We start from the raw sequence: 284,946 nt of genomic DNA on the forward strand, positions 1-284,946 counted from the left end.
CAATCATAAAGTATTTTGGGGAACATATCCAGCCTAGTAATCCAGCACTGGAGACCAAGATCTCGACAGAAGCCATATATCTCCCTTATGTGCTTCGATACATTGGGACAGAGGAATTTAACAAAAAATATCACAGATTTATAAAGAATTACTCCTAGATTCGGCACAGGAGAATAAATGGTCTTAGTGGGTGTCTATGAACCTAATGAGAAAAAAGGAGAACCTTTTTAGGTTTTGGAGGAGTTGCTGTTTGAATATTTGGAAGAGAAAAGGCCATTTATTACAATCTCTTAAAGAGACTATGAATCAAATTTTGGAAAATGGTAGAGTCCCAGAATCCTGGAAAAATGCATATATTACCTTAATGCAAAAACAAGAATCTGATTTAGTGTTGTTTAAAAATTGTAGGCCAATTTCATTTGTAGGCATATTATAGACATAATAGAGTATTTACAGGAAGAAATGAAAAAGCAGCATTCATATTTTTGGATGCGGTGAAAACTTTGATAACATTTCTTGGTATTTTAGATGTTAGAAAAGATGCAGTTTGGAGATAGATTTGTAAAAGGAATTAAGGCAATTTATGCACAGCAAACCGCAAATTTGATTGTAAATAATACAGTGGCTGAAAAATGTAAAATATCAAACGGGACAAGACAAGGGTGTCCCTCATTACCTCTCTTCTTTATATTAGCCTTAGAGGTGTTGGCAAGAAAAATAAGAAATAATTCAAATGCAGTGGAAAAGAAAGTAATAAAATTCACCATGGAAAGGAGGAGGAAGGGGAGTCAATATTAAATGTGCATTTCTTTTATTTGAATTGTTGTTGTTTAAGTGTAAAATGAAAATGAAATAAAATTTGAAAAATAAAAAATGCAAAAGTAGCATAGTTCCCATTTCTGATTAAAATATGACAAGATGTCTATCAATTGAATGGGATAATAACCACCATGGCTGCAAATATCCCACTGCTTTATCGAAGCTCATATATGAGCAACAGAATGTTAGATAGGTCAATCCTTTCTTCTTAGTTGCTCCCTACTATTCAGCTGAGGCCTCATCAGAATAATATAACATTTTGGGGAAAATATACAACCTAGTAAACCAGTACTAGAGGCTAAGATAGAGAAGATCTCCACAGCCACCATATATTTTGCTCTTGTGCTCAGATAGGTTGGAACAAATGAAAGCCACACACTGCAAAATACCAGCATGCTGAAGGTGATGAACTTGGCTTCATTAAAACTGTCAGGTAACTTCCTGGCTAAGAAGGCCACAGTGAAGCTGACAACAGCCAGCAAGCCCAAAAACCCCAAGACACAGTAGAACATGGTGACTGAGCCTTCATTACATTCCAGAACAATTTCTTTAGTCACAGAGTGCATATCCAAATCTGGGAATGGGGGAGACGTTGCCAGCCATACACAACAAAGAACGGCTTGAATCAGGGAGCAGGAAAGAACAATGGAGGTGGCCTGCTGTTTCCCCACCCATTTCCTCATCCTGGAACCTGGTTTGGTGACCCTGAAAGCAAGGACCACAATGATTGTCTTGGCCAACACACAAGAAACTGCCACTGAAAAGATGGTGCCAAAAGCTGTTTGTCGAAGGAGACAGGTCACTTTCTCAGGTTGACCAATAAATAGCAAAGCACAAAGGAAGGAGAACAAGAGGGAGGTGAGGAGAGTGTAGGTGAGGTTCCGGTTGTTGGCTTTAACTATGGGAGTGTCTTGGTGCTTAATGAAGACCCAGAGCACCAAAGTTGTGGAGAAAGAAAGGGAAAGAGCAAGAACTGCCAAAGCAATCCCCAAAGGTTCTCCATAAGACAAGAAACTGATGTCCTTTGGCATGCATGAATCCTGTTCCATGTTTGGGTAATGATCCTGTGGGCACTGAAGGCATTCATCCATGTCTGAAAAAGAAAATTCAAGCTTCTATGTGTTGCACCACAATCCTTCCATGAATTCACAAGTATTTTTTCAACATAATGAAAATGAATGTCATAATACCCGCGTGAAAGTACATTTGATAGGCTCTGGGCATGATATGCGTTACCTGTTTGGTTGGAAAACTTCCCTTGTGGACACAGAATGCAATCATAGCAGCAAAATGGCTCCCCTTCCTTCTTTGCTTTATGGTAACCCAAAGGGCATTTATCATTACAAAGGGAAAGGGGCTGCACCTGTCCACAAATGAAAGAAGAGAAGGTTTTCTCTTTTGATAGCTTGTATATCAACATTGGGAACTGTGAATAACTCTGGAAGTAATGGATATGGTGCAAAATACGAATGGACCTCACCTGGTTAAAACTGCTGGGCCACACAATGGCTTCTTCCCAAATCCTCAACACTTCTTCTTGGGGAGCCATGGAGTCTATCTTTCCCACTTTGATTCTCTGAAAGGACTGATTTGGAAATGTGATCCAGTTTATAATATCAAATCCAGCCTCTATCTCTCCATTTTCATTGAAGGAAATCTTTTCCCCAACAGTATTATTAAATACTATTCTCTTAACAAAGTGGTTAAGCTAAAGAGAGCAGGGATAAAGATAATAAAACTAAGGCAATGGAAATAATAATAATAATAATAATAATAATAATAATAATAATAATAATAATTTATTTATACCCCGCCCATCTGGCTGGGCCTCCCCAGCCACTCTGGGCGGCTTCCATAAAAACCAAAAATACAATAAAATATCACACGTTAAAAACTTCCCTGAACAGGGCTGCCTTAAGATGTCTCCTGAATGTCAGGTAGTTGTTTATCGCTTTGACATCTGCTGGAAGGGCGTTCCACAGGGCGGGCGCCACTACCGAAATGGCGGGCGCCATATACCAAAATCTGGCAAGAATACACACTTTATTCCAAAACTCATGAAAAACTTTATGACAGGTAATCGTAGATATAGAGAGTAGAAGATGTGCACATACCACCTTGAGGTAGTAATTAGTAAAGCAATCTTAACCCTGCAGGGCAGCAGCAGGATATGACAGGGAGGAACAGCTGCCACTGCATCCACAGTCATATCACTCACACCTGCTGTGGTGGAAGGCAAAGAGAACAATACCCTACACCATGCTCATCATCATGTCTTTTTGGAATTTACAGAGATTTTCAATTATTTTTGTAAACATTTGAGTGTTGTGAGACCTGGAGCTTCTACAAATTCATGGAGGAAACAGATGTGCCTTATATTCAAGGCACATATATATATTCTCAGGAAACAGAGATATTATGCCTCTGAAAATCAGGCACTGGAGAAGAACAGTGGGAGAAGACTACTGCAGAATGTCCTGCTTGATGGCTTCCCCAAGCTGTCTGGTTGTCTGCTATAGGAAGCTCTTGGACTGAACTAGCAGGATCCTTCCTTTGTTCTTAGTGTATTCAGGACATTACCTTCCATAACTCTTGATTCTGAAATTTTACTCCTTCATCCACTGTCACTCTGCGTTTGTATCTAGATGAATGCATGGCCTGCAATGCATGTGCTACTGCAAAGGCAGCTGTGTAGACACTGTAGCTGTGGCCAGTCATGCTCATTTCAAAAACAGAGGCAGGAAGAGTCTGCAACTTCTCCTCTCCACTACAGAGGTCTTCACTCTGCAGGTCTACCATAGAGTTGGGGAACAGACACCCAAATGCCTGCTCCCAGAAAACCCTAAGGAAGCCATCTCCTTGCTCTGAAGTAGGATTTCTCAATAGAAGAAATTTCTGGAATCCTACAACCTCACTGGAATGGACAGCAAAGGATATAGCACCATGTAGGAAGTTGATGTCCCAATGTCTTTGAAGAGGAATAGAAGTGAACTCCATCTGCGCTGTCATAACCCAAACTTTGCCATTTCTCTTTCTTGATATATGCTCATCTGCTGAAATCTCTGAGAGTGCCCTTAGAATGATCATGGTCTCAATTTCTCCATGAATAACCAAAGCATTCACAGTGCTTCTCATAATGATTTCTTTAATTTCAAATCCGTCTTCCACCATGCCACCAATATCACTGGAAAAAGACATTTTGGGAATTCTCACTATGAAATCAAAGCAGATACCTCTCTGAGCAAACATGGGGATCATATTTTGTTCAAACTTCTCTCCATTGACATCATGCCCAGAAATTACTCCAATCCATGTCCACTTGAAATATTGCAGTATCTGGAGAATTGCCTTATATTGAAGCTTCAGATTTGGGAGCATTTGGTGAAAGAAAGCAGCTTGGGTTTTCTTCTCTATCACCGCCGAAGAGCCATATATGATCTAATGGAAATTTTAAACAGTTACATTAGGAGAAAAAGACCAATCCCATATGATTTCTGTGGGGGAGATATACAGTTGCAATCAAAATGATTCAATCTGCATTGCAAATCAGGTATATTATCAAAATTTACAGACAGTTAATTCATCCGGAAATCCATAGAAATAATATTATTTACTTCCAATAGACAGAGGAAGGGCAATTTATATTTTTTTCATCTATTATTGGCTTTATGCCCTTCAGGTTAGGGTAGTACCTCTACAACTAACACAAGTCAATTGTTGTGTTACAGCACGAGATTATTCTCATGGAATTCTGTTTAAGGTCCTTTGAGTCATGTTCATTGTTCTCTTTTATTTTTTGCCCACTTGAAACCTTGAATGGACACAGGCTCACTGATCATTCGGATGTGTTATTTTTTTTTTTACTATGTTGGGATTTGTTATTTATTTAATCATGTCTTATTTTCAATTATACATTTTATATGTCTGAATGTATGCAAGACACTACCAAACCCTTTGTCAAGTATATGCAAAACTGATAACAACACAAACAACCTAAGAGACTGTATGTAACTATATAAATTCTTTTTCAAATCCAGCAGATTGACCAGGAAATGCAATCTGTTTAGTTCTTATATTAGCAATATCCATGGTGTGGAATTCTTATATCAGTCTTCTAGTGTTCCACGTGAAGATGCTTTTAAGAATTCTAGCATTCCTTGTATGCAGGTTTCAGATGAAGAACTTGGAAGAATGGCACACGCGGAAAATAAAAACTATTTATCCAAAGATTGAACAGATCAAAAATGTCTTCAGTAAACACAAACAACAGATCATCAATATACCGACCATAAAACAAAATATATTGGCTGTATGGATTGTTATGGACGATAGGCTCTAAATCAAAATTCCTAAATCAAATGATATGTTAAATTGCATTTGAAAAAGAATCTATATAGTTACATACAGCCTGATACATTGTTTGTGTTGTTATGAATGTATCCAAGGTCATACCTTGAATTGTTAAAGGTTTTAGCAATCAAATTGCATGCATCCTATCCGTGGAATCTTATGCACAAGCATAGAGCATTTTGAATTAGATACTGAATGCCAATTGCTGGGAATGACAAGTGCGGAGAGTGATGCCCTGCTTGTGGAATTCCCAAAGGCAATGCAGGAATAAATAGGCTCCTAGCTTGATCCAGTAGAGTTTTTAAAAAGAACAGTGCAACTGAATAATAATTTATTATTTATACCCCGCCCATTCTGGAAGCCTCACACTGCAAATAAAAGCTTTCAAAGGAAAATCTTCACAAGTAAAGAGATGAGCATATTGCTTGTTAACCTTTCACACTGCCTTCATGCATCTTACCTGCGGAATCTTATAGACGCTTGGGATATCTCCCATGTGGAGACAGACTTCAGAGACAGGTCCCCCAATGACTGCTCCTGGATTGTTCTGACTATCACATTTGTAGTTGGGGATTAATTTGCCCAGTGTGGAGAAGAGTTCCAGTGAGGCATGATAGGTCCATCTTGTGTCAAAGTAGCTATTATAGATATGAAAGCCCAAGGTGACATTAGGTAAAATCTGGGGATTTTCATTTATCTCTTTTATAGCAAATATCAAGGCCAGGATATGTTGGTAGATGTGGGTCATCACCCTGCAATTAGAGTTACTGTGAGAGTGGATTTCTTCCAAATATGACATATGCTTCTCTTCAGTTCCATACATTCTTACTGAATACATTATAGTATTGCTAATAAACTCCACTAAACCCTAGAAAATAATAAATGCTTGGAATTTGATGATTTGGGATGTGGAGGGAGAAATACAAGGACCAAAATTTAAAATTAATCCTCATCTCCAGTCACTGCTCTCTCACAGTTTCTTCCTCTTTACCAGGAAATTCTTCAATACTCCTAAGCATAAAGCAGTATGATCATCTCAATGCTGAAGGGTAATGTGGCATAGCTAGGACAGATACATGACATTCAGATACATAGCATTACAAAGGAACTTTTTTAAAAAAGCGCCTTACACAGTGTCTTCAAAGATGTCATTAGAAGGGAGTTGTCTGAAAGAGATTGGATTGGAAAATCTATATATCTGAGCTATAATGCTGGCAATGGTGAAGTCTCCTGGTTGGTAGAACTTGTGGAGAATAGGAAGAGAGTTGCTGACACTGCATTTGATGTCAGGCGTCTTGTATGCCACCAGAGGCAAAAAGACCAGGACTGCCAATGGCAGTAGCTTCTGTGAAAGAATTCTTTCACTACACCCATTCTCTTGCCTCCACATTATGCCTTACTGGGTTCTGTGTTGAGTCCCACAGCCTGATTTGAATGGCCACACACAGAATGATGTGTGGCTCAGGCTGTGATATCTAAAATGTCAATGATCTGATTTATAAAGCCCTCACACCAAAGTGGATTGGGGATAGTTATTGAATCCTTGTGCCATGTAGTTTTTGCCATGGTTACTTGAGACCAGAAGAAGTAGCATGTAATCAGAATTAATTAGATAATTATAAGGGAGGTAAGCGCCTATTCAGAATTACAATTTCTGTGAGACCTTGCGGAATAAACCATGTATCTCCGCGGGATAGCAAGAGATATTGAGGCATCTACTGATTCACATCAACAAAAGGCCTTCTGTATAATGAGATATTCAGAAGAAGAAAGTACCACAAGAGAAGTCTGCATTTGGCTTCAAAGTTGACATGTTATTCATTTATTCATTAATATTATTGCATCTTTATTTTTGCAATATTAAAGAACGCACATAGACATAGAAAAAAACACCAAAGGGGTAGAAACAAAAAGCTTTAAAGCCCTCAGGACACAGATTCCAAGCTGAGCTGGGTGTTGTATCAACCAATCGAGAAGGAATGGAGAGTTTAGAGTTTGACCCTTATGGTTAAATTGTCAAATAGGAATTGGGAAGCATTTAGATAGATCTTAAATGTCAGATATGGCTCAGACAGGGATTAGATTAGAGCCTCAAAAGTGCTTTATTGGGGGCTAGCTAGGCAGGGTAACCTAGATTATGAAAGTTCCTAGAAGGGGCTGCCAGTGGGTTCCTGGCTTCATGAAGCATTTGTTGTTGTTCAGTCGTTTAGTTGTGTCCGGCTCTTCGTGACCCCATGGACCAGAGCACACCAGGCACTTCTGTCTTCCACTGCCTCCCACAGTTTGGTCAAACTCATGCTGGTAGCTTCGAGAACACTGTCCAACCATCTCGTCCTCTGTCGTTCCCTTCTCCTTGTGCCCTCTATCTTTCCCAACATCAGAGTGAGATAGTTGGCTACAAGAGTTTCACATGCCACGGGCTTTACAAATCCACATGGTCTGGACCAAAAGTTTTATACACTGATACAAATACAGAGATAGAAATGCAGCGTAGAGTTGCTATCTATATCTATATCTAGATCTAGATCTATCTATATATCTATATATCTATCTAGCATATGAGGCAGTGCAGGAGTTGCAGTACATGTCTAAATGGAAATAACTGGGGTTTGGCTGATGTGACATTAAGGGAAATGAGAGGGAAAATGCCAAATTAAAAACTAAAAATATTTCCTTGTAGGGAAACACTTATTAAGAGTTGTGCTTCCTGGTCCTAACAAACATGTGGAAAGCTGGAAAAATATGAAGCTGTACAATTTTGTCACTGCACAGCTTGTGGGTGATTATGAGAGGTTCTCTAGGAAATCGGATGCAGATGACCCATGTTCTCCTATTTGGGAACTGGCATTGATTCTTTCCAAGGGAAGCGAGATTGTACCCAAGGCAACATATAATAAAGTGTCAAAAATGTCCATTGACTTTCCCAGAAGACGATTGAGGCTAAGAAAATAAAGAGGCACATTCCAATCAGCATGAACTTCAGCTGAACTGGGGCTTTGTACTTTCAGATTTGTTCCTGCCTTCTTCTTACTAACTGCCCCTTGCTGTTCAGCTCAGGCTTTAGCAGAATGATGTAGCATTTAGGGGAAAAGATGCAGCCCAGTAATCCAGCACTGGAGGCCAAGATAGAGAAGATTTCCACAGCCACCATGTATCTCCCCTTTGTGCTCATATAGGCTGGGACAAAGGTCACCCAAACACTGCAGAAGACCAACATACTGAATGTGATGAACTTGGCTTCATTGAAACTGTCTGGCAACTTCCTGGCTAGGAAAGCCACAATGAAGCTGACAGTGGCCTGGAAGCCCAGGAAGCCCAGTACACAGCAGAACATGATGACTGAACCTTCATTGCAGCCCAGAAGAATCTCTTCAGCCATTGTGTTCATGTCTACATCTGGGAACGGGGGTGATGTTGCCAGCCACACCATACACTGACTGGCTTGAATCAGGGAGCAAAAAAGAACAACAGAAATGGCCAGTCTATTCCCTACCCATTTTCTCAGGCTGGACCCTGGCTTGGTGGCCATGAAGGCTAAAAGCACTATGACAGTTTTGGCTAATATGCAAGAAACTGCCACTGAGAAGATAATGGCAAAGGCAGTTTGTCGAAGGAGGCATGTCCCTTCCTCGGGTTGGCCAATGAATAGCAGAGAGCAGAGGAAGGAAAGTAGGAGGGAGACAAGGAGGGTGTAGGTGAGGTTCCTGTTGTTGGCTTTGACTATGGGAGTATTGTTGTGCTTAATGAAGATTCCCAGTACAAAAGCTGTGATGAAAGAAAAGCAAAGAGCAACAATGGCCATACTTATGCCCAAAGGTTCTCCATAAGACAAGGTTATATTTTTTGGAACACATAGATCCTGCTCATGGTTTGCATAATGATCACTTGGACATTGTAAGCAGTCAGCCATGTCTGGGGAGAAAAACAGGCTTTACTAAAACCAATCTGCTTTTTCCACCTTCTCTTTTCTTTTCCCCACCTTCAATACTCATTTGAGGCAGACCTATTTGTCTTCATGATCTGCCTCCTCTGCCACTTATTTATCTCTTTACATTCCTCTGTGCTCTCAATTTAAAATTAGCAACCTTTACCTGTCAGGTTGGAAATTTTCCCTTCTGGACATGAAACACAGTCATAGCAGCAAAATGGTTTCCCTTCCATCTTAGTCTTCCAAGTGCCTGGATGGCAGAATTCATTACATACAGAAAAGGGCTGTGCCTGTTTAGACATGAAGTCAGTGAAAGTCTGAGACAATTGTGTCCACTATGTCAAAGGATCATTGTGTTGAAAATGCATACATCCTGTTCAGACTGGCTAAGGCCATTCCTAGAAAGATTTTGGGCAAATAATTACACTAACTCCACGATTTGGCCAACATGGTTCCAACCGCACTTTGAAAGCTCATTTGCCACAATGAACCATCATTTTATGAATCTCTCATTTTTGTTTATGTACATGTTGATGAACATATCATGATATTTTTAAAATATCAAATAGCATACACATTTGAAACTGGAGGTAAATTGTTTAGTATCAAATGGGTCTAACCATTAAGTAGGTATTCACATAATTAGAGCCTTAGAGTCCAAGACTTTGCAAAGTAATTTTCCTTCCTGTTGTTTAAGTGTGTATTGACCATACCTGGTTAAATGTGGTAGGCCATACAATATCATTAGAAGAAATGTTCAACGTTTTCTCTTTGGAAGCAATGACATCTATCTTGCCAAGTTTGACTCTAAGAAAGGAGTGGTTTGGGAATGTTACCCAGTTGATAATATCAAATCCAGCTGTTAATTCTCCATTTTGATCAAAGGAAACCTTTTCCCCAGCAGTGTTGTTAAAGGAGACCCTTTTAAGGAAGTCATGGAGCTAAATTGAAACAACAGGGAAGTCAACAAATTACATTTTAGAGGCCTCTTAAAAGTTCATATTCACTCATAATGATAGTAAAACACCCTGATAATGCAGTAAATATATATATCCTATATTAACATCTTCATCATCATCACCCATAAGATTTTAATGAGTAATATCCCCATCATCAGACTATCTGCCAAGTCAGAAAAAAAATCACATGAAGGAAAGACCTGCGACATAAGTGTTGAGAAAGCAGTCAGCTATTTGATATGAATTCAGTTTCCGTATTCTTGAAGGACTAAGTGCAGAGACTATAGGTGCTCCTAGATCAAACTGTGTTACTGGAGAAGCAGGTTTCTCCAAAATGGTTTTAAAAGTAACAAGTAGAAAAGTACCAAGATATGCCAGCATCAGTCCTGGTGGCCTATCTTGCATCACTCCATGTTCCTGAACTTATGACGTGCTGATAATGGCATGCATGAACTCTCCTGAATCTCTGGGCTCAAGAAATTACCTGCCATGGTTCTTGATTCAGAAGCTTCCCTCTTCCTCCATCCATCTTTGTTGCATGTTTTAATTTGAATGACTGCATGGATTGCAAAGCATGTGCTACAGCAAAGACTGCATTGTACACACTGTAGCTGTGGCCAGTCAGGCTCATTTCAAAGATAGACGCAGGAAGTGTCTCCAGCTTCTCATCCCCCGTGCAGCTTTCCCCAGCCTCCCATTGTACCTCACTTGAGGGGAATATACAATTAAAGGCCTTTTCCCAGAAGATCCTAAGAAATACATCATCCTTTGCAGAGAAAGGATTTCTCATCTGAATGAATTTCTGGAATCCTAGGACCTCCTGGGCATGAACTGCAATGGATAAAGCACCATGGATGATGTCTATGTCCCAAGTATTTTGGAAGTCAACTGATATGAATTCCATCTGTGCGGTCATAACCCAGACTTTTGCCTTCCTTGTTATATCCCATATTTCCAGAAACCGTGGGAGCATTCTCAAGAATATCATACTATAATTTTCCCCATATAGAAACACAACGTTGGCAGTGCTACCCATAATAATCTTACATGTTTCAACCCACTCAACCATTGTGTCAGCAATATTCTTGGTAAAATAGAGTGATGGTAAAGTTTCTACAAAGTCAAAGCAAATGCCACTCTGGGAAAACTCAGGAAGAACAGTCTGGACAAAACTCTGCCCATTGTCATCATCTATGTAAACCACCCCAATCCACGTCCACCTGAAAAACAACAGCAATTGTAGAATCCCAGCATTCTGTCGGTCCACATTTGGGAACATCCTCTGGAAGAAAGCTCCTTGAGCATGACCTTTAATAACAGGGGCAGAGCCATATCCAACCTATAAATAAACATAAAGGATATTGATTTACATAAATTCTGTTTATTTACTTATTTAATAAGAACTTTTGAACAAGTTTCTCTAGCATGCTGCTTTCTATCTCCAAATCAGTATTCCCCCAACAGGCATCAGAAGCTTGACTGAATTCTTAAAGTCCAGTGCTTCAGGAGCAAATCTTACCTGTGGGATTTTGAAGATATGGAGAATGGTTACCATGAAAAAACAAACATCTGAATTAGGTCCCCCAATGACAGCTACAGCATTATCCCCCACATCACACTTATAGTTTGGGATGAATCTTCCCCATGTGGAGAGGAGTTCCAGTGAAGCCAGATAAGTCCTGCTAGCAATAAAATGGCTATTGTAGATGTTGAAGCCCAGGGTCAAGTTGGATAACATCTGGAGATTCTCATTTATCTCCTTTACAGCAAATACAAAGGCCAGGATGTGCTGGTAGCTCTGAGTAATCAACCTGCAATTAGATTTTTATGCTGTGTCAGAGTGTTTCACATTTAGAATACAGGACGTGGTGCATCTCTATTCAATGAATCTCTGAATTTTACCCCAATAAATGCCTCTTATTTTAAGAACAGACATATGCATTCATGTGCAATGTTCAAAAGCTAGGGAGTGGGTGGCACTGTGCACTGTGTTACAGGGTGAGGTCTGTCCTAGCTTCTGCCAATCTCAGTTTAAAAGCACACCAGTGTAAATAGATAAATAGGTACCACTCGGCAGGAAGATAAGCAGGGTTTCCTTGTGCTCTGCTTTCTGTCACAAGTCCTCCATGTGCCAGTAGTGGTTTAGTCATGCTGGCCACATAACCCGGGAAGCTGTCTGAAGACAAATGCCGGCTCCCTACTAATGAAATTGAAGGCAAAGCAAGAAACCTGAAGGCAAAGCAAAGTTAATTGGGAAACCATAGAACCTGCAGCGGAGGGATGGTCCAGTCCAGAAAATCCTACACAATTATGGTGAAACCTAAATCGCAAATCCAGTCTCAGCAAACCTCTTGTGAATATAAAAGAAAATTAGAAAGCTGGTTCAAGATTTACAATGCCCTATTTAATTGTAAAAAGATGTGCATACAATTCCATTTTCATTTATAATCAGATCACTCTTTTGTGACGTCTTTCTATATATTAAATAATTTTTGTATGGATTCTACATATGGATTTTTAACAAGAACAACATTGTTTACACCTGACAATATATAATTTTGAGTGACAAAGTAACTAAAAACAGCTATAGCATAAGTTGCAATATATTTGATGCAAAATATTATAAAGGTTGATAATAATCTAATCACAGCTCTAAAATATGTCTTAAGCACATGGCCAGTCATTGAGTCTTGGCTCTTCTAACTACAAAAAATTAACACAGGTACATTTTCTTGATTCTAAGGGAATCGAATTCTTACAAGATGTCATCAAGGAGTTCTTCAGAGGGATGTCTTTCGAAGTTTATAGGGTTGGAAAATGTGTAGATCTGAGAAATGATGGCAGCAATGGTTAGGCCTCCAGAACGATAATAGTTGTGGTTTACTGTGAAAGGTTCACTCATATTACACTGAGCAACATTAAGGCCCCTCATTTTGCACGAAATCTATTCCCTCATTGCTATTCAATTATGTGTCTAAACACAGCCTAACTTGAATGGCCACTCAGTTGACCTATTGGCAGCCAATACTATAATACTAGTTATGGTCCCCCGCCTGTCTTAAGCCCTGCTCTGAATAACACACAGGATATTAATCACACCCATCCATATTGAGTCATTGTTTTCATAGTAGCTCCTGAAACTCGCTTGGGACTTACAGAAAAAGTTGAAGTAATCATGGTCAATTGGATAATTCTTGGGTAGATAATCATGGATGCAGAATTAGAGGTTCTCTGCTGGTTGCAGGTGCAAACAAGCCTATTGTGTGTTTTTTAAGAAGTTTCATCTGGTCCACCTGTGAAGAAACATTTCTGCACTGTTGAGATATGACAGGCATCCACCATTGGTGCTTTCCAGGAATAATGGAAGTAATTCTTCTTTCAACAAGCATTTTCAGCCAGGTGGAATGGTCTCAGCTTTAGATGTTTATTTTGTACTGTTTTTCTAACTTTTTTTTTAAAAAAAAATTACATCATTTAAACTGTTTTACTTGTTCACATGTAGAACAAATTGCAATTGGTGACGTACCATTACAAATTGAAAGACTAAATAATTATCTTTCCACTTGATTCCATTTTTTTCTCCAGCGTTGTTTTTATTGTGTCTTCCCATCAGTTTTCTCTCTATGCTTTATTTTGTTCCATCTATTAATAACTCATAACTTTTTCACTAGTTGTTTTCATTCTCTACTATTGCTTTTAGCATGTAGACAACCTGCTTAAATAAGTCAGCTCCCTTGACCCTGGCCCAACTTGGCATATCATAGAGGATTGACTGTGTGGGTCCAGGCACTGATTAGTATGATTATTAGTACTTGATGTTCTTAAATGGGCCTTCCCACCACCGTTTTCTCTCTATGTTTTATTACATCTATTTTTTTACTAGATCCCCACTGTTTTCATTTTTCTATTATTACTTTCCCCACATTGTCTCCCACGTTAGAACAAATATTGAGCCCAATGCTTTTCCAAAGGAAAAACCTTTCCATTTGGTTGAAGGGTGTTCTCAGAGGCAAGTATCCCTGAGTGGTCATTGCTCAGTAATATTCCTTCTTCCTCTTGCATTTTCCATGATCACTCAGCCAGCTGTGGCATACTAAAGTAACTCACCCAGATTACAGATGACAGAGTTTTTTGTTAAGCATGGCAATGAAATTCTGGTCTTAGATATACTGTATGCTGTAGGTCATGCACTTTCTAAACCAGCCAAGTATATGTGATCAGGCAGTACGTGACCTAAATAGTTTTGAACAACTTCTTGAAAGATCTCAGACACTGGGTAAAGGTATTATCTCTCAAATATAAAATATTCTCACACAGTGGTCTTCTCCTCCTCTCATCACACTATGATTAAAGTTGGGAAACGTTTGGTTGAGAAACTAGATGAAGAACTTTGGGATCGAATTGGAAGGCTAGGAAGGCTGCACAACATTGGGGAAAGGTTGAGCGGAATGCAGAATTCACACATGCACACTCTCATCCACTTCACAACAAGAAGGCAAGTTAAATGTTGAGCCTACTGAAAGGACAAAGAAATTGTCCTGCAAATAAGGCACAAAGAAAGTCCAGCAAATAACACAAAAAATCAAAACTGTATCATAAACCTCAGTTCCAATAAACATATAACATGATGATGGTTCCCAGTTGAATATGATAATGAACAAGATAATTGTGTCAATTCTTTATTCATCTATTTTGTTCTGTGTTGTTCCATTCACACACAAAAATAAAACATTTTGGGGAACATGTGCAGTCTAATAACCTAGCATTGGAGGCCTGGTTCTCTACAGCAACCATATATTTAACAGAAATATATCAAACATTTATAAAGAATAACAATTTCCATGGCATTTACATTTTACTGAGAAGATGAAACTGCAAAATATGACATGATGACTATCAAAGGAACGGGATAATAACCAACATGATTGTAAATATCTGATTGCTTTATCAAAGCTGATTTAAGATGGATAAGGGCTATATAATATCAGATATGTCAATCCTTTCTTCTTTTTAGTTGCTCCTTGCAGTTCAGTTGAGGTCTCAACACAATAATGTAGAATTTTGGGGAAAATATGCAGCCTAGGACACCAGCACTGGAGGCTAAGATGGAGAAGATCTCCACAGCCACCATATATTTTCCTCTTGTGCTCAGATAAGTGGGGACAAAGGACAGCCACACACTGCAAAAAACCAGCATGCTGAAGGTGATGAACTTGGCTTCATTAAAACTGTCAGGTAACTTCCTGGCTAGGAAGGCCACTGTGAAGCTGACAACAGCCAACAAGGCCAAAACCCCCAAGACACTATAGAACATGGTGACTGACCCTTCATTACATTCCAGAACAATTTCTTTAGACACAGAGTGCATATCCAAATCTGGGAATGGGGGAGACGTTGCCAGCCATACACAACAAAGGGCGGCCTGAGTCAGGGAGCAGGAAAGAACAATGGAGGTGGCCTGCTGTTTCCCCACCCATTTCCTCATCTTGGAACCTGGTTTGGTGACTCTGAAAGCAAGGACCACAATGATTGTCTTGGCCAACACACAAGAAACTGCCACTGAAAAGATGATGCCAAATGCTGTTTGCCGAAGGAGACACGTCACTTTCTCAGGTTGACCGATAAATAGCAAAGCACAAAGGAAGGAGAACAAGAGGGAGGTGAGGAGAGTGTAGGAGAGGTTCCGGTTGTTGGCTTTGACTATGGGAGTGTCTCGGTGCTTAATGAAGACCCAAAGCACCAAAGCTGTGATCAAAGAAAGGGAAAGAGCAAGAACTGCCAAAGCGATCCCCAAAGGTTCTACATAAGACAAGAAACTGATGTCCTTTGGCATGCATGAATCCCGTTCCATGTTTGGGTAATGATCTTGTGGGCACTGAAGGCATTCATCCATGTCTGAAAAAGAAAACTCAAGGTTCTATGCAGTGCAGGACAATTTGTTTTCTACTAAAATAATAAATATTAAAATAACAAAATAATAAATATGAGTTGAAAGTTATTTTTGTATTTCCCTTGGCCTTTTCTATGGTAACTGAGCATGCTGAGCCTTCTTTGTGCCTTTTCCTTAAGATGGAGAGGCTGTTATAACTTTAACTTTCCCTCCAAAATTGTAACTCTGCAATCTTCAGATTTTCTCTGAACAAACACTATAACTTCTTCTGAAAGAGTGGTGGTGTTTTTTCCCTTCTTGGTGTAGATAATGACCACCTCTCAATGACTTAGGACTGCAATGGTTAAGTATATCATGCTGTATCTTCATATCAAGAACCACATCCTTCACTGAACTCCGAACAATTTTCTCCACACAAGGGAAATGGATTTCTGAATACCTGAGTGACACTTCATTTGAAAGGCTCTGTGCATGATGTCTCTTACCCATCTGGTTGGAAAACCTCCCTTCAGGACATTGAATGCAGTCATAACAACAAAATGGCTCCCCTTCCTTCTTTGCTTTATGGTAACCCAATGGGCATTTATCATTACAAACAGAACGGGGCAGCACCTGTCCACAAATGAAAGAAGAGAAGGTTTTCTGTTTTGCAAGCTTGTAAAAAGGACATTACATTCTGGAAACTTGAAGAACTGTCTCATACAGTGCCACCATATGGGAAAGAAGACAGAATCTTTAAGACCAGAATCTCCCTGTCATGCTTAGGGGAAGAACTCTTTGGATAGTCAGATTGGCCAAGTTATTTTAGTAAGTTACAGGTGGCTAAATGATCATGGAAAAGGCAAGTAAAAGATTGGTGGAAAATGGCCACTCAGGATGTTTGGCTCTGAGGAAAAGCAGCACAACCCCAACATCTTCAAGTGCATCATTTATTTGACCATTCCTCCCTCTGTAGATTTATATGTCTTTAATTGCCTCAAAGTTAGGATCTGATGGTGAAGTTTATAAAAGGTAAAGGGACCCCTGAGCATTAGGTCCAGTCGTGACCGACTCTGGGGTTGCGGCGCTCATCTTGCTTTATTGGCTGAGGGAGCCGGCGTACAGCTTCCGGGTCATGTGGCCAGCATGACTAAGCCACCTCTGGCGAACCACAGCAGCGCACAGAAACGCCATTCACCTTCCCACTGGAGCGGTTCCTATTTATCTACTTGCACTTTGACGTGCTTTCGAACTGCTAGGTTGTCAGGAGCAGGGACTGAGCAACGGGAGCTCACCCCATCGCGGGGATCGAACCGCCGATCTTCTGATCGGCAAGTCCTAGGCTCTGTGGTTTAACCCACAGTGCCACCCACGACACTTAATTGACACAGCATATTCAAACATTCTTCCATACCTACACTAAAGCTGTGGGTGAACCTAGAACTGAGCAATGTCAATAGGTGAACTGTGAATCATTCTGGAAGTAATAGATATGCAACAAAAATAAATGGACCTCACCTGGTTAAAGCTTCTGGGCCACACAATGGCTTCTTCCCAAATGCTAAACGCTTCTTCTTGGGGAGCCATGGAGTCTATCTTTCCAACTTTGACTCTCTGAAAGGACTGATTTGGAAATGTGACCCAGTTTATAATATCAAATCCAGCCTCTATCTCCCCATTTTCATTAAAGGAAACCTTTTCCCCAGCACTATTATTAAATATGATCCTCTTAAGAAAGAGGTTAAGCTAAAGAAAAGCAGGGTAAAGAAAATAAAACAAAGGCAATTCTTTAGGATATGCCAAAGGCTGGCAATAATTTCCATTTGATTATAGAACTTTTGCAAAGCTTTATGCTGAGTAATCATAGATATAGAGTAGAAGATGTGCATATACCACCTTGATAGTAATTAATAAAGCAATCCTAACCCTGGCAGGGCAGCAGCAGAATACGACAGGGAGGAATAGCCACCACTGCATCCACAGATGTATCATTCACACCTGCTGTGGTGGAAGGCAGGGACAGCAAAAAAATACTCCCTGCTCATCATCATGTATCTTTGGAATTTTCACATAGTATTCAATTCTTTTTGTACTCATCTGAATCTTGTGGGACCTGGAGCTTCTACAAATTCATCGAGGAAACATAAAAGCTATTGCTTCTATTCAAGGCACATATAGACATTCTTCAGAAATGAATACATCATGCCTCTGAAAACCAGGCACTGGAGAAGAACAGGGGGAGAAGACTATTGCCAGAATGTCCTGTTTGAAGATTTCCCCAAGCTGTCTGGTTGTCTGCTATAGGAAGCCCTTGGACTGAGCCAGTCGGATCCTTCCTTTGTTCTTAGTGTATTCAGGACATTACCTTCCATAACTCTTGATTCTGAAGTTTTACTCCTTCATCCACTGTCACTCTGCCTTTGTATCTAGATGAATGCATGGCCTGCAGTGCATGTGCTACTGCAAAGGCAGCTGTGTAGACACTGTAGCTGTGGCCAGTCATGCTCATTTCAAAAACAGAGGCCGGCAGAGTCTCCAACTTCTCTTCTCCACTGCAGATGCCTTCATCCTGTAGATCTACCATAGAGTTGGGGAACTGACACCCAAATGCCTGCTCCCAGAAAACCCTAAGGAAGCCATCTTCTTTCTCTGAAGTAGGGTTTCTTAACATAAGAAATTTCTGAAATCCTAACACCTCACTGGAGTGGACAGCAAAGGATATAGCACCATGTAGGAAGTCTATGTCCCAATCTCTTTGAGAAGGAAAGGAAGTGAACTCCATCTGGGCTGTCATAATCCAAACTTTACCATTTCTCTTTGTTGCGAGGAGCTCAAATTTTAAAACCATGGAGACTGACTTCAGGATAATCATTGTCTCAATTTCACCTTGAATGACGACTGCATTCACACTGCTCCTCATAATAATTTCATGCATTTCAAATAACTCGATCAATGAACTCTTAATAAAACTGGAAAAAGACATTTTGGGGATTCTATATATGAAATCAAAGCAGATGCCTCTCTGGGCTAACCTGGGGATCATATTCTGTAAGAACTTCTCTCCATTGTGATCATTTATAGAAATTACTCCAATCCATATCCACTTGAAATACAGCAGTATCTGGAGAATTGCCTTATATTGAAGCTCCAAATTTGGGAACATCTGGTTACAGAAAGCAGGTTGGGTTGTCTTTTCTATCACTGCAGGGGAGCCATATATGATCTAATGAAAATTTACGAAATTATGTGTGGAGAAAAAGATCAATCCTGTATTATTATTATTATTATTATTATTATTATTATTATTATTATTATTTTGGGGGGAGACCAATCCTGTATGATTTTTTTGTGGGCTGCAAGATCATAATACAGTGGTACCTCAGGTTAAGAACTTAATTTGTTCCGGAGGTCCGTTCTTAACCTGAAATTGTTCTTAAGCTGAAGCACCATCACTTTAGCTAATGGGGCCTCCCGCTGCCACCATGCCTCCGAAGCACGATTTCTGTTCTCATCCTGAAGCAAAGTTCTTAACCCAAGGTACTACTTCTGGGTTAGCGGAGTCTGTAACCTGAAGTGTCTGTAACCTGAAGTGTCTGTAACCTGAAGTGTCTGTAACCCGAGGTACCACTGTACAAAGATTCTGAAGAAAAGGTGGGCTCTGAACCCCACTACAGAGAAATCGCAGGCAGCTCAAATACATCATTACTGGGGCTTCCTATTTCATCTCTGTGAATGAATTGATGGTACTACTCATTCTTCCGCCATTACTCAATCTGGAAAGACCATGGGATCTGAAAGAACTGGAAGGAGGAGGAGGAGGAGGAAAACAGGGAGGAGGAGGACTTGTGGACCCCCTCAATGTCGCATGTTGGAAGTCAGTCTCTTCTAAGCAATGTAAACCTCTGAGTCCAGAGACATCAAACCTTTGCATTAAAACTCCACCTCAGCAGAATGTGTTTCCTTATAGCTCATCAATCTTAATATCCTTATACACTTAGCAGCTCTTTTGGTTGATTATAGGTTATAAGTAATAAAATGTTACACACACACACACACACACACACACACACAAACATATATATATATATAGCAATTAATTAATCCTGCAATCCATAGAAATCATAAGATTTACTTCATATACATAGGAAAGGCAGAGCATAATCTTTCACCTATTATTGGCTTTATCCACTTCAGGTTAGGGTAGTCCCTTTAACAGATAACACAAGTTAATTGATCATTTGGAGTTTGGTAACCCTTTTAACTATATGTCGAGATTTATTCCATAAAGTTGCAAGATAGATCTCATTTTCAGTAATATATTTTATTTGCCTGAACTCATCCAAGGTCACACCTTAAAGGTTTTGGCAATCAAATGCCATGCATATTTTCTGTGGAATCTTATGCACAAGCATATAGCATTTTGAATTAGGTAGTGAATAGCTGACCAGAGTGACTGGGGAAACCCAGCCAGATGGGTGGGGTATAAATAATAAATTGTTATTGTTATTATTATTGTTGTTGTTGTTGTTCCAATTGCTGGGAATGACAGGTGTGGACAGTGATGTTGCGCTCATGTCCTGCTTGTGGACTTCCCAAAGACATTTGGTTGGCTTCTTTGAGAACAGAATGCAGGGCTAGATAGGTTGCTGGCTTAATCCAATAGGGCTTTTCTTATATTCTTACTTATGGAAGTATCACATAAAAACACACACAATGCAAATAAATTGTTTCAAATGAAAACCTTTACAAGTAAACGGGTGAGCAGATGCTTTGTTAACCTCTCTGACTGCATTTATACATCTTACCTGTGGAATCTTATAGATGCTTGTGATATATCCCATGTGGAGACAGACTTCAGAGACAGGTCCCCCAACAAATGCTCCCGGATTGTTCTGACTATCACATCTGTAGTTGGGGGTTAATTTGCCCAGTGTAGAGAAGAGTTCCAGTGAGGCATGATAGGTCCACCTTGCATCAAAATTGCTATTATAGATATGGAAACCCAGGGTGACATTTGGTAAAATCTGGGGATTTTCATTGATCTCCTTGACAGCAAATATCAAAGCCAGGATATGTTGGTAGATGTGGGTTATCACCCTGTAATTAGAGTTACTTGCACTGTGAGCATGGATTTGCCACACAATATGACATATGTTTCTCTTAAATTCCATGCATTATTCCTGAATATAGTATAATGGTTCTGATCGAGGTAAGCATGATACAAATAATAATATATTTTTATTATTATGCTGCCCATATGATGGGTTGCCCCAGTCACTCTGGGCTCCACCCAACAAAATATTAAAATCACAATAAAACATCAATTCAAAACTTCTCTTAACAGATGCCTTCTAAAAGTCAAATAATTGTTTTTCTGTCTGGCATCTGATGGGAAGGCATTCCACAGGGTGAGTGCCACGGCTGATAATATTTCAATGATGAAATATTGTTGCACCCAGATGTGCTTTTCTCATCTGTGTTTCCCAGCACAATGCTGATACAGCATTCAGAGCATCTCTGAAATTGTCCAAATCTCGATTTCTTTCCAGATTTTGAAGGTCTTTAAGTACATAGGATGATATTCAGTATTAGTCATACTCCAAGTAAACCCACTGAAATATCTGAACGAATTACGGTAATCCGGTTCCCTTGATTTCAATGGGTTTACTCTGAATATGACTTAGGCTGACTATCACCTTTAGTGTTGTTCTTCAAAATGGGATCAAATATAAATAAAATCAAATGTAATGAGATATAACTTAAGAACATAGGAAGCTGCCTTTTAGCACAGCAATGTCTACACTAGCTGGTCGTGGATCTCTGACATTTTCGCTGCCCTACCTCAAGGTGTCAGGGATTGAAAAAGTGACCTACCCTGGACAATGAAGATGCTCTATGTTGGAGTGACGGCAGCTTCCACTTATCAATACTTTCTCAGAAAATATGACCAGATTAAAGAAACAGTTTCTTTCTTACAGTCAGAACATTCTTAAATACTTAATGCAGCTATGAATAAAACCGTATGATCATCACAGTGCTGATGGGTAATTTGGCATAGCTAGGAAAGATATATCACACTGAAAAGAAACTTTTTTTAAAAAATGAACACCTTACACATTGTCTTCAGGTATGTCGTTAGAAGGCCTTTCTATGAAATATGTTGTACTGGCATGTCTAAATATTTGAGCTATAATGCTGGCAATGATGAAGTCTCCAGGTTGGTTAAACTTGTGAAAACTAGGAAGAGAGTTGCTGACAGTAGATTTCATGTCAGATATCTTATATGCCACTAGAGGCAAAAGGACTGCAAATGGCAGTAGCTTCTGTAATATGATTCCTTCTCTACACCCATTCTGTCGCCTCCACATTATACCTTAATGGGTTCTCTGCTGGGTCTGACAGCCTGATTTGAATGGCCACAAACACAATGACTGTGCTATCTAAAATGTCCAAGATCGGATTTACAAAGCCATCACACAGAATTCGATTGGGGATATTTATGGACTCCTTATGTCTTGCAGTTATAGTCATGGTTACTTCAGCTGCCTTGAGACCCGGAGAAAAAGTAGCATATAATTATGATTAATTAGGTAATTATAATGGGGAAATAATCACCTATTCTGAGTTACATTTTTGTGAGACGTTGCAGAAAAAACCAGGGTCCAGCTCACTTAGGGTTGCCGTATTTCAAAAAGTAAAAACCATGAAAATTGACTTGCCTGAGATCCAGGACAAAATGCCACCTTTCAGAAATTCCCCCTGGACATAAATTCCGCCTTTGAAATCCTTGCAGTGTCCGGGAAAATCCAGACGTATGGCAGCCCTAAGCTCACTGGGAAGACAAGATTCTACTCACTGACCTAAAAAATAAAGTCCTTTGGTATAATGAGATATTCAGATGAAAAGAGTACCACAAAAACTGTCCGCATTTGTCTTAAAAGTTGGCATTTTATTCATTTATATTATATTTATATTATATTCATTTTATTCATTTATATTATTGCTTTTTTAAAAAATAAATAAAAAGGGACACATAGGCACAGACACAGAACAAATGGGTTGAAACAAAAAGTTTTCATGTCCTGAGGCCACAGATTCCAAGCTGAGCTAGCTTTTGGGTCGACCAATCAAGAAGGAGTGGGGAGTTAGACGTTAGACTCTTATGGTTAATCTGTCAGAATTGGAAAGCCCATAAGTAGCACTTAACTGTCAGATATGTCTTAGACAGGAATTAGAAGAGGGTCTGGAAAGGGTTAGTTAGGGCAGGGCAACCTAGATTCTGAAAGTTCCTAGAAGGGGCTGGGATTGTGTTCCTGGCTTAATAGAACAGAATAGCCATTCTTGATGAATTAGTTGATTCCTGAACAAGTTAAAGTGGGATTTTAAAGTAATGTTCTTAACCATCTCTGTATAGAGTTTTGACTGAAATGAAGTGTAGTGCCTTATAAGAATAACAATTAAGCTATAATCCTCATCAAGTGTATATAAAGAAAATTATAAAGGGACTCATCATTACTTTGACCCTCTGGTTGAGGCAGGGTCAGCCTACTACCCAGAAGCCAAGGTGAAGTGAACACCTCAGGTGGCAGGATCCACAGGGGTTGCAGAATCAGCCTCCAAGGAATGCAACGCCTGCTGTTGCCGCCAGGGTGGGAGCAATGGCTGTGGCACCTCATTGGAAGCCCCATGCGAATGCAGCCTCTACACCATTTTGGTGAAGAGGTAACATGGCTTGTCTCCTCCCACCCCTAGGTGTATATTGGAAAACACTACCACATGCAGATAAATGTCAGCCTTCTTAAGGGTTACTGACAGGACGTGCCTGTATTTTAAAGCACCCAAATTGATTCAGGTTTTCTCATTCCCATCATTACCGCATTTACACCCCACATTTCCTGCGATGAGCTCAAGGTGGCATTCCTTGTTCTCCCCTTCCCCATTTTATCCTTACATAGAGTTGCCATACGTCCGGGAAAACCCAGACATGTCCTCTCTTTGGGGGCCAACATGCCCATCTGGGGAGATTTTTCCCTTTTAAAGGAAATGTCCAGGTTTTCCCCAGAAGTCCCTGAGAAATTTTATTTCCCACCGCTTTTAAGGCACAGATTGATGATGATGCAGTAGTGTCATAGATGAGACTTACAAGTGTATATATGCCCAACGAAAATAGACTGATCCATAGATCACAAAAAAACAATTGTGGAATATGTCTATTGCCTGTTTAAAGTGTAATTTGATAGGTTCAAACTAGTGGGTATTGTGCTGCACATTCAGAGAAGTGAAAAGTTCAATATATAATTCTGCTACTATCTTACACATTAATCCAATCACTTTTAGGAATCTGTAAAAATTTAATTTAATTCTTTATTTCACGTTATCTACCATGCCCTCTTACCAGATCATTCTTTGGTCCCTGATTATACGCCATCCTCTTTACATCATTTTTTAAGTGGGAGGGGCTGTGAAACCTTCGCTATACACCAAAAGTTAGCTAAATGTTCACCAAAAGTTAGCTAAAACGATGTTAGCTGTATGAATAGCAACAATTCAAACGAAGTTGATTCCAAGGTTTTTATTTCTGTTTTAGCTTCTTTGCCTCCTTCCCCATGAAGGAATACCAAAGAAATGGCAGAATATTTTGAATTTGTTTGTATTTCACGGGAAGAAGCTTAGATTACCTATAAAATGAAACTATATAAAATCAGTTGGTCTCTGTCTTATGGGGCTTGAAACAACTGAGTTTCATTATATCGGGAGCTAATGAAAACCTGGATTGACCTGGAAGAGAAGATTATAAACCTCTGATCCTCTGTAATAGTCCCTTCACAGAGCTACAATTCCCAGAGTGGTATAACAATCAATCTCTCTTCCTAGGAACTCTGAGAACTTTAGCTCTGTGAGGGGAGAGAGGGGTCTCCTAACATCCTAATAACAGCAGTTTTCAAAAAATAAATAAATGGGATGGGGAGCAATGACTATTTAAATTAGTATGCTGCAGCTTTAAATGCATAGTACAGATGCTCCTCATAATGGTATGTTTAAATACAGCTTCACTGTTCAAGCCATACCTGGTTTTATGCTACAATGTACGTATATATGGGCTTTTTAATTAGGGCTTTTTTCCAGCCAGAACTCACTGGAACTCAGTTCCAGCAACTCTCATGTGGGAGCCATTGCCATTCTAGGAGAACAAGGGAGGCCTTCATGTTGAGTTCCGACACCTCTTTTTCTAGAAAAATAGCACTGCTACTGAGTAATTATCAAATTCACCATGATTACTTCATCTTCTTCTCTGCGTCCCAGGGGAGTTCCATTAGCCACAGCAAAAACAAAGGCCCAAGACTGATGGGTGCTATTAACATACCCTGTAGCATCCAAAGCAGGTGCTTAAGACAGGCAGGGGGTGGTCACTCTGACTGCTGATACTCTGCAGTGTATAGTCTTGGCTGTCAATAAGTCAAAAGAGTGACCATTCAGTGCTGGTCAGGGAACATGAGAATAAGTGCTAAGACAGATGTGTGTTCAAGATGGTATGTTTCATGCTGTTGGTATTGCTGCTGCTTCTTCGGGCTGTGTGGAGTGTTACTGTAGCTCAATGTGGTATCAGTGACCCTCTTCCAGTAAATCACAAGTATTATCAGTCAGGAGACCTCATCATTGCTGGCATCATATCTCAGATCTACACATTTTCCAGCCCTATAACTTTCGAAAAACATCCCTCTCATGAACTCCTTGATGACATTGTGTAAGGAATTGATTTATTGATCATATCATTTTCCGTACGGTCTAGCTGTGTTAGTCTGTTGCAGCAAAAAAAATAGAGAAAAGGCGGCGGGGGGATGACGACTCTTATTATAGCATAAGCTTTCATGGGATGGAGTTTACTTATGATGAAATGCACTTAAGCACAAAAACATTTATGCGGTAATACATTTGTTAGTTTTAGGTTTTAACCATTATCTGCCCAGGTAAGATTCTTAGGATAAACTCGGAGTAAGATTACTGGGATGTCATCGCTCTCTACATCTCAATGTGCATTGGTGGTAGTGGGTGGTGGTGGTGTTATTGTCTAGTTCCGGTGCTTATAGCCAAAGCATCTTCCCCCAACTCTCATTCATTTTTAAGAGTGTTGATTAGGATGAATGATGCCTACATTTCAGTCGCTTTCTTAAGACAGACATGGCTAAGCTATTGTCCTCTAGATGTTGCTGAACTTCAGTTCCCATTTGACGCAGGCCATGGTGGCCAACGGTCAGAGATGTTGGGAGTTGCAGTTCGGCAGCATCCGAAGGACGCTAGCCAGCTCTGCACTGTTTAGATTTGTGGATAGATTTTGAGACCTATTCATGTATATACTGTATTTATGGATATTGCAATAATAATAGCAGCAACCACTGCCAAACCTGGGGAGGAGGATGAGCCATGTGCTGACAGAGGAAAACCCAGCAAAGAAACCCGCAGCTTGGCGCAAGCAACAAGATTCGTCGCACAAATCCTGGGGTTCTCTCCATCAAAAAAGGTCGACAACTCTGGGCAGCATAGGGGCAGGGGTGCCGGATGGATCTTTGCACCCTGGCACCGCATATGCTTAAGACGGCCCTGGCAGAGTGCAAGGAGTATTGGTTTTAAACGAAAACCACCCAATGCTTGCCCCTTTCTAAAATTTCTTCATTGGGGTGTCTTTTTTCTTTTTATAAATCTACCAAAGAATGAAATGAAATCAAATCAAGATGGAGGGGTTTTCTCAGGAAAGTGGAGAGGGTGCGTGCTGTGTCCCATTGGTGTGGTGGTGGTGTCACTTGCTTCTTCTGGTAGAAAATACTCTGCGGGGGGGGGAGAAATGGGGGGTCAAGGAGGGTTAGTTGGGGGAGTGAGATATGTCCCCATTTTCATCTGAGGAATGTTGGTATGCACCTTTATTCCAATGTGTGAAAGACCACACAGCTCCCTCACCTGAAGATCTTGTTCACAAGGCAGTACACATCTCCATTTCAGACCTCTCTCCAAATCACTATGACTTAGATTACCTGCCCATCAAAGATCCATTTTCTAAGATATGCAAATTCCTCCAATCAATTTTGTCGCCAGACCCTGTGAGAGCAGATCAGTGTAACAGGCATTACTAGAATAATATTAGCAGAAGAGACGTGCAGATCCATAAATGAAAGTGGATATCACTGCAGATGTGAAGCAGGGCAAATGTGTATGTGTGGATTTGAAATAGATTAGGGTAAAATTCAGAGATGCGCATATTCTGAAGCAGAGATGCTCTGACACAGCATGAAAATCTGATTGCAGATATATGACTCAGACCTACCAGCACATCCTGTCCTTCATATTTGCTGTAAATGAGATCAATGAAAATCTCTGGATCTTATCCAACCTCACCCTGGGCTTCCACATCTATAACAGCCATTTCACTGCAAGAGAGACCTGTCGGGCCTCAATGGAACTTCTCTCCACAAGGGGCAGATTCATCCCAAACTACAAGTGTGATGTGCATGATAATGCAGTAGCTTTCATTGTGGGTCCTAATTCAAATGTGTGTCTCTTCGTGGCAATGACTCTATATATCTACAAGATTTCGCAGGTAATGTGTATCCATGGAACATAGGATTGAAACAAACCAGTTATACTACCCTTTCCTTCTCCTCTGATAAAATTTTGCTCTTCATATTTTACATTTATGAATGAAAAGGATGGCATCAGACTTTCCATGTCTAGGAAATGTCATTATAGAGGGTGAAAAGTAAACAGGATTTTGGAAATAACTCTTAACATTTCATATCTCTGGATTTTATTTTATTTTTCATATAGTTTGGATATGGCTCTGCTCCAATAATAAATGACCAAACCCAAGAAGCGTTCTTCCAGAGGATGTTTCCTGCTGAAGAGCATCAGGCTGCAGGAATCCTCCAGCTGCTGCTATTTTTCAGGTGGACATGGATTGGGGTGGTTTTTATCAATGGCGACAATGGAGAGAGGTTTGTACAGACTGTGCTTCCTGAATTTTCCAAGAGAGGTATTTGCTTTGACTTTATCCAAAATTTGCCAACACTGTATTTTACCACTGGCACGAACGATATGGTGACCGAGTGGGTCAATACATACAAGGTTATTGTTTGTAGCATTGCCAACGTCGTGGTATTACATGGCGAAATAAATACTGTGATATTTCTGAGAATGTTTCCCCGGCTTTCAGAACTGGAGGACATAACAATGAATGCAAAAGTTTGGATCATGACGGCACAGATGGAATTTACATCCGTTTCTGTTCAAAGAGATTGGGAAATAGACATTATACATGGTGCTCTATCCATCGCAGTTCATTCAAAGGAGATTGTGGGATTCCAGAAATTTATTCAGGGGAGAAATCCTACCTCAGAGAAAGAAGATGCTTTTCTTAGGGTCTTTTGGGAAACAGCTTTTGACTGTTCTCTCCCTAAAACTGATACAGAAAGAGACGATAGAGACACCTGCAGTGGAGAAGAACAGCTGGAGACACTTCCTGCATCTGTCTTTGAAATGAGCCTGACTGGCCACAGCTACAGTGTGTACAACGCAGTCTTTGCTGTAGCACATGCATTGCAGGCCATGCATCCATCTAGATACAAAGGCAGAGTGACAGTGGATGGAGGAGTAAAACTTCAGAATCAAGAGTTATGGAAGGTAATGCCCTGAATACACTAAGAACAAAGGAAGGATCCTGCTGGCTCAGTCCAAGGCCTTCCTATAGCAGACAACCAGACAGCTTGGGGAAGCCTTCAAACAGGACATTCTGGCAATAGTCTTCTCCCACAGTTCTTCCCCATGATGCATTTCTTTCTGGAGAATGTCTATATCTGATTTGAATGTTAGCAATAGCTTTCCTGTTTCCCCCATGAATTTGCGCATGCTTTGCAACCCATGCACTCATTCATGTTCAAACACGGAACTATGGTGCTAGGAAGAGGTCAGCAGTTTCTAAATCAAGAGCCATGGCAGGTAAATGCCCAGATCCTGCAGCCCCGGAGAGAGGCCACAAAGGGCTGGGGCTCAAACGACTTCCTTCATAAAAAACAAAAATAATTTTTTTAAATTGCTTTCACTTTAAAAACCATTTTAGACCCTACCCCAAGAAGCACCATGCTGGGCCTTCTAGGGGTGACCCTATATTTGTCTTATTTAGAACGAGGTCCTTGGAAACTTGTTGGTATTTTCTAATGTTTGCATTTATTTACAATCCCGCAAACAACCTTGTGTTGCCCTTGCCTCTTGGATCTCTTTCTCCTTGGACTCAGCTCTACAGCTGCAAATAAAACATTATAAGTGTGTTTTAAGTGCAATATGCAATGTGACACTAAATGGCCATGGTGAGCCTTAGGAAAATTCAATGTATTTTTTTAAAAAAACGCTTTAAAAAAAAGCATTTTCAGAACAGTTTTTAATATGTGTGTCAATTCCACCCTTGTGTTTATCTGACTTGTGTATGTTATTGATGGCAATAGATTGGTTGCAAAAGTTATGAGGGCATAGGAAATTTGCAACACTGTGAGAAGTATGCACATTGCAGGTATAGGATGGTATATAAATAAAATAAATAAATAAATAAAATAAAATAAAATAATGGGGCACCAAAAGTAGCTTGTGGAAAATGAAAACCTTTTAATCTATTTGAAGCATCTTATATATCCATATTATTTGCCTTTTGTTGTTTCAATTTAGCTTCAACGCTACCTTAGGAGAGTCTCATTTAACAACAGTGCTGGAGAAACGGTTTCCTTTAATCATAACGGTGATATCACTGCTGGATTTGATATTATTAATTGGGTGACATTTCCAAACCGCTCCTTTCTTCGAGCCAAAGTTGGAAAGATAGATCCCTTAGCTCCTGAAGACAAAATCCTGAGCATTTCTGTGGAAGACATTGTATGGCCAACTGCATTTAAACAGGTATTGTAATTACCTGTACATTGTTATTAGATCATTTGTGCTTCTGTATAGTGTTATTTTTATTAATGTTTAATTGTTTTTATGACCTCCCCCAAGCCGGTTTTTAGCTGTTCGCATTTCATCTGTAAGCAGCCCTTAGTCCATGTCAGGGGGAAAGGCAGGGTATAAATAAGTAAATATATAAGAATAACGATAAAATAATAATTGTCCATCCATCGTTTTGGTAGCACAATCCTTTTGATAGGAGAACTGGAGAAATATAACTTGTGATGCATGGAATGTGAGCATCCAGACAATGGGTTGAGTGTCACCCAATCAGGAGAGACAGTAGGGAATTTGAAGTTAGAACTTGACAGTTAAATGGTCAAATAGGGCCTGTCTGACAGTTAGTGGAGATAGGATTGCTTTAGGGCTTGGAAAGTACCTAGAAAGGGCTTGGATAGAGCCTGGTTAGATCCAAGATAGGTTTAAACTGTCAGATAGTAGGTCTGAATTAGGAGTTAGCTAGACATGGCAATCCAGTTTGTTTTCCCTGAGGGGCAAATGAAGATCCTAGATGGGGCTGGAAGTGTTTTACTTGAACTGTAAGACCAATGGCCATTCTAGAAGAAATCAGTCTATTCTGAGGCATGTTTAAAGTTAGAATTGTAAGAACCTTTCAGCTGTCTCTGTATGGTGTGCTTATTTCATACAAAGTATTGTGCCTTGTCAGAGTAGATATCAAGCTACAGCCCTCATCAAATGTACATAAATAAAATTCTAATTTTGATCCCAAAAGTGCCTCATCCTTACTTTGACCCACTGGGCAGGGGATAAGTGGCCACAGGTTCTCCTTTCACATAAGTGCAATACTTTACTGCTGGTTATAAAGAATTACCTTGCTCCTATCTTTATTGCAGGAGATTGTCATACAACTCCCTTCTCCTCCCCAAAATTTGAATGCATAATTATTATAATTATTATAATTATTTATTTTTTATTTATTCGCCAGCCACTCTGGCTTCCAGCAAAATATTGGAATACCATAAGTCATCAAATATTAAAAGCTTACCTAAAGAGGGCTGCCTTCAGATGTCTTCTAAAAGTCAGATAGTTGTTTATTTCTTTGACATCTGGTGGGAGGGCATTCCACAGGGTGGGCGCCACTACTGAGAAGGCCCTTTGCTTGGTTTCCTGTAACTTCACTTCTTGCAGTGAGGGAACCGCCAGAAGACCCTTGGAGCTGGAGCTCAGTGTTTAAACACCCACTAATTTCATTTATGCACAGGTACAGCCACTTTCAGTGTGCAATGACGCTTGCCATCCAGGTTACAGCAAGAGCAAGAAGGAAGAAAAACCTTTCTGCTGCTATGATTGTCTTCCATGTCCAGAAGGGAGGATTTCTAAATTTAGAGGTAAATACATTTTATTCATAGCATTTTCCTCAGGTTATTAACTGCTATCAATCACTTGTTCAATACAGATTATAGACAAGAATTTCCTTCATATTTAAATGTTCCAAATTTAGTGCTGGTGGTGATACCCACAGCATTCCTTTGTTGTTTAGCATAGTGTTCAGCTTATCAGAAGAAAGGAAAAGAAAAGAAAATTTAGAAGTAAACAGGATTTGAGCATACCAGGACAAGAAGAATATGTACCGTATTTTTCGCTCTATAACACGCACCTGACCATAACACACATGTAGTTTTTAGAGGAGGAAAATCCGTAGGCATGCCACCTGTAGGCATTTCCTCCATAACACGCACAGACATTTCCCCTTACTTTCTAGGAGGAAAAAAGTGAGTGTTATGGTGCAAAAAATACGGTAGTTCACAATAACTCTTGCTTTGTGATGTTCCAGGAATTAAAATACCATCAGTGAAGGGATCTGCTATATGCATAGTCATGCAAAAGTAACTGAGATTGTGTACACTGGTTTTGAGCTAGGTGTCACCATACAGGGTTTTGTAAATATGCCTGAGCTAAAAGAATTTTCTAACAAATCTTTGAGAGGTCAATGAGTTTTTACTTCACTTTTGGATCCAGTTTTAAGAATAATGTTCTTTTAAATCATTTTATTCATGAACGAAGAAATGGACGAGGCCTCCACTACTTCCAATTCTTCATCCAACAATAAAAACTAAAAATGGAATTTTATTTAGTATACAGTGAGCTAAAGTTTCTGAATTATTTTTTTTCATTCAGGGAAAGAAAAACTGTTGGATAATTTTATCTCACTAAAGAATATATAACAAAATCTACTCTGCTCCTTTTCCCTACCCAGAAATAGCACAGAAAAATTCACTCAGCTGTATTGAATTCAGTAATGTACAGTACACAGAAGTACATCCATGTATAAAACAAAATCTGTTTCCTTTTTTAGATGCAGAATACTGCATTAAATGTACAGAAGATCAATATGCAAACAAAGGACAAGATTTGTGTGTTCCAAAGAAGATCAGCTTCTTGTCATACAAAGAGCCGTTGGGGATAATCCTAGCTAATTTCTCTCTTTCCTTTTGTTTTATCACAGCTTTGGTGCATGGGATATTCATTAAGCACAAGGACACTCCCATAGTCAAAGCCAACAACCGGAACGTCACCTACACTCTCCTCATCTCCCTCTTGCTCTCCTTTGTTTCTGCTTTGCTGTTCATTGGCCAACCGCATAAAGTTGTGTGTCTCTTTCAACAAGCTGCTTTTATCATGATATTCTCTGTGGCAGTTTCTTGTATTTTGGCCAAAACGATAACAGTCATTTTAGCTTTCATGGCCACCAAGCCAGGGTCCAGTATGAGGAGATGGATGGGGAAAAGACTGGATATTTCTGTTGTTGTTTCCTGCTCCCTAGTTCAAGCTATTCTTTGTACTCTATGGCTGGCAATCTCTCCCCCTTTCCCTGATTTAGATGCACATACAATGGCTGAAGAGATTGTTCTGGAATGTAATGAAGGATCGGCCATCATGTTTTACTCTGTCCTGGGCTATATGGGCTTCCTGGCCACTATCAGCTTCACTGTGGCCTTCTTAGCCAGAAAGTTGCCTGACAGTTTCAACGAAGCCAAGTTCATCACCTTCAGCATGGTGGTGTTTTGCAGTGTGTGGCTGGCATTTGTCCCAACCTACCTGAGCACAAAAGGGAAATACATGGTGGCTGTGGAGATCTTCTCCATCTTGGCCTCTGGCGCTGGGTTACTGGGCTGCATCTTTGCCCCTAAATGCTATATCATTTTGATTAAACCTGAGCTGAACAACAGGGGGCAGCTAATGAGAGGAAAGTACAAATAACAAATTGGAAAGTCCCAATCTAGTTAAAGTTGGATTGAATGAGTGCCAACAAACTCAAGCTCATTCCAGATGAGACTGAGGGACCTTTGGTGGGCAGTTCCCTAGACTGTATGGATGGGACGTTGCCTGCTCTTAATGTGGTTACACTCCTTCTGAAGGAGTGGGTAAATAGGTGGGGGCTACTTCTTGATCCTTTGCTCTTGCTTGAGGCACAGGTGGCGTCCGTGGCATGGAGTGCCTTTTATCAGCTTCAGCTGGTGGCCCAGCGCTGCCGCTTTCTGAACAGGGGAAACCTAACTTGTGTTGTCTATGCTGTGGTAACTTCTAGGTTAGATTACAGCAACATGTTATACTTGGAATTATATGTGGAGTTGTTTCTGAAGATCCTTTGGAAATTTCAGCTGGTGCAGAATTTGGAGGCCAGATTGCTCATTTTTTATAATGTTTTATGGATTTTTTTTAATTGTTATGTTGCATTCTGCATTTTTGTTTCTTATTAAATGTGGCTTATAAATTTGTAAACAAATATAATAAAAAGACCATTAAGAAGCTTCGTTTATTCAGCTACCTGAATAAAGCAACCTTCTTTTATTCATACATAGAGGCATACATAAGATTTGCATTGAAACTGTATAAAGTGCCAAGGTGCAAAGTGTTCCTTCTTTCCTGGGCCAGTTGTTGTTCAATGTCTCTATTAGCAACTTGGACAAAGGAATTGAGAGGATGCTCATCAAATCTGCAGGTGACACCAAACTGGGAGTTGTAGCTAATGCTGCAGAAGACAGAATCAGGATTCAAAATGATCTTAACAGATGGGAGAACTGGGCGCAAGCTAACAAAATGAATTTCAATAGGGACAAATGTAAGGTTCTGCACTTAGGCAAGAAGAACCAGATGCACAAATCTAAGACGGGGAACACGTGGCTTGCATGTGAAAAGGATCTAGGGGTCTTGGTGGACCAAAAGCTTAACATGAATCAAAAGTGTGATGCAGCAGCAAAAAAGTTAATGCTATTCTAGGATGATTCAACAAAAGTCTAGTGTCCTGATCAAGTGAAGTCACAGTACTATTCTATTCAGCCTTGGTCAGACACCTGTTATATTGTGTCCACTTCTGGGTACCCCAGTTTAAGAAGAATATTGACAAGCTGGAATGTGTGCAGAAGAGGGCGACCAAGAGATCATGGGTTTGGAAACCAAACCATATGAGGAGCGGTTGAAGGAGTTGAATATATTTAGCCTGGAAAAAGAGGAGACTGAGAGGAGATCATAGTAGCCAACTCCTAGGGCCAATGGGTCTTTGGCCCCCCCCAATTAAATATTTGAGGGGGCTGGGCCCCCCAAAGTTGATGGGCATTGCCGTTCAAATAGTGTCCATGCACCCCATCATGGGACTGACTATGCAGAGCAGGGCTTATTCTCCCTCCAATATTTTATTCAATTTAACACCTCTGGAGGAGATGTCTAAAGGGGTGTCACATGGAAGATGGAACTCTTGAAGTTAGGGCCTGAACCAATGGCTTCAAGTTACAAGAAAGAGGAATTCCAACAAAACATCCGGAAGAACTTTCTGACAGTTAAAATTGGCTGATTGTGGAACAGACTCTCTCAGGAGATTGTGGACTCCCCTTCATGCAGAAATGAGTTTAGATTCTAGGAGAGGATATATTGTTTATAAAAATCATCATTTATTAATTGTAACCAGCCCATCTTGACTGGGTTGCACTGACCACACTAGGCAGCTTCCAGTAGAATATTTTAAAAAACAGTGCAAGATCAAACATTAAAAACATCCTGAAACAGGGTGCCTTCACATGTTTACAGAAAATTGTATAATCGTTTATCTCTTTGACGTCTGATGGGAAGGCATTCCACAGGGCGGGTGCCACTACAGAGAAGGCTCTCAGAACTGGACCTCAGTGTCTGAGCTGAATGATGGGGGTGGAGATGCTCCTTCAGGTATACAGGGTTTTAAAGATCAACACCAACACTTTGCATTGTGTTTGGAAATGCATTGGGAGCCAATGAAGATCTGTCACTGGCAGTCTGTTTTGGAGGCACACTGCACTGGCTCCTGAGAGCTGCATCCCTTAATATGCATCTTCTCATTTCCACAATGGACTTAAACTTACTTTCTGCAACTGAATTTTCATGTGAGAAGACACTCCAGAATCAATTAACCATTTGTATGACTTTGTGTCATAATTGTTAACTGATAGCTTCTTTCTTTTCTTTGTATCCTTTATTTTGTATCCTTTATTTTGGTTTGGTTGCCTAAATGCAGGGGAATTCCCCAATTTTGAGGCTTTGCAAAGTGTGGCTACATGTCCTTCTTTGTTGCAATGGAAGTAAACAACTTCTCTAGGTGTAGCCTTGATTCTCATTTGGGAGTAGAACAAGTAGTTTGATTCCTTGGCTTTGGCATTTCTGGCTGGCGACATTGTTTGTGTTAAGCATGTACTCTCCTACTGAGGTAGACCCCTCCCACTAAATACCTTAGTATTACACATACCGTAATTTGCTTTCACACTGCAGAGGATAAGAGAAAAGGATTGATGGAGGTGCAATCAACCTGTTTTCTTTTGCAATGTTGCGGAGAACCTCTAATGCTGAATAAGTGACTATCTCCCCTGTAAGTATCCAAATTGTCCATGATTACTACTTCTCCAGATCCCAAGGGAGCTTCAGTAACCACTAAGAAAACCATGACTTGAGAGAAACAGATTCTGTTAAGGTCACCTGTGAAATTCAGTTCAGGATTTAAAGACAGGCAGGGTTAAACAGCCCTCCAATACTTTACATAATACTGGGTTTGAGTAAGTCCGTTGAGTGGCCTTTCAATTCAGGCTCTGCTACTCGGGGACATTTGAATGACAATGAGGAAACTGGTGAAATGGTTCCGAGAAGAAATATGTTCATGTATGGTGGTATTATTCATGCTGGTTATATTATTACTACTGCTTCAAGATGTGTGTGCTGTTCCCATTGCTCGATGTAATATAAGTGGTACTCTTCCAGAAAATCAGAAGTATTATCATTCAGGAGACCTCAACATTGCTGCCATTATTTCCCAGAGCTACAGATTGTCCAGCTCTGTGGACTTCAACAGGCACCCACTTCATGAACTTATTGATGACCCCATGTAAGGAACTGGATTTTTAATTATATCATTTTCCAGAGGGTTAGCAGCAACTATAAGGAGTCTTGTGGCAGCTTAATGACTGATTAATTATGGTAAAAGCTTTGCATTTTCTGAAGTGGACTCTAGTCCACAAATGTTTATGTCAGGGGTAGACAACATGGTGACCTCCAGGTATTGTGGGGCATTAAGGTAAAGGTAAAGGACCCCTGGACAGTTAAGTCCAGTCAAAGGTGACTATGGGGTTGCAGCGCTCATGTCACTTTCACGCTGTGGGAGCCGATGTTTGTCCACTGACAGCTTTCCGGGTCATGTGGCCAGCTTGACTAAACTGCTTCTGGTGCAATGGAACACCATGAAGGAAACCAGAGCGCACGAAAATACCGTTTACCTTCCTGCCACAGCAGTACCTATTTATCTTGTTGTACTGGCGTGCTTTCGAACTGCTAGGGTGGCAGGAGCTGGGACAGAGCAACGGGAGCTCACTCCGTTGTGGGGATCCAAACCACCGACCTTCCAATCAGCAAGCCCAAGAGGCTCAGTGGTTTATACCACAGCACCACCCATGTCCCTGTGGGGCATTAACTGTCATCAGCCCCAGCAAGCATAGCCAGTGGTCAGGAAGGAAGAGAGTGTAGTCTAACACATGGAGGACACCATGTTGACCACCCCAGCTTATGTGCCATAACAAATGGTTAGTGTTTAAGATGTTCTTGGGTCACATTCAGGGGGCCTTTTCCTTGAACATTTTCTCTGAGTTCATAGAATTATATAATTGTAGCCTTGGAAGGGACCCCAACAATCATCTAGTCTAACCCCCTGCAATGCAGGAATCTCAATGAAATGATGCACAAATCATGACCACCTAACCTCTGCTTATAAATTTCCAAGGAAGGAAAAGCTACCACCTTCTGTCAGAGTCTGTTCCACTGTCAAACAGCTCTTACCATCAGGGAGTTCTTCCTGATGTTTAGTCAGAATTTCTCTTTCTTTCTTTCTTTCTTTCTTTCTTTCTTTCTTTCTTTCTTTCTTTCTTTCTTTCTTTCTTTCTTTCTGTAACTTGAAGCCATTGGTTTGGATCCTACCATCCAGAGCAGGAGAAAACAAGCTTACTCCATCTTCCATGTGACAGTTCTTTAGATATTTGAAAAAGACTATCATTCTTCTCGGTCTTCTCTTTTTCCAGACTAAACATATTCAACTCCCTCAACCTTTCCTTCCTCATAAGGCTTGGTTTTCAGACCCTTTATTATCTTGGTTATCCTCTTCTGCACACATTCCAGTTTGTCAATATCCTTCTTAAATTGTGTTCACCAGGTGTGGTCTAACCATGACAGAATAGAACAGTACTATGACTTCCCTTGATTGGGGCACTAGATGTAGATGCAGCCTAGAATCACATTAGCTCCCCCTTTTTTTTCTTGTGCATCACACTGTTGACTCAAGTTAAGCTTGTGTTGTACTAGACACATAGATCCTTTTCACATGTCCTACAGACAAGCCAGGTGTCCCTATCTTATATTTGTGCAGCTGGTTGCGTCAGTCAACTAGCTACAAATGCATCTAACAGTGACTTCATCCCATGGGAGACTTTGTTGAAAGCTTTGCTGAAATCAAGATGCACTATGTCCACAGCATTCCCCTGATCCACTAAGTTTGTAACTCTATCATATAAAGAAATGAGATTTGTCCAGCATGACTTGTTTTTGAGAAACCTATGCTGGGTCTTAGTAATCACAACATCCTTTTCTAAGTGCTCACGAACTGAACATTTAATTATCTGTGAGGAGAAAGGGAGGCTGCTTTAGTGATAGTAGAATGTTCACCCTCACCCAAACATAAAATAAAATCCCTGCAGGTTGAAAGGAGGAGAAGGAGGAAGGAGGTCTAAGTGAGCCTTTCCAATTGGATAGATGCAGCCATAATCTTTTGGGAGAAATCTATTGGGCACCACACATGGTGTCTGCTGACAAAAGTAGGTGGAACTGCCCCACACCACCACTCCGGTTTCCCACCTCTCCCCATTTTTCTCTCATTCTCACCTCTCAAATTACCTCATCTCTCCACTGGAAACAATTGTTGGGGGAGGGAAATCACAACATGTGGGAAACAGAAGGTTAACCCCTCTCTCCTCAACCGCAACCCCATGCTATCTGTCTCAGGAGAATATGGAGGAGTGTGCCTTTGCGGGTGTGGTCAAATGCTTGGAAGGTTACAGTGCCTGTTGTGGCTGTACAGAAAGATACGGGAGAGACATGTTTTGTTGCAGATGCTGCAAATAAAAAGCTTCCATTGGCACCATGAGGAGCTGGTTGTTTAAAGCCCCAATTGCTATATGGGGAGTGATGGCGGGGGGAATGTTAAAGGCCTCTTCTCGTGTTGCCGTCCTCCAAATGTCTTAGGGAGGCACACAAAGAAAGGCCTCTGAAGCCAGATTCAATAATATGCTAAACATTTAAAGTTGGGTTTTTAACGTTGCAAAGAAGGGTCCGTGCATACTTTCCAAATAAGTGACATTCATATGACAAATGTCCTGGTCAAAGTGCCAATGTTCCATCAAGCTTCCTGGAACTGAGGGCAATAAAATATATTTTAGTTCAATATATGAGTGGAACATCTATTGTAGATACGTCTCATGGCATATTCTGAAGCAAAAATATTCTGAGAGTGGATTTAAATACCTTGCAGATTTATGACACAGATATACCAGCACATCGTGGCCCTCACATTTGCTGTAACGGAGATCAACGAAAGAGGCCAGATCTTATCCAACCTCACCCTGGGTTTCCACATTATTAACAGTCAATTCTTGGCAAGTAGGATGTATCTGGCCTCTATGGAACTTCTCTCTACATGGAGCAGATTCATCCCAAACTACAATTGTGATTTCCAGGGTAATGCAGTAGCTGTCATTGGGGGTCCTAACTCAGACGTGTGTTTCTTCATGGCAGACATTCTGTGCATCTACAAGATTCCACAGGTACGTTTTGTGCATGGAACATAACACTTTAACAAACCAGCTGTGCTTCCCTTGCCTTTTAGCCAGGCTTTGGAGACAGAAAGTAGCAAACTAGAGGCAGTTCTGACCTGCCACTTATAAGAAGCAGCTTCAGAAGAAGTACTATGAGCAACATCATGGGAGTGGTGCTTCTAGGACAAAGGTGAATTTGTGAAGCTCCCTTGTTCGGGATACTGCCTGGTGTTTAAGAAATCTTGTTGTCTTTAATGCGTTGAAATGTAAGGGGGGAGGAGTTGTTTGTTACCATATTTCTCTTTTGCTATGTTATGTTGGATTATGAAATACCGTATTTTTTGCTCTATAAGACGCACCAGACCACAAGACGCACCTAGTTTTTGGAGGAGGAAAACAAGAAAAAAAATATTCTGAATCTCAGAAGCCAGAACAGCAAGAGGGATCGCTGTGCAGTGAAAGCAGAAATTCCTCTTGCTGTTCTGGCTTCTGAGACAGCTGCACAGCCCTGCATTCGCTCTATAAGACGCGCACACATTTCCCCTTACTTTTTAGGAGGGGAAAAGTGAGTCTTATAGAGCAAAAAATACGGTAGTTTCAGTAGTGTTTGTTTGAAATGCTTCCGTTTCCTTCTTGCATGCCACTTTGAGCATGATTTGAGTGTGTGGAAAAGCAGAATACAAATAAAATTTTAGAACACTGTCTATGATGAATTTTAAAAAATGTTAAGACAAACATTCGGGGGAGAACCCTGAAGCCTTTCTGTTGGGCATTCTGACAATCAGTATCCGCAGTGATAAGGAAAAGGTGTTCTGGTATGCCACAACTGCCACTAGAATGTTGATTGCTAGGAACTGGAAAGGGGATAAGATACCAACAAAGGAAGAATGGCAAAACAAGCTGTGTGAGTATATGGAATGGGCAAAGAATGACAGCGGCAATTAGACAACAACCAAACCAAAAACTTTAAAAAATAGTGGGAAAAGTGCAAAAGAATATTTGGGAAAACATTGTTCGCAAATCATACCCTTGATATGTTTCGAATAAATTTCACAAAGTCAAAATTCACATAGATAAGTTATATACTATGTAATAAAAAGATAATAAAGATAAACAGCACAATTGAATAGAAAAATAAGAAAGAAGAAGCTGTAATGAGGTGGTCGGAAATCACTGGTGAAGAATTATGGATGTTGTTTGGTTTAACTATGTATACAGTATATGTAAAAATAAAAATAAGGATTGGAATATGTAAATGATTAACAAATGAAAAATCGAATAAAAAGCATTAAACAAAAAACAAAAAAATGAATGAATGAATGAATGAATGAATGAATGAATGAAAATGAACAGAGTTTTGGAAATAGATTGTTGCTATTTTCTCTGGCTATTTCCCATGTAGCTTGGATATGGCTCTGCTTCAGTGACGAATGATCAAAAACAAGGAGCGTTCTTCCTGCAATTGTACCCTGATTGGTACCACCAGTATTTCGGGATTCTCCAGTTGCTGCTGTTTTTCAAATGGACCTGGATTGGTCTAGTTACTTTACATGCTGACAGTGGAGAAAGGGTTGTCGAGGCCATTCTTCCCAAGTTTTCCCAGAGCGGCATCTGCTTTGCATTTATTGAATTTTATCACAAACTGGCACATTTTTCAACTGACTTTGGAGAAATTCTGGAGAATACGATGGAAACATACATGGTTATTTTGAGGAGCACTGCCACTGTTGTGCTTGTCCATGGTGAAATTCAAACCATGATATTTCTGAGAATGTTTCCTGTTACTTCAGGCATTGTGGACACACCAATGAAGACAGCAGGTAAAATCTGGATTATGATAGGTCGCATGGAGTTCGTTTCACTTTCCTTTCAAAGAGGTTTCGACATAGACATAATCCACGGTGCTATGTCCTTGGCGATTCACTCAAAGGAGGTGTCAGGATTCCAGACATTCCTTCAGTTGAAAAATCCCAATTTGGAAAAAGGAGATGGTTTTCTCAAGATCTTTTGGCAGAAGGCATTCAACTGTGAGTTCCCCACCTCTGATGGAGATCATGCTAGTGGGGAGGTCTGCACCGGGGATGAGAAACTGGAAGCACTTCCTGGATCTGTTTTTGACATGAGCATGACTGGCCACAGTTACAGCATGTACAATGCAGTCTATGCTGTGGCACATGCTTTGCAATCCATGCGGTCCTCCAAATTAAAAAACAGAGTGACAGTGGAAAGAAGGAGATGGAAGCTTCCGAATCAACAACCATGGCAGGTAATGTCTGCAGCAAAAAATATAGGATTCTTCATTCTCTTGCTTTGCTTCATTTTGTACGTTGTAGAACATGATATAAAAAGCATTGGTCAAAGCAGCTGCAGTAATACATTCAAGTTCCACTGAGTGCTTATGGACCCCAACGTTTTCTTGGAAAATTAAAATGGTGTTGACTACTTCATCGGTGTCTTAACAGTGCTGTTCTACTTCCCATTTAACATGCAGAGCAAATCTGCTAACCTTGTGGCAGTGGCGTAGCGTGGGGGTGCAGGGGGGGCCGGCCGCACCGGGTGCAACATCTGGGGGTTAGGGTTAGGGGGCGCAAATCCACAGGTTAGGGGGCGCAAATCCACGGGTTAGGGGGCGCAAATTTCTTGCCTTGCCCCGGGTGCTGACAACCCACGCTACGCCACTGCCTTGTGGGACACCAACCAGGATGATGCTGCAGATACCCTAGGGCATGCTGCCCTTTCAAAGCTAGCACAGTGGCTCACAATATCTGTGTGAGGAACAACAGTCCTTAAGCCATGCAGACACTGTGTGTGTGTTTGTGTTGAGAGAGAGAGAATATAGGGGGGGACTGTATAAGTTTTTTTGTATATGACCTTCATTTCTTTTAAATTCCCTCCTTACATTATGAATTCATAGATAAATGGGGAGAAGCCAATAGGTTGTAGTTGTGAAGAAAAGGTGAATTCTATGTTAGGCATCTAGATGGAAAATAAACATTCGCAATGCCGTGCACAGTTACAGTCATCCCACCTCAAAAAGCATATTGCTCAACTGGAGAAGGCTTAGAAAAGGACTGCCAAAATGGTCAAGGGACTGGAGCAACATCCCTATGAGTAAAGATTACAAGCAGGGTGTTTCTTCAGGGGGAACTCACAGGAACTCAGTTCTGGCACCTCTCAGGTGGGCGTCATTGTCATTCTTAGAGAATGATGGAGGTATTCATGGTGAGTTCTGGCACCTCTTTTCCTAGAAAAATCACACTGGTTACAAGATCTGGTGCTGGTCAGGTGAGTGGGGACATGGTAGGTGTGTGTAAAATTATGTGTGGTGTTGGCAGGGGCAGCTCTCCAATAAGGCTCTCTGAAGGCACCTCCCTGTTTCCTGCCTACTTGCCCGTGGCAGTGAAGCCTAGTGGAATGCTCCCCCATCAGCAAGCCATGGTGCAAAGGCAAGAGAGAGATCACCCATTGGCTGTGATGATGACAACACAAATTAGGATAAATTAAAAATTGTACAACAAAATGGCAGAGGGAAGTTAAAATATATATTTTTGAAAGACAGAACCCCCCCACAACTCTGGGCAGAATGGTTCTTGGCTAAGTAGTGTGGGGGGGAAATGGTATTCTCTTTATTCTTTTGATTCAGCTTCAGCACTATCTGAAAGGAGTCTCATTTAACAACAGTGCCGGGGATGAAGTTTCCTTTGACCAAAATGGATACTTGGCCACTGGATTTGATATTATCAGCTGGGTCACATTTCCAAACCTGTCCTTCCTGAGAGTCAAGGTTGCAGAGATAGACCCCACTGCTTCCAAAGAGAAAGAATTGAACGTTTCTGTGAATAGCATCAGATGGCCCAGTGCTTTTAACCAGGTACAGATGATTCATTGTTTGGGACCACATGCTGGTGGGCAGTTCTAAACATGGGGGGGGGTCCATGCTCGTTCACACACAGTCATTTGTTTGTGCATATTCATGCACACTTTTGAAGAGGACAAGAACATGGAGGTGAGCACTAGGCTAACTACTAGTTCGCCGCTTCCTCCTCCTCCATATTCTATTACAATTATATAATCCTCCTCCACACGCATTCAAGGTGATGTACAAGGAAACTGGTTGGTTTTTTTTAGAGTTTAAAACAGCACACAGAAATAACAGAAATAAGAGCTACATTTAAAGACAGTACAAAGTGGACACCCGTGGCAGAACTATTCATCCAGCTTGGAAAACTTGTTGGAACATAAATATCTTCAATTGTTTCCAGAAAATGCAGGTAGTGGATGCTAGTCATGTCTTGACAGAGAGGCTGTTCTAATGAACATGGGAAGCCACACTAAAAGGCATGTTCTGAGTTTCTGGCTGGTGGACTCTGCTATTTTTGGAACTTCTTTCTTTCCATTTGCCATCTTCCCCATCACAAACCGTGAGGAACACTGTTTCTGTGAGGTGCAAGATATTTGCAATGAATCTCACGATGTGTTTCCTCAGCCCACCCCCTTTGGGGGAGGCAGCAAAGTTTGACAACATGCTGGGAGGAATGAAGTAGGAGACAGCCTTGGTGTGTGCCCATGTATATGTCACACTGAAGACCTCCAAGGGTCATGTGAAGTCTGTAGGCCCAGGGTGACACACATGTTCTGTAATTTTATGCAGAGGTGAGTAGGAGGATGCCCTATTGAATATTGCACACTTTACTTCCAAGAAAGCATGTGTAGAAATGGGGAAACCAACAACATGGTAAAGAATAAGCAACATATAATGAAGCAAACATGAGGGATTTTGTCAAGCTGTCAGAAATTAGTCAAGTGAGGTTTAAAGTGTTCTGGTGGAAAGACACTGGCCAAATCACAGAGGGAATGGAAATATTTCCTTGAGAACTATTTTCATATACAGGCTGAGACCATTTCATTAGGCCCCCATGCGCATCAGTGGAGCGCATATAAGTGCGCCCTGCCCCATTACGTCCCCAGTTCTGCCCCAGTCCTGCCTTCTTCTGGGTTGGGTCCAAAAGGATCTGTGCATCATCAATCACACATCAATTGGACGTGCTAAAATGATTGCCACTTGTACTAAAGACTGTGATTACAGTGGTACCTCGGGTTAAGAACTTAATTCGTTCTGGAGGTCCGTTCTTAACCTGAAACTGTTCTTAACCTGAGGTACCACTTTAGCTAATGGGGCCTCCTGCAGCCACTGCGCCACCACCACACAATTTCTGTTCTCATCCTGAAGCTAAGTTCTTAAGCCGAGGTACTATTTTTGGGTTAGCGGAGTCAGTAACCTAAAGTGCCTGTAACCTGAGGTACCACTGTATAGGCATTCTTGGGTTGTCATGTTTTGAAGAGCAAAAAAGAGGACACATTTGCCGACTTCTACTTGTAACTATGGATCACTATTATGACTCTTATCATGAAAAAGAGGACATGTCCTGGGGAAAGAGGGCATATGGAAACCCTATAAAGCACCATCTTGATATGTGGACATGATTTAATGAAAGCTTTGTCATAGAATCATAGAATCATAGAGTTGGAAGAGACCACAAGGGCCATCGAGTCCAACCCCCTGCCAAGCAGGAAACACCATCAGAGCACTCCTGACATATGGTTGTCAAGCCTCTGCTTAAAGACATCCAAAGTAGGAGACTCCACCACACTCCTTGGCAGCAAATTCCACTGTCGAACAGCTCTTACTGTCAGGAAGTTCTTCCTAATGTTTAGGTGGAATCTTCTTTCTTGTAGTTTGGATCCATTGCTCTGTGTCCGCTTCTCTGGAGCAGCAGAAAACAACCTTTCTCTCTCCTCTATGTGACATCCTTTTATATATTTGAACATGGCTATCATATCACCCCTTGTCAGGAGGCCTCTCTAAAGTATTACCAGTTTGCCATGCCAGTACCAGACAAATATATGGCCTAAATGCTGAGACATTAACCAATTTCACTTCTACACAGGTACAACCCATTTCATGGTGTAATGATGTCTGTCAACCAGGTTATAGCAAGAGAAAGAAGGAAGGGAAGCCATTTTGCTGCTATGATTGCTTTCTATGTCCAGAAGGGAAGATTTCAAACCAGACAGGTAAGAGTAGTCATGCCCATATTATTTTTTCCTCTAGGACATAGTTTTACATTCGTGTTTACAGACCCCCATTTCCTTCATATTTAAAAGGAATAGTTCACATGAGTGGAGAGAGTATAATATGGCAAGTGTGCTCTCATGCACAGCACCCAATTTCACCAGGAAAAAAATGAAATCCAATGAAAATAATTGCAAAAAATCCAAATATCAAAATGGAGGTTATGCTAATTCTTTTTGTAATGTTTAATAAAAGTTTGGCAAAAAACTAGATTTTTTTATTAAAAAAATTAACCAAACTCCAGACATCTACCGAGCTTCAGGTTAACTTTTCCTGTCTTCATACCCCCAAATTCTGGATTCTTCTTAAATCATTGCTTTGTGTAGATATTTTCAAAAAGAAAAAGTAACATTGCTTGAAAATTGTGTGAACTGATTTTGAGCTAGCATTTCTCATTCAGAGTTTTAAAGAGATGTTTCTGTAGTGCACTGAAGGCAAACTTCACTGCAATGAAAAATGTTTCTTTCCTTAGACATGGAGTACTGTTTGATGTGTTCGGATGGTCAATATCCAAACAAAGGCCAAGATTTATGCATTCCAAAGAATATCAGCTTCTTGTCCTTTGAAGAACCTTTGGGGATCACTTTAGCTGCTTTTACTCTTTCCCTTTCTTCCATCACAGCTTTGGTGCTGGCAATCTTCATTCAGCACAAAGACACTCCCATAGTCAAAGCCAACAACCGGAGCCTCACCTACACTCTCCTCATCTCCCTCCTGGTCTCCTTCCTCTGTGCTCTGCTATTCATTGGCCAACCTGAGAAAGTGATATGTCTGCTTCGACAAACCACTTTTGGCATAGTCTTCTCCGTTGCAATTTCATGTCTTTTGGCCAAAACCATTATTGTGGTTCTAGCTTTCATGGCCACCAAGCCAGGGTCCACTATGAGGAAATGGATAGGGAAAAGACTGGCTGCTTCTGTTGTTCTTTCCTGTTCCCTCATTCAAGCCACTCTTTGCACTGTGTGGCTAACAACCTCTCCTCCATTCCTAGATGTAGATATGTACACAATGGCTGAAGAGATTGTTTTGGAATGTAATGAAGGATCTGCCATCTTGTTTTACTCTGTCCTAGGCTACATGGGTTTCTTGGCCACTGTCAGTTTCACAATAGCTTTCTTAGCCAGGAAGTTACCTGACAGTTTTAATGAAGCCAAGTTTATCACCTTCAGCATGTTGGTCTTTTGCAGTGTTTGGGTGACCTTTGTCCCAACTTACCTTAGCACAAAAGGGAAATACATGGTGGCTGTGGAGATCTTCTCCATCTTGGCCTCTGGCGCTGGGTTACTGGGCTGCATTTTTGTCCCTAAATGCTATATCATTTTGGTTAAACCTGAGTTGAACAACAGGGAGCTACTGGTGAGAAAAAATAATTCAGACATTAGAAACTAATAACCCCTAATTGTGATATTAGTTATTGCTAGGCTTGAAATGCCTCCTGAACTTTGTAGCCCTATTCTGTTGATGTGAAAGGTTTTGAGGGAGAACCCCCTCTTCTTTTCATCAGTAAAGATAAAGATAGAATGTGTTAGCTATGCTTTATTGAATCTACATGCAATGTTTAAATCTTGGTAATACACCCCATTTTTTTAATCCAATTCAAATCATTGTTTCACAGTACAGTGGTTCCTCGCAAGACGAAATTAATTCGTTCCACGAGTTTTTTCGTCTTGCGGGTTTTTTTGTCTTGCGAAGCACGGTGTCGGAAAAGTTTTGGAAAAGCTTCAAAAATCACCAAAGTCTTCAAAAACCTCAAAAAAGGCTACCACACCGCGTGCTATGAGTTGCTCCTCGAAGTCAAGTCGCAACTGTATTAACGGTTTTAAGAAAAAGGAGACAAACTTGCAAGACGTTTCCGTCTTGCGAAGCAAGCCCATAGGGAAAATCGTCTTGCGAAGCAACTCAAAAAACCAAAAACCCTTTCGTTTTGCGAGTTTTCCGTCTTGCGAGGCATTTGTCTTGCAAGGTACCACTGTATCATTTATAGCTGCCGATTAGTCTTTTTTAAAAAATTGATTTTTATTAGATTTTATGAGTTTATAACAATACCAAATACATATCCATATAAAGAGATTTATCTGAATCTCACGACACCCCCCATCCCTTCCATGGGTCCTAATGTGAACATTTTCAACTACATATTATTACATAATCTGTATTTTATATCCATCCATATTGTCCATATTACCAGCTTCAAATTAGTCCTGATCTGCTGACAGGCACTGACTTCAAGCTTGCTGGTATTGGCTGAACTGCTGAGATTTTGTTGGGGAGTTCCACATTGCGGTCGACCCCTGATGAAAGCAAAACTAACACTGAGAAATGGAGCAAGTGTCCCCATATATGTAGAGAGAGAGATCCTCTTGTCTCATCATGCCTTGGGTGCATGATTACCACTTTCAAGGTGCCTAGCACCACTCGCTATGATGAGTAGGAAGCACAGCCTGATTTCATTCAGCCAGTCTCCTGTGGTTTACTGTACGAAAGGATCAAGAGGGACAAACTTCCTCCAAGCACCTTATCCTTGTTCTCACACTACATAAGCTGAAATCAATTTCTCTAGCAGTGTAGATTTTCCAGGGAATATTTACTCATACTTCCCCTGTTTGCCACTGGAGCTACTGGTGGGCACATTTGTACTAACAGGCACCACACTTGGAGGTTCCTTTTGTCACTCTCAGCCCTGGGTGAGAAGTTGGGTGCTTCTAAGGATGTGTAGGTGCTACTGAACACATGGACATGCATTACAGATGGGTTTTTTTTAAAAAAGCAAGACATGGTTTAGCATGACATCTTCATGAAGACCATGTTTTGCCTTTCCCCGTAAAAGTACTATGGTGTGGAGTTTGCCAAGATAGTTGGCTAGCCACCAGGAAGGATACCAACTTACAACTTTATTCCGCAAAGCTGAAGAAAAGCACGCCACCTTTTTCAGTTGGCAATACAAGATGGGGGAAATGTTGACTACTCTATGGAACTGGAAGCTTCTGTCTGCTTTTTGAACCTTCTTTTGTCAACAGCCTGATTTAGAAATTCTGCCCAGTTTCATGCCATGTATAGAAGTAGAAACTATGCAAAACTTTTCTTCTTTTATGCCAGTGTCTTCCTTACTTTAAGGCCTCCTTGACTTGATGGCCTCTTCTTGATGGCCATTAAATAAGAGGCTGCCCTATACCAAGCCAGAACATTGGTTCATCAGACTCTGTACCGTCTACACTAACTGGTAATGGCTCTCCATTGTTTCAGATGGGGATCCTTCATAGCCCAGCTTTGAGATAAAGGTGTTGGGACCAATGACATTGTGCACCCTCTAAGTCTCTTGTTATTACAAATAATTTGCCATAAAAAAACTTTTTGTGTAATATTATAAAACTTTTTTTCTTATTCCACCAAGTCTGATCATTTATCTGTCTATCTGTCATCTGCACAAGGTTTCCCAAATCTGGTATTCTCCAGATGTTTTGGACTTAAACAGCCATCATTCCTAATCATCAGCCATTCTGGCTGAGGCTGATGGGAGTTGGATTCCAAAACACCATTGGGGAAGGCTCTCTACACGATACTGGCAGTAGCAATCCATGGTTCCAGACAAGAACCCAGCTGTAACTGGAAATACCAGGGACTGAACCTGCGACCTTGTGTATGCAAAACATGAACTACTATCTTTCCCTTCTTTGCCCAACAGACCACTAATTGGATTTCAAGGCTGAACAGAGAATTGATATGACATGTGAATGCCAGACGTAAAAATCAATCCCTCTCAGCCCTTGGATAACATCCAAGCCAACATGCAGGATGGCAACACTCATCCTTTCTTCTCCCAAGACACTCTTTGTAGCAATTTGGCCACTGCCCCATGGACATCCTTGTTCCTCAAGGTATAAATGATAGGGTTGAGAAGTGGGGTGACCACAATGTAGAAAAAAGCAATTTTCTTGTCACTGTCTGGAGTTGTCCCCGACCTGGGTCTCATATACATAGAAATAACAGTGCCGTAGAACAAGGTGACCACTGCCAGGTGGGAAGCACATGTAGAGAAAGCTTTGCTCCGACCTGCAGCTGACTTCATTTGTAACACAGAAGACAGAATGAGTCCGTAAGAGGTCAGGATAACAGAAAGGGGCACTAGAAGGATAATCACAGCTGCTCCAAAAATGACAGCTTCCGTAACACGGGTGTCAGCACATGCAAGTTTCAACACTACTGGCATCTCGCAAAAGAAGTGATTAATGAGGTTGGGGCCACAGAAGGGGAAGCGAAGAGTGCAGGCCACATTCATCAGGGAGAGCAGGAAGCCACCTGCCCAGGAGCCTGAGGAAAGCTGCAACTGGTGCCACTTATCCATGGCAACAGCGTAGACCAAGGGCTGGCAGATGGCCACATAGCGGTCATAAGCCATGGCACCAAGCAGAAGAGCTTCGGTGCTCCCCAGGGACAGCCCAAGGTACATCTGGGTCACACAACGGGCAAAGGAGATAGCTCCATTCCCAGACAAGAGATGAGCCAGCATCTGGGGCACAGTGCAGGTGACATAACATATCTCCAGGCCAGAGAGTTGAGTCAGGAAGAAGTACATAGGTGTATGGAGGCGGGGGTCGGCCAGCACCAGCATGATGATAACCAGGTTCCCCAAAAAGGTAAATGAGTAGAATATGAGGATGACCACAAAGAGGAGAATCTGTGTCTTGCGGTGGTTGGAGAGCCCCACCAAGATGAACTCTGTGACGGAGGTGAGGTTCTCAAATTCCATTCTAGCCTCCTCCCTATAGAGAAAGGGCAAATGTAAGAGACCAGGCACAATGGGACAACCAGAGACTATCATCTCTCCCACAAACAGAAGGAAGGTTCTAATATGCTTCTAAATAATATGTTTTATCATTGATGTTCTGTAATTTGTTTTTAATGTTGTACACTGCCTTGGGATCCTTGGGATAAAGGGTGGTATATAATTTGAAACTGAAACAACAACAACAACAACATAGCAGGTGAATGCTCTTAGTTGTGAGGACCACCCCCCATTTGACTCTCAAATATTCTTAGGTATTATTCTTTTGCATGATGATTTAGATAGTTTAAGCTCTGTGCACCAAGGTACCATGTAATACAATTTGGACCATGATGCTGATTATGTGAAGAGAAAGATTTAGACTGCAATCCCAACCCCACTTACCTTGGAGTAATTCCCACTTTATTCTGTAGAGCTTGCATCTGAGTAGGCATGGCTAGCATTGCTCCTTTTATTATTTCAGTTGAAACATTTCGGATAAACAAAAATACATAATAACAAACAAGACACCTATAACAAAACTTGACTGTACACTTAGTTTCAGCGCTGCTTTTAAATGCACATGAAGAATGGGGGGAAATATTGAAGATAAAGAAACAGCAATAGGTCAACAAAGATGATGTATAGATTTTAAGTTACAGACCAAAAATGTTTAGATACAATATCAGTCCATAATGGACACTGGAGATCTGGAGGAAGGACTGCTGCCTGTTTTCGCAGGGAGAAAAAACCTGAAAAATGGGAACCAAATAACTGGGAATTGTTTTAGATTTAACCCCTCTAAGCTGCCTATTATGTTCCATGGCACAGAGTGCATTTATCAGCTTCAGCTGGTGGCCCAGCTGTGTCCCTGGGATAGGTGATAGCCTAACTTCTACCATCTATGCTCTGGTAACCTCTAGGTTAGATTACTGCAACATGTTATATGTGGGGCTGCCTCTGAAGATGGGTTGGAAACTTTAGATGGTGCAGAATTCAGCAGCCAGTGCTCACATGGGCAAGACTTATTCAGCATATAACGCCAATGCAAACATGTGTCCTTTGGGGGGGGTGTATTTCCTTTCTTTTTTTCCACTGTGAGGTGTGAGTAGCCACTTAACAGTTTCTATTTGGGGGGGCCCTCCAGATTTAGGTAATCCAATTCCTGTTTTCATCTGTCCCTGGTTTCTTCCTTTCTAAAGCTGAACTCTGTTGTGCTTATCTTAGAGTAGATCTACCTAAGATTGTTCTTCATAGCCTACTCATTCATATATATGTATATGATGTGTGTGTGTGGGCACACACACACACAAGCTGATTCAGTGGCTTGGAAGAAAAAGGGTGTTATCACCACTCTCATAATGTGCTGCCTGAGCACACTTTCCCTAGTGGTGGGGCTTCGAGTACTAAAGTACCGGGGCAAGCATTAGCACATATACTGTACGTCTCTGTGGGTTTTATTTAATTTCATGGCTACATTGTCCCCTTTATAGTTCTCAGATTCCGAAGAGCCTTTACTCCCATGCCTAGGTCTATCTGGAGGGCCACAGGTTCCCCAACACCGATTTAAAGGGTAGAATTGTGTCCTGAATTTTACTTCTAGAAATATGGCAACCCTACCACAACAGTCATCTAGTCCAACCCCTGACCTATCACGAAATGCTGGGAGGAAAACCTGTGCCAAAGCATTTGGCAAACTGTACCTCCAACTCAACAATTCTACCAAGTGTTCAGCTTACCTTCCTTTGTCCTCAGCCAGTCTGCACCTGCCTGCCTGCCTACTTACAACCAGCCTAGCGGATTGCACCACCTGTCAGCTTCTTCCTTGAATGCAGAAGAGAGAAGGATGGAACAAAACTGGAATTAGTTGGCTCTGCCTGTCATTGGCCCTGGCTCCATATACCTGGCTCCATATACCATTGGCCTCCCTACCTTTTGCCCTAAGAGTCTTAATGGGCACCAATCACCAGTTTCTCACATGGAAAAAGAGAAGTCAGAACAAAACAGGAATATGAGAAAATTCCAAAGTTAATTTCCTTGAGATTTGCACTGAGGCACGTTGTCTCTCTCACAAGAAGTGAAAATAAGTGAAAATTGAGAAACTGAATAGAAGGATATATTTTTAGAACCCTCCTGAAGGTGAAAACAAAAGGGAAGATGAAAAGTTGCGTGTCCAAACAAAACATACACCCCCTTTCATTCAGCACTAATTGAAAGTAACAAGCTTTCAAGGTGGAAAATATTAACATTAGTGACATACCAAAGAATCATAGAATTGCAGAGTTAGAAGGGACCACGAAAGTCTAACCCCCTGAAATGCAGGAATCTCAACTAGATCATATAAAACAGACTAGAATCATAGAATTCTGAAGCAGATAGTACTACCAAGCAGGTAAATTTCATCTTAAACAGTGAAATGACTTCCTTTTCTCCCCTCCAATTACAGAATATAATCTTACCTTCATGCTATTCCCAGATGTTCCTGATGTGGTGAGTTTATGTTAAGTCATGCAACAGCTGGCTGAGTTAGGGTTAAGCTTCTAACGCAACATATAGAAGGTTCACAAAGATGGATATTGCAGTGTCAAGGGGCTATTGGTGGAGGTCTTCTCTGTGCTGCTTTGAAATGGATGCTTGTGGCACAATCGTGGTGGCCATACTTCTCATGGCTAATCCCTCCATTAGGAGGAGGCAGGGAAAATCTAGATTTTACTAGCTTTAAAGTGGCAAGAACTGTCTGAAGATACTCTGATCTTTAAGTACACTGGGAGTCACACCAAAGAAACTTATGTAGCACATACGTACATCAGGGATGCTGCTGACGCTTAGCTTGTTGTCTGTTAGAGTCTCCGCTGGGAAGAGGTTGGAAGGAAATCGTGATGCCTAGATTTTTAAAGTAAAGTCCCTGAACTCTAGAGTTGGGAGAAAAACTGCTTTGTATCAGGTTAGATCACTGTTCCATCAAATAACTGTGGTGTTGCAAATTTGATTGAAGCATCTTCTACTGCCCTACCTGTGAGGGGTCTGCTCAAGTCTAGCATTGGCTATCTCGACTGGCAGCCAATCTCCAGACAGATGACCTATTGCCACTTAAAGGAGATGCTAGGGATCTTAGACCTGCAAGGCGTGTGCCTTTCCACTAAACTCCTGCTTTCCAATCCATTTGGACAGGTGCTCCCCCAGCCAATTTTTTTAATGCTTTAAATGGGAGAATGAACATCATCTGGCTTGTTCAACTCCCTGTTCTAAGTGTTAGGTGGTGGCTGTTGTTGCTCTTTCCCCTTGAACACATCAAGAGACTGAAGATTCGGTACGATAATGAGGACTGTGAGTCTACTCCACAGAGACTCCTCAGATTCCTTTGGAGATTTCTTCAGGATTTGTAATAGTCCCTTCTCTCTTGGGCTGCAAGTAGTTAAAATACAAAAATGGAAGAAGGCTCTTTGAAACAGGTAACAAAGATGGTGGAAATAAAAAAAGGCAAAAATTTACATTTTTTTAGCCTACAAGTGAGGTTGTGTACATTCCAAAGCAGGAAAGCATTTGAGTAGGGGATCATTGTTTTTAAGCAAATTATGTTGCATGCATACTGAAAAGTATTCACAGTGCATTTCCTATGTTTTTCATATACAGAAATATTTAATAATTTCTTAGCAAATAGGGGAGGAGCATGAAGAGGAATAAATACATTATCCATAAGGATTCTCTTCTAATCAGGCAGAATCTTCAGCCTCATTTTCATACTTTTCATCTCTTTTGAACTATCAACTACCCAGTGAGGTAGATTAAACTAAGAGTTAGGGCCTCACCAGATATCATTTTATGTCACATCCATGATGATTTACATTCATGAGGTTATTGGAGTGATCACATATGTCCCACTTTCAATACCATTTGTGCCTGCCAAACTTTTATAACAGCCACACTTTCCATTCTGATCAGTGCACAACCCTTAACTTCCAGTCAGCAACTATAACATTTTATGCCTGGCTTGATTTTCCCCACTGATGTGGATATGAAGTATGAAACCAAATACTAGTTGTGTGAAAGGGTAGTGACCCTTTAAGCCTGGCAAAAAACACAGAAAACCACACCTGTCAATGTGAAGAAGTTTATTAAGTTCCAAAAGGGAATTGGGAGAATTCCCAATTCTTTAAGAATATGAAGAAAACAATTTACTTCATGTCTACCTATCCTATTGCAGTGCCTTACAAACAGGCTACTGGTCTCCTCGCAAGAAACAAAAGCAGCATTGCGTGTCAGATGAAGGTTGAGGGACAAGTGCCAGTGTTGGCAGCAGTCCATCTTTTAAGGGTTCTTGACCCAGGTAGGCTCTGATTGACAGGCGGCATTTAAAGGACTGCCACATCCATCAGGGAGAAGTTTTGCAGAAAGCTTTACCAAACCTGGTGCTCTCCAATTCCCTTACCATTGGATATGTTGATAGGACATATCTATGTTTTAGACTCCAAAACATCGGAAGCGTGGTAGGTTGGGGAAGGCTGCTCTAAGCCATTCTGGCAGTAGCTCTCAAGGGTTCCAGCTGTGACTTCCGGGTTGGCGCCATCGGCAATGGCTGAATTCCTCTGACTGGGAGGAATTTGCCCCATGGAAAGTTGGGTCTGGCTGCTACGGCGAAGGCGGAGACCCGCAAAAAAATCACAGGCGGGAGAAGCCTGTGAAAGTGGGATTCGGCGGGCACCTTTTGCGCCTCCCCTACTCGCGGGGAAACCCGATTTCGGGGTTCCGGAGCGACGTGGGGTGAGCGGCGCGGTGCTTTGAGTCGTCTGCTTCTTCCACGGAGTGAAGCCGCACAGTCGTTGCCGGAGAGCGCTGACTTTTTCCTGTGGACAATTTGAATCTAAAGTAATTACCCGTGAGTAGAGCTGGAACGGGAGAATTAGATTTCCAAACGTATAATTTGGTATCGAAGCGGGGAGGTTCAATACAGGAAGTCCGCCTCCCCTTTTTGTAAATAGACTGAAGCAAAAAGGCTGTAAGCTGAAGCCTTGGAAAGCACTTTGCAAAAGACTAAAATTTCAACGGTAAAGAACACTTATTCCCCCCTCAGGGGAAGGAGAAGAGGGTGGGAGTTGTGGACTGAGTAGACCTGCAGGAGAGATTGAAGAGAGTCAGAATACTGCCGCTCTGACCCTGGAAACGGACGGCTAGCTGGATTGATGTCTTTTGGAATGTCCATTGACATTTACTGAACGTTTACTGACAGCTAGCTAAGTAAGACAAATACATTGTTTCTACAGTGCTTCTACAGTCTCTGGTTGTTTCTAAAAAGGAATAAATAGTAACAGAAAACTGAAACTAACTTTGGATGTTGGAATTGTGTTTAAAAGAGGACATTATTGATCAATACAAGTAACATAAATTGAAACTGTTTCCCCCTGGTGGAAGTTTTTGAAACTGATTGTTTTACAAGAGTGGAGCTAGGGGAATTTCCAGCTGTAAGATAAGAAACCGTGTGACTCTGGGGCTGACCTTGAATTGTTTAAGTGTTATGGCAAATGGAAAGGAAAAAATAGATTTGCCAACTGAAAAAACATTAAGGTCTGGGAAGGTTAGGCAGCAGCCTAGGAGAAGTTCAATACCAGATCCCCTTCCTCCGGCTGCTGCTGTGTCTATATCAGCACAACCAAAATCAAAAGGAATGCTATCAGAAGAGGTATTAGCGGTTGCGTTAAGTAAGATAAATGACTCATTGGAACAGCTTAATAAGAAAGTGGACGCTGCAACTAATAAAATTGATTTAAATACGGAAAGCATAAACAACTTGGGATTAAAGGTGAATACCAATACAGAATCGATTCAGAAATTGATACAGGAATCCACTCTGACACGGCAGACTGCGGAGGAAGCTAGGGAAAAGGCTGCAGCTGCTGAATGTAAAGTAACACAATTGGAGAAAGAGAGAGCCCCAGCCCTACAGAGGCAACTTGATGAACACAAGCTGACGCTTGCTATGATTGAACTTAAAGAAAAACAGACAAATTTGAGGATCAGAGGCCTACCTGAATTTGAGAAGGAAAGTTTGATAGACTTTCTTACACAGGAATTTGCTGATTTTTGGGACCTGGATTTGGGACAAGAAGAGTTTAGAATTGTGAGGGCCTTTAGACTTGGAAGAGGAGGGAAAAAAGAGAAGAACATAATAAGAGACTGCTTGATTACTCTTTGAACTAAAGAAGAGAGAGATAAAATCTTGGGTTGGCACTACCAGAAGAACCTAGAAGTGCAACAGTTAAGAGTGGTAATTTTTAAAGACGTCCTGAAATATCTTTTGGATCTTAGGCCTGACTACGGAGATATTGTTGCCCTGCTTAGAAAGAATAAAAGTATCTTTAGGTGGGAGTTTCCCGAAGGCCTATCTTTCAGTTTCAAAGGTAATAATAAATAATAAATAATAAATAAAATAATAAATAAAAATAAGATCAGTAGAGGATAAAGTGAATTTTTTGTAGAAGTACGAGGAAGATTTGCAGAAGGGACTTGGAAAAGAGCCAAGAGCATCGGACAGAAGATCACCAGATAGAGCACTAGAGCAGAGAGCATCGGATAGAAGATCACCAAACAGGGGAACATTGGACATATCAACATTGTCCTTTGGACTGGATTCAACAGTGAAGGGAGCTGGGCATGTTTAGCCTGGAGAAGAGGTGGTTAAGGGGTGATATGATAGCCATGTTCAAATATATAAAAGGATGTCACATAGAGGAAGGAGAAAGGTTCTTTTCTGCTGCTCTAGAGAAGCGGACACGGAGCAATGGATCCAAACTACAAGAAAGAAGATTCCACCTAAACATTAGGAAGAACTTCCTGACAGTAAGAGCTGTTCGACAGTGGAATTAGCTGCCAAGGAGTGTGGTGGAGTCTCCTTCTTTGGAGGTCTTTAAGCAGAGGCTTGACAACCATATGTCAGGAGTGCTCTGATGGTGTTTCCTGCTTGGCAGGGGGTTGGACTCGATGGCCCTTGTGGTCTCTTCCAACTCTATGATTCTATGATTCTATGACTTGTTGAACTACAACTTCTATCACCCCTAACTAGCAAGGCCAGAGCTCAGGGATGATGGGAGTTGTAGTCCAACAACATCTGGGGACCCACAGGTTGAGAACCGCTGCCCTAGAGCTTCCTGCAAAAATCCAGCTTCTCCTGAAGCAACAGATGGAGAGAACGCAATCAATTATGGGGGAAAGAATACAGATATGGTGTTGAGTTTCCACACCTTTTAGTTGTAAAGTCCTTTGGGCACACATAAAAATACACCAAACAAAAGCATAACTTGGACCTGTTGTGTGTTCAGACCTTTAAACCTTCCCCTTAAATAAATTCAGACAAGACTCTGGTTTGGTTTTTGGCAGAATTTTTGCCACAACTTTATTGATTACAGCACATGAGTGGTTACATAGGCTCTGGTTCAACTAGCTCCCTGCACAGTTGCAGGTAGCGCTGACCCAGGGCACCAGCATAGATCAGCCTAGGGTGAACACCTGGATAAGTCGAAAGCCAGGAACAGGCTATCTCCACCACCCAGATGTCCCCCTGGACTCAGGCACGGGCACAACCCCCTCTCATGAGTTAACCAAACCATCGAGACCCTGGAACAGAATAACCTTCACTTAGGGATGGCGAGAGCATTCTCCCATCCCTATCACCTGAACCAGAGCCTATCCACCACACAAGCACCGCACTCGCCGCCAACCACTCACACCTGCAACCAATCCCCGCTGACATGGATCTCAGCCACAAATCATTCCCAATTACAGACAGATGAACACCATCAATCCTGTAAAGGGATGCATCACAGAAGGTAATGCCCTGGTGACGCATCACCATCCCACCCAAGGCCAGAACCTTCTTGACCACAGCGCTCTGGAAGCACCTCCTGGCCCTCTCAGTGGCAGCTGAGCATCGGCTACCACACCACACACGTTGCTTCAGCAACTGCGACCAAAAAGTTTTGAGTCCAGCAAGAGCTGCCTTCAACTCTTCCAAGTCCTCCTGCATGCGGGTCCGCAGGCTCAAGCGGGAGCTTCCGGCAAATTGTTCTCACCCAGCTGCACCACCGTCGTGAATTTATTTAGGAGGGAGATCTCTGGGTCTGAGCATGCAAAAGGTGGGTTTTCCTCAAGAAAACCAATAGCTCCCTGGAGGGCCTCATCCATCGCCCAATGCTGTAGTCTAGTCTTCTGCTGTACTACCTTGTCTTATGAACATCTTACCTACTGTCCCCCCAACCACATCCTGAAATCTGCCTCCTTTGCTGCTTCCCCTACTTCACTCCACTGAACCACAAGACTGAAGTCAGCTTGTTAACTCTTTTGCTAGTCTGTGTCAAAGATTCAGTTTTAATGGGTGGCAGGTAGATGCAACTCACACAACATTCGCCTGTAGCTAGAAAAATATTCAATGTTTGATACAGGAGACGAGTGGCTAAATAAAGTATGTGACCAATTGACCAATGTGATTCAAGTGAGAGAAGGCAGGCAGGATTATGATCAGTTTGTTGAAAAAATAATAATAATTATTGTATATTGGGGTAGTAAGGTGCAGGAAAATATAAATCCATATGTATTGCTGGGAGGCTTTGAGATTGCATGCTACACTCAATTTAGTGAACTTCATTGGAAAACGAATGATAACAGTATTTTTTTCCACTCTTTTTTCCTCCCCTCCCCCCACCTTATTTTATTGGGATCTTTCCTAATATATTATGTTGTGTTATTGTTGTATAATATCAAAAACATTAAATATTCTTGTATTATGCAATATAACACCTTGTATTCTTTGGAGGAAAGTCAGGATACAAATATAATAAAGAAAGGTATATAAACAAGACATCAATTCCATAAAACATATTTTGTTGCACTGTGCAAAATATGAGCAAGCCAGGGCTGAACTGATACTACCCTTGCTGGTACCTTTCCCGGGAAAATCAGAGGCTCACTATGTCAGGTTCCTATTGGAAGACCGGACAAATGCTAGAACATTAGCAGTGGCAAAATTTTTATCGGTGGTTGCAAGAACCAATGATCCCTATTATTCTGAACAAAATGCTTGTTTAACCTGGAGGTAGGCTGTATGAATTGTGTATTGCTTTGTAATGATTTGTTGGGTCTCTGGACCGTAATAAAGATTGTTGTTGTTGTTGTTGTTTTAGAACTCTCTTGCCTGTTCGTGAACCAGAAGCAGCTCCTCATCATGGACAAAGAAGTAAGTTCATGACCCAGCAGACAATGCAAAAAATCATGAAGTCTGAGCAACATTTGCACATTATTCACACAAGTAGGCAACTCTCACCTCTTTTTCAAAATGGCCAGTCTTCTCAGTGCCTTGGCTGTTGCACCATGAATATCCTTGTTCCGCAGAGTATAAATGATAGGATTAAGCAAAGGGGTGACCACAATGTAAAAGACAGCAATTTTCTTGTCACGATCAGAAGTTGAACCCGACCGTGGAATCATGTACATAGAGATGACGGTGCTATAGAACAAGGTGACCACGATCAGGTGGGAGCCACATGTGGAGAGGGCCTTGCGCAGTCCAGTGGTTGATCTCATTTGCAATACTGAGGAGAGAACAAGCCCATAGGATATAAGGATAATCGTCAGAGGAATTAATAGCAATACTACTGATGCCAAGAATATGAAAGCCTCCGTGAGGTGTGTGTCAGCACATGAAAGTTTCAGCACCACCGGCAGCTCACAAAAGAAGTGGTTGATGTGGTTGGCATGGCAGAAGGGGAGACCAAGGGCGCTCCCCATGTTTATCGAAGCAAGGAGGAAGCCACCTGCCCAACAGAGCGAGGCAAGCAGGACTTGACGCCCCCAACCCATGATGCTGACATATAATAGAGGATAGCAGATAGCTAAGCAGCGGTCATAGGCCATGGCACTGAGAAGAAGACATTCAGTCCCACCCAGGGCCAATGTGATGTACATCTGTGTCATACAGCATGTGAAGGAGATGGCACCAATGCCAGACAGGAGGTGAGCCAGCATCTGGGGTAACGTGGTGGTGACATAACAGATCTCCAGGCCCGAAAGGTTTGTCAGGAAGAAGTACATGGGTGTGTGGAGGGAAGAGTCGGCCCACACAAGCATAATGATCACCAGGTTCCCCATAATGGTGAGGGAGTAGATGATGAAGATGACCACAAAGAGTAGAATCTGTGTCCTTCGGTCATTGGTGAATCCCATCAGTATAAAATATTTGACAGAGGTCAAGTTCTCATCACCTATTCTGACCTCTTCCCTGCAGAGAAAGGGAAACAGTGAAAGAGCAGCGGCACGCTCAGGAAATGGGGCATGTCTCAAACAAGCTATGTTCCACTCATCGCAATATCGGATTGATCCCAGAACAAGCTAATCCAAGAGTGCAAGTGCACAATTGTCTCATTCCAAACTGATGAAAAGCTTCCCACAGGGCATGAATAGAGAGATATTCACTCCATTTGTGTGTCGCTTTCAAATAAGAAAGGCTACCAGGTAACATACACTGCTTAGCATTGAGTCATACAGGCCATAGTTGGCAAATATAGTTCAAACCATGGTGTCACATCAGAGTTTTTGTGGTTTATATTTTGATTTTGTCCTGTGAATTGCCCTGAGACCTCCAGGTATAGGGCAGTATATAAATTCATTAAAAAAATAAATCATAAGTGCCAACTGCTAGGGGCCGAGACCCATTCGGCTCCCCCAATAAAATATTTGAGGGGACTGGGACCCCCTAAGTCAGACATAGGCAAACTCGGTCCTCCAGATGTTTTGGGACTACAACTCCCATCATCCCTGACCACTGGTCCTGTTAGCTAGGGATGATGGGAGCTGTAGTCCCAAAACATCTGGAGGGCCGAGTTTGCCTTTGCCTGCCCTAAGTTGATGGGCATTACCATTCAAATAGTGTGTATATACCATGTCATGTGATGAATTATGAAGGGTGGAGATTACCTACCCTACCCAATATTTTATTCCAGTTTACACCCCTGGAGATCATAGTTTACTGGGATAAAATAGATTTTTTAAGGGAGACCACCACTGTATGAATGTAGCCCTTCTTCACAATATCCATTAAAACAAGAAAACAGTCTACATTCACACACACACACACACACACACACACACACACACACCATTTCCAAATTGAAGAACATGATCTTACCACTGCTCTTCTCTTTGTTGTTTTTCAGCAACCCCCAAATAGTTATCCATGTCACTGGTATGTGCAACTGTAAATAATAGCTGAAGGGGTTCCAGTCAGCTGTCTTAACGTGAGACGTTGAACAATCAAAGGAATTGTCAGTAATCTCAAGGAGGAACTTGCTGCATCTCTCCTAAAGGGGCTTCTGCTGAGGGAGAGCAGCTCTGTGCTGCTTGGAAAGACTGCCTGTTGCAGGGCACTCAGTAGTATAATGCCTTGGGGTTTACTTGCAGTTTGCTTCTGCTAACCTTTCTGAAATCAAATTGGTTGTGGGGGAAACTGATCAACACATGACCCAGCCCATCAGTGCTGTGCCTCCCTGCTCTAAGCAAGTGGGGCAGGTTAGTCTAGGGCTGACACAAGGTCCAAACAATCAGTGCTATGAACATCTAGATTCATCTCAAACAGGAAAATGCATGTTTTCCCTGCCTCCCATCCTAAAGAAAAAGTTATATGTATGTTCGCAGGTCATCAGGTGGCTGTCCTTCTCTGTCCTGTGAACTGGGATCCTTTAACTGGAGATGGACCACAGATAGACCACAGAAAAAAGTCTTGCTCTCCTTCTGATATGCTTCTTCAAGTACCTGGCAAGATGCTTGATGATCCTCCAACCTAGTTTTAATGCCTACCAAAGTGGGGTTCAACACAACCTGGCTTGCTCAACTGCCTATTCCTAACGTTAGAAAATTGGACAGCACACCAGTATTTGTATTCTCCCTATGACTTTTTGCATCCTTTTTCCTTTGTTTGCTATTCATTATGATAATGAGGACAGTGCAGCTACTCCACAGGGACTCCCTTGGTGCCTTTCTTCTCTTCAGCCATTAATAGGTGTTTATTTCATGAACCTTATGGGGCTTCATGTTCTTAACATACCACAGATATGGAAGAATAATTCTATGCTGGCTTTGAATCAGAATTGCATGCATTGTAATAAAAACAAATAAGCGCATTTCACATTCTGTTATCTGAATGTATGCAAACTGAGCATATTTGAATTCGTCTCTGTGGGTTTCATGTTTTCTTTAGCATTTAGGGCGCATGGTATGCTCTTGGGAAGTTGCCTTATACTGAGTCAGATTATTGGTCCAACTAGCTAAGTGTCACCTATGCTGAGTAGCAACTGCTCTCCAGAATTTCAGAAAGGGGACATTTTCAGAGATTTTTAGTTTGCAGGTTGCCATCTGGATTTGGCTCTGGGGTGAACTGGAATGGGTGCACACCAGACCAGGCCCAGTCCAGATTTATCAATTATGCTGTGCCCACTTGCGATTCCCAAGCAGCTGGTATCCAGAGGAACAGTGACTCTGACAATGGAGATGTAATACATACATTGATATCCTTATCCTCTATGAATCTGTCCAATCCTCCTTTAAAACCATTGTGGGAGCATGTTCCATTATGAGTTGCTGCTGCCAGATATAACTCCCTGTCGGCTTTGCAAGCATTTGTGCCAGAAAGGGATGGCATGAGTACCTGATCTGCCTTCGCATTCACCCAGTTCTAATTTAGGAGGGTCCAGATTTCCTCCTAAAGCATCTGTGAAGGTAGATTCTGCCACTGTGTAAGCATTCTTCAACCCAATCCCCCTAAAGGTAAAGGTAAAGGCACCCCTGACAGTTAAGTCCAGTCATGAATGACTCTAGGGTTGCAGCGCTCATCTTGCTTTACAGGCTGAGGGAGCCGGTGTTTGTCCACAGGCAGTTTTTCCGGGTCATGTGGCCAGCATGACTAAGTGAAACCAGAGCAGCGCATGGAAATGCCATTTACCTTCCCACTGGAGTGGTACCTATTTATCTACTTGCACTTTGACGTGCTTTCGAACTGCTAGGTTGGCAGGAGCTGGGACTGAGCAATGGGAGCTCACTCCGTTGCAGGGATTCGAACCGCCAACCTTCTGATTGGCAAGACTCAGTGGTTTAGACCACAGCTCCACCCGCATCCCTCAATCTCCCCAGATGCCTTCAGAAATATGACATTCTCCTCGTCAGTGCTGCTCTCCAAAAACAAATCTTTTATTAATATTCTGAGCTATTTCTGTTCTCTACAAATTCCCTTTCTATGCAAGCACTTATAGTTGAAATTCTCCCTTTGGGAGGGTCAAACTATTTTCTTAAGCTCCATCCACAATGTCCTATCTGGCATGGCATCTGTGACTAATATTGTCCTTTTCCAGGTAAAACTTTAAGAGGACCTTTTATGTATCAAACCTTTTGTTCAATGGTTGATGTAGCATCTTAGATTATCCCAGAATCATGTACTATGTTGAGGGGGGTGTCTATGGTCACCCTCCATATCCGCACACATAATATTTAGGGTTTAGCGAAGAGTCTCAGTCTCTTATTTTTAGCCAATGTATTTCTTTACTTAAGCCAATATAGTTCAGGGTTACAGAAGAGGGGGGAAATAAGGTTAATCAGTCACATACAGAATATATCACCTGACAAGGGAATACAAAAATAAGGCAATATAATCAAGTGTATTCAATTTTAGAGTTGAAGCAAATATATTTAATTACCTGAGAATACAAGCGTGAGGTTATTTTTTTAAGAGAAGACTGAGTTGGTACCAAAAGGGAGCAATGTCTATACCTCATCTCTCCTTTGAAGAGACAAAAGTTAAGATACACACCTAAATTCAATTGCTAACTTCACCACTGTGAAGGGAAGATGTAGCTTGGCCCTAAAATCCTTGAATTTCTTCAGGTGCTGCTGGTAAGATCGCCTAGTGCCCTAAACCCACTATGGCAGAAGTGATGGCATACTGGGATGTCAAATTCCAAAGTTCCACAGAACACACAGAATCCACTGGGTTCCAGCTCCGAGAATAGCTCCATCAGGAACCAAGAGAGGGCATCAGCAATGCAATTCTGCAGGCCTGGGATGTGATGGGTCACAAACAAGATATTAAAGCATGCCTTAATAACTCTCCAAACCTGTGCTTTGTAGGCATTGGACATGCAGAAGTGTGTGTAAGACCTGAGTGGGTATAGCATTGCAAATGAAATCTGAAAACAGCCCTCTATCTTGGCTACTGTACCTTGGCTTTGGTGTTCCAATAAAAAGAAAATTATTTTCGTTGGGGGGGGGGAGAAAAATATTGAAGTCAGAAGGAGGATCTGGTGGGAATTCCCAACATCCCTGTCTCCCTTCCAGGAGGATTTGGTGCTCAGATCTCCTCAGCAGCAGTGTTGGCTCCAGAAAAGAGAGACGTTATCAAGATTTGGCTGTGAACAATGACCCATGAAAGGACTAGCAAGTCGAGGAGCTGGCACTGAGGACAGAAGCTGTTCGGTTCTCCTTGCTTTTTCCTGGCCTAAGAGTTCCATGCTGTCTAAAGTTTTCTTGGGTTGGTCCTTTAGGGCATGGGAAGACAATAAGGTGCTCTGCAGAGGACGCTGAGTTGTTCTGAATGGGGAATGAAAGAACCATCTATGCCACCTTGACTTCTTTGGAGGAAAAACTTGGCATAAAATAAATAAATCAATGGCATAAACTTGCTCTACAACTTTCTTAGAAGCTCCTGCTCCAGAAACAGCTCCTGGTCATTGACAAAGAGATAGCTCCATGTCCCAGGAGATATGTATCTCCTGTGCCAAAACCTGATGCTCAAGCAACATTTCCATATTATTCATACTAGTAGGCAATGATCAACTCTTTTGCTTAATGTCCAGTCTTTGCAACACCTTGGCTATTGCATCATGGATATCCTTGTTCCGAAGAGTATAAATGATAGGGTTGAGCAGAGGGGTGACTACAAGGTAGAAAATGGCAATTTTCTTGTCACGATCAGAAGTTGAACCCGACCGGGGAATCAAGTACATAGAGATGACAGTGCCATAGAACAAGGTGACCACAATCAGATGGGAGCCACACGTGGAGAAGGCCTTGCGCCATCCAGCAGTTGACCTCATTTTCAATACTGAGGAGATAACAAACCCATAGGAGGTCATGATAATTGAAAGAGGAAGTATGACCCCAAGTGAAGCTGCCAAAAAGATGGCGGCCTCTGTAATGTAGGTGTCAGTGCATGAAAGTTTAATCACCATTGCCATCTCACAGATGAAGTGGTCAACACGGTTTGGGCCACAGAAGTAGAGAGAAGTGGCACTGCCAACCATTAGAGACCCAAGGAGGAAGCCACCAATCCAAGTGACTGAGGCAAGCAGAAATTGTCGCCACCAGCCCATGACACTTGAATATATTAGAGGATGACAGATAGCTAGGTAGCGATCATAGGCCATTACACCTAGAAGAAGGCATTCACAGGATCCGAGGGACAATGTGATGTACATCTGTGCCATACAACGGGTGAAGGAGATGGCTCCATTGCCAGACATGAGGCTTGCCATCGTTTGGGGCAAGGTTGTGGTGACATAGCAGATCTCTAGACCTGCTAAGTTGCTTAAGAAGAAGTACATTGGTATGTGAAGTGAAGACTCAACCCACACAAGCAAGATGATCAACAGGTTCCCCAAAATGGTCAGGGAGTATATGATGAGGACTACCACAAAGAGAAGAATCTGTGTCCTTCGATCACTGGAGAATCCCATCAATATGAACTCTTTCACAAAAGTGACGTTTTCTTCCCCCATCCTTATCTCCTTCCTGCAGAGAAAGGGCGACAGGGGAGACCAGAGAAATTATCTGAGAACCATAAGTATAGCCTTGTTTGGGGCCCTACAAGACTGGGGTCAAACCATGAACCAACCATGAGCCTCAATTTCATTTTATAAAATATCTCAGCAAGTGTCTTTAGTTTCCCATTAATTGAAATTTCCTTTCACTACTGCATGTCTTTCAGTCATTGTGATTGTGAGAACAGCTTGTTTATTCTTTATTTAACAATCTATTGAAGTATACCGTATTTTTCGCCCCATAAGACGCACTTTTTCCCCTCCAAAAATGAAGGGGAAATCGGGGTGCGTCTTATGGGGCGAATGCCTGCAAGCCTCGCGCGCCCGGCAGGAGGTCCCACCGGGTGCGCGAGGCTTGGGGCGGCAGCCTGTCGCGCGAAGCACGGGGAGCCCTCGGGAGGGCTCCCCCTGCTTCGGGCAAGTGTCTGCAAGCCTCGCGCACCCGGCAGGAGGTCCCACCGGGTGCGCGAGGCTTGGGGCGGCAGCGGACTGCTTGCGCGCACCTAGAAGCTTGGGGCCAGGTGCGCGCAAGCAGTCCGCTGCCGCCCCAAGCCCTGCGCACCCGGCGGGACCTCCTGCCGGGTGCGCGAGGCTTGGGGCGGCAGCGGACTGCTTGCGCGCACCGAGAAGCTTGGGGCCAGCTGAGCTCAGCCCGCCCCAAGCTTCTAGGTGCGCGCAAGCAGTCCGCTGCCGCCCCAAGCCTCGCGCACCCGGTGGGACCTCCTGCCGGGTGCGCGAGGCTTGGGGCGGCAGCGGACTGCTTGCGCGCACCTAGAAGCTTGGGGCGCGCTGAGCTCAGCACGCCCCAAGCTCCTGGTATAGCACAGCGATCCGCTAGCCCTGGGAGAGCCCCGCGGCTCTCCCAAGGCTAGCGGACTGCTTGCGCGCACGCAGAAGCTTGGGGCGCGCTGAGCTCAGCACGCCCCAAGCTCCTGGTGTAGCGCAGCGATCCGCTAGCCCTGGGAGAGCCCCGCGGCTCTCCCAGGGCTAGCGGACTGGTTGCTGGCACGCAGAAGCTTGGGGCGCGCTGAGCTCAGCACGCCCCAAGCTTCTGGATTAGCGCAGGGGTCCACTAGCCCTGGGAGAGGCGCCCGGCTCTCCCACGCTAGCGGAGACCTTGCCGGCACGCAGAAGCTTGGGGCGCGCTGAGCTCCGCACGCCCCAAGCTCCTGGTGTAGCGCAGCGCACCTGGGGGGAAAATAATTTTTTTTCCCTTTATTTCCCCCCCAAAAATCTAGGTGTGTCTTATGGGCCGGTGCGTCTTATGGGGCGAAAAATACGGTAGATAATTTTTTTGTTTTAATTTTTTTTTTGTAAACCATTTTGGGTTTTCTTACAATAAATGCTGTATAAATTTATATAAAAGTATATATTTCTTGATGTTCATGGTTTTATTTACTTATTTATGTTAGAGCAGGCATCCCCAATGTTTTGGGATTACAATTCCCATCATCCCTGACCACTGGTCCGGTTAGCTAGGGATGATGGGAGTTGTAGTCCCAAAACATGTGGAGGGCTGAGTTTGGGGGGTGCCTGTGTTACAGGAATCATAGTGCTGGGACACCATCTTGTTTAATGACATCAACACCCCGCTGATACGTTGACTTTAGTTCTGTGCATTCGTTATTTTTTTGTGGTATATGGTTGCAAGAACTGCCCTGGGATTTATTTATTTTATATTTTTATGAAAAGAACTGTGCAAATGAGATGATAAAGAAACACATGAGGGTTTTATTTTCTTTGAGGGTCTATTTACGCTATGTGGAAGAGTATGAGTGGAAAGAAAATGGTTCCTCGTTCATAGTAGTGGTGATTTGGTCTAATAAGGTAGAAGGCAGGGGAACCAGGAATAGGAGACCAACTGATTCTAGTTTTGTCCCCAACCTCCTCTTAGATAAGTTCTACAAGAACAACATTAAGACTAACCAAGGGGGAGGAAAAATAAAACAATAGAAATACTCAACTAACTGACCAGTCTTCATGGCTGCTGTTCTCCCAAACACAGCATAAATGAATTTCAGAGTGATGCCTTTGAGAAATTAAAAAAAAAAAGAGGAACCCCTTTAAAGAAGAAACTACAGACCCAAAACTACATACAATTATCTGTAACTTTTCAAGAATGGATAGTGCCAACAAACGTTAGGGGTTTCCTCCCCACCCCACCACCAACTGACTTACAAATTACTCAATATTATCTGACCTTTGTATGCTGCCCAGGGTTCACCAGCAGCTGTTAAGAAATTTCTCTTGCAGCAGTGTTTTCTTAAGGCATATGAAAGCTGAATAGTTTTCTCTTGAGGGCTGCAAAATAAAAAACCCGGCAGGGAAGTTCACTGTAATACTGGTGACTTCATAGGAAAGCTGCATGCAGCTTCTGGTTTCCCTCGCAGAGGCTGCTTGAAGACGAACAAAGAAACGAGAGCCAGTGAAAGGATTCTTGCTTTGGAGTTAGATCTGCCTCTCTCTGCCTTCTCTCTTTTACAGATGATACCCAGTTCTTCCTCTCCTTTAAAACAGAACCAATGAATGTCCTATGTGAGCGTCTGTAGGCGGTTGGAGGATGAATGGTGGTTAATGGGCTTTGAAGACACTCAAACTCAGGATGCAAGGGAGAAGCATGCCAAAAGGAAGGCACACTTGGCAAATCCACATGGTGATCAACTCCCACCCGGAAACCAATGTCCCCACTGTGGAAGGACATATGGATCCAGAATTGGCCTCCACAGTCACTTACGGACTCATCGTTAAAACCGTGTTTATGGAAGACAATCTTACTCAGCTGGGGCTGCATGCAGACGAACGAGAGCCAGAGAAAGGGCTCTTGCTTTGGAGTAAGATCTGCCTCTCCCTGCCTTATCTCTTTTACAGAAACACAGATTCTGGAACGGCAGCTGCTTGCATCTCTTCTCTGATATACTTCCAATAGTCTTCTCTCTATGCACACAAGTGCTTGTTATGGTTATCTGAGTAAATGTTCATTGAGCACTTTAGCAATAAAGATTCCCCCCACCCTTCATTTGCACATTTACATTGTCTTGGGGAAGTGGAGAAATGTGGGGAACATGAGGTGGCCTACTAGCCAGCTCAAGGGCCTGGCCAATCAGTCATTCAGCCCTGCAAAAATCCAGCTTCTCCTGAGGCAAGAGATTGAGACAACTTAATCAATTATGGAGGAAAGAATATATATATGGTCAGTGCTTTTCTTGGGTGCTGCCCCAACAAGTCTTCCAAAATGAAGGTTAATCACAGCCTAGCTTATTCCACTACCTAACTCTTCTCAGGTTTAAAACAGAGAGAGCAGTGGCGAATGATTTCTCCCTGCCATTTTACAAAGGCATGGTGATTCATTAAGTTAATAAAGACTGTGAATCTCCCGCACTGGATCTGCTCCAATTTCTTTTGTCTCTCTGGCCCCTCAGCTCGTTAACAATTCTTTACCTTTACCTTCAGCCACTTGGGCCTGAAACTTTTGACATAGCGATTAACAAGACACAAGGGAAAGATTTTCCAAGAAATGAATGGAATGGAGTATTCTAGTAACCTAGCTATGACATGTGCTCTACTAGAATACTCCATTCCACCTAATCTTTTCTCTCCTGCCACCAACAAATACTCAGTAATCTGTGAAAACTGAGCATGCTCTCTCCATGTCAGGTTCCTTTAGGGTTTATATCCCCCCCCTCCCCAGTTTCCCTTCCACACAAAAAAGATGTAGATTCCTGCAAGAGCTGGATTTTCCACAAGCTGGTCAATAGCTCCCTCATGTTCATGGGAGGCAATATTTTATGTAAATAATTACAGTGGTACCTCGGGTTAAGTACTTAATTCGTTCCGGAGATCCGTTCCTAACCTGAAACTGTTCTTAACCTGAAGCACCACTTTAGCTAATGAGGCTTCCCGCTGCTGCCGTGCCGCTGGAGCACGATTTCTGTTCTCATCCTGAAGCAAAGTTCTTAACCCAAGGTAATATTTCTGGGTTAGCGGAGTCTGTAACCTGAAGCGTATGTAACCCGAGGTACCACTGTATTGGCATTCATACCCAAAACACTGGTAATGTAGAAAATGATACTGCACCCACCATCAGAGGTGAACAAAGTAGGTATAGAACTGCAAATGTGGTTTGAAAACAACCCTATATCAGGATTCCATATTATGTGTTGATTTTAAAAGACTTGTTTGCAGCTTTCTTGCAAAATATCAGAGTCGTGTACAGCAATATAAAGCAAGGAGGATGTTGCATCACACTTTAAGGATGCATTCCAGCCTGGAAAGGGAAGTATAGGAGGGTGCAGAGTGGGGCCAGTGAAGGAGGAGGACTTGGGAAATTAGCCTGTGAGCTGGTGAAGAAGGCCTGCAGGTGCCTGAGTGGGGTCTGGGGAGCTCACTGCATCCCACTGCGTCGCTCAAGCCTGTGTCTGCCAACTTGAAAGGCAGAGCGGGTACGACCTGGGAATGTGTCCCTCCCATGGACGAGCTTCTGTCTCTGGCATGATTTGTGGTTGGTTGCTCCATAATTTGGACAATTGGCATTAATCAAGAGGCGCTCCTGAACCAACATATGCAAATAGGCTGCAATCAGTCAGCTGTCGAAAGGACTGGGCTTGGCTCCTTGAAGGTATCTGAATGTTTTCCTTGAAGCTTGAGAATCCTTACAACAGATAGGGAAGGAAGGGGAAGGACAAGGTGCTTTGTGTTTCTTATGGTTTTCAGATGGCTTCCTTTTTTCCTGTCCTCTCCTGTTATTCTGTTTCTTGTTTCAGAGAAGAGGGGGAAGGCTTTTGATTTATGCGCAACAATGAATTTAACAAGGTTTTAGTATGCCCTCCGACGCGGGTGGCGCTGTGGATAAAACCTCAGTGCCTAGGGCTTGCCGATTGCATGGTTGGCGGTTCGAATCCCCGTGGCGGGGTGAGCTCCCGTCGTTCGGTCCCAGCTCCTGCCCTCGTTCGGTCCCAGCTCCTGCCCACCTAGCAGTTCGAAAGCACCCTAAGTGCAAGTAGATAAATAGGTACCGCTTTATAGCGGGAAGGTAAACGGCATTTCCGTGTGCTGCGCTGGTGCCAGCTCGCCAGAGCAGCTTCGTCACGCTGGCCACGTGACCCGGAAGTGTCTCCGGACAGCGCTGGCCCCCGGCCTCTTAAGTGAGATGGGCGCACAACCCTAGAGTCGGACACGACTGGCCCGTACGGGCAGGGGTACCTTTACCTTTACCTTTAGTATGCCCTCCACCTTTGACTGAGGCTGAATGGACTTTATTTAAAATTATTCCTGGGCTGGACTAGGCGTGCTGTTGGAGAAATACTGTTTAAAAAGTATGAACTGCTGCTGAACAGATCTGGCAAAGAGGCTGAATTTGAGAAAAGATCTTGTTTTTAACTGTGTGCTGAGGAAGAACTCCAGAGTGGAATTTTCATGGTGGAGTTTGGATATTCACTCTGTCAGTTATTTACAGCTGCAGCTCATACTGTAAATGGCAGGAGGAATCGAATGTGACCTTGTACCATCCAGAAAAAGACTGCAAAGAACTGAACAATGGAAGATAGCAATTAACTCTCCCAGCACACCAGGTCCGGGATAATAATGTATATGAAGGACTACACACGTGAAAAGCATTATTTATAACATGTAATGGAGGTGCTGTCTGTAAGGTGAAAAAAGCCAGCTGGAAGAATGGTTTAATGGCAAGTGAAGGATGTCAACTGGACTCTAAATAAGAAATGATGTGGCTATGAGAGGAGATGATGGTCATATGTTTGGAACAGGATTTTTTAAAAACATATTTAAATCATTTGGAAAATTAATTAAAAAATAAATTGGAAAAAAGACAATGCAAACCAACAACAACACATGAAATGTTGGGTTTTTTGTATATAATTTTATTCAGCTTTCTGTTTTACAATTTAAAATACTCGTTTTACATCCTTACGTTAATGATTTCCTTTCTCATGGCTCATTTTACATATCATAAATCCCTGCATATTTTACAGAAATGATACCATTCCCTCCCCCTCTTCCTTTTTCCTTTCTCCTCCTGTGATGGAACTCCTATTTGGGGACTTCCCTGGCTTTTTCTGGCCCATGTAGGACCAGTCTGGATAGTTAGCCTTGGTGAAGATTTGACGTTTTCATCCCCAAAAAGGTGTTTGATTTGAGTTTCCATTGAAATGAGGCTGAATTTTAATGTTTTAATGTTGTATTTTAATCTTGTTTTTAAGTTGCATTTCAATAAATTTGTTTTTATATCGGGTATTAGCCTCCCTGAGCCTGGTCTTGGCTGGGGAGGGAGGGGTATAAAAAATTTATTAGTAGTAGTAGTATTATTCAGTATTCCATTATTGCATCCATCAAAACTTGTGCACACTGTTGAATTTATCTTAATGCTGGCAGTGTTTTCAGCTACAACATACATAATGTTTGCGCAACATTTGCACATTATTCATTCTAGTAGGCAACTCTCAACTCTTGCAAAATGGCCAGTCTTCTCAGCACCTTGGCTGCTGCACCATGAATATCCTTGTTTCGCAGAGTGTAAATAATAGGATTAAGCAAAGGGGTGACCACAATGTAAAAGACAGCAATTTTCTTGTCACGATCAGAAGTTGAACCCGACCGTGGAATCATGTACATAGAGATGACAGTGCTATAGAACAAGGTGACCACAATCAGGTGGGAGCCACATGTGGAGAAGGCCTTGCGCAGTCCATTGGTGGATTTCATTTGCAATACTGAGGAGAGAACAAGCCCATAGGATATAAGGATAATTGTCAGAGGAATTATAAGCAATAGTACAGATGCCATGAATATGAAAGCCTCTGTGAGGTGCGTGTCAGCACATGAAAGCTTCAGCACTATCGGGAGCTCACAAAAGAAGTGGTTGATGTGGTTGGGGCCACAGAAGGGGAGGCGAATGGTGCTACCTGCATTTATAGAACCTAGGAGGAAGCCGCCTGCCCAACAGAGAGAAGTAAGCAGGACTTGGCGCCCCCAGCCCATGATGCTAGTATATAATAGAGGGTGGCAGATAGCCAAGTAGCGGTCATAGGCCATGGCACTGAGAAGAAGGCATTCGGTACCACCTAGGGACAACGAAATATACATCTGGAGAGTGCAGTGGGTGAAAGAAATGACTCCGTTTCCAGACAGGAGGTGAGCCAGCATCTGGGGCAAAGTGCTGGTGACAAAGCAGATCTCCAGGCTTGACAGGTGTGTCAGGAAGAAATACATGGGTGTGTGGAGGGAAGAGTCAAGTCGGACAAGGATGATGATCACCAGGTTCCCCATAATGGTGAGGGAGTAGATGATGAAGACCACCACAAAGAGTAGAATCTGTGTCCTTCGGTCATTTGACAGTCCCACCAATACAAAATATTTGATCGAAGTAAAGTTCTTGTCCCCCATCCTAACCTCTTCCCTACAGAGAAAGGGCAACAGTGAGTCTAAGGAAAGCCATGTGTTACACATCACAATGTCAGTTAATCCCCAAACCAACCAATCCAATGCTGTGTGTGCATACTTGTCTCATTTCAAACAAAAGCAAAACTTTCTACAAGGCATGAATTGGGTGACACATGCTCTGTCTGCTTGTAACTTTCCAAGGCAATAAAATTGTGTCAACCAATTAACATGCAATGCTTAAACCAGGTTCATGCAAACCTTGGTTTATAAATATAGTCTAAATCATGAGTTCACATTAGAGTTAACAGCCCAACATTGGTGCTGTTTTAGTTTTTTGTTGACTCTCAGTTAACCTATGGAAACCCATGAGCCTACCTTGGCTATGTTCATTAATATCAATATAGGTACTCAGAATAAAAGTTAATTGAATTTCACCCATAGTGTGCAATCAGGGTTAAGATAAGTAAAGCATGATTACACAGGTCTTATATCTAATTTTTTGCCTCATCCAGTCAACCCTCTTTACTTGGGTGTCATCAGTTCAACAGACAACTTTGTCAATTCCTGACTGTGACCATTTTCTTTTTATCAAATTATGGATCAGATATGACTGAGGCCAAACATTGATTGTTACTTCCTTAAAGCTAGAAGTACTGCTTTCTTTGTCCAGATTTCTAACCAAATTTTATTGTGTGGTGTGTATTTTTCTGTTCTCACATTTTATTATTTATCATACATTGCCACACATTAATTTTAATTTTAGTTATTGATATGGGGATATATTTTAGCAGATAGATAGATGATAGATAGAGATGATAGATAGATATGCACAACATTCACACACAGGCAAAATCCCAATTCCAAGTTGAAGAATATGATCTTACCTTTGCACTTCATTTTGTTGCTCCTCAGCAACCTCAAAGGAGTTTTTCATTCTTGTGCAACTGTAAATTATAGCTGAGTGGGTTCCAATCAGCTTTCTCATGTGAGACGTTGAACAACCAAATGAACTTTCAGTGATCTCAAGGAAAAACCTGCTCTACCACTCCCTAAGGGGCTTCCACTGAGGAAGAGCTGCTTTGAAAAACTGCTTGCTGCAGGGTACTCAGTAGACTAATGCCTTGCAGTTTACTTCCTCCCAGAATTATGAACAAGAAGGAGGTAAATTTTCCTAGATAAGGCAAGGTACAGACTGAAAACGAACAGGAGCCACTGTGTGCATTCTTGCCTTCTGCCTAAATCTGCTTCTTCCTGCTTTTGCTCCTATGCTGACAATTGGCTCCCAAGTTAAAGCTGTTTCCTCTCTCCAACTGGCTTTCCTGCTGGGCCACAGAATTTTCTCACTCTCTTGCTCTCTGTCTCTCTCACACATCCAATCTTCTGGCCTTATTTAGCGCTTGTTTGTTAAAGATTTCTCCCACTTTTAAAGAATCAAATTGGTTGGGGAGGAAATCAACCTCCTGATCAACACACGGCCCAACCAATCAGTGCTGTGCCTTCCTGTTCTGAGCAAGTGGGGCAGGTTGATCTATGACTGATAGAAAGTCCAATCAGTGCTGTGAACATCCAGATTCATCTCAAACAGGAAAATGCATCTTCTCCCTGCCTCCCATCCTGAAGAGAAAGCTGTGTGTATGTTGGCAGGGCATCGGGTGGCTGTCCTTCCCTGTCCTATGAACTGGGATCCTTTAACTGGAGATACCAGGGACCACAGACAAAGATCTTGCTTGCTTTACCAGATTGTGGATGATTCTCCAACCAAGTTTCAATGCCTTCTAAGGTGAGGTTCACCACAACCTGGTTTGCCCAACTGCCTGCCTAATCCCAACATTAAAAGCTAGACAGCACAGCATCATTTTTATTGTCTCTAGGATTTTTTTTGCATTGTTTTTCTGTTGCTTGAGATTCATTAAGATGAATCAGCTACACCGCAGGGACTCCCTTGGTGCCTTTCTCTGTGCCATGAATAGTTGTTTATTTCCTGAACCTCATGGGAATTCAAGCTCTTAGCATAGAAATATGGAAAGATAATGCTGGATTCAACATAGAGTTCTATGCATTCTAATCTAATGCCCTCCCATCGGATGTCAAGGTGATGGAAAACTACCTGACATTCAGAAAACATCTTAAGGCGGCCCTATTCAGGGAAGCTTTTAATGTATGATATTTTAATTTTTTTTGGTTTCTGTGGAAGCCGCCCAGAGTGGCTGGGGAAACCCAGCCAGATGGGCGGGGTACAAATAATAAATTATTATTATTATTATTATTAAAAAACGAAACAAAATACATTCCTCATTCTATTATTTGAATGCATGCAAACTGGGTATATCTGAATGCACATCCACAGGTTTTACCTTTTACTTAGCTTTTATGATGCAAGGTATTCTCATAGGAATACGGGCAACTGTATTATAGTGAGTTAGACCAGTGGTGCATCTAGGTCAAGTCTGTCTACGCTGAGCGGTGACAGATCTCCAGAATTTCAGAACAGGGACATTCCCAGGCACAGCTGAAAATATATGGGATTGAACCTGGGACTTCTGGTGCAGAGCAGAAGCTATAGCCTTCCATAGCCAACAGTTTATTGATGAACAGTGAAGAATGGGGGAAGATTAATTTTGGTGTCTATTTAAGAATTTTGGTACTTCTTTATTGGCTAATCCTGTGCCCCCCCCCGTCACTCCCCATTGCCTGGTCCCACCGCCTGCTACATGTTGGATTCCAAAGGTCTTCACCATGGAGCTTGCTCCATGCGCAAAGACTCCTTGCACAATTTAGAATGCTGATAGTGTAAGTGTTCTGAATTCTACAGTTCTTAATCTTGTGAGTTAAGCTGATTTATTCTGATCTAACTGCTACAAGCTGCATTAATAAGGTACTATCAGAGAAGTAAGGTCGTGGACTATCCTTCATTGATGGTTTTCAGACATAGGTTGGATGGCCATTCTTTAGCTATAATTCCTGCATTGCAGAGGTTTGGACTAAATGAGCCTTTTGGGACTCTCCCAACTCTGCAGTTGTACAATTCTCAGTTGGAGCTATGTCTGTGAGGCACAAAGCAAGGATTCCCATGGTTTCCAGTACTGTCTGGCTTCTCACCAAATCCACCTGCAGAAGCAATTAGAAAATAACACAAAACTCTAGGGGTGGAAGTGTATGTGAAAATAATGTATTAATACTAAAGGATCCTGGTAAGCCATTTGAAATTGCTTTAAATTTACTTAAATTCTTTTGCCAAATTTGAGGGTTATAAAATAAAATTACAACAGTCAGAATGGATTTGATACCACATACCAAAATAATAATAATCAAAAGGACATAATGGGGTGGGGTGGAATTCCCATAGAGAATTCCCATATCTAGATATATGAATTGCTCACATCGCTGGAGAATAAAAATTCAAATTCCATGGACAGAAGTCCCCATAAGGTATATGGACCACTCAAAATTTGTAGGAGCTAATTCAATTTAATCATTTAAAATCAATGTGAGATGTTAACAAAGGTCTAACCACTGCTTAGGGGGTGGGGGAGGGAGAAATATCTGTCACCTGTTTGTGTAACTATGTGGTGAATACCAACACTTGAGCCACCCCATTCATATTACAGGCAACATTTAGTTTCGCTGCTCAAAGCTCCATCTTCCCAGCACCTTGGCTGCCGCCCCATGAACATCCTTATTCCGCAGAGTATAAATGATGGGGTTGAGCAAGGGAGTGACCACAACATAAAAGACCCTGACTGGGGGATCATGTACATAGACATGACAGTGCCATAGAACAAGGTGACTACCACCAGGTGAGAGGCGCAGGTGGAGAAGGCCTTGTGCCGTCGGGCAGTTGACCGCATTCGCAACACTGAGGAGAGAATGAGTCCATAAGACGTTAGGATAACAGAAACTGGAATTAGCAGGGCCAGCACAGATGCAACGAAAAGAATGGCTTGTGTAACGTGCATATCGGCACATGCAAGTTTCAACACCACGGGCAGCTCACAGAAGAAGTGGTTGATGCGGTTTGGACCACAAAAGGGGAGCCTGAAGGTGCAGGCCACGTTTATCGAACCCAGGAGGAAGCCACCCATCCAGCAGACTAAGGCAAGCTGCAATTGACGCCACCTGCCCATGGTAGTGGTGTACAGCAGGGGGTTGCAGATGGCCAGGTAGTGGTCATAGGCCATGGCAGCTAGGAGAAGGCATTCCGTGCCGCCCATGCCCAGTGCAATGTACATCTGGATAGCACAATGGGCAAAGGAGATGATCCCATTGCCAGAAAGGAGGTGAGCTAACATTTGAGGCAAGATGCTGGTGACGTAACAGATCTCCAGGCCTGAAAGGCTTGTCAGGAAAAAGTACATGGGCGTGTGGAGGGAAGAGTCAGCCCACACAACCATAATGATCACTAGGTTCCCCATAATGGTGAGGGAGTAGATGATGAGGATGACCACAAAGAGTAGAATCTGTGTCTTGCGGTGACTGGTTAGTCCAACCAAGATGAACTCTGTGATAGTGGTGAGGTTCTCCAACCCCATCCCAGTCTCCTGCCTGAAGAAAAAGGGCAACATTGAAAAACCAATGATGTTCTCTGGGAATGGGACAACCTTAAAAACAGGTGATGTTTCACTTCCTGCAACACTAGAACAAATCCCAAACCAATCAACTTTGAATAATCATCTCAGCAGCAAGATACTAATGGACTACAACTCCCAACAGCCCTGAACATTTGCTAGGCTGGCTGGAACTACAACTTCTGGAAGGTTTTATCTCAAAGCACATAAGCCCATTTATAACCTGCCTTTCTTCCATTATTCAGCCCAAGGTGATGGAACATGGTTCCCATGGTTCATGCAGGCACAGGCCTGACCCAGACCTTCTTGGCTTCAGAAAGGTAGTGGTCTAGTGTGCCTGCAGACCATACAAGCCACAGCTAGAGAGAGACAACAGCTCCATCTGCTTCTCACCTTACAAGCCAAGAAGCAGAAAATGGCAAGGAAACTGCCTTTGCCACATTTACTTCATTAATATGCATTGCTTAAACCAGGATTGGGGAACCTCCACCAGCAAGAGACCCCATGACAAACAGGGCTATTTCTGGTTGCTTTTGTTAAGTATAGTTGTTCAACTGATGCTGAAATGGGAATGCCTATGTGTGTAAACAAAGGTTTAACATGGAGAATGGAGAGGTGTGTATTTCTAACATTTAGGTTTTCCACAGTAGTTTTCTCTGAATTTCTTAGTAGTGAATTTCAGTAGTGGTCTCTGAATTTCTTAATGGGTTGGTAATTAACTAACTGTTGGTTGTTCTCTTAAACTGAATGCAATGTTTGATCATGTGATGAGGCTACTGAGTTGCCAATTCACCATTTTGGAAGGGTGGTGGCTGGATTCTTTGCTCTCCAGGGGCACACAGTCTTGGGGGCTGGAATGCAGGCCATGAAGCCTGTGTGTGAGAAACAGAGCTATGTTTGTCAGCTCTGATTATAAGTTTGTTTAATTTCTAAGATGCTGAGCCTGTGCTGGACAGCACAAGATATTGTATGGATACTGTGGACGTATCATTTATGCTTTTGTTCTGTTTTTGAAGAATGTTCTGCAAGTAAACTTTGAATAATATTTTAATGTGTCTGGACAATGTTTCATTCCAAAAGAACCCAGTTTTTTATGCATCCAGTCGTTTCAAACTCCACAGTATTAATATCTGCAATAGTTCTGCCCAGGTTTCTAAGCTGTGGTTGGAAGCCATTTAAACCAATTTTGGCATTGTCTCTCCAGAAGCGTCTCAGGAGCAAATGTTTTGAGCAAAGAGGAAATGAACTTTAATAGGACTCCCTGTTCATGGCAACTGTTGAATGGACAGGTGTGTGCACAGCATGAGATATAAGGATTTAACCCACCAGAGAAGGTAACAATGGCTGGGTTGAAAAGAGGTGCTGAGGGACATGACAGAAGACCCGAAATCTATAGAATAAAATATTGCCTTTAAAAAAAACACCAAAAAACCCCAATGAGGCAACTTGTCCACTTGGACAGGATACCAAGCACGTTTGGCTACACAATATATATTTAAGATCTACATTGAAACTAAACATTGCAGTTATGCTGATAGGAGGTTCTTTTCTCTTCTCCACACTCTCCCACATCACAAGCAGCACTGCGTACAGCCAGGTTTTACTGTAGACCAGGTGTGGGGAACCTTCGGTCCTCCAAACCTTGCTGAACTATAACTCCTTGGCCATTGACCATGCATATTGAGGCTGATGGACTTTGAAATTCAACAACATTTAGAGGGTCAAAGGTACTCCATCCCTGCTGTAGACCAATAGAACTGGTCTTCCCTAAGCTTCCGGGGGGGGGGGGGAGATTAGATACATCAGGCAAGAAACTAGAAACAAATTAAAAAGGGAGAGGCAGAATTGCTGATATTCTGCACATGTGACCAAATGTGTTAAAATCTGTAACTTTTCAAAATAGCAAATGCCCACAGTGTCAGTGACTGGAAGGTGAGGATGAACACAATTCAGAGAACTATGAATTTTGAAGGAAAATGGTTTGGGAAGTGCAAATTGGGTGGGTTAGAGCTCCTGTCTAACACCCTTATTACAGAATATCATCTTACCTGTGGGAAAATGATTGCTTGTACATGAGAGCATGAGCAAAGTTCTTATTGTTGCAGGGTGATTTCATAGCTAGAAGCATCCTTGGAGCATGAACAGCGCGTGAACAGCTCGTGCTGTCCTATATGATTGGCTAACGTAGCATGGCCTGATGCTAGTGCGAAGGTCCTTATCTTCTGGCTTAGAACAAATTGCTTGCTTGTATTTTGTATCTTGCTGATTTCACACAATAAAAGCTGTGCTGCATTAGCCCTAGGAGCAGCCATATTTCGGAACCTATCATGGTGTGAGACTGATTTTTCTTTGGATGCCGAGCTGCAACTCGACAATTGGTGCCCCGTGTGACTGCCTTCGGACTTCACGTTGTTTTTCATTATTCAGCACTCACCAACACGTCGTTCATCCACGTAGTGGATCCCTGGTGAGTGCTCCCGTGTGATTTCTTTTGGATTTCATGCTGTTTTACAACGTTCAGCCTCACCTCGCCTGGCAAGGGCTGCAGACGCGTCGTTCATCCACGTAGTGGATCCCTGGTGAGAGCTCCCGTGTGAATGTGATTCTGGACTACGTTACGGACCTATCAGCACTTATCTCCGCCTGGACAGGGCAAAAGGCGCCTCCCTCATCCTCCTAAGGATCCCTCCGGTAAGTGCTCCCTGCTCTTTTTGCAACTCTTGCAATCATGGGAAAGTCTCTCTCTGCACCACAGAAAATTTTTTTTAAAGACCTTAAATTCCTTTTGGCCAGTAACAACCTTGCTGTTCGGAAAGCTGACCTTAAGTCCCTTATAAAAGCCCTGGACACTCACTGCCCCTGGTTCCCCCAGGACGGAAATTGGGAGTTAGACGATTGGAAAAAAATTGGACACTTCTTTCAAAATCATCCTCAGATTGATGTCAAGGTTTTGCATGCCTGGTGTAACGTCTACAAAGCTATGTCGTGCTTAACTCCTTCAAACATTCTTCTGGCTGCTGCAACAGCTTCTTCGCCCGCCCTCCCGGCTCCCGCTTTGCCTGCCTCAAACCTACCTCCTAAACCGCCGGACATTTTCCCTTCGGCTCCTCCTGTCACTCCCCTGCATTCTTCAAATTCGGCAGCACCCCCCGCTCTCCCACCTCCTCCGCCCAAGGCACCTGGCACCGCTTCTACTACTCCTCTCCAAAAATCTCTCCGTGCCGCCGCTCCGTTGCTGCCTTTTGATGCTGATACTCCAAATCTCTTTCCTGTGATTGCTCCTGCACCCCCAGCCCCCGTCATGCTGACCCAAACCGATGTTCTCGATGGGCTGACGGGAGGAGGAAATTTTCTTCCTATTGCCCAACAGTTGGTCCTTGATCCTATGTATTGGGCAGCCACCACAGCCTCAGCCCAAGAGGCTCTGGCCTCTGTCCCTGATGACAGGAATGAGCACGATGGCAAATTGGGAAGCGTCAGACAGGGCCCTACAAAGCCCTATGGACAATTTGTTGATCGCTTGTATAATACCTTCAAGCGGCAAGTTCAGGACCTGGCAGCACAAGAACCGATTGTACGCCAGCTTGTGTTTGATAATTCAAATGAGCACTGTAAGCAAGAGCTGCGCCTTCTAATGGCAACATCAAATATAGCCATTGCTGATATGCTTAAAGCCTGCCAGTCAGTGGGCACTGCTAGCCACAGCCTGCTAGCCACGGCCTTGTCCTCCGCCGTGTCCCAAAATCCTGCAAAGGCTACAACCTGTTGGATTGACAGTGGCTAAAGAAAAAATCCAGCGGACTTTACCTATTACGTACCTGGGACACAAGCTGACAGCATCTGCAGCCATTCCAGTTACGCCTCAACTACAGTTTCCTGATCATCTTAAACTGGTGGATTTACAACAAATCCTTGGACAGCTGAATTGGATAAAGAGTTATTTGGACCTGCCCACCTCCACTTTGTCTCCACTATTTTCTGCCCTTAAAGGACACAAGAATCCAGCGGACAAGATCACAGTCACCTCTGCAATGGAAGAGGCTCTTCCACAGCTGTTCCAGTGTTTCCTGGCACGCTGAAAGGCCATCTTCACCCCTACTGCATTGGCCCCCCTTTTTCTTGGGAAGCCACTTCAACCACCAAACATCATTACAGTTTTGCCCCCCAATAGCGACCATCCCATCTGTGTCACCACGTTTCGTTGGGCTTGGATTTTTGGCTCAGCAGTGCACGGAGCAGTACATGAGGCCTATTTACAGCAAATGGGCTCCTGTATCTGCAGAAATGGCTGTGTGGCTTCTCCTGGATTGTGGTTTTTACATGCCAATAATCGAGCCACGAAATATCACGCAGGTTGCTCGGAAACAGCTATTGGAATAATTCACCATTCTCACCCTTATTGCCCCCCCGAGCAACCAATATGGCATCGTCCTGAGTGGCCCCACAATTCCACTTCACACGGGTGGAGCCTCTCCATGAACTTTGTGAAACGCCGCTTTCGTCGTGCTGCTCTTTTGCAGAAGGCCAGGAGGCCTGAACTTTATCATCAGATTTGGACTAACAATACTTACGTTAGAGACATTAATCATTTTGCTTCTATGCTTAACCTTTCTGATTGTTGGATGTGTATGCATATCCCTCCTCAATCAAAAAGATCTGGCATTTTATTACATGGTATTCCTATAAATGCTTCATATAAGATTAGCAATAATATGAAGGACAATCGCATAAGTTTACCTCCTGTATTTCTATCGCTTGTAGAATCAGCTCCCTATTGTTTTCATTTTAATCATAATAGCAAAAAAATTTTAGGTCATTATCCATATTGTAATTGGACATATGAATACATTAATGGATCTTCTTGTTTTCTTAATGTTACAACCATGAGTGGCAGACCAAAGGTTTTAGTTAATAATGTCACAACTTACATGACCTATGAACAACAAGCTGCGTGTAGAGACTTTTATGTTTGGTTCGACTGGATGAGAAAGAGCAGCAGAACTACATGTTTGCTTCAATCTGATTTATGGTTATTTTGTGGCACACGTGCCTACAAAGAAATCCCCTCTGCCTTTTCTGGTACCTGCACGTTAGGTATAGTGGTACCCTTGGTGTATAAAATAGATAAGCTCCCAGCGGTCCGTTTGCGTAACAGAAGGGAAGTACAATCACCTATTTCTCAATATACAGGGACAGCCATCTCTAGGTCCCTTCTGCCTTCTTTAGGTGCAGCCATGAATTACCGTGATTTGCATAAATTGGCAAACTGGACAGAAAATTTGTTCAATTCCACCATTTTGGCTTTAAAAATGATTAACAAAGAAATATCAGAAATAAGAAATGTAGTTCTTCAACATCATTATGCTTTAGATGTGATCCTTGCTTCTAAAGGTGGAATTTGTGCCTTAATTCATTCTCATTGTTGTATGTATATAACTGATCAATCGACCAATATCTCTGCTACTATTGATCATATGGAACAAATGATAGCCCATAATCCTTTGAATCCACCTGAAGGTTTTGATCCATGGGAGTGGTTGTCTTCTTGGTTACCTAATGGAGTATGGTTAAGAAAAATATTATTGATTGTAATTGCATGTATTGCTGGCTTTATTATGGTGTGTTGTTGCATTCAATGCATATCCTCTTTGATTTCCCAATGCACTGCATGGTGGTACCGACCACGGCCCACCACAGGGGTTACAAGAGGAATTTACGTTGCAAAGTGTAGACGCTTAGGCAATGAAGTGTACGATTTGGACTAATGGTCCCTCTTTTCCTCTAATAATATAAACAAGAAAAGGGGACATGTGGGAAAATGATTGCTTGTACATGAGAGCATGAGCAAAGTTCTTATTGTTGCAGGGTGATTTCATAGCTAGAAGCATCCTTGGAGCATGAACAGCGCGTGAACAGCTCGTGCTGTCCTATATGATTGGCTAACGTAGCATGGCCTGATGCTAGTGCGAAGGTCCTTATCTTCTGGCTTAGAACAAATTGCTTGCTTGTATTTTGTATCTTGCTGATTTCACACAATAAAAGCTGTGCTGCATTAGCCCTAGGAGCAGCCATATTTCGGAACCTATCATGGTGTGAGACTGATTTTTCTTTGGATGCCGAGCTGCAACTCGACACTTACCTTTGTGCCTCTCCCAAATGTTCCTGCTTGATGGGTTCCTGCATGGCACTGCCTTATAGGAAGGTGTGCATTAGGAGTTGGATTAGTTAAGGCAGTTTTCTGATGCAAAATGTTGGGGAATCATACAGAAGGTTCCTAGAGACTGTCAGTGACTTCAGGAGAAAATGAGGGCAGCTGATGGAATGTTTCTCTACACAGTTTAGGAAAGCTCCGCAACCAAAGCAGGGTCTTCATAGTCAAATGTCTAATGGCTTCTCCTTAAAGTTGAAATCTGGAACCATGTAGCTTTTCCAAGCTCTGAAATGTCCAGGTCCGAATATCATCCAGAACTAATTATAGACTTTGCATAGGCACAGACACAATGAGCCATTGTAGTATTGGTTGGAAATGGACATCTTAGCTGGTTATTTTTGCCCATTATAGTCTCAATTAGGAAGAGTTGGGAAGGAAATAATCGTGCCTGGCATCTTCCAGTGAAGTCCCTGGATGATAGTATAATATAGGGATGGGAGCAAGTTTACTCAGTGCTTTTTTTGTAGAAAATGAGGTGCTGGAACTCACTATAAACACCTCCCTTGTTCTCTTATAATGGCAATGGTGCCCACCTGAGAGGTGCCAGAACTGAGTTCTGGCTGGAAAAAGGCCCTGAGTTTACTCTTAGTTAAAAATCCCTTTGTGTATCGCTTTATGGATCTTGCTTTCTGGAGCCTCACATAGATGCCCTTCCAAGTTTGTTCATGCAGGTCCTTTAACTATATTGGAGATATTTCGCATGCAATGCTAGTACATTGTCACTAAGTGCTGGTTCTTCAACCACCTTGACATAAGCTCTACCAAGCAATCTATAAAGCTTTCAAAGCAACTATTCTTGTCTATTCTTATCAAAAGAAGTTAAACAACAGGTTGGGTTTTGCTTTCTCCCCCTATAACTTGCCAAATCTCTGAGGGTCAGTAAGACAATGAAGTGTGTGGATGCACACCATAGGGATTGCTTTCATCTCTTCGGAGTTTACCTCTGGATCATTATCAGTTTGTTGCTAGTTACCTCATCATCTTGGGTCTCGAGAGGTTAATTTAGGAAAATTGCGAGAACTTTCCAGCAACGAAGGAGCATAACTTGCCAAACATTATTCTGGCCTGCTGCCAGTACCAGGTGCATTCTAAAGTTTGGGTGGCATGCATATTTATGGTATAATAAAGGGAAGGTACATAAAGGATTTCATAATCATATAATTAGGAGATCATTAATAAAAGTATGGGGAAGATATAAAGACCTATTAGAACAAAAAAATGCCATGGTTAGTGGCCCCAACAAAAGTAATTTTAATTAAAAGGACAATTAAAGAAGGGAAATGGCCTACATATCGACAGCTTTTGGTAGAAAGAGAAGGCAAATTAAAACTTAAGGATTATGATCAGATAAGAGAATATGTTTATGATTGGCTGCAACATTGTCAATTAAATGAGGTTTTTAATGAAGACAAAAAGAAAGGATTTGGCTATACCATATCTAGATTCCAAAGAGAAATTGTAGATGATAATAATAAACTCTTAAAGAAAATGTATAATCTATTGTTAGAATGGGAGACCAAAGATGAAGAGGTTAAATCTGTAATGATTAAATGGGCACAAGATATAGGACACAAGATACAAATGGAAGTCTGAGGAAAACTATGGAAAGTAAATTTAAAATTTACTGACTGTATATTGTTAAAAGAGAATTATATGAAGATGATGTACCGATGGTATATTACACCTGTAAAAATGGCAAAGATGTATAGAACAGGCTCCAATAAGTGTTGGAAATATAAAGAAAAGGAAGGTACATTTTTTCATATGTGGTGGAATTGTAAAATAATTAAAAACTACTGGGAAATTGTGTTAAATATAATGTAAAATCCAATAAAAACCATTCTAAAGTTGGGTGTAGATGCCTGTGTTTCAGGCAAACATCACAAACACATTACATTTTTAAAAAAGAGAGACAATAAATAACAATTATATAATACAATGGTAAAGACATGATTCCAACTAGGAATTTCTTCTGCTGCTGCTTCTTTTGAAAGCCAGTTCTTTTCTCTGCTTAAGGCAGGTCAGTTCTTAAGAAGCCCTCTGATGCTAGTCTGGAATGAAAGGACCCACCTCAATTGGAACACCAGAAGCTAAATGGTAGGCAGCTCTTCGTGCAACTCTCACCACACCACCCCAACCCCTGCTCCTCCCCTCAGGTCCTTGAATGATCCTGTCATTGCTAAATACAGGAGATCAAGAGATACTTTTTATCAGATTTTCTGAGGTCCTATAAATCTATGAGCTTCAGTGAGTTCCCCCACTCCGTCCTGTTCGACCTTCAACATCATAGATTTGTTTGGACAACTGCCGTTTGCTAAACACAATGCTGCCTCTCAAGACCACTCAGGCCTTGTGTTTATCAGCTCTATCCCGAAGACTTTAGCCACTGCGGCATGGACATCCTTATTCCGTAACGTGTAGATGATCGGGTTGAGGAGAGGGGTGATGACAACATAAAAGATGGAAACGTGTTTGTCATGGCTGGGGTCTGTCCCTGACCGAGGCCTCATGTACAGGCCAATGAGGCAGCCATAAAACATGGTGACCACCATCAGGTGGGAAGCACACGTGGAGAAAGCCTTGCTCCGGCTCTCGCCCGAGCTCATGCGCACGACAGTCGCCATGATGAGTCCATAAGAGATCAAGATGGTGGCCAGAGGGACAATTAGTATGAAAACCCCCACCCCTAAGATGATGGCCTCTGTGAAGCTCGTGTCGGTGCATCCCAGCCTTATCACCATGACAAACTCACAATTGAAATGGTTGATCTCATTGGGGCCGCAGAAAGGGAGCTGCATGATAAAAGCTGTGATGAGCCCAGAGAGAAGAAAGGCTCCTACCCATGAGATGGCAGCCAGCATCAAACAGCGTGCCCGGCTCATGGCTACAGCATACACCAGGGGGCAGCAGATCGCCATGTAACGGTCGTAGGCCATGGCCCCCAGCAAGAGGCCTTCAGTGCAACCCAGAGAGCAGGCCATGTACATCTGGAAGGCGCAGCGCCCAAACGAAAGCCTCCCATCCCCGGCAAGGAGGTGAGCCAACATCTGGGGCACGACGGTGCTGGTGAAGCACATCTCCAAGAGTGAGAGGTTGCTGAGGAAGAAGTACATCGGGGTATGGAGGCGGAAGTCCATTTGGACCAGCAGGATGATGAGGAGGTTGCTCGCCATGGAGATCAGATAGGCAACGAGGATAATCACAAAGAGGGCAAGCTGTGTTCTCCGGTGGCTGGTGAGTCCCACCAGGTAGACCTGGGTGATCATGGTGTAGTTCCCAGGCACTGCTCTGTCTTGCATCCTGCAGAGAAAAGAGGAACAGGGAGGGTTAACAAACAAGTTCTCATAACTGGACAGGATTGGCTGGTATATTTGTGCTGTATTTGGTTGATTTTGCCCCTTCACATTCCACCAGCTTTGAGGGCAGCCTTCCTCCATGGCAGGGCCCCAAGGACAAGAAAAATGACACCCACAAAGTAGGAGGCCAATTGGATATCAAATACTTGGGTCATCTCCAGACTGTCAGTATTTTGCAAAACGGATTCAAACACGTACCGGAAAATTTTGTTGCTCTAAAGCAACAAAATCTACTTTACAAAATAAAAATAGACTTTTTGTTATTAGGAAAGTGAAGAAGAAATGCACTGAAAATTATACATGGCATGGAGGAAGTGGGTATAGAAAAGTTTTCTCCATCTTTTGTAACTCTAGATCTTCTGGACATCCAAGGAATCTGAATGTTGGAAGATCCAGGACAGATAAAAGTACTTCTTCATGAAATGCATAGGACTTATCTACACTTCTGTTTGTCCTTAGTGGTTTTTCATTTGTCCCATGCTTTGGGGGTCCTGGGTCTGAGCGGTTTTCCATTTGCCCTGCTGCATCCCCATGGGAAACCCACTATTTAGCACTAAATTGGAGCAAACATCAGTCTGGAGCAAAACCCACTTGACAGTGGTAAACAGTAGGCTTTCCCAGGGTTAAGTGTAGACAAGCCCTTAGTTAAACAGGAGGCATGACAGCTTGCAGTGAAATTTGAAATTCCACAGAAACCACTCAGCATCGGAAGTTAGGGCTTTTATGATGTGTATAAAATTTGAAAAGCAACCTTTTTGCCCCCAAATCCATGACCATTCGTGGTTCCAATAGGGCAGATCATTTAATCAAGCTGAGATAAAAATATGGGCTTTTATAGTTAACAGAAGTTACAGGGACACGGGAAGCTGTGTTACACCGAATCAGAGTTTGGGTCCATCTAACTCAGTGCTGCCTGCAGTGACTGACAGCAGCTCTCCTGCCCAAAAGAGGTGGGATTGAGCCGGGGACCTTCTGCATGCAAAGCACATGGAGTCATGGTCATTCTCCATAAGGGAAGGTTCTTCATCCATGACGTAAATCTAGCATTTCCAGGTTTTGCAGCTTCTATGGCAGACAAACAAATCAGTTAAACTCAACTGAAATCAGTTAAAGTCAACTTCCTTACCATGTTAATTCAGAGCAGCAGGAGAAAGCCAGAGGCATTCGTTGCTTGTTGGCTTTAAATTGCAGAACTGCTTCAGAACAAGGAAGCCATGAATGTTTAGTTGACGTCATTGGAGCTAGCCCAGCAGTGCCCTTCATAGGATATGCTGCAAATTTGTAGGGCTGTGGGGTATTTTCCCCGCCCCTGCCGCCCCCACCGCCTGATGCTCATTTCTAGAGTTCGGTTCTACTGGGGAGGAAAAGGTATTGTTTTAAGACTGGGCATCTGGACAGCAGAGGCATAACACAGCCAGATGGAACTTCGTTAATTGTATGTTGCCAAGTTGCCAAGTACATCTGTTGCTAAGGAAGCTGCTGGTGATTGATCTCAATAGCAAGGACTTCCCCAAATCTCCTGAATGGGACATAAAGGCAGATGTTCCTCTTTCAAGTATGACATAGTTGAAAGGGTTGCATAATCTAGGTCTCTCTCTCTCTCTTTAAAGAAACAGCTGTTTGAATGGGGAAGTGAGACTGAGGGCATTCCCAGGCCATTGCCGTTTCTGGCAAATTCAGGTTGCTCACATAAAGATGATTTATCACCAGTGCAACAAAGCTGCTTCACTGCAAAACGGACTTTTTGCGAACAGGGAAGTGAAGGGAGAAACATGTGGTTTCTTGATACAAACTTCCAGCAGACAAGGCAGATCAAATGCTCAATAAATAGCTGTGGCCATTTAACCTCCCCGCAAACTTTGTGCAAACAAATCAGGACAAATGCTCAACAGGCCAAGTGGAAGCAACCCGGGAGAAATTCATTTAAGGCTCTGTAACCTTTGGAAAGTGTATTTAGGAGTGTTGACTGCTTTTCTAGTTGGGATGTGCTGTTGGACAGTTCAAGCTGTAAATAAGTTCACTCTGTAAATAAACACAATCATTACTCAGTCCCATAAGCCTTGAGTGATCTATTTTCACAGGAAACTTAACCTGTTCTAAGCAATGGACCTCTGGAACTTCTTGTTCCTCAGGGACTTAGGGGTGAGCCTAAGAGCATGTTTAATCAAACTGTGAACAACTTCTAAGGTGATCCTTTAACTTAGGGATAGCCAGTGTTATGCCCTCCAGATAGATGTTGTCGAGACTACAACTCCCATCAGCCCCAGCCAGCATGGCCAGTGGTCAGGAATGGTGGGAGCTGTGGTCCAACAATATCTGGAGGCACCATGTTGGTTTTCCCTGCCTCAGGTATTGTGTGGCTTCCTCCCTGTATAACCCTGTCTTGGATAGTAAGACTTGCAGGGAGTAAGCAGTAACCAAAGGGTGCTTCAATAGCAACTGTCTGGATTGAGTGTGGATTTCTGGTACACATTAAAGACCTGATTTACAGATCCTAGTTCCTCCTAGATCCCATTGTAAAGGGATCATGTGAGTCTCACAAACCACACACATGGAGGGCTAGTGTGGTGCACATCAGTATGGAGGAGGGGGCTAGACCCAAAAAGATTCTACTCTCCACATTTTACACTCAGTAAGAATCCCATCAGATGTTGCTTGAAATGAGACCTTCAGGGAATCCTTCCTACATTTGACTTGCATTTCCTTCACTGATGAGACAAAGATCTGCAGTCTGATTTACATGCAAAAGGTCCCTGGGTTCAATCCCCTGTGGTGGTTCGAAAATTACCACCATGTAGATATAGGGTGGCACTGTGGGCTAAAGCCTCAACGCCTAGGGCTTGCCGATCGAAAGGTCGGCGGTTCGAATCCCCGCGGCGGGGTGCGCTCCCGCTGCTCGGTCCCAGCGCCTGCCCACCTAGCAGTTCGAAAGCACCCCCGGGGGCAAGTAGATAAATAGGTACCGCTTACCAGCGGGAAGGTAAACGGCGTTCCGTGTGCGGCTCTGGCTCGCCAGAGCAGCGATGTCACGCTGGCCACGTGACCCGGAAGTGTCCCCGGACAGCGCTGGCCCCCGGCCAATAGATGTGAGATGGGCGCACAAACCCCACAGTCTGTCAAGACTGGCCCGTTCGGGCAGGGGTACCTTTACCTTTACCTAGATATAGGGTAAATGACTTAGAAATCTGTTCCCAAGTGCATACTGGGGTTAAAAATGAGTCTGAAAAGGTTGAAGACGCCTGCTCTCAGATGCACACCCTCTTCATGCCAGGCACACTGAGCAGACCCATTCGGGCCTCACCGCTACCCCTTTCCACCCATGACCTGAGAGTATAACCAAGAATGCACATGACACATTGCAAGGTGAAGATCAGCAGCTTTGTTGGGAAATCTCATTTTCAGGTAACCTCATCTGCTGTTGACAGATGTTCCCATTAATAGATACACACACCTCACAAAGCTTCTCAAGAACTGCAGGGTTCTTCCAGCACACAGTTTGAAAAGCTGCCACTTCAGATCAATCCCAGTTCATGGCAAGACAATTGCATCCCTCACACTAGAGAGAAAAACTTGTGAGATGTGTCTTCTCACCCATGATGCTCTAAAGAAGGATGGGCTTAGACTACGAACCACATTTCCCCCCTTGGAATTCTAATGGAATTGTTGCTCTGTGAGGTGTAAACTGTGGCGCCCAGAATTCTTTAAGGTATAGTGGTTGCACAGCCCTGGACATTAGCCATAAAGCTAATTTTACTTTTAACCATTTTTGTGAGAAGGGTGGCATAGAAGAGAGAGGTGATCAGACATACAGATCAAGAGGCAGTCACTGCACTGTTTTATTTCATTCAAGTTCTGCGTTCGGATCAGCCCACCTGAGACCACCACACCTTGCACCTTGGAGAATGTCGCCGAGCACTGCCAGGATTCGCTAAGCTTCAAGCTCCTTCAAGATATGTCTATGACGAGTTCTTAAAGCCTTCTAAAGGGAGGGAGACCACCGTCTGTTTCCAGTCATGGATTCTACTGGCCCATTGTTGACCCATAAATTTAGAACAGAATGAATGCTTTCTTTCCGTGGCTCCTTGCCTAATGTATTACTCTCATCTATTTAAGAGCTTGGTGCAATAATAAACTTTCTAGTTCTGCTCCTTGCGGGATCCATCAACTTGCCCCTAAAGACCATTCCCCTATTTCCATCTGGATTATAAACAACCAATTATTGCACTTAAATCCCCCTGTGTGTGACTTCTGCCTTTGTCATTTGGGAATGGTGCTTTTTATGCTCAGAACATATTTGAAAGATGATGCAACTGTGGCAAAGATTAGAGTAGGGATAGTGGAGAATTTTGATTCAGCTCACGCTGAAGGCAAACCTACCAAATCTGCGTTTTCTGAAACAATATGCAAACCAAAACACAGCCACCCGTCAGAATTTTCAAGCCTCCAAATTTTACAGGTGCAGGTCTGAAGCCAAGTATTGTGTACAAAATGACAGCTATTGTGGTAAAGTGTGCATAAAAATTCATGTACTGTATATAATTAAAAACCACATAAAATTAAAATTGAAGACCATCAATTAAGCATTATAGAAATATGTTTTCTTTTTTCCTTTTTAATATATATTTTTATTAAGTTTTCTATTTTATATTTTAGAATATCCATTTAAACAACCTTAAAATATCAGCAACTTCCCTTCTCCTCTTTCCATGGTTCATTTTGCATACCATAAATCCCTGCATATTTTACATAAACTAAACCATTCAGTATTCCATTATTACATCCATTAAAACTTATTTACACTGTTGAATTTATCTTAATGCTGCCAACGTTTTCAAATGTACACAATTTTCACCCATATATTCAATAAACATTTTCCAATCTTCTCTAAACGTATGTTCTTCTTGTTTTCTTATTCTATATGTTAAGACTGCAAGCTGTGCATATTCCATCAGCTTAAGTTGCCATTCTTCGTTAGTTGGGACCTTGCTTGTTTTCCACTCTTGGGCTAACAAAACACAGACCGCAGTAGTGGCATACGTAAATAATCTTTTTTGACACCTGGGAATTTCCATCTGAACTATCCCCAACAAAAAGGACTCTGGTTTTCTTGGGAAACAACTTTTAAACTTTTTTTTAAAAAAATCATTATAAATGATTTCCCAATACTCTTTTACAAGTCCACCACATATGACAGAATGTACACTCAGTCTCGTTGCATCTCCAGCAATTATCTGTTTCAGTCTTATACATTTTAACAAGTCTACTCAGAGCTAAATACCATCTGTAAATCGTTTTCAGGTATGTTTTCTTAATCGCCTACATTTAATCCCACACTCGTCTAAAGGCTGAAACAGAAGGGGCCTCCTGAAAAACAGAATAATGCAGGAAAGTGTGGGGGAAATATTTTAAATGGAGAGTGGGGTGAGAAAGAGAGAAAAAGAGAGTCACCGCTTTCATGGCTATGCTATATAGTGGTACCTCGGGTTATATACACTTCAGGTTACATACGCTTCAGGTTACAGACTCTGCTAACCCAGAAATAGTACCTCAGGTTAAGAACTTTGCTTCAGGATGAGAACAGAAATTGTGCAGCAGCGGTGCAGCAGCAGCAGGAGGCCCCATTAGCTAAAGTGGTGCTTCAGGTTAAGAACAGTTTCAGGTTAAGAACAGATCTCCAGAACGAATAAAGTACTTAACCCAAGGTACCACTGTACTTTTGATTTAATCCCTAAATTTATTTAATTGGACAGAGGCTAGCAAGGGTTAAGAGCCTGCCAGAGAGTTGAAACAGGAGCCAGTGGGAGGTGCTCTGTCTGTATCTGAGTGTTTGTGAATGTGTGGTGTATATCCATGGTCACATGATATCCCTCATTTCCTTTCTCTCTCTCTCTCTCTCTCTCTCTCTCTCTCTCTCTTTCCACATAGCAAAACAGCTGCTGGCTTTTGCATATGGACAGAGGTGCTTTTCCAGAGAAACTGAGCTGAGACCAGGCCGGCAAGCAGGAATGTGGTGAGAGCCAGGATTCCTGGGTTCCATGAGCTTGGAATGGGGTTCGGAGCAGGATGTGAAGAATCGGAAGATCCATTCACGGCAGCTCAGGGGTGAGGATCCTCCCCTAGTTTTAACCTCGCTGGAATGTGCCCTTGAACTCTGCTTAATACTTCTTTCTTGCATGCGAGGCTGCTGCACAGAGAGAGAAGTGTGTGCAGAAACCAGCTAGCCAGATACATTCTGCCCCTTTCCATCTCTGGCTCTGCTCACATTTGGCTCTCCACCATAAACATGTGGAAGGTTGCAGGGAAGGTGATATAATCCTCTGTGTGGAAAAGGTCTCCCACCTGCGAGCTCTGGGAGCGGAAAGAATAGGAATCCCGATCTACCTCCTCATCCTTCCTCATCTACTTCCTGAGTCCAGTCCAGAATGGACATTGGACATTACCTGCAACGGATTGGGTACCAGGGCCCCACACAGCCTTCTCTGGAGACCCTGCGCGGCCTCCACCGGTGCCACCTCCTCTCCGTGCCCTTCGAGAGCCTCAGTATCCATTCCGGGGAGCCCATCGTCTTGGAAGTGTCCTCCCTCTACAACAAGATCGTCCGGCAGCATCGGGGTGGCTTCTGTTTTGAGCTGAATGGCCTCTTCCTGTGGCTGCTGCAGGCATTGGGATTTGATGCCAAAGCTGCGTCCGGGCGCGTCCGGAACCGTTTCACTGGCTGCTATGGCCCCCCTTTGGACCACATGGTGATTTTGGTGCAGCTGGATGGGCACCAGCTGCTCTGCGACGTGGGCTTTGGTGAAGGCTTCACAGAGCCATTAGAGCTGAAGGCCTCTGTGGAGCAAGTCCAAGAAGGTGGCATCTTTTGGCTGGGCCTCCAAGGGGGCGTCTGGGTGCTGGAACGCCGAGAAGTCTCTGGGAAGGAGGGGAGGCCCTTATATCAGTTCACCCTCGAGGAGAAGAAACTGGACGATTTTACGGGCATGTGTCTGTATCACCAGACTTCGCCCAGCTCCATATTCGTTTGCAAATCCTTCTGCTCCCTGCAGAAAGAAAATGGTGGGCGCCTCACCTACATGGGTTGGCGTCTCATTTCCAAGAAGGGAGAGGAGCGTACAGAGACCACCCTGCAGAGCAACGAGATCCCAGCGGTGCTCCGTGAGAAATTTGGGATCAATCTGAGTGGGGACTTCAAGCCAAAGGATGAAGAAATCCTGCCACCCCTTGAGGAAGTTTAATGAGGGATGGTGGAAATTGCTCCCAATCAAGATAATCGCCTAAAAGATGCTTTGTAAATAATTTCTCAGGGTGTAGCTCCTAGCCATTGGTTAAGTGCTGTGATGTCATGGAAGCGTCACAAACATTCTAATCTCCAAAGAAAGGGGAAATTTCATTTGTTTGCTCCAATCCCGAATCTGTCTGTTAACTTCCACACTCTTGCTATTTTGTAAATGCAGTGAAATAAAAAATTTAAGGTCTTATATATATAATAAATGTTCATAGATGTACCAAGCAAACACGTACATAAATATATAAACCACATGTCTGAAGCAGCACAGGAAAACAGCCTTAGAACCATTTTGACTCCCAAACTGACCAAATGATTTCTCTGCAAGGTCAAGGAAAATGGAAAAGCCTCCCCATTGTCTTTTCTTTCACAAATCCTGTCTTAAGGGTATGTCTGTGTATGAATAGGGTGAACCTGTGACCTGGCTCTGGAACTAAGTTTTTATCATTACAAAAGACTGGCCAGGCTCCCCAGGGTATCCAATCAAGTAAGCATTAACAGGTAACTTGCCAGACAGGAGGTAAACAACACACTCAGATTTCTGTTGTAGACTGCCCTTTCTGTGATGTAGGTATGATGTGTCAGGGGGTGGTCTTGAGCTACACCCCTTCTGTGATGTATGTATGATGTTTCTGGGGGTGGTCTTGTACTCCAGGGCGGGCAATTTAAAATGTCTATATAAGGGCGGGCACACCTTGGTTCTGGGTCCTCCTCCTTCTCCTGCGTGTGAAGGGGGAACCCTTGTTGCAACAGTTCAATAAAGATCAGGTTTACTATTCAATATTCTCTGGTTGGCCTCTGTTATTTTCTCCAACCGATGGAGAACCTGCAAAGGACTCTATAAGTGCTCTTGTGTCCCCCATAAGGGAATAAGGGCAGATTTACATTTATTGCAACAGGTAGTGCAGTTTGGAGTTCTTGCACAAGAAACCTGCTTCTCATGACCTTTAGCCAAAAGAGGCTCATAGAGCTGCTTATAAAAATCAGCTTTAAGATGGTCCCTGCTCTCAGGCTCACAGTCTCAAAATACCATACATTACACCCAAGGAAAAAAGCAGTGGGAGGGAGAAAGCAAACTCGATCACAAGTTTTTAAAGCTGCAACCAACATCAGTGGCAGTTCTGGCTGATTTCCCTTGATAAAGAACATTTTCTCCTCAAAAATATTCTTCCCTGCCCCAGATCAGACCCTAGAGCCCAGCAGGCCACAACATCCAGAACAGGGCAGTTGCTGCCACACACAGTTCTTCCCTCAGATGACAAACTTGATGATAGAATCCTTGCAGATGGGAGACTGGTGGAGTCACCCCTCTCTTTTGATTTGACCCTGCAAAGTTGGCCTGGCTGACAGACCCTGGCTGGCACAAGTTCAACCAGAGAGTGTGTGACTGAGTGGCGAGTTGAACTTGACTCTTGGTCATAATCTGAAATTATCCATTTCGCTGAATTAGAAATTTGTGTGTTCCATTTATAGATTGTTCATATGCCTCTTAACACACTCTGTTATGTACTGAAGGTCTCACCCTGAGCCAGCAGGGGGATACTGTAGATAGTTTTCACTCAGGTCCACATATGCAAATAGGGATTGAAAGTGACGTTCAGTGATTGGATAGTTACAGAAAGTGATTACAGTTGCATTGTAGTGGAGCTCTATATAAGTAGGCTGGCTGAACCCTTCAGTTCAGTTCTGTTCTGGCCTGTGAATGAACAATAGCTGTTTGAAGCATCGCTGTGTCGTCTGATATGTTCACCCACAACTTAACACACTCCTAGGCAAAGTTTGGGGTTCCAATAGAAACCGAGAGATTTGCCGCATCAGCCCCAGACCAGCAGGTCCCCACTGAAGACCAACAAGGCTCAGGGATGGGAGGGACGAGAGGTGCATCAGTTTTTAGGGAAACAGTGAGGGTTTTTTTTAAAAAAAAACCCACACACATCAGAGTCACAACAGACCAGCTCTGTGCAAAACTCTGATAGCAACCCTCTGGCATATGAATGAAGCAGATAAGGAGGTCCACCTTATTCTCAAGAAAATTGGGTGGTGAGGGAAGGGGGAATCTTGGAGCCAGCCTATGGGAAGTCACCACTTCATAGTTGGTGAAGTTGGGGAGGGAAGAATGAGTGATGATCTGCGAGAGACAAGTGCTGAGGTCGCTTTGAGTTCATGCATAGAGAGGCTTCGGGAGGCGGGGTCACGTGAGAGGGGAGGAGCCAAAGCCCTTAGAAATAAACAAGCCTTTCTGACTTGCATTAACCCAGAATTTCTCCGCCTGCAACTCGCCTGGCGTAAGAGCTGTGAACATATGGAATGGAGGGAAGGGGGATGGAATACAGAAAAGGAAGGGGAGGTGGGGGTGTTATAGAATATACTGAATAATTGTCAGATGGGTGGGGCTAGGATTGCATAGGGTTTGCCGCTAGGAGGTTGCCTGTGTTTTAAACAATTACATGCCAGGCAGAAAGTGAACAGGTGATGTTTTCCCCAACCACTTTGTCTTCAAATGCTGCACCTGTTAAATTTCTGCCTTGCATTGGAGGCACACAGAAGCCCTGCCATGAAAAAAAAAGTGGTTTTCTTGGGAATGAGGACACTCAGCCCTTTATTGGCGAAATAAAATATACATTGTCCTCAATAGAGGTGTTTAATTCATGCCAACTATGAATCTGTGGCAGGAAAGTGTGGCTGTTAAGTACCTAGTGGGCTGTACTGTATTGGTCTGCAAAGAAATTGAGGTGGGCAAAATCTTTCTATTGGACTGTCTTAACTGAGGTAGGAATATGCAGGCCTCCTGGTTTCACAGAACTCTTCATTGCACAGAAGGGAAAGGTGGATATTTCAAATGCACATTGGGCAAACTAGATTAGAAAGGCAACAGATCTGCTGGCTTGCTGTTAATGGGAATTTTGCAACACACACCAGACCTGGAGGTAGTTGCTCATTGCGCCATTAGTGTAACATCCAATATGCAAATAAATTGTTGGTTTATTGGGTGATGAATTTGCTCACGTCGTGTGAAAGTCTGATGCAGTTCAGATCTTTTGTAACAGGAGGACTGTGTGTGAGAGGGAGGCAGCACAATCTTAGACGGTGATGGAGCACTGGAACCAGGAAGAGGGCCTTCTTGGTAGTGTAAAACGCCCTCCCTTCAGATGTCAAGGAAATAAACAACTATCTAACTTTTAGAAGTCATCTGAAGGCAGCCCTGTTGAGGGAAGTTTTTAATGTCTGATGTGTTGTTGTTATCATCATCATCATCATCATCATTAATTCTGCTGGGAGCCACAGTGGGGTGGGGTATAAATTTTTATTATTCTTAGTAGTAGTAGTAGTAGTATTTCTAAAAACGAAGTCACTTCCTTTCTCATTCTCTACCCGTTTCTCCTTCTCTGCCCCCTAAAGGTCTTGACTGCGATGGTTCTGCAGAAGGAAGTCCCCAAAGTCCACATATTCAGCACCAGGCCAGGAGATGTGATTCTTCGCCCTGATCTGGACTGCTACCTGCTCCTCTCCGGTTTGCCAACCTCGCCCTGCGCTGAGCTCTGGCCCTTGCACCCTTCCCTGCGCGGCAGCGAACACTATTTCAGCTCCCGTTGGCACAACACCATCTACGTCATCCGGGACAACAAGCTCCTGGAAACCCCAAACCTTCACACCGAGCCCAGCAGAGAGCCCCGTCGCCTGCACCCCAGCTGCTGCGCTGGGCAACATTATTTCGTTGTTTCTGGTGGCTCCTTTGGCATAATCTTAAGCCCCGGCACCATGACAGCAGTCAAGGACTTGACCACAGGGGAACCAGATCCAGACACACAGCCAGGACACCATCAGTGGTCCAACGAGAAGATGGGAAGCCATCGCAGTTACCTCTACTGGCAGCTGTGGGATAACTTCAGCGGAGAAGTCTTTTCTTTCCACCCCAGTGTCCTCAACTTCTTGCCGGGAGGTCTCGGCCTCTGCAAAGGGGACGCATTCAAGGCCTGGGAGCTGCTGAACATTTTCCACAACTACTCCGACATCCCTGTCTCCAGGTTACAGGAAGTGTCCCGGAAAGTGGGCTGCGCCACAGAAAAGCTGGCTGATGTTGGGCGCAGCTGGGTGGCAACAGCCCTGCCAGATTCTCCTGAGCCGGGCTCCGTCGCCGTGGCGCTGGCCAAGGCCCAGTTTGCGTTACCGACCGAATATGGCGGTGTGGGCCTGAACACAGAGCAGGAGGAATGGGGGGAAGCCCGTGAGGTGGAGACAACCCTGACGTTCACACTACAGCCTGAAGATGTTGCCTATGTGTGGCAGTATCAGCTAGGGCTAGGGAAGGAGGTCATCTTGTTTTGCAGGGATATTGAGGTCACTCTTGGCTGCGACCCACCGACTAAGGTCCCCCTGCCTTCTTCATCCTAAATAACAGCTGGCTCCAGCTCCCCATTGCTTTCCACCCTTTCCCCCTTAGATGTATTTCTGTACACTACCAACTGATAAATGCTGAAATAAATAAACCAGGCATGGGGGAACCTGCGGCCTTCAAAATGTTAGTAGATACCAAATCCCATCAACCCAGCCAGTGGTCAGGATTGATGGGTGTTGCAGTCCAGCAGCATCTAGAAGGCTAAAGGTTCCTCATCCCTGATTGGACAGAATTCCTGGGGATGTTGTGTGTGTGTGTGTGTGTGTGTGTGTACAAAAGCTTAATAAAATGCTTTTAATGCTTGCTTGAATAGAGGGCCCATCAAATCTCACTACAGATTGAGAATTTCTTGTGGTTGTTTTAATAAATAGATTCCCCACCCCTCCAGCCTTGATACAGGGAATTAGAGCAGAGTGGTCCAGAGTGGTCAGTCTTGACTCTCTAGGGTTGGTGGGTTTATGCAGAGGGTGAATAAACACCTATAGGTTGGAATGGGGTTGGAAAAGGCCCCGACATAGAAAAGATTAGAGGAATAGCACAAAAAAATTAATTAGGAGCTCAGAGCCCCAGAAATACATGACATGGGCATGTGCAGAGTGCACCTCCCTTCCCACTGAGGAACCTCTGCATCTTATGATTCCACAATACAGCTGTATTCCTTATTTTTTGTGTTTTATGATTCCTAGTGATGATGATTAATAAATGTTGATTATATATTGCTGTTCCTTGGCTTTATTTCATATGCATTCCTAAGAATCTGGGTTGGGGGTTGACAACTTTATTCATTTATTTATTTAATGTATTTTTATTAAAGATTTTCTTGGTTTACAAGCTCACCAAGGGGTCAAATGAACTCAAGAGGCTTGGGGGACCCTGGAACAGCAAAACCACCATAGATACAAATATAGGATGACCGGGGTAGGTGGGGAGGAACTCGTGTGGGCCCTCAAGCTCACTGGAGGAAACTGAGCCAGCCGCTATGGCCCCATTCTAGCCTGGGATTTCTGCCGCAGGGTCAGTGTCTCCAGTACCCTAGCATGGAGTCTCTTGCCCACTGCATTCTCCAAAGCTAAGCACTCATGAACTCTGAAAACACGAAGTGCTTCGTTTTCAAGAGCATCGAGTGAAAGTTCTGTTGCGTATGGTGGAACTTCGCGGTGAAAACACAAATTAAGACATGCCAAAGGAAGCTCCAAGTTTTTCACCCGTATATTTGCACCGAAAATAACAGCTCTAACTGAAAGGCAGCGTGGAGATCTGTCGCGTTTGTTGCAATACACATTCCTAATAATCATTGCATAATCTTAGCCGGTTGTATAACCTCAGAAGGGGCGTGGCTGCGAAGGGACGCTGCACTTTTGAATTTGCCACCTGAATTTGCCCACGTACACACAACCGGGCAATGTCACACACCAACTTGCCGCCCTCCCCCCCAAACCGAACTACGTAGACTTCCCCCAACTCCCCCTAGATCGCCTCCTGGGGTGGAAGCTGTCGGAATAGAGGCCGTCCTTTGCACCTGCCCTATGTCCCCAAAAACGATGCAGAAGCACAGAAAACCCTCGTCCCTGCCCCCAGCTCCGCTACGGGGAACTCCGCCTACGCACAAACTTTCCTTGTCTTTACAGCAAGGGTCAGCAAACTTTTTCAGCAGGGGGCCAATCCACTGCCCCTCAGACCTTGTGGGGGGCCGGACTATATTTTGAAAAAAAAATATGAATGAATGCCTATGCCCCGCAAATAACCCAGAGATGCATTTTAAATAAAAGCGCACAGCTCCGCGGCTTCGCTTCACTCGAAGATCCTGAAGGGGGAGCAGATCTAGGTGGAGATCTGCTGAAGGGGGAGCAGATCTCCTCCTAGGATGGAAGCTGTCGGAATAGAGGCCGTCCTTTGCACCTGCCCTGTGCCCCCCAAAAACGATGCAGAAGTACAGAAAACCCTCGTCCCTGCCCCCCAGCTCCGCTACGGGGAGCTCCGCCTACGCACAAACTTTCCTTGTCATTACAGCAGGGGTCAGCAAACTTTTTCAGCAGGAAGCCGGTCCACTGTCCCTCAGACCTTGTGGGGGGCCGGACTATATTTTGGAAAAAAAATATGAATTCCTATGCCCCACAAATAACCTAGAGGTGCATTTTAAATAAAAGCACACATTTTACTCATGTAAAAACACCAGGCAGGCCCCACAAATAACCCAGAGAGGTGCATTTTAAATAAAAGGACACATTTTATATACTGATTCCCGGACCGTCGGCCGGCCGGATTTAGAAAGCCATTGGGCCGATCCGACCCCCGGGCCTTAGTTTGCCTACCCATGCTTTACAGTGTTTGGTTTTGGGTCTCCACCCCTCAGGAGGGAGGAGCCGAGGAGCCCGGCCTTCTCCGCCAGCCCCTTCCGGGAAGCTGCCGTGGCCCGACTGTCAGCGACTGCAGTCCGGGAAGCCGCTGCGCCCTGGTGAAATTGGCGCGGGAGCCTGCAAGCCAGGTGAGGATTTTCTGCAGCTTCATTTGCTCCAACCGACCTCTGCTGCTTGTTGTCACTCGCTAGCAGGCTTCCTCCCACGCTGTGTTGTGTGTTTGTTTTTTGCCCTGCACCGCGCACCACGCAGCGGGGTGCCGTGGGGGGTGGGGTGTGTGAGAGAAGTTTTAGGTGTTCCTACCTGGGGGTGGGGGGGCATGGTGACGACGGCGGTGCTAACAACCGTGAGTTAGAAAGGCCGAATCCTTCAATTTTTGAAAATTAGTCAAGGGGCGGGGACACAGAAAGAGAAGGAGAGAGAGCTGATGTCATTTATTTATTTGTTTGTTTGTTTTCATGAAAGCTATACACGGCTTGATTGTAAAAAGGGGGGGGAGTTTCAGGTGGTTTCTAAAAATTATTAGATCACTCCTAAAAGCATGTTAGTTTCCTTCCCCATCCCCTCCCTCCCAGCAGAATGACTGGAATGGGGCTTTAGAGGGTATCTTCCTGCTTGAAGCTCCTCCACACTAATTTTGCACTGGGAAGTGGAAGAAGGGCTGTGATTATTATTAACTTGTTGTGATGGGTGAAGCACTCTGTGCTCACAGCTTGCTTTTCAGCGTGCTCTATGGAAAATAAAGCCTTGGGCTTGGGAATTAGCCCTTGTGACAGAAGCCCAGGATTCCTGGGTTCCTGGCCCAGTCCCGCCCACAAGGAGTGACCCTGCAGGAATAGAATCCCTCACGCACCATTCCTGTGGCCTGCAGAAATGCCACAGGATTCTGGATCTGGGGGGGGGGGGTCCTAGCCTTCTGCAGCTTAAGAAACCATGGCACACTCTCTCTTAAGATTGCCACTTTCTCTTCATATTCTGGCACAGCTTCTTTGCGATGTGGAGAGAGGCAGGAGGAGGAGAAGGATAATAGCAATGTTATCCCCGACCTCCTACAGCACAGGAAAAGCTTTTCCTGTTGTGTTTCTGCTCCTTGTGCCAGATCTGGTTAATTAATAGGATACTTGGCGCCTGTAAACATCCAGGGTCATTGGTCTTCCATAGCTGAGAATAATCCCCCCAAGAAGCCTGAATTGCAAACTACACTCCTTGATCCCCGGTTTTGTGCCTCTTAAAAGCGCAATCTCACAGGAACACAAGGAGCTGTCTAATTCCGAGTCAGACCACTTGTCTATCTAGGTCAGTATTGTTTACACTGACTGGCAGCACCTCCCCAGGGTTTCATACTGGGGCTCGTTTCCCATTCCTACCTGGAGATGCTGGGGTTCAACCTGGGATCTTCTGTACGCACAGCAGATGTTCTGCCTCTGAGCTGCGACCTTTCCCAGTATTCAGCTTGTACACACTGTTTGCTTATGAAATCACAGAATTGTAGAGTTGGAAAAGGACCACAAAGGCCATTTAGTCCAACCCTCTGCAATGCAGGACTCCTTTTGCCCAATGTGGGTCTCAAACCTACGACCCTTACGAGTTTCATGCTGTACCAACTGAGTTGTCTTGTTGAGATTTATAGATAATTCCTGGCGTACTTGGTATTTGCAACTCAAATTGCCACAGCAGCATTCTTAATCTAGGCAGGGGAACGTATAACAGTATATGCATATAACATTGTCCAGTTAGGTGCTGCTAACAAGTCAAATCTCTGGGAAACGAGGCCCTAGGCGCAAATGCATACTAAAGTTATGCAAACAGGGGGAATGCCCTAGAAAAAAACTATGGCTGTCTTCCAAAGGAAAATGAAATGAAAACATCTGTCATGGCACAGTGTTTGCAGATACAACAAAGCACACCTATCTGGATTTGACATTCGAACGCCGGCCCTACTTCTCATAATCAAACTAGACAAAGGGGTACACAAGATTACCTCAGGGACAAATCAGGCTGTTCAAGTATTCAGTAGGAACTTGTTGAATGATGTAGGGTAATGATCTCCCGCTTGAATCTGCCGTAAGGTTAGGGTGCCTTACACAGTGGGCTCGGGTGCAGAATCTAGCTTCCTGAGAATTTCAGCTTTGCATATAAGTGTAACTGCAAACACACGTGAGCTTCTGGCCCACAGGTTTGCAAAGATTTCCTTGAGAAAGCACACGGGCAGAAGAAATCCAAGATCTCAGGTGGGTAATAATCAAATGACATTTCACTGGGCTCTGCACAGCACCTTAGAGCCAAATCAGAATAAATTGTGCTATATCATTGTTGCTTTTTAAGGAGGCAGAAAATAATGAAAAACAAGATGTTCTCAACAGAGGTGTTATTGATGCAGTTTGGATGCCACTGACACAGAATGTCACATTTTTTTTAACACAGCAGGACCCAGCCCTGAGTTAAGGGTCACGTCATTGCTTTATATAACTGAAACTTGTATTTCTCATTTCCCTTTCCCTCTCTACCAGCAACAGCAATTCACATTTTGTGATAGATTGCCTCTGGACCTGGAGGTTCCATTAACCTGTATTTGCTAACACCTGTCGATTAGAACCTCTTCCGCATCTCTCCACCCCGGGACATCCATGGCTGCCATTGTGCCCCGGGCAGACTCCCGTGGCACAGACATCTTTGCTACCCGCCACGGTTTCTTCGTCGTCCGCTCAGACCTGGGTTGCTTCCTCCAAGCGCTCGACTTCCGTTTGGGGCAGGACCTCCAAGTGTGGGATCTGCACCCGGCCTGCCGCAGTGGGGACCACTACGTGGGGGACCCCACCAGCTCCGCCATCTACCTCCTCCGTGGGGACTCGTTCTGCAAAGTGCTTGACCTGAGCTCCCAGCCACCCTCCAGTACCCTCCCGCTGCACCCCAGCTGCCAAGGAGGTGACCATTATGCCTTCTGTGAGGGCCGGTTCTTCATCTTTTTCCTGACACGTGGAGTGGTCCTATCTGTGGCCGACCTGGCCACTGGGGCCACGGCTAAGGAGATCTGCTTGGAGCCATCACTTCTCAATGGACTGTATTACTATGGTGCTGACGCCAGCCACCTCGCCTGCTTAAGGATGGAAGAAGAAAACGGCCTTTGTGGCTACCTTTTTGCAGCGGCAGGGCCCAAGGAGACCTTCTCCGTCCACCCTGATGTGGTCTCCTTCCTTCCTGGGGGGCTGGGCCACACCCACGGGGCTGCCTTTGGGGCTTGGGAATGCCTCAAGCTGATCTCCAACGCCACAGACCTGCCCATGCCCAGCAGCCACGAAATCACCCGCAAAGTTGGTTCCTCGAAGCTGGCTTTCAGTCAGAAATACCGCGTCTCTGGATCTCTGGATCCAGAATCCTTGGCCGCCTCCCTTCTCCAGCACCAGTTTTCCCTCCCCGTCGCTTACGGTGGTCTGGGGCTTCGGACGGAGCAGGAAGAGTGGGAGGAGGCAGCTGAGGAAGGAGAGGCTTTGCGGGTGATCTTGCAACCCCGTCAGAAGCTGTACTGGTGGCATTACCAGCTGGGGTTGGGCAAAGAGCCCCTCCTCTACTGCCGGTCTCTGAAAGTCACCCGCAGCCCCTCGCCACCCACCCATATACCTCTGCCACCGGTTGATTCTTGATGCCAGGACTAAGCGACAAGAATCTGATGTTTGTTCGGTTGGGGTTGTGCATACAATAAGAGCGCTGCTTGCGTGCTTGCTCCCTGCCCTGCCCCGGCTGTGCTTCCGGTTTGTTTCGTTGTTACACCCATTTCACAGGCGGTAAAACAAGTTGCTGGGCTTCTCTTGATGTAGAAGGGGCCTGTGTCACACTTGGTGGAGGCCATGAAACCACTACTGTTCAAATAATAATAAATGATAACAACATTAAGTCTTCCCGAGCATTGTCTGGTATGAGGGCTCCTAGGTGTCTATATTTTATTAATTTTTTAATAATACTTTTTATTAATCCTGTAAAATTTCAAATTCCGTCATTCCATGACCAACAAACATGTAGCTTGGTCAAGAAAACAGGTTTATTTTCTTAGCTTTTAAAAACAGTCCAGTTTTGTTTGTTTTTTACATCCCAGGAAAACAAAACAAAATTTCTTCTTTTCCTTGATTGGGAATGGAATTGGATATTTTGCCATTTTCTACGTAACGGAGAAGAATTTTCTTTTCATTTTTTTAAAGGAAATATATATATATATATTTGAAAATAATAATTTGTTATCCCAAACTGAAAGAGCACACTATAATCTACATGTTGGGTTTAAATTTAAGAAATTAAAATCTCAGAATGTTTTAATATAAAATTAAATTATATATGTATATATATAATTAAATTATATATGTATATATATATAATATATTTACTGTCTTAAAATTCAGGAAGTGTGCTCAACAATGTTTATGGGACAGATTCTTTAAACGGTAAAAAGGCATTTCGTTCAGCCCAAGACATAATCTAAAACAGTTCCAGTTTATGAATAAGTGCCCTTGCCTGTCACATTATGATTTCTTCCGTAACTTGGAAGGTGTACAAAGGCCTTCCAAGGAGCTGTCCCTGGACTAACCCTAAGACATCTGAAAACATCTCTCAAGTTGGTCTGGAATTAATATAACTGCCATGTTATTTTTTTATCCCACAGACTCCTGGGCGGTGTAATACTGTGTGGAGGCTTGAGAATCCTGTCAGGAATCTGCCTCATGGAACATATCCCACAATTCTGTGGTAGTGTGCGGAGGCCATGACAGTTAAATCAGTTTAAATTCACAGTGAAGACTTGCCCAACCATGAAGGTTGAAGGGCAGGGGCGTATTGCTCTGTGTAGCTTCGGCTGGCCATATAGACTTGCCGATGTGGTACCCTCCAAATGTTGTTGGACTCCCAATTCCCATCAGCCCCAGCCAGCACAACTAATGGTCAGGGATGAGTCCAACAACATCCAGTAAGCACAACTGTTGGCTACCCCCCAGCACGCAGTATCTTAAACCCTGAGTTACCTTAATGTTAGGTGCTTTTTGAACTGATCATTATTGCTACTGGCTAATGAGGAGAACCACCAATGGCTCTGTGATTTTCGTACTAAGAGAGTCCTGAGGGAAAATAATCTACCACGCGGTGTTACGTAGCAAAAGGTTCTTCTGTATCCCTCAGGAACAGACAGCTGGCGCTAAAAACCAGTCACACCAGCACGGGCGAGCCCATTCTGGATGCAGCTGCATGGATAAATGCATAGCCCCCTTGGGAGACAACAAAAGTTTTCTGGCTCAGAAATTGAGGCTGAGTATCGCCTCCGAAAGCTTGTTGAGGTCATGGCAGCAGGGCTCCCGCATGAGCACAAAATCAACCTTCTTGTCTTGGTCCACAAAGATCTCCAGGAGGTCTCTCCTCAGCCGCTCGGTTTCGTCCTTGGGCCGGAGATGCTCCTCTGGCGAGTTCTGTTTATGGCTCTTCCTTCGATCCGCAAGCAACCCTCCAGGTGGCTTCCTGTCTCGAAGCTGAAGGACCTCCGTCTGCGAGGCTCGGCCCGCGGGGACAGACACAGGCACAGACCGGCCAGCGAAGGAGTGGCAGTTTGGGGCCTTGGTCCTGCGATGGTGAAGGGACATAAAGCAGGTTTCAGGAAGGGTTTAGATGGTGTAGACAACCCTTTTAACTACAGTCATACCTTGCATTAGGTATACTTCTGGGTTTCGCTGCATGCACAGAAGCGTTCTGCGCGCTTTGCGCATGCACAGAAGCGCCACTCATGCACAGAAGCGTTCTGCCCGCTTTGCGCATGCACAGAAGCGCCACTCTAGTTGCGGACTTTTCGGGGTGCGAACAGCACCCCGGAACGGATCGTGTCTGCAACTAGAGATACCACTGTAAAAGGTTCAAGTCTTGAGGGGAGAAACCCATGTTGCACAAGCTACCAGGGCAAGACAGTGAGGCGTTCTCTGCCACAAGGTCCCACCCGCCATTTTGACCACCCCCTCCCAGAGCTGCCTCCATCATTGGCCATTCTTTGAGGCTGCCTTAGAGGGCAATGTTAAAAAAAGTAGAAGCAGCAAGGTCCGCTACCTTGGCTTTTCTGAGACCCAACTGCTATTTAGCTCCTCTCCTCCCCGAACTGCCTCCACAACTGACCATTCCTCATAACTGCCTCAGGCAGAGAGGCGAGAAAGTGAGGCCCACGGAATCGACCTCCCTGGGACCGGCTGCCATTTGGTTTAACTTTGTCCCAAGAGCTGCCTCCTGGCCATTATGCAGCAATATAAAATATCCAGTACCTGACTATGTTTACCTTCCACTCCCCATTTCTTCCCTTTCGTATCGTAAATCTCAATGCTGCTAATATAAAATATCAGCTGCCATTGGCCTTCTGCAAGCCAACCTGAACTTGGAAGGATATGAGGCAGTATAATTTCCACTCAGGTTTGTTGTAGCTCCAACCCACATACTTCTCTGGCCACAAGATGGAGCAGTGTCACCATGCACTGAAATAGATATACTTCTGTTTTGTTGTTGGAAAGCGGGGGACGCAAACAAAGGGTGTTTTCCTAGGGACAGCTGCTTGCTCCGGCCCATGGAGACTTTTTAACATGTTAAATGCCTTTCCCGACTCCACTCAGCTAGATCACTTGTTCCACGTGTGGGTGCATACCTGGGGGTTTTCTTCAGGAATTCTGCTATGGTGGGCCCGTCTCGTCCCAAGGGGTCATCGGGAACCATGAAAATATTCCCCACGAAGATGTACTGCAGAAGGCTGGGTGGTACACGAAAAGAGAGAGTCAAGAAGGGTAAAGTAAAGGTGGATGGGACGTATTAAGGCAAGAGGGCCTGAATCCAAACCAGTTTGACGGGCACTTCCTATTGCCTAGAGAAAGAAGTGGCATTCAGGCCACATCTGCACGGTTCATTATTACACACCATTTCATTAGTCATGGTCCCCCCCCCAATAATCCTGGGAACTGTAGTTCATTACATGTGCTGAGCTATAATTCCCAGTGTTTGAACCATCATTCCTCTTTCCTAGGGAACTCCAGGAACTGTGGCTCTGGGAGGCCAGTTCAGCTGTTTGAACAATGTTAAGGGTGTTGGGAATAGTAGCTCTGTGAGGAGGCAAACTACAATTCCCAGGATTCTTTGGTCATGTGCTTTAAATGTGTGGTGTGTACAAGTTTAGGCTATTGGTTCATCTACCTCAGTGTTGTTTTTAGGTAAAGGTAAAGGTACCCCTGCCCGTACGGGCCAGTCTTGTCAGACTCTAGGGTTGTGCGCCCATCTCACTCTAGAGGCCGGGAGCCGGCGCCGTCCGCAGACACTTCCGGGTCACGTGGCCAGTGTGACATCACTGCTCTGGCGAGCCTGCACCAGAGCAACACACGGAACTCCGTTTGCCTTCCCGCTATAAAGCGGTACCTATTTATCTACTTGTACTTTAAGGGTGCTTTTGAACTGCTAGGTGGGCAGGAGCTGGGACCGAAAGACGGGAGCTCACCCCACCACGGGGATTCGAACTGCCGACCATATGATCGGCAAGTCCTAGGCGCTGAGGTTTTACCCACGTCCCTGGTGTTGTTTTTATCATTTATTAATTAACAGGTCACTTCTGTGCCAAAATGGTAGTTTGCAACTAAAAAAACCCACCAATACGTAATTAAAATACACAACAACAGGCAGGTTGTTGTTGTTTTTCCCCAAAGCTTTTTCTGGACATGCCAGGGAGTGAGTCTCTCGCCGCTAAGCTGCAGCCCTTCTGCTTAAGCCCAGGGGCCAGAGTACAATTCTTCAACTTCCCCCATCGACCCAGTTCCCAAGCCACAGATCAAACAGCAACCAAAGCTCTCCAGAGAAGGAGGGCTATATATCCACATCCTTTTCCTACTCTCCCCAGCCCTGCTCAACTGAGGGTGAAAGCCCTGCACAATCGAGAGGGGTCAAAAGGAAAAAGAAGAAGGCTACTCTGTCACCAATTCCCACAGCACCTTTCTTTAATGATTCTGATCCATTTCTTCGACTCTTTCGCAAGATCGCGGAACTGGTCGTTGGTGACGATCACTCCGTTGGTCTGTTCCGCTAGTTTGAGCATGAACCTGCGGGCATAGGAAGGGAAGAAAACACCTGTCAAATAGAATATTTTTTAAAATTTTAGTGGTTTGCCACAGAACCCAATGAAAACTGGAACTGGAACCCAATGAAAACTCACTGTGATGACGTCATCCTCCACTCCAGGCCAGGATTGCACAGTAGCTAGTGTGTTAGATTTCAACCAGGGAAACCACAGTTCAAATCCCTCCTAATGTTACCGGACTATAACTCCCATCATCCATTCAGCCATGCTGGTTAAGGCTGATGGGAGTTGGAGTGCAGCAGTACGCTGGAAGGGTCACAGCTTTCCCTGTCCCTAGCCCCCTTTCTCAGCCTGACTTACCTCACAGGATTGTTGTGAGGAAATAACAGAAGGAGAAGGATAAAAATATACCAAGGAAACGGAACACATTTGAGAATTTGGTTCTGGAATATCACTCTCTGTGGTGTGACTGACATCACTTCAGAATTTCACTCTGTGTCTTGGTAGCCACAATGTGCTTCAGTTCCTTTCTGTGATAACCACCCTTTCATATCTTGTCAGTTACACCATGACTCAAAAATCATGCCTGCCACCCCCACCCCGGGCCCATCTGCTGGCAGAGTCATTTCCTACTTCTGCCCCAAACCCTCGTACTTGTGACCTCATCAAAGCATAGCGATATCCGGTGACTTGACATCTGGAAAGCCCAACCTGGGGGAAATCCCAGGGAAGGTCCAAGTTGAAGCAAAAAAAAAAAAGACCAGAGAAACAAAGGATATTTTCATCAGTTTCTGCCACACACAAAAACCCCACCACCGCTCACCTTGAAGAAAGCAAAAAACTGAAACAGCAATGTTTTATTACTGATCGGTTTAGAAGAGATCAAACCCTTCCACCGACTAATCAAGCGCACAGAAACGTTCTGATTGACTAAAACAGGTTTGGACAGGAAGGAGATTCGATGGTTGAAGGTTTCTGACACCCAGTTGTTTTAACAACAGTTAAGGCAGGCAGGTTGGACAGTGTTCTCGAAGCTACCAGCATGAGTTTGACCAAACTGCGGAAGGCAGTGGAAGAAAGGAGTGCCTGGTGTGCTCTGGTCCAGGGGGTCACGAAGAGTCGACAACGACTAAACAACAACAACAAGGCAGGCATAGGCAAACTCAGCCCTCCAAATGTTTTGGGACTACAACTCCCATCATCCCTAGCTAACAGGACCAGTGGTCAGGCATGGTGGGAGTTGTAGTCCCAAAACATCTGGAGGGCCGAGTTTGCCTATGCCCGAGTTAAGGATTCTCTTCCCCACACAAATCGGCCAGTTGGAATTACTGTTCTGTAGTAATGCAGGTGAAGATCTGAATGTATACATGAATCACAGTGCATGAGCTCATGGGGCGGGGCAGATAATTGGCTCCACCACCACCCCAGGACCACTTTGCATCTGGCTCCGCCCCCAATGTCATTCCTTTGATTTTTTGGGGGTGGACCTTGGTATTCCAGCCAAAAACAAAAGTGGGTCCTTAATTCTGTCCAACCTTTGGCTAAACTCTCAGACCAAACAGACCTTTCGTCTCTCCTGCAGAGCTGTACAGAGCTCCAGAATTCCACTCCTTCCCCACCAATATTTAAAATGTTAGCTGAACGTTCCATGATCTCGCAGCAGGTAGACCAACAGCAGGGGCAGATCAGGGAGATCGCTCACACAGGGAACAGCCACTCAGTGCCAACAGGCGAACCTCTGCCATGTCTGATACAGAGAAACGCTGAATTGCCTTTATGGTAAGTTCAGAGAGCTCTGCTGACCTGTCGTCGTACGGCACGATGCCCTTCCCATCTATTTTGCGTGACGGCGTGACGGAGAGGATGCTCAGCTTCTGTAACTCAATCAAAAAGTGCTGCTCTGTGGTTGGGGAAAAGGGAGAGGAAAAAAACCAAAGAGGAATGATATTTGCATTGAAGCTGAGACACCAACATCACATTCAATGACTCCTCATTTCTTATTGGGGCTGCGGCAGTTGCAGCCTGATCTCATCCATGTTTGTTTGGAAGTAAGTGTCCTTAGTTCCAGTTAAGACTTACTCCTCAGTAGGTAGGTGGCCTTTCATGAGGAACACAGGAGGTTGTCTTAAACTGAGCAAGACCATTGGGTCCATCAACCTCAGTGGGTTCTCTCCCAGTCCTACCTCGAGATGCCAAGGATTGAATGCCAGAATCGTCTTCTTCATGCAAGGCAGATGTTCTTCCCCCAAGTGTGGGGAGGCTTCCCTAATCTACTGCCCTCCAGATGCTTACATAGCAGGGGTGGGACTGGACAACCCTTGGGGTCCCTTTCAAATTTTATGATTCTATGTTGATAGATTAAAACTCTCATGCTGGCATGAGTTATGGGGAAATCTCTAGACCTCCTAATGTTGTTGGACCCCAACCACCAACAACTCTGTCCAGGGTGGTCAATAGTCAGAACCGATAGGAGCTAGAGCCCAATAACATCTAGAAGGCCATAGGTTTCCCCCATCCCTAATTATTTTTAATGAAAATACTTATTCACACTCAAAGCTACAATAGATACATCTGGCACTGTCTTAGAAGAGGCGTTCTAGTTGATCTTCGAAATAGCAGGGAATGTCTCTTTTAAGAATGGAGCATAACGTGAGAACATACACATTGCGCCCTGTTGGACCAGAACCAAGGTCCGTCCAGTCCAGCATCCTATTCTCACAGTGGCCGACCAGATGCCCATAGGAAGCCCTATGCAACAGCACTCTCCTCACTTAGGATTCTCACCAACTGGTCTTCAGAGGCTCACTCCCTCTGACAGCGGGGGGCCTGCAGCCACTTGTCTCTGCATCAATTAAAAGCAGATCGCCCTATCTTTCTTAATAACACACAGATCAATCAAAATAATCAGTTAATGGCCTTTAAAAAGCAACAGCACTGCCCCCCAAAAAATATCGTCTGAGTTCTCACCCAATAGGTGGGAGCCAGCCATCTCTCACCTCTCACATTGGAGTCTTCTTCCATCCGATGTGCAGGTACTAAGACAGTCACCTCCCGGTGCCCACGGTCCCAGAAATATTGTACGGCCAGAGCGATGCCCCGGCATGAGAAGAACTGGTTCAGACCGTGCCTACGAGGACAGAAGATGACACTCAAAATGGCAGGACTATAAGAAGAATCACTTAGGTGAATCCACTGGCTATCCCAGCAAAGGAAGCAAGATACACAGCAGATCAAAGAAGGACTTCTGCTTGGGCCATGCGTAAAAAGCATGGGTCCAAGCTGTATTCCGCTTGATCCACATTTCTAGGCGCAAATCCAAGCAGTTTCCCCCTTGCCCCACTCCTTTCAAAGGGAAAAACCGCTCTTTAGCGATAGATCAGAACAAATAGCAATCTGAGGAAAACCCAAGATGCTGTTTGCTCCGAATGAATACTAAAGAGCTGTTTTCTCAAGGGAGAGCAGTGGGAGAAGAGGAAGTGTGGATAACCCTGGGGTTAGCAGCATTGCGTGTTTTAAAGCAGTGCCTTCCAAACGTCCCCCCCCCCACAGATCACTTGAAAATTGCTGAAGATCTTGGGGAACCACTCAGTGATTTCTCTGCCTGCTGTATGCAGTATAATTTTCAGTTCTATTTTTTATTACTTTTATTTCTCATATATATACAAAATAAAAGTAGCATTAAAAATTACAATTAAAAGTCAATATGAATATTTAATATGATGGATGTGCCATCTCCCATCTTTAAACACAAATCCACCTGAATGAAGCTCACAGGCCACAGGTGGTCCATGGACCAGTTTCGGAACCCCTGTTTTAGAGAACTGGTGAGCTACAAATGTAGATGAGTCTTTCCTTGGCCAGCCAAGGCAGAATTCCTAGAAGGTACATTTTTTACTATAACTGTGTATGTGTGTATATCTATCTATCTCCAAGATGGAGAACCTGTTCTCCCGATGCTGTTGGGCCTCCCAGCTCACATCAGCCCCAGCCAGCATGACCAATAGTTAGAGAAGATGGGAGCTGCAGTCTTAACATCTGGAAAGCCACAGCAACCAACAGGGGCTATTGGGGCCTTCAGGGTGGTATACTCTACCACAGCCACGCTGGAGATTATACCTCTATGAGGGCAACAAAGGACTCCTAACAACTCTAAACATCCTTATCAAACTATAGACCCCAGGATTCTTTGTGAGAAACTGTTTAAAGCAGTTATGTGCAGATGGGGTTTAAAAGACACCCCAACAAATTCACCATTATTCGTTTTCTTATTGGTTGAGGTCACACATTATGGTAAAACAATCTCCTTGGATTAAACCAGAGATAAGAGATCCTGCATCCTCCAGATGTTGTTGGACTCCAACTCTTATCAACCTCAAACACCATGGTCAATTATGGATTATGGGGAACATCTGTCCAGCAACATCTGGAGGGCTACAGGTTCCCCACCTCTTGACTTAACATTCTGTCTGAATCTAGGACCCTGGTATGTTTTCCCCGACAAACCACAATCCACAGACCAATACAAACCATTGTTTAAGCCTTGTTAAAGGGGAACAAACCACCATATCAGGTTCATATATAACACTAAGCTATATTCCTCCTTGGTTTGTTTAGGTGCTTAAAAGGGAGGAGTAACAAATAAAAGATCAAGCTGCACAACCCAGCATGCCCTCTAGAAGTTGCTAGACTAAAACTCACATCATCCTTGACCATTTGCCAGGCTGGCTTGGATGGCTAGGTACTGGAACCCAATAACATTTGAAAAAATGTCCACAAGATAGCTACCTCTGGTTTATAACAACCTCATGTACCACAGCCATACCAATAGGAAGAGCTCATTCCCAGGTTCCCTACAAACACACCACTCACATCATGGCCACATTGCTGCCATCAATGATGATCATCCGTAGGTTCTTCTTCCCTGGCGTGTTGGCCAACTTGAGCTTGAACTCAGTCTGGAGGGCTTCCTCAAAGCGCTGGGCTCCGGTTACTGTAGGAACAGAGCCTTGGTGGGGGAGCCCTAAGCTGCTGCTTTCTGCCGACTGGCTCCCCTCAGAATCGGATGTCGAGAACAGGTGACCACTGGGGGAAGGAGAGAAAGCAGCAACTTCTGGGTTGACTGGGGACAAACTGACGCCCTCGTGGAAAGGGGACCCACTGTTCCCCCCTCTCTCCTGAGGCGAAGATTCCCTGTGATTCAAGATGGCCGCCCTCCGGGCACCAAGGTTTCCTCCATGTTCTAGCTTTGCTGCTGAGGCCCCCATTGCAGCCTCAGCCTCCTCTTGGTGTTCCCCCTTCTCATTGAGCCGCCTCAGCAGACCTGCCAATGGGGCTCCTGTCTGTATCTCTGTGGGGATCTCGCTTGGCGAGTGGCCACAGTTGGCTGCAGCTGCTTTGATGAGTTCCCGGAGATACTCATTTTCATCCTGGTTCTTTTCTGGTGGAGAGAGAGAGCGCTCCCTTCCCCCAGGCTCCGTCTGAGGGAGGACAACCCCTTCTTTCTGGGACGCCTCTGCCATCTGGACCCTGTCCAGGATAGTTGAAGGTGCCTCACATACCCCTCCCTCCAAGAGTATCTTCCTGACCACCCGTTCCTCATAGCCCATGGTTTTAAAGAAGTTCAGCCTCATTTTGAACTCCTTCTCCGTCCACGATGACAACAGGACATCTGACGATGGCTCCTCTTCACTGGTTTCCTCAGGCAAGCTGGCAGGGCTCGAGTCCCTTGCACAAAGAACATCCTTCCCCTCGTGACGATCCTGCAAAGACTCAGCTTGGCCTCCGTAACCAGGAAAAAACCGAGCCTGTGCGTTTGGAATAGGTTTAGGGGAACTCTTGGGAAGCACTGGCCTCGTGGGGGTTGTTACCTCAGGCCAACCCTGAGGACCATTCAAGCAAGACAGGTCGTGCTGAGGCCTACTGGGGAATTCAGGCTCACCAAAGCCTCTGGGGAAGTCAACCCTTGACACCTGAGGTAGAGTATGGTCTTGAGGCCTACCAACCGTGACAGGCAAGTCAGTCCTAACATCTCGAGGCCTGACAGAGTACTGCGGTTGTGTAGCCTCTTGTGGGGACTTGTGAGGAGATGCTTCAGGCCTAGCAAAGCCTGCAGGCAAGTCAATGGTAGAGTCTCCAGTTCTACTCTGTTCTTGGACTCTACTGAGTCCCATGGGCAAGCCAAAGGTATTTTTACTTGGAGACTGAGGCCTGCCGCCGCCACCCATGTTAGTTTCCCAGCCCACCAAATGGTCTTGCCCGTGGCTTGGTGCCCAACATCCGTTCCTTTGCCTGTGCTCCCCATCTTCTTCCTGAATCTCCTTCACCAAACTGAGCAACTCCTCCTTGACCGAGGTGGGAAGGATCAAGAGGTCCATAGCATGTTTGTCATTGTAGGTTTCCACCAGCTCCAGGAAGGCCCGTTTGACTTGGGTCTCCTGTTCCTCGGGCAGCCTGAGGTTCTTCTGGTGCTTTTCCACAAAGTCCTGGATCCGGCTCTGTGCCATGACGAAGGATTCAGCCAAGCCGGAGACTAACAGAGTGCCAGGGCGAAGGAAAGTAAGGTTGGCAGATGTCCCTTGGGTGAGGCAGTCTAGGAACAACCCCTGGGCTCCCAGAAATATGCACTGCATGTCTTTGGGGTAGAAAACCTCTTCACTCAGCTCCGGCGCACAGAGACCTTTGATGTATTCCTGGAAAATAGAGCATATGTGACATTGCAGTTGGTATCCCTATGATGAGCAACCCCTCCACCTTTGGGAACACATACCATGCAAGGTAGTTTTATGACATAGTGAGTTTCTCCACTCCCTGTCATCAGCAGCTGAAGGCCTGTGTACATAATAAGAATACAATGGTGCTGGAATATATGACCTTTGCAGGGGAGTTTTGCCATGGTGGCATTCCCATGCAGGGTATAATGCTCACTTCTGCTCTAGATCAACATCAGAGCATTTGCTTTTGCATGTAGAAGGTCCCAGACCTGTTCCTCACAATCTCCAGGATCTTGGAAGGCAGGCAGCAAAGGAAGACCCCCATGTGAGACCCTAGAAAGCCCCTGCCAGCCAGAAAAGATGTTACTTGGCAGGACAGATCTATGGTCTAAGGCAGTAAAAGGCTACTTCATATGGTGATATATAGCCACGTTCTTTGGGAAGGGCTGAGGCTCAGTGGGAGAGCATCTCATTTGCAAGCAGATGGTCCCAGATTCAATCCTCAGCATCTCCACAAAGGGCTACCCCAAAACCTAGAGAGCTGCTGCCCAACAGTGCAGGCAATAGTGAGTTAGCTGGATCAATGGGCTGACTCAGCACAAGGCTGCTTCCTATGCTGGTATATTCCAGATGTGCTAGGTGCTTACTTAAACAGCAGAAGAGGCCAGTGGGTGGTGTCTCTGTCCTGGATTCCAAAAGCTAGTCCATGGGTAGGCAAACTAAGGCCCAGGGGCTGGATCCAGCCCAATTGCCTTCTAAATCCAGCTCGCAGATGGTCCGGGAATCAGTGTGTTTTTACATGAATAGAATGTGTGCTTTTATTTAAAATGCATCTCTGGGTTATTTGTGGGGCATAGGTAAAGGTAAGGGGACCCCTGACCATTAGGTCCAGTTCTGACCGTCTCTGGGGTTGTGGCGCTCATCTTGCTTTATTGGCCGAGGGAGCCGGCGTACAGCTTCTGGGTCATGTGGCCAGCATGACTAAGCTGCTTCTGGCGAAACCAGAGCAGCACACGGAAACGCCGTTTACCTTCCCGCTGCAGCGGTACCTATTTATCTACTTGCACTTTGACGTGCTTTCGAACTGCTAGGTTGGCAGGAGCAGGGACCGAGCAACGGGAGCTCACCCCGTCACGGGGATTCGAACCGCTGACCTTCTGATCGGCAAGTCCTAGGCTCTGTGGTTTAACCCACAGCACCACCTGCGTCCCTGGGGCATAGGGATTCGTTGTTGTTATTTTAAAAAAAAATATAGTCCAGCCCCCCACAAGGTCTGAGGGACAGTGGACCGGCCCCCTACTGAAAAAGTTTGCTGACACCTGGGCTAGTCGATGGAGACCCACAGAAACCCTTACCGTCTCCCTCCCTCCCTCCCGCTCCTGCCCTCTCGCACCTTTGCCCTCTGTAAATTCTCTCTGCATCCCTGCAGCTGCAGCCAGATCTTCCTCTCTCCCTGGGGGTCCTCGCTGGGGCTCTGTGCCGACCCCAGGACCCCCAGGACATTCAGCTCCACCCCAAAGAGCTGCTCGATCCTGGGACGCTGCTGGGTCACCAACTCCCGCACCTCCTCGGAGACGGCAAATTCGTCCAGGGTCCTGCCACTGCTCGTCATGGCGGGAGATCACGACCACCGGCTGCGGGGCCACTTTTCCGTTCCGGAGATGAGGCAGGCCGTTACGTGGATAACGAACTGCGGAACGAAAACACGGGTTGAATGGGGGGAGGAAAGTTCTGGACGAAACCTGAATTTGAAATGCAGCAAGGGAGAAGATGCAACTTCTGCAGGCAAAGGAAGACAACAGACAAGGAGAAGAGAAGACCAAGAGTTTGGATTTGATATCCCACTTTATCACCACCCGAAGGAGTCTCAAAGCGGCTAACATTCTCCTTTCCCTTCCTCCCCCACAACAAACACTCTGTGAGGTGAGTGGGGCTGAGAGACTTCAGAGAAGTGTGACTAGCCCAAGATCACCCAGCAGCTGCATGTGGAGGAGCGGAGACGCGAACCCGGTTCCCCAGATTACAAGTCTACCACTCTTAACTACTACACCACACTGGCTCATCGGCACGAGATTCACAGGAGCGAAAACACAAGCTGCAATTCAGCGGCACACAGAAAATCCACAGAATGTGGAACTGCTTGCCAAGCAATGCTTAGCCTTCTAAGGACCTTTATTTCCAATTCTTCTTGCTTTTCTTTTTATAAAGCAATCAAGGTCCTAGTTAAGAAGTAGCCAGGCCAGGCCCACAAAAGCCCAAGAAGCTGCAGAATAACATTTTCACCCCATTCCAAGGTTAGCAAATTCAGAATGAATTATGGAAAAAAATAACTACATAAAAAATGTAAACAATCACGCAGAAATAGGATTGTTTAAAAATGCAATGCAAGAGGAATTAGGCAATGCATGACTTGCCAAATCCTCTGACATACCTGAAGCATGCATTTTTGCTAGAGTCCTTTAATACATTTCTAGTGTGGAGCTGACATAGCCCTGGGCTGTGAGATTGCAAGGTCTGGTGCTTGGTTTTATTTTAAAACATGGGGAAGAGCGTAAGGTGAAGCAACATGTACAAGGGCTGCTTTGCATATTGTAGAAGCAAAACCAAGAGGTTCACGGCCAGAAATATTGTGACCAGATGATAAACATGGTTAAAATTAGTGTATAGTATTAAGTACTGTACAATATAAGGGACGCGGGTGGCGCTGTGGGTAAAACCTCAGCGCCTAGGACTTGCCGATCGCATGATCGGTGGTTCGAATCCCCGCGGCGTGGTGCGCTCCCATTGCTAGGTCCCAGCACCTGCCAACCTAGCAGTTCGAAAGCACCCCCAGGTGCAAGTAGATAAATAGGGACCGCTTACTAGCGGGAAGGTAAACGGTGTTTCTGTGTGCTGCGCTGGCTCGCCAGATGCAGCTTGTCACGCTGGCCACATGACCCAGAAGTGTCTGCGGACAGTGCTGGCTCCCAGCCTCTAGAGTGAGATGAGCGCACAACCCTAGAGTCTGTCAAGACTGGCCCGTACGGGCAGGGGTACCTTTACCTTTACTGTACAATATAAGGGACGCGGGTGGCGCTGTGGGTTAAACCACAGAGCCTAGGACTTTCCAATCAGAAGGTCGGCGGTTCGAAGGAGCTCCCGTTGCTCGGTCCCTGCTCCTGCCAACCTAGCAGTTAGAAAGGACATCAAAGTGCAAGTAGATAAATAGTTACCGCTCCGGCGGGAAGGTAAACGGCGTTTCCGTGCACTGCTCTGGTTTGCCAGAAGCTGCTTAGTCATGCTGGCCACATGACCCAGAAGCTGTACGCCGGCTCCCTCGGCCAATAAAGCGAGATGAGCGCCGCAACCCCAGAGTCATCCGTGCCTGGACCTAATGGTCAGGCGTCCCTTTACCTTTACCTTTACTGTACAATACACACAGAAAGAGAGAGAGCCAAGTGTTTTTCCTCTTGGGCATCTAGCATTTTAAGTCAATAACAAATGCATACATGAAATCAACTTTATGTTTATAAAAAAAAAATAGGCACCTAGGGCTTTGTCAACCAATCCAGTGCCTTTGGACTTATGGGCCCAACATTGGCTGGCTGGAGTAACTGGGAGGTCTCAGCTTATATATACCTCTTTACTTACTTCTCCGCAATCCAGAGGCCCAAAAACTATTTATTTGAAAGTGAAAGCTGAAAAGATATAGGGAAAGCAGCCAGTGGTGTATTTGGTTCTAATGTGCCACCCTGATCAGCATTTGTGTATTAGGAATATAGGCCACAGTTGGAAAAGGAAGGAATGAACTGCAAGCCTTAAGCCAGTTCAATAATGCAGGATGTGCATATAGTAAGTTAGTCAATACAGTATTCGGACTTTGTCCGACAGATAGATTCTGGGCTTCTTTCCTGAATTTTTGGGTTTTTCCTCTTTTTAAATTAAGTTTCTAGTCCTGTTACAAAGAACGGGGCGGGGGGTATGTACTGGCAGTAATGTACCTAATTTCTTAATAAGACATAAACCTGCTCTCACGTTTCTGAGTTGTGTAAACAGGGAACACTAATTAATGATTGACCCTACAGGGCTGTAGTGAGGGCAGGCCAGATAATTACACTAGAAAGAAGCCAGGGATTGGACAGAATTGATTAGAAAATTGTTATTGGTAGAGCCAGTGTGGTAAAGGTAAAGTTAAAGGACTCCTGAACAGTTAAGTCCAGTCAGAGGCAACTATGGGGTTGCGGCACTCATCTCGCTTTCAGGCCAAGGGAGCTTGCGTTTGTCCAAAGACAGCTTTCCAGGCCATGTGGCCAGCATGACTAAACTGCTTCTGGTGCAATGGAACACCATGACAGAAACCAGAGCTCATGGAAACGCCATTTACCTTCCCGCCGCAGCGGTACCTATTTATCTACTTGCACTGGTATGCTTTCAAGCAGCTAGGTTGGCAGGAGCTGGGACAGAGCAACGGAAGCTCACTCCGTCGCAGGGATTCGAACCACCGACCTTCTGATCAGCAAGCCCAAGAGGCTCAGTGGTTTAGACCACAGCGCCACCCACGTCCCTAGAGCCAGTACGGTATAGAGTTTTGGACAGGAAGCTCTGGGTTCAAATCTCCACTCAGCCACGAAACTAACCGGGTGATCTTGGGCCAGTCACTCCTAGCTTAGCTTGCCTCACAGGGTTGTTGTGAGGATAAAATAGAGAAGCATGAGAGCCAAAAATGGAGCAAATAAATAAAGTTTTCTTAATGCGGAGCAGGGGAAACATAAGAGGGACAGAGGTTATAGGAAATCGTTGTTCTTGCAAATAAACACTGAAGGGCTATAGCTCAATGGAAGCTATTTGCTTTGTTTGCAGAAGGTCTCAGTTTAAATACCCAGCTTCTCCAGGTGGGGCTAGACACACCTGTCTAAAACAAGCGGGAGAATCGCTGAGTCAGCTAAATGGAAAAATAGAGTGACTCAGTATAAGGAAACATTGCTAAAAGATGAAACAACATGTAAGTCAAGGAGGGGGAAAACCTGTGGCCCTCCAATGTTGCTCAACTCTACCTCCCAACAATCCCAACAAGTATAACCCAGGGATGGGGACAGTTGATTGCAACAACATCTGAACCGCCACAGGACATAAATGCAACCAATATCAGAAGGATCAATGTCTACCCGGAGCAAAAGGCTAGTTAGCCTGTTGTAGGCAAACTTTAAGAGAGAGCCTGGTGGCACCTTAAAGCCACAATTTATTCTCCCTGGGGGGAAAAACATGGATCTCCATTTTTATTTTGTAAAATAAACATGAAATCTATCCTTCAGCGGAAAGAGAAGAGCTTGAATATTTAAACGGACAGCAAAGCCTTAAAAGCGAAGTGAAATCCTGCGGCTCATCCATCGGGCAAAACAACACCGCTGGTTTGTCTCAAAGAAGCTTTGAGACAAAACACCGAGGCAGGAAACAGTCGGATGTACGCAAACAAAAGCTCACACCCCCCGTGACATGCCTTTTCACGCAGAAAGGGCCTTGCAAACAACGGAACGAGCTTTGCTCCTGGAAAACCCTCTCCTGCCTCTGACAGCGCCCACTGTTTACAACCGATTCCCTCCCAGCCTAAAAATCTGAGCACCGTTGACCAAGCGCCTGTTGCGCCCTAAGCGTAAAAAAAAAAACCGTTCCTCTTTAATGCGCCCCCTCCAAAACACACACCCCTTTTTAAAATTCATAGCTACACGTCCTTTTACACAATGTAATCATTTTGGGGCAGAGGGGCGATTCCGCGCCCGATCCTTCCCACTCGTGACAGCGAGAAGGATCCTGCCCCGCTTCTCCTTTTTCCAAGGAGACCCCGTCGGTCCCGGGACACCCACCCCCTGACCCCTCCTCACCCGCCTCCCCGACACTTGGCAGCTCTCCTCCGTCTCCTACCCGCTGGTGTCGGCGAGGGAGTCCCAGCAACGCCGGGCCGAGGGTGAGGATCCAGCCAATCCCATCTCTCGCCTCGTCTCGGTTTTGGTTTTGTTTCTCATCGCTTCTCGACCCGAGTTTCAGCTTCCATTTTGGAGCGATGCGGAAACGCTTGAGCAGCCGCGGAGTTTCCCTGCTGGGCGGCGCGTCTCGGTCCAGGGAGGAAGGAGGGCTTTCACTTTGCAAAAGGCTTCCTGTACAAGTTTTTAAACTTCCTCCCTTGCAGTGTGAAGCGCGTTACTTGCGAAATTCAGTTACGGGGCGGGGGTCTTCCTCCTCCTCTCTTCCCTAGGAGAGGGAGCTGTGAGGAATAGCCGGCCTCTGAGCATGGGGAGAGTTCTGCGCAACCAGAAATTATTGGAGGAGGAAGGACCGTTGCTGAAAGGGGTCGTGGCTCAGTGGTGGCGCACGACCTTTGCGCGCAAGAGATCTCGGGTTCAGTCCCTGGCACCTCCAGGTAGGGCTGGGGGAAAGAGCCTGTCTGAAAGACGCCAGAGAGCCCCTGCCAGTCAGTGTTGGCAGGCATAAGCTAGAATGGACCAATGGTCTATCAACTCAAGCAACGCCCTACCTATGTTTCTAAATACTGCAAAAAAGCCTCTGTGCATGTAACCTGGTCCCAAACCAGGGACCAGGGCTTTAAATTCTGCTGGGATAGCTTTGAAGCTACAGCATGAGCGAGCCCCACTTTGGGCAAAAGATTCCGGCATTGCAGGGAGTTGGACTAGAATCTAAAATTCTAATATTCTAAATGGTTAAGAATCATTAACACTTCCTACACCGAACCCAGAAACAAATAGGCAGGCAACCAAAACCAGAGAGAGATGAAAGGCATTCAGGAATATCCTGATACAGATAGGTAGCCGTGTTGGTCTGCCATAGTCAAAATAAAAAAAAATTCCTTCCAGTAGCACCTTAAAGACCAACTAAGTTAGTTCTTGGTATGAGCTTTCGTGTGCATGCACATGTATCTGAAGAAGTGTGCATGCACACGAAAGCTCATACCAAGAACTAACTTAGTTGGTCTTTAAGGTGCTACTGGAAGGAATATCCTGAGTTCACACACACATCTGACACATGCAAATTGAGTTGTCAAGTAATACAGGACACTCAGTGAGATCCCCATCCCCACAATGATGGTGATTTGAAGGCAGGTCTCAGACAAGGGATTGCCATTACCATTATCAAAAGTCTTTCATCCCCCCCCCCCTTTTTTTTTTTAAAGCAAGCAAGAACAGGATGACTGAAGATGGTCAAGGTGAGAACTAAGGCAGGAAAGTCTTGGAAGGGATTATGGAAATTGTAGGAACCGCTCATTTCACAGCCCCCCTCCCCCTCTCCATTGACATGCCCTGGCAAGAAGATATTAAAAAGCCAATAGATTCAAAGGTTATCATTTGGCTCTTCTAGCTCCAACAGGACAATGCTTATCCCAGCGCTAAGGACAGGTCTTGTAGTTTATGCCCACATTTCTGTAGACCTTTTAGAATAGTTAGGGAATATTTTACTCTTTAATCGAGGTGTGTATGTGTTGCAATTTGCTACCTGCTTAGACTGCAACTTTGCCATCCAAAGCAGCAGTTTTATATATTTTGTCACTCCTATTTTCTATAATAAACCAAGCTTTCTTTCTTTCTTTGTGTGAGAGTTCCTTGTGGACGCACACATCCATAACAAGAAGTGCACATCATAACTCCAGCAGGAGATCCTAGACCTCTCAGTAGTGTGCACATGAATAAACATGAGTGTCGGCTGCGCATGTGTGAATCCAGGTACACACTCGTAACACATCCTCTGTTTAAAAGTTCCCCCATGAAGGAGAGCCCACCAGCTTCTGAGGGAGTCTGTTCCACCGCCAAACAGCTCTTGCCCCCAGAAAGTTCTTCTTGTTGTTTAATTCCTGAGTTCTGAACATCAAAGACCTGCAAGCCTTCTGCCGGCTGCTCCCCTTTTCCTGCCCTGTGGTCGCAAAAGGGCAAGATGGGAAATGTTTAGGTGGGCAGAGCCACCTGCTAAGCGCCCCCCCACCCAATCAAATCTCAGCCATGTGACAAGCCTCCTCTTTGTCTTAGGGTCAGGTGGGGGGGCATTATCACCCTCACACTGGCACCATGCTGCTAGGGGTGGGGGCAGCACTTCTCGAAAGCATGCCTGTGACTGTGGGAAAGGTCCACCACTATCCCCTCTCCAGCTCAGAACATGAAATTCCTGAGGCGCAGTGCAGAGCCAGGGGTAACCCCTGCATACACTCATACACACACTTGCAGGAAGGAGGAGGACCCTGGCGACCTTACCTCTTGGGTTGGCTGCTGAGGCCAGCTAAAATGTGTGGAGAAAGTAATATCAAGAGGTAATTGCAACAAAATGTTGCAGTGTGCAACATTGCTCTGCTGTTCCTGAATATCCACGGTACAGTGGTGCCTCGCAAGACGAAAAGAATCCGTTCTGTGATTCTCTTCATCTAGCGGTTTTTTCATCTTGCGAAGCAAGCCCATTGACGGATTAGCAGATTATTAGCGCTATTAGCGGCTTTTAGCGGCTTATCTGCTGATCGGATCAGCTGATAAGTGGCTTAGCGGCTTAGAAAAAGGGGGGGAGGAAAAAAACCCAGCAGGAACTCGCAAGACATTGTCATCTTGCGAAGCAAGCCCATAGGAAATTCATTTTGCGAAGCACCTCCAAAACGGAAAACTCTTTAGTCTAGCGAGTTTTCCGTCTTGCGAGGCATTCATCTTGCGGGGCACCACTGTACTCCATTGTCCCTCTCGCCCAGTCCCCACCTGTCCCCAACAGTTAGTCAACTCTTTTGTCTTACTCCAGGCATGTCCAATGTCCTTTTCGGGAGCCTAATCTGGCCCACCAGTCAGTTTAATCCAGCCCCTGTGGCAGTTTACTACTTCCTGAGGTAAAATCTGCCAAAAGGCTCAACAACTTTGTGGTAAAACTGTAAAATAAACTGTAAAAAAAAAAAAAGCTCAAGAATTTTGGGGTAAAATCGTAAAAAAAGCTCAACAACTTCAATCCTTAAAAAGCTCAACAACTTTGGTTGGCCCTCACACATGTTCACTTCATCAAATCTGGCCCTCTTTGAAAAACATTTGGGCACCCCTGTTGCTCAGTCCTCATTGGGCAATGTTCGGGGTTTTCCCCTCCCTTCGATTTGTATTCAGGGATTTTTTTTTCAGCTGGAACTCACTGGAACTGAGCAGTTCAATCACCTCTCAGGCGGATGCCATTGTCATTATAAAAGAGGCATTCGTGGTGAGTTCTGGCACCTCTTTTTCTAGAAAAACAGCAGTGCCTGTACTCTAGGTGGGTTTTAGTTGGGTTTTTTTCTTACTTCTGTAAGCTTAAGGTTTCGTGCCAATACCTGCCCCTTGTACGTGGGTGGTGCTGTTTTGGCTACAGAAGGAATGTCTCCTTCACCCGGACATTGTTAATAGCGGGGCTGATAAAAGGAACATGGAAGGGATGCCCTGCTCTTGGAGACTATTGGAAGGAGTAAGCACGGGCTGTGTTCCATGGACTGTTTTCTTCCCGCTCCTGGCTTCCACCCATGTACACCCACACCTCCGCAGATACATGCCTTTGCCCTACAGACCCAGAGTTCCCGGCGGAAGTTCCAGGTTGCAAAATCCTCTGGCCAAGTGGTAGGTGTGGCTCCAGCAGCTACACTCAGCTGGCTTGGGGTTGTTGTTTTTCCCCCTTCCTTCCTTTCTTTCTCTCGTCATAACCATTGTCTCAGTCTTTTCCTTTTCTTTTTTTAATTCAGTGAAAGGAAACTCTTGACACGTTAAGCTTGGAGCTTGCTGCTGTTTTAAAAGTATGTCCTGTTGCAGGAATTCATGTATAGGTGTTTTTTTGGGGGGGTTGCCCCTCCAGCAGATATCATGCACATGCAACCCGCTACCAAAATCAGCACAATCACTTTTGTGACTTCTGTGATTTGTCCCCACAAAACACTTCATCACAGTTTTTTCCTATCTATTCAAAGGGCCTCTGCAGCACAATCCAAAATGTAACAATTCACTGATAAATGTATCTGTGTACTGGCTCACTGGGAAAACTTCAGAAATTCATATAGACATGTGAGCTCAGCTACTCAGCAGCCCCTCTGCCTGAGTGATAATCCTGTTACCTGAGTGCCAGACAGGTAGCCATTCCAGAAAAAAACAAACCCAGATGAAGACAAAAGGGTGTGATTAACTTGGCTGGGAAACAGGGAAATGTAAATATCTCTTTTGTTACACTTGATGGGTGTTTGGTGGAGGGCAAAGGGAACCGTGGGGCAGGGTCCAGGATGCTCAGATTACTGCCACCAGACCTCCCCTTTCATGATGTAACCATGATGTATTAGTGATGTAGTTGGGGGGGGAGTGACATGGGGATTAGCAGCTAATAAAAGTTTGGGTTTTCTTTTGTTTGGGGCTTCCATCTTGTTTCACCTTGTGGCAGGTGGGAGTCCTGTCGCGACAGTCTTCAATAAAAACCCGGCCTACTAGCTGCTGTTTTGCTCTGGTATTCCTGGCTGGTGTCCTTGTTTTTTGTCCAAGGGAGCCCTCAGATTTCTCCGTTAACAGTCCCTGTACTGCACATTCATGTTTCCCCACTTTGGGCTACTTATGGGGAGCCTCTCACCTTTGTTTATGTAGACCACAAGCAGATTCCGAGGGTCCCTGCTTTTGCCCCTGGTGCAGCACCCAAACAGCCCCCTTTTTACCACAAAAACTTAGCCGAAGCTGCATACACAACATACATTCAAAGCACGTTTTTCTCCCTCCCGCAAGAATGCTGGGGAAAGTAGTTTGTTAAGGGTAGCTCCATTGTGGGTGAGCTACAGTTCCCAGGATTCTTTTTAGTGGGGAGAATGGTGTGTGCACAGCCTTACGCACCTGTTTACTTCTTGGGCTTCATCTGAGAACACAAAAGCCATGCTGGATCAGACCAAAGACCCAATTGACACAGCATTCTGCTCTCACATCAGACGCCAATGAGAAGACCAGAAGCAGGACTTGGACACAACAGCATCCTTCCCACTTGAGATTCCCAGGAACTGGTATTCAGATGCATACCGTATTTTTCGCCCTATAGGACGCACTTTTTCCCCTCCAAAAATGAAGGGGCAATGTGTGTGCGTCCTATGGGGCGAATGCAGGCTTTCGCTGAAGCCTGGAGAGCGAGAGGGGTTGGTGCACACCGACCCCTCTCGCTCTCCAGGCTTCAGGAAGCTCTGCGCAACCCTCGGGAGACCGGCGCCACTTCGCGCTCGCCTCCCGATGGCTGCGCAGAGCTGCCTGCAGTCCCGGGGCGAGCGCCGCTCTGCGAAGTCGCGCCCGCTTCCCGATGGGCGAATGCAGGCTTTCGCTGAAGCCTGGAGAGCGAGAGGGGTTGGTGCACACCGACCCCTCTCGCTCTCCAGGCTTCAGGAAGCTCTGCGCAACCCTCGGGAGACCGGCGCCACTTCGCGCTCGCCTCCCGATGGCTGCGCAGAGCTGCCTGCAGTCCCGGGGCGAGCGCCGCTCTGCGAAGTCGCGCCCGCTTCCCGATGGCTGCGCAGAGCTGCCTGCTGTCCCGGGGGGAGCTCTTTAAAGCTCAATCGGAACACATGTCTATCCACGGAAAATTCAAATTGATGCTTGCTCTGATTCAGCTTTACAGAGCTGGGTTTCGCGGGAAACAAACAAACAAACAAGCAAGCAAACAAACACAGACCTCTGCCTGGAAAAAAAACAGGGCAAAAGTTAAGTGTGGATAAGCCCAGAGACTTCTGAGAGCTAACAGGCCAATCATTTGCATGCTTGCTTAAAATTAAGTCCCATACTGTTCAGTTGGCATAGCAGATACAGGCAGGCAGAGAAGGAGAGAGATGCTGGCTGCAAGGGGGGGAATTGCTTCTGATTGCTACTGGATAAGTGCAATGACCACCCACAATGGCAGCAAGAGTGCGTGTTAACAGGGTCCCCCTATATGCTAATTTTACACCTGCAGTGGGAAGGAAAAAGCCTTGCTTGAAATGAGGCCTAAAAACACAGAACCAGGCTTACTCGATCTACACTCGCAGGCTCTCACAACATTGGCATCTATCCCACAAAGGCTTTTCTCACAACAAAGCTGATAATCTCTAAAGCAGAAGCTGGGAACCTTTATCAACACAGGGGAGGCAGTCCTTCCCAGGCAACTTCCCAGGGGCCTGCTGCCAGCAGTGGGAGGAACTACAAATGTGAACTTTTCCTTTGTTTCTACACACAGTCACACACCCCACTCTTCCATCCAGGCAGCCAAGCAGCCTTATCTGAGTTCAAGGACTCGTTCTCTCCTGGCAACAACAGTCAAGGAGGGTTTGAAGCAGAACAAACAGGGAAGGGGGGCCGTGTCCTGAGGGCTGGATAGAGAAGCCCTGGGGAAATGAAGTTCACCTGAGGTTCCTTCTCTTCTTTAAAGTCCTGCAAGGCTCTTCTTTTGTCTGCACTGGGACAGACAAAACAAGACTACAGTGGTACCTCGGGTTACATACGCTTCAGGTTACAGACTCCGCTAACCCAGAAATAGTACGTCAGATTAAGAACTTTGCTTCAGGATGAGAACAGAAATCACGCGGCAGCAGCAGGAGGACCCATTATCTAAAGTGGTACCTCAGGTTAAGAACAGTTTCAGGTTAAGAACGGACCTCCAGAACGAATTAAGTTCTTAACCCAAGGTACCACTGTACTAGGTAAAAAGGAAAAGGACCCCTGGACAGATAATTCTAGTCAAAGGCATGGCTGTAGCCAGGATTTTGGGAGGAGGGGGCAGGCCTTTTGTTAGAGGGGGCAGGCCTTTTGGGGGGGGGACAAGAACCTCAGTTTGCTATGTATTATTTTTTTTATTGATTGGGGGGACAGCTTCCCCTCCCTACCCCCTTGGCTACACCCATGGTCATAGGTGACTATGGGGTGCAGTGCTCATCTCGCTTTCAGGCCAAGAGAGCCACTGTTTGTCCACAGACAGCCTTCCGCGCCAGCATGACTAAACCACTTCTGGCGCAACAGGACACTGTGACAAGTGCCCGAATACACGGAAATGCCGTTTGCCTTCCCGCCGCAGCAGTACCTATTTATCTACTTGCACTGGCATGCTTTCGAACTGCTAGGTTGGCAGAACCTGGGACAGAGCAACGGGAGCTCACCCCGTCGCGCAGATTCGAACCACTGATGTTCCGATTGGCAAGCCCACGTGGCTCAGTGGTTTAGACCACAGCGCCACCCGCATCCCTACAAGGCTACTATTCTGGGATTTGTCACCAGGGAACGAAACGTAAGGAGAGTGTGCTGGATCAGGCCAGTGGCCCATCTGGTCTCCAGCATCCTGTTCTCACAGAGGCCAACAGAGGTCCGTGCGTAACCCACAAGCAGGACCCCAGGCCAAGAGCACTCGTCACCACTGTGGCTTCCAGCAACTGGTATTCAGAAGAAGCATCGCCTCCGACTGTGGAGGCAAAGCTCATAAGCCATTGATAACCTTTTCCTCCCTGAATCCCCCCCCCCCCAAGTGCTTTGCACATGCACAGAAGCTCCCTCGCTTCCTCTTACTCCAGGGCCACTGGAAACAGGCCCCAAAGCTAAGGTTTGGGGAAAGACTTGAATCAAATTCGGGCAGCTGTAAACACAGCCAATCTTATGAGGAGCAAAAATCCCACCCCCACCCCCCTTTTTGCCAACACCCCAGATTTCTGGGTCTTCTACTTTCCGCCCCAGCATTCTTACCAGTGACAGCTGAGGTCTCTTCGGGATCCCCTCTCTTCTGCGCACTGACAATGCAGCAAACCAAACCAGATGTGGGGCTGACAGTTGACGCTGTTCCTTTTCTGTGGGAAATTCCCCTTCATAACTCACTGCCCACCCACCCGACCTTGCTCCAGGCAAGTCCGAAACTCTAGTGCCACCTAGTGATCAATTTCACACAAGAGGGGTTTTGAATTTGTTTTCCCTTCACGTGCCAACACAGCTGCCTTAACTTTTCGTACGGTGCAATTTTGCTTGCTGCGGGGGAAGTGGATAGAGCAATGCTTTCCAGCGTCTCATGAAACTAGAACTCGAGAATATTCAGCAAAGCAAGATGTTAGAAATTCAAGGCAAGACAAAATGAAGTACCTCTCCACACAGTGGTTAGTTCTTCTATAGAATTTGCTTGGCAAGGAATAGCATTGGGCATCAACCTGGGTGATTAGAAGAGAGCTAGACAAGTTAACGGAAGGCAAGGCTGGGTGATATATCAATACAGTTGTACCTTGAAAGTCAAACGGAATGCATTCCAAAAGTCCAATTGACTTTCAGAATGTTCAGAAACCAAAGCATGGCTTCTGATTGGCTGCCGGAAGCTCCGGCAGCCAATCGGAAGCTGTGGAAGCCGCACCGGACATTTGGCTTCTGAAAATCATTTGAAAACCAGAACACTTTGAAGGGACACGGGCGGCGCTGTGGGTTAAACCACAGAGCCTAGAATAGAATCATAGAATCATAGAGTTGGAAGAGACCACAAGGGCCATCGAGTCCAACCCCCTGCCAAGCCTAGGACTTGCTGATCAGAAGGTCAGCGGTTCAAATCCCCGCGACGGGGTGAACTCCCGTTGCTTGGTCCCTGCTCCTGCCAACCTAGTAGTTCAAAGCATGTCAAAGTGCAAGTACCGTATTTTTCGCTGTATAGGACACACTTTTCCCCCTCCAAAAATTAAGGGGAAATATGTGTGCGTCCTATGGTGCGAATGCAGGCTCCTTGGCTTCAGCAATAGCAACGCGAAGCCTCCAAAGCGCAGAGGGAGCGCTCCCTCCACGCTCTGGAGGCTACGCGTTGCTTTCGCTGAAGCCTGGAGAGCGAGAGGGGTTTGTGCGCACCGACCCCTCTCGCTCTCCAGGCTTCAGGGATAGCCACCTGAAGCCTTTGGAGTGCAGCAGGAACTCGTGCTGCGCTCCAAAGACTTCAGGTTCCTTTTGCTGAAACCGGGAGAGAAAGACGCTCCTGGCTTCAGCAGAGAGGGAGAGCTGCGCAGCATCCCTTCAGCGAAGCGGGAGGAGAAATGGAAGGGTCTCCATTTCTCTTGCCGCTTCGCTGAAGGGGCACTGAGCAGAGAGGGGGAGAATTTTTTTCTTCTTGTTCTCCCCCTCTAAAACAAGGTGCGTCCTATGGTCGGGTGCATCCTATAGAGCAAAAAATACGGTAGATAAATAGGTACCACTCTAGCGGGAAGGTAAACGGCGTTTCCGTGTGCTGCTCTGGTTCACCAGAAGTGGCTTAGTCATGCTGGCCACATGACCCGGAAGCTGTATGCCTGCTCCCTCGGCCCGTAAAGTAAGATGAGCACCGCAACCCCAGAGTCGGCCACGACTGGACCTAATGGTCAGGGGTCCCTTTACCTTTTTAAAAAAAAAGAAAGAAAGAAAGAAAGAAAGAAAAGAAAAGAAAAGAAAAGAAAAGAAAAGAAAAGAAAAGAAAAGAAAAGAAAAGAAAACCAAAACACTCACTTCTGGTTTCTGATTGTTTGGGAGCCAAAACGTATGAGTTCCAAGGCATTCAGCAACCAAGGTACGGCTGTATTCCTCCCCAAACCAGTTTGAAATCCATATTGTCATATTGGTTTCATAGTTTTTCCTCCTGGCAATGTATCATGAATCACGATGTCTGTGAGGGTGCGTGCACTATGCAAAAATCACAGTGTGGGAAAAACCTCGAAGCCAGCCAATGCCTCTCTATAGCAGCATCCTTATTTCAGACACTGTGATATATCAGTATATCGTGCTGCTTAGCTGGTGATATATCACCATGTTGAAAGCCAGATATCACCCAGCCCTAATGGGCACTGTTGGAGACAGGATGCCTCTGAACGCCCATTGCAGAGAATCGCAAGAGCTGGTGTGCTCAGGTCCTCCTTTGAGCTGCCCACAGGAATCTGGTCTGCCACTGTGAGGAATCTGGTCTGCCATGGGCCTAATTCAGCAGGCCTCTCTTCTTCAGTTCTTATAATAGACAGGCAATAGAGGAGACAGAGTGCTCAGTTCCAAGTCTGAGGGCTGCCCTTCTATGGTTTCACCCCTAAACCAATAGACGTTGACAGTCAGGGCCTGGAAGGAGAGGCATAATTTGAGGTTGGGGTTTGTTCTAGAGATCCTGCTCATTTTGGGCATTTGTTTGCAGAGAGCTTAGACCAAGCATTTGTTCATATCTGTTTACAGGGTGGTTAGATTCAGGAACGCGGGTGGCGCTGTGGTCTAAACCACTGAGCCTCTTGGGCTTGCCGATCGGAAGATCGGAGGTTTGAATGCCCGTGACGGAGTGAGCTCCTGTTGCTCGGTCCCTGCTCCTGCCAACCTAGCAGTTCGAAAGCACGTCAAAGTGTAAGTAGACAAATAGGTACCACTCCAGCGGGAAGGTAAACGGCGTTTCCATGCACTGCTCTGGTTTCGCCAGAAGCAGCTTAGTCATGCTGGCCACATGACCTGGAAAAACTGCTTGTGGACAAACGTCGGCTCCCTCGGCCAGTAAAGCGAGATGAGCGCCACAACCCCAGAGTCGTTCGTGACTGGACTTAACTGTCAGAGGTCCGTTACCTTTACCTTTTAGGTTCAGGAACCTGTTATTCCACATTTCCTAGTGCATTTCCCCCTTACGTTCCTCACTCCCCAAAGTCCAGATTTTGTGTGGGAGGTTGTTGCTCAAGAGTGCCAAATCAACTTCTGTTCAGTGTTTTGCCACTTGCCCTTTGTCTAGAGAGCACGGGTTCGGGCAGTTTCCCACTTTCTAAGCTGGGGTCTGGACGGTTTGGCCCTTTACTCACAGCTTTCCCTGGGAAAACCCACTTTTTTCAGTGATAAATTGGTGCAAAACATCCATCCAGAGAAAATCTACTTGGCATTTGCTCTGGTTCAGTAGTAAAGACTGGATTTCCCTGGAGGAAAGTGGAGGGAGAAGGAGAAATCTGGATGGCCCTGGAAAATAGTGACAGTTTGTAGTTGCTCCGGCCCAGTGATCTGTCCATGGTTCTGAAATTCTCCTGTCCAGCTAGACTTCTCCATGCCCTGGACCTCTATGCTAGTATCTCCTCTGTCTGTCTGTCTGTTTGTGTGTCTGTCTGTATATCTGTCTGTTTCTTCCTCTCTTATGTCCTCTAGGATACTGAACTATCTGCCTCTTGATCATGGACCCCAGACTGCTGGCTGTTCCTACATCCTGAGTCATGTTGTAACTTTCAACCTTCAGGGAGCCAAGGTGCATATGCACATGAAGCTGAGCATGGTTACATCCAGGTCTTAAAAGACTGAAATATAAATTGACCTCTCTGCCCTTTGCAGCAGGAAGCAATAAACCAGGAAGCCTTCTGTAAACTATGGTTTACCATATTCTCCTTAACTAGGAGATCATGGTTTAACAGTTTCAGAATGAAGCCAACTTCGACCCACGTCGAATACAAAGACTTAACAAGCAAAAGCTATCGAAAGCAAAAATCAGGAGGCCAAGCTTCGTTTAATATTCTATATTAGTTTCCTTGCCTATTTCAATCACATGAGGATGAAAATAGCCACACACAAAACACAAGCAAGCCCTTAATTTTATCATTTCACTGATTAAAATTGACCCACATGGGTTAATCAACCAAAGCTTTCGTTGAATGAAACTGATTTAGGTAGAGAGGGGGAATGTGAACCCCGTAGATGATGCTGAACTACAACTCCCATCGATGCTGACCATTGGCCCTGTCACCAGGGGCTGATGGGAGCTGGAGTCCAACAGTTGGAGGACAGCTCATTGGCTACCCCTGGATTAAAGCTTTATTCAGGGTCCCAGCAACAAATTTTGGAGGCTACGCATGGTTTAGCAGTTTGTTCAAGAAAACAATGCTATTTAATCTTTCATTTCACTGGGTACAGAGACATGAGATGTCAGCACAGCAAACGGAGATCTTCAAAAGTACAGCCATCCGTGCAGCACGTTACGGAGAGGGTAGAGGGATCTTTCTCTCTTCTATCCACGGAATGAAGCCCTCTTTTCCCTACGGCTCTCTTGGCTTGGTCAAAAATCACATCTTCTTTCTGGAGGGGGTTTCCTGGATCCGCTTCATTAAAACATAAGGAAAAGTACAAGATCATTTCGTAAGAACTTCAAACAGAGTGTTGAGCCAGCAGGACTCTTTTTAAGGCAAGGGCAAACAGTTCTGGTCACCTCAACTCAAAAAGGGTATTCTAGCGCTGGAAAGGGTTAAGAAAGGGTGAGCAAAAAAACTGAGAGGATGACTCAGTTCCCTAATGAGGAAAGCTTACGACATTTGCAGCTTTTCAATTTAGAGAAAAGGCAAGTAAGAAGAGACATGATAGGTAAAGGTAAAGGACCCCTGACCGTTAGGTCCAGTTGTGACCGACTCTGGGGTTGTGGCGCTCATCTCGCTTTATTGGCCGAGGGAGCCAGCGTACAGCTTCCGGGTCATGTGGTCAGCATGACTAAGCCACTTCTGGCAAAGCAGAGCAGCACACGGATTGCCATTTATCTTCCCGCTGGAGCGATACCTATTTATCTACTTGCACTTTGACGTGCTTTCGAACTGCTAGGTTGGCAGGAGCAGGGACCGAGCAACGGGAGCTCACCCCGTCGCGGGGATTCGAACCACCGACCTTCTGATCGCCAAGTCCTAGGCTCTGTGGTTTAACCCACAGCGCCACCCGCGTCCCATAGGAGACATGATAGAGGTGCATAAAATTCTGCATGCTGTAGAAAAAGAGGATAGATTGTTTTCTCCCTTTCACATAACACTGGAACTTGAGCTCCTTGGAGAATACAGAAATGTAATGAAATAAATGAAATAGAAATCACATTTTCCTAGATAAATTATTAAACATTAATAATAATAAGTTTATTACTTGTACCTTGCCCATCTGACTAGGTTGCCCCAGCCACTCTGGGTGGCTTCCAACATAAAAAACATAATAAAACACACAGGGCTGCTGCCTTCAGATGTCTTCTAAAGGTTCTATAGTTACTCATCTCCTTGACATCTGATGGGATGGCGTTCCACAGGGTGGGTGCCACTACCAGAAAGGCCCTCTGCCTGATTCCCTGTTCAACCTGCTCTTTAAGAGAGGAAGCACGGTTTTGGGGTTACCTGAGAGATCTCGAGAGTAGATGGCCAGAAGCCGCTTCTGGATATGGACTCCACCACAAGCAGCGATGACAGCTCTCACGAATTCTCTCCCACACAGTATCACAGGCGAGTCTTGCGCTATGGAAGAGACGACCATCGCAAGGCATAGGGAGAGCAACCCAACTGCAGTAACCTTCTTCATAGTTCAGATAGACAGTGGTGCTCAAATCAGACTGTGGCAAGAAAGTGAGCAACTAACCCACAATATGGAGTTGCACTTTCTCCCCAGCTATTATTTATACAGGACATCCACTCACTCCATTAGATATGCACCATGGTCACCACACTTCGAAGGTCACCATGTATTACATCAGCTTTTCCTTGTAATATCTTAAGTGCTGGGGGATTTTTTCCCCCATGCTGGTTTTTCCACAATCATTAAAGTGTATTTGTTCAGCCCTTACGATGATGGAATCACAACAGATTTGTGAATTTACAGGGTGCAAACCTAGGCGGTGGCGTTAATGTATATTTGCTGCTGATAAATGGGTTTTTTATTGTGTGTGGCGTGTGTCTCACATCGCAAATGACAACTCCTCTAATGTGCGTGAAGTGAGCGTGTTGGTGTTGTTGGAAGAAGCCACCCACCTCAGCCCAGTATACCTGAAGGAGCATCTCCACCCCCATTGTTCTGCCCAGAAACTGAGGTCCAGCGCCAAGGGCCTTCTGGCGGTTCCCTCATTGCGAGAAGCAAAGCTACAGGGAACCAGGCAGAGAGCCTTCTCGGTAGTGGCGCCCACCCTGTGGAACGCCCTCCCATCAGATGTCAAAGAGATAAACAACTATAGAACCTGACATTCAGAAGACATTTGAAGACCAAGTTTGCTCTTGGGATAAGCTTTCGTGTGCATATCTGAAGAAGTATAAGCTTCTGTTGGTATCTGAAGAAGTGTGCATGCACACGAAAGCTTATACCAAGAACAAACTTAGATGGTCTCTAAGGTGCTACTGGATATTTTTATTATTTTCATATATATATTTCAAGTTGGTGGATTATGCCAAAATGGCTACAATGACCAGAACAAACAGAAATCAGGCAGACCAAAATTTTAATAAGGAATGGGGAAAATTCATAACTTATCCTAAAGACCATTGTAAACAGTTCAAATTGTTATTAGGGTTGGAATATCACTTGTAGTTTAATGGGGAATGGTGAGGTAAAAGCTTTGGATTATTATAAAAGATGCAGATGGAAATGATTGTATGTTGGATATGTGACCATAAAATTTTAATCTGATAAACCAAATAAATATCTATTTATTTTTTAAAAAAGGAAATGAAGCAGCGTGTCTGGCCCAAAACATCTGCAGGCACAAACAGTACTCACCCTGCTACCATCATGAGCACGAATAATCAAGAATGCACAATAAAAATAATGTCTGGATGGGCCCTTAATCGTGCTACTATTAACACAGGGAGGCTTGTCCACAAGCCATACTTTCCTCCCTGCTGTTGATAGACCCAAAATCAAAAAGTGACGAGAGAATAGTTTTCTGCCTCATCTACGATCTTGCGGCTAATACTCTCCAATTAATGGCGTTTGACCAGAGTAAATTTAAGGAACCACAGAAAGACGGGCAGGGAAGTCAAGGTATTATATGTAAGGATTGCTTTATTCCGTTTGAAATGTTTATTTGTTATAAATGAAAATTATAAATAAAAAATTTAAAAAAGACAAGGAAATTATAAATAATTTTTTTTTTTAAAGACAAGGAAACGGGAGCAATGTAGGAAATATGGAATGGCAGCCTAGGGGTGGGTAATCTGTGGCCCTCCAGATATTGTTTGGACTCCTGTTCCTGTCAACCCCAGCCAGCATAGCCAGTGATCAGGGGTGATGGGATTTGTAGTCCAGTAATACCTGGAGGGTCAAAAGTTAACCACTTGTGGGACAGGCATTACACAGAAGGATGCTTCCTCTGCCTCTTCTTCCCCAACTCCAGTGGGTCTAGAATTGAGGCTGCTTTCAGTCTCTTCTTCCTGTGAGCCAGGTAGGCAGTTCAGCCATTTGCTGACGTGAAAAAGAGCCAGTTTCATTATTTGCTTATAGCAAAGGATGCCTCTGTTTATGACAAAGACATCTCACCGCCGGTTTTTTCGTTCCCTGAAACTTCCCCATCCAAGACGGGCCGTCCTCATGGCGTTCAACGTGTTTATCATGAGCGAGTGGATGCAAAGGGGGAAACGTCAGTGTTACGAGTAATGAAAAGGGCTTGTGGAGGGAGTAATGCAGAAGGCTTTTCATAAAACCGCAATAGAAGATGCAAAAGCCATTTCATGAGCCCAGCGGCGTAGCGTGGGTTGTCAGCACCCGGGGCAAGTAATTTGCGCCCCCTAACCCGGTGCAAGGCAAATAATTTGTGCCCCCTAACCCCTAACCTGCCGCCGCTGCCAGCTTCTTCTTGCTGCTGCCTGGTCTGGTCTGGTGTGGTTCTCTCCCGCGCTCAGCGCTGTGCTGGGCGGCCGCTGAACTGTCCCTCCCCCAGATAGGCTCTCTCTCTGCACCGCATGCCTGGCACCCACCCCCTCCACAGTGGGCAGCGACCCAGCGGCTCGGATCGCATTCACACAGCCAGCACTGCAGTGAGAGAGAGTGAGTGAGCCAGGTAGGGGCAGAGAGCTGTGAGTGCGAGCGCCCCCCCCCCGGATGTTGCGCCCGGTGCGGCCAGCCCCCCTGCACCCCCCAGGCTACGCCACTGCATGAGCCTGGTCGACATCTTAGTCATAACAGATTTGTGAATGGAGGAAAGGAAATGTGTGCTATAATGGGCCCGTAATTTTGTTAGTTGTTTGCACAGGTGGTGCAGAAGGGAGGTTTTCTGGTGAAGAGGTGTTATGTGTTGTACAATACCTCCATAAGAAACTTCCTTATACTGTGTCTGGCCAATCTAGGCCAGTATTGCTTGCCCAGGGAGACAGCGGCTGTTGAAGGTTTCAGCCAAAAGCTTCTCCCAGCCATGTCTGGAGTTGCTGGGACTTGAACCTAGGACTTCCTGCATGTAGTGAGAATATTTTATTGCAAGGACAAGCAAGAAATATTGGGTGGGTGCCATTGGAAAGTTTTTGAGCAATGCCCGGCATTAAAGATGAAAACGTGATTCAGTTCTAAAGTGTGGGACTATATTCTTCACTCCCTGTGTTGTTGTTTCGATTAAAGATTTTTAAGTTACCAAAGCACATACATGATACATCGTCTCTGTTTTCAGATCATGAAATCCTTCCTACAGATCAATTATATTTGATGTGAAACATTAGTGTTGTAGGGAGTATATATAAACACACCCAAAAACATTTTTCTTTTTAATTCTCTATACGGAGCTGCCTTCAGATATCATCGAAAGATTGCATAGTTGCTGATCTCCTTAGCTCAGGGGTCTCATAACTCCATACCCTCCAACATTTCACCAATGATATCCTAAGGAAAAGGGGGACATTCTGGGATCAAATCAGAAACTGGGATGACTTCTATAAATCTGGGACTGTTCCTGCAAAATAGGGGCATTTGGAGGGCCCGTGTGGCCTCTCTAGTATTGTTGGGGAGACGGGTGGAATGGATCACATGAAGAAAATACTGATTTCATTTAAATAAATAAAAAAGCTCCAACACCAATTAATACCAGCATGAACGATCAGAATGGAAAGCCTTCTGAGATAATTTGTAAGAGGTGTGGTATAATCAGGTTTGGTTTTCAGTTATTATGGGGGAAAATAACACAAGATTAAGTTGGGGACAAGTTAAGGAATACACACACACACACACACACACATATATACACAAAATAATAATAATCTGACATTAAAAATAAATAAAAAATATGTAAATGATACTCACATTGGGTTGCCTCCAATGCTGTACCTATTCAGAGCAGACCCATGAAGTTAATGGGCATGACTGACTTAGGTACATTAACTTTAATGGGTTCATTCTGAGTACAAATTAGTTGGATGTAGCTCATGGTTCCCGCAGGATAGGCTAATACTTGGTATGTTTAATAGTCCTTAAACCAGTGCCATTTTTCTAGGAAGAGTTGAGAATGGCAATGGTGCCCACCTGAGAGGTGTCGGAACTGAGTTCCGGCGAGTTCTGGTTGGAAAAAAAGCTGTCCCTTAAACTGTACAACTACAATGGCAGACCTACAATTTCAGACCTTTAAATTTCTGCCTTTTCACCGCCTGTTGATTGTGCTGTACAGCCTTTCTTTTCATATCAGATCCTTTTTAAAAAAAAAATCCCAAAAATAAGAAATCCCCCCGTCTGTTTCATCCCTCTTTTTTCTTCTATAAAGCAAGATCCAGAGAGCAATAATGTAAATAATATTGTGTCAGCTGCCTGGTATAAATCCACTACTAATGCACAATTATTTTATCAATGACATGTTGCAGAATGCAGCCACACACAAAGAAAACCCCACTAGTCTGGAGGGGCTCTTAATACAGGCAAGATTTCATCCTTGCTTGAATTTTAAAACAAACAAAGAACCATCACATCATCTTCCTAGATTACAATTTTGGTCCAAGCAAAAAAACAGAGGTGTATAGCCTCTCCCAACAACCCCCAAATGCTCACTTGCTCTCTCACGCAGGAGGGGTTGCATTTTGCAACGGGAGACACACACCACATACAATGCAAAAATAAAAGTAAAATAATTATTGGCAACAAATATGCACTAACACCTCTGATGGCACCCTGTAAAGTCATAAATCTGCTGTGGTTCCATCATCTTAAGGGCCAGATAAATACACTTCAATGGCTGTTTGAGGAAAATAAAAATGGGGAAAGGTATTACAAAACAACAAACCTATGGTTACATGAAACATACTCAATAAACACACAAGACGTAACCGGCTATACTTTTAAATAAATAAGTTATACTTCATAGTATCAAATTGTAGATTTCAATGGAAGTGTCTGTTCATAGAGTCCAATAATTCACATGAAGGGTTGTTACAGTTCCACAGAATCCTTCCACAGAGTCTAAGACAAGGATTTCCGGAATATTAGCCTTGTTTTGCCATCCTAGGCTTCTCCGCGACCCTTCCCCTCTGCAGGGAGATGGGACCGATTCAGATGGTCCGCCCCCACCACTTAATGGATCCAAATGGTTTCCAGAGAGTGGTAGGGGATGTTTCATCCCATGTTGATGGCCTTTCAGCTGATTCCCTGGTGGCCCGCTGGAATGTGGAGTTAACCAGGGCTATTGACTGGAAGAACCAGAGATCTGTTCAAGAAAATCGGAAATATGAAAGGAACATTTCGTACAAAGATTACCATAATAAAGGACAAAAGTGGTAAAGATCTAACTGAAGCAGAAGACATCAAGAAGAGGTGGCAAGAATACACAGAGGAATTATACCAGAAAGATATGGATGTCTCGTACACCCCAGGTAGTGTGGTTGCTGACCTTGAGCCAGACATCCTGGAGAGTGAAGTCAAATGGGCCTTAGAAAGCACTGCAAATAACAAGGCCAGTGGAAGTGATGGTATTCCAGCTGAACTGTTTAAAATTTTAAAAGATGATGCTGTTAAGGTGCTACACTCAATATGCCAGCAAGTTTGGAAAACTCAGCAGTGGCCAGAGGATTGGAGAAGATCAGTCTACATTCCAATCCCAAAGAAAGGCAGTGCCAAAGAATGCTCCAACTACCGCACAATTTCACTCATTTCACATGCTAGCAAGGTTATGCTTAAAATTCTACAAGGAAGGCTCAAGCAGTATGTGGACCGAGAACTCCCAGAAGTGCAAGCTGGATTTAGAAGAGGCAGAGGAACCAGAGACCAAATTGCAAACATGCGCTGGATTATGGAGAAAGCCAGAGAGTTCCAGAAAGACATCTACTTCTGCTTCATTGACTATGCAAAAGCCTTTGACTGTGTTGACCACAGCAAACTATGGGAAGTTCTTAAAGAAATGGGAGTGCCTGATCACCTCATCTGTCTCCTGCGAAATCTCTATGTGGGACAAGAAGCTACAGTTAGAACTGGATATGGAACAACTGATTGGTTCCAAATTGGGAAAGGAGTACGGCAAGGCTGTATATTGTCTCCCTGCTTATTTAACTTATATGCAGAATTCATCATGCGAAAGGCTGGGCTGGATGAATCCCAAGCCGGAATTAAGATTGCCGGAAGAAATATCAACAACCTCAGATATGCAGATGACACAACCTTGATGGCATAAAGTGAAGAGGAATTAAAGAACCTTTTAATGAGGGTGAAAGAGGAGAGCGCAAAATATGGTCTGAAGCTCAACATCAAAAAAACGAAGATCATGGCCACTGGGCCCATCACCTCCTGGCAAATAGATGGGGAAGAAATGGAGGCAGTGAGAGATTTTACTTTCTTGGGCTCCATGATCACTGCAGATGGTGACAGCAGTCACGAAATTAAAAGACGCCTGCTCCTTGGGAGAAAGGCGATGGCAAACCTAGACAACATCTTAAAAAGCAGAGACATCACCTTGCCAACAAAGGTCCGTATAGTAAAAGCCATGGTTTTCCCAGTAGTGATGTATGGAAGTGAGAGCTGGACCATAAAGAAGGTTGATCGCCGAAGAATTGATGCTTTTGAATTATGGTGCTGGAGGAGACTCTTGAGAGTCCCATGGACTGCAAGAAGATCAAACCTCTCCATTCTGAAGGAAATCAGCCCTGAGTGCTCACTGGAAGGACAGATCGTGAAGCTGAGGCTCCAATACTTTGGCCACCTCATGAGAAGAGAGGACTCCCTGGAAAAGACCCTGATGTTGGGAAAGATGGAGGGCACAAGGAGAAGGGGACGACAGAGAATGAGATGGTTGGATGGTGTTCTTGAAGCTACTAGCATGAGTTTGATCAAACTGCGGGAGGCAGTGGAGGACAGAAGTGCCTGGCGTGCTCTGGTCCATGGGGTCACGAAGAGTCGGACACGACTAAACGACTAAACAACAACAACAACAACAAATTGACTGTTTGGCTCCGAAGCGCCCTCTCCGATTGCATGGATCCCGGACAGCCCCATGGTTTTCCACGGATCTGAGGGCAATGAAACAATCGTTGAGACGGCTAGAGCGCTGGTGGCGGATAACCCATTCTGAATATGACCAGACACGGGTTAGAGCTCAATGTAGAGCCTACCATGTGGCGATAGCGATGGCAAAGAAGACCTTCTTCACTGCCTCTATTGCATCTGCGGAAAACAGCAGCAGGAGACTCTTTCAGGTGGTTCACAATTTAGTGGAACCACCTGCTCCATCAGGGCCTAATACGGGCCACATGATCTCCTGCAATGATTTTGCAAAGTTTTTTTGCAGATAAAGTCGCTCAGATTCAAGAAGAGGTAGACTCCACCGTGGGAGCGGGGCCGGGGCGGGAGAGTGCAAGAGTTCTGTCTGGTCAAGTTGAGTGGGATCAATTCCAATCTGTTAACTCTGAGGATGTGGACAGGCTGCTTGGACGAGTGAAACCAACCACTTGTCTCCTTGATCCTTGCCTATCCTGGCTTATAAAAGCTAGCCGGGAAGGACTGGACGATGGGCTTCGTGGGGTGGTGAATGCTTCCCTCCGTGAGGGAGCCTTCCCAGACCCGCTGAAAGAGGCGGTTATTAAACCGCTTCTGAAAAAACCAACTTTAGATGCGGCCACGATGGCCAACTATCGCCCAGTCTCAAATCTTCCATTCTTGGGCAAGGTGATTGAGCGAGTGGTTGCTGAACAACTCCAAGCACGCCTGGAAGAAGCGGACCATTTGGATCCCTTCCAGTCGGTATTCAGGCCTCACCATGGGACTGAAACTGCCTTGGTCGCGCTGGTTGATGATCTCTGGCGGGCTAGGGACAAAGGTGTGAGCTGTTTCCTAGTTCTGCTGGATCTCTCAGCGGCGTTTGATACCATCGACCATAACATCCTTCTGGACCGTTCTTGGGACCGTCTAGAGGGGCTGGGAGCTGGGGGCACTGTCATACAGTGGTTCCACTCCTTTCTCCTGGGCCGTGTTCAGAAAGTGGTGCGGGGGCATGACTGTGCAGACCCCTGGGCTCTCACTTGTGGGGTGCCTCAGGGCTCTGTCCTCTCCCCCATGCTTTTCAACATCTATATGCAGCCGCTGGGAGAGATCATCAGGGGGTTTGGGCTGGGTGTTCATCAGTAGCCAGTGTGGTGTAGTGGTTAAGAGCGGTAGTCTCATAATCTGGGGAACCGGGTTCGTGTCTCCGCTCCTCCACATGCAGCTGCTGGGTGACCTTGGGCCAGTCACACTTCTCTGAAGTCTCTCAGCCCCACTCACCTCACAGAGTGTTTGTTGTGGGGGAGGAAGGGAAAGGAGAATGTTAGCCGCTTTGAGACTCCTTTGGGTAGTGATAAAGCGGGATATCAAATCCAAACTCTTCTTCTTCGTCTTCAGTATGCGGATGATACCCAGCTCTACCTCTCTTTCAAATCAGAACCAGTGAAGGCGGTGAAGGTCCTGTGTGAGTGCCTGGAGGCGGTTGGAGGTTGGATGGCATCTAACAGATTGAGGTTGAATCCTGACAAGACAGAAGTACTGTTCTTAGGGGACAGGAGACGGGCAGGTGTGGAGGATTCCCTGGTCCTGAATGGGGTAACTGTGCCCCTGAAGGACCAGGTGCGCAGCATGGGAGTCATTTTGGACTCGCAGCTGTCCATGGAGGCACAGGTCAAATCCGTGTCCAGGGCAGCTGTTTACCAGCTCCATCTGGTACGCAGGCTGAGACCCTATCTGCCTGTGGACTGCCTCGCCAGAGTGGTGCATGCTCTGGTTATCTCCCGCTTGGACTACTGCAATGCGCTCTACGTGGGGCTACCTTTGAAGGTGACCCGGAAACTACAACTAATCCAGAATGTGGCAGCTAGACTGGTGACTGGGAGCGGCCACCGGGACAATATAACACCGGTCTTAAAAGACCTACATTGGCTCCCAGTATGTTTCCGAGCACAATTAAAGTATTGGTGTTGACCTTTAAAGCCCTAAACGGCCTCGGTCCTGTATACCTGAAGGAGCGTCTCCACCCCCATCGTTCTACCCGGACATTGAGGTCCAGCTCCGAGGGCCTTCTGGCGGTTCCCTCACTGCAAGAAGCCAAGTTACAGGGAACCAGGCAGAGGGCCTTCTCGGTAGTGGCACCCTCCCTGTGGAATGCCCTCCCACCAGATGTCAAAGAGAACAACTACCAGACTTTTAGAAGACACCTGAAGGCAGCCCTGTTCAGGGAAGCTTTTAATGTTTGATGTATTAGAGTGTTTTAATATTTTTTTTTTTGGAAGCCGCCCAGAGTGGCTGGGGAAGCCCAGCCAGATGGGCGGGGTACAAATAAATTATTATTATTATTATTATTATTATTATTATTATAGCTGTCACCAATGTTTGCGGTGAGTTTTGTGGGTGGCTATCTCCCGTACCTCCTAATTTGGAACTATTATAGATTTATTGGTTTTGATTTGTTTTGTTTTGATCTTGTCGTGAGCTGCCTGGAGAGAGGCTGGGAGACCTGTTTTATACAAATGTCACTGATCCCTCCGAATAAAAGGAAACTGCTGGAAACTGCTCCGGCACTTCAGTCCTGCATGCAGATGTTCCACAGGATGCTAAAATGGGCCATTGGCCTGATCCTGCCTTTGCACCTTAGCATGAGCTGAAATTCCTCATGCTGGCTGCCTGCCTTTGTTCTTGGGAATGAAGCCACGTGGATAAGCAGTGTGAAACCTACAGTTATTTAGCACAATCTTTCCTAAACCTTGGGGCTCCAGCAGTTTATGGACTAGAAGTCCCATCATTCCCGACTGGTGGACTTGCTAGCTAGGGATGATGGGAGTTGTAGTCCAAAAACGGCTAGAGGCCCAAGGTTAGGAAACACTGGTTTAACAGGCCTGTGTTGCTTTGTTTATTGTGCTTAAATCCCGTTCTCTTCCTCCCCATTTTCACCCTCACAAAAAAGTTATGGAGGCAAGTCTGGTTGAGAGTGTGTGACTGGCCCAGGCAACCCAGTGAGTTTCATGGTTGTATTTCATGTGAATCCTGGTTTCCCAGGTCCAACACCCTAACCGCTAACACCAGGCCTGCTCTCCTGTTAGCAAGCCTATCGAAATCTTCCCACATTCAGCACTGGAAATCCTAAATAAATAATACGCAAGAAATTTAACACCAGCGACTTATTATTGAAATGAACTCAAAATGAAATGTTAATTTTAAGTTTATTTCAATAATCATTCATTGATATTAAAGGCCCACTGAAAAGCTTTCTATTCCATCTGGCTTACACAGGCTCTCAAGATGGCATATTTCTACGGCTATTAGCTGATTTCTTATTCTTATTTAAATAATATTTATTTATATATACATACATACATACCCCACCCATCTGGCTGGGTTTCCCAGCTGGGTGGCTCCCAGCAGAATAATAGTTATAGTAAATAACAACAACAACAACAACAACAACAACAACAATATGTCAAACACTAAAAACTTCCACAAACAGAGCTGCCTTCAGATGTCTTCTAAAAGTCAGATAATTGTTTATTTCCTTGACATCTTATGGGAGAGCGATTCACAGGGCAGACGCCACAACCGAGAAGGCCCTCTGCCCAATTTTTATACGGTTTTTAATGCTATTCCTTTATGTAGAATCATAGAATCATAGAATCATAGAGTTGGAAGAGACCACAAGGGCCATCGAGTCCAACCCCCTGCCAAGCAGGAAACACCATCAGAGCACTCCTGACATATGGTTGTCAAGCCTCAGCTTAAAGACCTCCAAAGTAGGAGACTCCACCACACTCCTTGGCAGCAAATTCCACTGGCGAACAGCTCTTACTGTCAGGAAGTTCTTCCTAATGTTTAGGTGGAATCTTCTTTCTTGTAGTTTGGATCCATTGCTCCGTGTCCGCTTCTCTGGAGCAGCAGAAAACAACCTTTCTCCCTCCTCTATGTGACATCCTTTTATATATTTGAACATGGCTATCATATCACCCCTTAACCTCCTCTTCTCCAGGCTAAACATGCCCAGCTCCCTTAGCCGTTCCTCATAAGGCATCGTTTCCAGGCCCTTGACCATTTTGGTTGCCCTCCTCTGGACACGTTCCAGTTTGTCAGTGTCCTTCTTGAATTGTGGTGCCCAGAACTGGACACAGTACTCCAGGTGTGGTCTGACCAGAGCAGAATACAGTGGCACTATTACTTCCCTTGATCTAGATGCTATACTCCTATTGATGCAGCCCAGAATTGCATTGGCTTTTTTAGCTGCCGCGTCACACTGTTGGCTCATGTCAAGTTTGTGGTCAACCAAGACTCCTAGATCCTTTTCACATGTACTGCTCTCAAGCCAGGTGTCACCCATCTTGTATTTGTGCCTCTCATTTTTTTTGCCCAAGTGCAGTACTTTACATTTCTCCCTGTTAAAATTCATCTTGTTTGTTTTTGCCCAGTTCTCTAATCTGTCAAGGTCATTTTGAAGTGTGATCCTGTCCTCTGGGGTGTTAGCCACCCCTCCCAGTTTGGTGTCATCTGCAAATTTGATCAGGATGCCCTTGAGTCCATCATCCAAGTCGTTGATAAAGATGTTGAATAAGACCGGGCCCAAGACAGAACCCTGTGGCACCCCACTAGTCACTCTTCTCCAGGATGAAGAGGAACCATTGATGAGCACCCTTTGGGTTCGGTCAGTCAGCCAGTTACAAATCCACTGAGTGGTAGCATAGTCAAGACCGCATTTTACCAGCTTCTTTGCAAGAATATCATGGGGCACCTTGTCAAATGCCTTGCTGAAATCAAGGTAGGCTACATCCACTGCGTTCCCTTCATCTACCAGGCTTGTAATTCTGTCAAAAAACGAGATCAGGTTAGTCTGACATGACTTATTTTTCAGAAATCCATGCTGACTATTGGTGATCACAGCATTCCTTTCTAGGTGCTCACAGACTGTTTGCTTAATGATCTGCTCCAGAATCTTCCCTGGTATTGATGTCAGACTGACTGGGCGGTAATTATTTGGGTCCTCTCTTTTCCCCTTTTTGAAAATAGGGACAACATTTGCCCTCCTCCAGTCTGCCGGGACTTCGCCTGTTCTCCAGGAATTCTCAAAGATGACTGCCAGTGGTTCTGAGATCACATCTGCCAGTTCTTTTAATACTCTTGGGTGCAGTTCATCTGGCCCTGGAGACTTGAATACATCTAAACTAGCCAAATATTCTTGTACTATCTCCTTAGTTATTCTGGGCTGTGTTTCCTTTGCTGAATCATTTGCTCCAAATTCTTCAGGTCGGGCATTGTTTTCTTTATCGGAGAAGACTGAGGCAAAGAAGGCATTGAGTAGTTCAGCCCTTTCTGTGTCCCCTGTTTGCATTTCACCATCTTCTCCTCTGAGTGACCCCATTGTTTCTTTGTTCTTCCTTTTGCTACGAACATACCCATAAAAGCCTTTTTTGTTGCTTTTAACCTCTCTAGCAAGCCTGAGTTCATTCTGTGCTTTAGCTTTTCTGACTTTGTGTCTACACGTGCTGGCTATTTGTTTGAATTCCTCTTTGGTGGTTTCCCCCCTTTTCCATTTTTTGTACACATCCTTTTTTAATCTTAATTCAGTTAAAAGTTCTTTAGATAGCCACCCTGGCTTCTTTAGGCACCTTCCATGTTTCCGTCTCATTGGTATTGCCTGACGTTGTGCTTTTAGTATCTCCCTCTTAACAAACTCCCAGCCATCATGAACTCCCTTTCCTTTTAGTATTGTTGTCCATGGGATCTCACCCAGCACTTCCCTAAGTTTTATGAAGTCGGCTTTCTTAAAGTCAAGAAATTGAGTCCTAGTATGCTTGGCTGCTCCTTTCCGCTGTATAGTAAACTTCAGAAGAGCATGATCACTCGCGCCTAATGATCCTTCCACTTCTACCCCACTAACCAGGTCATCAACATTGGTTAGGACCAGATCTAAAATGGCTGTTCCTCTTGTTGCTTCTCCCACTTTCTGGACAATGAAGTTGTCTGCAAGGCCAGTGAGGAATCTGTTTGACCTTAAGCTCTTGGCTGAGTTTGACGTCCAACAAATATCCGTGTAATTGAAGTCCCCCATTACTACTATCTCCCTTCCTTTTGCATGCTTGGCCATCTGTTCCAGGAAGGCATCATCTATGTCCTCCGTTTGGCTTGGGGATCTATAGTAAACTCCCACAATGAGGTCTCTGTTATTCTTCTCTCCCTTAATTTTGACCCAAATGCTCTCACTTTGGCTTTGAGGATCTAAATCTTGGATCTCTTCACAGGTATACACATCCCTGACATATAACGCCACTCCTCCTCCTTTCTTGTCTGGTCTGTTTCTCTGAAATAGATTGTATCCCCCCATTATTACATTCCAATCGTGGGACTTATCCCACCAGGTTTCAGTGATGCCTATTATGTCATATTTAGTTTGCTGTACCAAGAGCTCAAGCTCATCTTGTTTATTTCCCATGCTTTGTGCATTAGTGTACAGACATTGAAGTCCATTAATCATTCCCCCGTGTCTCTTATTTAAGGATTTTTTCCTCCCACCACTAGGTCCGCGTGCTGTTTGCTCCATTTGGTCTATGACATTTGGATGATCATCTTCATTAATTGATAGACTCCTACCTTCAGGAGCACTGTCTCCCTCCCCCACATTAGTCAGTTTAAAGCCCTCCTGATGAGGTTTCTGAGATTTTTGGCAAAAACATTTCTCCCAACCGTTGTGAGGTGCAGCCCATCACTTGCCAGAAGTCCATCTTCAAGAAACTGCAGTCCGTGATCTAAGAATCCAAACCGTTCCTGTTTACACCATTTGCGAAGCCAGCTGTTCACTTCCACTATTTTCCCCTCTCTCCCTGGGCCACGTCGTTCAACTGGGAGGACAGATGAGATGACAATTTCTGCATTTAGTTGCTTCAATTTCCTGCCGAGAGCCTCGTAGTCTCTTTTGATCTTCTGGAGGCTATTGCTTGCAGTGTCATTGGTTCCCACATGAACCAAGAGGAAGGGGTATTTGTCAGTGGGTTTTATGATTCCTTGCAGTCGTTCAGTTACATCTTGGATCTTTTTAATGCTATTCCTTTATGTATAATAGTTGCAAACTGCTCTGAAGTTTTTATAGATAACAGTAACGAAATATTTTCTATAAATAACAAGAAAAATACTTATTTCATTTAAGAACTGCATCCCACAAAGCACCCCAATTGTTCAATTACTAACAGTGAAGAAACATACCGGTATATAACACACACACACACACACTTAACAATTTCACATGCAAAACAGGTGCGGACCGGAATAAAAATCTATACATATAAGGCTGAAAATATAACAGAGAAGGTGTCTATCTTCTCTATTATTAATTATTTCTCTACTTATATTTACTTATTAAATCATTTCAAGAGGTGGGGAAATATTTGTGTGTGTCTTGTACATCCAGTGCTGACACACGCTATTTATTTATTTAAGAAATGCTATGAAACGCTTACTGGTAATTTTCAAAAAAATCTCCACATCACGGACGTGAAACAGAGACATGAATTATCCAATAGAATACATGTAAAATCAACATAATTTCCAAGCAATTACACATGACTGAACTGTGTGCCCATATAGACTTGTTGATATTGATATATCAAGTGGAGGCCACTTAAAATATATCATAAAGTACCTGCCCAAGGTTAAACGGCAGGACGTCCCAAAAGATGGGCTTCCATGCAAGATCGACTTCCCAAGGAGCAACATGACGTGGCACTTGCAAAAGGACATGTTCAGCTGACCAAAAAGCTTCAATGTGCACATAAGGAACACGGTGATCCCTTAAGGAATCTGGGGCCAAGCTGCTAAGAGATTCGTGTACTAATGATAAAGACTTGGAATTTGGCCCAGTGTGTGTGTGTGTGTGTGTGTGTGTGTGTGTGTGTGTGTGTATACACACCAAACACAAGTCCTATCTGACTTGGGCCCAACATTGGGCCCAACATTTATCAACACAGGGGACACATTTCCTCCCAGGCAACTTCCCAGGGGCCTGGTGCCAGCAGTGGGTGTGGTCAGAGGGGGAGGAACTACAAACCTGAACTTTTCCTTTGTTTCTGCTCACAGTCACACACCCCTCTCTTCCATCCAGGCAGCCAAGCAGCCTTATCTGAGTTCAAGGACTCGTTCTCTCCTGGCAACAACAGTCAAGGAGGGTTTGAAGCAGAACAAACAGGGAAGGGGGGCCATGTCCTGAAGGCTGTATAGAGAAGCCCTGGGGAAATGGAGTTCACCTGAGGTTCCTTCTCTTCTTTAAAGTCCTGCAAGGCTCTTCTTTTGTCTGCACTGGGACAGACAAAACAAGACTTCAGTGGTACCTTGGGTTACAGACGCTTCAGGTTACAGACGCTTCAGGTTACAGACTCCGCTAACCCAGAAATAGTACCTCAGGTTAAGAACTTTGCTTCAGGATGAGAACAGAAATCACGCGGCGGCAGCAGGAGGACCCATTATCTAAAGTGGTACCTCAGGTTAAGAGCAGTTTCAGGTTAAGAACGGACCTCCAGAACGAATTAAGTTCTTAACCCAAGGTACCACTGTGCTAGGTAAAAAGGAAAAGGACCCCTGGACAGTTAATTCTAGTCAAAGGCATGGCTGTAGCCAGGATTTTGGGAGGAGGGGGCAGGCCTTTTGGGGGGGGGGACAAGAACCACAGTTTGCTATGTATTTTTATTTATTTTTATTGATGGGGGGGACAGCTTCCCCTCCCTACCCCCTTGGCTACACCCATGGTCATAGGTGACTATGAAATGCGGTGCTCATCTTGCTTTCAGGCCAAGAGAGCCACTGTTTGTCCACAGACAGCCTTCCACGCCAGCATGACTAAACCACTTCTGGCGCAACAGGAGACTGTGACAAGTGCCCGATTACACGGAAATGCCGTTTACCTTCCTGCCGCAGCGGTACCTATTTATCTACTTGCACTGGCATGCTTTCGAACTGCTAGGTTGGCAGAACCTGGGACAGAGCGACAGGAGCTCACCCCGTCGCGCAGATTCGAACCACTGATGTTCCAATTGGCAAGCCCAAGTGGCTCAGTGGTTTAGACCACAGCGCCACCCGCATCCCTACAAGGCTACTATTCTGGGATTTGTCACCAGGGAACGAAACGTAGAATCATAGAATCATAGAGTTGGAAGAGACCACAAGGGCCATCGAGTCCAACCCCCTGCCAAGCAGGAAACACCATCAGAGCACTCCTGACATATGGTTGTCAAGCCTCTGCTTAAAGACCTCCAAAGAAGGAGACTCCACCACACTCCTTGGCAGCAAATTCCACTGTCGAACAGCTCTTACTGTCAGGAAGTTCTTCCTAATGTTTAGGTGGAATCTTCTTTCTTGTAGAGCCTGCTGGATCAGGCCAGTGGCCCATCTGCTCTCCAGCATCGTGTTCTCACAGAGGCCAAACAGAGGTCCGTGCGTAACCCACAAGCAGGACCCCAGGGCAAGAGCACTCTTCACCACTGTGGCTTCCAGCAACTGGTATTCAGAAGAATCATCGCCTCCGACTGTGGACGCAAAGCTCATAAGCCATTGATAACCTTTTCCTCCCTGAATTCGCCCCCCCCAAGTGCTTTGCACATGCACAGAAGCTCCCTTGCTTCCTCTTACTCCAGGGCCACTGGAAACAGGCCCCAAAGCTAAGGTTTGGGGAAAGACTTGAATCAAATTCGGGCAGCTGTAAACACAGCCAATCTTATGAGGAGCGAAAATCCCACCCCCACCACCCTTTTTGCCATCACCCCAGATTTCTGGGCCCTCTACTTTCTGCCCCAGCGTTCTTACCAGTGACAGCTGAGGTCTCTTCAGGATCCCCTCTCTTCTGCGCACTGACAATGCAGCAAACCAAACCAGATGTGGGGCTGACAGTTGTCACTGTTCCTTTTCTGTGGGAAATTCCCCTTCATAACTCACTGCCCACCCACCCGACCTTGCTCCAGGCAAGTCCGAAACTCTAGTGCCACCTAGTGACCAATTTCACGCAAGAGGGGTTTTGAATTTGTTTTCCCTTCACGTGCCAACACAGCTGCCTTAACTTTTCGTAAGGTGCAATTTTGCATGCTGTGGGGGAAGTGGATAGAGCAATGCTTTCCAGCCTCTCATGAAACTCGAACTCGAGAATATTCAGCAAAGCAAGGTGTTAGAAATTCAAGGCAAGACAAAATGAAGTACCTCTCCACAAAGTGGTTAGTTCTACTATAGAATTTGCTTGGCAAGGAATAGCATTGGGCATCAACCTGGGTGATTAGAAGAGAGCTAGACAAGTTAATGGAAGGCAAGGCTGGGTGATATATCAATACAGTAATACCTTGAAAGTCAAATGGAATCTATTCCGAAAGTCCATTTGACTTTCAAAATGTTCAGAAACCAAAGCATGGCTTCTGATTGGCTGCTGGAAGCTCCTGCAGCCAATCGGAAGCTGTGGAAGCCACGCCAGACATTTGGCTTCTGAAAATTGTTTGAAAACCAGAACACTCACTTCTGGTTTCTGATTCTTTGGGAGCCAAAACGTATGAGTTCCAAGGCATTCAGCAACCAAGGTACGGCTGTATTCCTCTCCAAACCAGTTTGAAATCCATATTGTCATATTGGTTTCATAGTTTTTCCTCCTGGCAATGTATCATGAATCACGATGTCTGTGAGGGTGCGTGCGCTATGCAAAAATCACAGTGTGGGGAAAACCGCGAAGCCAGCCAGTGCCTCTCTATAGCACCATCCTTATTTCAGACACTGTGATATATCAGTATATCGTGATGCTTAGCTGGTGATATATCACCATGTTGAAAGCCAGATATCACCCAGCCCTAATGGGCATTGTTGGAGACAGGATGCCTCTGAACGCCCATTGCAGAGAATTGCAAGAGCTGGTGTGCTCAGGTCCTGCTTTGAGCTGCCCACAGGAATCTGGTCTGCCACTGTGAGGCTGCAGGACTAGATGGGCCATGGGCCTAATTCAGCAGGCCTCTCTTCTTCGGTTCTTATAATAGCCAGGCAATAGAGGAAAGACAGTCAGGGCCTGGAAGGAGAGGCATAATTTGAGGTTGGGGTTTGTTCTAGAGATCCTGCTCTTTTGGGGCATTGCAGAGAGCTTAGACCAAGCATTTGTTCAGATCTGTTTACAGGGAGGTTAGGTTCAGGAACGCGGGTGGCGCTGTGGTCTAAACCACTGAGCCTCTTGGGCTTGCCGATCGGAAGGTCGGAGGTTTGAATCCCCACGACGGGGTGAGCTCCCGTTGCTCGGTCCCTGCTCCTGCCAACCTAGCAGTTCGAAAGCACGTCAAAGTGCAACAAGATAAATAGGTACCGCTCTGGCGGGAAGGTAAATGGTGTTTCCATGCACTGCTCTGGTTTCGCCAGAAGCGGCTTAGTCATGCTGGCCACATGACACGGAAAAACTGTCTGCGAACAAACATCGGCTCCCTTGGCCAGTAAAGCAAGATGAGCGTCACAACCCCAGAGTCGTTCGCGACTGGACTTAACTGTCAGAGGTCCGTTACCTTTACCTTTTAGGTTCAGGAACCTATTATTCCACATTTCCTAGTGCATTTCCCCCTTACGTTCCTCACTCCCCAAAGTCCAGATTTTGTGTGGGAGGTTGTTGCTCAAGAGTGCCAAATCAACTTCTGTTCAGTGTTTTGCCACTTGCCCCTAGAGAACACGGGTTCGGGCAGTTTCCCACTTTCTAAGCTGGGGTCTGGACGGTTTGGCCCTGTCCTCACAGCTTTCCCTGGGAAAACCCACTTTTTTCAGTGATAAATTGGTGCAAAACATCCATCCAAAGAAAATCTACTTGGCATTTGCTCTGGTTCAGTAGTAAAGACTGGATTTCCCTGGAGGAAAGTGGAGGGATAAGGAGAAATCTGGATGGACCTGGAAAATAGTGACAGTTTGTAGTTGCTCAGGCCCAGTGATCTGTCCATGGTTCTGAAATTCTCCTGTCCAACTAGACTTCTCCATGCCCTGGACCTCTATGCTAGTATCTCCTCTGTCTGTCTGTCTGTTTGTGTGTCTGTCTGTATATCTGTCTGTTTCTTCCTCTCTTATGTCCTCTAGATACTGAACTATCTGCCTCTTGATCATGGACCCCAGACTGCTGGTTGTTCCTACATCCTGAGTCATGTTGTAACTTTCAACCTTCAGGGAGCCGAGGTGCATATGCATATGAAGCTGAGCATGGTTACATCCAGGTCTTAAAAGACTGAAATATAAATTGACCTCTCTGCCCTTTGCAGCAGGAAGCAATAAACCAGGAAGCCTTCTGTAAACTATGGTTTACCATTTTCTCCTTAACTTGGAGATCATGGTTTAACAGTTTCAGAATGCAGCCAACTTCGACCCACGCCGAATACAAAGACTTAACAAGCAAAAGCTATCGAAAGCAAAAATCAGGAGGCCAAGCTTCGTTTAATATTCTGTATTAGTTTCCTTGCCTATTTCAATCACATGAGGATGAAAATAGCCACACACAAAACACAAGTGATCCCTTAATTTTATCATTTCACTGATTAAAATTGACCCACATGGGTTAATCAACTAAAGCTTTCATTGAATGAAACTGATTTAGGTAGAGAGGGGGAATGTGGACCCCGTAGATGATGATGAACTACAACTCCCATCGTTGCTGACCATTGGCCATGTCACCAGGGGCTGATGGGAGCTGGAGTCCAACAGTTGGAGGGCAGCTCATTGGCTACCCCTGGATTAAAGCTTTATTCAGGGTCCCAGCAACAAATTTTGGAGTCTACGCATGGTTTAGCAGTTTGTTCAAGAAAACAATGCTATTTAATTTTTCATTTCACTGGGTACAGAGACATGAGATGTCAGCACGGCAAACGTAGATCTTCTAAAGTACAGCCATCAGTGCAGCACCTTACGGAGAGGGTAGAGGGATCTTTCTCTCTTCTATCCACGGAATGAAGCCCTCTTTTCCCTACGGCTCTCTTGGCTTGGTCAAAAATCACATCTTCGTTCTGGAGGGGGTTTCCTCGATCCGCTTCATTAAAATATAAGGAAAAGCACAAGATCATTTCGTAAGAACTTCAAACAGAGTGTTGAGCCAGCAGGACTCTTTTTAAGGCAAGGGCGAACAGTTCTGGTCACCTCAACTCAAAAAGGGTATTCTAGCACTGGAAAGGGTTTAGAAAAGGGTGAGCAAAAAGACTGAGAGGATGACACAGTTCCCTAATGAGGAAAGGTTACGACATTTGCAGCTTTTCAATTTAGAGAAAAGGCAAGTAGAGGAGACATGATAGGTAAAGGGAAAGGACCCCTGACCGTTAGGTCCAGTTGTGACCGACTCTGGGGTTGCGGCGCTCATCTCACTTTATTGACCGAAGGAGCCGGCGTACAGCTTCCGCATCATGTGGCCAGCATGACTAAGCCGCTTCTGGCGAACCAGAGCAGCACATGGATTGCCGTTTATCTTCCCGCCGGAGCGATACCTATTTATCTACTTGCACTTTGATGTGCTTTCTAACTGCTAGGTTGGCAGGAGCAGGGACCGAGCAACGGGAGCTCACCCTATCGTGGGGATTCGAACCACCAACCTTCTGATCGGCAAGTCCTAGGCTCTGTGGTTTAACCCACAGCGCCACCCGAGTCCCATAGGAGACATGATAGAGGTGCATAAAATTCTGCATGTTGTAGAAAAAGAGGATAGATTGTTTTCTCCCTTTCACATAACACTGGAACTTGAGCTCCTTGGAGAATACAGAAATGTAATGAAATAAATGAAATAGAAATCACATTTTCCTAGCTAAATTATTAAACATTAATAATAATAAGTTTATTACTTGTACCTTGCCCATCTGACTAGGTTGCCCCAGCCACTCTGGGTGGCTTCCAACGTATATAAAAACATAATAAAACACACAGGGCTGCTGCCTTCAGATGTCTTCTAAAGGTTCTATAGTTACTCATCTCCTTGACATCTGATGGGATGGCATTCCACAGGGTGGGTGCCACTACCAGAAAGGCCCTCTGCCTGATTCCCTGTTCAACCTGCTCTTTAAGAGAGGAAGCACGGTTTTGGGGTTACCCGAGAGATCTCGAGAGTAGATGGCCAGGAGACGCTTCTGGATATGGACTCCACCACAAGCAGCGATGACAGCTCTCACGAATTCTCTCCCACACAGTATCACAGGCGAGTCTTGCGCTATGGAAGAGCCAACCATTGCAAGGCATAGGGAGAGCAACCCAACTGCAGTAACCTTCTTCATAATTCAGATAGATAGTGGTGCTCAAATCAGAGTGTGGCAAGAAAGTGAGCAACTAACCCACAATATGGAGTTGCACTTTCTCCCCAGCTATTATTTATACAGGACATCCACTCACTCCATTAGATATGCACCATGGTCACCACACTTCGAAGGTCACCATGTATTACATCAGCTTTTCCTTGTAATATCTTAAGTGCTGGGGGATTTTTTCCCCCATGCTGGTTTTTCCACAATCATTAAAGTGTATTTGTTCAGCCCTTACGATGATGGAATCACAACAGATTTGTGAATTTACAGGGTGCAAACCTAGGCGGTGGCATTAATGTATATTTGCTGCTGATAAATGTGTTTTTTATTGTGTGACGTGTGTCTCACATCGCAAATGACAACTCCTCCACTGTGCGTGAAGTGAGCGTGTTGGTGTTTTTGGAAGAAGCCACCCACCTCGGCCCAGTATACCTGAAGGAGCATCTCCACCCTCATCGTTCTGCCCAGACACTGAGGTCCAGCGCCAAGGGCCTTCTGGTGGTCCCCTCATTGCGAGAAGCAAAGCTACAGGGAACCAGGCAGAGGGCCTTCTCCGTAGTGGCGCCCGCCCTGTGGAACGCCTTCCCATCAGATGTCAAAGAGATAAACAACTATAGAACCTGACATTCAGAAGACATTTGAAGACCAAGTTTGCTCTTGGTATAAGCTTTTGTGTGCATATCTGAAGAAGTATAAGCTTCCGTTGGTATCTGAAGAAGTGTGCATGCACACGAAAGCTTATACCAAGAACAAACTTAGATGGTCTCTAAGGTGCTACTGGATATTTTTATTATTTTCATATATATATATTTCAAGTTGCTGGATTATGCCAAAATGGCTACAATGACCAGAACAATCAGAAATCAGGCAGACTAATATTTTAATAAGGAATGGGGAAAATTTATAACTTATCCTAAAGACCATTGTAAACAGTTAAAATTGTTAGTAGGGTTGGAATATCACTTGTAGTTTAATGGGGAATGGAGAGGTAAAAGCTTTGGATTATTATAAAAGATGCAGAAGGAAATGATTAACAATAGGACCCACAAAGGAAAGGAGGGAAGTCCAGAAGATTCTTTGGAATCTTGTTTTTATGTTGTATGTTGGATATGTGACCGTAAAATTTTAATCTGATAAACCAAATAAATATCTATTTATTTTTTAAAAAAGGAAATGAAGCAGTGTGTCTGGCCCAAAACATCTGCAGGCAGAAACAGTACTCACCCTGATACCATCATGAGCACAAATCATCAAGAATGCACAATAAAAATAATGTCTGGATGGGCCCTTAATCGTGCTACTATTAACACAGGGAGGCTTGTCCACAAGCCATACTTTCCTCCCTGCTGTTGATAGACCCCAAATCAAAAAGTGACAAGAGAATAGTTTGCTGCCTCATCTACGATCTTGCGGCTAATACTCTCCAATTAATGGCGTTTGACCAGAGTAAATTTAAGGAACTGCAGAAAGACGGGGAGGGAAGTCAAGGTATTATATGTAAGGATTGCTTTATTCCGTTTGAAATGTTTATTTGTTATAAATGAAAATTATAAATAAAAATCTTTTTTTTAAAAAAAAAAGACAAGGAAACGGGAGCAATGTCGGAAATATGGAATGGCAGCCTAGCGGTGGGTAATCTGTGGCCCTCCAGATATTGTTTGGACTCCTGTTCCTGTCAACCCCAGCCAGCATAGCCAGTGATCAGGGGTGATGGGATTTGTAGTCCAGTAATACCTGGAGGGTCAAAAGTTAACCACTTGTGGGACAGGCATTACACAGAAGGATGCTTCCTCTTCCTCTTCTTCCCCAACTCCAGTGGGTCTAGAATTGAGGCTGCTTTCAGTCTCTTCTTCCTGTGAGCCAAGTAGGCAGTTCAGCCATTTGCTGACGTGAAAAAGAGGAAGTTTCATTATTTGCTTATAGCAAAGGATGCCTCTGTTTATGACAAAGACATCTCACCGCTGGTTTTTTTGTTCCCTGAAACTTCCCCATCCAAGACGGGCCGTCCTCATGGCGTTCAACGTGTTTATCATGAGCGAGTGGATGCAAAGGGGGAAACGTCAGTGTTACGAGTAATGAAAAGGGCTTGTGGAGGGAGTAATGCAGAAGGCTTTTCATAAAACCACAATAGAAGATGCAAAAGCCGTTTCATGAGCCCAGCGGCGTAGCGTGGGTTGTCAGCACCCGGGGCAAGGCAAATAATTTGCGCCCCCTAACCCGGTGCAAGGCAAGTAATTTGCGCCCCCTAACCCCTAACCTGCCATCACTGCCAGCTTCTTCTTGCTGCTGCCTGGCCTGGTCTGGTGTGGTTCTCTCCCGCGCTCAGCGCTGCGCTGGGCGGCCGCTGAACTGTCCCTCCCCCAGATAGTCCCTCGCTCTCTCTCCGCACCGCATGCCTGGCACCCACCCCCTCCACAGTGGCCGGCGACCCGGCGGCTCGGATCGGATTCGCACAGCCATCACTGCAGTGAGAGAGAGTGAGTGAGCCAGGTAGGGGCAGAGAGCTGAGAGTGCGAGCGCCCCCCAGATGTTGCGCCTGGTGCGGCTGGCCCCTCCTGCACCCCCCACGCTATGCCACTGCATGAGCCTGGTGGACATCTCAGTCATAACAGATTTGTGAACGGAGGAAAGGAAATGTGTGCTATAAATGGGCCCGTAATTTTGTTAGTTGTTTGCACAGGTGGTGCAGAAGGGAGGTTTTCTGGTGAAGAGGTGTTATGTGTTGTACAATACCTCCATAAGAAACTTCCTTATACTGTGTCTGGCCAATCTAGGCCAGTATTGCTTGCCTAGGGAGACAGCGGCTGTTGAAGGTTTCAGCCAAAAGCTTCTCCCAGCCATGTCTGGAGTTGCTGGGACTTGAACGTGGGACTTCCTGCATCTAGTGAGAATATTTTATTGCAAGGACAAGCAAGAAATATTGGGTGGGTGCCATTGGAAAGTTTTTGAGCAATGCCCGGCATTAAAGATGAAAATGTGATTCAATTCTAAAGTGTGGGACTATATTCTTCACTCCCTGTGTTGTTGTTTTGATTAAAGATTTTTAAGTTACCAAAACACATACATGATACATCGTCTCTGTTTTCAGATCATGAAATCCTTCCTACAGATCAATTAAATGTGATGTGAGACATTAATGTTGTAGGGATTGTAGGGAGTATATATAAACACACACAAAAACATTTTTATTTTTAATTCTCTATACGGAGCTGCCTTCAGATATCTTCGAAAGGTTGCATAGTTGCTGATCTCCTTAGCTCAGGGGGTCTCATAACTCCATACCCTCCAACATTTCACCAATGATATCCTAAGGAAAAGTGGGACATTCTGGGATCAAATCAGAAACTGGGATGACTTCTATAAATCTGGGACTGTTCCTGCAAAATAAGGACATTTGGAGGGCCTGTCTAGTATTTTTGGGGAGACGGTGGAATGGATCATATGAAGAAAATGCTGATTTCATTTAAATAAATAAAAAAGCTCCAATACCAATTAATACTAGCATGAACGATCAGAATGGAAAGCCTTCTGAGATAATTTGTAAGAGGTGTGGTATAATCAAGTTTGGTTTTCAGTTATTATCGGGAAAAATAACACAAGATTAAGTTGGGGACAAGTTAAGGAATACACACACACACACACACACACACACACACACAAAATAATAATAATCTGACATTAAAAATAAATAAAAAATATGTAAATAATACTCACATTGGGTTGCCTCCAATGCTGTACCTATTCAGAGCAGACCCATGAAGTTAATGGGCATGACTGACTTAGGTACATTAAATTTAATGGGTTCATTCTGAGTACAACTTAGTTGGATGTAGCTCATGGTTCCCGCAGGATAGGCTAATACTTGGTATGTTTAATACCAGTGCCATTTTTCTTTTTTTCTTTTTTATAAATATTTTTATTGTTTTTTTCCAGATAAAAAATTATTCCTCAGTTTATACAGAAAAGTATCAGTTACAGAAAGAAGATAAACAAAGAGAAAAGAAAAATTGGTCATTTCATGCTTGTTCCAGTCTTATCGGACTTCCCCACATCTCCCCCACAATGCATTCTTAACAATAAACATTTCAGCAAATTATAACCTTGTTTCATGTGTTTCTTTTATACCTTCAAAACTTACGTTTTAGTTTAAATTACTTATTGCCAAATTACTTTAAACAGCCAATATAATAACATTTCAAACATTTAAACGTTAATCCTTTCATTAATTTATTATTTGATTTCAATGTCCTCTACCCTCTTTGTTGGAGCTAATCTTTCCAGTTCGTGCGAATTCTTATAGTTCATATATTTTATAAAACTTTTGCAAGCAGTCTTTAAATTTTTTCCAGTCCTCCTCCATTGCTTCTTCACCCAAGTCACGGATCCTGGCAGTCATCTCGGCCAGTTCCATATAGTCCATCAGCTGCGTTTGCCATTCTTCCAGTGTGGGCAAATCTTGAATCTTCCAATATTTTGCGATGAGAATCCTTGCTGCTGTAGTTGCATACATAAAAAACGTTCTATCCTTCTTTGACACCTTTTGGCCGACGATGCCCAAGAGGAAGGCCTCTGGTTTCTTAGGAAAGGTGTATTTAAACACCTTTTTTAACTCATTATATATCATTTCCCAGAAGGCCTTCACTTTAGGGCACGTCCACCATAGGTGAAAGAATGTCCCTTCAGCCTCTTTACACTTCCAACATCTATTGTCGGTCAAATGATATATCTTTGCTAGCTTGACTGGGGTCATGTACCACCTGTATATCATTTTCATAATGTTTTCTTTCAAGGCATTACATGCCGTAAATTTCATACCGGTGGTCCATAACCTTTCCCAGTCTTCAAACATGATGTTGTGCCCAATGTCTTGAGCCCACTTTATCATGGCCGATTTAACTGTCTCATCCTGAGTATTCCATTTAAGCAGCAAGTTATACATTCTTGATAATAGCTTAGTCCTTGGTTCTAACAATTCTGTCTCTAGTTTCGATTTTTCCACCTGGAAGCCTGTTTTCTTTTTGTCCATCTTAAACACCTCCTGAATTTGGGCATAATGAAACCAATCTTGCACCTTATCCTTTAGTTTTTCATAACTCTGTAACTTCCAGTTGTCTCCAATTTTTTCTATTATTTCCCCATATGTCGGCCAACCGGCCTCCATATTGGGTCTTTTCCGAGCCTTGGCCTCCACTGGTGATAACCACCTCGGGGTCTTACTTTCTAACAAGTCCTTATATTTTGTCCAGACTATAAAAATTGCTTTTCTGACAATATGATTTTTAAACATTTTATGTGTCTTTACCTTGTCATACCACAAGTACGCATGCCATCCTAAGGAGTTGTTAAACCCTTCCAGATCTAGGACATCAGTGTTCTTAAGCAACAACCAGTCTTTCATCCAGCAGAAGGCTGCAGCTTCATAATATAACCTTAAGTCTGGCAGGGCAAACCCCCCTCTTTCTTTTGCATCAGTTAGTATTTTAAACTTTATTCGGGGCTTTTTGCCCTGCCAAACAAACTTTGAAATATCCTTCTGCCACTTTCCAAAACATTCCACTCTGTCCACGATCTGTAAGGTTTGAAACAAGAACAACATCTTTGGCAAAACGTTCATTTTTATAGCTGCTATTCGGCCCAACAAGGAAAGTTTCAGTCTTGACCAAATTTCTAGATCTTTTTTAACTTCAGACCAACATTTTTCATAGTGCCATTTTTCTAGGAAGAGTTGAGAATGGCAATGGTGTCCACCTGAGAGGTGTCGGAACTGAGTTCCGGTGAGTTCCGGTTGGAAAAAAGCTGTCCCTTTAACTGTACAACTACAATGGCAGACCTACAATTTCAGACCTTTAAATTTCTGCCTTTTCACCGCCTGCTGATTGTGCTGTACAGCCTTTCTTTTCATATCAGATTCTTTTTTTAAAAAAAATCCCAAAAATAAGAAATCCCGCCGTCTGTTTCATCCCTCTTTTTTCTTCTATAAAGCAAGATCCAGAGAGCAATAATGTAAATAATATTGTGTCAGCTGCCTGGTATAAATCCACTACTAATGCACAATTATTTTATCAATGACATATTGCAGAATGCAGCCACACACAAAGAAAACCCCACTAGTCTGGAGGGGCTCTTAATACAGACAAGATTTCATCCTTGCTTGAATTTTAAAACAAACAAAGAACCATCATATCATCTTCCTAGATTACAATTTTGGTCCAAGCAACAAAACAGAGGTGTATAGCGTCTCCCAACAACACCCAAATGCTCTCTGGCTCTCTCATGCAGGAGGGGTTGCAATTTGCAACGGGAGACACACACCACATACAATGCAAAAATAAAAGTAAAATAATTATTGGCAACAAAAATGATTAACACCTCTGATGGCACCCTGTAAAGTCATAAATCTGCTGTGGTTCCATCATCTTAAGGGCCAGATAAATACACTTCAATGGCTGTTTGAGGAAAATAAAAATGGGGAAAGGTATTACAAAACAACAAACCTATGGTTACATGAAACATACTCAATAAACACACAAGACGTAACCGGCTGTACTTTTAAATAAATAAGGTATACTTCATAGTATCAAATTGTAGATTTTAATGGAAGTGTCTGTTCATAGAGTCCAATAATTCACATGAAGGGTTGTTACAGTTCCACAGAATCCTTTCACAGAGTCTAAGAGAAGGATTCCCGGAATATTAGCCTTGTTTTGCCATCCTAGGCTTCTCTGTGACCCTTCCCCTCTGCAGGGAGGTGGGACCGATTCGGATGGTCCGCCCCGCCACTTAATGGATCCAAATGGTTTCCAGAGAGTGGTAGGGGATGCTTTATCCCATGTTGATGGCCTTTCAGCTGATTCCCTGGTGGCCCGCTGGAATGTGGAGTTAACCAGGGCTATCAGAGTTTGCAGGGCAGCAGTTGAAGAAGGAGCAAAAAGGGTTTTCTTGTGTGTGTGTTTCTTTGTGGCTGATTAGCTGTTTTCCCTGTGTAAAGGTCAGAGGGGGCAGGGTTTCTGTTGAGGCAGGGGATTAGCTGTGGGAGGAGCTTATCAGAGTTTGCAGGGCAGCAGTTGAAGAAGGAGCAAAAAGGGTTTTCTTGGGAGAAATCGAAAGGATGATTCATCTGGTGGGAATCCTACAGGAGCAGACTACGGCTATGAGCGAACAATTGATGATCTTGACTTCTGAAACAAGTAGTTCTGCTGAATGTAACGAAGATCCGCTTGAGAAACAATCCACAGCTGAACCAGAAATGATAATTAAGGAGGAGGAGAAGATAAAACAAGAAAGACAAGAACTGAAGTTGGAAAACACTGATCAGAAGCTGACACCTGTGGAATATAAACAAGGAGACTATTGGAGTAAACCTACAATAAACCTACGAAAGAGGCAGAAGATGGAAGTGGAGGCCCTGGGAGTCTATGAAATTAAGGAATTTAAAATAAAGAAATATAACTGGGGCCTCCACACAGACTCTGACTTTGAATACCTTCAAGATTTATACCTTGTGGAAATTCTTCAGCAGCTGTTTGCAAATATGGGAAGAGATTTTGGACTGACTGTGAAAGAATTCTTTCGAGACGTGATGACCGACATAAAGGATTACCAACAAGACCGGCGGAGAGGGTCTGAAAGAGACTTGAGAGCCTCGGACGTGAGGAACCCGGGCTAAGAACTGTTATTGTGGACATGTTTTTAGAAGGGACGCAAACCGGGGATGGGAGGGAGGGAAGAATTTAGTCTTAATAACACTCAAGACCATGGGATTTAGTCAATAAGATTATTACTTAAGACAAAATGGGAAATCGATGGAAGGGAACTGAGGTCCAACTTAGAAAAATTTTGTTTTTTTTCTTCTTTTTTTATAAAAGGGTTAACATTAAGATGGATAAGGAAATGTCAATTTGCTGATATAAATTTGGGAATAGGGATGTAAGGGAGGGGGTGGGGGGGAAGTCAATGACCAGGGTTAGAAATTTTTCGGAAAGTATACATGTTTGTTGTTTGTCTTTTTTCTGTGTGTCTATTTTTGTGTTTTTGTCTTTGTCTATATAAAATGTGAAAACCCAATAAAAATTCTTAAAAAACAAAAAAACAAAAAGGGTTTTCTTGTGTGTGTGTTTCTTTGTGGCTGATTAGCTGTTTTCCCTGTGTAAAGGTCAGAGGGGGCAGGGTTTCTGTTGAGGCAGGGGATTAGCTGTGGGAGGAGCTTATCAGAGTTTGCAGGGCAGCAGTTGAAGAAGGAGCAAAAAGGGTTTTCTTGTGTGTGTGTTTCTTTGTGGCTGATTAGCTGTTTTCCCTGTGTAAAGGTCAGAGGGGGCAGGGTTTCTGTTGAGGCAGGGGATTAGCTGTGGGAGGAGCTTATCAGAGTTTGCAGGGCAGTGGCGCGCGCCTAACGGCGCGTGCAGTTATACCCATCTTTTAGATTTAGGGGAGCTAGTCTCAAACGTTTGTTGGGGGAGACCTAGGTTTGTTTTTTTTGTGGGGGAAGTTATTTGTCCTGTCTTCAAGCTTTTTATGATGGAGGACCTCTGTAGCCACCCCCAACGACACAATCTCAAGATGGAAGGGGAGGGAACAGCTGCAGTCGCCTGCGATTCCTGCGCAATGTTTGCCATCTTGCCAAAGGTTGCAGGCAGCTTTACCTGCAGCAATTGCATGTTGATTGCCCTTTTAAAAGACAAAGTCCAGCAACTGGAGGAACGTGTAGCTATGCTCCAAAGAATTAGAGAGCTGGAGCTCTTCTTGGAAGCAACAGAGCACACCGTCCCCACCAAGAAGGAGACAGGGGACTCCCCTGAGGAGGCTAGTTCACCAACACAGGAGCCAGATATATGGAGAAACGTGACTCAAAGAAGTAGGAGGCCCAGGGTTCACTCTGATTGTTTAGAAATACACAATCGCTTTGAGGTCCTCTCCCCTAGCATGGAAGACGGAGAGCATACTCCATTTGAGGATCTCTCCCTCATTACAGTCGATCAGGTATATGAAGACGAGCAGCAAAGTCAGTCCTCAGGGAATGTGCAGGCGACCTTGGAACGGACAGCTCACGGAAGAACCCCGACCAAACCCAAGAGGAGGCGTGTAGTGGTGATAGGGGATTCCCTACTGAGGGGAACAGAAGCAGTGATCTGTGGGCCTGACAAGATGTCTCGGGAAGTGTGCTGTCTCCCCGGGGCTAAGATCCAAGATGTAACTGAACGACTGCAAGGAACCATAAAACCCACTGACAATTACCCCTTCCTCTTGGTTCATGTGGGAACCAATGACACTGCAAGCAATAGCCTCCAGAAGATCAAAAGAGACTACGAGGCTCTCGGCAGGAAATTGAAGCAACTAAATGCACAAATTGTCATCTCGTCTGTCCTCCCAGTTGAACGACGTGGCCCAGGGAGAGAGGGGAAAATAGTGGAAGTGAACAGCTGGCTTCGCAAATGGTGTAAACAGGAACGGTTTGGATTCTTAGATCACGGACTGCAGTTTCTTGAAGATGGACTTCTGGCAAGTGATGGGCTGCACCTCACAACAGTTGGGAGAAATGTTTTTGCCAAAAATCTCAGAAACCTCATCAGGAGGGCTTTAAACTGACTAATGTGGGGGAGGGAGACAGTGCTCCTGAAGGTAGGAGTTTATCAATTAATGAAGATGATCATCCAGATGTCATAGACCAAATGGAGCAAACAGCACGCGGACCTAGTGGTGGGAGGAAAAAATCCTTAAATAAGAGACACGGGGGAATGATTAATGGACTTCAATGTCTGTACACTAATGCGCAAAGCATGGGAAATAAACAAGATGAGCTTGAGCTCTTGGTACAGCAAACTAAATATGACATAATAGGCATCACTGAAACCTGGTGGGATAAGTCCCACGATTGGAATGTAATAATGGGGGGGATACAATCTATTTCAGAGAAACAGACCAGACAAGAAAGGAGGAGGAGTGGCGTTATATGTCAGGGATGTGTATACCTGTGAAGAGATCCAAGATTTAGAACCTCAAAGCCAAAGTGAGAGCATTTGGGTCAAAATTAAGGGAGAGAAGAATAACAGAGACCTCATTGTGGGAGTTTACTATAGATCCCCAAGCCAAACGGAGGACATAGATGATGCCTTCCTGGAACAGATGGCCAAGCATGCAAAAGGAAGGGAGATAGTAGTAATGGGGGACTTCAATTACCAGGATATTTGTTGGACGTCAAACTCAGCCAAGAGCATAAGGTCAAACAGATTCCTCACTGGCCTTGCAGACAACTTCATTGTCCAGAAAGTGGGAGAAGCAACAAGAGGAACAGCCATTTTAGATCTGGTCCTAACCAATGTTGATGATCTAGTTAGTGGGGTAGAAGTGGAAGGATCATTAGGCGCGAGTGATCATGCTCTTCTGAAGTTTACTATACAGCGGAAAGGAGCAGCCAAGCATACTAGGGCTCAATTTCTTGACTTTAAGAAAGCCGACTTCATAAAACTTAGGGAAGTGCTGTGTGAGATCCCATGGACAGCAATACTAAAAGGAAAGGGAGTTCATGATGGCTGGGAGTTTGTTAAGAGGGAGATAGTAAAAGCACAACGTCAGGCAATACCAATGAGACGGAAACATGGAAGGTGCCTAAAGAAGCCAGGGTGGCTATCTAAAGAACTTTTAACTGAATTAAGATTAAAAAAGGATGTGTACAAAAAATGGAAAAGGGGGGAAACCACCAAAGAGGAATTCAAACAAATAGCCAGCACGTGTAGACACAAAGTCAGAAAAGCTAAAGCACAGAATGAACTCAGGCTTGCTAGAGAGGTTAAAAGCAACAAAAAAGGCTTTTATGGGTATGTTCGTAGCAAAAGGAAGAACAAAGAAACAGTGGGGTCACTCAGAGGAGAAGATGGTGAAATGCAAACAGGGGACACAGAAAGGGCGGAACTCCTCAATGCCTTCTTTGCCTCAGTCTTCTCCGATAAAGAAAACAATGCCCGACCTGAAGAATTTGGAGCAAATGATTCAGCAAAGGAAACACAGCCCAGAATAACTAAGGAGATAGTACAAGAATATTTGGCTAGTTTAGATGTATTCAAGTCTCCAGGGCCAGATGAACTGCATCCAAGAGTATTAAAAGAACTGGCAGATGTGATCTCAGAACCACTGGCAGTCATCTTTGAGAATTCCTGGAGAACAGGCGAAGTCCCGGCAGACTGGAGGAGGGCAAATGTTGTCCCTATTTTCAAAAAGGGGGAAAGAGAGGACCCAAATAATTACCGCCCAGTCAGTCTGACATCAATACCAGGGAAGATTCTGGAGCAGATCATTAAGCAAACAGTCTGTGAGCACCTACAAAGGAATGCTGTGATCACCAATAGTCAGCATGGATTTCTGAAAAATAAGTCATGTCAGACTAACCTGATCTCGTTTTTTGACAGAATTACAAGCCTGGTAGATGAAGGGAATGCAGTGGATGTAGCCTACCTTGATTTCAGCAAGGCATTTGACAAGGTGCCCCATGATATTCTTGTAAAGAAGCTGGTAAAATGTGGTCTTGACTATGCTACCACTCAGTGGATTTGTAACTGGCTGACTGACCGAACCCAAAGGGTGCTCATCAATGGTTCCTCTTCATCCTGGAGAAGAGTGACTAGTGGGGTGCCACAGGGTTCTGTCTTGGGCCCGGTCTTATTCAACATCTTTATCAACGACTTGGATGATGGACTCAAGGGCATCCTGATCAAATTTGCAGATGACACCAAACTGGGAGGGGTGGCTAACACCCCAGAGGACAGGATCACACTTCAAAACGACCTTGACAAATTAGAGAACTGGGCCAAAACAAACAAGATGAATTTTAACAGGGAGAAATGTAAAGTATTGCACTTGGGCAAAAAAAATGAGAGGCACAAATACAAGATGGGGGACACCTGGCTTGAGAGCAGTACATGTGAAAAGGATCTAGGAGTCTTGGTTGACCACAAACTTGACATGAGCCAACAGTGTGACGCGGCAGCTAAAAAAGCCAATGCAATTCTGGGCTGCATCAATAGGAGTATAGCATCTAGATCAAGGGAAGTAATAGTGCCACTGTATTCTGCTCTGGTCAGACCTCACCTGGAGTACTGTGTCCAGTTCTGGGCACCACAGTTCAAGAAGGACGCTGACAAACTGGAACGTGTCCAGAGGAGGGCAACCAAAATGGTCAAAGGCCTGGAAACGATGCCTTATGAGGAACGGCTAAGGGAGCTGGGCATGTTTAGCCTGGAGAAGAGGAGGTTAAGGGGTGATATGATAGCCATGTTCAAATATATAAAAGGATGTCACATAGAGGAGGGAGAAAGGTTGTTTTCTGCTGCTCCAGAGAAGCAGACACGGAGCAATGGATCCAAACTACAAGAAAGAAGATTCCACCTAAACATTAGGAAGAACTTCCTGACAGTAAGAGCTGTTCAACAGTGGAATTTGCTGCCAAGGAGTGTGGTGGAGTCTCCTACTTTGGAGGTCTTTAAGCAGAGGCTTGACAACCATATGTCAGGAGTGCTCTGATGGTGTTTCCTGCTTGGCAGGGGGTTGGACTCGATGGCCCTTGTGGTCTCTTCCAACTCTATGATTCTATGATTCTATGATTCTATGATTCTATTATTCTATGATTCTATGATTCTATGACTGTTTGGCTCCGAAGCGCCCTCTCCGATTGCATGGAGCCCGGACAGCCCCGTGGTTTTCCACGGATCTGAGGGCAATGAAACAATCGTTGAGACGGCTAGAGCGCCGGTGGCGGATAACCCATTCTGAATCTGACCAGACACAGGTTAGAGCTCAATGTAGGGCCTACCATGTGGCGATAGCGAAGGCGAAGAAGACCTTCTTCACTGCCTCTATTGCATCTGCGGAAAACAGCAGCAGGAGACTCTTTCAGGTGGTTCGCAATTTAGCGGAACCACCTGCTCCATCAGGGCCCAATACGGGCCACATGATCTCCTGCAATGATTTTGCAAAGTTTTTTGCAGATAAAGTCGTTCAGATTCAAGAAGAGGTAGACTCCACCGTGGGAGCAGGGCCGGGGCGGGAGAGTGCTAGAGTCCTGTCTAGTCAAGTTTTGTGGGATCAATTCCAATCTGTTACCCCCAAGGATGTGGACAGGCTGCTTGGACGAGTGAAACCAACCACTTGTCTCCTTGATCCTTGCCCATCCTGGCTTATAAAAGCTAGCCGGGAAGGACTGGACGATGGGCTTCGTGGGGTGGTGAATGCTTCCCTCCGTGAGGGAGCCTTCCCAGACCTGCTGAAAGAGGCGGTTATTAAACCGCTTCTGAAAAACCCAACTTTAGATGCGGCCACGATGGCCAACTATCGCCCAGCCTCAAATCTTCCATTCTTGGGCAAGGTGATTGAGCGAGTGGTTGCTGAACAACTCCAAGCACGCCTGGAAGAAGTGGACCATTTGGATCCCTTCCAGTCGGTATTCAGGCCTCATCATGGGACTGAAACTGCCTTGGTCGCACTGGTTGATGATCTCCGGCGGGCTAGGGACAAAGGTGAGAGCTGTTTCCTAGTTCTGCTGGATCTCTCAGCGGCGTTTGATGCCATCGACCATAACATCCTTCTGGACCATTCTTGGGACCGTCTTGAGGGGCTGGGAGCTGGGGGCACTGTCATACAGTGGTTCCACTCCTTTCTCCTGGGCCGTGTTCAGAAAGTGGTGGTGGGGGATGAGTGTTCAGACCCCTGGGCTCTCACTTGTGGGGTGCCTCAGGGCTCTGTCCTCTCCCCCATGCTTTTCAACATCTATATGCAGCTGCTGGGAGAGATCATCAGGGGGTTTGGGCTGGGTGTTCATCAGTATGTGGATGATACCCAGCTCTACCTCTCTTTCAAATCAGAACCAGTGAAGGCGGTGAAGGTCCTGTGTGAGTGCCTGGAAGCGGTTGGAGGTTGGATGGCGGCTAACAGATTGAGGTTGAATCCTGCATCCCAATGTCCAAAAATTTTTAGCAACTTCTAAATATTTCTGTCCAACCTCTGTCATATTAGTCTTTTCTTTAATCTAGTCTTATATCGCTGTAACCCTTTCTTTCTGAAAACCTCGACATTCTAACATTCATCAAGTTTATAATAGTCCTTAAGATAGGTTTTGAATTTCTTCCATTCTTCTTCCGCCGTCTCTTTTCCCTGATCACGGATTCTGCCAGTCATCTCGGCCAATGACATATAGTCCATCACTTTCATCTGCCATTCTTCCAAGGTGGGTAGATCTTGTGTCTTCCAATACTTTGCGATGAGTATTCTTGCTGCTGTTGTTGCATACATAAAAAAAGTTCTATCTTTCTTTGGCACCAATTGGCCGACAATGCCCAAGAGAAAGGCCTCTGGTTTCTTAGGGAACGTACATTTAAGTATCTTTTTCATTTCATTATATATCATTTCCCAGAAAGCCTTAATCTTCGGGCATGTCCACCAAAGATGGTAAAAAGTACCTTCAGTTTCTTTGCATTTCCAACATTTGTTATCAGGCAAGTGATAAATTTTTGCTAGCTTGACTGGGGTCATGTACCACCTGTAAATCATTTTCATAATATTTTCCTTTAAGGCATTGCATGCCGTAAATTTAATACCGGTGTTCCACAACCTTTCCCAGTCAGCAAACATAATGTTATGACCAATGTCCTGTGCCCACTTAATCATGGCTGATTTAACCGTTTCATCTTGTGTATTCCATTTCAACAGCAAATTATACATTCTTGACAAATTCTTAGTATTGGGTTCTAACAGTTCAGTCTCTAATTTTGATTTTTCCACCTGGAAGCCAATTTTCCTGTCTTGTTTATAAACCTCCATTATCTGATAATAATGGAGCCAATCTCGTACTTTGGGTTTCATTTTCTCCTGACTCTGTAATTTCAATTTGTCTCCATCTTGTTCCAAAATCTCCCAATACTTTGGCCATCCGACCTCCATATTGAGTTTCTTCGGTGCCTTAGCCTCCAAGGGTGACAACCATCTAGGGGTTTTGTTTTCCAACAAATCTTTATATCTTATCCAAACATTAAACAACGCTTTTCTGACAATGTGATTTTTAAAGGCCCTATGCACTTTGACTTTGTCATACCATAGATATGCATGCCAGCCAAACATATTATTAAAACCTTCCAAATCCAAGATATCTGTATTCTCGAGGAGCATCCATTCTTTCAACCAGCAAAACGCTGCTGCTTCATAGTACAGTTTTAAGTCCGGCAGGGCAAACCCCCCTCTTTCTTTTGCATCTGTAAGTACTTTAAATTTTATTCTGGGCTTTTTGCCCTGCCAGACAAATTTCGAAATGTCTTTCTGCCACCTCTTGAAACAGTCCATCTTGTCTAGAATCTGCAAGGTCTGAAACAAAAATAGCATTCTAGGCAATACATTCATCTTAATGACTGCAATTCGGCCTAACATTGACAACTTCAAATTTGTCCATATTTCTAGATCTTTTTTAATTTCTGACCAACATTTTTCATAGTTGTCCTTATACAAATTCAGATTTTTAGATGTCAAATAAACCCCTAGGTATTTTACCTTCTTAACCACCGTCAAGCCTGTCTCTTCTTGAAATTTCTCCTTCTCCATGTCTGTTAAGTTTTTTCCTAAGACTTTGGTTTTTTGTTTATTCAATTTAAATCCAGCTACCTGGCCGAATTGTTGAATTATCTCTAAAACCCTTTTTGTGCTAGTGGTTGGCTCTTGTAAAGTCAATACTAGGTCATCTGCAAATGCCCTTAACTTGTAATGTTTAGCTCCGACCTGCACCCCTTTGACCTGCTGGTCGTTTCTAATCAAATTGAGCAACACCTCCAGAACTGAAATAAAAAGCAATGGGGAAATTGGGCACCCCTGTCGTGTTCCTTTTTCTATCTTAAGTTCCTCGGTTATCACATTATTTACAATCAGCTTAGCTCTTTGTTCAGAATATATCGCACCCATACCATTCTCAAATCCTTGGCCTACCCCCATCCCATGAAGATTCTTTTTCAAAAAGCTCCAAGAGATGTTGTCGAAGGCTTTCTCCGCATCCACAAAAATCAGCACTGCTTTAGTGTTTATATTCACCTCCAACTTTTCCAAGATATCTATTATATTCCGTACATTGTCTGATAGGTGCCTTTTTGGGAGAAAGCCTGCTTGGTCCTTATGAATCTTCTCCATCAACACTTTTCTAAATCTCTTTGCCAATATATCTGCAAAAATTTTGTAATCCACATTAAGTAATGATATTGGGCGGTAGTTCTTCAGTTGAGTCTTTTCAGTCTCTGTCTTTGGTATGAGTGAAATATACGCTTCTTTCCACGATTCAGGTGCCCCTTTTCCCTCCAGGATCTCGTTACAGACTTCCTTTAACGGTTGAATCAACCACTCCTTCAAAGATTTGTAGTATCTGGAAGTCAATCCGTCTGGTCCTGGAGATTTGCCCAATTGCATGTTCTGAATGGCACCCTCTATCTCCTGTTCTGTTATCCTCTGGTTTAGATCCACCTTACTTTGATGAGAGATTTTTTGTAATCCATATTTATTAAGGAATTTATCTATGTCTTCTTCATTTTGGAGTCCTTGAGAATAAAGCTTTTTAAAATAACTCAAAAAACAGTTTCTAATCTCATTAGGTTTGGATATGTTCTTTCCATCCACTTCTAGGCTTGTGACTGTATTTAATTTCTGCCTTTTCTTCAATTGCCATGCCAGAAGTTTACCACATTTGTCTGCCGATTCAAATGTCTTTTGTTTCATTTGCTTTATCTTCCATTCAATCTCTTGGTTCATCAATTCCATATATTGTGTCTGATATAACTTAATCTCTCTCAGAATCTCCTGGGACTTTGGCTTTGCTCTTAATTTTTTCTCTCCTTCCTTTATCTTTTCCAAGATCTTTTCCTTTTTCTCATTCTGTTTTCTCTTCTTTATTGAATTTTGTTGAATCAAAAAACCTTGCATCACAGCTTTACTTGCGTCCCAGATCACTCTTTTTTCCACATCGGCCTTTAGATTTATTTCAAAATAGTCCTTTAAAGTTTTTTGGGCCTTCATGTGGATCTCCTTATCTCGAAACAGGGTGTCATTCATCCTCCATCTAAATTGACCAGTTGTTGTAAGTTTCATTTCCATCTTCACGGCGTTATGGTCGGAGCAAGTTTTTGGGCAGATTTCCACCTTCTTAATCTTTGGAGCCATCCCACTAGTAATCCAAATTTGATCAATTCTAGTGGGAATTACAGAGAAAAGAGAGAAATCTGAAATTGAGGCTAATTCCAGAGAACGAAGGAGACAACCTCGTGGAGTTTTTAACACAAGAGCTTGCTGAATGCTGGGAAGATTTGGAGGAGGACGAATTTAAGATCACAACAGCATTCAGATTGGGTAAAAGACAGAACAGAAAGACTCCGAGGGACTGTTTGATCACTCTTAGTTCTAAGGAAGAAAGGGATAAAATATTAAAACTACACTTCGAAAAGACCCTGCAAATTGAAAACTCAGCTATTCAGATTTTCAAAGATATCCCGAAACATATTTTGGATTTGAGAACCTTCTACAAGGATTTGGTTTACCTGTTAAAGAAGAACAACATCCTCTTCAGGTGGGAATTCCCACAGGGACTGTCCTTTGACTACAAGGGAAAGAAGGTGAAAATAAAGACGATACAAGATAAAGAGAGATTCCTGGAAAGATACCGAGAGGACCTACAGAAGGGAACTGTGGACCCAATTGCAGAACAGAGGAGAGCAATAGATATCCTCAACTTATCGTTTGGACACAACCCACCACCATCAGAGGAAGAGCAACAACTTGGAGCCGTTGGAGGAGTACCAGGAAAATAACAAGATGGCCCTGCAATTCCTCAGTTGGAATTGTAATGGGCTCAACATGCCTTTGAGGAGACGACAAGTTTTTCACATTTTGAATAGAGAACAACTGGATCTGATATGCCTACAAGAGACCCATATAACCAGAGCTCACAGGAGACTACTCATAAACAAAAGACTAGGACAAGAATTTATCTCATCGGATAAAGTTAAAAAAAGAGGAGTTGTGATTTATGTAAAAGAAAAGTGGGCTCCAAAAATGATGTTTAAAGATGAACAAGGAAGATACCTGGCAGTTGAGATACAAGCACAAGGAGAAAATTTTTTGATAGTTGGAATTTACGCACCAAACGAAGGCAAGGCAGAATTCTTCAAGAAACTTCATGAAACCCTGATGGACTATTTGGATTACAATATGATAATTATGGGAGACATGAATGGTGTGGTTTCTACTAACATGGACAAGGCACAAAGACTGACAATCTCCAAGGAAGGGAGACTTCCGAAGACCTTCTTTGAAATGACTGAAAACATGGACTTAATAGACATATGGAGAACAAGGAACCCTCTTGAGAGAGAGGGAACTTTTTTCTCCCAAGCAATGATGACCTGGACCAGAATTGACCAAATTTGGATCACTAGCGGGATGGCTCCAAAGATTAAGAAGGTAGAAATCTGCCCAAAAACCTGCTCCGACCATAACGCCGTGAAGATGGAAATGAAACTTACAACAACTGGTCAATTTAGATGGAGGATGAATGACACCCTGTTTCGAGATAAGGAGATCCACATGAAGGCCCAAAAAACTTTAAAGGACTATTTTGAAATAAATCTAAGGGCCGACGTGGAAAAAAGAGTGATCTGGGACGCAAGTAAAGCTGTGATGCGAGGTTTTTTGATTCAACAAAATTCAATAAAGAAGAGAAAACAAAATGAGAAAAAGGAAAAGATATTGGAAAAGATAAAGGAAGGAGAGAAAAAATTAAGATTATTATTATTATTATTATAGCTGTCACCAATGTTTGCGGTGAGTTTTGTGGGCGGCTATCTCCCGTACCTCCTAATTTGGAACTATTATAGATTTATTGGTTTTGATTTGTTTTATTTTGATCTTGTCATGAGCTGCCTGGAGAGAGGCAGGGAGACCTGTTTTATACAAATGTCACTGATGCCTCCGAATAAAAGGAAACTGCTGGAAACTGCTCCGGCACTTGGGTCCTGCTTGCAGATGTCCCACAGGATGCTAAAATGGGCCATTGGCCTGATCCTGCCTTTGTACCTTAGCATGAGCTGAAATTCCTCATGCTGGCTGCCTGCCTTTGTTCTTGGGAATGAAGCCACGTGGATAAGCAGTGTGCAACCTACAGTTATTTAGCACAATCTTTCCTAAACCTTGGGGATCCAGCAGTTTATGGACTATAAATCCCATCATTCCCGACTGCTGGACTTGCTAGCTAGGGATGATGGGAGTTGTAGTCCAAAAACGGTTAGAGGCCCAAGGTTAGGAAACACTGGTTTAGCAGGCCTGTGTTGCTTTGTTTATTGCATTGTGCTTAAATCCCGTTCTCTTCCTCCCCATTTTCACCCTCACAAAAAAGTTATGGAGGCAAGTCTGGTTGAGAGTGTGTGACTGGCCCAGGCAACCCAGTGAGTTTCATGGTTGTATTTCATGTGACTCCTGGTTTCCCAGGTCCAACACCCTAACCGCTAACGCCAGGCCTGCTCTCCTGTTAGCAAGCCTATCGAAATCTTCCCACATTCAGCACTGGAAATCCTAAATAAATAATACGCAAGAAATTTAACACCAACGACTTATTATTGAAATGAACTCAAAATGAAATGTTAATTTTAAGTTTATTTCAATAATCATTCATTGATATTAAAGGCCCACTGAAAAGCTTTCTATTCCATCTGGCTTACACAGGCTCTCAAGATGGCATATTTCTACGGCTATTAGCTGATTTCTTATTCTTATTTAAATAATATTTATTTATATATACATACATACATACCCCACCCATCTGGCTGGGTTTCCCAGCTGGGTGGCTCCCAGCAGAATAATAGTTATAGTAAATAACAACAACAACAACAACAACAACAACAACAATATGTCAAACACTAAAAACTTCCACAAACAGAGCTGCCTTCAGATGTCTTCTAAAAGTCAGATAATTGTTTATTTCCTTGACATCTTATGGGAGAGTGATTCACAGGGCAGACGCCACAACTGAGAAGGCCCTCTGCCCAACTTTTATATGGTTTTTAATGCTATTCCTTTATGTATAATAGTTGCAAACTGCTCTGAAGTTTTTATAGATAACAGTAACGAAATATTTTCTATAAATAACAAGAAAAATACTTATTTCATTTGAGAACTGCATCCCACAAAGCACCCCAATTGTTCAATTACTAACAGTGAAGAAACATATCGGTATATAAACACACACACTTAACAATTTCACATGCAAAACAGGTGCAGACCAGAATAAAAATCTATACATATAAGGCTGAAAATATAACAGAGAAGGTGTCTATCTTCTCTATTATTATTATTAATTATTTCTCTACTTATGCTTACTTATTAAATCATTTCAAGAGGTGGGGAAATATATGTGTGTGTCTTGTACATCCAGTGCTGACACACGCTATTTATTTATTTAAGAAATGCTATGAAACGCTTAATTTTCAAAAAAATCTCCACATCACGAACGTGAAACAGAGACATGAATTATCCAATAGAATACATGTAAAATCGACATAATTTCCAAGCAATTACACATGACTGAACTGTGTGCCCATATAGACTTGTTGATATTGATATATCAAGTGGAGGCCACTTAAAATATATCATAAAGTACCTGCCCAAGGTTAAACGGCAGGACGTCCCAAAAGATGGGCTTCCACGCAAGATCGACTTCCCGAGGAGCAACATGACGTGGCACTTGCAAAAGGACATGTTCAGCTGACCAAAAAGCTTCAATGTGCACATAAGGAACACGGTGATCCTTTAAGGAATCTGGGGCCAATGATAAAGACTTGGAATTTGGCCCAGTGTGTGTGTGTGTGTGTGTGTGTGTGTGCGTGTGTGTGTGTGTGTGTGCGTGTGTGTGTGTGTGTGTGTGTACACACACCAAACCCAAGGCCTATCTGACTTGGGCCCACCATTGGGCCCAACCTTTATCAACACAGGGGACACAGTCCTTCCCAAGCAACTTCCCAGGGGCCTGGTGCCAGCAGTGGGTGTGGTCAGAGGGGGAGGAACTACAAATGTGAACTTTTCCTTTGTTTCTGCTCACAGTCACACACCCCTCTCTTCCATCCAGGCAACCAAGCAGCCTTATCTGAGTTCAAGGACTCGTTCACTCCTGGCAACAACAGTCAAGGAGGGTTTGAAGCAGAACAAACAGGGAAGGGGGGCCGTGTCCTGAATGCTGGATAGAGAAGCCCTGGGGAAATGAAGTTCGCCTGAGGTTCCTTCTCTTCTTCAAAGTCCTGCAAGGCTCTTCTTTTGTCTGCACTGGGACAGACAAAACAAGACTACAGTGGTACCTTGGGTTACAGACGCTTCAGGTTACAGACTTCACTAACCCAGAAATAGTACCTCAGGTTAAGAACTTTGCTTTAGGATGAGAACAGAAATCACACGGCGGCAGCAGGAGGACCCATTATCTAAAGTGGTACCTCAGGTTAAGAACAGTTTCAGGTTAAGAACGGACCTCCAGAATGAATTAAGTTCTTAACCCAAGGTACCACTGTACTAGGTGAAAAGGAAAAGGACCCCTGGACAGTTAATTCTAGTCAAAGGCATGGCTGTAGCCAGGATTTTGGGAGGAGGGGGCAGGCCTTTTGTTAGAGGGGGCAGGCCTTTTTGGGGGGGACAAGAACCTCAGTTTGCTATGCATTTTTATTTATTTTTATTGATTGGGGGGGACAGCTTCCCCTTCCTACCCCCTTGGCAACACCCATGGTCATAGGTGACTATGGGGTGCAGTGCTCATCTCGCTTTCAGGCCGAGAGAGCCACTGTTTGTCCACAGACAGCCTTCCGCGCCAGCATGACTAAACCACTTCTGGCGCAACAGGACACTGTGACAAGTGCCCGATTACATGGAAATGCCGTTTACCTTCCCGCCGCAGCGGTACCTATTTATCTACTTGCACTGGCATGCTTTCGAACTGCTAGGTTGGCAGAACCTGGGACAGAGTGACGGGAGCTCACCCCGTCGCGCAGATTCGAACCACTGATGTTCCGATTGGCAAGCCCAAGTGGTTCAGTGGTTTAGACCACAGCGCCACCCGCATCCCTACAAGGCTACTATTCTGGGATTTGTCACCAGGGAACGAAACGTAAGGAGAGCCTGCTGGATCAGGCCAGTGGCCAGTGGCATTCTGTTCTCACAGAGGCCAAACAGAGGTCTGTGCTTAACCCACAAGCAGGACCCCAGGGCAAGAGCACTCTTCACCACTGTGGCTTCCAGCAACTGGTATTCAGAAGAATCGTCGCCTCCGACTGTGGAGGCAAAGCTCATAAGCCATTGATAACCTTTTCCTCCCTGAATTCGCCCCCCCCAAGTGCTTTGCACATGCACAGAAGCTCCCTCACTTCCTCTTACTCTAGGGCCACTGGAAACAGGCCCCAAAGCTAAGGTTTGGGGAAAGACTTGAATCAAATTCAGGCAGCCGTAAACACAGCCAATCTTCTGAGGAGCGAAAATCCCACCCCCACCCCCCTTTTTGCCATCACCCCAGATTTCTGGGTCTTCTACTTTCCGCCCCAGCGTTCTTACCAGTGACAGCTGAGGTCTCTTCGGGATCCCCTCTCTTCTGCGCACTGACAATGCGGCAAACCGAACCAGATGTGGGGCTGACAGTTGACGCTGTTCCTTTTCTGTGGGAAATTCCCCTTCATAACTCACTGCCCACCCACCCGACCTTGCTCCAGGCAAGTCCAAAACTCTAGTGCCACCTAGTGACCAATTTCACGCAAGAGGGGTTTTGAATTTGTTTTCCCTTCATGTGCCAACACAGCTGCCTTAACTTTTCGTACGGTGCAATTTTGCATGCTGCGGGGGGAGTGGATAGAGAACTGCTTTCCAGCCTCTCATGAAACTAGAACTCGAGAATATTCAGCAAAGCAAGATGTTAGAAATTCAAGGCAAGACAAAATGAAGTACCTCTCCACACAGTGGTTAGTTCTACTATAGAATTTGCTTGGCAAGGAATAGCATTGGGCATCAACCTGGGTGATTAGAAGAGGGCTAGACAAGTTAATGGAAGGCAAGGCTGGGTGATATATCAATACAGTAATACCTTGAAAGTCAAATGGAATCTATTCCGAAAGTCCATTTGACTTTCAAAATGTTCAGAAACCAAAGCATGGCTTCTGATTGGCTGCCGGAAGCTCCTGCAGCCAATTGGAAGCTGTGGAAGCCACGCCAGACATTTGGCTTCCAAAAATTGTTTGAAAACCAGAACACTCACTTCTGGTTTCTGATTGTTTGGGAGCCGAAACGTATGAGTTCCAAGGCATTCAGCAACCAAGGTACGTCTGTATTCCTCCCCAAACCAGTTTGAAATCCATATTGTCATATTGGCTTCATAGTTTTTCCTCCTGGCAATGTATCATGAATCACGATGTCTGTGAGGGTGTGTGCACTATGCAAAAATCACAGTGTGGGGAAAACAGTGAAGCCAGCCAGTGCCTCTCTATAGCACCATCCTTATTTCAGACACTGTGATATATCAGTATATCGTGATGCTTAGCTGGTGATATATCACCATGTTGAAAGCCAGATATCACCCAGCCCTAATGGGCACTGTTGGAGACAGGGTGCCTCTGAACGCCCATTGCAGAAAATTGCAAGAGCTGGTGTGCTCAGGTCCTGCTTTGAGCTGCCCACAGGAATCTGGTCTGCCACTGTGAGGCTGCAGGACTAGATGGGCCATGGGCCTAATTCAGCAGGCCTCTCTTCTTCGGTTCTTATAATAGCCAGGCAATAGAGGAAAGACAGTCAGGGCCTGGAAGGAGAGGCATAATTTGAGGTTGGGGTTTGTTCTAGAGATCCTGCTCTTTTTGGGCATTGCAGAGAGCTTAGACCAAGCATTTGTTCAGATCTGTTTACAGGGAGGTTAGGTTCAGGAACGCGGGTGGCGCTGTGGTCTAAACCACTGAGCCTCTTGGGCTTGCCGATCGGAAGGTCGGAGGTTTGAATCCCCACGACGGGGTGAGCTCCCGTTGCTCGGTCCCTGCTCCTGCCAACCTAGCAGTTCGAAAGCACGTCAAAGTGCAACAAGATAAATAGGTACCGCTCTGGCGGGAAGGTAAATGGTGTTTCCATGCACTGCTCTGGTTTCGCCAGAAGCGGCTTAGTCATGCTGGCCACATGACACGGAAAAACTGTCTGCGAACAAACATCGGCTCCCTTGGCCAGTAAAGCAAGATGAGCGTCACAACCCCAGAGTCGTTCGCGACTGGACTTAACTGTCAGAGGTCCGTTACCTTTACCTTTTAGGTTCAGGAACCTATTATTCCACATTTCCTAGTGCATTTCCCCCTTACGTTCCTCACTCCCCAAAGTCCAGATTTTGTGTGGGAGGTTGTTGCTCAAGAGTGCCAAATCAACTTCTGTTCAGTGTTTTGCCACTTGCCCCTAGAGAACACGGGTTCGGGCAGTTTCCCACTTTCTAAGCTGGGGTCTGGACGGTTTGGCCCTGTCCTCACAGCTTTCCCTGGGAAAACCCACTTTTTTCAGTGATAAATTGGTGCAAAACATCCATCCAAAGAAAATCTACTTGGCATTTGCTCTGGTTCAGTAGTAAAGACTGGATTTCCCTGGAGGAAAGTGGAGGGATAAGGAGAAATCTGGATGGACCTGGAAAATAGTGACAGTTTGTAGTTGCTCAGGCCCAGTGATCTGTCCATGGTTCTGAAATTCTCCTGTCCAACTAGACTTCTCCATGCCCTGGACCTCTATGCTAGTATCTCCTCTGTCTGTCTGTCTGTTTGTGTGTCTGTCTGTATATCTGTCTGTTTCTTCCTCTCTTATGTCCTCTAGATACTGAACTATCTGCCTCTTGATCATGGACCCCAGACTGCTGGTTGTTCCTACATCCTGAGTCATGTTGTAACTTTCAACCTTCAGGGAGCCGAGGTGCATATGCATATGAAGCTGAGCATGGTTACATCCAGGTCTTAAAAGACTGAAATATAAATTGACCTCTCTGCCCTTTGCAGCAGGAAGCAATAAACCAGGAAGCCTTCTGTAAACTATGGTTTACCATTTTCTCCTTAACTTGGAGATCATGGTTTAACAGTTTCAGAATGCAGCCAACTTCGACCCATGCCGAATACAAAGACTTAACAAGCAAAAGCTATCGAAAGCAAAAATCAGGAGGCCAAGCTTCGTTTAATATTCTGTATTAGTTTCCTTGCCTATTTCAATCACATGAGGATGAAAATAGCCACACACAAAACACAAGCGAGCCCTTAATTTTATCATTTCACTGATTAAAATTGACCCACATGGGTTAATCAACTAAAGCTTTCGTTGAATGAAACTGATTTAGGTAGAGAGGGGGAATGTGGACCCCGTAGATGATGATGAACTACAACTCCCATCGTTGCTGACCATTGGCCATGTCACCAGGGGCTGATGGGAGCTGGAGTCCAACAGTTGGAGGGCAGCTCATTGGCTACCCCTGGATTAAAGCTTTATTCAGGGTCCCAGCAACAAATTTTGGAGTCTACGCATGGTTTAGCAGTTTGTTCAAGAAAACAATGCTATTTAATTTTTCATTTCACTGGGTACAGAGACATGAGATGTCAGCACAGCAAACGGAGATCATCTAAAGTACAGCCATCAGTGCAGCACGTTACGGAGAGGGTAGAGGGATCTTTCTCTCTTCTGTCCATGGAATGAAGCCCTCTTTTCCCTACGGCTCTCTTGGCTTGGTCAAAAATCACATCTTCGTTCTGGAGGGGGTTTCCTCGATCCGCTTCATTAAAATATAAGGAAAAGCACAAGATCATTTCGTAAGAACTTCAAACAGAGTGTTGAGCCAGCAGGACTCTTTTTAAGGCAAGGGCGAACAGTTCTGGTCACCTCAACTCAAAAAGGGTATTCTAGCACTGGAAAGGGTTTAGAAAAGGGTGAGCAAAAAGACTGGGAGGATGACACAGTTCCCTAATGAGGAAAGGTTACGACATTTGCAGCTTTTCAATTTAGAGAAAAGGCAAGTAAGAGGAGACATGATAGGTAAAGGGAAAGGACCCCTGACCGTTAGGTCCAGTCGTGACCGACTCTGGGGTTGCGGCGCTCATCTCACTTTATTGACCGAAGGAGCTGGCGTACAGCTTCCGCATCATGTGGCCAGCATGACTAAGCCGCTTCTGGCGAACCAGAGCAGCACACGGATTGCCGTTTATCTTCCCGCCGGAGCGGTACCTATTTATCTACTTGCACTTTGATGTGCTTTCAAACTGCTAGGTTGGCAGGAGCAGGGACCAAGCAATGGGAGCTCACCCCGTCACGGGGATTCGAACCACCAACCTTTTGATCGGCAAGTCCTAGGCTCTGTGGTTTAACCCACAGCGCTACCCGCGTCCCATAGGAGACATGATAGAGGTGCATAAAATTCTGCATGTTGTAGAAAAAGAGGATAGATTGTTTTCTCCCTTTCACATAACACTGGAACTTGAGCTCCTTGGAGAATACAGAAAGGTAATGAAATAAATGAAATAGAAATCACATTTTCCTAGCTAAATTATTAAACATTAATAATAATAAGTTTATTACTTGTACCTTGCCCATCTGACTAGGTTGCCCCAGCCACTCTGGGTGGCTTCCAATGTATATAAAAACATAATAAAACACACAGGGCTGCTGCCTTCAGATGTCTTCTAAAGGTTCTATAGTTACTCATCTCCTTGACATCTGATGGGATGGCGTTCCACAGGGTGGGTGCCACTACCAGAAAGGCCCTCTGCCTGATTCCCTGTTCAACCTGCTCTTTAAGAGAGGAAGCACGGTTTTGGGGTTACCTGAGAGATCTCGAGAGTAGATGGCCAGGAGACGCTTCTGGATATGGACTCCACCACAAGCAGCGATGACAGCTCTCACGAATTCTCTCCCACACAGTATCACAGGCGAGTCTTGAGCTATGGAAGAGACGGCCATCGCAAGGCATAGGGAGAGCAACCCAACTGCAGTAACCTTATTCATAGTTCAGATAGACAGTGGTGCTCAAATCAGACTGTGGCAAGAAAGTGAGCAACTAACCCACAATATGGAGTTGCACTTTCTCCCCAGCTATTATATATACAGGACATCCACTCACTCCATTAGATATGCACCATGGTCACCACACTTCGTATATCAGCTTTTCCTTGTAATATCTTAAGTGCTGGGGGATTTCCCCCCATGCTGGTTTTTGTACGATCATTAAAGTGTATTTGTTCAGCCCTTACAATGATGGAACCCTGTGAATTTACAGGGTGCAAACCTAGGCGGTGGCGTTAATGTATATTTGCTGCCGATAAATGGGTTTTTTATTGTGTGTGGTGTGTGTCTCATGTCGCAAATGACAACTCCTCCATTGTGCGTGAAGTGAGCGTGTTGGTGTTGTTGGAAGAAGCCATCCACCTCGGCCCAGTATACCTGAAGGAGCATCTCCACCCCCATCGTTCTGCCCAGATGCTGAGGTCCAGCGCCGAGGGCCTTCTGGTGGTCCCCTCATTGGGAGAAGCAAAGCTACAGGGAGCCAGGCAGAGGGCCTTCTCCGTAGTGGCGCCCACCCTGTGGAACGCCCTCCCATCAGATGTAAAAGAGATAAACAACTATGGAACCTGACATTCAGAAGACAATTGAAGACCAACTAAGTTTGTTCTTGGTATAAGCTTTTGTGTGCATATCTGAAGAAGTATAAGCTTTCGTTGGTATCTGAAGAAGTGTGCATGCACACGAAAGCTTATACCAAGAACAAACTTAGATGGTCTCTAAGGTGCTACTGGACAATTGTTTTATATATATATATATCGACTGCGTCAAACCAACACAGCTACCTAGCTGAATCTAGAACCATGGAAGGCACCACACTGCGCCGCATGAAATGGAAGTCCATCGTATCTGACGAAGTGTGCATGCACATGAAAGCTTATACCAAGAACAAACTTAGTTGGTCTCTAAGGTGCTACTGGACATTTATTTTTATTTTTTATGAATATTTCAAGTTGGTGGATTATGCCAAAATGGCTACAATGACTAGAAGAATCAGAAATCAGGCAGACCAAAATTTTAATAAGGAATGGGGAAAATTTATAACTTATCTTAAAGACCATTGTAAACAGTTAAAATTGTTAGTAGGGTTGGAATATCACTTGTAGTTTAATGGGGAATGGAGAGGTAAAAGATTTGGATTATTATAAAAGATGCAGAAGGAAATGATTAACAATAGGACCCACAAAGGGGAGGAGGGAAGTCCAGAAGATTCTTTGGAATCTTGTTTTTATGTTGTATGTTGGATATGTGACCGTAAAATTTTAATCTGATAAACCAAATAAATATCTATTTATTTTTTAAAAAAGGAAATGAAGCAGCGTGTCTGGCCCAAAACATCTGCAGGCACAAACAGTACTCACCCTGATACCATCATGAGCTCAAATCATCAAGAATGCACAATAAAAATAATGTCTGGATGGGCCCTTAATCGCGCTACTATTAACACAGGGAGGCTTGTCCACAAGCCATACTTTCCTCCCTGCTGTTGATAGATACAAAATCGAAAAGTGACGAGAGAATAGTTTGCTGCCTCATCTACGATCTTGCGGCTAATACTTGACCAGAGTAAATTTAAGGAACCGCAAAAAGACGGGGAGGGAAGTCAAGGTATTATATGTAAGGATTGCTTTGTTCCGTTTGAAATGTTTATTTGTTATAAATGAAAATTATAAATAAAAATCTTTTTTTTAAAAAAGACAAGGAAACGGGAGCAATGTAGGAAATATGGAATGGCAGCCTAGGGGTGGGTAATCTGTGGCCCTCCAGATATTGTTTGGACTCCTGTTCCTGTCAGCCCCAGCCAGCATAGCCAGTGATCAGGGGTGATGGGATTTGTAGTCCAGTAATACCTGGAGGGTCAAAAGTTAACCACTTGTGGGACAGGCATTACACAGAAGGATGCTTCCTCTTCCTCTTCTTCCCCAACTCCAGTGGGTCTAGAATTGAGGCTGCTTTCAGTCTCTTCTTCCTGTGAGCCAAGTAGGCAGTTCAGCCATTTGCTGACGTGAAAAAGAGGAAGTTTTATTATTTGCTTATAGCAAAGGATGCCTCTGTTTATGACAAAGACATCTCACCGCCGGTTTTTTCATTCCCTGAAACTTAGAATCATAGAATCATAGAGTTGGAAGAGACCACAAGGGCCATCGAGTCCAACCCCCTGCCAAGCAGGAAACACCATCAGAGCACGCCTGACATATGGTTGTCAAGCCTCTGCTTAAAGACCTCTAAAGACGGGCCGTCCTCATGGCGTGTTTATCATGAGCAAGTGGATGCAAAGGGGGAAACGTCAGTGTTACGAGTAATGAAAAGGGCTTGTGGAGGGAGTAATGCAGAAGGCTTTTCATAAAACCACAATAGAAGATGCAAAAGCCGTTTCATGAGCCTGGTGGACATCTCAGTCACAACAGATTTGTGAACAGAGGAAAGGAAATGTGTGCTATAAATGGGCCCATAATTTTGTTAGTTGTTTGCACAGGTGGTGCAGAAGGGAGGTTTTCTGGTGAAGAGGTGTTATGTGTTGTACAATGCCTCCATAAGAAACTGGCTTCTACTGAGTCTGGCCATTGGTCAATCTAGGCCAGTATTGCTTGCCCAGGGAGAGAGCGGCTGTTGAAGGTTCCAGCCAAAAGCTTCTCCCAGCCATGTCTGGAATTGCTGGGACTTGAACGTGGGACTTCCTGCATCTAGTGAGAATATTTTATTGCAAAGACAAGCAAGAAATATTGGGTGGGTATTTGGGAGATAAGGGACACGAGTGGCGCTGTGGGTTAAACCACAGAGCCTACGACTTGCTGATCAGAAGGTCGGCGGTTCGAATTCCCGCAACGGGGTGATCTCCCGTTGCTTGGTCCCTGCTCCTGCCAACCTAGCAGTTCGAAAGCATGTCAAAGTGCAAGTAGATAAATAGGAACTGCTCCGGCGGGAAGGTAAACGGCGTTTCCGTGCGCTGCTCTGGTTCACCAGAAGCGGCTTAGTCACATGACCTGGAAGCTGTCTGCGGACAAACGCCGGCTCCCTCGGCCCATAGAGCGAGATGAGCGCCGCAACCCCAGAGTCGGTCACGACTGGACCTAATGGTCAGGGGTACCTTTACCTTTTTATTTGGGAGATAGTCATGCCATTGGAAAGTTTTTGATCAATGCCCGGCATTAAAGATGAAAATGTGATTCAGTTCTAAAGGGTGGGACTATGTTCTTCACTCCCTGTGTTGTTGTTTTGATTGAAGATTTTTGGGTTACCAAAGCACATACATGATACATCGTCTCTGTTTTCAGATCATGAAATCCTTCCTACAGATCAATTATATTTGATGTGAGACATTAGTGTTGTAGGGAGTATATATAAACACACCCAAAAACATTTTTCTTTTTAATTCTCTATACGGAGCTGCCTTCAGATATCTTTGAAAGATTGCATAGTTGCTGATCTCCTTAGCTCAGGGGTCTCATAACTCCATACCCTCCAACATTTCTCCAATGATATCCTAAGGAAAAGGGGGACATTCTGGGATCAAATCAAAAACTGGGATGACTTCTATAAATCTGGGACTGTTCCTGCAAAATAAGGACATTTGAAGGGGCTGTGTGGCCTCTCTAGTATTGTTGGGGAGATGGGTGGAATGGATCACATGAAGAAAATACTGATTTCATTTAAATAAATAAAAAAGCTCCAATACCAATTAATACCAGCATGAATGATCAGAATGGAAAGCCTTCTGAAATAATTTGTAAGAGGTGTGGTATAATCAGGTTTGGTTTTCAGTTATTATGGGAAAAAATAACACAAGATTAAGTTGGGGACAAGTTAAAGAAGATACGCACCCACCCACCCACACACCCACACACACAAAAAATAATAATCTGACATTAAAAATAAATAAAAAAATATGTAAATAATACTCACAGTAAATAAATAATACTTACAGTGGTACCTCGGGTTAAGAACTTAATCCGTTCTGAAGGTCCGTTCTTAACCTGAAACTGTTCTTACCCTGAGATACCACTTTAGCTAATGGGGCCTCCCACTGCTACCATGCCGCCACCGCACGATTTCTGTTCTCACCCTGAAGCAAAGTTCTTAACCCGAGGTACTATTTCTGGGTTAGCTGAGTCTTTAACCTGAACGTCTGTAACCTGAAGCATCTGTAACCCGAGGTACCACTGTACAATGTTGCCAATTACCGTATTTTTTGCACCATAACACTCACTTTTTTCCTCCTAGAAAGTAAGGGGAAATGTCTGTGCGTGTTATGGAGGAAATGCCTACGGGTGGCATGCCCATGAATTTTCCTCCTCTAAAAACTACGTTCGTGTTATGGTTGGGTGCGTGTTATAGAGCGAAAAATACGGTATATAGCCTCTCCCTACAACACCCAAATGCTCACTTGCTCTCTCACGCAGGAGGGATTGCATTTTGCGACGTGAGACACACACCACATACAATGCAAAAATAAAAGTAAAATAATTGGCAACAAATATGCACTAACACCTCTGATGGCACCCTGTAAAGTCATAAATCTGCTCTGGGTCCATCGTCTTAAGGGTCAGATAAATACACTTCAGTGTCTGTTTGAGGAAAATAAAAATGGGGAAAGGTATTACAAAACAACAACAAACCTATGGTTACATGAAACATACTCAATAAACACACAAGACGTAACCAGCTGTACTTTTAAATAAATAAGGTATACTTCATAGTATCAAATTGTAGATTTCAACCGAAGTGTCTGTTCATAGAGTCCAATAATCCACACGAAGGGTTGTTACAGTTCCACAGAATCCTTTCACAGAGTCTTAGAGAAGGATTTCTGGAATATTAGCCTTGTTTGCCATCCTAGTTTTCATCAGTAGTACAGGCTCATATGTAATATTTCAGGATAGTGGATCTGATGAAGCCTAGGATGGCAAAACAAGGCTAATATTCCGGTGGAATAGACACTTATACATGCATGAACTGACTAGAGAATGAATTGATCCACTGAGTTTTCTGCTTTTTTCCTTGAACTTTATGAGACTTCCGTTGAAATCTACAATTTGATACTATGAAGTATACCTTATTTATTTAAAAGTACATCCGGTTACGTCTTGTGTGTTTATTGAAAGGTATTACAAGGCAAAGCTGATGTAATAAATGTGTGGTGACCATGGTGCCTATCTAATGAAATGAGTGGATGTCCTGTATATATTATAGCGGGGGAGAAAGTGCAGCTCTATATTTGTGGATTAGCTGCTCACTTTTCTGCAAACACTCTGATTACAGCACCACTCTTTCTGAACCATGAAGAAGGCTGCCACAGCCAGGTTGCTCTCCCTTAAGCCTTGTGATGGTCGTGTCTTCCATCACACAAGAATCGCCTGTGAAGTTATGTAGGAGAGAGTTCATGAAGGTTGTCTTCAAATCTTGCCATAGAGTCCATATCCAGAGGCACCTTCTGAGCATTTATTCTCAAGGTAACCCAAAACAGTGCTTTCTCTCTTAAAGGGCAGGTTGACCAGGGCTTAATTTAGCTAGGAACACGTGGTTTCTATTTTATTTCATTGTATTTATGTCTCTCCTTTCCTCCAAGAAGCTCAAGGTGGGGGTATATTCAGCCTCATTGGATGTCCCCAAGTTCTGATATTATTACACCATGCATAATGCTATAAAGTAGGGACGCGGGTGGTGCTGTGGTCTAAACCACTGAGCCTTGGGCTTGCCGATCAAAAGGTTGGCGGTTCGAACACCAGCGACAGGATGAGCTCCCATTCCTCGGTACAAGCTCCAGCCAACAAAGCAGTTCGAAAGCATGTCAAAGTGCAAATAGATAAATAGGTACCGCTCTGGAGGGAAGGTAAACAGTGTTTCTGTCCGCTGCTCTGGTTTAGCCCGAAGCTGCTTAATCATGATGCAGAAAAACTGTCTGCAGACAAACGTTAGCACCCTTGGCCAGTAAAGCAAGATGAGCGCCGCAACCCCAGTGTCGTTTGCGACTGGACTTAACTGTCAGGGGCCCTTTACCTTTTTTAAAAAAAAGTTATAAACCCCTATCACATCTCCTTGTAGTTGCCTTTCCCCTAAATTAAACAGCCCCATAGGTTGTGAGTTTTCTCCATATGGCAGTTGTTCTACCCTACTGATCATTTTGGTAACCTTTTCCAGCACTTCTTGAGGTGGGAAGACCAGGACTTGGACACCCCTGACTTAAGAGAAGTTCTGCTGGATCAAATCCAGAATCTTGCTCAAAGTTCTTATGAAATGACCTCGTGTATTTCTTATGCTGTTACTTTGTTTTCTTTTTTTAATGAAGGAGGTGCAGGAAAGCAAGTGGAACAACACTCCCAAGCCAAGAGAGCTGTAAAGAGAATAAGACCAAACAGGGGTTTCTACGAAAAGTGCTGTCGAGCAGGCTGCACTACAGTTAAACTTCGTCTGTTGTGTGGATGAATAACATTCCACATCTCTGTAGTCGGTGAAATTAAAAAATAAAATACCAGTGTTTTTCTAGAACAAACTGCTAAACCATGCATGGGCTCAAAATTTGTTGCCAGGTTCCTGAATAAAGCTTTAATCTGCTGGTAGCCAAAATGATGCTGTTCTAGCTCACACCAGCCAATCAAGCACGTACATAGATTTGTGTAATTTCTTCATTAACCAATCTTTTCTCGAATAGATATAATGAAAAATACTCACTCATGCGATTATGTAGTCACTGTTGGCTGATGAAGAATTCAACGAAACAGTAGTTGCTATCCAGAAACACTGTTCAGCATAGTTCAGAGTTGGGCATCAGAACTGGACATTTGCTGATTATACAAAGCTTCGCAGCTTGCTCTCCGCCGGGTAAAATCTGGCACCGTGATTCATTTAAGGACTATCAGAGACGTTCAGAGACTTCAGTTTGTTAGTTTTGATGTTTTGTATTATTCCATAAAGTTTTTCACAGTGTTATTGTTTCTGGCCAACGTGTTGCTTTTGATATTGCTGACTCATATTTTGCAACACAGGGGTTTGTTTGTTTACTCATCCGCTGATAGGCAGCACACCCAAAGCTTGCCTTCTGCAGAGACTGGGTTGCAGTGTGAGCCATTCCCCCATAGGAAACTTGCTCACACAGCTCAGGTTTCCATTGGACCGGTGTGCCAGAGGCAGCGGCGTAGCGTGGGTTGTCAGCACCTGGGGCAAGTAATTTGCGCCCCCTAACCCGGGGCAAGGCAAGTAATTTGCACCCCCTAACCTGCCATGTCAGGTGATCTGAGGTGAGTTGCCGCTGGCGCTGCCGCCCAAACGACGCCGCTTGCCCGGAGGAGGAGGGCAGAGAGGCAAGGAAAAAGCAACATGGCCCAGCAGCTGCAGCAGCAGCGGCGGCGGCGGGGCTGTGAGGAGGGGCTGCCTGGCGTGCCCTCCGCGGCCCTGATGCGCGGGGACTGCGGCAAGCGCTGAGAGCCGCTGCCAGCTCGTCGGTTCCGCGAGACATGGGGCTCTGCTACAGCCTGCGCCCAAGGCTCTTCGGCGACTCCAGAGGCAGCAAGTGCGCCCCCCCAGATGTTGCGCCTGGTGTGGCCGGCCCCCTTGCACCCCCCATGCTACACCACTGGCCAGAGGTTCTCCTGCTGCAAATATAAGTAGAAGGAAGTTGTGGTGGTTATGGTTTCTCAGCAGCTAAAAGGCATTAGCTAAGCATCAGAAACATTCCGCTTGCTGTAACTAAAAAGACTGCAACAAAGGTAGGGAACACAGTCCATTGTTTCTCGGGCTTTTGGCCTTGCTAAAAAAAACCACATTGCAACTTGCTTCTGTCCGGGAACCATGCCAAAGCACGAGAATGAAACATAACTGGAACACTCTGAACCCCCCCCCCCGCCTTTCCTGGGAAGAGTCCAATAGTCCCAAGACAGCTTTCTGTTCATGCTCAGAGGAACTCATGGGGCAGGACTCCTGAGGGAGGAGAAAGGGGGAGGGAACTGGAAAGGGGTATATATGTTTGTGCACATGACTGTGAACTCGTGCGTGCTTTTTGTGAACTATCACACAGTTCATGGATGGTAGGAATAAAAGCCTTTTCTTCCAAACTATTACTTGAGTGTCTGTTGACTCCCACTTCCCTTTCCCGGGCGCAATATTTTTCCCACCCGAGGGCAAAGCCTCATAAGGCTACAAAATGAGTGGCTGTCCTGTATATATAATAGGTGGGGAGAAAGTGCAACTCCATATTATGGGTTAGTTGCTCACTTTCCTGCAAACACACTGATTTGAGGACCGCTCTTTCTAAACCATGAAAAAGGTTTTGACAGCCGGGTTGCTCTCTCTCTCTGCCTCGTGGTGGTTGCCTATCGCGTACCAGGAGAAGAATGTATCAAACTGTGCGGGGAAGAGTTTGAAAAAGCTGTCACCAATTTTTGTGGTGAGTTTTGTGGGCGGCTATCTCCCGTACCTCCTAATTTGGAACTATTATAGATTTATTGGTTTCGATTTGTTTTATTTTGATCTTGTCGTGAGCTGCCTGGAGAGAGGCTGGGAGACCTGTTTTATACAAATGTCACTGATGCCTCCGAATAAAAGGAAACTGCTGGAAACTGCTCCGGCACCTGGGTCCTGCTTGCAGATGTCCCACAGGATGCTAAAATGGGCCATTGGCCTGATCCTGCCTTTGCACCTTAGCATGAGCTGAAATTCCTCATGCTGGCTGCCTGCCTTTGTTCTTGGGAATGAAGCCACGTGGATAAGCAGTGTGCAACCTGCAGTTATTTAGCACAATCTTTCCTAAACCTTGGGTCTCCAGCAGTTTATGGACTAGAAGTCCCATCATTCCTGACTGCTGGACTTGCTAGCTAGGGATGATGGGAGTTGTAGTCCAAAAACGGCTAGAGGCCCAAGGTTAGGAAACACTGGTTTAACAGGCCTGTGTTGCTTTGTTTATTGCATTGTGCTTTAATCCCTTTCTCTTCCTCCCCATTTTCATCCTCACAAAAAAGTTATGGAAGCAAGTCTGGTTGAGAGTGTGTGACTGGCCCAGGCAACCCAGTGAGTTTCATGGTTGTTTCATGGTCATCTATTACGTATATATATTTTGGGGAATGGTGCGTCTGTCTGTCTGTTCTCTGTGTTTGGGCACCTCTTGAGATATCGTCATCATATTTAGCACAAGAGTTTCCAAGATGGAGGTAGCGCTCTTCATCAATGTTTGGACAGCGACCACCATTTTGAATCAAGATGGAGGACCAAAATGTAAGCTTGGTATGACTTTACCTGTTTTTTTCTTTTGGCGTTGGTTCAGTCACATCTCAAGATATCTTCGCCAAATTTGGCAAGGGAGTTCCCAACATGGGGCAGCAGATTTCATTGTCATTTGGACACCATTTTGAATCAAGATGGTAGACAAACATCGCTTTGATGTAACTTTGTCTATTTTTTTGTCACAGATTTGGCTGCCTCTTGAGACACCACTGCAAAATGTGGCACAAGGGTTCCTGAGGTGAGGGTGGGGTGAGAAGCTGTACATTGACGTTTGGGTGGAGGTGCCAATTTGAAATCTCCATTTCTTGGAGGGCTGTTTCCAGTAAATGTAAACAGTCCAGAGCTAGATGGACCAACTGTCTGACTCAACATTAGGCAGAAAGTGTGGCAGACCTTCCACCCAAGAACAAACAACAGTGCAAACAAATCCTCTTTCCACAATGCTGTTTCAACTATCAGCAGCTTTTATTCTTACAAAAGAAAACAAATTTTATATTTGTGCATGTTTGCACACACACCCTGAGTAAGTGGCTGTGCCTTTTGTCATTTGAACCCCCTCTTGCCAAAGGAGACAGGCACCTAAAAGCCTTTGAACGGCTTATTGCAATGTGCACACACACATGCACAGATCTGGGGCAACCTTAACAACTTAACAAAAGTGTCTGCAACAATCCATATTTAAGGTGCCCAATCCATATTTAAGGTGTGCGTTGTCAGCAAAAACTAACAGAACCGAAACTTAATAAAGCAGCGGGGTGGGAGGAAACCAGCAGATTTTATCTACCAAGGAATTACCGTATTTTTCGCACCATAAGACGCACCTGACCATAAGATGTGCCTAGTTTTTAAGAGGAGGAAAACAAGAAAAAAAATATATTCTGAACGAAACAGTGGATGTATGATTTTTGTGGTTCATGCTGTGGCCACAGACATGTGATCTGATGGTGAATTTGGGGTGACCCAATGCAAAAATCCTGAGGATCCATGTGGATCCGTGCTTTGTAACCACATTTTTGCGCCATTGTGGCCCCATGAAACAGTGGGTGCATGATTTTTTGGGTGCAGGCTGTAGCCATGGGCATGCTATGTGATCTGATGGTGAATTTGGGGTGACCCAATGTAAAAATACTGAGGATCCATGGGCTTTTACCTCCCTGCTCCCAGGCAGCCTCTGCTAGCATCCCTTATCTCTCTTCCCATCCCACCGATCAGCTGTTTCCTTTGAACACTCCCTTCCCTCTTGTTTGCCTCAGTGTAGTGTTTTTTCCTTAGCTGGAGCAGTTTTTTGCTCCTCTTTTTCTTCTAATTTCTCTCCTTATTGCTTTAGTCTTCCTGTTTCCCCCCTTTGCAAGTTTGCTGTCTTTACCTCCCCCCTCCCAGCCTCCTTTATCTCTAGTGTCCCTTATCTCTCTCCCCGATCGGCAAACGATCAGCGGCTTTGTTTCAACACCCACTTCCCTCTTTCAAAAAAAAAAAAGAGCATGATCTGCTTTTTGCCCCTGGGCAATTTGGCTCCAGGCACCATGCATTCGCTCCATAAGACGCACAGACACTTGCCTTTACTTTTTAGGAAGAAAAAAGTGCATCTTATTGAGCGAAAAATACGGTACTACTACTAGACACACTTTTTCCTGGGTCAGGTTAAAATATTCTGAAGGGCAGAGGGAAGATCAGGGAATGCAAAGCGGTAGTTGCTCTCCAGAGTCTGTTTGGGTACCACACGCTGTCCTTCAAGCAGCATGACACTCCGCTCAGGGCCAAAGATGGCTGACACAGCAAAGCTTGGCAGAGGCAAGAAGGCAGGCCGCTGGAGGGCCGACCCCATAGCCCGGGCGAAGTCCCCATTGGTGGTGGTAACGGCGGATGGTGCGACACCGTTCAGGATACCCCGGACGTCCTCCCGCTCTAGCGCATGGGCCAGGATGCCTACCAAATCGGCCACATGGATCCAGGGAAAAGGCTGGCGGCCAGAAGCGATGGGGCCTCCCAGGCCGAGGCGAAAGGGCCACAACATCTGGGCAACAGCCCCGCCCTCTCTGCCCAGCACCACACCTACAGGCAAAGAGAGGGAGAACAAATAAAAATTATTGCTCAGGGAGTGCAAGCTTACTGGCAAAAGGCAAACACTTACAGGGAAGCCATGCAGGTGAGCTGCACACGGTTAAAGATTGCACAAGCTTATACAGAAGCATCTCCTGGGCTTGCCTTTACACAGGTCTGGAAGTTACCGTATTTTTCGCTCTATAAGACGCACCAGACCACAAGACGCACCTGGTTTTTGGAGGAGGAAAACAAGAAAAAAAATATTCTGAATCTCAGAAGCCAGAACAGCAAGAGGGATCGCTGCGCAGTGGAAGAAGCAATCCCTCTTGCTGTTCTGGCTTCTGGGATAGCTGCGCAGCCTGCATTCGCTCTATAAGACACACACACATTTCCCCTTACTATTTGGGAGGGAAAAAGTGAGTCTTATAGAGCAAAAAAATACGGTAAATCACACTCACAGACAGCAAAGAGGAAAAGCGTGCTGGTCCTGTCGGAGCTGGATGGCTGATTCAGCAAGAACAGGACCCTTCCCATCTGCCTTGAGTGTACAATCATTTGTGGCACATCCTTGACAGAATCTGGGAAAGGGGAATGAGAAGGTTCCCCATGGTGGTTTTGGTGGAGTTCCCATGTGGTCTCAAGCCTGCTGGGCTTCAGTGGGATCACTGCATCTCGTGCCTTCAGACCACAGTTTGGACAGTTGAATTGGGGCACAGGAGCCTGTAAGCATCTGCTACTCTCACCCACATTGTATGAATGAGTATCAGTCTCGGAGTCAGACACACAGGCGCTGGGGCTATGAGAGCTATGATCTCACCCTCGGCCTCTCATGTCTCTGGGCTTTCACGCGTCACATCCAAGGTGACCCCATGTCTCCAAAGATGCCCTTCTCTCCATTGTCTGCCCTTACTCCCCAACTTACCAGATCTCACTACCACCTGGCGTGTGGTGTCACCGGGGATTTTCGCTGCTGCCTCCCAACGGGTCACCAGGCGAGAAAAGAAATCAAAGTCTCCGCCAGGACTCTCTTCTGTGTATTCAGTGGTGGGGCTGGGTCTGTAGTAACCTGGGGTTGGGACATACCTTTTACCAATAGTGTGACTTATACCCAGATTTTACCTAACCAGCCAACCCTGAAAAATTATGTCACAATAAACCTGTATTAAGGCTTCCTAAATTCCCCAACTGCTTTTTACTTCGGAAGTGACAATCCTGAAGGGCCCTTTTGTTTCCTTTTATTCCTTTCGCAGTTTCATGTCTTTTTCTTAGGCTTCTATCTCTCTGACACATCCTTCGCTTAAGCCCTTCTAAAAATCACTTTAAATCCTTGGTAAGCCCACTCTGCCTTTAGCCAGCTCTGGATTTCCTGCCGTGGGACCTCCCAGCTTCCCTGCGTATGTGTTCCCCCCACTGCCAACAGCACACCACCCCTCCTTGTCCTCAGGTCCTGTGGTGTTATTCTTCACCCCCTTACATACTTCTCAGTCGGTCATTCTACTGTTGACACATTCACCTGAGCACACAGAATGTTTGTAGCCATTCCATAGCATCCCTAACATTAAAACAGGCTGCAGCCGGCATCCTTCCTCAGACTCCTAGGTGTTGGCATACCATTTTCTTTTCATATTTGTAAAATTGCTTGTGGAGTCATAGGACACTGTATGTTCACAAGTTCCCAAGATTGAGGGGATGCGCTCTGTCCCCACAGTTATTTCGCTACCAGCAACCACCAAGTGGATAGCGAAGCTACAGTTTTAGCTAGCATGGAGGTAAATACCTACGCCGGTGACAAGGATCCAGGCAGAAGGTGGGCGCTCAGCTCCTGCAATGGCTTTCGCCAAAGTATTTGTGGTCTCTATCCGACTGGCAACCACTTCCTGGCGGAAGGACTCATTCCACCTGCAGCATTGGAAGAAACTACCCTTGTATCACTGTACATAATGGCTTTTACACAAGTCTCAGAGCAGCTTGCTAAGTTTTTGTTCCACGTGCGGCCCACAGTCTGGACCACCGTGAGTGGGAGCAATCCCTTCCACCCTCCACCGATCAGGTGGAATTGATTCTGTCCACTAGACCTCCGGCAACTGTCCCTTGGGCCTGTCCTATCAACCGCTTGTTCCTTCCCCTCGGCTCAGCTTTGATACTACAGCTAGGAATACAGGTAACAGGGTCAGCTGCAAAATCGTATTAATCACCCTGAGTGATCTCATCCAGGGACCTACCTACGGAGGGGGTTAAGGACATTTTCTCCAGCTAGGTTGACCACACCTTCACACGGAGGGAGCCCCAAGCGGGAAACTTCATCCTAGGAGGAGGAATGTGCAGCATTAGTCTCTCTAGCTACAAGCGCCTCCCGTGCCACTCAAATTTGCCCATCCCACTCCTGATTGATTCTCCCTATCGATATGCAACTTGGCATCCATGGGTAGGAGTGAAACTGTCTTTTCTGTTTGTTCTACTGGCCCCAATACTTTATAGCTACCTAGCATATGTCTGTCTGGGATAGAATGTGGCCTCGGGAGAAACCCAAGGGCCTAACAGAGAACCTCAGAGGGCCACATTGTGGCTTCTGGCCTGAGGTACCCACACTTAAGTTAAAAGAACAACAAATAGCTAATTGTGGCTCCCCTCCTACCGCCTCTCTGAAGCCTGTTCTGGAGGCCACTTGTAATTTGGCTGTGTAATTTGTGCCTTTTTGGTCACGTCCAGTGTGCCAGCATTTGGCTCCTGGAGGAGTTGGAATGTGGTGGTGTGGCCCTCGGAGCTGAAAAGGGTTAGCCACCCCCTGGTTAAAATCACAGCAGCAGGGCCAGGGAATTGTGGAAATTCTGCACATGCTTAAAATAAGCCCTCATCACATACCCAGGTAGTCCGCCCTTTTCCAGGATGGCGGGAAATCAAGGTGACATCATGCCCTCGGCTCCTCAGCAATTGGGTTAAGGCTCTGCCAACAAATCCAGTCCCACCACCTAATTTCAATATGAAAAAATGTAATTGCATTTTTTTAATATAAAGGATTTTATTTTTGTAAGTAATGGCTATATACAGAGAGATAATGGGACAGCTCACCAGGCAATCAGAGGAAAGGTGGTGGGTGACACACAAAAATTACCCCCTCCCAAATAATCAAGAGGCTTTACCTTTCAAACTGAGTAAGGCTGTAATCCCAACCCCATTTACCAAAGAGTAAGTCCCGCTGAATTTAATAGGACCTGCTGCTGAGTAGATGTGCTTAGGAGTTAAAACAAACAAACAAACATACAAATTCTGTGGCCCAGTCCTATGCAGGTACAGAGTACCTCCTACCCTAAAAAGTAACAGCTTGTGAAATAGTGTGGGGATGCCTCTGATGAAGCATAAAGGGAATGTTCTACAGGACCTCCTCCATCTTTATATGTCTGCATAAGATTACAGATGAATGCACTAGCTGTGTGAGTGATGCTTAACATCACTGAGAACCTGAGGCAAACCAATAACCAGGTGGGCAATGGAGATATTTCACTGCAGAATCATAGAGTTGGAAGGGACCCAAGGGTCATCTAGTCCAACATGTCTGCACATACCCCATGCAATGTGTCTGTTTCAGGCTGACCAGAACCAACCCCCCCCCCTTCTTCTATAACCAAGCTTTGGACTTTAACTAATTGTGACCTTTTTGAAGTGGGTGAGATGCATTTCGTTTTCCTCTTGGTTTTAGTGTATCTATTGTATGGGGCTGGTGTGGAGGGTGTTGTCTGCTTGTTTCCTTCACTGTAAATCCCTTTGGCCGACTAACAAATTTAATACATAAATAATAAGAAGAAAGGTATCGGTAATCGTGTCCCTTTCATTCCTTCAGAAGCTGGGTAGAAAAGGTGGTAGTCTCTAAAACAAGTATTGCAGGGCAGGTGGAAGACGCTATTGTTCCTCACTTGCCAGGTAAAGACACTTGCCCTCTATTTAGGCGACACGGCTTTGGTGAAATCGTCAAGAACTCTGGGCATGGGGCTGTGAGTTCAGATCTCCACTCAGCCAGGGTGTCCATGGGCCAGAAGTTGTCTTTTGGACTAACCTATTTTGCAAAGTTGCTGTGAGGAAGAGAACCATGTCCACCACCTTGAGCTCTTTGGAAAAAGTATAACAATAAATTGAGCAGCCAGATCATAGAACTGTAGAACTGGAAGGGCCACTGAGTGCATGGGTAGGCAAACTAAGGCCCAGGGGCTGGATCCAACCAATTGCCTTCTATACCCAGCCTGCGGACGGTCCAGGAATCAGCGTGTTTTTACATGAGTAGAATGTGTCCTTTTATTTAAAATGCATCTCTGTGTTATTTGTGGGGCATAGGAATTCGTTCATACCCCCCAAAAAAATATAGTCTGGTCCCCCACAAGGGTTTCAGCCCCCTGCTGAAAAAGTTTGCTGACCCCTGATTTAGTCCAACCGCCTGCAATGCAGGAATCTCAGCTAAAGCATCCATGACAGATGGTCACCCAAGTTCTGCATAAAAACCAACCAGGAAGGAGAGCCAGCAACATCCTGAGACAATGGACATGAAACCCACAGATTCTGCTCAGGGGTCTTCTCCCCTGGAGGAAGGACACGCTCTCCACTGGGTCCCGTTTGGAGGTGTTCATGCCCCTGGACTCTGCTTGCCTGCAACTCAAAGCTGGCTGCAAATCACAACCTCCAAACAGCAACCCAACTCTCGGTTTCCTTTGCAACAAAAGCTATTCAAACCTCTTTTGCATAATAATAATAATAATAATAATAATAATAATAATAAATAGCAACAGTAACAAGGTCTTCCGGACCACCCCCACCCACGCTTCCCTCCCCGCCCAGGCCCCTTCCTAACTCACCCACTAAGACTCTCATAGCTGAAGAAGCTGGCTGCGCGCGCGTGCAGCGGGGAAAGACGCTCAACAAGCCCACGCATCAATCAAGACCATAGAGATGGAGGGGAGGCAAGCGGCTAGACAAACGAGCAGCCCGGACTTCCGGCAAAGGCTCGCTTACGAAAGGTAGCCAAATAGTGCCGCTCTGCTCTTCGGCACCTCTATGGTGCCATCCGCGGAACGCGAGAGAAGCGGGTTAATGTCGACCCGGAAGCGTGAAAAAGGGCTTGTGTGTCTAGCGACCTTTTCCTTTTCTCTATATCTGGGGGTGGGGGGGGGCGAAGCGTATTATAAACACGCACGCACACGCAAAGCAAATTATTTTTACTATTGGAGAATCGTTTTCTCTCCTAAAGGGCGAGATGACCATGGGTTGCCATGGTTTCCATTCTTGGTGACGTCACCGGAAACAGGAACAGGAAGAGGCCGGGGCCATAGAGGCAGCGGGGCGAGAGCGTTTCCGAAGAGGCAGCGAGGACGTCAAAGGTAGGCGATCCTATTCAGGGTCTGTTCCGAGGGCCCAGCAGGTTTTGCTGCAGGGAAGAATGATTCTGATTTGGAGGGGGTGGTATGTTTGCCCCTCCCCACTGGCTCCTTCGCCTGAAGCTGCACTTCCCCTCTTAGTGACAATAGCAACGAGTCCAGATATTATATCGTTCCTTTATCTTTTTCTCCCCTTCAAAATTATTGCTGTTGCTGTTGTTGTTGTTGTTGTTGTTGTTGTTGTTGTTGTTATTATTATTCTGGGAGGATGAGACAATGCGCATTATTACTTTGATTCTCCCTCACCTCGGTCCAAACAATGTGCTGCATGTAATGCCGACTATATGCTGAAAATGAGCTCTTCTTCGTGCTTGCAGCACCCTGCCTTTAGACCTGACACCAGGCCTCCAAGCAGGCTTGACAGTGAGCAAAAGCTGATACGTGATCAACCCAGCAAGAATGTTATTTGGAATACGTAGCAGCGGTGGCTTAGGAAAGCTTGATGGAGGAAAGTGTCCTCTCCCCAAGCCTTCGATGGGGTCTTTGGGTCATGGGAAGAGAAGGAGAAAAGAATGCAGTCATGGGATGCATGAGTGGGATTGAAAGGAGGGCCAGGCTGGCTTAAGATGTTTTGCTGCAATCAGTAAAATAATAATAATTCATAATAATAAATCTGTTAGCAGACCCTGCGTGTTGCGTCCCCAATAATCATTGCATATAATAGTACAGCAGATATCAACAACAAGGGGCTGTCACGACACTCACAATAAGCTACTTCTGCCTAATGGTACTGACAATCCTGAGAAAGGAATAGGATCAGACTTTCATAACTGTTAGGGAAGCTGAGAATGGGGCTGCTTCAAAGGTGTCAGGGGAGGCCCCATGACAGCTCAGAGACTGTAGTTTGGGAGAGCAGACTGAATGTTTTATCAGGTCAGTAGGTGGGAGATTGGGGACATTTATCCGTTTAAAGGGCTATTTGGTAAGATTCCTATATGGATTGTGAGGGGCAAGTTGATTTGAGGATACAGAGAAATAGGTAAACGAGAAGCAGGGAAGTGTGAAGGTGGATTTGTTAGATGATCAGAAATACTATTACACAAGTGAAATGGATAGTTTTATCAGGGTGTGCAAGCTGTGTGGGATTGGGACAGAGGAGAGTGTCTTAGGCTGCTGTTGACATTTCATCCTGCATTCTATATGATGCACTTCACGTTGTTTTGGAGATAAGGAATTGAGGCTGAGACCTTCCACTCCGGGAATCTTTAGCTGACATGATCTACAAACCCAGGGTCCTCTTGGGTTCCATTTCAGTGTTAGCCCCTAACTTGAGAAATGATTGTTTTATCAGAGCTGGAGATGGGAAGGAGGCAGGGTGCATTGGAGAAGCTTGTGATTTCCTGGGAGTCACTGGAAGTATGTGGAAGGGTCAAGCTGCTTAGGTCTTCAACCTCTGGTTGAGGTTCTCTTTTAATGCCTGTCTACGCCTTCTTTTATCCCTTAGGCAGCGATGAGCACTCCTGGGGGGCTAGTTACCAACCGCGGACGGCGTTTCAAATGGGCCATTGAGTTGAGTGGTCCAGGCAGTGGGAGCAGGTATGTACTGAACTGGAGGTCTCTATATCGTCTCCCGGTGTAAGCAGTTAGCTTGATTCCAGGGGTAGCTCTGTCTCTGGCAGGTATCTGAATTTAGCTCAGATGTGACCCATCCCTTTCTCTTGCCAGAGGCCGGAGTGATCGGAGCGGTGGCCAGGGAGACACCCTCTATCCCATTGGCTACTCAGACAAGCAGGTGCCAGACACAAGCGTCCAGGAAACGGATCGCATCCTAGTAGAAAAGGTAGTGCAGTGCAAGAATTGGGGAGGTGGGGGTGGTGGCCACTGGATCTCTTGGTTTTCTGCGCTGAGCAGAACACTGGAGGCAGATACCCTCTTCGTGTGAGTTTTGAAGAAGGCCAGGTGAACGTGAATAAAGTTTGCTCTTTGATTCTACTTTCTTTTCTCTTCCACCTTTTCAGCGCTGCTGGGATATCGCTCTGGGCCCCCTGAAGCAAATCCCTATGAACTTATTTATCATGTACATGGCAGGCAACACAATCTCCATCTTCCCCACTATGATGGTCTGTATGATGGCCTGGAGGCCCATCCAAGCACTCATGTCCATCTCTGCCAGTAAGTGTGGTTTTATCCCAAGCTTTCTTCATTTCTTGCCTCATGGGATTTGTCTGTAATCCCAGTTGAAAAGACTGCATTCAGGGAATTTGAGGAAAATACAGAATAGTCCTGTACACACCAACAGAAGGGATGGTAAAACTGCCCCGTTTGGATTGCATCAGTGTACATGAGGAATTGAAGGATTCCTCCAGTGAGGGAGGGTTCTTGCACATGCATAGCTAGACGTAAAGGGGCAAGGCGTGGTGGTTTGGTGCAAGCAATGGTTATTCCCATTTTTTCATACAATCCCCAAATGGTCATCCAGGAACAGTTGTGTGAATGAGGTATGTGTGCGCGAATTTATCCGCTAGAGATGCACAGGGTTGCTGCAAGAATAAATGTGGTAGGAATTTATGTACAGTATATGGCCCTGCAAACCTCTAGAGGATAACAAGTAATTAGGAGAAAGCAATACAAAAATGTACAGATGTACATTTGTAGTGGTGGTTTGGACATACCAGGTAAAAGGTGCAGATCTCAGGGGTTCTTGCAAATCTATTATTGAAGTTAAGCAATCATCTAGCACCAGTGGAGAATGCTATGCACCGTGTAGTCTGTTTTAAAATGCTATACATAGGCCTGGATAATTCATATACAGCGTTTCATCTGAAGTGTGGGTGTTCAGAAGTGGATTCTTCAGTATAAATACAGTGGTGCCCCACAAGACGAATACCTCGCAAGACGGAAAACTCGCTAGACGAAAGAGTTTTCCATTTTGGAGGTGCTTCGCAACACGAATTTCCTATGGGCTTGCTTCACAAGACGACAATGTCTTGCGAGTTCCTGCTGGTTCCCCCCCCCCCTTTTCTAAGCCGCTAAGCCACTTATCAGCTGATCCGATCAGCAGATAAGCCGCTAATAGCGCTAATCCGCTAATCTGTCAATGGGCTTGCTTCGCAAGACGAAAAAACCGCTAGACAAAGAGAATCACAGAACGGATTCTTTTCGTCTTGCGAGGCGCCACTGTACCTAATGCTTGATGAACCTTCTGCTCACTAACTTTCCTCAACAGTAGGAAATGCTTAACTGGGTTCATCCATGGTCATGCGACTGAACGGTTAAACCCTCTAGGGTAGAAATTCATGGCTAGGAATCTTTTCTGTCTCTGTGTGGAGAGTTTTCTAACATGCTAACTCTGCTGTAGTTAGTACTGTACCTTGTTTGACTAAATATTCAGAAGTGAAAACAGGCGAGCAAGCTGGGCCTGTGCTGCATGTTTGTGGTCTGCCTCTGACTTATTTTCTGCTGTCCCCACAGCCTTCAAATTACTTGAGAGCTCAAGCCAGAAGTTCCTGCAGGGCTTGGTATACCTAATTGGCAACCTTTTAGGGTTGGCATTGGCGGTTTACAAATGCCAGTCAATGGGGCTGCTGCCGACTCACGCCTCTGATTGGCTAGCTTTTATTGAGCCACCCGAGGTGAGTATGGAGGGTCTGACATTTTGAAGAATATGTATTTATTAATGGAGGTGATCTTCTCCCTCCCCACTCAGTTGACATGTTCTAAGTGTCCATGGTGTACTCTAAAAGGCTGGGGGATGGGGATGTTTTGTACCAATGTCCATGGAACAGCACTTCATTCCCTTATGGATTCTTATTGCTACAAAATCGCTGTGCTTAAAACTAAAGCAGTGATGGTAGGATTTTTAACATTGTCTTACTTTGTCCCAGTGCTTGGGGGCCTTATTTTAAGGACAGTGAAGCTATGATGATGCTTGCTCGGGTTTATTGACAACACTTCCTTTTTTTATGGCCAGCGCATGGAATTCACGGGTGGGGGTCTAGTGTTATGACCCAACCCAGTTCCAGAAGCCAACTGCTGCTTTAGATCCCTGGATTGCTACTGTAGAATACTCATCTGCCATCGCTCCTAATAAGACTGCTGGGTCCTAATTACGTGGTGGTGCTATGTGGAATAGCAGATGAAGATGCAGACAGAATGTGAAAGACTGATATTCTCTGCCAAGGGAGGAGCAGAAGGCTTATCCTGACATGCTCTTTTCACGTTCCCCGTTGTGGTGAAAGCAGAATAAAAGTGTTATGCACATGTGTTTTAATGTTTACACAGCTTTCTTGAAAATGGGAACAGGACGCTCTACATGCTGATAAATTCAGCATTCATTTTCATGTTAGATAACGTGTACATGTATTGATCATACTTTGTGATGGCACACATTCAGGTCCTTACACTCTCCATTTAGGAAAAGAGCAGGTGCCAGGTGAACTCTAGTGCTGGAGAGCCAAGGACAGTAGCTAGTACAGAGCTAGATGAGCTGGCAATAAGGAAGGCTACTTCCTCTGTTCCACATACTGTATTTACATGAATGTAATGCACACCTTTTTTGCCAAATTATGTCGTGAAAATGAGGGTGCGCATTAGATTTGATGGCATATTACATTCAAGTAAATACGGTACCTGACTCTTTAAGATTCCAATAATAATCTGGAAAAGGGCATGAGGCACTGGGGGTGAGAGGTGACGCTTAAGTGCCTTGAAAATATTCACAATAAGACACTATTGTTTCATACACAGCACACAGGGGGCCCCTTCAAATATTAGTCAGATAAAAAGGTAAAGTATGTAGAAAAACCATGCCTTTGAGCACCCCACCTCTGCCTGCCAATTGTGCATAGTTCCAGCATCTGGAGAAAGCTATGCATGTAGAGGCCTGTGCAGAAAGGGTCCCTAACCTGACAGCAATATTGGGAGGGTCTCTGTGTTGGCAGAGGCATGCCCTGCATCTCTTGTCTAGAACAGGCAGTCTCCCCACCTCCTATGACATGAGAACTCTGGACACAACACCTGTCTTCAGGATTAAGCTTCGACTTAGAATCATAGAATCATAGAGTTGGAAGAGACCACAAGGGCCATCGAGTCCAACCCCCTGCCAAGCAGGAAACACCATCAGAGCACTCCTGACATATGATTGTCAAGCCTCTGCTTAAATACCTCCAAAGAAGGAGACTCCACCACACTCCTTGGCAGCAAATTCCACTGTCAAACAGCTCTTACTGTCAGGAAGTTCTTCCTAATGTTTAGGTGGATTAAACATTATTGCTCAACATCCAATCTGTTAACTGCTCCAAGCACCAGTCTAATACCTCAGCTGCTGCCTCATCCTGATGGGAGAGAGCTGTATGCTACCTTGAGTCCCATCAGAGAAAAAGATGGAGTATAAATAAATATGTAACTATTTGTAGTAAAAGAGAGCTAGGTTTCATCTGCATGTTGAAGATACTTCACTCCAGTTCTCCTGATAACGACCAACATCATATAGATGTTAAACAGCATGCAGGTGAAGATGGAACCCTGTGAGACACCACATGACACCTCCCATGGTGCTAAACAATACCCTCCCATAAATACCGTATTTTTCCGTGTATAAGACAACCCCTATTTTTTGGGACCCCAAATTAAGGAAATGGGAGGTTGCCCATAGTTGTTGAGCTAATTTTTTTTTTTGGGGGGGGGAATGTCGACAGTTGCTTTGACTGCCGCTGCCATTCACATGCATCGCCTTTATTCTGGCAAATGTCATCAACCAGGGCAGCCAAGTAAGTTTCAGTGCCATAGCCAGACTGGAATGGACCCAAGTATAGGTATATATACCAGAAGCTAATCAGTTAACAGATTCACGAAAATAGTGAGTATAGACTGAATGAATGCGACATAATGAATCATCACAACTTCAAAAAAAGAATTATATATAAAAAGTTTATTCTTTACATAATTCAGGAAGCAAAAAATCACACCCCAAAACTTGATGCTGTATGTAAACAAGGTCATTCCCCCCCCCAATAAATTAAAAGACCTCCCCCAAAATAAGAGGTGAGGAACTTAACATGAACTTCCCTTTTAAAAGAAAAGTGGAGGAGAAGCTGGAGCTGAATCTGCTTTAAGGCTACCCCCAAGAGGAGTGGTCCCTGCATACTATACTTGAGCAAAGTGGTGGGAGGAGGAGGAGAATTAGACATCCGTCATTGAAATTGGGTTGGACAAAACAGCACAGCACCTTTTCCAGTGTTTGCTTCTGTAGGGGTAGGAAGGACTTATTTCCCAACACTCACAAAAAACAGCAAGTTGTGGGTCCTCAGTATAGACACAGATAGGGTCACAATAGCCTTCTCTGGCCCAAGCTTGAGGGAAGAGAAGGGTAGCCACTTGGGAGCAGGGAGGGCATGTTACAAAGGTCAGGAGATCTTGCTGCTCTGCTTCTCTTTCTATGGTTTAGAAAGGAGAGGCTGCCGTCTCCTTTTCCTCTCAACCTGTAACAGCAACCAGACGCTACAGAGAAGGACCTGGCAAATTGGTCTAGCTTCCTTGCCCAGATAGGAGTGTGAGGACCATAGGGAAAAGAAAGTAGAACAGTTATGTATGTCCCTCCATCAATATGCCACCTGCAGCCTGGCTTAAGAGTCAACTCTTCCCCCCACACCCAGCCAACAATTAATTTGAGTTTTGGAATCCCTCAAGGGATTAGGGTATGAGATAAGTACTGTAAGAGTCAGTTCCATCTTCCTAAATGCTGTCCCTCCCCTTGATTTCAAGGGAAATAAAGCAGAAAGACTTTGGCACTGACCAGAAGAAAGTGGCACAATGGAGGCTGCATCTCCCTTCCTCTAGGTCCTCCAAGCAGCAATCATTTCTCCTCTTCTTGATTCAACAATGAAATGTAACAGTCTCTGCAGTAGGAGGACCCTGTTGCTCCATTTTTGTCATGCCCACCAGAGGGCAGAAGCAGTAGTTAACTCTTAAGGTGGAAGCAACCTACGTTTTTGCTCTGTTTAATCCCTCCAAAGTAATACTTGCCTCACTAGTCCTACGCTTTTTAAAGGGAAGATCCAGCCATCTCCCAGCCCAATCCAGTCTAATCTCCTTTCGTGACAAGCTTATGCAGTTTCCGGCATGTACCTTTACGGAAGGCATGGGGAAATGTCAACTCTAGTCTCCAAATAGGGGAAATTGCCCCATTTGAAGAACCCCAAACTGCCACAGGGAAAAATAAGCATAGGAGGTGTGACACTGATAGCTGCTCTCCTTGGGAGATCAAGTTGCAGGTGGTGACAGGCAGGAAGCAGATGTCAATTTGACAGAACAGAGTCTATCAGGAGGAAGCCCTCCTCGCTCCCCTAGGAGTAGATAGTAATGACCTCGCTGCCACCACCCCGCACAAGCAGCACACGTTCCAGCCCCTCTGTTAGGACCTCCAGGAATTCCATATCTGCAGTTAGAAGGCAGTCAAGGAAATAGCGCTCTCTCTCTCTCATATACACACATACCCCAGTCCTGTTGCCACCGCAAATCCCTCTTGCATCCCAGCAAAAGACAGGACCCTGAAGAAAAGGATACAGTTCTCGTCACCATCAGGATTACGTGGTGGGCCTGGCATGTTGAGCAGTACCAGCTTGGCATCGTGGGACTTGTTGACTATGACCTCATTGAGCTTCACAGCTGTGTGCATACGTCTCACGTTGGACTGGTCACTGGGTCGTAGGAAGGAAGAGACAAATTGTCACCAAGACCAGGCATGCCTATGGATGTACACTTGCAGGAAGCTTTGGCTCAGAGATCTGGCTTCTGAAAACTGGAGAAAGCACTAAGACACATATGGATTGGAGAAGGGAATGGATACAATATGGCAGCTGCAGCAATCTAAGAGGCCAACAGGGTCAGGACCACACTGGAGATGGGAAACAAACAGAATGGCCTTATGCTGCCAAAATAGAAGCAGTGGAAATAATGTAACATTTGATGGTATGGTTATTGAAGCAGCTGGAAATGTGAAGAAGTAGCAAGGACATTTTTCTCTTTTGACTCCTAACCCTAAAGGAAAGTGTCAAAGGTGGTCTTGCCACAGAGAAGCAGAAGTGTGACCCCAAAGCATGCTAGGATTGAACAAAAAAAAAGAATAAGATTTGTTACTATCCAAGAGGATTCAGGAAGCCATAAAATGCAGGACAGAACTTCAGGAAAGAGTTAAGTGAACAGAAATGGGCTGAAGCGTCCTGGGACTTGGCAGATTCTTACGGCCGCATGTTGAGCAGATCCTGGAAGTTCTCCAAGGTCTTGGGTTTGTGCCCTCGGGATGCCATGTACTTGTCCTTGGTCCACGTCATGTGCACCTTTTCCTGGTAAGTCTCAGTCTCTTCGTCATCATCTGAGCCAATGCTGGTCAGCCGCAGCATCGAGTTTCTGTCCTTCACCAGCTGCGCCTGTGTGGGGAGCACCTAGGAAGATCAGTGAAGAAGCAACTAGGAATGCTAATCTTTCAGTCCTTCCCTTCCCACTTATCCCAGCCCAGTTCACCTCTCGGTCCCGCTCCGTCTTTGAGAGACGCATTTGCCGCAGCATCTGGCAGCGCTGCTCCATCATCAATGTGCGCTCATAGGTGTAAGCAGAAATGTCGCTGTCATGCTGTTGGGAGACAAGAAAGTGTAAACTCATATACAGTGGTGCCCCGCAAGACGAATGCCTCGCAAGACGGAAAACTCGCTAGATGAAAGGGTTTTCCGTTTTGGAGGTGCTTTGCAAAACGAATTTCCTATGGGCTTGCTTCGCAAGACGACAATGTCTTGCGAGTTCCTGCTGGTTTTTTCCCTTCCCCCCCTTTTTCTAAGCCGCTAAGCCGCTTATCAGCTGATCCGATCAGCAAATAAGCTGCTAAAAGCTGCTAATAGCGCTAATCCGCTAATCCGTCAATGGGCTTGCTTCGCAAGACGAAAAAACCACTAGACGAAGAGAATCACAGAACGGATTCTTTTCGTCTTGCGAGGCACCACTGTACAGAGTGGGGCCAAGACGATCTGTCCTCTGACCAGCTCTGGTACATTCAGAGCGCACAAAAATGCCCAGATTTCTTCCTAGTGCAACAAAATGGCAGAACTGGATGCATGCATTAGTCTGTGTGTCTTTCTCTAAGAATCTGCACAGAATCTGCTCTGAGCAACAGAATATTGTGGCTTACAAAGCAAGAACTAGTAGTTTCTTTGAAAGGCAGAGAAGAAGTAAAACAAAGATCGGAGTAGCTATGTCCTGTGGCTATGGAGGGGAGGGGAGGGGTGAGATGACAGCAAGACAACTCACAATTTGCCTGAAGTTACAGGTGAACACTGAAAAAAACGGGGCATTAGGGTATGGTTTCTAGTAGGCAGGGGAAAGCTGCTTATATCCAACATATGTCCAAGCCCTTGCCTCATTTCTCTATTAACCAATCAATCTTCCAGGTCCTGCCCTTGACTGTGTGACACCTAACTTGCTGACCACAGGAAAAACAAAAACCAACTAATGCCCCTAACCCCTCCTGGCTTCCTCTGTCTGTTTTGTCTCTCACCATTTCCACCACTTCTACCTCTGCCTCAATGCGGAGGTGATAGAGAAAGGTTGCTAAATCCTTCTTCATCTGGATGCTGTTATCCTCCAGCTGGGCTACAGTGAAGATGCGGATTTTGCATTTACGCCACACCTTTGAAGTGGAAAAGAGAGTTAGCAGCCCCATCTACGGGTTTACCTTCCCCTCTGATTCATCTCCCCCAGTGATACCCCCCCCCCGCCAGCACCTTGTGTTGCTTGAGGAGGAAAGGGAGTAACATCAGCATCCCACCATCATGAACAATCCACCAGACGTCAATGCTCCCTTCAGGGAAAGGATCTGTATTGCTAGGGAAGAAGGACACGTTCTTTGCCACAAGCAAGGCGAGGTGAGCAGCTGTAGTCACTCGGACAGTCCCTGCAGAGTAGAAAGAGAGAGTAATGCAATATGGATCCCTTGGCTGAGGAAGAAGAAGAAGAAGAAGAAGAGTTTGGATTTGATATCCCGCCTTTCACTCCCCTTCAGGAGTCTCAAAGCGGCTCACATTCTCCTTTCCCTTCCTCCCCCACAACAAACACTCTGTGAGGTGAGTGGGGCTGAGAGACTTCACAGAAGTGTGACTGGCCCAAGGTCACCCAGCAGCTGTATGTGGAGGAGCGGAGACACGAACCCGGTTTCCCAGATTACGTGACTACCGCTCTTAACCACTACACCACACTCCTCCCTCTCACCTCCCTATGGGAGAGGCCTTACCAATGAAGGTTTTCCAAGCACGGGCATCCTCACTCTGGCGCCAGGCGTTGGGCCAGCCCATGACAACCGTGTTGTGCTTCATGCCACCCAGCCCACAGGACTGAATGAGGTGGGAGATGCCCTCTCGCACTTTGGCAGCCACCACGATTTGGCAGAAGCCTTTTACCCGCTCTGCCTCCATCAGGTGCTTGATGGTCTGAAACAAGAAACATTAAGGCTGCTAGAGGGCACTAGCATGGAGAGCTCTGTGCCCCAACCCAGTGAATGCTTTGCCACAGTGAAATCCTGTGTTGCTGAACTCCAACTCACTTAAGTTGGTTAAGTATTTAAAAGTTTGTCCTTCAGGGTCGAAGGCATTATGGAGATGGGATATTACTGAGGAAATGGTCTCTAAAATCAATATACTGGAGGTTTCTGCAGCAGGAACTAATATGGCAATGGAGTTTAATCCTAGCTATTTCCATGTAAAGCAGGGAGAGATCCCTGTCTAAAACTCTGGAGAGTCACTCCTAGTCAGTGTGAATGATACCGAGCTAGAGGCAACAATGGTCTGCTTCCTACATTTCTTGCATCTGCTGAATATTGGAAAGGAATAATCCCAATTCATTATGCCTGAATGACCACAACTGTCCTCTTCATTTAGGATCAGGAAGTAGGGCTTCTAAGTCTGATGGCCTGACTGCCAGATCAACCCCAGTGCCTACACCTCCTATTTGACCTATGAAATCCAGTGAGTAGCAGTGGGCTTCACCTGCTCGGCAGCCAGTGCATCGCTGTAACACTCCAGGAAGTTGCCCACCATGACGGAGCCCACGATGGTGAGGCCCTTTCCAGCTTTCAGCTGAGAGGCAAAGGTGAGCAGGCGCGGATGCTTCACATGCTGATCCTCGTCCAGCTTTAGCAGCACCAGCAGTTGTGGCCTAAGAAAGAAAAGAAAGTCCAAAATGCACATACAAGGAGCATACAAGGAGCAGGTGGGTTCAGGCTGCCACACAGAAGAGCGTATTTGTGTGCATGTTTGGAGCACTCCACAGCACATGCACACAAATACACGTATGCATGCACAAGGTCTCTGCATGTGGCACACACAGCCCATGGCAAAACGAAGAAGCATCAAGTCTCTTCCTACCTCCAGTTCTTGGTGTGGGGTGGCCCCTCCTCAAGACGCAGCAGGGCGAAGCGGGCTGCGCTGAGGGACAGGCCACGGATGCCATCGCCCCACTCCTTCTCGGCCCTGGGGGATGCAGAAAATGTTCAGCCAAATGAGCTCAAGGAGAGCCAAGTCACTCAGTGCCCCTCCTTTCCATAAGCATTGGCAGAGGGGGAAATGCGGCCAAGGCAATCATGCAGGAGGCAGGAGGAGAAGGCTGCATCACAAAAGAGGTCAGGTGTGGTGACTTCCACCCTCAACATTCAAAAAAAGGGATCATGATTCCAAGCCTTCATGTCCTCTGACCTGCATTTCTCACAAAAAGAAAACAAAAATCCTGCAACTGAAGGTAAAAGGCCCCAAAACTTCTGGCTGCAATCGTCTATTTCCAGAGCCTGAGCCTCAGAAACCCACAACCAAACCTTCACCCTCACGATCTCAGCAAAAGTTCCAAAAAGGAAATGATTCCGCTCTCACCCAACTGGAGACTGAGTGAGTGAGTGAGTGAGTGTGGTTGCAAGGAATTCCACCCGCTGTTCCCCGGCTGTGGAGTAAAAGGTTGGATAAAGAGGGCTAGAATGCTAGAGCTCCGGAAGGTTACAGACACTCACCCATGGTACTCAATGTATTTGTAGATCATTCCAGCTATTACCATGGCAACAATTGCATAATACCAGGAGGAGATGAACATGAGTGCCACACAGATGCTCATGCCCATGAAGGAGAGTGCCCTACAAGAAGAAAAAGGGGGAAGGGAGGAAAGCATGCAGACTATTGTTTATTTCGTTTGCTGTTTAAAATGTGAGCCCAGAGTCTCAGGGTGCTGGATTCCGTTCAAGAGAACCTTTTGTACTTGTCAGCAGACATACCAAATACACAGGCCAGGAGTCCAGCCCCAATTCCCTCATTTTATGCTAATCCCATTTTGTACAATAGGTCATAGAACTCGGGAGTCTGTATTTGCACCCTCTCTCCCCCCTCTGTTTGTAGAACTCGCCAATGTCCCTCCTCCGCCAACTCACTAGGTAGTGTGGCCCTCTTACCAGTGATAGTACCGGAAGCGGGGTCTCCAGTTGGGGCTGCGTAGCAGAGTTTGTAATGCGCAGGCTAGGTTGACAAAGAGATAACACATCAGGAAGAACCTAGGGGAGAACAGAAAATAGTCTCAGCTGTGTACAATTCCTAGAGACTCCACCCCATGATAAATATGGCACCTACATGGAAAGGATGGGTGCTACCATATCCAAAGAGGCAATGAGGATCCCCAGTTCTGCAATGCCTGCTGTCAGAAGCAAGGCCCACGTGGGTTCTCCATTGGCTTTGCCATGGCCAAATACCTAGAGTGAATAAGAAAACAGATTACTTGGGACAAACCAAGGGCTTTTTTCAGCAGCAAGTCAATTAGCGGTTGTCACTCTTACCCGCAGGAAGGGTATAATGTTGTCCTTGGCTATGGCTTGTAGCAGTCTGGGTGCGCCGGTGAGGCTCTGCAGCCCAGCTCCACACGTGGAGAAGAACGAACCGATGACAATGACCCAAGGGGAGGGCCAGGACAGGGTCCCGACCACCAGATTCCCTTTCACTGTATCACCAAACCTATCCAATAGAAGCAAAAGTGAGGCCATTAGGTATCTGTCTAAGGGCTAATAGTGAGAAGTACAAAGATCCAGCAGAAACAAATGGTCCAGCACATAGAGAAATCAAAAGTTGCAGGATTGGATCCAAATTATGTTAGTTGCATTTGTTCCATTGGTTTCAAAAGGAATAGATGCCACTAACTTAACAGGATTCAAGCAGAAGAGCACTCTCCCATCTTGTGGCTTTCAGCAACTGGTATTTAAAAGCATTGATGCCTACAGCTGTGGAGGCAAAGCACAGCCATAATAGCTAGTAGCCATTAACAGCCCTCTCCTCTATGAATTTGTCTAATTTGCTTTTAAAGCCATTCAGGTTGGTAGCCATCACTGCCTATTAAGAACACAGCTTAAAATTTGAATCCAAAATTGAAATTTCACGTCTGATTTATATCTGAGAACTGTGGCACTAGGGAAAGTTACTACTTACTTATCTCTGAGCACGACACCTTCCACACACGCCCCAAACAGCACTACGTTGCTAAGATCTGATGTGTCAAATGGTCAAGGAGCAGTAAGATGTTCTTGCAAGACAGCAAAGGATGCAAAAGGGCAGCCATCTTTCCCACACAGGCACCAACTCCCTCCATCCCACCCTTATCCATCCCTTGTTTATTTGACCCTACATTTGCCAGGAAGGATACACACAAAGGAGGTGGTGAGAATAGCCAGGATGGTACCAATGGGGATAGATTTCTGGGCATCCTTCAGGTCTCCAGAACGATTTGATCCAGCCATGATTCCTGTGAAGACAAAAAAAAAAAAAAAAAAAAAAAAGATTTTCTGAGGGCAAGAAAACAAAATTCTGTGATAAGGAGGTACTGCTAAGAAACTATACTGAACCTTTGAATAATTTTGCATATGATCTATTACCCTGGTGTAAAAGAAGATGATATTGCATCAAACTGGGCCACTAGAGGGGAATAGCAGCAACAAAACTGCACCCAGTCCAGCTCACAGCTGAGGCAATATTAAGTCCTTACTCCTAGGCTGAAAGAGGGTGCTTTGCAAGAGTCCATAGACAGACCTGTGTTTTAAGTATAAGCATCCCAGATTAAAAGTTGGCTATCTACACTTCTGGAACGGTTTGCCTCTGGAGACACCTCTGAACAATACATAGCAACAATGTAGCTCTTACCAGTGACTGAAGGGAAAAAGATGCCCACAAGAAGGGTAAAGGAAGTGGTGATGTCAGCCAGCACATACTGCTGATTCAGGCTTCCCCACACATCAGCTGAATGCAATGATGGTTTCTCAATTATTTCACCTTTCACCAAGTAGCTGCTCCAAAGATTCTCTGCAATTATCAATGCCATTATTATTATTACCACCAGAACCACCATGATTATTGCTGTCATCATCATCCCACCCTTCCTCCAGTGGTCTACAAACTTCTTCATGCTATCCTATGAGATAGGTTAGGCTAAGAGGTGGTGACTGTCCCAAAGACACCCAGTTGCTATTTATGGCCACTACACAACACAGGCCCCTCAATTAGGGAAGAAAGGGAAATGGCTGTTTATCTAGACAGTGTGTAGGACACCTCTTGGATTGTCCCAACATGGGGAAAACCAAGTGTACTGTTGACAGGGAAGGAAAGGTATCTCTCACCAGTGATAATGCCACTGGCCAGCCCTGGGATACCCTGGATAACGGTGACATTGTTGTGCTGAAAATAATCATCACAGGAGGCATTGTGGTGCTTGGTAGCATTGCAGAAAAACTCCCATAGGACAGTGTGCTGGGTGATGTTGTCACGCTCCACCGTCTTGGCACAGTCATTAATGTGGTGCCGGGAGAGAGAGCGGTTCCCCAGCATGCACACACTGAATGGAGAGGAGACACAAAAAGATGAACAAACGCGTTAGGCTATAAAGAGGCCAAGGCATGCACAAACAAATTTGAGAGTCCCAACCCTTAAGTTGCCCAAGGGCATGGGAAAATGAAGTTATCTAACTATGGAGAGATGGTTGCAGTCTTGTAAAAAACTGTGACCAAAGATCCCTAACCCTTCCCCAGAACAGACAACTCTATGCACATTCACAAAACTACATATTCCAACAACTTCTCGTAGGATCTGCGACATCCCAGACTGATTAAAAGAGAAGTCACAAGGAATCATATCCAAGTATCACAATTAATCATATCCAAGTATGCTGATAACCTACGGGAAGTCGGGAGGTGCAAAAGAGGACTTGATTGCACCAGCGTAGATGGCCAGGATTGAGACGATGACACAGGCAAGGAAGAGAGAGGCAAACTTATTCACGTAGCGTACACCCACGAACACCACCAGCACCATAATCACAAGAAAGGCTGAGCCATACACCCGCATGTTGTTGAGCATGGCTGCTGGCTCCTTCAAGGGATCCTCACTATGGAAGATGGCTGCCTCAGGGGCAATGTACATCTGAGAGAGGGAAGAGAGAGACACATGTCACTTTTAGAAAGGTCAGCAGATAGAGGGGGAAAACATGGATTTTGCAAGATTAGCAGAAGTGCTCACTCCGCTCAAGGCTGTCAGGCTGCTTGGAAGTGGCCACAGCCGTGTGGAATAGCACCTGTTTCACAACTATGGAGCACTGCATCTCACTAATTTTAGGGGAGCAGAACACTTACCAGGAAGATTTCAATGGCGCCCAAAATGTACATTGCAGCAGCAAAGGTGGTGCCCAGATAAAAGCAGAGTCCAACAGCTCCTCCAAACTCAGGCCCCAAAGCTCGTGAGATCATGAAGTATGAACCCCCAGCTGTGAAGAGGAAATAAAGCAGTGGGTAGGAGGTCAAGAGACTTTGCAGATAGGGAAAAGGGTTATCATTTGCACTTCCTACACATCCTAAACATCTGCTTGTAGAGGAACTTTTCATTTCTAGAATTTTGTCAGGACAGCACCCAAATTAAATTAAACAAACCAACAGGTTATGATCAATTGAGTTAGCCGATGAGTAGCACAAAACAAAGCGGTGATTTATGTGGATCTCAAATACTATAAGAAGGCCTTGTGTTTTTATGACAAGATGAACGTCATCTGACATAGATAGCATTGGTATCTGGTGAACAAGTTTAAGGAAAGAATTCCACCATTTGGGCACCACCTCAGAAAAGGACCTTTCCCAAGTAGTTATTTGGTTAAGTTCTGATGGTGAGAGCACTCAGGGCTGCTTTTGAAGATGAATGTATTTGGTGGGCAGGGAAGTGTGGGAGAAGATGGCTCTTTAGATATTAAGTACTCACCAGGCACAACTCCATTGGTGGCAATGGCACTCATGGAGATGGCTGTTAGCAGAGTCTGAGGAAGAGAAAAGACCACAGGAGGATTTAGAAGAAAAACACACAATCTTAAAGGGCTTTCATTCATTAGGCTGTGCAATTATACTCTTGTTAGATAGGACAATAGGCAATTTCCCGTAAGATACAACTACAGCTAAAGAAAATCTGACATGTTGTGGAAATAAAATCTATCACTGGCCTCATGACACAGCTGGATGCATGTGGGAAGAAGGGTAATCTTATGACTTTTACATTAGGATCTCAGCTGTGGCCTGCTAAAGTCACAAAGTATGAATTAACCCCCATCTCCATGCTGTGGTTCAGACTCCTCACTCCAATCTTCTTCTCTAAGACATTAAAACCCCTAAACCAGGATATGATTCAGACAGTAGGGGAGAGGAACTCACACAGCAACAGCAGATGAGGACAATGGCAAAGGCTTGCAACACGCCAGCTGTACCCACCACCCAGGTGAGCCGTAAGAAGAGAATCACCCCGAAGATGTTCTGCAGGCAAGGCAGATAGACTCCCATGAATGTGCCCATCTGTGGAGACTGGAAGGAAAAGGACAAGCTCTCAAAACCAAACCTACTTCACTTTGCTGCCCCTACCTTGCTCTTCATCCTTTGCATACGTGATTTAAATACCTGCAACTTCTCTGCTACTCGGCCTTCAGATATCTTTCTCTTTGACAACCCCACCCCTTTGTTTGAATTCCCAGACAAACCCAGCCACCAAGTGCAGAGCAGGTAACAGCACTAAACTGCACATATAGTAAGTCATATTAAAAATCAATTGCAAATAGGCAACACATAAAAACTAAAGCCCTGCTCACAGGACTAGGAAAAAATCCTGGGTACCTGGTTACTCAGATACCTCAGAGCTTGATTTGGTGGATTAGGAATCTGTACATTTTGCATGACTCTGAGCAGGGCTTTTAATTGATCTGATGTATTTATTTTTTTAACTGGCTCCTACAAATTTCAAACAAATGTCAAGAAATCAAAAATACTTTTTGAGGTTTACCTCATGCTGCCTTAAGACCAGCGGCTAAAATCCATGTCAAACAAAAAAGTGTTTTAAACTTCAAGAAGCACAGGTTTTTGTTCTGGAAAGTATCCAGGAAAGGGAAGCCCCATAGTTGCAGGGCAGCCATGGCAAAAGCATCAACTCCTTTCAGTTTTGGACCTCAACTCGTTCACTACCTTCAAATGCTTACCACCTCTAACTGCCTACGTATCTCACTATGACCAAGCTCCTTACCTTGATAGCTTTTTTCTTGCCTGGAGGGACATTCTCAGCCTCCTCATGTTCACGGGCTCCCTGCATCAAGTTGGTGTAATTGGCCATGCGGTTGAGCAGGGAGGACACCTTGGGCCGGGTGTCCATCTCCTCCTGCAAAGTGGAAAGGATGGCAGTAGACATTAAACTTAATATGAAAAATATCCTAAGGCAAAAAACCACTAGTCATTAGCATGGTTATAGTAACTTGGGAATGAAGACATAGGAAAGCAGAATATGAGAGAAATGGGTTGGGTACAAGCAGGCTGGTGTACCCTTGGCATTAAAAAACCCCCCACAACTTATATGTCAAGAAATTCTGAATTCTGCAATCTGTGTATTACATTTTGCTAAATTAGGCAAATTTGAAATCATTGATCAATTTGCATCTCCTTCCTCTGCCACAGGGGTGGGAAAACTTTCTCCCCAAACCCCGTGGGCCTACCTTGACAGGTAAGCAGGGCCACCCTTGTCGATCTTCTGACACTGTGATGCTGTGGGGTTGTTAGCTATTTTTCTGATTTATGCAGAGTGATACAGAGGTTTCACCCTCAAAGCCCTAGGGATGAAGTAGATTCCACACACAATACTCTGAAGATGACTCTTTACTGGCAGGATGGCCACTATTACAAGTTACTATACATATATACTGAGTTGGATGCATTGTATTTTACTCTCTTGAACCCATGAGAGGCTCTTCTTGCTTCTAAAACTCATCTGAAGCAGTGCAGAAATTATAGCTTGTCTGTCCTTACCAACTCCTCCAGCAGTATGTTGTTGGAGTCTCCACGCTCAGCAAAACGGCAAAGCAACCAACCTCCAACTCCCACCCCTCCTATCACTACCGAAGACACATACAGGCTCACTTTTAAAGGGAGTTAACCAATTAACAAAGCAATGATTTAGTGTTTCTGCAACCTTAATTGGAGTCACAAGATTTTGCAGCTGTTACATTACATTACATTACAGAAGACCCTCGGGTTACGTTACTCTCGAGTAATGTAAACTTCAGGTTGCAAAAGTGGCAGACCTGGAAGTATTTTTCCAGGTTTCACCACTCATGCATGCGCAGAAGTGCCACCTCTGGATACAGATTTTTCAGGGTGCGCATGGACCCCAGAATGAATTAAATTTGTATCCAGAGGGTCCACTGTGTATTGGTTTTCTTTTCCCCAGCACAATTTATTTTTTTGTAAAACACATCTTCTAACAAATACAGTAAAAATACTAACAAGGCCATCCTACCCACCTGTCAAAATCAGCTGGGGGCTGGTGGGGAGGCGGATTTGATTTGCCAGTGCATTCAGTCCAGTAGGACTCAATACTCTGATTACCAGTTGATGAGCAAAGGGTTGTATTCTGCTCCCTGCAGGGGCCTGCTTTGCCAGCTCATTCCCCACAGGGGTGGGGTGAGAAGTCTGTATTGCCAGTGCATTCATTGCAGTAAAGTGAAGCAGCCTCCATCAGGATTGAACCTCATCACCCAGTAATGTCAGCTGATTGGCAAGTAGGTGCAGCTTGGGGAAAAAGGTCTGATGGGCCAAATTGGACCCTCTGTGGGTCAAGATTGGCCCATGGGCCAGAGCACAGGTGCACAACCTGCAGGCCTCCAGGTGTTGTTGGACTACACCTCCCATCAGCCCTGATCACTGGCTAGCTGACTGGGGCTGATGGGAGTTGTTGTCCAGAAAAATCTGGTGGACTGCAAGTTGTTCACCCCTGGGCCAGAGATTTCTCACTCCTGCCTATACATTTTCAAGTCCATCGCTGAAGCTATGAGAGTTAAAAAATAACCTTTAAAAAATAAAAAAGAGACGTAAGATTTCCAAGATGCAGTTTCCCATGTCATAGTTCCCAATGCTTTGCAACTTTTTCTGTGTTTCTGAGGAATTAAAAACAACAACCTTGCATAGCCTTGGGAAACAGAGCAGACATAATAGCAGCTATCATAAAAGGTTATAAGGAAGGATTTAAATCAGTGTTCGAAACTCCCATTGTTCTAGGTGCATTTTGCAATAGGGAATTTCATTAGCGCAGGCAGTTTCTGAGCTCTAGGCACAGCACTGTGCCTAAGAATTCAGATTAAAATTGCTGAGTGGAAGGAAAAGAGGACCTTTTTCTGCCTCCCCACTTCCAGCTACTCTCTGGAAACTGGAGAAGAGACCCTCTTAAGAATTATTAGGGGAGTTGGCAGGGGAAGGACTAGACCATGTGAAAAATGAACATAATATTTTAGCTGCAGTTTATTCATTTTTAGCTTTGTATTATTGTTATTGAAAAATCGTGCCTAGACATTCTATTGTTGCACCTATAACCTAGGTTTAAGGTGCCATTTACAGTGGTGCCCTGCAAGACGAATGCCTCGCAAGACGAAAAACTCGCTAGACGAAAGGGTTTTTCGTTTTTTGAGCTGCTTCGCAAGACGATTTTCCCTATGGGCTTGCAAGTTTTTTTCCTTTTTCTTAACACCGTTAATACAGTTGTGACTTGACTTCGAGGAGCCTTTTTTGAGGTTTTTAAAGACTTTGGTGATTTTTGAAGCTTTTCCAAAACTTTCCCAACACCGTGCTTCGCAAGACGAAAAAAATCGCAAGACGACAAAACTCGCGGAATGAATTAATTTCGTCTTGCGAGGCACCACTGTAGCTCCTAGTTTTCATATCTGTTTCTAACACCGATTAATACATATATGGACACATATAGTGGAAAGAAGGAAGGCAAAAGGCAGGAAGAACTAACCCACCAACAATGATCTCACCTCAAAAAGTGCCAAATTCTTGTCAAAGAATTCATCGCCATCTTCGTAGTTAATATTGTTGAGATAGGCATTATGAGGATCCTTCTTGTAACCAGGATCTGCAACAAGAGAGAGATCAAATGGAAGGAAAGGAGTAGTCCAGCAAAGAGTTAGTGCTGTGCATACATTTAGATTATTGGAGCTCTATCAGGGCAGTGGGAAAAGTAAGAAAAACACCCTATATCAAGGCGGTCCATCATGGCCTTTTTGGTGGCCTACACCCAGCCACAGCCCTTGCACTGCCTTCAGAAAGCAGATAAGAAAGGTGCTGGGATTCGGGAAGGGATGAATGAAGGTTCAAGGACCCTGACAGGACATTGTGTCCCCTTTCCAAAGCCCAGAGCCTCACTTAGCGGGCCTTGGGAAGGTAGCATGCACAAGGCAGTATGCAGCTTATGGGTTCCCTGTCAAAGTACTCTTGCAGTCCACTTGGTATGAAAAGTTGCACCCCCTCCTTACCCTAGATCTTTTCAGATCATGAGCTACTTGCCTGCTCAGTTGCTGACACTAATTTTTACCACAGGGCATTTACTATTGTCCCCATATGAGTGGGGTCTGTGGTGAGCAGCAGGCAAGGGGTTTAGGTGAGAAATATGCTACACAGAGATAAGGAATCTGAGGGTAGCAAGATCATCTGGGTAATACTGCTGTCAAGCATTCACTTCTCCTTGCCTTATACCATTGCCAAGACAGAAGGGATAGGCAAGGGAGTCCCATGCAGCTTTGGAGGTTCTTTTCCCCCCTGCTGGAAGGGCAGACAGACAGGCAAGCAGCCAAGTTTAGCAAACTTACATGCATGGTTGTGCTACAGCCTCATATGGAGGAAAAGTTCCCTCAAATGCAATAGTTTGAATTCACCAGTAAGGAAAAGGCTAACAAGCACCACGGCAATGGCAATTTGCATATTTAAATTGCATGTACTTGAAAGCTGTTTGCCTGTAAGTTTCAAGAACAGGTTGTGTTCCAAATTAAAGAGGGGCATGTTGTACTCCTCCTGTAAGGTTCTTATAAGTGCTTCAGGTGTGAAAAGCTGTACTCAGTCTTTGAATGAAGGTTAAAAATCACAGCAGTTTTAAATGCTAACAAAGTCTGTGTATACATCATGTATCTAAAGCACATTTAATTATTATTTTTTATAAATATTTATTGAAGTTTTCACAATATTACATAATGAAAAAGAAAAAATAAGAAATAAAAAACAATTAAAAATAATTCCATCTTTACATCACTTATCTTTCATTTACTTGTTTCCTAGACCTCCTCATACCTCCCTTTTTTGTATTCCAGTTCAATTTATTAGTTCAGCAATTCCTTTCCCTCCTTATTATCCTGATGTTTAATCTTAATATATTATAACATTAAATTTTTACCTATTAAAAATCCAATTTTTCCATATTCTTTTAAACCATTACCGCTAGAAACCACTTAACTTCTATCCAACATCATTCTAACATTCCTTAATTTTGCAATATTTCTGTAAATAATCTTTAAATTTCCTCCAATCTTCTTCCACCGACTCTTCTCCCTGGTCTCGGATTCTGCCAGTCATTTCCGCCAATTCCATGTAGTCCATCACTTTCATCTGCCATTCTTCCAAGGTGGGTAGATCTTGTGTCTTCCAATACTTTGCAATAAGTATTCTTGCTGCTGTGTAGCATACATAAAGAAAGTTCTGTCCTTCTTTAACACCGATTGGCCGACTATGCCCAGGAGAAAGGCCTCTGGTTTCTTCAAGAAGGCATATTTAAATACCTTTTTCAATTCATTATATATCATCTCCCAGAAAGCCTTAATCCTTGGGCACGTCCACCAAAGGTGAAAGAATGTACCTTCAGTTTCTTTACATTTCCAACATTTGTTATCGGGCAAATGGTAGATTTTTGCAAGCTTGACTGGGGTTATGTACCACCTGTATATCATTTTCATAATATTCTCTCTTAGGGCATTACATGCCGTAAATTTCATACCTGTGGTCCACAACTGTTCCCAGTCAGCAAACATAATGTTATGTCCAACATCTTGTGCCCATTTAATCATAGCAGATTTCACCGTTTCATCCTGAGTATTCCATTTCAGCAGCAAGTCTAAAGCACATTTAAAGCCACCCTCCACCCTGAATCCTGGGAACTATAGGTTACCACTCATAGAGCTACAAGTCTCAGCATCCTTAAAACCTATGGCTCCGATTATTTTTGTGTGTGTGGAAGGTGCTTTACATGTATGTTGTACATGTAGCCTAAGCTGAGCTGTCTCTTTATTTGTTTACAGTCCTTTTTGAAATTTTACCATACTTTCCAAACTTTATGTGCAACCATGAAAGCTAAAAACTATACCAACTGTCTCAATGTTTGAGAATAAGGAATTCCAATCTCTACTTGTACCCTGCTTTATTAGCTGCCTTCATTTCTCTCCTACCCCATCAGATCCATATATCCAGAGACAGAACCGCAGAGACCTGGTGCCCATTCTCTAAACCATCAGCATATGCTAGCCCCTAAACTCTAAATCTATCTGTGCCACGTGAGAAAACATCCCTCTCTCCCCTCCAGCTCCATCTCACAGAATGCAGATATGTAAGTGAATACTCTAGGGCTGGGTGCTCTTCAAAAAATTAGTAAATCATAGAGACAGGCTTGTCCGGAAGCAAGGAACCACAACATTTATTACTGGGACCTACCCAACAACCCTGAGACATGGAATCTTGGCATCTGGCTGTGCTGGATTAACACCCCACCCTGTTTCCCTCAACTTTCAGAACAAAGCGGATAATAAAGCTCAGGAGATGTTTCATCCAGTTCTGGCTACAGGGGTGAGAAAGCACTGATACAAATCATGGCAACAGGCCAGCTGTGTATGGGAAAAAGCAAATGAAATTAATGGAAATTATTTCTGGGGTTTTATTAAAAAAAAATGCAGAATCCATTATTCAAATCAAGTATGAGGCTTCTCTGAATTTTTATGATTAGATAGCATCCTCAGTGTATAGGAACAAGGAGTTCCTGAGTACTTCATCAGCTTACCCCTGCTTACTATGTCTCCAGGGTACCTTAAATGCATTAACTATGACATACCAGAGATAACAATCCTGCTACTACTTATGCAACCGGCTATTCCAAGTCAAGAATCCTTGATCTTTACAAAGATCATTGGCTGTCTTTAAACCATCAAGGATCACTTCCTCAAATGTATAAAATACAGCAGTCAGTTCAAAGGTTGTTATTCTGGAACAATCAAGTAAAGCAGATCCCTGTTAGGACAACACTTTTTAGTGTTAGATGTGATACAGGTCTGAATTCAATATCAACTCGATCTTCAAACAAGAGCACTGTAAACAGAGAGACGGCTACCATCCCTTGGTGAAAAGAATTTAGGCTGAAATTAAATGCTATAAAAATCTAGTTTGAACAAGAGCATTCCAGGAAGGTTTTTGCCTAAAGCAGTTTTTCAACAGCCTACAAAAATTACCAGCAAGTCTGTACTTGCTAGCAATTTATGGCTTTTAAACAATAACTTCTGTGAAGTGCCCTATTCATCTGGATAATACTTGCCACAGGCAACCAGTAGAGTGACTATCTACAGGTCTGCCCTAGAGCACACACACAGGGACATTTGTGCCTTCAACATAAGATGGTTACACACATATACCATTTTCTTTATTAGTCATTCTTTCTCACACATGCATTCACACAGAGAACTTATTTTTCACCTGTCCCCTAGCAATGGGGCACATACACCTTTGTCTAACAATGGGCAACACTGATAGACACAGGAGACATATATACTGCACACACACAAGAGTCCTGTAATACTGTACCTAAGAGCTGATACTGTTCCCCTGTGACGGAAGTTTGACTCACATCTGAAAAATCAAACAGAAAACGGGAAAGAAAATGAATAGCAAAATAAAGGGAGAATGAGGGAATAAAGTGATGGGCTAAAATTTCTCTCTCCCACTTCCCCAAGATCCAAAAATGGCTTTCTTCCCCCGCAATCACAATCAGCAACAAAAATGGTAAGGAGTAAAAAAATAATAGTCTTAAGCTGTGATTTCAAAACAAGAATAGCTGCAACGGGGTGGGGGGAGGAAATGTAGAATATTCATAAGCCTTTCAAGTAGCATAGAAAAGTATTTATCTCCTTTCCCTTCCACACACCATTGAAAACACTCTGTAACTCAAAGGGGAGAGGAGGGTTTTTTCCCCACCAGGCTTTATGCTAATGGACAACTGGGGAAAGGGAGTAATTTTTTGTGTTGAGAAGGGAGGCCAGCAAAATCAACAGGACAGAATTATATCAATATCTCCCCCTACCCTCTACCACTATTAAGATATGTTGATTCAGTCTCTGTGAATGAGCTTTGTTTCATGTGCATAGTGGTTGTCACTTGTGACCACTAGCTAGCATCCTCTCCCCTCCCCAGGACAGAGTGGCTTTCTATAGCTTATGACTTGGCTGGCCTGCTGGAGTGATCAGATTGTAGGGGTGGGGAGTAGTGTGTCCGGAACTCTGGGGTCCTTCAATGTTGTGAAAATGGTGGTGGGAAAGATCAACAACACTCTTATTACAGTCTAGACATGCAAGATGGGTGTTGACTTCTCCCCAATATCTTCTCCACCTCTGAATTTGATTACTGTTGACTGGGCTATGGGGGAATCTCTACCCACCCTCTTTTTTATTCAGATAAACATCATTCTATGTATGTTTGTCCTTACCTGACACAGTAATTAATGCAGGAGACTAATTCCCTACTTTTGGTTTTATTTTCCAAAGTCTTCCCTTAAATTAAATAAACAAATAAAATAATAAATAAAATAAATTCCCTTTAGGGAATGCCACACTGTCTCCCTTCTTTATTGATCTGCCTGACTCTGTGACAAATTGAGCCTCAAATTCTCTAGCGAGGTTTCTTGTAATAAAAATGCAAACACTCCAGACCCAGAAGGCAAAGATTTGGTAATATAAAGGTGTAGCGGTGTCAAACCCATTTAACAATGAATTTTTGAGGGGGGGGGGGGAATCACAACAACCTGATTTGCTTGAATCATTTCATTTTATTACCTTAAAAACTGATTGTGATAACCAAGGGAAGGAGACTAGAGACAGCACAGTGCATTTTAGGGTAGGCATAGGGTTTCCATCTCCAAAAAGTATATGAAAAATTGGGAAGGGGTTAAAATTGACTTGAATCCTAAAGGAAGACCCAGCAATTCAATTTAGGGGATAGTTGCAGTGCTTTTGCATCAATCCATTCACGCCTTCTGTGTACTTGCAAACAGCAGCACAAAACCATTCATAAAGTAATTTGAAGGGACTCCCAACCTGCTCTCCCAAGGAAGACACAGGCCCACTCACTTTTGTAATTTTTTTATGTTTCAATAAGTTTTGTTAATACAAGTGTGCTGCTGCAGCTTATATTGTTTATTATTTTGATATTTTATATTGCTTACTGTTTATGCATGTTTACACCTTATGCCTTGTGGGTGGGCCTGGTATTGGCAAAAAGGTGCAAAAATAATAACAAAGGAAGGTATGGTAGAAGCAACTATTTATTTTTAAAAGAGGAGAAAGGGGTGGGGAGGCAGTTACATGTTTTCTTCAAAATGTAAAGACATGTACAAGGTCCACATGAATAGAGCTCCAAATGGTGCCTTTGTCTGGGGCAACAGCATGCAGTGAGGAACAGGGGGATGCAAGGCCATGGGTCTAGCTGGAGGCCAGCAAATTCAGTGAAGTGCATCACACCTATCAAGGCCTGCAAAGTGAACATGTGGGGGGTGCCAGAGTAGACAGATCATTCAGAACAGACAGATGGAAGCAAAGTCTGTTGATGAGGGATCAAACACAAATGATGTGTTTCTGTTCAACAACCTATCTTTGCTCTTGTCAACCACCCCACTCTTGGCAATTTCCCCAGTCCTCTTGGCACCATTCAACATCCAGCAGCAAAAGCATCCTTTGTTTGTTGAGTCTACACTCAGTGCCCTACACAGAAGGCATTGTTTCTGTTCATTGTCTGGATAAAGGGATTCAAACTGCCTGGGATAAATAGAGATTATATGGAGAATCCTGGGATTTGGACATTTCCGACCAGGAAGGATGTGTGTACATAGTCTAGGTCTGACTAGAAGTGCACTTCTGTTTTTTTCCATCTTGATAGCAGCACAATAATGAGCAAATCCTTTTGAGACTGTGGTATTTTGGAGGGTCAGAAAAAGGGTTTGAGCTTAGGATTGTCATGCTGAGGGCATGCGATTGCATTACTCAGCCTGGGAGGTCTAATGTTAAGAGGCTTGTTTCTGCCCTTCATATTCCATTCCAAGGTTAACCTTAGCCCCTAAAATAGCTATCCATAGTAGTTTTTAACTTCCAGGTTTCAAAAAGCCCTGCCCTTCAATTCTGACTCATTTTACCAAGAGGTGAAAGACACCATTAGAATGCTTTAAGGTGTGCCACAAAAAGGGAGTTTCTCAAAGCAAGCTTTTGTGTGGAATGACAACCTTAATCTGTGCAAATGGCAAAAATTATGGATCCAAGGGCTAATAGTTATTCAGAACCACTACATCCGTAATAAAAAAGTGATTTGAAGAGTACACATTTTCTCCCTCTTTGTGCGCACGGTGAAAGGAGGACTTTATGATTCTTATTTTATTTAGAGGGACAGAACAATGTTATTTGCCCAAGGTCAAAGAGGTGCTCTCTCTGCCAGCTCAACATCAGTTTGACATAGAACACGTTTTCAAAATCCCAGTGAAAAGGCAAAGGACATGGGCTCCCTCAAATATAGTAACTGTCAAGTCTGTGCGTGTTCAAGATAGAGATGAGCTCTTGTGCAAATTCCGCCAAAAATCAATGGACGCCCCAGTGAAGAATATATCTTTCTTTCTGGACTTTTCCAAGGATGTGATTTAAGCGCACTCTAAATTTGTTAACGAAAAGCCCTTCCTAGGACAAAGAATGTGAAATACTACATTCAGTTCCTGGCAAAGTTCTGTATTTCATATTCAGGTCAAACTCACAAAGCTTTGAATTACTCCCTTAACTAACTAATAAGAGGATACACTGTTCAAGATATTGTTTTGCTAGTATGGGCATTCCGCTAGTAGATTGGAGTATAAACAGTCAGCAGTGAAAATCAACAAGAGAACATTCTATATCAGGTATAGGCAAACTCGGCCCTCCAGATGTTTTGAGACTACAATTCCCATCATCCCTGACCACTGGTCCTGTTAGCTAGGGATGATGGGAGTTGTAGTCCCAAAACATCTGGAGGGCCGAGTTTGCCTATGCCTGTTCTGTATCGCCTGTTTATTGACTAGTGAAGCAGCACTACCACTTTTGAATAAAATATTAATAAAGTCAGAGTCAAGCTGATATGAAAGGAGGAGGAGGAAACTGATCTCAGCCCACTCCGGAAGTCATTCTTTTTCTTTTTCCATTTGGATTATTTTTTCTGTTTTTATTTTCAAAACTAGTTAAATTGGATAATCTGTTTTTTCGTTTTCGTTATGTAACACTAATGTGGTAGGGGATTTTTCTCTGTCTCTCCTTATTTTTGTTCTGTTTTTTGTCTTCACTTTTTTATTCTTTCTTTTTTCCCTCTCCTTTCCAGAACAATAATAATGAAATTGCTTGGTTATGGCTATTATTATGCATACAAAGCCAAATTATATAGAGAGATATGTGTAAGGTATTTGAGGTGTATGAATAGCGGGCCAAGTAGGAGGCCAAGTAGGCAGTGAAAGCAGCACATCTAGGATGACTCTCTTGTGTCCATTTAGCAGCTGCTACAACCTACTATGAGCTCTTGGAATAAGCTGGTATATAAAGAAAAGTCTCTTTCCCAATGTGAAGGACTGCCCACCTACACTTCCCTCCCTCCTGTGGAAATGCAGGATCAGGTCCTTGGTCAGCAGAGATTGCTGGTTGGGAACTAAGCCAGATAGGGAACAGATGGGAAAGGTGCAGCTGTTGGCAGGATGGTTCAGAGTTCCTACTAGCTGCAGAGGAAAGGTGGGGGCAGATAGGGCCTGAATGGAGTTTCAATTTGACCCAAAGCCCAGAAGGGAGAAGAGGCTGGGAAGGAACTCAAGGTGCCGGCAGGCTAGAGGGTGAAGCGTAAGGCATCAGACTATGCCCCGCTGATTCTTCAACGACGAACTGCTAAAGGGCATTCACTGGGGGAACAGTGTGTGATGTAATGCCCTGTCCCCAATAAAAAAACAGTAAACTGAACAATCCCATGGTTGTAGCTATTTGTGTGCATGTAGAGAGGGACTGAGCACACAGACACCATGCCTTTTGATGAGTGAGGCAGCATCAGAAATTTGAATAGGGTGGGCACCAAGAGTTTATTTAAATTGGGTTGCCAGATCACAGTCAGCTCTCTCAGACAACCTAAATCAAATCATCTGGGCCATTGTGCAGTACAAGAACCTTACCCACTGTCAGTACCAAGAGCAAAAACACAAAAGCACATGCCGTTTCCAGGCCTCTCAAACTCAGCATCTGGTTTTGCAGACAGCAAAATGCACAGCCTTTAATTACCATAGTCATTGACAAAATTTGAATGATATTTTCATGAATAGGGCTAGTATCCAACTACAGTGGTACCTCGGGTTACATACACTTCAGGTTACAGACGCTTCAGGTTACAGACTCTGCTAACCCAGAAATAGTACCTCGGGTTAAGAACTTTGCTTCAGGATGAAAACAGAAATCGCACGGCTACAGCGCAGCAGCAGCAGGAGGCCCCATTAGCTAAAGTGGTGCATCAGGTTAAGAACAGTTTCAGGTTAAGAACGGACCTCCAGAACCAATTAAGTACTTAACCCGAGGTACCACTGTATGTAGCTGGCAGATCAGTAGCACTGGTACCGCCTCTTGTTCACATGTCACTTTCCAATTGCAACTGTGTATAAGTCAAGTACAATACATTTGATAACACAGAGGAAAGATGAACACCCAAAGTAGGTTGCTGCCTACTGCTAATCCTGTAACTAAGAAATTCCTAATTGACAAATCTACTTGCCACTTTATTCCTTCCTAAGTAAGAAAAACGCCCAGGAGTCTATGTTCTTAATTTTCCATCTTCTGCAGCCTGGAGTCCTGCTTCATTCTGGGTTCAGATCCCTACTTTATTAGTATAAGAAAAATCAATGGGTGGCATTAAGTAAGCCATTTGTCCAGGTTTGTAAAATAATTATTATTTATTGAATTTATATACCGCCCTATACCCACAGGTCTCAGGGTAGTTCACAGGATAAAATCAGAATATAAAACCACAAAGTACATAATCAAAATAAAAACCCAATAACCCCCAATAAATGGGAATAACAGTGAGTTAGCTTTTTGGGTGATAGGGAGAAAGAAGGATGAGACAGACCACTTTACAGACCAATGTTAACCATTTCTAGGCCAACAGCAATATTAGGTGATAAATAAATGCTTATTGTATTACTAACATCGTCACATCCACTTTTGTAAGATTCCTGTCATTCTTTTATTCATCCATTTTATATACCACCTTTTCTCCCAAGGACCGCAAAGTGGTGAACATGGTTCTTTCCTTCCCATTTTATCCTCACAAAAAAATATGTGAGGAAGGTTAGGCTGAGAGACAGCCCAAGGTAAGCTTCATGGATGAGTGGAGATTCGAACCTTAGTCTCCCAGGTCATTGTCCAACACTCTAACCACACTCTAACAGTTAGAAGTAAAAACCACAGCCCAAACCAGTGACACTTTTACGAGGTGGTTTTAATCCACATAAAGTGGTTTTAATCCACAGAACAAATAAGAGACAAAGCTGTGAGAAAAAACTTTAACAAATCAATGGTCTTGCTGGTGCTGAGAGAAGGATAACACTTTGAAGATAAACTATTCAGCCCAATTCCCGCCCGGCAAAAGCAAGGACTTACTAATAATGGGATGGAGAAGATAATGGAAAAGAACAGATATACAACCATTCTTAAGCTGGGACCAATAAGCCCTTTCGTTATTTCTCAAGACTCAAAGCAACAACAAAACATGTGGATCCTTATGTATCTAGAACAGTACCTTCTGCAGAGGGAGCTATCAGCAGGCTTGGCAGAACTCCAAGGTTTGCAGAAATAAGTAAATAAAATGGGAATGGGGGGACACACCCAAAATGGCTTAACAATGACATGCTCAGTTGTCACAGAATGCTAGCTGACTCTTGGAGGGGCAGGGACGGAAAACCACCAGTCAATAAGGGTAATAGAGCAGAGTATCTTGGCTGGAACCCTAAAGAGAAGCACTCCACAATGCAAATGTGTTGTTGCAATTCCTACTCATACAGTTAAACAGGAATCACAAGAAAATTGATACTGGAAAGCAGAAAGTCAGTGCAGCATAGAAAAGAGTGTAAAGACAGCAAGGTGCCTGGCAAACCTACTCTAGGAGAAAATGTTACACAGGTATCACCTGTTTGGAACGGATATTTGGCCACCAGCTACATGCAACATTTGTGAATGCTAGAATGAATGCAATCCTAAAGAGATAAAGAAGGGGATATCCTGAAACTTTGCTCAGAAGGTGAGATGCAGAGCAGCTTTAAGGGTTTATTATGGTACTAGAAAATGTTGTTGCTCAATTCAACGTTGTTCTGACGTCTAGATGATATTCCTAAGATTGCTTGGGAATCAGAACCTATAGTTTTCCGTTGTTCTAGACAGCTTTCCTATTCGAGAACTGAAAATAGCACCTAGGCGTCCTGGCTTTGTTACTACTGCGTGGATCCCCATTTCCTTCCGAAAGTGGGACAGAGAGCTCAGACCTGGCGCCAAACCTCAACAACCTCCTCTAACGATTTGATTATATTTCTGTTCCACATCAGTAATCAGCCCCCTGGCATTCAGTTATTATTTGACTAAAGGTCAAACCAGAGAATTCTAACAAAGAGTCTACCATTGGATAGAAGGTCAGGTGGGAGGAATGTGAATTAAAGCAACAGAGACAAAATTAGAGGAGTCACAAAGGCTGCCTACTAGCAGACAAGAAAGGGAGAGTCTAGTAACACGGACTAAACATTACTTCTCCGTATCAAAGTTTCCCAAGTAAAAAGTTGGGGGGGGGGGGGAGGAGAGAGAAGAGGGAGAAATCTCAAAGAAAGAGATCCAAGCTAACTTGCTTACCTGACCCGGCAGTCTCATTAGGTTTCCAGATCTGCCCTGTGCTGGCTCTTTTCTGCATGCCTTCCTGCACTTCCCCCTCATCATCATCTTCTACCTTTGTCACGGTGAACTGAGGCATGTTCAATGCAAAACTTTCTTCCCAGGCCAGAAACGGAAGAACTGAAAGCGTTGGTAGATCAGGTGACAGGCAACCCCTGAGGAATGGGAGGGCTAGGGTGTGTTCTGGTTTGTGTGCGTGTTAGAAAGACACACCTCCACCAGTATGTGAGTGGATGCGTCCTGGTGTACGCATGCCAGAAAGCATATTTACCACATTGGCGCTAAGAGGATTATACCCTCCTCTACTGCTGCCTTCAGTTCAGTGAGACAGGAGACAGACAGATCCAGAGCATTGATTTGCAGCTACCTTTAAGCTAGGGCAATGAAGTAGCAGCCACACAGAAACATTTCCATTGTGGGCTGGGGAGGAAATACAACATGCCTGCAGGCGTGAGAGCTAGTTGGCAACTCTACAAACACCATGCACAGGGAACTAGGTAAGGATGAAGCTGGGAGGAGCTGTAAAGGTCATGTAACAGAGGGCCAGGAACCAGCATGTACTTGAAGAATCCAACTATGAGTAATTATCAATTATAAAGCAAAGAATAGGAGTGACTGAGGTGTAGCCATACTAGTGGTGCCTGTGGGACAAGAAATGTACTATACAAAACAAATTTGAGCACTTCAGCAAAGCAAGCCTACTCCCTACCAGAAGACTGCCTAATCTGGGCAAAATGCCTTCCCCCAAAGCCATAATGTGACTCACAGTGCATATGCCTGCATGGCAATGACAATTGAATGCAGAGGGGTCCCTAGTTGCTTTTAAATATTCCCAGAAGCATTGAGCAATTAGTACGGGGAGAAAATCCTCCCAGGTTATAGAAGAATTGTGGGCAGTAGAGAATCGGAGCTGGTGTTGTGATGTTCCTGGAACAGCATTTAAGTGGTTGAACCAAGAAAAAAATATCTGGGAGTTATAAATCCTGGGTAGAACCTCCAGTTCTCGGAAAAGAGTAGAAAAAGAATAGAGGGGAGAGAATAGGAGGAAGAGAGATAAGCGGTGTTTCTTTAACTTGGGTCTCCAGCTGTTGTTATACAATTCCCATCATCCCTAGCTAGCAGGACTAGTGGTCAGGGATGATGGGAGTTGTAGTCCAACAATAGTTAGAGACCTAAGTTTAAAAAACATGAAGATAATGGAATGGGTGGGTGAAAGGTTAAGATATTTTTGCCTCTTCCCAGTTACAGTGGTACCTCGGGTTAAGAACTTAATTCCTTCTGGAGGTCCGTTCTTAACCTGAAACTGTTCTTAACCTGAGGTACCACTTTAGCTAATGGGGCCTCCCGCTGCACCGCCGCCACACAGTTTCTGTTCTCATCCTGAAGCAAAGTTCTTAGCCCGAGGTGCTATTTCTGGGTTAGCGGAGTCTGTAACCTGAAGCATCTGTAACCTGAAGCATCTGTAACCCGAGGTACCACTGTATTTCAAGATACAAGTTTTCAGCATATTTTTTTTTAAAAAAAATTCTTCTTTTCTGACTCCACACAGCCACCTAGCAGCCATATCTGTGATTCACAACCTGCTCTGTACAACTGATGTACATTTTAAGTCCACTGGACAGAGACTGCAATACCTGTATAACTTTATGTAGCCTTTAGCACTCTAAATCAGGGGTACATAACCTAAGGCTCGTGGGCTGGATCCAATCCGGCCTTCTCAATCCGGCCCACGGACGGTCCGGGAATCAGTGGGTTTTTACATGAGTAGAATGTGTCCTTTTATTAAAAATGCATCTCTGGGTTATTTGTAGGGCATAGGAATTTGTTCATATTTTTTTCCAAAATATAGTCCGGCCCACCACATGGTCTGAGGGACATTAGACCAGCCCAAGGCTGAAAGTTTGCTGACCCCTGCTCTAAATACTCATTTAGTAAAAGTAGCCACACTCTAGTGGGCTAAAATAATTCAGGCAGGCAGCCAATCTAGAAAAGTCCAGTTGTTCCAGTTCTACTTTCAGAAATCTCACCCAAGCTATTTATACCTTCAAGATGCTGAGATTAGGACCAATGCCATAATCAGCTTAAAAGACAGCTAAACTGGGAATGTGAGGCCAGTACTGCAAACACTCAACCCAGCACAAGCACTACACTTGCCAGGATCAGCGAGACTGAAATCATCTCCATCACTCATGGCTTTCAGAATGGATTTAGAGAGAAATATTTCAAATTGAAAGGTGCCACCCAGTGAGTGGGGGTCGGAGTGGGGAGCAGAGCACCCCACTTTGCCAGATGTCATTGGTCAGAAGCGTGGCGTGGTCACCTCCTTTGAGGTGACAGGGGTGAACACAATGAACCAGGTTTATTTATTAATATTTCAAAAAAAAACCTCAAGAAGAAAGAAAGAAACTCAAAGCAACTCACTGCAGCATATATATACACACCATGAAATCAAATTAATTACATGAATTAAGACAACCATCAGAAAACACCAACATAGTGGCAACCCAAAATGTCCAAAAGCAACAAAAAGCAACTCATAACTCCCAACCCTGAAAAAAACAAAACAAACAAACAACCCCCCCCCAAAAGACCCAAAATGAAGGCACAGAGAAAGCAGTTTTTTAGCTGAGGTCCTTCAAAAACACTCAGGTTTGAGCCAATGCCTAAAACCATAAAGTGTCAGGATTTGTCAAATTTCAACTGGGAGGGCATTCCACAAGGTGGGTGTCACTAGCAATGTGTGCCCTACTTTTTGTTGCCATCTGCAAAGGCCTTGGGGAGTTGAGGAATACAGAGAAGGGCCTCGGATTATTAAAGGAGCATGCAGGGAGGGACACATGGAGGGTGGTGGTCCTAAAGGTTGAGTTAAGGACTGCAATGATGAGCTTCATAATTCATTCCAGTAACCAGTATGTTAGAATGCATTTACTCAGGGCAAATCCCTTGCTACAAATTACTCTTAAAATCTAGCTTTTGCTTTAAGAAACGTAGTCTGTACCTGAAAAGGGAAGCTCTGTTTCTGCCTCAAGAGGAAAAGGAGCCTCCATTATGGAATTCAAGCTCTAGTAAAGAAGTGACAGTTACTACAACGCTTTTTTGAACTTGAAATCCATAAGGAAGGCTCCTTCTTTGCCTCTTGAAGCTGAAACCCAGCTTCCTTTCTCAGGTACAGGCTACAGTTTCCTACTAATTCTACTGATTGCTGTCTCCTCCTCTGTAAATCTTTGCCATCCTGTCATCCCACTATCACTTGTAAACTCCTTCTGGAAGTGTTAAGCCAGGAGATAATCAGCTAAAATGTTAATGAAAATCCCTCCTTCCTTCTTCCCTCAACTAGCCAAGATGTTTCAGTGGCTTGAGGCAAAATATATGCTACTTGGCAGTGAGTCCTGGAAGGTCTGTTTCCTTGTCTTGCAGGACTTTTCCCACCTGGCTTGGGTGGTTGGGGCCCTGACTGACTCCAGCTACAAAGCTGAGGCTGCAAAACAGTCTCTTGGGCTGGAGTACAGTGGTGCCCCACAAGACGAATGCCTCGCAAGACGGAAAACTCGCTAGACGAAAGGGTTTTCCGTTTTTTGAGCTGCTTCGCAAGACGAATTTCCCTATGGGCTTGCTTCGCAAGACGAAAAACGAAAACGTCTTGCAAGTTTGTTTCCTTTTTCTTAACACTGTTAATAAAGTTGCGACTTGACTTCGAGGAGCAACACATAGAACGCGGTGTGGTAGCCTTTTTTGAGGTTTTTGAAGACTTTGGTGATTTTTGAAGCTTTTCCAAAACTTCTTTTAAACTTTTTTTGGGGGGTTTTGGATTTTGGGTTGGGGTGTTTGGAATTCAAGGACTTGGTGTTGGGGAGGGGTTTGCAAGAATTTGGAAGCTTGTTTTTTCCCCCTGCATTTTTATGATTTTCTGTGACTATTGGGCCACTCTGCTGTTTTTTTAAAAAAATTCTGGATTTGAATTTCTGTGTGGTGGGTGGCTGGGGGAACAGTTGAGGAGGGGTTTGCAAGAATCTGGAAGCTTGTGGGTTTTTTTCTGCATTTTTATGATTTTCTGTGACCATTGGGCCACTCTGCTGTTTTTTTTAAAAAAAATCTGGATTTGAATTTCTGTGTGGTGGGTGGCTGGGGGAACAGTTGAGGAGGGGTTTGCAAGAATCTGGAAGCTTGTGTGGTTTTTTTCTGCATTTTTATGATTTTCTGTGACCATTGGGCCACTCTCCTGTTTTTTTTAAAAAAATCTGGATTTGAATTTCTGTGTGGTGGGTGGCTGGGGGAACAGTTGAGGAGGGGGTTCTTCAGCAAGAAGCAAAGAGTGGAAGAGGAACCTTCTTCGAGTTGTCCCCCAGAGTCTTAGAAAATGTACTGTACACTTTGTTGATTTTTAAATGTTTTTCTGTCATGTTTAGAAACTTAATTTATTGTTCCTTCAATTTTTGAAATGCTCTTTACAGTATGTGTGACTTTAAAGAGCACTTAATAAACTCTTGTTGTACCAAATTTGGCTTTGTTTGGACTTTTTTTGACCATAGGAACACATTAATTGGATTTCAATGCATTCCTATGGGTTTCGTGCTTCGCAAGACGAAAAATTCGCTAGACGAAAAAACTCGCGGAACGAATTAATTTTGTCTTGCGAGGCACCACTGTATTGTTTAGGGTGTTTTGTTTTGGGGGTAATGGTGCTGCTGTTATTGATATCATTTTTTGTATCTGTATCTTAGATCTTATGGTTTAGGTGGGAATTGTTTAATTTGGTTGTGTACTTTTTGATATTTTATTTATTGTTTATGCCTACTTTTGTTACATTAGTAATTATGTGGTGGCGCTGTGGGTAAAAGCCTCAGCGCCTAGGGCTTGCCGATCGTAAGGTCGGCGGTTCGAATCCCCGCAGCGGGGTGCGCTCCCGCTGCTCGGTCCCAGCGCCTGCCAACCTAGCAGTTCGAAAGCACCTCCGGGTGCAAGTAGATAAATAGGTACCGCTTACCAGCGGGAAGGTAAACGGCGTTCCGTGTGCTGCGCTGGCTCGCCAGATGCAGCTTTGTCACGCTGGCCACGTGACCCGGAAGTGTCTCCGGACAGCGCTGGCCCCCGGCCTATAGATGTGAGATGGGCGCACAAACCCCAGAGTCTGTCAAGACTGGCCCGTTCGGGCAGGGGTACCTTTACCTTTACCTTTACATTATGTGGTGGGTTTTTTCATGTTGCAAGCCACCTTGTACATGGTTCTAATAACGGAAAGGCAGCATACAAATAAAATGGTGCATGTATGTATGTATTTTCAACTAGCCAGCTAGCTAGCCAGCTGGACAGCAGGCAGAAGATGTATTTTAGAAACCAATTCTCAAAAATTTAGAACAAGCTCTTCCTGGCTGGTAGTATTTTAAAAAACTTTGAATACCATCATATGCAGCCACCAGGAAGACAGGATTTTACCCTGGCCTCCCATGTCCTAACCTGACAGTCTAAGCACACTATACCACACTGGCTCTCCTGTGCTCACAGTCCATTTCATGTCATTTCACTGGACTTCTCACCAGCGCCAAAGACTATTTCTCTACCCTTGCCTCAGCCAATTAATTTTTCTCTCTCCACTATTGCTATAAAGTCAAAAAGCTCACACTGCAAGCTGCTTTAACACCTTCAGAAGCCAACTCTTTGCAAGACCTTTTCCCTGTTCACTTGATAAATGAACTTTGTTCATTTATCAATATCACCAAATTGGATTCTTTCCTTCCCCCCTTCCTTCCTTCACTCACACACACGTGCACACCTGTAGTTTTTTGTTGTTTTTTTTTTTGTAGGATGTCGTGCTCTTAAAGCAGCTTTTAGAATCATTACTCTTTATTGTTTTCTGCATATTCTAGTTTCAGAGAAAATTCTGGCTGGTTTTCTATTCATTTTCCTAAACAATTTCCCTTCATTCCAGCTATGGTATGTATTTCTATGCAATGTTTTATTTATGCTAAATCTTTAAAACTAGCCTATTGTTGGTGGGTTGCTTATGAAAGCATGTGCCAATACTTTTTAATAGGTATCCTTATTCTCTTTTTAATATAATAAATTATTTGAATTTTATCTTTGTTGTCCTTTACTTCATTAACCCTCGGGAGCCAAATTCCAGAGCACAGCCAGGTTCAACGTCAAAAGGTCAGAAAACTAAGCGTTAAGGTTGCATGTGAGAAGCATAGACTTGCATGTACACTGCACACTTCAAAACATCCTTGTCACATGCCAGATGGAATCTAGTGTGCCTGCAAATAAGAATCCCCTCTGACGCTATGATGGTTACAATATCAGTGCCATGCATCTTCGACAGGTTTGAGTCCCACACATCCCCTCTTCTTATAAAATGTAAGCACTTGTTCAAGATCAAAACAGAGCTCATCAGAACTGGAGGAAAACTTCATCCTCAGAAAGCATAAAGGAGCCAGAAGTCCAGCCTGGAGACTAGAGCCCAAAATATTTCTCCAAAAGAATGTTCTTTATTCAGAACTCATATAAAGTTCCTGTGATCCTTTGGCAAGTTATTCTAACCAACAATTTGCAAATCACTACATATATCCTCTGATTATAATCTGGCTGTATCTTCTTCTGCTATTTCAGTGCTGGCTGTTCCAGTTATTCCTCCATTGATCTTTACTCCAGCTCTATAAGCATGTGGGTCCAAGCTAATGCCCCGAAGTGGAACGAAAGGAGACTGAGGTCAGCATGTCACATGCTGAGGGGAGCTATGCTATACAGGTCTGAGTAAGTTCTGCCACTGTATGGAGTTCAATGACCCTCTTAACTCTCAGGACTCAAGGAAGCAAGGGCCAGATCCTGCTCTTTATTATTTACAAATTAAATACAGAGTCACCACCTTGTTTTATGTCATTACCTCCAATTGCTCAAGAACCATGAGTTCAGCAAAAATTAAAACAGTGGGCTTCAAAAATAACAAAATGTTCTAATGTGCTGTTCTGTTTTAAAACTCCTAATTATGGTTCTTGTTTACTGTTTTGTAAACATTTGTCTTTATTGCTGCATCTGTTGAAATTGAAGTCCCCTGTGGCACAAATATATTTCCACTGTGCAGCAGGAATGCTGGTCTGCAAGTTTCTCTCCCGTTGCCTTCTGTATTTATATCTGTGTAACCATAAATAGTGTAAACCTTTGAGAAGAGACTCTGAAATGTTTGCTCACAATTAGTTATTTTACAACCACTTCTCACTTCTGGTTATTATGTTTAATGTGTCTCGTTTAATGTTCTTGTAACATCAAAACTGTATCAGCAAATACTGAATGCACTGTCATAAATTAATAGCCTATATGTTGGTAATACAACAGGCACCTATTTATGGTGCAGGTGTTCATTCATGTTGGCAGTCCCAAGCACTGATCCCTAGTATTGCTCTACTGAACTTTGAATAGCTCTTTGTATGGTTGTTGTTATTTTATTAACTTTATTTTGTAAACTGACTTGTTTTTACAGTGAAAGGTAAATTATTTTAAATAAAATGCTTAAAATCTGGTCATGATGGTACTTTCCCATTTGCTAAGAACACTAACATACCTGGCAATAACTACCGGTAAGTCTTGATGATAAAAAACTTCTTTAAAACATCTGTCCCAGATCTTTCTTCTCCATATCTAAAATATTTTCTTACAATCCTACACATGTTTGCCTACCCAGAAGGAAGCCCCATCGAGTTCAGTGAGACTTACTCCCAGGTAAGTGTGTATAGGACAGTACCTTTAAAGAAGTAGATGTGCTAAATTGTTCCACAATCAGTTTTTTGCCTCAGTTTAGCAGAATATCAAACTATTTTTATCTTCTCTTGCATATCTTTCTTAATTACTATTTTCTTGATTTTCTTTTCTTCACCTGTGTATAGACTCAACAGCTCTGACACATCCCATCTCCTGACAACATTTAAAGTCCTGAAATGTAGCCATTAATTTTTCATTGATAATTTAGACATTGTATGTCATACACTCATCAGTGCATAGAGATATTTTCTATTATTTTCATTTATTAGATATGAATATAGCAGAACTTTAAAACCGGAATCTTCACAAAGGTTAAATACCAGCGATGAAAAAGGGTATTATTCTCTTAAGTTGAAAAGTTATTGATAGTTGTTCATTTACCTCTATTCCTGTCAAATGCGCACTGTACAACAGACCTATCCAAACATGTTACCGTTATAAAAATAGTTTATCAATTTGCAACATTTTATCAATACCTACTTTCTCCTTTGTCACAATTCTCCTTCGTTTCCCTGCTATTGGCACTCACATACATAAATACTGTATGAATGCCTCCCAAGTTACTTATCCACACACACAAAATTACTAAACTTGTCTAAATCTCTCTGAGTCTACAATTGTTAGGATTAATTTTATTATTAAACCACAACCAGAGTTCTCCATTCAGTTTGGACTGCTACAGTTGATGAAAAATGTTGGCAAGCTAGAAAGGCTAGATTAATATGAGGAAAGACTAGAGCAGTGATTCCCAACTAGGGGCCTATGGCCTTCTGGGGCCCCCCAGGATATACTAAGGGGGCCCCAGGTGAAAAGTGTGTAAATGGGGGGGGGCAAGAGGATAGGAGGCCACAGAGAGAAGTGAGAAGTGAAGGGGGAAAATCCTGATTGGCTGGCTACCTTCTTGGCCAGTCACAAGTGGGTAAGGGGCTAACCCACCAGGGCCTAGCACTCCTTTTTGCCATGTGTATTTTCTTTGAGCAGTCCTGGTTTGTTTCCAGCGGGAGAGGGTGATCGCTGAGGCTCCCATTTTGATCAGTAGAGCCCATGATCCAGAACCCCCAGGTCAGGCAAGTGGGGTAGCAATGGGTAGGGCTGGACAAGCCAGAGCTGCTTGCTGCTGCCGCTTGTGCTGGGCCCGTTGGGCAATCTACCCCAGCACCTAGTGGATCAGGACCTTTGGATGCTGCTGAGGGGCACAGGGCCCATCGGCATCGTTGGCCTGGCTCTGCAAGGCGCAGGGGGAAATCCACCCCAGCGCCTAGCCGAACGGGATCGTTTGGTGCTGCTGACTTGCATCTAGTAAATAATGCAGTGTCTAGTTAGAAGATAGCTGTACTGGGTTCAGTGGGTCTTACTCCCAGGTATGGATATGTGGGGCTATAGTGTTTTATGTGGGGCTATAGCCTAGGCTCCTCCAGATGACAAGATCTTTTTGCACCAGGTCAGTGAGGACCACTTGCTTTTTTAAATTCTCCCATATATACAGAACTCCCTGTGTGCCTTTTGGACTGTATCTGTACGTTTCCCCCTCTGTGTCAAGTAACTGGGGTCAAATAAGTGGTTTACTTTTTATAACATATGGAAAATGGATCTCCTTTGGGAGGTTCTGGGCTCTCCTTCCTTGGGAGGTTTCTAAGCAGAGGTTGGATGGCCATCTGTCATGGATGCTTTAGCTGAGTTTCCTACATTGAAGGGGGTTGCACTAGAAAGATGACCCTGGGGTCCCTTCCAGCTCCATGATTTTATGTTTTTCTGCTTCAACAATATTTCATTATGTTCCTAGAATTTTATGTAATTGTATTTTGTATAAATTATAAAATTATAAATAAAGCATGTTCTATTTACAAACAAAACATTTAAATAGCTACCTTTCTACCAGTTGGACGTGGGGGGCAGGTTATGGGCATAGCCAGGATTTTTGTTGGGGGGGGGCAGAATCTCAGATTTGTATTGATTTGTACTTATTTGGGGCACAGGAAAGAAACAAGGTCGGAAGAGGGCCATGGTCAGGAAAAGGTTGGGAAACACTGGACTAGAGCCTTTCTATAAGTTTTGGCCACAAGAGAGATTAAGCAGGATGAAACGCTAAAAAGAAGAGATGCCCATTACAATTTCCTGAGTGTCTACCGAAGTCAGTCTTGTCTTTTGTCATTTTGCCTATTTACAGGAACACTCAAACATCAACATGTTAACAAAATGGAAACATTCAAGAGTACCTGCTGTGTGCTGGGTAGTGAAATCAGTCTGTGACACAAACAAGAGGGGGGGAATTCACTCACTCTACTGAACCGTGACACTTGCATGACTGCTTCTCCATATACATTTGCAACATTTCCACTTGATCCACATCAGCCAATGTATAGCCAATTCACAAGCTATCATGTTATTTGTTTCATTTGTAACAATTAGCTCAGAGTGTTGTTTATCAGAAGAACCCTGTAAATTAGGTTAGGCTAACAGTTACTTCCAAAGGATGTCAAGCAGTCAGATTCACAGCCACTACATTGTTCATGTATTGTTTTGCATCCCCAGCCCATGCTATCCTAGAACTGCAGGTACATTTGTGATTCTAGTTAAGATACTAGAATTTTAGGCGTAGGCGCAGGGTCATTCTTCTGCTTGTAGAAAGCATTTGGATTTATAGCTGGCCATTTATTAATGATGAAACAACACTACTACTGTTCAGAATATTAAAAAGCTCTTTGTCTTATCTATTTAGTTCTCCAAGAGTCTTTACAGAAAGCATCAGACTACTACAAAGGGCCCTGTATTTACTGCTGATTGCAACAGGTGAGCTTTTTGTTCTTACTAACCCACGGGAATCCTAATGGCTCAACAAACTAGCTTCCTAAAGTAAATACACAGATGGCCACCAAATGTTTAAGTGTCCAGTTTCAGTTTTGTCCTTCCAACTTCCCACTCTGACTAAATCTGGCTAAATCCAAGAGCACAAAGACCAAAGGCAAAGCCAGGACAGAAAGTAATCTTGGTTCTTCGAGAAGTCCAGAGTAACTCATTTACTAATGACCTCCCTGAACCTAAGTGCATCAGCTGCAGTACATCAGTTACATTAGAGCAGAGGCATCAAATGTAAAGCCCTTTAGGTCTCCAAATGCATTCCAACCAATCCAGTAATTTGGGGGACCAAAAAACCACAAATGGAGCTGGTATACTTACAAGGAAATCCAATTAATTGATTTCAGCTTGCTATTCTGAGGCAGGCAAAACAGAAAGACAAGATAGTAAGAAAAGGAGAAAGCTCAGGCATGGGGGGAAGGGGTCAAATGTAGCCCTCTAGGTCTCCTTATCTGACTCTGAGCACTTTCCTCAGGCCATGCCTCCTCCCCAAACCACACCCCTCACAAGTTGTGCTCTGAGCCCTCCTCAGGTGCTTTTGGCTAGCTGCAATGAATTCTTGAACTTGATAATGTATCTTGCTTGCCTGGATGGAGAGATGTGTGCATGTGTTTAGGTGTGGAAACTTCTGAATTTTGTGTGGCTGGAATGTGGCCTACTATACAAAAGTCAACAATTGGTCTGCCTGCGTTTTATCCCTGTCTCCACCCACTACTACCTCTGGCCATTGGTATGTGCTCCCCCTAAAAAGGTTCTCCATGAAGGAAAGTGGCACTTGGAATAAAAAGGATTTCCTGCCCCTAAGGTAGTATATTTTGACAGTGGATACCCTTCAAAGCATTAAGCCTATACTACAGTTCAAAGGCAGTATTATGAAATTGAAAAAGATTCAGCTGTGAAGATGAAAATAAGGGTCTACACAGTAGATTGTATGAGAAAAGGCTAAAAGGTACAGCTTAGGGAAGCAAAGTCTGTCTGTTGGGGAAGGGAGAAGGCATGCTGAATCCTCAAAACAAATATTTAATAAGTTCTCAGGGAAGGGATTCATTTTTTATTCAAAACATGGTGGGAAAAGACAAAAGCCATAAAATATTCAAAGACAGATTTAAGTCTAACATTAAGAACAATTTCTTAACTATACCTGGATCCAAACACATGATACGCATATGCCAAAAAAGGTGAGGCGTTGTTCTTACTACTAGAGAGGCAACCCTTAACTGAGCAGGTTCAAGTATAAAGAAAAGTAACCCTCCAAATTACACGTGTTTTCCCACCCACGCAATCCTCCCAGGAGCATCATCACTTCTTTGCATCATCACTTTCTTTCTTAGTTAGGCATCTTCAGCTGAGTGTGAGCTTTGTCCCTGCATACTCATCTTCTAGCTTCAAGAACAAGGATTTTGTAGGTCCTTCTTCCTTAGGTATATAGGACATCCACATACAGTCTATTGGACTTGTTTCAATTCCATAATTTTGCAGCTAATTCTTTTGTGAAAATCTAGATGACATCTAATGATAGACAATGTATGGGAAAGTGAAATTATGCTGCAACTTGCATACATTTACTCAACAGCACCATATTCATATTTCACAAAAGGCATCCTTTCATCTAAGAAGTGTAAGATAGGTAAGAGAGAGAATAAAACAAACATAAACTTCTAAGGACATATTCTCCAAGTTACTACAGGCTGATGGGCTAACCTTTCATGTGCTTTGAATACTTCTTTATCCACAGCTCACAGGGATGTGGCATTCCCCTCACAAGAGGCAGCACCAAAGGGGCATGTGAACTCTCTGATCTAATGGTAGGGATTGGGGGCTAAAGTGCACATCTAAGAAACAACAGCTTTCTCCACTCTGGGGTTCTGCTGAGCATATGAAATGAAACAGGCGTAGGCAGCAGCAGCCAAAGAGCTTCTTGTTACAGGATCAAAGTGGGGGAAAAAACAAAAATGGGGGAGGAAAGCAGATTGTTATCTGGCATAAACAAAGAACAGAAGAAGTACGGACACCAGATGCTATTGTCTGGGAAATCTGTGTGGACATGATTAGGTCATAGACAAAATGGCATTTAACATGTGAGCTAGGCAAATAAGCAGAATTCCAGCTTTCAGATTTAATAAAGAAAGTTAGCACTTATCTGTTTGCACCTATCTGCCATGGAGACATATTATTGGAAATGGCACTCTCCATTCTTTCCCAAGATGTCCACTAAGATAAAATTAGTACTGCCTCTTTAGAAGCACAACAGGGTCCTCGGGGTATTCCAGTATGACTTCCCTGAACACAAGCCATCTTGTGCAGAGAAAATGGGGAGTATTATGGACCGGAATACAAAAAAATAGTGAGCAATGGTAGACTAAGGTGTTTGCTCATGACAGAAAAATGCCCATAGAAATATCCAGTGCCGTACCTAAGTGCAAATTAAGAACAAAGCAACCTTTACATACAAATTTAGAAACCTGCATCTGGAAACCTGGGGGTCTTTGTGTCCTGAAAACCAAGCTTTGCAACGTCTGTGTGTGCATGTGCACACCTTCCCTACTTGAGTACATATGCTTATATAAGTTATTATATGTTATCCAAATTCTGCATATGTAAATAAGTCCCAAGAGTATATTTGGGGTGTGTGTGTGTGTGTGTGTGTGTGTGTGTGTGTGGAGCTGACAAATGTAAATTAAGATGTACTGGGGCAGGGGCAGCGGGGGGGGGGGGAGAGCAATACTCAACCAAGACTAAAGAATTTGTTTTCCCACCTACATAGAATATGGCTTTCTTTTACACACATCCTTGACTTGAGGAGCCATCACACTCATTGCCAACCTCTACAAATCACAAATATTCTCACAACAAGGACACAGCAGCAGAGAGCAGTTTCCCATTTGAAAACGACAGCCAGTATCTCTGAGGAGATAAACCAGCCTAGGCGGCAGGGACATGAAGTCCCTGAAGCACTGGCTGGCTGGCTATACAACTTATCTAGTCTGATACATGTGCATGTGGAGTTTGGGGGAGAGAAGGCTTTCTGGCTTCATTTACAACTTCAGAAGGGTTGAGTCTCCAATGATAGGGCATTTAACCAGAAGAGAAAAATGACAAAACAGCAGACACTCTGTCCATTAGGGAAAAAATCCAAAGAGCAAAACATGTTTTTTGCAGGATGACCTACATTTACAGCGTGGGTCTGCATATAATGTCAACATGATCTGAAAGGAAGAGGGGGTAGGAGTATAAATGACTGCTGTAAACTGAAGCCTAGGAAATCAAGTGTTTGGGTGGGGGAGGAAATAGTGATTGGCTGATGTAGTACCAGCAAATGATTCCTTAAACCTGAAGGGTTAGACTTTCTGAGACATTGACAATATGCAGGGGAGAAAATGTGCACATTAATGTTCAGCTAAGATAGAAGCAAAAGCTGGTCCACCAACTTTCACTTGTTAACATGCCTCAAAACTGTTTACAGCCCTAACCTAAATGGATTTACCTGTGGAAAAAAAATCCCAAAGATATTGCAATTATTGCAGGGCTGCAATAAACTGGAAAAGGTGCCCTCAGCGTTCTAACTGCAATAGAAGGTGAGGTACACGTTTTCTAATAAATAAACAAAACCTTAAATGCTACCTTGTCCAATGCTTCAAATATAGGTCAGGACCATTTACAGGTCATGTCAATGCCCCTGCAACCTGTGGCACAATGTTTTAACTTAATAAAGAATAAGAACGAGCAAAAGAGTATAAGAGCATCAGGTAACTGAAATGAGCAAGTAATGGGATTTAAATTCATTTAATTGTCCTTAAAACACAGGGACGCGGGTGGCGCTGTGGGTAAAAGCCTCAGCGCCTAGGGCTTGCCGATCGAAAGGTCGGCGGTTCGAATCCCCGCGGCAGGGTGCGCTCCCGCTGCTCGGTCCCAGCGCCTGCCAACCTAGCAGTTCGAAAGCACCCCCGGGTGCAAGTAGATAAATAGGTACCGCTTACCAGCGGGAAGGTAAACGGCGTTCCGTGTGCTGCGCTGGCTCGCCAGATGCAGCTTTGTCACGCTGGCCACGTGACCCGGAAGTGTCTCCGGACAGCGCTGGCCCCCGGCCTATAGATGTGAGATGGGCGCACAAACCCCAGAGTCTGTCAAGACTGGCCCGTTCGGGCAGGGGTACCTTTACCTTTAAAACACACATGCAGAAGCTGTGAGCCACCAAGCCGAACACAGCCCACCAGTTATGCATTGAGGGGGGTCATTAATCTCCTGTTTCTACTGCTAGGATTTCAAAAAGTGGGGAAGGAGATACTGAGCATATGGCAGGCCACAATACACACCTAGTGAGCTGCATCCAGCTTGTTGGGTCACAAGCTGTGCAGGCAGAGCTTAGAGTCACAGCCTAAAACACCATCAGCTATGGAAGACCTACTAAAGCATGCACATGAACCTGTATACATGCACGTAGGTCCACAAACTAAGCTTCCAGACTTACAGTAATGCCCTAAAACCGAAGGAGAGGTGAAGCCCACATACTATTTTGATATTATAATGTAAGCAAACCCTTAGATTTAATGGGAATGAGTCCAATTGTTTTCTGAGGTTATTTTAGATCAATTGCTTTTTTGCAGGTAAGTTGTAAAAAAGCAAACTAGAAAACAAAGAATGATGCATAGAGATGAGGTATGGTATGGTGGCAGAAAAGGAGCGAAATTGGCAGGCATATACAAAGAACAAATTACAGGTTGCATTAATTACAAGGGTTGCCCTGAAGTGCAAGTTTTTTCTTTCACAAGCGTGGTGGAGCCATCAATCAGCCTAGGATAATGGTTCCCAATTACCTGAGGACCCCATTTTTCAAAACTCAAGCCATGGGCACCCTACTTTTGACAGTGTTGTTATCTCTATGGTAGCAATGGACCCCTTGTTGGGTTATGTGGAGCACTGGCCTAGGACCAACTGGAGAGGCCTTAACCCACAGTGGTGGGCAAAGGGTAAAAGTAATTTATCTTCCCACATCAGGGCCCCAATCTGCTTGCATCTCCAATGGCTATTTGTGAAAGAAAAACCCTGCATTTAAGGCAAACTACATGACTAATGCAATGTATAATTTAGCCCTAACTGCTAAGAAACAGAAACTACAACCTGAAAGCAGTGATGCTCCCCATGGGGGAATATCAGTTCCAATAATAGGGAAGGGTGTGACTAACCAAGTCAGGATGCTACTGTGGAGCCCAAAGTAAAAGTCCCATTGTTGAGACACTAATTCCCATATTTCCCTTCCCCTCAGACACACATGATAAGATTAGGAACTGAAGGGATTCCAAGCCACATGACAGACTAGAATCCTCCTGAGTCTAAAAGTCATCAGCTCAAGTAGAGCCAATCTCACACCTATCTACAATGATTCTGGTAAAATATACTGTAGTTCATGAAATCTTTTGTTGTTGTTTAGTTGTTTAGTCGTGTCCGACTCTTCGTAACCCCATGGACCAGAGCACGGCAGGCACTCCTGCCCTCCAATGCCTCCCGCAGTTTGGTCAAACTCATGTTGGTAGCTTCGAGAACACTATCCAACCATCTTGTACTGTTACAGTAAATCTGTTGTCTTTAAGGGGCCATAATAACACCCTTCATTGTTTTATATCTCTGTCTGTCCACTTTGTGTTAAAGGCACAAGAGCACAATCAGTAAAACAAAAAAAGGTGGCCACTGGCAAGGCAATAGCACCAAAGACGCCACCAGATATTAAATATTCTTTAGTATTGACTCCTGTGAGTTAATTTTATAACCATTGATCTTATTACCATGTGTCAGCAGAGTCACAGATTCCCTTGGTTTTTGCCTACAGAAGCCAGATGCAAGGTAGAGTGCGGGCTTTTTGCATATAAGACATGTACTGCATTCATTTCTGTAGAAAAGAAGGAAACAGCACAGAGGGTATTTGAATGGGAATTTGTTTTTGTTCTTTGAATAACAAGTACGTCTATGGAAGAAGTGTGACTATGGTGTGGAAGGATAGCTATGGGAAATAGTTCTCCCTAAGAAAGTAATCCTACACACAATAAGCTGGTGTAAAGTTAAGGCAGGATAAATTATGTGTTAATTACTGTTTGATTACATCACCCTTGTGTCAGCTTAATTTATGCTGGGTAGCCAGGTCATGTAACTGAGCTGAACAGGTTTATGTTCCAGTCTAAGTGCCCCCTTACCCCCTAGTCCTACCCCAGAATGCCTCGTTTTTTTTTAAGGCTTATGCTGGCTTAAGATCCACTGGGCCTGGCTCGGCTGAGCTGGGCTCTGGCTGTGCTGGGATGGGAGATATACCAGTGTACCTTTGGCTGAGCCAAGGATGGGGAGCAATGTCAGCATAGCCCAGCTGTCCTGGGAACCTCCTGCTTCAACTAGAGATCCCCTGGATCCTAAATCTGCTCATTCCAGTAGATCTTGATATGATTGCTGCCTTAATCAAGAAAATAGGTGCAATAAACTAGGGCATTTAGCTGGGTAGCTAAATATGGATAAATAGAGAGGAATCAAATTTACAGAAGTTTTCCTACCAAACTGCCCCGAGGTCATTCTTGCTAATCACAGCTGAGCAAGCAAATTGATATTTACAAGTCTCCCTCCACCTATGGTACATTTTACTGTATGTATATCATTTTCAAAAACTTTCCCATCCCAATTTACATCAACTGCAAACAACTTTATTATTTCACAATCTAGTGAAGCATTTCTTCATTCTCATCTTCAGTTTTTTGGGGGGTGGGGCCAGGATCATGCTACTGTCTCACAACCAACACAATCCAGAATAAGGTAGGGAGGGGTGTGTGTGTGGTGTGTGTAAATGAATAGAGTGTCCTATCAATGCCCTTTTATGTGCATGTATCTCAAAACTTTTAAAAAAAAAAAAGTGTCTCTGAAATATCTATCACAAGATTAGTAAATCTTACAGATCAGAATCTGGCTGAATCTACAAAGACTGTTGATAGTTTAATGTTGCTATTCAGTAGAACAGTGTTTCCCAACCTTTTTTGGGCAAAGGCACACTTGTTTGATGAAAAAAATCTCGAGGCATACCACCATTACAGCCCCGTGACGTCAGCGCGCAGCGTCACGCCGGGAGGGACGCACGAAAGTGTAAGTTTCAATTTTTTCCCCTCACCCTTGCCGGGGAACCTCCAAGCTTTGGGGGGGGGGGAGGAGGCAGCAAAGCGAGGCAGGAAGGAGAGCGCGGCTTGGCTGGGTGAGCTTTGGCAGGGGCAGGGAATGAGAGCCGCGAGGCGGGCGCTGCGGACGGAGGCGCTGCCCGCCGAGCTCGCAGGCAGCCAGGCAGGCAGACTGCGAGAGCCCCGCGCTGGGCGGCCTCTCCTTGCCGCCGCCGCCCTGCCTCTCGCTGCCCGACTCGCCCGCCTCCCTCCAGGCAACATCTCGCGGCACACCAGGCAACATCTCGCGGCACACTAGTGTGCCGCGGAACAGTGGTTGGGAAACACTGCAGTAGAAGATGTGACTAAGTCAGTGGTGATAGAGCAAAGACCAGTCTGACCTCAGACATATTGTGTCGTTTTAAAATGCATGAGACAAGGAAATCAACAAGATTAGGGGAACTGAAATTCTCCAGAGTCATTTCCCATGAGTCTTGCTCAGCAATTCCTGGCACACAAAAACAACAACAACAAAACTGAAGAACAGATCATCTGAAAAGCTGGACAAATCAGAAGCACAGATACCCTCAGAAAGAAACTATGGCCTGGGGGGAGGAAATTACTTTGCATGTTCCCCATTTTAGAAAATAGGAAGCCAAGAGCTGTTCCCAGCAAGAGGGATGAGGAAATTTTGGTCGTGAACTATTCTGTCTGCAATACAGCCAAGCCCTTGACATAAAAGAAGGGGCCACATCAAGGTTATCTATTTTGGAAAGGTGAATCAAAAAAATCCACTCATGTCTGAAAACACCATCTGCTAGAAAACAGTTGATTCAAAACACATGCATGAATTGTCAGACCAACAGGAGATCCCCCTCCACCTTCAGTCCCACCTTGCATAACCCAAATCACAGAAGACAGCCTTTTATATCTGCAGCACAGCCAAGATTTGAGCAGTCCTTTCTGGAACTCCTAAGCTGTAAATTCTATTTAAGCTTTGTGCACCTCCATCAAGTCCCCAAGGTGGTATTAGGTAGCATTCTCCATTAACAAGGTTGCCTCTACCATTCAGATGTCCCTCTCCCACCCAATACGCCACAGACAACCTACCTTCAGCCGCATCTGTGCGGGGATTGGTAGTCTTGTCAGTGGCCGGCTCAGCTGCTTCAGTGGCCAGTGAACTGGTTGCTCTAGAGAAGTCACTGGCACCCTCGCTCCGGGTTGTTTCAGGGACACTTTCTCTGGAGCTGAAGCGGACGCGGGAGCTGGAGCGGGAGCTGAGGTCTGGGCTGGTATCTGACAGGCCTGGGATATCATCTATTTTAGTGGGAGTGACCATGAACCGGACAGAAGCCATCTTGACAGCAGGAATGGAAGGGGGGAAATAATTACTTGCTTGGTGACTTTAATCAAGAGTTGCCTGGAGTGCTAAGCAGGAAGAGGAAGGAGACCACTCAAAAGAGCATACACCAACAGGGTTACCAAGTGCTCTCTCAAGAGAAAGATTCATGTCTCGCATTTATTTACAAACGGTCAGACACAACTTTGCATCTAGATATCAATGATTATCAGATGTATTTTCCACAAGCAGAGCTGAAGACTTAGTGAAGATGCTACCTAAGATTTTGTCAAGACAACAATTTTCATGAGTGATTAGTCTGAAGATTCCCATTTATCAAGCAAGTAAGGCAGTTTCCTGTTCAGAGGGAGCCTATGGATCTAAAGGAAAGGTGACTGTAATCTTTGTCTACCAAAGGGTTGCACTGCAAACTCCTGGCATTAATGTGAGTTGTAACAGACTGTCTCACAGATCCCGGATAAGTTTTGTTTATGAGGCAAATATCTTTTGGCACAGCAAAATGCATAGAGGTAATTTCTTCCCGCCTGGGAAAATCTCAGTGCAAAGATCTGCAAAGCACACAAAAAGGCTAGAGGGTTCCTTGTGAAAGTTCAATAATAATCCACTTGTTTTCCAGTGTGACATGCAAGGAAAGAGGGTTTTCTTCATTGCTAATATCCCTTAGAATTCCGGCTTGGAAACAATTATTCAAGAACCTTCATATCTCAGTCCAAGGAGAAGAAATGTCCCAGTGCAAGAACTTTGAAAACAAAAACAAACAGAAAGTGCTGTTATGATGTTGTCCCTTGTAAAAACAACGCACAATTACTTCACAGGCTTCTGGTGGCTTTACAAAGGTCCTGGTATGAGAAGATAACCCCTGGATGGGGCCTAGTACAAGGGTTTGCAGCTCCCCAACAGCGTGAAAAAGAACGTTATGTTTCTTAGGTGGTCCTGGAGAAACAGATTGGATATAGATGTAAGTCTAGTGTCTTACACAAAATTGAAACTGCAGGGATGAGTCATTTCCACACAGGGGCCCCGTGGTGTGTATTGCGCCAATCCCCCAAAGTTCCCACACTTGGGCACACACATAAGGGCATATCCCATAAGGGCTCGGGGGCAGGTTCAAGACAGCGAGAGCAAGACTGTTCCCGGAGAGCCAAGTTTGGAAGCATGGATGCGCCACCCATTGTAACTCCAGACGCAAGAGGAAATGTCAATTTGGCAGGGCCCTCAAGAGCGCAAAGGGGTGTGCGTCTCCTGAGGGGGGAGGGAAGGGGGGTGCTCTGCGAACCAACCGAAGAGGCAAGCGCATCAGAGAAGGCACCCAAGGACCGCAAGCAGGAGGGCAGTGCGAGGCTGAGCAATGCCAAGGGCAGAGAGGCAAACGGTGCGAGTGGCAGCATGCAAAGACCTCTCCAGGTGCGCAGGGCCAAGGGTAGGTGGGGCGAGGAAGCTCTCCCTCACCCTAGCAAGCAAGCCCGCCCCACATAAATTATTAGCCCCCCACCCCCAAAAAAGCAGAAGTGTGAGCCACTGTGAGAAGGTACAATAACTCTTGGGAAAAGATGGGGAGGGAAAGGAGGTGCAGAAGAGGTGTGCGCTCCACACCTGCCCCGGTCACTGTGCAGAAATTGGGGAGGGGGTGATGTTTAAACTGCGCGTGCGCAGCCCTGTCTCTTTCGCCGCCACCGCCACCACTAGCCCCTGGGTCGATGGGAGCCCCCCCCCCCCGAGAAAGTAAGAAGCGGCAGTTAAGTGACCGTTACTTGTTTACCTCAGGCGCGCGCTCCGCTGCTGCTGCTGCTGCTCTCGGAACGTTCCGAAGGGTCCCTCGCGTCGCGCGCGCGCGTGCGCTGCCGCCTCGGCCGCCGCTGTTATGATCGCCGCTGCGGTGGCGCCGGCGGCAGCTTGCAGGCAGCTCTAGCTCCTGCCCGCGCGCGCAGCTCCAGCGCCGCTATCTCAGATGCCGGCTCGGAGGAGGAGGAGGCTGGCAGCGGGCGGGCGGGCGGGGGCGGGGAGGTGGGGTTGGCGAAGCGCGTAACTCTCCTCGCTTGTCCTCATCCTCCCCCGTGCCCCTCCTCCTCGTCCGTGCAGTGGATTTTCCGCGCGTGCGCAGGAGCGAGCAGCGGCTGCTGTTGCTGGGCTTTCATCTTCTCAGAAGAACCGGGGGCGGGAGGGAGGCGGGGAGAGAAATAATAAAAAATTATGATAAAAAAATAAATAATTTTTTTGTATGGCTGGCCCTGTGCAGTGTGGCTTCAGGGCAAGACTGCGCCTTTATACACACACACACAAAAAAAACCCCAACACTATATATATATATATATACAGTGGTACCTCGGGTTACAGACGCTTCAGGTTACAGACTCCACTAACCCAGAAATAGTACCTCGGGTTAAGAACTTTGCTTCAGGATGAGAGCAGACATTGTGCAGCAGAGGCACGGTGGCAGCAGGAGGCCCCATTAGCTAAAGTGCTTCAGGTTAAGAACAGTTTCAGGTTAAGAACGGACCTCCAGAACGAATTAAGTTCTTAACCTGAGGTACCACTGTATCTCCACATGTGAAATATAAGGCTTGTGGCACCTTTAGAGGCAAGTGGCGTATTTTATTTGCGCCATAAGCTTTCATGGACTGCTGCAGTTGTGTGAATTTGAGGAAGTGGGCAGCACACCACAAAAGCTTTATGCTGTAAAATATTCCTTTTTGCTGTCTGTTGTTAAGATGCCGCAAGGCACTTTCCAGTTTTCATTTAATTAATATTTATTGCACCTTCTTTTTCCTCTCCCAAGGATCTCCAGGCGGTGTACCTGGTTCTTCCCTCCCACCTCATGTAATCCCAAACAACCCTGTGAGGATAGATTGCTACTGCAAATACAGTTGATGGTTGGCTTGTTTTTTGCTTAGTACAGCTACCCATGCTGGAAAATGTAAAATATGAGCGCCAGTACCCATAAAACTGATAATCTGCATTCTCCTATTGCCTTGTCAGAAGTTCAACCATATCCAGTTGTTGACCTGTATAGGATTTCCTTGCTATATTGAAAGTATAAGTGGGGAGAGGGAGGGCAATATTTCATAGGAGGGATATGAGAAGCTGGCAGGGGAGAAAATTAAGCATGGCCACCAACCTGGATGGCTTTAAAAGTGGTTTAGCCATCAAGGTTAGCTAGCAGTTAGGGATATGTTCTGCTTTCATTGCCAGAGGCAGTTTCCCTCTGAATGTCACTTGATAGGAAATTAAGAAGAAGAAGTAGAAGGGTGTGGCGTGCTTTTATGTGCTCCACCGACACACACACGTGGGGACCAGGAATCCCTGCCTGAAATGGTATTAGATATCAAAGTAAAAAGTTCTTCTGAACACAGAATGACCACAACTTGTATAAAAAAATGTATCTGGAATAGACACAGAGCAGGGCTTTTATGTCAGTGATGCAGCTCAAGCCCTGAAACCTCTTAAATAACAAACTGACTATTTGAGTTATTTTTAATGCCCATTTATACTACCTTTTCTCCAAAGCCACTTCTGGGCCTGCCCCAGGAGGTGGGGTTGCGGGCATCACGCCCTTCCCCACGTGAGCGGGGGCTGGTCTCAGCCCCCGCGAGAGCAGGGGAATCCCGTCCGGCCGCGCCTCCCGGCCAGCCAATCGGCTGGCTGGAGGGGGCGCGGCTTGCCCTATTTAGGGCCGGAGCGGAGGGGGCTCGCCCTCTCTTCTCCGGCTAGCCCCACGTTTTCCCACCCTCCCTCCCTTTAGTTGGGCTTTAGGCAGGTCTGACTTTGCTATGGGCTTCGGCCTGTCGCCGCAAGGGGCATGGTAGGAATTTTTCCCAATTGGCAATTTCCAGCCTCTTGGTTTTTCGCCTACCTCGTAGCAACTCGTTACAACTCTTCGGCATTGGCGGTAGGCATTGGTAAGAAGGGGTTAAGAGGATGTGTGTGGGGGAGGAACGCCATCACCTCCCCCCAGTGAACGAAGGGTGGTCCGTTAAAGGACTCCGGGGGGCGTGGCCCTGTCCGAAGCCTATGGAGGTGTGGGCCAAAGGCACGCCCCAGAGCGGTGACCCGGGGGAGCTCCTAGTCGACGTGCCTCGGCGGGAGACTCCCCCGATCAGTGTTAACCCTTCACCGTGTCTCCAGCAAATGGGCTGGAGCCGGATAGTCGTTAGGACCAATGCCTAAGCCAATGCCTCTCATTCCTGAATTCAATAAAGTTGTGGCCTAATTCGCCCAATTAACCTTAATTATGGTGTCTCGTGTGTTTATTCATCTTGGTGGGGGGGCGGGAATCGCCACGCAAGGAGCACAAAGCAGCACAGTTCTCCCCTCCATTTTATCCTCACAACTACTCTGTGAGCTGGGTTAGGCTGAGAGTGGTCCAAACTTACATTGTGGGCATTAAGACTGGCTGGGGATTTGAGCTTGGGTCCTGCCCAGTGGAGTCCTATGCTCCCCGAACCACTGTACCACATTGGCTCGGAGTATAACCCTAACTGGGTGTTAGGGGAAACATGGAGAGGGATTCTGCGTTTTGGACATGGTCACATGAGCCTAAGGAATATTCCTGACAACGGTGGTTCCCACCCTGCAGCAAAGTCAGTCATGTGCATTCTGCTTCTTGCACATCCCAAGCTCGCGCTATGCATGCTTGAGGTCACAAAATTATTTCCATTTACACACCCTTGCCAGCAAAATGGCTGAATCAGCCTGAACAGCACAAGAGAACTGCGAGGCTGGGGGCTGATCTGGAAATTGTTAACTCGATATGCACAGCCTCCATTCAGCCCTTCTGCTTTTTGAGAACAAACAACAGAAGGCTTTCCATTTACAGCTTTTTGATTGGTTTCCCCTACTTCTGCTGTGGTTTCAGTGGCAGGATGTGAGCGAGCAAGAGGCATTTAAAAGAGCTGCCCTTGGGCTCTGACCAGCTGTAAACATCTAGGCTTTGAGACGGGAAATGGAGTGAGGTAACACAATGGCAGAGCATAAAATTTATAATGAGGGAGAAATCTTAATATTCCCCCTCTGAATTCCTGCTTACATGTTTGCTAACTAGGAGCAGAAAATGTGTCTCAGCAGGAACATGTGGCTAACAGTCTCCCCAAAGCACAGGGCCTAAGCCTAGGTGGTTTTCTTCCTGAGGCTTTGTAGCAAATGGTGTTCCCAATGTTAAAATGCATAATAAGACAAGTGAAGTTATTTTGGCACCTGGCACAGAAAATCCCACAAGTACCCCTTCCCTTCCCGCAAAAAATGCAGTAATAATAAACAATTTTCTGCCCTTTCATGACACCCCAAATTGGCAGCTGCCAAGAGTTGCCCTACCAAAGCACCGTTGGTGTTCAACATTTGGCAGCTTCTATAGGTCACTGAATGATGTCACATTACAATTTAAGGTACATTGGGATTAAAAAAAAGGCACTACTCCATTTTTCTTAGGACAAAACCACAAAACCCTGACCAAAAGGGCTAGCATGGCTGAAAGGACGGTGATGAGAAAGGGACACTGTGTATTTGTATGTAAACCAGGAGTGGCTAATCTGTGCCCATACAGAGGATGGTAGACTGCAACTCCAGTCATTCCTGACTATTGGCTATGCTGGCTGGAGGTGAAGAAAAATGAGCCTAACATTTGGAGGACCACAAATTCCCCCAAGCTATGTCCAAGACACATAGCAAGTAACGAGGGAGAGGAGCTCATCAAAATTACTCATAGAATATTTTTTCCAGCATCCCACTCTTAGGCAATATTACTTATTATTAAATTAACATCCCACCCTTCCTTCCAAAAGGAGCCCAGGGCAGCAAACATATCAGTGCAATGAAAACATCTAAAAATCATAGAGTTGGAAGGGATGCAATGCAGGAAACCTGACCCAGGCTATATGGGTTGAACCACCAACCCATATAGCTGCATACTGGGAGAAGTCTACAGACTGCCACCAAGCTTATGCTGACAATAAAATATCCTTCTGCAAGAGTTAGTTGATATTATTTTTTAACTGTATGGTTTTATGTAAAGGATTGTCGTAAACTACCCTGATCTTTTAAATGAACAGTATATGTAAATGTTTTTATAAATCAATCTACTTAAAAGGCTTCTTCAAAGAGGAACCATAGAATCAAGAGAGTTGGAAGGGACCACGAGGATAATCTAGTCCAACTCCCTACAATGCAGGAATCTTTCACGCATCATGAGTCTCGAACCTACAATCCTGAGATTAATAAGTCTCATGCTCTACCAATTGAGTTATCCCTCAGGTAGTCTTCAGTAATGCCAAATCGACAATAAGATGGTGCCAGTTTAATATTTAACAGGAGGTAATTCCAAGGAGTAGGTTCCTCCACTAAAGGCCCTATTCCTACATCATATTGAACGAACCCCTGGATGCTATTTGCAGGAAGCTGTCTCCTGCAGAGTGCAGCAATCAGTTGGGTATATAAGGTATAAGAATATTGTAGAGAAAAATAAGGTACCTTTTTTCATATGTGGTGGTCCTGTAAGATTGCGAAAGTCTTATGGGAAACATCCATAATGAATTGGGGGGGGGGGTGTCGAATGCTGAAAATAATCTGTTAAAAAACCAGCAGCGTTTCTTCTTAGTATACTTGGAGAAGAGGTGCCAAAAGACCAGAAAAAAATCTATTTTTGTATGCAACCACGGTTGCCCAATGATATATGCCCAAAATTGGAAAGAGGAACTGGCCCCCGAAAGAGATGATTGGCAATTAAAATGGATGGAATATGCAAAGATGGCGAAACTTGCCGGAAGATTAAGAGATCTAGTAATACTTTTTGTAACAAAATGGGGGGGGGGATTTATTGAATATATGAAAACAAATTGTAAACAACTAAAAACATTAGCCCGATTAATATAAACACAAGCAGTAAGAAATTTAAAGGAATTATAAAAGATAAATTTGTAAAAAGGTTATTTAGATATACAGTAAGAAAATGACAGAAAAATAAAAATCTGCATAAGGGGAGGAAGGGAAGTTCAGAAAATTTTATTTGTGTAGATTTATATTCATTGTTGAATGTTGTAAAATCAGAAAATAAAATAGGGTTTTTTTCCCAAGCAATCAATGAGAGTAAATGCAAAAAAGGGAAAAATGATTAAGATTATTATTTTAAACACCCTGGTCTGAAGCTGTCTGGGCTTTGGATACCAGCACCATGAATTTAGCCTGGTTGCTAATAAGCAGCCAATTCTTGTTTAATTTACATCATTAGACTTCAACTGGTGAATAAACACCCACTACTGTATCGTTGCCAGACTGAAGATTGGTTACAGCAGCAGCCATAGAAATAGGTGGTAAAAAAATAAGAAATGGGTCCCAAAATGCATGATTGGATTAAAGGTGAGCGTGGGTCTGGAAAAGTTGAATCCTGCTGTCTTAGGAACTAACCCAGTCATCACAATCACTATAGGCAGGCGGTTCTGAGACCTCCTGATTAAAATGATGCCATCTGAGACATGCTTGACCAGATGCTCTGACCCTAACAATTCCCTTTCTGCAAATGTTCCTTTCCTAAGACTTTTTTGTTCAGCAAGAATTCCTATCCTCCGATTAGAAGGCGGTGTCTAATGGTACACAGGGAGCTAGGAGACTGAATCTCCTTGCTGGATCCCCCACTGTGACTGATAAATGAAACACAATAGCTTACAGCCAGCCTGTAACCCAATGTTGCCTAGCAGCTATGTAAGTGACCTGCCAGGTGATTCATAACCTATTTGCAATCCCAGGCAGACAGCAAACTGGGCTTAGGCCCTTGACAGACATAGGTTGTAGAGAGCTATTAGGCCCAGTTACGTTGCCAGCCATGCAAACCACTCAGTAAAGAGGCTGGTATTGTCAATCTGTAGGAATTGATGTTGTCTTTCTTCTCTGTCAGGCAAATAAGCTTGTATTTGATCTTTCAAATTTGAGCCATCGCTTTCCTCCACAGAATACCAATGCTAATCAGTATCGGTTACATACTGCCTCCCAGAGGGAAGTGGAGAGCAACAACTTGCTTAAAAGCACTACCAAAAGAAAAGGAGACTAAGGAACAGAAGGCGTGAGAGAATACACACACAAAAACCCATCCATCTTGTTCTGGGGTTGCGTGCTTCATTTCTTCTGACTTCATTTGTGGAGGCAAAAAAGTCTGTCATGCACACATCTAGTCCATCCATCACCAACCTAACACCCTGAGGGTATTTTGGACTACAACTCCCATCAGCCTCAGGTAGCATATTGGAGCTGCAGGCCAAAAACGTCTGGATGGTGCCAGGTTGGCAAATATTGCCCTAATACAGGCATGCCCAAAGTCTGTTTTGGGGGCCTAATCTGATTTAATCCAGCCCCTGAAGCAGTATATGTCCTGGGGTAAAATCCTAAGAAAAAGCCCAGCAACTCCAATCCTAGAAAGCTCAAAAACTGTGGGGTAGTAAAATTGTAAAACAACCAACTTTGGTCAGCCCACACATGTTCTGGCCCTCTTTGAAAAAAGTTTGGGGGCACCCCTGCTCTAATATCCTATACTGAACTTCTGTGATGGATTTGAATTGTTTGTGAGACAGTATCAGTTTGCTCCTTCTCCAAGCAAACACAGCTAGTGAGTGTTGCCAGGACTGTAATCAAAGCAATGTTAATGAGAAACAAGACAGAGCTATTGGCGTGGTTCAGAGAACCCAGATGTTTGCAGAAGCACATTTTGTTTTAAACAAACTAAGGGGGTGGGGAATCTTCTCCAAAAGAGCCCAATGAGGAGCACTGGCTATAGAAAGGAGATTGGAAAAGTGGAAGAGGGAACAGAAAGAGGAGTGGAATGCCTTCCTAGGAGAGACCTTGAACATGATGAGTACTCCTCTTGGGACACTTGGAGCACTAGTTTCCCCACTTCTGAGATATACAAGTGCTTCTTCCCTTTTCAGATGAGAAGACCCCTCTGCTTTGTGATTCACTACACAACATGCCCCCCCCCCCAATATCAGATGCTTTGCTAGAACCAAATCATTCCAGGTTTCCTACTCAGACAACACCACCAGCATTCTTATGTTAAAGGAATAAAATGAAATATTTCATTTGCTTTATTTCCAGAATCAAGGGGGCAAGCAGGTGCAACTGAAGGAATTCAAGCTCATTTGAAGATTGCAGGAGTTTCCTCGCACATCATTAGTGGCTCTCTAGAAGTCCCGAGTGATAAAGTGGAATGAAGAAATGCACCCCTTTGCAAAATCTGGTACTTTTGTTTTCTGTGTCGACATCTTCGAGGCTGCTTTGGAGCTGGAAGCTGGTCTCATCTCCATGGGCTGCAGAGGCCCCTACCAGAACGGCTGGCAAGCAGTTTACACAACGAGCCGAGGCTGCTGGGTCATCAAGACTCCAAAGCGCTTCTTGATGGTGATCCTGTGTCGGGAATATTTGTCATCTGGAGAAAAGCGGGCAGGATGGGCTGAACATGTTGGCTGGCCAGTAGGATCCACCTTCTGCAAAGCAGGGAAGAGAAGGCACAGCAATTTGTGAGCATACAAAATCTTGGTTTTAAATATTTTATATGTGTGTGTGTGTGTGTGTGTGTGTGTGTGTGTAAACATTGTTAGCTGACATTAAGAACAACAACAATATCCCACCAATCTTGGCTTAAATGTGTATGTTAATATTGGCAGTCTATATGTGAGCAACTACAATCCTAGCAAGACCAAACCAGCCCTAAAAGCTACACATTTCCATCTTAAAATCACTTTTATTTTCTTCATGTCCAACCTTTCTTCCAAGGTACTGAAAAGGACATACATGCTTCTCCTCTTCCCAATCTGAGCCTCCCAACTCTCCCAGAGTGCCTTTCATGAAATCAAAACAAGGCATTTCCTACCCACGTGCTTATATTCTAAGAAACAAACAAGTTAATAAAAATACAATTTTTCATGATCGCGAGAACTCCCCCATGTCTCTTTTCTTAAGATTTCAACAGACCACTTAGACCTGTACTGTACAATCTTTTTCCTCCTACACCCCTCCCCAATCCATTCACGAGGACCAAAAACAAGTATTTAATTAACTTTGGGGGGGGGGAATACACAAACGAAAGCCATGCAATTACTACAATGTTAAATTATGACCTGAGTATCAAAGTAGCATGCAGATTTTGCACAGATAATTCCACATTTAAACCAATGACGATCTTTAAAAGAAACAATAGGGAAAGAAGATTAATTGCAGCCAGATATGGGTGGCTAGGGCAACCCAGCCATATAGGTGGGGTATAAATAATCAAATTATTAGTGTATTAGTATTAGATGGAGCATAACAAGAATTGATATGCATAGCATCTGGATTTGGGGGGCATCGGGAAGAAGAAAGGGACTAAGAATTTGGGGGGGGGGGCGGAGAGACAAAACGCCATTAATGTAAAATCCTTACCTTGAGAGTGTAGACCCTATTTCCTTGTTCATCGAGGTAGTACTGCAGAAACATTGCTGCGGGTTATGAAAGCGTTAGCACTATACCTGCAGACGGATTAAAAGAGCTTCTGCCGATATACACGCGCGTCCATACAACCCACGTGCGCATTAGCCCCACCCACTTCCTCTCCAGCAGGATGCCTTAATCTGCCAATGAAGGAGCTCGTAAAGAAACCGGGCATTCTGGGAGTTGTAGTCTTTCGGCTTCAGAATTCCCGATTCTCATACAGTACACTCCAGGAGTCATTGTTGGTTCAATGCATTCTGGGAATTGTAGTCTGCTCTAGCCACACACACTAGACTCAAATCTAGAATTATATTGTACAGTTGGAAGGGACTCCCGGGGTCATCTAGTCCAACCAGGAATCTCAGTGGAAGCAACCATGGCAGATGGCCATCTAACCTCTGTTTAAAAACCTCCGGGGAAGGAGAGCCCACATCCTCTCGAGGGAGACTGCTGCACTGTGAAACAGCTCATACTGTCATAAAGTTTTCTCCTCAGGTTTAGTTTGGGGTTCCTTCCTTGTCATTTGAATCCATTGGTTCCAGTCCTACCCTCCAGAGCAGGAGAAAACAAGCTTGCTCCATCTTCCATGTGCCAGCCCTTTAGATATTTGAAGATAGCTATCCTTTCTCCACTCAGTCTCCTCTTTTCCAGGTTAGACATACCCAGAGTTCCCTATTGAAAGTCTGCATCTTTCTCTACTGAAAGCACCTCTACAAATAATGTGTTGACCTGTACCTCTGTAGAAGGGGGTGGGCAGGTGGGTACACGTGCCTGGGGGGTAGGGGTGGGGCAGGTACCCAAAGGGCCCTGCCAGAGGCCTGCCGGACTTAACACTCTCATGCCAAAAAAGCTCTGTGCCTCCCAGCTGACTGGGGACTCCTGCCCAGGGCCTCAGACAAGCTCTGCATGGACTTCTTCAGGCTCAGGGCCACATTACCTTGTGGGCAGCCTCCCAGGGGCCGTATGCCATCAGTGGTCAGGGCACGAGTCAAAAGTGTGCAGAATAGTAAATGTAAGGTTTGCAAATTTAAAGTAGATTTATTTTTGTACCCTGTTCTATCCTCCCTCCAGGTATCGTCAGAGTTCAAGGACACATACCTGCCAGGTGAAATCACAAAGAGGGTGTTAAGCGAGGACAGGTGTGGCCTATTGAGACAAGGAGCGCCTCGGGAGCATTCATCCTGATCGGTTTGCAAGGAGGTTAGATCACGTTGCTTCAAGCAATTGCTGTTCCCAACCTTTCCTCTGCATTTCCCTGTCATGACAAACACCTCGAAGGGCCGAAAGGCAAGCTGAGTAGCCTGATTCTAAGTGGTCAAGAGGCAGGCACAGGATCCCAGCAGGAGAGGGCAAAGGAGGAGTTTCTGAAGTGCTGGGATCTTAGGGCCCATGTTGGGCAACAGATTCCTGCATTACAGGACGTTGGACTAGATGACCCTCGTCGTCACTTTCAACTCTACATTTCTTTGATTCAAACCAGATGTTAAGCATGCAGTACAAGCAGGAGCCCATGGATGGCCAAACAAAGTTTTACGTGCAGAGGAGAGGACAAGACATACAGATGGCTGTATGTCAATGGGGTTCTAATAAGCCTCAGAGCCAAGCCATATAGAATAGTTAAACCAAAGACTTAAGAGGGGAGATAAAACAGGAGGCGATAATTTAAGAAGGCCTATCAAGCTCTCATTGGGGGATTTCGAGCCTGGTGGCATCTGTTTGCTGGTGATACCTGCCTGGGCTTCTCTTTTACATCTTAGTCGCCAGGTGTGGCTGTGCAATTCTTGCATCGTTCCCTGGATGCAGTTCAGGGTAAATAACCTGAAACTGAATCCCAGCAAAATGGAAGTCCTATGGACAGGTAGTTCACATGTCTGGGAATGGGAAAGATCTTCCAGAACTGGACAAGGTTGCACTCCTTCAAAAGGAGAAGGTGTAGTCTGGGAGTACTCTTTCATCCATCTTTATTGCTGGAGGCACAAGAGGTCACAGTGTCTAGGAGGGCCTCCAGACCTAGATAAGGATAGCCTAGACAAGGATAGCCTTGTCATTGTGACTCATGTGTTGGTAATGTCAAGGCTGGACTGTGGTAACATGCTCTGTCTAAGGCTGCCCTGAAGGCTAATTCGGAAGTGCAGGATGCAGCATCTAGGTTGAAGAATGGGGCATCCTATAACACCGACTTTACTCCAGTCTTAAAGCAGCTGCACTGGCCAATAATAATATGCTGCTGAGCAGGTTTAAGGTGTTAGCATTGACTTAAGAAAATCCTCCCAAATGTTGGACCAGGCTGTTTGTCCACATTAGCCTACCCAATCACGAAGCTCATTAGGGGAGGGCCTCCTGGTTGTGCCGTAAACTGCAAATATTTTTTACTGGGGCAACCGGGAAGACAGCCTTTTCAGTTGTGACACCCACTCTATGGGTCAGTTCAAAGGGTTTGCTCTGGAAAGAACTTGGTTGGATACAATTCCTGGTTTGCAGAAAAAAAGCAGAAACACACACACACACACACACACACACACACACACACACACACTGCCCAGGTGAAACTTCTGTCAAATCATCACACCTGAGAGAGAATTCTTCTGGTCTCTTCCAACTCCCCAGTTCTATGATTCTCAGTACCTTCTCAAAACTTTTATTTCCTAAAGTTCCACAGGGGAAGCCATGGCAGTTAAACAGTTTCAAACTGGTCAAGATTTGTTGCTTGTTGCCCTCAAGTGGCATAACCCTGTGCTTGCATCTGCTGCCCGATGTCAGAGCAGACACAAAACAAGTCAACAGGCACCTCACAAACAACTACTGTATTGCTATTTTAATTTGGGCTGGATTTGGGCAGGTAGCACCTCTTGCATCATTTCTGGGGACGTGGGTTGGGAGAGGTGTGTATCTTTGGTGTGGACCAATGCTGGTCAGATTACCCCTGTCACTTTTTCATTTTCAAATGTCTCTAGGCAGAGGTAGGATGAGCAATTGATAATCAGGAAAAATCATGCCCAATCTTTGCAACAACAGCAACATTTTTATTTATAATAATAGGTTGGGTTGGAGAAGTGTTTTGCAGCATGGAGGCTGTCACCTGTTTGTTATCTCTGCAGATCCTGCTGTTGTTAAAGACCCAGGAGCGGGAGCCAATAGAAAGGTTGACAGCCCACCTTGGAGGTAATGCTGAGATCGAGTGGAACACCTGCTCCTTGTGGAATCCATTAACAGCCCTTGCACATGAGGATACTCAGGAAACAGTATGAAGATGAAATCAGACGTAGCATGCAGAATAGAGATCAGGCTTGCAGGTTAGAACTTTAACTTCCTCCCCCTTATTGGAACCCCCAAGGTGTCCAGGTTCTGGAATTGTTATCCTTCAACCTTCGCACCTAGAGTTGAGTCAACAATGATGGATCTTCTTGGAAACCAAATGGCATCTTTGTGAACTTCCCAGAAGGACCTGTATCCGATTCGTTTCCGTCAACGATCCCACAACAGGACTTCACGGAGCAAACACAGACAGGGCCCCAGTTCCTTTGAACAGCTCTCTTTGCTCCATATTCCTTCTCCCATAGGGCCATGGCCTCTCAGGCCCACACCCCGGGCCCTGCCCCACCTTCCTGCCCACCCAGTGCCCCCTCACTGCTCCTGCCCGCCTTCCCTGGGACGGCTCTCCTCGTGACCTCAGCCGATGCCCCGGGGAGCAAGCTGATCATCAAGTTAAAAAGAGAAGGCCCCATGATGGGGGGCGCCGAGGAAATACCCCGGACCCAGACTTTCTTTCTGACAGGGATGCCACTGGGCTGGGCCACCCAGCGTCGGGATGGGCCAGCAGGCCCCGGCATCCGCACAGTGTTGCTGGCCAAAGCTGGCGAGGAGCCAGGTGGTAGGAAACAGAGAGTGCCAGAGGTCATGCCATCTGCCCGAGCGCCCCCTCCCAGTGATGCCTCCTTTGCCTGTACCTCCAAGGGGGTTTATGAGAATTATCGGCGCTGGCAACGCTACAAGGCCTTGGCCAGGCGCCATTTCCCTGCCACGCCTGATGCCGAAGCTCTCGCCTGTTTTTTCATGTGAGGGTCTTGGTGGCAAGGATCATTTGGTTTGGGAGACAAGGGTGACCTAGAGTGGGGATAGTAAGCAGATAACAAACTGTGAGGATTGGCAGGGGGATTGGTCAGCCTTGGGTTACTATTGATTGTGACAGCAAAAGCATTGGTACTGAGATGTGGGATCCCACTGTTTTCTAAAGGCACTGAATCCAACAAACACAGAATGGTTGAAGTTAGAGGGAAGGCCTTGAGTCATGAGCAAAATGAGTTTGGTGGCAGAACTCTCCACTCAAAATAAGGATTTGGGAGTTCTGAATGTTTCTCTTTATGAACCCTGAAGCCCTGGTTGAAAACTGAACACTAATCCTAACTTTGCCAACCCAAGACCTCATGGCAATTCCCATTTTATACCTTGGGGAAATTGTTGAAGTGCGGTATCAACTCACACAGCCATCATCCTAAGGGCTGGTTTTTCTTGTTTATCAGCAGAATCAAGAAGGAACCCCCCACCTGACCACACTGCACTTGAATATGCATGCACATTCCCCTGTGAAAAATACATTTCAATTAGAGTAGACATGCAATCCAGGACCCGCAACCTGAAGTGGTACAATTAAAACCAGGGGGTGGGGTGAGGTAGCTTTAGCACTTAATTCTGCTCATTTCATAAGCTGAAAAGTATTGACAAATTGCAATCAGGGGTTGCTACAACTGCTCAAAGTTCCTCCGCGGCAGAAAGGGTCCTTTCCAAAGTATTCAAACCCATGTACAAGTGTAACAACAACAACAATCCTTGGCACCTAGTTGAAGGTCTCCTCCTCGTCTTCTTTTAACCACTAGGCTATACCACCTATACTGTCAAGGGAGGTTAAGGAGCTAAATTTGGGTTAGAGAAGGCTCCATAAATGTCATGATGGTCAAAGTTGTGGGTGGTTGTGGTGGTGAACGGCTATGAACTACACCCAAATGTGAAAGCACATTTAAAGCACATGGCTTCTCCCAAAGGAACTAGGGAACTGTAGTTTGTTAAGGGTGTGGGGCATTGTAGTACTGTGAGGGTTAAGCTACAGTTACCAGGATTCTTTGGAGAAAGTCATTGCTGGGAAGCAAAAGATATGGTAAATAAAAAGAAGAATTCACTGGATGCCTAGATCCAGGTTTGGAGAAATTTAAAACCACAAAAGTGTGGAAATATTGCTTTAAAATACAGTGGTACCTCGCAAGACGAATGCCTCGCAAGACAAAAAACTCGCTAGACGAAAGGTTTTTCCGTTTTCGATTTGCCTCGCAAGACGAATTTCACCTATGGGCTTGCTTCGCAAGACGAAAACGTCTCGCGACTTTGTTTCCTTTGTCTAAAAACAAAGACATGTTTTGTTTATAAAGTTAATTTATTTTCCCTTAAATTTTTGAACTGCTCTTTACAGTATGTGTGACTTTAAAGAGCAGTTAATAAACTGTTGTTGTACCAAATTTGGCTTTGTTTGGACTTTTTTTGACCATAGGAACGCATTAATTGATTTTCAATGCATTCCTATGGGAAACCGTGCTTCGCAAGACGAAAAATTCGCTAGACGACAAAAATTGCGGAACGAATTAATTTCGTCTTGCGGGGCACCACTGTATCCCCTTCTAAGTTGCTTCCAACATCCCCCTCTATCATAGAAAGAGACCACGTCTATGGTAAGTTTAAAAAAGTTTACTTATTCAAAGGTCAGATTCATGTGCTTTCCCATACAGCAGTAAGAAAACACAGGCTGTCAAACTTAGTTTCCAAAGTGGTGAATGATTCTAATTTATTTGCATAGAAACACAAAGATGGCTTGCTTGAGCCATGCGATCTGAGCTTCATAACCCTTCCCCAAGGTGAGGGGGAGTGACCTAGCTAAGCTTGACAGCATATCTTACTCTATGGTCTTAACCCCTTCATGAAAAGGACTTAAGCATGCTGGTTATATGAGGACGGTTATGCCACAGCCATGTGTGTTAAATGTGCTTTAGATTTTTGGTGTGGTTGTGACCATAGAGGCAAGGGTTGCTGTTCACATTTTAGAAGCTTTGCTCTCACTGATGTGACATCATCATCCTGCCCCCACAGCCCCGTCCTCCGCTCACTGGCACGCCTGCGTCCCGACATGACCCTGGAGGATGGGGTTCCTCGTGCCGTGCAAGAATGGGAGCACAGCAGTAACTTTGAGCGCATGATCTTCTACGAAATGGCAGAAAAGTAAGAGTTCCCCACCCACATATGGGCTTATGGGTGGCTAGAGGGTGAAGAGGGTCCCTTCATTTTGACTTCGCCCTCCCTCCTCTGCCCTTCCCTTTCTCAGGTTCATGGAGTTTGAAGCAGAAGAGGAACAGCAGATCCAGAAGATGAAGCTCTTGGCCAGTTGCTCTCAGTTCCAGGCCCCAGCTCCCAAACCCAACAAGCCACCTCCGTCCCCTGCCCCTGAGTCTGGGCAGCAGCAAGGTAGTGTCTTCCTCCCACAATCCTCTGCATTTTGAGCAAAACCCTTACCCATCTAGACCAACTGTTGGCCAACAGGGGTGGCTTCAAGGAACTAGTAGAGCAGTAGGAACTAGAAGGCAGAGAATTCAACGGCAGGTGGAGGCAGAACCAAAGACAGGCAGAGCCAGCCAATTCTAGTGTCTTCCTCCCCACTTCCTCCTCCCTGCTGAATTCTACAAGGGGCAACTCTAAGGCTAAGGAGAAGGAAGATGGCAGCTGGAGCCAGCCACTAGATTGATTGTAAGTCAGAAGGCAGGCAGGTGAGGGCTGGCTGAAGGCAGACAGAGGTTGGTGGGGCAGTGCCCCGTTTTGACCTAATGGATCAGCATCCAAGGCCAATAGGAAGAGGACCTGATGGGGAACTGGTATGCAAATGGCTAATGAGCTCCTTTTCTTTCCTCCCCAAAATAATGATAATTAATTTAATTATTTATAGCCCGCCCATCCCGCTGGGTTTACCCGGCCACTCTATATTGCTCCCCTGTCTGGCATGTTTTCACTCCAGGCAGCCAGTATGCCTTTGATCATAAAACCCCACATGGAATTGACTTCCTGGTTCGTTTTACACACCGTCTCCATGTGCTAATTCTTCCCTACGCCCGGGAGACTGTGTGGTGCTTATTTTAAAATTGCAACTCTGAGCCAATTTCTGCTACAAGAAAACCTGACTTTATGCAGATTTCAGTACATTTTATTTGCATATATATATATATATATGCATATGCCGATTTAAATACATTTAACTCTGTTTGCTGTGCAATTGATTCCGGTTCCCCTAGTTATGGGATGGAGCTATGCAGCAGCCCTGAGCCCACTTAAATTCTTGCTTATGCTCCTCTCCCCATGAGCCTTGCCTTCTGAGACACCGTCTGGCACTGCCAACATATTTTTGAGCACTTCCTCTTAGCAACAAGATACCGAGAGCAGGGGTCGCCAACCATTTTAGGCCTGTAAGGATATGCTGGGGGTACAATCTCCTCTCCCTATTCCAGACCTAGGCAGAGATCAGCTGCTGCAGGCCCTCTTGGCAGAGTGCTAGCTGTTCTCCCAGTTGCCAACCCAAAGGCAAAAAAGGGTGGGTGGGGAAAGCAGGGCCTGATGGCAGCCCATCTCCTCCCAAAAGTGGACTAAACTGGGACCCATCAGGAAATGGCTACCCTCCTTTTGAGCTACTGTGATAGGTCAGCAATGAGTTGCACACGCTATTCGAGTTCACCTAGCCCAGTGTCCTCATGTAGGATTGACTCCATGATCTCCCTGCTTCCCCCAAAGTCTACATCCCCAAGAAGTCAGCTTCCAAGAGCCGCCAGCCTCGGCGTCGCCAGCGGCGTCCGCCCAGCACTTCCACCCCAGGAGCGCCCAGGGAGATCCCTGCCGAGGCGGTGCATCAGTATGCTGAGATCATGGAAGGCCTGGACACGAGTTGGGAGGAGGAAGAGGACGAGAAGAAAGAACAAGGGGTGTGCAACAACCCCCAAGAGCAGGAAGAGGGGGCCTTCCCAGATCCTGCCCTGCTGCAGTATATCGATCAGTTATGTGATGATGAAGAATTTGTTTGTAAGGTAAACAACAGTGACATTTGCTTCATGGGAATGGAGCAAATGTAAATCTTGCAGCCCTTCTCTCAGCCCCTCTCCAGGCTGTTGAGTTTTTTTTGCATGTATACTCTGCAACAAGTCACTAATGCAATAATAGTGCATTAATGGCAAATTGATACAGGACCGCCCACACATCATTCTGATTTATTAGTTGTTCTGCAACCCTTCCCCAGTGTTACTGCATTATTGCTGTCTAGAGGGGCACCACTTGCACTGTAACGGAACGAAAGAAGGACAACAAGCAAACCGGAATATTTGTAAAATGAAAAAGTTACAGGGTTTCAGGACGGCCATGCACTGATAAAGGAGTATGTCCACCCAGAAACCTTTTTAAGTACAAACAACATTGATAGCGGAATCATGTATAAGTGCCTTGATACCGTCATGGGCACAATCAATCATGAATGCACAGGGACGCGGACTTATAAAAAATATTGGGGGGGCCCGGGAAAGCTCATGAATAATAAATAAGCTCATGAATATGCAAATAAAGTGGCGCCGCCTCCTCGTGAGCGAATAGGGGAGAGCGTGCTGCGCCTATTAATCAGCTCCAAAGGAAATTGGGTGGAGCTTTTGCTCGGGAGGAGGGCAGGAGGCATGCAGGCAGCCCGACCCTGTGCATTTTGGGCTGGGGGAGGGGCGGCGGTGGCGCTCTGCTGGAGGGGCGCCGGAGATTATTGGGGGGGCTGATCCCCCCCAAACGAATTTTTGAGGGGGCTCGGGCCCCCTCAAGCCCCATGGAGTCGGCACCTATGTGAATGCACCATAAGAAAGGACGCCTGGAGGAGGCCATAATATGATCATCATCAGGGTAAATCCTACTAGATGTTAAAAAGGTGGCAGCCAAACACACAACAAACACATGGTTAGCATCCAGCACCAACTTTGACTTTTGTGTCTTGTAGCTACAACAGCACAAGCCCAGCTTTAATGCACTACTGAGTGTTGCTAAGCAATTATGCAGCTTTGTATTTTACTCCTCCCTTTATTACTAATCTCTATCACAAACAGATATTTGTAGTCCTCCTCCAGCCTGCTGCCCCCTAGAGATTCTTGGACTGCAGCTCCTATCATCTCCAACCATTGGCCATGCTGTCGGAGGCTGATGGACGTTGGAGGGCACCAGGTTGGGGAAGGCTAGTCTCAATCCACACCCGTGCCTTGGACCACAGCACTCCATATGCTGAGTTTGTCTTCCTTATCCATTCATCAAGCCACTTCCTTTCCCTGCTTCATGTCTCCACCACCTGAACCTGACCTTAGCTCCACTAACCCTTCCCCTCTTAGAATTCAGTGGTCTCTACCCACCATTTTTTTGGTCTTACCCATCCATGGCAGGTTGGAAACTCCTCTGCTGACAAAGCCTCACTTCCCCAAAGCCTGCATCTTACTCCTCTCTCTGCCGAGTGATGGCAAGAGCCCATGGGGTCCCAGGCACACATAGAGGGTCTGTGTCCTTTTGGAGAATAGAAGACACAGTGGAGGCTGTTGTGCCTAAAGAAATATGATTTATTCACCTATATACGCCTCCAGTCTGTGTGGAGGGAGACCAGATCTTACTGCATAGACATTTCCATAGGCAGCAGTGCAGGGAACCTTCAGGGAACCTCTCTCCAAGATCGATCTCAGCCCCTTTCTCCCCTTCTTCTCATAAAACCCTTTGCCCTCCCCCAGAGTTACCCTGGCAGCCTCCCCAATATGTCTGTTCACACCTGGGGGGAAGAAGGTAATGGTCCTTTAGCTGTATCTCATCTCACAAGGTTGGTTTGCATAAGCCAGCCCAGGAATTCCCTGTCTGGCACAGCCCTGCAGTTTATGTTTTAATCCATTTCCCAATGAATCAAAATCCTAGCATTTCTTCATTCCTAGGTTTTAGGGGGATCTCTCCCCTAACCCAGATATTTAACAGTATTTTTAAATGAACGAGTTATTACATTATCTCTCGGGTGAGGATTGGGCATGCAGACTTTTGCTCCTTTTCAGCCAGGCTCAATACTACAAGCCATGATGCTTCCCCTTCCTCTCTCTGACAGGTTGAAGCTGTCATTCATCCACAGTTTATGGCTGACTTGCTGTCTCCAGAGAAAAGCCAGGATCCTTTAGATCTGATGGAAGAATTGGCAGAGGAGCTAAACTTAACACCCAACCAGGTAATGCATGGAATGAGAATGGGGTGGGAATCGGGACACGTGGGGAGTTTCAAGGCTGCAGCTTGAGCCTGCTCATGTGGCCAGTTCAGACCACGACAGCCGTGGTTATGTCAGCTTTGCCACTGTGCCTTCTAGCCACAGCAGCCTGTGGTTTGGAAGTCTTGTGCAGAGAGGTATGTGAAACATGTGGAAAAGACAAAGAGGCCTCGTTTCTTATTTCCATTTTAAAGCCGCTGTTTGGTCAGAGCGGCCATGGTGCAAATTGGAGGACTATCTCCTCCCCTTCACCACTGTCAAGACTGTCCCAACCATTTTGTATTGGTTACTACCCATACAACTGGAAACCGACCATAACACTGAATGGGGACATAGCATATTTCCCATCATGCATGGAATCCTATTTTTGCCACATCAGTGCCCATAAAGTGGCATTGGCAATGGCCTTTGAAAGGCCAGACCAGAACTGATTCCCTCCAAAATAGGCACATCCTATCTCATGAGGATGATGGTACTGTGCTCATCTGACTGGCCCAGCCACTTTGGGTGGCTTTCAACATATTTAGATCATAATTAAACATTTAAAAACTTCCCTATACAGTGGTGCCCCGCAAGACGAATGCCTCGCAAGACGGAAAACCCTCTAGACGAAAGGGTTTTCCGTTTTTGAGCTGCTTCGCAAGACGAATTTCCCTATGGGCTTGCTTCGCAAGACGAAAACGTCTTGCGAGTGTTCCGATTTTTTCCCACTTTCCCCCCCTTTCTCTAAGCCGCTAATAGCCTTTTAGCCGCTAAGCCTTTAATAGCCGCTAAACCGCTAATAGCGCTAATCCACTAAGCCGCTAATACGGTTGCTTCGCAAGACGAAAAAACCGCTAGACGAAGAGACTCGTGGAACGGATTATTTTCGTCTTGCGAGGCACCACTGTAAAGGGAATACGTCTTCTATTGGCCTTCAATGAAAATAGGGACATCGTAAGGAAAAGTGGGACCTTCTGGGGTCAAATCAGAAACCAGGATGGCTTCTGTAAATCCAGGACTGTCCCTGGAAAACAGGGACACTTGAAGGGTCCAAACCTGCACATGGCTGTGGAGGCACAGAATTATCCCACTACAGGGCTGGGCTGAGAGGCAGTACTGGCAAGACTTTCCCCATAGCTACTCTGAATTGATCCTTTTTCCTTTTTGTCTACAGCTGACAGAGAAGAGACTCCTGGCGCTGTCGGAAGAAGAAAGGGAGCCCTCTGTCTACCCTACATCCCATTCTGACTCCACCCCCTCGCAGTCTGAGGAAGAGGATGAGGTCAGTGGTAATGGAAAAGGAGAAGATGCATCATGCCATGCCCTGAAGAGGCCTTTGACCAGCAAAGTCATTAGAAGCAATCAGCCAGAATTGCCTATGCCAGCCACCAGTTCCCCACTGGCACATAATTCGCAGCAACGAGGCTTTCCACCAAAGGCAGAGAGTTCTCCTCCTCACAAATGTGGCACCCAGGACTCCCAGGAAGCAAACCTGCTACTCTCCTTGAAGAGCACAGTTGAAGAGGAAACCCAGAACTCACAGGGACGAGGCCAGGTTCAAAGTCATGGAAACTCTTCTCATAGCCAGTGGGCCACGCTGGAAGCTACTCCTGGTATAACAGGAAATGCCAGCATTATTGGGAACTTAACGTCCAAAGGGGACAACAAGGCCAAGCAAGGTATTGCAAGGCCCCATGCCTTGGAACATTCAAAGCAAGATGGCGGCCAAGAAGGAAAGGTCAAGCAGCATGCTACAGGGCAAGGCAGCCTTGCTGTCAAAGGACAGTTCCATAATGGGATGGAGTTGGTTTGGAATAATCTAGAACCACCCCACAACAAATGTGAAAAACAAGATGGTATCCAACGAGGGGAGGTCAAATGTCTAAAGAAGGCTCATGCTGTCTGGAAAATACAGGAAGATGATCCAAAAGGGACCGACCATGATCGTCAAGGCCTAAACAAAATGTTATTAGGAGATCGCATAGCAGCAGAAAGGACTCTTAGGATGACTTTGAATGGGCATGGGGGACAAAATGTTGACTCTGCAGAAAAGGCCAGAGGTCAACTCCAAGTTCAAAGTAATAGGGGGCCAAAGGAAATCTCCAGTAGAAGAGAACTTGACTGTGAAGGTAATGAGATGACATCTCACCCAGACAACCAGATAAAACAGGAACTCCTGCAGGCTGAATGTGAAAAGCTAAATGGCTGTCAAGGAGAAGTAGCCAAAAATCAACTCCAGTCCCAAGGCATTTATAGAGGGGCAAAACCTACCTCTAATGTAACTGTAACTCAGTTAGGAGGCATCAAGCCATTTGGGAAAAGCTCAGCAGCGCAAGACAGTCTAGCATTGAGCCCCTCTGGACATGGGAATAATCTCAATAGCCAAGAAGCACAGGTCAAATCTCAGAAGAAGCCAGAGGCTAACTGGAAGCAAATGACGATGACATCAGTAAAGGACAATGGCTTAGTCAAAAGTGTACAGTTGCCTGCAGATAATATATCATTAGAAAAACAACCAATTTCCACCAGAGAAGATGGCCAACAGTCCATTGACTCACCCGTGTTGGAAACAGATGAAGGAACTAGAAAGTCACATGTTGAACTCAGCCAGGGAAACAGACAGAAGTTGACTTTATCCAATTCTAGTCGGATAGGGTTGCTTGAAGAGCAGCCCACAGGCACAGATTCTGAGCATGTGCCATATTTCACCCTCTCGTTACTAGAGCCTCAATCTCCAAGTATCCAGAAGTGCCCTGAGATATTCCAGAAGTCTCAGTGGCCACTCACAGATCAGTGCAAAGTCACGCCTTGGGTGGAAAACCTTCCAGATGACAAGCAGAACCCAGAGCCCACGCCAAACCCTTCAAGCTACGTTGCCACAGTGGAAGCTGATGGAGGCAGCTGCAGCCCAGCTGGAGCTCACATTCCTGAGGCTGCCAGTTCTGGGAAAGGGAGAGCAGCGTTTCCACTACAACAAGGTGGAGGAAGCAGTGGAGGCAGCCATGGAAATGATGAGCCCAGTCAGAGAGCTGAGTCTAGCGATCTGCTCCCTTCTAAAGCCCACAGGGGGCTCATCAGTTCAGAGAGTAACGCAAAGAACTCGAGTAAGGGGGAAGGGGGAGATTTGCTTGAGAGAGTCACCGTGGCAAAAGGCCTGCTTCCAGAACTCCCCGGAGGAAGCGTGGAAGACATCCTTAAATATGGAGCTAAAGAAGACGAAGAGGAGGATGAGGAGCTATCTAGCTTCTCCTCCTTGCTTGCCTCCAAGCTCAGCCTCTCCCCTCACAGTGCCCTTGCGCCTCTCGCAAGGGAACAAGGGGACACCCTGTCCTCCTCATCCACGGATGCTGGGAAGCAAGGTGCTAAGACAAGGCATTCCACCAGGGCGCAGGTGCCCCAGAATTCCACCACCCTACCAAACAGGAGTCCAGAAGCCAACATAGCTGCTCAGCACAGTCACAAAAGAAAGAACAATGGCTCAGGTACACGGAGGAGCAAGCGCCTTCGCAACCAGTAGCAGCGCTCCTTTCTTTCAATGAAGGCTGACTCTAGCAAACCCTGGGAAAGTCTCTTAAAGTCCCCGTTCTGGCAGGTGCCACCTGTGCTGAGATTTCAGAGCCCCACCATTACTCAAAATATTACGGGTAACAGGGAAAAAGACTGCAGCGAAATACCTTGACCGAGTCACAATCTGCCTAGATATGCTTCCCGTGGGACTTGACAGAGACCCCCTCCCTGCATTTGTTCAAATTTCTTAGCAAATTAAAAGAGATATTGAATCCATCTTGCTTGGCTGCAAGCCTGGCTCTGAAAGCTCCACCTTAGAGACTACCAGCCTGCCTAATATCGAACTCATGTTATCCTGTGCCTATCTGTTTTGGAATTGAAAAGGAAGGCAGTGCTTGTTTCTGCATACCTGTGCAAACATATACATTTGGTTTAAAAATAAAAATAAAATAAAATTGGGGGGGGGGGTGTAATAAAACAGAAGAGTAACCCCAACCTGAGACAGGTGATTTCCACGCCTATAAAATTTTGAAATGGTCACTTTGGTTTAAAAACAACAGGGATAGGGATTTGCCTTCTTCAGCTGATAGCTGCTTCTTCTTTGGCAATCATTCGTAGCCAAGTAAGATTGTCTTCCATAAACACGGTTTTAACAATGAGTCCGTAAGTGACTGTGGAGGCCAATTCTGGGTCCACACGAGCATCCTGGAGGCGAGCATTAAGGTTGAGAAGGGAGGAAACATGAGCTTTTAAAAATTCCCCTATTTGAACTACACAGGCAGGCTTCAGGAAGCAAAGGGAAGAAAACATGATACTTCTGCCCTTTCTCACTGTCCTGAACCTCCTGGCTATATGACAGGTTCAGGGCTGGCAGCCAGTCCCAAATCTAACCCCTTGTGCTGTATAGCACAAGGGTGGGAAAGAAATAAAGATCCAGTTCTCTTCCCCGTCTCTGAATAATGCTACAATGCTCCAGTTTCAGGCTGGACAGAACTCTGGATAGAATCACTCTTGCTAAAAGGCTGGCGACACAGTTCAACCTTTTGCTCTCATCTTACAGCCAAGTTGAATGCAACCTTGGCACGTAACATGCATATCTAACTTGAGTTCAGCGGAGGCTGGTGGCCACTGGGGCTGGTAGTAGTAATAATAATAATAATAATAATAATAATAATAATAATAATAATAATAAATTTTATTTATATCCCGCCCTCCCCAGCCGAAGCTGGGCTCAGGGCGGCTAACAACAATCAAATGGTTCAACATTCTAAAACATTCATTATAAAATTAATTAAATCAAATTAAAATCAAATTAATGGCAACCATCAAGCAAAATTTTGTGCAGATTGCCAGAGGAGGGGGTCAGGCTGCGCCCTGACAAAAGGCCTGGTGGAACAGCTCTGTCTTGCAGGCCCTGCGGAAGGATGTCAGGTCCTGCAGGGCCCTAGTCTCTTGTGACAGAGCGTTCCACCAGATTGGAGCCGCGGCCGAAAAGGCCCTGGCTCTAGTTGAGGCCAGCCTAACCTCTCTGAGTAGGGCAGAAGGTAGGGCAGAAGGTAAGGAGACCCACAGGAGGTGGAACCAAACCCACTGACAGGGCATAGCCGACTAATTCTAATCTTGTCCCCATCCTCCCTATTGATTTCTACAGAGGCAACACCAAGCCTACAGCAGTAGCAGGCAGCAGGGTGGGATGTCACTGCTCACCAACGCTGCTTACTGGGATGTAAAGGAGGGCAGAAGGTTGGGGAGGTTGGTGCGGTGCAAACGTGCCAGCAGGAACCCAAGATTGGTTCTGCCAGCGTGTTTGCGCAGCGCTGTGTTTGCTAGTGCTGCCGTGCTGCCCTTCCTTCTCCTAGCATGCAGTAGTGCAGAGATCAGGTGAGCAGTGATAGTGTCCCATTATGCCAGCTGCTGGACAATGGTTGAGGCAATGACTGGCAGTGCCAACCCCTGGATTGGTTGTAAGTAAGAAGGCAGGCAGATGGGGGATGGCTGAAAGCAGAGAGAGAGAGTTCTGGGTCAGTGTTCCACTTGCTCAAATGGACCAACTTCCAACGTTTGAACTAAAAACCTTGAAACTCAAGGTGTGGCCTCCATCTTCTGCACCCACAGCCCAAACTCCTTCCCCCAGTCTTCCAGAAGTTGTCTTAGCAAACAAACAAAATCAGGAACCACCTTTGTTTTAAAACTTAATACATATATCTTTTTTATTATAGAGATATAGATATTTATTTTATATATAAAATAGCACTTTTTATATTTTACAAAACAGAAAATAAAACGAAAAGCAACAGTATCTCACCCTTCCATCCTTCCCTTCCCATTGACAAACAAACAAAACAGAATATCAACAACGTAAGATAAAATGATATAATTAAAACATAACAAAAATAAAACTTTTAAAATAAACGGAGAGAAGCCCCAATCCCCAAAGAACTTGCGGCTGTGATTCCCCGGTTACGGTTGCCCTGAGATGGGGGTGTCTCCGCCCCCCTTTGCCTAACCACCGTGGCGGCAGAGAGCGAGCAAGCGAGCAGGAGGGGCGGGGTCTGCATGGCCAAGGATGTGGCATGGCTGTGTGTGTGTGTGTGTGTGTGTTTCGTTGTATACACATGGCTAAAGAGTTTTCAGGGGGTTTTCAGTCTGCCTTGCTCTTGGGAGGGGAGGCAGGAACGCCATTAGCATAGGTGGGCGGGAGGCCAGGCTTGGAGAGAGTGCACGCCACAGGGGGGCGCAGGTACGTGCTGAAGAGGCGGGCATAGTCAGGGTGGCGGAGAGAGAAGTCTTGGAACTCATCTGGGTAAGAGAGAAAAAGGAAAGCAGGGTGAATATTTTACTTCATTGATTAGCTTTATATACCACCCTTCATCTAAAGATCTCGGCGTAGTTCACAAGATAAAAAGCACAAATAAGGAATATCAGTGTAAAAGTGTTGTATGGGTAGCCCTAGGAGAATCCCCTGGCATCAGAAGTTGCGGCAGTATGGACCAGGCGCTGACACCCTTTTGGGACCCATGGGCCCATTTGCAAACCTGAGAAACTCTTGTGGGCTTGCCTGCCTAGGCAATCTGACAAACATTGCAGCTAGTCTACTGGCTACTGCAGAATGCATCTTTCACAACAAATTTCAGCAGGGAGGGAGGCGATGATGCGTTGGGTGCCAGCGACAGATTCCATGTTGGACACCCCAGGGTTGACACATCTTCCTGCAACTTTTATCAACCTCCTGACTTTTTGCCCCTTACCATAGCTGTCCCCAATCCTCTTCCATAATCATTTCCATAACCCTCAATCTCTCCATTTCCAGAGGGGCTTCCTCGTCATTTTCCCTAGCTGAGCTGACCAAAATCAACACATCACACTTCTCATTTCATTTCTACCCAATCAGCAACCTCTTTCCTTCCTGAATATATATTTAATGCTCATGGCTTCCCCCAAAGACTCCTGGCAACTGTTGTTCACCTACTCGGAGAGTTGCAATTCCAAGCACCCTTAACAAACAAACCACAGTTCCCAGAATTCTTTAGGGGAAGCCATATGCTTAAAATATATGGTGTGGATGAGACCCTGGTCTGTACCCACTTCCTAGGAGTCTTCAAAACCCAACGCCCTTCTTCCTCAAAACTTGATGTTAACGTGCCCTTCATTTACTCAATATACAATGACACCTGTCAAGCCTCCCCTTTCCCTTCCATGTCCTGCTTTTATGAGGGATCTCACCGAGGGTCAATCCATCTTGGCTGTGGTCCCCACAAAGTCGACTATAGAGTTCGGCCCCATCTGCACCTGGTGTGCCCAGTAGGAGGCGCAAAATGGTGCAGAATCCATCTTGGCAAAGCCGACTGTTCTCTGCCTCATTGTCTGTCTCCGTGAAGAGCTGGTGTTGTAGAGAGGGGTGTATGTGTCAGCAACACAGATATGAACTCTGAATGCAACATTGCATATAATGCCCTCTTTCCCACCACAGCAGAGGCTCCTCCCCTTTAAACCTTTGGTTTGGTCCACTTTGCCCCAATCCCCGCCCCTTTTGTTCTATAGCCCACCCAAACCGACACAGAGACACGCAGCCATGTCTTCCATCGCTCGGATTAAAGGTAAAGGTACCCCTAACCATTAGGTCCAGTCTTGGACAACTCTGGGGTTGCGGTGCTCATCTCGCTCTACAGGCCGAGGGAGCCGGCGTTTGTCCGCAGACAGCTTTTGGGTCATGTGGCCAGCATGACTAAGCCGCTTCTGGTGAAACCAGAGCAGCACACAGAAATGCCATTTACCTTCCCGCTGGAGTGGTACCTATTTATCTACTTGCACTTGACATGCTTTTGAACTGCTAGGTTGGCAGAAGCTGCCACCGAACAGGAGCTCATCCCGTTGCGGGGATTTGAACCGCCGACCTTCTGATCGGCAAGCCCTAGGCTCTGTGGTTTAGACCACAGCAGCACGCAGCCATGTATTCCATCGCTCGGATTAACCCCTTTCTAAACTCACAATCCCACTTGTGCTTCACGTGGACAGAAGTCCTGTAGGGACCACCCTAGAACTCCCCTCCCTGGATGCTTCTCCGCAACCAAGATGCTGAGATGCATTTCCCCCCACCACTAGGAGAAAAATGGCTGGGGGAGTGGAATGCAGGGGGGAAGCAGCAAGCCAGAAGGGCTAGGCATCACCCCATACCCTCTAGCCAGCGCAGTCCAACTCATTGTTTGGATGTTTAGTAGAGAATTGGGTTTCTCTGTCTCCATCGAATTACTAGCTTGACTTTCTCTCCATCGAACTCAACCACAGTGGTTACCTTAAAAGCACGAAACGTCAGTTCTTGTGGGTTGTGCTCTCCTTCCAATGCCTCCAGGGCTAGGGCCACTTCCCGGGAGTCCATGTTGCCATCGGCATCCTGGGAAGAGATATAAGAAGGAGAGGACTAATTGCATTGCACACTGAGCCAGATGTTCTCCTGGCTCAACTTTAACCTCAAAAAGTAGCGACAAATTGGGCAGGGGGCTGGATTACCTTTTTTTGTGAAGCTGTTCACAGCCATAGCTCACCCCTGTTTTATTATTTCCCCCATTCTGTTTCCCATCAGATTTTGGCTACCGTATTTTTCGCTCTATAACACGCACCTGACCATAACACGCACGTAGTTTTTAGAGGAGGAAAACAAGAAAAAAAATATTCTGAATCAAATGTTGTACTAAACTATTTAATAAACAACCGGTATATCAGAATCATATTACAACCATGTAAAGTGAACAGCAGTCAACAGTGGCATTAAGAACCATCATCACTGTCATTAACAAATGAAGAGAGAATTTTAGGTTCGAGTACTCTTCTAGTCTTCTGTGAACCCCAAGAACTCATCAGTGCTAGAGTCAGAATCTATGAAGTTCAGCTCCTCACAATCACTGGCATCACTTTCTTCGCCATCTTCATATAAAATCTCATCTTCTTTTGCATCCAAACCATTGCTAATGCCACATTTTTTGAATGACTGTGCAACGATTTCCTCCTTCACCGAGTGCCATGATGTTTTCACCCATTCACAAACTTGAGTGATAGTGGGCCTCTTCATTCGTCCTGTAGGTGTCAGATCATGATTACCAGCAGCCATCCATTTGTTCCACTCTTCTCGCATAAAGACCTTAAATGGCTTGTTGATGGAAACGTCGAGAGGTTGCAACTGGCTGGTAAGACCTCCAGGAATTACAGCTAGATGAGTCTTCGCTTCTTTAAAGCACTTTTTTGTACTTTCGCTAATATGTGCTCTAAACTGGTCCAGTACTAATAAGGCAGGTTTTTTCAAAAGCCCTCCAGGACGTTTGGACCACACTTTTTCAACCCATACTCTCATTCCATTTTCGTCCATCCATCCTTTCTCATGAACATGTACAACAATTCCTCGTGGAATCACTTCTTTTGGAAATGTTTTCCTTTTGAAAATTAACATGGGTGGCAATTTGGTGCCGTCTGCACAGCAGGACAACACAACCGTGTAATGGGTTTTCTCATGTCCGGAGGTTTTCACAGCAATAGTTTTGGCACCTTTCAGATCAACAGTCCTATTAGATGGCACATCAAAGGTTAGCGGGGCCTCATCCATATTCCCAATCTGGCCAATTTCAAATCCATTTCTCTTCCTAGCATCAATTACAAATTTATGAAAAGACAGAATCTTAGATTCATATTCTTCTGGCATTTTTTGTGCAATTCTAGTTTTCGTGCGCATAGCAAGGCCACATCGCTTCATAAATCTGTAGCACCATGATGGTGAGCCAGTAAAATCATGAATGCCTTTCTCTAAAGCAATGCGTTTGGCTTCATATATTATCATTTTTGTGGAGACTGTGAAGCCATTATTGCGGTGACGTGTGATCCATTCTTTCATGGCCACATCCAACTGTGGCCACTTTGCAGCATGTCCACGAAAAGTGTGCTTATTTTTATCTGCTTTTTGCAGCTGATCCTCCTGTTTCCTCCAATCTCTTATCATTCTTTCTGTTGGAGGTGGCCCAAAATGTCTCTCTGCTGCTCTGTTTCCATGCTCCTTAGCATATTTTACTACCTCTAGTTTAAAAGGAATCTTATATGCTAGTCTTCTCTGCTTTATCATCCTTATCAGAACAGGGGAGGTTTTCTGCAAGAAAATACCGGTACAGTTTTCTGCAATAAAATAATGAAGGAACTTTCAGTGATGTATGGTATCTCCAATACAGTGATGAAGGAAGAGGGGGGGGGAGCTCACATTTCTCCTAGGCAAAGCAGCCAACTCCTATAGGCCTAGGTGCCTCCCCCCCCATTAATATTTGAGGGAGTCATCCTCCCCCCCATGCCAATGGGCATTGCCATTCATATAAGGTACCAGTGTGCATGCACTTTGTCTTGAGATCATTGCAGTCTGTGAGATGGGGCTTACCTGTACCTGCCCCCCCCATATTTTATTGAAGTTGGAAGAGGGAGGGAGAGCTCACATTTGTCCTAGGCAAAGCAGCCAACTCCTATGGGCCTATGTGCCTTCACCCCCCATTAAATATTTGAGGGAGTCATCCCCCACCCCCCATTGTGGTATGTGAGGTGGGGCTTACATGGCTGCCCCCCAATATTGTTTGAAGTTGGAAGAGGAAGGGAGGGAGGGAAGGAAGGAAGAGAGAGGGGGAACTCACATTTGTGCAGCTGCCTTGCCTCGAACGGGAGCAAAAAGAGGAGGAGGAGACGCAGGGACACGAGCCTTGTAAGCCGCTTTGTTTGAATTTACCGGTGAGGTGCTGGGGGATGGACGGAAAGGGATGCCCTCTTTGTCCCTCCTTCCGGCTCATTGTAAAGAAAGCAGAGTCGCTTACATGTGTGTAAGGGAGAGCCATAGAGCAGGCAGACAGAATCTGAATGCGCTCAGCTGTTGCCGGCTTAGAGGCTGCAGAAAGCCATAGAGTCGGCAAGCCGGCAAGCAGGCAGACACGCTGGGATCAGCTGTTGCCGGCTTCCCTCCCAGCGAGGGCTTCCCTCCCAGCGAGGGAGGAGGAGAGGCGAGGCTGCAGAAAGCTATAGAGTCGGCAAGCCGGCAAGCAGGCAGACACGCTGGGATCAGCTGTTGCCGGCTTCCCTCCCAGCGAGGGAGGAGGAGAGGAGAGGCTGCAGAAAGCCATAGAGTCGGCAAGCCGGCAAGCAGGCAGACACGCTGGGATCAGCTGTTGCCGGCTTCTCTCCCAGCGAGGGAGGAGGAGAGGAGAGGCTGCAGAAAGCCATAGAGTCGGCAAGCCGGCAAGCAGGCAGACACGCTGGGATCAGCTGTTGCCGGCTTCTCTCCCAGCGAGGGAGGAGGAGAGGAGAGGCTGCAGAAAGCCATAGAGTCGGCAAGCAGGCAGACACGCTGGGATCAGCTGTTGCCGGCTTCCCTCCCAGCGAGGGAGGAGGAGAGGCGAGGCTGCAGAAAGCTATAGAGTCGGCAAGCCGGCAAGCAGGCAGACACGCTGGGATCAGCTGTTGCCGGCTTCCCTCCCAGCGAGGGAGGAGGAGAGGAGAGGCTGCCGAAAAGCCAGCAAGAGCGGCTCCTCCCGCCTGTATTCGCTCCATAACACGCACACACATTTCCCTTTATCTTTTAGGGGGGGAAAACTGCGTGTTATGGTCCGAAAAGTACGGTATGTGCAGGCAAAACGGAGGGCAAGTTAGGCCTACATAGCTAAGACAATGGCGGGTTTTCCCATGCAGATCACAATGGCCAACCTTAGCCAATCAGGGAGCACATTAACAGTGATTTAGAATTTTTGCAGCCATTTTCACAAAGCATCTCCCCTTGTTTCAGGATATTCATTTAATACCACATCTTTCCATGTCCTTTCTATTTTGGAAAGGCAGTGTGGTGCGGTGGTTAGAGCGTTGGAATAGGGTTCGTTCTGCCTGGACGCTGAGGTCCAGCGCCGAGGGCCTTCTGGCGGTTCCCTCATTGCGAGAAGCAAAGCTACAGGGAACCAGGCAGAGGGCCTTCTCGGTAGTGGCGCCCGCCCTGTGGAATGCCCTCCCGTCAGATGTCAAAGCGATAAACAACTACCTGACAATCAGAAGACATCTTAAGGCAGCCCTGTTCAGGGAAGTTTTTAATGTGTGATATTTTAGTGTATTTTTGGTCTCTGTGGAAGCTGCCCAAAGTGGCTGGGGAAACCCAGCTAGATGGGCGGGGTACAAATAATAAATTATTATTATTATTATTAGGACTAGGACCTAGGCGGCCAGGGTTCAAATCCCCACTTGGCCATGAAGCTGACGCTGGGCCAGTCACCTCACAGGGCTGTTGTGGGAATTAGATAAGGAGGGGGAGAACCACTTTGATCTCCATGGAGAAAAAGTAGGATATAAATGCAATGAATAAAACGCATCATTATTATTTATTAAATTTCGATGCTGCCCTTCATCCAAAGATTACAGGGTAGCTTACAATATTAAAACACAAAAAATAAATACCATAGTAACAAACAAAAAGCAATAACCCCAGCATGTTTACAGTGGTACCTCGGGTTACAGACGCTTCAGGTTACAGACTCCGCTAACCCAGAAATAGTACCTCGGGTTAAGAACTTTGCTTCAGGATGAGAACAGAAATCGTGTGGCGGCGGCGGGAGGCCCCATTAGCTAAAGCAGTACCTCAGGTTAAGAACAGTTTCAGGTTAAGAACGGAACTCCAGAACGTATTAAGTTCTTAACCCGAAGTACCACTGTACTTGCTACGTTTGCATACCGCCGTCCTGCCAAAACCCTCAAGGACATTACGCATTTAATATACTGGCTTACGATTGCACAAGTCACTTCTGTGCTTTCCTTCCTGCTCCCACTTACCTGTTGGAAATAGGTGCAGAGCCCTTCGACATCCTCAGGGCAGGCCAGCCCCAGCCAATGAGCCAGCTCCTTCAGCCCTAGCTGTCCTGGTGCGCCTGCAGGCAAGGAATCCAAATGACCCTTGACTCCACCTGTCGGGCCCCTGCAGGAAGGGGAGAAACCAATAAGGAAAACAAGGTTTTCACATTTACCGTAACAAGTACAGTCATACCTCATGTTACATTTGCTTCAGGTTGAGCATTTTCAGGTTTCGTCCCATGGCAACCAAGAAGTACCGGAAAGGGTTATTTCTGGGTTTTGCCGCTCGTGCATGCGCAGACGCGCAAAATGACGTCAC

General features: G+C 44.7%; 15 protein-coding genes, 1 long non-coding RNA gene and 1 pseudogene across 35 annotated transcripts in view; 6 read left to right on the forward strand and 11 right to left on the reverse strand.

Moving 5' to 3' along the window:
• Positions 1-30,240: 30,240 nt before the first annotated feature.
• On the forward strand, positions 30,241-33,534 carry LOC309516871 (vomeronasal type-2 receptor 26-like). Of its 2 annotated transcripts, none has more exons than XM_082195822.1 (3): positions 30,241-30,504; positions 31,125-31,251; positions 32,220-33,534. In XM_082195822.1, the coding sequence occupies exons 1-3, from the start codon at positions 30,487-30,489 to the stop codon at positions 33,122-33,124; spliced, it is 1,050 nt and encodes a 349-aa protein (XP_082051948.1). In that variant the 5' UTR covers positions 30,241-30,486; the 3' UTR covers positions 33,125-33,534. The 2 variants fall into 2 exon arrangements, with proteins under 2 accessions (XP_082051948.1, XP_082051949.1); XM_082195823.1 differs by having other exon boundaries at positions 32,370-33,534.
• Positions 33,535-48,895: 15,361 nt separating this feature from the next.
• LOC309517338 (putative olfactory receptor 2B3) lies at positions 48,896-50,609 on the reverse strand. Its single transcript, XM_082196476.1, has 2 exons — positions 50,535-50,609; positions 48,896-50,127 (listed from the first exon to the last, which is right to left on the reverse strand). The coding sequence occupies exons 1-2, from the start codon at positions 50,591-50,593 to the stop codon at positions 49,170-49,172; spliced, it is 1,017 nt and encodes a 338-aa protein (XP_082052602.1). The 5' UTR covers positions 50,594-50,609; the 3' UTR covers positions 48,896-49,169.
• An 8,739-nt stretch (positions 50,610-59,348) lies between these two features.
• On the reverse strand, positions 59,349-60,422 carry LOC309516668 (olfactory receptor 2J3-like). The gene has a single exon (XM_082195440.1). It carries the CDS (start codon positions 60,336-60,338, stop codon positions 59,436-59,438), a length of 903 nt encoding a protein of 300 aa, XP_082051566.1. The 5' UTR covers positions 60,339-60,422; the 3' UTR covers positions 59,349-59,435.
• A 4,565-nt stretch (positions 60,423-64,987) lies between these two features.
• On the reverse strand, positions 64,988-73,399 carry LOC309517435 (olfactory receptor 2J3-like; the record flags this gene model as incomplete). Its single annotated transcript, XM_082196671.1, has 2 exons — positions 73,116-73,399; positions 64,988-65,681 (listed from the first exon to the last, which is right to left on the reverse strand). The coding sequence occupies exons 1-2, from the start codon at positions 73,370-73,372 to the stop codon at positions 64,988-64,990; spliced, it is 951 nt and encodes a 316-aa protein (XP_082052797.1). The 5' UTR covers positions 73,373-73,399.
• A 3,585-nt stretch (positions 73,400-76,984) lies between these two features.
• Positions 76,985-77,898, reverse strand: LOC309517436 (olfactory receptor 2D3-like; annotated as a pseudogene). Its single transcript has one exon. The product of its transcript is annotated as an olfactory receptor 2D3-like (transcript).
• Positions 77,899-86,106: 8,208 nt separating this feature from the next.
• Positions 86,107-89,500, reverse strand: LOC309516637 (olfactory receptor 2D2-like). Its single transcript, XM_082195396.1, has 2 exons — positions 89,440-89,500; positions 86,107-87,445 (listed from the first exon to the last, which is right to left on the reverse strand). The coding sequence occupies exon 2, from the start codon at positions 87,442-87,444 to the stop codon at positions 86,479-86,481; it is 966 nt and encodes a 321-aa protein (XP_082051522.1). The 5' UTR covers position 87,445; positions 89,440-89,500; the 3' UTR covers positions 86,107-86,478.
• A 3,880-nt stretch (positions 89,501-93,380) lies between these two features.
• Positions 93,381-95,563, forward strand: LOC309516908 (arylamine N-acetyltransferase, pineal gland isozyme NAT-10-like). The gene has a single exon (XM_082195865.1). The coding sequence runs from the start codon at positions 93,924-93,926 to the stop codon at positions 94,734-94,736; it is 813 nt and encodes a 270-aa protein (XP_082051991.1). The 5' UTR covers positions 93,381-93,923; the 3' UTR covers positions 94,737-95,563.
• Positions 95,564-96,864: 1,301 nt separating this feature from the next.
• On the forward strand, positions 96,865-99,901 carry LOC309517342 (uncharacterized protein). Of its 3 annotated transcripts, none has more exons than XM_082196480.1 (2): positions 96,865-96,935; positions 98,186-99,901. In XM_082196480.1, exons 1-2 carry the CDS (start codon positions 96,903-96,905, stop codon positions 99,176-99,178), a joined length of 1,026 nt encoding a protein of 341 aa, XP_082052606.1. In that variant the 5' UTR covers positions 96,865-96,902; the 3' UTR covers positions 99,179-99,901. The 3 variants fall into 3 exon arrangements, with proteins under 3 accessions (XP_082052606.1, XP_082052608.1, XP_082052607.1); XM_082196482.1 differs by lacking the exon at positions 96,865-96,935 and adding an exon at positions 96,936-97,071; XM_082196481.1 differs by lacking the exon at positions 96,865-96,935 and adding an exon at positions 96,948-97,080.
• Positions 99,902-101,552: 1,651 nt separating this feature from the next.
• LOC309516875 (uncharacterized protein) lies at positions 101,553-105,430 on the forward strand. 2 transcript variants are annotated; one of them, XM_082195827.1, is made up of 2 exons: positions 101,553-101,667; positions 104,050-105,430. In XM_082195827.1, the coding sequence occupies exon 2, from the start codon at positions 104,167-104,169 to the stop codon at positions 105,178-105,180; it is 1,014 nt and encodes a 337-aa protein (XP_082051953.1). In that variant the 5' UTR covers positions 101,553-101,667; positions 104,050-104,166; the 3' UTR covers positions 105,181-105,430. The 2 variants fall into 2 exon arrangements, with proteins under 2 accessions (XP_082051953.1, XP_082051954.1); XM_082195828.1 differs by lacking the exon at positions 101,553-101,667 and adding an exon at positions 102,635-102,835.
• A 741-nt stretch (positions 105,431-106,171) lies between these two features.
• On the reverse strand, positions 106,172-130,086 carry KHNYN (KH and NYN domain containing). 3 transcript variants are annotated; one of them, XM_082195767.1, is made up of 8 exons: positions 129,991-130,086; positions 117,705-118,001; positions 114,471-116,290; positions 112,598-112,728; positions 111,405-111,501; positions 109,516-109,623; positions 108,192-108,293; positions 106,172-107,134 (listed from the first exon to the last, which is right to left on the reverse strand). In XM_082195767.1, the coding sequence occupies exons 2-8, from the start codon at positions 117,921-117,923 to the stop codon at positions 106,813-106,815; spliced, it is 2,799 nt and encodes a 932-aa protein (XP_082051893.1). In that variant the 5' UTR covers positions 117,924-118,001; positions 129,991-130,086; the 3' UTR covers positions 106,172-106,812. The 3 variants fall into 3 exon arrangements, with proteins under 3 accessions (XP_082051893.1, XP_082051892.1, XP_082051891.1); XM_082195766.1 differs by lacking the exon at positions 129,991-130,086 and adding an exon at positions 122,170-122,675; XM_082195765.1 differs by lacking the exon at positions 129,991-130,086 and adding an exon at positions 122,210-122,674.
• Positions 130,087-134,194: 4,108 nt separating this feature from the next.
• Positions 134,195-152,260, reverse strand: LOC309516938. The gene is made up of 3 exons (XR_014213081.1): positions 152,200-152,260; positions 135,372-135,488; positions 134,195-134,330 (listed from the first exon to the last, which is right to left on the reverse strand). It is a non-coding gene; the product is annotated as an uncharacterized lncRNA (long non-coding RNA).
• A 41,130-nt stretch (positions 152,261-193,390) lies between these two features.
• Positions 193,391-199,966, reverse strand: SDR39U1 (short chain dehydrogenase/reductase family 39U member 1). Its single transcript, XM_082195862.1, has 6 exons — positions 199,829-199,966; positions 197,850-197,956; positions 197,210-197,292; positions 196,765-196,886; positions 195,910-196,053; positions 193,391-194,996 (listed from the first exon to the last, which is right to left on the reverse strand). Exons 1-6 carry the CDS (start codon positions 199,842-199,844, stop codon positions 194,581-194,583), a joined length of 888 nt encoding a protein of 295 aa, XP_082051988.1. The 5' UTR covers positions 199,845-199,966; the 3' UTR covers positions 193,391-194,580.
• Positions 199,967-200,230: 264 nt separating this feature from the next.
• Positions 200,231-204,611, forward strand: EMC4 (ER membrane protein complex subunit 4). The gene is made up of 6 exons (XM_082195872.1): positions 200,231-200,350; positions 201,852-201,943; positions 202,073-202,187; positions 202,366-202,519; positions 203,819-203,979; positions 204,318-204,611. The coding sequence occupies exons 2-6, from the start codon at positions 201,858-201,860 to the stop codon at positions 204,351-204,353; spliced, it is 552 nt and encodes a 183-aa protein (XP_082051998.1). The 5' UTR covers positions 200,231-200,350; positions 201,852-201,857; the 3' UTR covers positions 204,354-204,611.
• A 1,648-nt stretch (positions 204,612-206,259) lies between these two features.
• SLC12A6 (solute carrier family 12 member 6) lies at positions 206,260-252,988 on the reverse strand. Of its 7 annotated transcripts, none has more exons than XM_082195747.1 (26): positions 252,792-252,988; positions 250,783-251,771; positions 224,571-224,615; positions 220,718-220,815; positions 217,942-218,073; positions 217,086-217,232; positions 216,643-216,697; positions 216,027-216,157; positions 215,576-215,817; positions 215,019-215,233; positions 214,546-214,704; positions 214,052-214,150; positions 213,838-213,895; positions 213,195-213,369; positions 212,992-213,110; positions 212,817-212,915; positions 212,385-212,504; positions 211,753-211,857; positions 211,375-211,543; positions 210,624-210,819; positions 210,118-210,287; positions 209,892-210,023; positions 208,868-208,975; positions 208,589-208,788; positions 207,911-208,044; positions 206,260-207,782 (listed from the first exon to the last, which is right to left on the reverse strand). In XM_082195747.1, the coding sequence occupies exons 2-26, from the start codon at positions 251,027-251,029 to the stop codon at positions 207,691-207,693; spliced, it is 3,447 nt and encodes a 1,148-aa protein (XP_082051873.1). In that variant the 5' UTR covers positions 251,030-251,771; positions 252,792-252,988; the 3' UTR covers positions 206,260-207,690. The 7 variants fall into 7 exon arrangements, with proteins under 7 accessions (XP_082051873.1, XP_082051871.1, XP_082051874.1 ...); XM_082195745.1 differs by having other exon boundaries at positions 250,783-251,965; XM_082195748.1 differs by having other exon boundaries at positions 208,589-208,773; positions 250,783-251,965; positions 252,792-252,987.
• A 7,090-nt stretch (positions 252,989-260,078) lies between these two features.
• On the reverse strand, positions 260,079-261,586 carry NOP10 (NOP10 ribonucleoprotein). The gene is made up of 2 exons (XM_082195879.1): positions 261,425-261,586; positions 260,079-260,490 (listed from the first exon to the last, which is right to left on the reverse strand). The coding sequence occupies exons 1-2, from the start codon at positions 261,476-261,478 to the stop codon at positions 260,350-260,352; spliced, it is 195 nt and encodes a 64-aa protein (XP_082052005.1). The 5' UTR covers positions 261,479-261,586; the 3' UTR covers positions 260,079-260,349.
• On the forward strand, positions 260,389-275,564 carry NUTM1 (NUT midline carcinoma family member 1). 6 transcript variants are annotated; one of them, XM_082195740.1, is made up of 8 exons: positions 260,389-260,523; positions 262,544-262,672; positions 264,571-264,765; positions 267,605-267,733; positions 267,837-267,976; positions 269,288-269,577; positions 271,647-271,763; positions 272,956-275,564. In XM_082195740.1, exons 3-8 carry the CDS (start codon positions 264,695-264,697, stop codon positions 275,296-275,298), a joined length of 3,090 nt encoding a protein of 1,029 aa, XP_082051866.1. In that variant the 5' UTR covers positions 260,389-260,523; positions 262,544-262,672; positions 264,571-264,694; the 3' UTR covers positions 275,299-275,564. The 6 variants fall into 6 exon arrangements, with proteins under 6 accessions (XP_082051866.1, XP_082051867.1, XP_082051868.1 ...); XM_082195741.1 differs by lacking the exons at positions 260,389-260,523; positions 262,544-262,672 and adding an exon at positions 263,692-263,714; XM_082195742.1 differs by lacking the exons at positions 260,389-260,523; positions 262,544-262,672 and adding an exon at positions 263,744-263,894.
• Positions 275,565-277,467: 1,903 nt separating this feature from the next.
• The window catches only part of LPCAT4 (lysophosphatidylcholine acyltransferase 4), a 38,446-nt gene continuing 30,967 nt past the window's right edge, over positions 277,468-284,946 (reverse strand). For both annotated transcript variants that reach the window (XM_082195804.1, XM_082195803.1), the window contains exons 11-14: positions 284,610-284,751; positions 280,081-280,179; positions 279,012-279,168; positions 277,468-278,087 (exon numbers count right to left, since the gene is read on the reverse strand). In XM_082195804.1, coding sequence (XP_082051930.1) covers positions 277,930-278,087; positions 279,012-279,168; positions 280,081-280,179; positions 284,610-284,751 — 556 coding nt within the window. In that variant the 3' untranslated portion in view covers positions 277,468-277,929. The remainder of the gene's footprint in view (positions 278,088-279,011; positions 279,169-280,080; positions 280,180-284,609; positions 284,752-284,946) is intronic.

The sequence above is a fragment of the Podarcis vaucheri genome (assembly GCF_965113315.1).
Source record: "Podarcis vaucheri genome assembly, chromosome: 13".
In the NCBI taxonomy this organism is placed as follows: Eukaryota; Metazoa; Chordata; class Lepidosauria; order Squamata; family Lacertidae; genus Podarcis; species Podarcis vaucheri.

Excerpts from the sequence above, each read along its gene's own strand:
- SDR39U1 (XM_082195862.1), bottom strand. Across the intron at positions 196,054-196,764 it reads GATCCTTGTCACCGGCGTAG|GTTACTACAGACCCAGCCCC; the intron begins GTATTTACCTCC and ends TCCCAACCCCAG. Across the intron at positions 194,997-195,909 it reads CCAGGTGGTAGTGAGATCTG|GTGTGGTGCTGGGCAGAGAG; the intron begins GTAAGTTGGGGA and ends CTTTGCCTGTAG.
- LOC309516637 (XM_082195396.1), bottom strand. The coding sequence starts at position 87,444 with ATGCAAGACAGAGCAGTGCCTGGGAACTACACCATGATCACCCAGGTC.
- SLC12A6 (XM_082195747.1), bottom strand. The coding sequence starts at position 251,029 with ATGGCTTCTGTCCGGTTCATGGTCACTCCCACTAAAATAGATGATATC. Across the intron at positions 220,816-224,570 it reads GGAACAGTATCAGCTCTTAG|ATCCTGGTTACAAGAAGGAT; the intron begins GTACAGTATTAC and ends CTCTTGTTGCAG. Across the intron at positions 212,916-212,991 it reads GTAGCACCCATCCTTTCCAT|GTTCTTCCTGATGTGTTATC; the intron begins GTAGGTGCCATA and ends GTTCTCCCCTAG.
- LOC309517338 (XM_082196476.1), bottom strand. The coding sequence starts at position 50,593 with ATGCTAGCCATGCCTACTCAGATGCAAGCTCTACAGAATAAAGTGGGA. Across the intron at positions 50,128-50,534 it reads AAAGTGGGAATTACTCCAAG|GGAGGAGGCTAGAATGGAAT; the intron begins GTAAGTGGGGTT and ends CTTTCTCTATAG.
- NOP10 (XM_082195879.1), bottom strand. The coding sequence starts at position 261,478 with ATGTTTCTGCAGTACTACCTCGATGAACAAGGAAATAGGGTCTACACT. Across the intron at positions 260,491-261,424 it reads ATAGGGTCTACACTCTCAAG|AAGGTGGATCCTACTGGCCA; the intron begins GTAAGGATTTTA and ends CCTGCTTTGCAG.
- LOC309516668 (XM_082195440.1), bottom strand. The coding sequence starts at position 60,338 with ATGGGATTCACCAATGACCGAAGGACACAGATTCTACTCTTTGTGGTC.
- LOC309516875 (XM_082195827.1), top strand. The coding sequence starts at position 104,167 with ATGGCTGCCATTGTGCCCCGGGCAGACTCCCGTGGCACAGACATCTTT.
- LOC309516871 (XM_082195822.1), top strand. Across the intron at positions 31,252-32,219 it reads GAGGATTTCTAAATTTAGAG|ATGCAGAATACTGCATTAAA; the intron begins GTAAATACATTT and ends TTCCTTTTTTAG.
- NUTM1 (XM_082195739.1), top strand. The coding sequence starts at position 265,037 with ATGGCCTCTCAGGCCCACACCCCGGGCCCTGCCCCACCTTCCTGCCCA. Across the intron at positions 267,734-267,836 it reads TTCTACGAAATGGCAGAAAA|GTTCATGGAGTTTGAAGCAG; the intron begins GTAAGAGTTCCC and ends TCCCTTTCTCAG. Across the intron at positions 269,578-271,646 it reads ATGAAGAATTTGTTTGTAAG|GTTGAAGCTGTCATTCATCC; the intron begins GTAAACAACAGT and ends TCTCTCTGACAG.
- LOC309517342 (XM_082196480.1), top strand. The coding sequence starts at position 96,903 with ATGAGTGATGATCTGCGAGAGACAAGTGCTGAG. Across the intron at positions 96,936-98,185 it reads TGCGAGAGACAAGTGCTGAG|GTCTTGACTGCGATGGTTCT; the intron begins GTCGCTTTGAGT and ends TGCCCCCTAAAG.
- LOC309516908 (XM_082195865.1), top strand. The coding sequence starts at position 93,924 with ATGGACATTGGACATTACCTGCAACGGATTGGGTACCAGGGCCCCACA.
- EMC4 (XM_082195872.1), top strand. The coding sequence starts at position 201,858 with ATGAGCACTCCTGGGGGGCTAGTTACCAACCGCGGACGGCGTTTCAAA. Across the intron at positions 201,944-202,072 it reads GGTCCAGGCAGTGGGAGCAG|AGGCCGGAGTGATCGGAGCG; the intron begins GTATGTACTGAA and ends TTCTCTTGCCAG. Across the intron at positions 203,980-204,317 it reads CTTTTATTGAGCCACCCGAG|CGCATGGAATTCACGGGTGG; the intron begins GTGAGTATGGAG and ends TTTTATGGCCAG.
- KHNYN (XM_082195767.1), bottom strand. The coding sequence starts at position 117,923 with ATGACGAGCAGTGGCAGGACCCTGGACGAATTTGCCGTCTCCGAGGAG. Across the intron at positions 116,291-117,704 it reads AGAATTTACAGAGGGCAAAG|GAATACATCAAAGGTCTCTG; the intron begins GTGCGAGAGGGC and ends TCTATTTTCCAG. Across the intron at positions 111,502-112,597 it reads AGAAGACTCCAATGTGAGAG|AGCAGCACTTTTTGATTGAG; the intron begins GTGAGAGATGGC and ends CCCCAACCACAG.